The following is a 288,358-nucleotide window of genomic DNA, read 5'->3' on the forward strand; positions in this document are numbered from 1 at the left end:
CAGTTGCTGTACTGACACTGAGCAGCAGTATTGGAATTTGTCACACAACCATTACTTTGCAAGGTTTCAGGTTGAGTCTGTGCACAGTTATGTAAGCAAATCCTACTGATATACCAATTAAAGTGCTAACTGGTGCAATGGTTTTATTGAACTTCCTTCTGAGCCAGCTCCTAACTCATTGGCCTCCCTGGTATTGGTTCTCACATGACAGTAGGCAAAACTCTTGTGTCGTATGTGAAACACCCTGTATTTGACATACGTATGAAAAAGTGCTAGTGATCACACGCTTTTGCATTTTAATACCTTATTAGGACATATTTCACATATGAGGGCAGTGTGAACGTGAGTACTCAGTGGTTGAAGACTATGCACCAGAACACTGTCAACATTATTTTGTTGAGAATAGTTTTAGTAATTACACTCCACTTTACTTGCAAATATAAGAGTTTGTGAAGAATGCTCTGATGGTGTTATAGTGGTTCTCTACTGGTTTCATCTGTTTCTAGATTAGTCTGTCATTTGTATAATAAGCCCTTAATATAACGTGGTACCAATATGGGCATGCAGTCTAATTTGTGTACTTACTTAATGGACCAATAGAGTAAAAAACAAATTTTGTGGAAATTTAAACATGCCAGTTATGATACTGATGGAGTCTGATTTCCATCTAATCCATTTGAGTTTCAACACAATTGATTATGAAATTCCATAGGAGAAAAATAATTAAAAATTAAGTGACAACAGAAAATATTAGAGTGATATTTTTACTATGTTCAAAAATGGTGATTACAAAATTTCTTCCATTTTTAATATTATGATCTTGTGCTGACTGAATTTAATTTGAAGTAATTTCATCACATTAGGATTCTGTTTGCAAAATTTTGATTTATCCTCCCATTTTGTAGTTTCAGTAATGAATTTGAGAGCCATGTCTAACCAGAAAGAAGTGTGTTTACATTGTCTTGTCAGTTGTCTAATGAGAAAGTAAAAGTATATTCTGAAGTTAAGGACAAATTCTTCATGTCATGAAAGACATGCAAATCACAGATTATTTTGATGATTTTTCTACAAATCAAATATACAAACAATAATTAACAACTTGGCTTTTGTCGCAGAGAATGGAAAAGGAAGGAAGCACCAACAATGTTGACATGTCCTGCAGTAAGTACAAGTATGAATCAAAAGGTAATGTGTGTTAAAGTTTACATGAACTGGACTGAAAAAAGTTAAAGGTTTACACTATTACTAGACCTGCTTTTCAGTATATGGACTAAGTCTCTGGACACATCGCTCCTAGCAGTGCATGAGTTTCAAAAATTTTCTGTTCTTAGGGTTCTGTGAGAAGGCATTAACCACTATTGTCCGAACTGTGACATCAGCACTGAACTTTATATTGCTCACCCAAGGCGTGCTTTAACAGATGGAGATTTGCTACCAGAAAACTGCCTGTTCCAGTACATAATGACATGGACCTTTATTGCGGATCATATAACTTTGAATTTTTTGTGATAGAGAAGTGGCCTGCTTTGATTTGGATATGCACTGTTATGCCAGGGATCTACCACCAGTCATTGTCCCCACCGTGAAGTATGGTAGGTCGCTGTGTAATGGTTTCAATGACTGAGGAATACTGTCATCTTTGTGGTCATCTGCCTGGTTCATCAGCAACCAGTGGACATTGGGTTTTGCAGTGTGCAGTTCTCCATGCAAATTATGTATGTCATCTAAAATGTAAAATGTAGAATTTCTCTCCCAAGGTTTTCAGATGTTTAGTTCAGTTATTTGTCAATCTCTGACTATCATATGAAACAGGTCAGTTTTACACACACACGTATTATATGCTTGAAGTTAATTTTACTATCTATTAAATTCTTTACATGGTTGGGTAAATAATCAAAGATTTCTCTAGATGGCCTTACTCCCCTCTGTATTACACGAACTGCTAGTGGAGGATAGTCAAGTAATTTCTCCTTCTACTATTATACTTATGAATATAATTACCATTTTCAAATTGTGATTGTTGGTTGATAAGCTTCATAAGGATATGAATGTACTGTGAGGCTGTTGTCACTATACCCAGTTTTTTAAACAATTTTCTATGAGAGTTTATGAAGCGAATACCACATATTATCCTTGCTACATACTTCTATGCAACAGACACTTTCTTCTTCAATAGCAAGTTTCCACAGAATACGATGCCATAAGACATTGGTGAATGAAGACAAGACAAGTTAGTTAACTTTTTGACATTTTCACCTCTAAAATCTAGTTTCCCTAATGTGAAAGTTGTACGAAGTAGTCCTGCTTTTTGGATATATGATAGCATTTCATTTATACCCAACAAAAATACCCAATATCAATGAATTTTGCAGTCCCTCACAATTGCCTTTACAGTGTTTTGTCCACACCTAGACAGTTGTATCCTATATTATCTTTGCTCAGAAAATACTTCAACAGCTGTTACTGTACCTCAAACTACGATTAGTGACACTGTGGTCTCAGCTACCAGCTTCTTCACAATTACATGGCGGTAAATATTATTAAATTTAAACCTGCTCCCACAATTAAAAAATTGTTCAAACATTTTAGATTATCTGGGGCAGTGGGAACATTACTCGAAATAAATGGTACCGTTTTTTAAATGTTGTGACAAATCTCATCTGCAAAATATAGGAATGGTTATCACTGGACGTTATGTTGCACTTTGAAATATCTTTTGCATCTGGAGTTCCCTGAAATTAATATTACATGCTACCTTTCAGTGACAATATGAAGCTTGAGCTACCTGCTGAACATGGTGAAACTCTTGGTTGACCACATAAGTTCCACAAAGCTCTTATCCACTACAAAAAGCTGTGTGTAAATGAGATTACTGGTTTTCTGCATTCATCGTTTTTCTGACACTATGTAAAAAAGAAGGAGCCTTGTTTATTATCTTGTTTTATTTGATTCTTGTGTGACATAATAGAAGTCATTATAAAATATACACAACTGGGTAAATCTTACAATGTTATTGCCAATTTACTGACACCATGTCTTGGGAAAGATCACACAATTTTACTTGACCGAAGCCCAGAACTTTCCCCATGGTTGTATAATAAGGCAACTAACATTATTGACTCTCTCTCTCTCTCTCTCTCTCTCTCTCTCTCTCTCTCTTGAAGGAAAAGAAGGAAGGGGTTGGGGACAGAATAAATATATCATAAATGTAGACTATAATAAGGAGAAAAAGTTATGTTTCCTAAATTTCACCGTAGTTAATGGTGTGCCAAAAATTGGTGTGGCTGACCTCATGTCATCACCAGATAGTGTCATGGGGGAGAGGAGATTGGTTTGGGGGGGGGGGGGGGATGGGGGGAGGACGGAGGGGGATTGTTACACAATGATAACATTAAAGGTGAAACATGAAGCTGATGAGAAACAATATATTGGTGAAATGTTACCCAGTTCAATAAAATAAGGACCAAAAAGATCAAAAGATACAATAAGTTTTAATTTATTTTCCTTGCATTGCCCATACAGTAAGAAAAGCCTTCCTCCATTTGAAGGCTGGTCTCAACACCACAGTGATTTACTGGGTGTGATCATATTGGAGGTAGTATGCCACTGTCTTCCTCTGGCCTTCAAACTTCTCTACACAATTACTAGTGGACCTACAGCTTAATGTGGACTCTGCATTTTTCACATTAACAAACCATTGCAACGTGAAAAAAGTAGCAAGTAACAGAAAAAACTGTAGGACTGCGTGCAAATTAAATCCTCTGCTGACTGATTCCTAGATTTGCACCAGAGCTGGCTCTAGACAAAGAGAGAGAGAGAGAGAGAGAGAGAGAGAGAGAGAGAGAGAGAGAGGGGGGGGGGAGGGGGGTGAACTGTCCAACTGCTCAGGGTGGCACGTATTTGGAGCAGGCAGAAACTTAAATGTTACAATGGTTCCATAAGAATTAATCAAATAAGACAATGGAAGTTTTGAAAAAATGAAGAAGTGTGAGAATAAGTTGGAAGTACAAATCATACATTAAATGTAGTGTCTTACTGGGAAATATCTGTGGTATTGTGAAACAGATGACAAATGAAGGGCTGGAGTTGCATGTCCATCTTTCAAAATGGCAACAGTTGCTACATGTAATGTTTCCAGCTCAGTTTCTACCATGCACCTACACAACTTGTGTCAAGCCCCCTACAGAAGCAAAAAGCTTCATAATAAAGAAATAAAGATAAATTTCAATGTATGATGGGCTAACACAGCAACCTGAAAGACCTATAGCAGTATTGCCCTGAGAAAAACACTTTGTAATAAATAGATAAATGAGTAAAACATGCAGTGTCTGTCACATGAGAAAGTCTTTTCGAGTGAGGCACTGTGATTAAACAGCATTTACACATTGAAAGATGCATGGTATTCTTCTCCCAGTACTACCTCACCTTTGGATCTGCCATTTATGTTACTGTTCTTCACACCATGCTCCTCTAAATTAATTTTTTCTGCCTTGTCTTTAACTTCTTTTGAGTTTTTCCTCATTCCTAAGTCTTCCTTGGTATTGTAGCCATAATCAGTACATATTAATATATCAAGATCATACAGAAGAAACCTATCAAACCTTATTTTGGAGCTGAAGCAAAAAAGATCAACAGATACAAGTAGTTTACACAGTTTTGGTGTATTTCACACTGATGCATTCGAACAACTTTATTGAGGATTTTACTTTTACTTTTCACTGCAATAAATGACAGAACTTTCCAAACTGCTTGTTTTGAGCTGTAAATCATTGTCATTGCATGTCGGAAAGAACACCTTCTCGATATCTGACCATAGAAATTTTTCCTTTACATGCTACAGACACATTAAACACACTGGTGATCCACACATTTTTTTCAACAAATAAAGCATCAATGTTTATCACTCACTGTCACCTTCCACTCTGAACAGCAGATGCAGTGAAATATAGCCAACAGTACCTTTTACTCAACTACGCTGGCTGCTACAGTCTCGTGCCACAATTCTTGTGTCCGGTACTTTGGAACTCATAAGAGCATGGCTTTGCACCAATATTAAATCTAGCCTTAACAATTTTGTTAACACAACTGGTGACAGTGGCAAGTGCGAAAATAAGTTTTTTGAAGCCTAAACTGTAGCTGATGACAGCATTTGGCCAGGTGCAACTGTGTGGGCTGGCAACCCGTGTCAACCGAACATAGGTAGTTGAATGTTTAGCCACGTCTACACCGGACATGTTGTACTGTACTGAACGTATTTCCTCAGTTTTGCTTGGCTTGATGCAGTGTGGCCGGTGTGGGGACAGCTTTTGAATTTCAACAAAGTCATGCAGGATTTCACTGACACCAAAGCAAAGAAAATCTATTATACTTTTTGCAAGAGAAGTGAAGTTACAACTGTTTTTGTAGCTGTAAATTGCTGCTTTTGACTGCTGTTTTCTTTTAAAAGGAAATGTGAATATCAAGAGTAGTAGGCAAGCATGGCATGAAATCACTTACGCTACTCATACACATCTGGCCAAAGACTTTTTTTTTGTATTTCAAATACTGTTTAATGATTCATTAAAATGTAATAACCATATTATCATCATTTTTATGCAACAGATTTCAGCTAATTACCCAGAGGAACAATATACTGCAATTTGTATTCACAAAGAGAACTTTTACATAATTTGTATACGCTGCAGTACGCAAATGTACTTAACAGATCAAACTGAAATTATAGCTTCATTTCTAAAACTAGATGTTGCTTCACAGCACACAATTATTATGCAATACTGTCAAGATTACTCTTACTAAATCTGTACTCAACCATATGAGACTTTGGACAGAAACTTCAGGTTTTTTTTTTTTCCTCCCCCCCCCCCCCCCCACATGTTCATGTTGACATCTGGTAACAGAACTTCATAATAGATGTATTGGGTTAAAAACAAGAGATAATTCCATAGCCGTTTAAGTTTTTGGAATAACCATTCAAGGAGTCCTTTATTTTTTCCAGTTTCTCTCCGACGTATGAAAAAGTAACAAAACTTCACATGAAAAGTTGTCTATAGAAAGGAAATTTTTTATAATGCCAGAAAACATTAGTGGTAAATATTTGTTTTGCATTCACATCAAATTACTTTGTTGTAAACATTACAATAAGGGTTCTTTCAATAAAATAAATCTCTGAACAACTTTACACAAATTATAAAAAAGTTTTTTATTTGGTGCAGCTGTTCAACATGTCTTTGTTACAGATACTTCCTGTAGGATTCAATTCCAGACTAAAAATACCAGTATATCTCTCGCACTCTCTCTCTCTCTCTCTCACACACACACACACACACACACACACACACACACACACACAATTTTAAAGACATTTCAAACACAGAAATTGAAACTACTTCCATGAGAGTGGTAATTTCCCTTACTGGGATAGTACAGCAATATAAAACAGTTTTGACAGTATAACAAAGTTTTATGTTGTAACAGGTTTTCGTAAAACATTTAAGCTAGACTTTGATAGGAACTGAACATAACTCGACATTTTCAGGTAAAAATTTCAGAAAGGGGGGGAAAAAAGAATTGTTTCACTGTGAGCTGAGTTCTGTACTTTTTCAAAATAATTAAATTGAGTAATTGCAATATTGTCCCCCAGGTGTGCTGCAGTAAACAGCCTAAATGTAAAACAGTAACAAAAATTAGTACAGAGCAGACAATTCAACTGATATATTCTATGTTGTATATACTTGTTTACCACTGTGTTTCCTGTCTAATATCACAATTCTAGAACATAAGAACTATGGTAAACTCCTGCACTTATACTTACTGACTATTCATTTTGCTTTATTATCAAATAAAAGCTAACACAAATTTTATATTTGCAAGACAATCTTATAGTCCTCTAAGACATAACAATCCATACATCCTAACAACAATATTGCTTTTATGTAGCTACACATTTTTGACGATGTGAATACAAAACAATCATGCCAATTTCAAACCTCAGTATTTGTATCACTAAAATATATCTATCAAACATTTGTGCTACAAGTAACAGTTTTAACATCAGGAAATTTTAATACTGACACCCTGCCACAATTCAAATTTCTCAAACATGAATGAAATAGATAAGGATAGCTGTACCCTCACATTGGTAATTGTCTTAACATACAGTAAAAACCTTAAGAGACAAGAAGATCCATTTTATCAATTACATCAAGCACTTTCAACAGTTGTTATGAAGAACAGTAATGAACACAAATTATGAGAGTGAAAGGAAATCACTATAATGCTATAATTCATTCATGATACTTAAGTTATAAAGGAAGATTAGAGTTTAATGACCTGTTGCCTATGAGGTTGGATAATTAAACAAGGTTTTTGACAAGTTATTTTACAGAATTTTTTTGGTATAATTAGTATTCTTTTTTTTATCTCTCTACACATTCAAACAAGTACAGTTTCTTAATGGTACTATGTACCTTTTTCTGACGGCATTTGAGGGCTCATTAAGGAAGTTTGCTGAGAATATGTTTATACAAAAGCTGGGAAATGGTGAAACGTAAGAGCCAAGTGCTGTTTCATACTGATTTATCTAAAGAAATGGCGAAGAGCTGAAACTGGAAAACAAAAACGTTAAGAAAATAAGAGTGTGGGAAGACAACAGAATAAAATTAGGAAGAGAGACAGTAATGAAGTGAAGGATGATGAAAAGGAAGAAAGATTAGTGATACTATGGAAAACCAATGTCTTACCACAGTGCCTATTCTCTCACTAGGAAAAGATAAAGCAACAAAGAAAAATGTGGCACAGAGCAACAGGACTGAGTGCAGGAACATATGGTTCAGTAGTTCAAGATCATGATATTTGCAGCGACCTACTGAATTTGCATCAAATCCTTTGAAAATTTCCAGGTGCTAGGCTATTCTGACACCCCCCCCCCCCTTTCCCCCAACTCTCCTCCCCATTATTCTTTTTTGTGCACTTGACTGCAAAGAAGGACTCTTTGATGCAGAGAGTCAAGTTTCCATTACCTCTTATTGTGGTCCATTTTTGATAAGTACATGCTATTTTATCAATGTCATTCATGTTTATCTTTCGCTTTCTGTTTTCCTCTTTAGAAATTTATAAAGCATACTATATGATTGTTCAACATTTATATCAGCCTTTAAAACATCAGTACAACAACTGGTAGGGCGGTATAGTATACATTTTCATTTTTTACACCACAGTGTTCACATCAATTGTGAAAGATATGCTTAGATGGAAAAGTGTGTACATGTTTCATTAGCTCAGATACATATCTTTAAGTATTTGAATTACTGCAAATAAATCATTTTACATTATTGGAACTGAGAAAATATGAGACAAAAGGATTTAAGATTTAACAAAATCCTCTTTTTACAAGCAACATTTAAGAAAACTTTTCATTGGTGCTAGAGAACTCTCTACGTAAGTTAGAGCAAAAGCCTGATAAGTAACCACATAATATCCGTCACGTGACTTCCCATGCACACTAAAATATTAGCCAATGAAACTACATAGAAAATATCAGACATTAAAAATTTCAGCTTATGAAGAGCATAGTTCTTTTGAAGTCAAGACAACAAAACTGAGTAACACAGTGGTCTTAAATCTTAACACACAGTACTTCATAACAGACTGACACAAACACTGAAAGGAATGTTTCAAAAGGAGTTTTGGTACAGCACCAAAACAACTGGTACTGGACAAAATAAAATGCTACTTACTGTTTGCCACTGACTGAACGAATATTCTGACAAAAGTTTAATTTTTGGTCACCATGTTAACCACAAAAAGCACAGAACTGTTACAATTGTTTCCATCTGTACACTTGGTGCATGCTTCAATGCAACTTAACTAAATCATTGACTGTTTTCTGACAATGTACCTCGTTTGTCAACTGTTTATAGAACATCTCTTTTCACATACTCTCCACAACTAAAACTTGTTTGTCAGAAGCTCTGTTACACCTAAAATTCATCTGTTTTAAGCTTTGCCATATTACAAACTTGTCATACACTAGGTAATACTTAAAACTGAGTTGTTACCAACTTGTATGAGGAAAGACAACATCTACTGACACCCAATTCAATGTCTGTAAACAATCTTGTATTTACAACTCCCATTTCCCAAGAAACAATTTTGATAAGGAAAAAATCTAGTGCCAGCTTGGGTAGCAAGGGAGTCTCAACTGAAATTCAATCTGTCATAAAAAGCAGTCAATTCATATGTGCCTCAGTTGTTTTTACGTGGTTCAACAATACTGTATCAAGTATTTCTGGTACTCTCAGACTGAAAGCTTACAGCACCATTACCCTATGAACTTACCGGGTGCATGCTGCACACGAGCATCTTTTCTTCATTTGGATGGCTTGAATGTAGTATGTTCACCTCATTACATACAATGTACTTAGCCTCAGAAGAAAAGATCAATATTAATCGACTCCAAGTGCAAAACATGAAACCTATACTTGCCTGACACTTATAGCTATACTTTAGGTACTGTATTATAAAGTATGGATCACTGCATTTTGTTGACTTTAAATAACACAGCGATACAGCATTTCATTACATTTACCAGGCATCACAATTATTTTCATGCTTCAAAAATCTGGCAATTATATGTAGTTAAGATTAATGCCACATTTGTTATATTCCTGAATAAACAATTATGCTAGTGTTTCAAGTTCCCTTTTTTGAAGCTGGTCCTTCACGAAGTCGCTTTTGTTGCTCCAGAAGTCTCTCGAGTGGGGATGGGCCTGGTCCTGACCACAATGACTGCAACACAAAATTGGCAATTGAGTGTTAAGAATACCTTTCCCCTCAGAATACTTACATTATACAGGAGTTTAAGTATATCTACATCTACATCGATACTCTGCAAATCACATTTAAGTGCCTGGAAAAGGGTTCATCAAACCACCTTCCTGAGAGACAATCTCCACTCCTTCCAAATTAATAATATAAGCATAGACCAGATGTGGCTTGAATTAAGAGAAACAGTATCGGCAGCAATTGAGAGACTTATAACAAATAAATTAACAAACGATGGAGCTGATCCTCCTTGGTACACAAAACGGGTCAGAACACCCTTGCAAAAACAATGGAACAAACATGCCAAATCTAAACAGATGCAAAATACCAAAGACTGGCAATCTTTTACAGAAGCTCGAAATTTAGTGCGGACTTCAATGTGAGATGCCTGTAACAGTTTCCCCAATGAAATTTTGTCTCGAAACGTGGCAGAAAATCCAAAGAGATTCGGGTTGTATGTGAAGTATGTTAGCAGCAAGAAACAATCAATGCCTTCTACGCCCAATAGCAACGGAAATACTATCGAAGACAGTGCTGTCAAAGCAGAGTTACTAAACACAGCCTTCCGAAATACCTTCACAAAAGAAGATGAAGTAAATATTCCAGAATTCAAATCAAGAACAGCTGCCAACATGGGTAACGCAGAAGTAAATATCCTCAGAGTAGTGAAGCAACTTAAATCACTTAATAAAAACAAGTCTTCTGGACCAGACTGTATACCAATTAGGTTCCTTTCAAAATATGCTGATGCATTAGCTCCATACTCGACAGTCATGTACAACTGTTTGGTCGACGAAAGATCCGACCCAAAGACTGGAAAGTTACACAGGTCACACCAATATTCAAGAAAAGTAATCCACTAAATTACAGGCCCATATTGTTAACATTGATACGCAGCAGGATTCTGGAACATAATTTGTGTTTGAACATTATGAATTACCTTGAAGAAAATCACACACAGCCAACAGGGGTTTAGAAAACATCGTTCTTGGGAAACACAACTAGCTCTTTATTCACATGAAGTGTTGAGTGCTGTTGACAAGAGATTTCAGATTGATTCTGTATTTCTTGATTTCCAGAAGGCTTTTGACACTATATCACACAAGCAGCTTATAGTGAAATTGCGTGCTTATGGAATATCGTCTCCGTTATGTGACTGGATTTGTGACTTCTCTGACAGAAGTCACATTTTGTAGTAATTGACGGAAAGTCATTGAATAAAACAGAAGTGATTTCTGGCATTCCCCAAGGTAGTGTTATAGGCCCTTTGCTGTTCCTTATCTATATAAATAATTTGGGAGAATCTGGGCAGCTGTCTTAGGACTTGGATTTCCTGGGTAAAAATACACTTTTACTTGAGTGAAAATAAATTTTTTCCATCTTAAGTGACTATATACGTTCCCTCCAAGCTGTAAACCTCATTCCAGTAAAAAACAATGCGTTTTGGAGAGAACTTTGACGCTCGGCAACATTTACAGTGTGTACTTTTGTATTACGAAAGTATAAACACGAATTTCTGTACTTAACAGCACAGTAGCCTCCAAAGCACTGAAATCAAAATTGCAACGTGCTTTTATTAGACAATCATAGCTTATGTCACGTGATCTTGCAAGCCAATGACAGCAGATTTTCAGAGCATAGGACATGCGGTGTAGTCAGCCCATAGTAACATTACTGTCAAGTAGTGCGAACACACAACTAGGAAAAGTTCATGGTTTAAATTAATATATAAACAGTATGACCACAAGAAAAGCGAAGCTATCACCTATAATATTGATTGTCAAAACATTTTGCTGTTTTTGGGAGTAGAGAATGTGATTTAAGGATAACTCCCATCTTCACAGTTCCGGAAAGCTGGTGAGGGGAGGGCCCAGATGGGCTGGGTTGTGAAGCAGTCACTAAAATCAACCATGTTACGATTGGCTGCATGTTGTGCCACAGGGTGGTCCACTTTGTTCTTGGCCACAGTTTGACAATGGCCATTCATCCTGGTGGACAGCTGGTTGGTAGTCATACCAACATACAAAGCTGTATGATGACTGCAGCTGAGTTGTTGTATGTCATGGCTGCTTTCATAGTTGGCCTGGCCTCTGATTGGATACGACAAGCCTGTGGCATAGCTGAAATAGGAAGCGCTGGGTAGGTGGATACTGCAGGTCTCGCACCTGGGTCTTCCACTGGAATATTATGTCTATGGCAAGAGGCTGGGATTGGGAGTGGCACAGGGATGGACCAGGATGCTGTGGAGGTTGGGAGGGTGATGGAACACTGGTTTAGGAAGAGTGGGAAGGATCTTTGGTAGGATGTCCTTCATTTCAGGGTATGGTGTGGGGGGGGGGGGGGACACACTTCTTTGTAGCTGGTTCTTGAGAGTGGAGTGAGAGTGTGTAGTGACATGGCATGGGAAATCTGTTTGCAGACTAGGTCTGGGGGATAGTGTCTGTCTGTGAAAGCCTTTGCGATACCTTCAGCATACTGGACGAGGGAGTTCTCGTCACTGCAAATATGCTGTCCCAGGGTAGCCAAGCTGTAGGGGAGGGATTTTATGGCATGGAAGGGATGGAAATTGTCAATATGCAGGTGCTGTTGGTGCGTTTATTTAATGTGGACAAAGGTGTGGCTGGAGCCATCAGAGAGGTCAACATCCTACCTCCCCCACAGCCAGCCTTGTCCTGCCATCATCTATTCCCTGCATGCTCTGCCAGGCAATGCTGACTTCTCTGCCCCCACCCATATCCTACTATCCCTTTCTCTCCCCACCCACCCACCCACCCACCCAACTCTGTATTCCTGCTTCCGTTAACACACTACACCATTTCATTCTAGCTGGAGATAGTGGTCATGGGTGTGTGTGTGTGTGTGTGTGTGTGTGTGTGTGTGTGTGTGTGTGTGTGTGTGACATTAAAAAAGCTCTAGGCAGAAGGCTACCTTCATTTACATATCAAGACAGAAATTCTATGGTACATGCTAAGATCCACAAACTGATGTAGTAAATTTGGACTGGAAACTTATGCAACACATTACATCTCTACCTTCTTATCCTACTATTATCAATCTTCAATTACTGATTCACAACTGCATTCAGTACTGACTCTCTGGGAATCAACTTGCGCAAACCACCAAGAATCTCCATGCCTCCTCTTGCCCACTTCATTCATCCATTTTGTGACTGATAATTCACTTGTGATGCAAATTTCATTTTACTTTTTCAGCCACTGCCATGAGATAACATTTTCCTAATCTTGCTGCCCCTCCTCAAAACAGTAAGTGGAAAAAAAGGGTCACACACCTGAGTTCCAAGTCCACTTGATCCACTAGCACTCATCAGGCCACCAAAGCTCATTCCCTGCTGCGATGACTGAGTTGTTGATGGAGTGGCCCACTGTGTTGAACTAAACAGGCTATATGTGTTGTCCCCACCAGGTCCAGAATGACGGGTAGGCATAGGGAATAATGAACCACCAGGAGCATAGCTACCTATATTACATGCTGTTACCTGCAACAGATGGAACAATTCATTAATACCATAATCATTAAAACTTTTATTTTGTTTAGTATTTTCACTGTCTTTACAACACGAACAGTTAGAATTGACATTTAATCTTCAACTCAGAATGGAATGAGTTAATGATTATAATTTATACCTGTAGACAAAGACAACCTGGAGCTATACATAAAATGCATGAAAGTGCCACTATCCAATAAATAACACCAATTTTGAAACATGTAGCCCAAGAGACAGACTCTTTGCCACATGCTCTATGCCACAAATAGATAAGTTTTCATATAAATGTTTCATGAAAAGCTATAGACACTAGTTCTGTAAACACAAATTTCAACACTAATAAACCCAACTTTAGCAAAATGTCAATGCATTTAATTGCACGATATGTAAACTCATTCTACAATGAAAGGTACTTATAATTTGGTAAGATTGAGTTTGTTGTTTTTTATGTTGAAGTACAGAGAAATATTTTCTATAGCTTTTGATAAAACATTTTCGTGAATACTCTACACCTGTCAATGGTAATAATGTGCCAAAACCGACTGGGTGATTATTTTATACTAATTAGTATCATGACTTGCAAACATATTATTAGTCACATGATTATATATGTCCACTGTCTGTAAATTTGAGAAATATTACATAACTTAAGTTTTTATTCTTATTATAATATCCCAATGGAACGTGAATCTCTCTAGAAGGCATTGATCATACTTTCAAGAACTCTACCTAGACAGAATGAAATGCCCTTCTTCAGTGTGTGTGAAGTTAATTTTGAAGCTATAGACCATATATTTGAAATCTGCAACATAATTTGGACTCTAATTAGCATCCTTACAGTATAATTGTGACTACAGATTCACATGTGATGGAATCAGATGATAAAGTATCTTAAAACACACACAAGAAAAAACATTCACCTATAGTGATAAGTATAGTTCATTAACACAGCAATAATAGAGAATTCAACAGAAGCACTTATCACTAAATCACCAGTTACACAAAATGTTACACACACTACTACTAGGCTTAATGAGTGTGTTCTCTGTAACTAATTAATTATGGTTTTGTACTGACATTTTATACCCTGAATCAATCTATGCAGCAATGTTAACGGTATTAAACATTTTGTTTTTACAAGCACTTTCCTCATTATTCTTAATTCAGTCACTTAAATGGTTTACATCCTTACAGCCAACTGTTGTCCAAAGTCCTTCACCATGAAATAACACGCAATAGAAATAAAATAACTTTTGTTTCTGCTCACTCACTGTTAACCACAACTTTTCACATAACTATATATTGCATAGAGGAGGGAGTATGGGTCACCTAACACTGGCCCTCTGCATTCGCTGAATTGGGTGGGGACAGGAAATCTGATTCATCGCTGTGGAAGGATACGCTGAGGGAAGGTGAGAGTGAGTAGTAGTGGCAAGACTTGACCTGACTACTGGCAGTTCAGAGTTAACATTGTTTCTCTCTGCAACATAGCAGTGGAAACTGGGCCCCAATTACTTCTGGTCTCTATAACTCTTGCTACACCTAAATCAAATCATACTCAAATCGTTTGATACCATACTGAAAAAATACACAGAATAAAACTATATCACAAAATTTCTGGCCCTTAAGAACAAGTCACCCCTAGTTGTGACACAGACTTATCACATTTGGTTTTGTGAAAATTATCAGAGTCTAATCTAACACCCCTGATGAACTACACTGGTGTCCAAAACTAAAGCAACTAAGCACTATTTCTCCATCCTGTCTTTAATTCATAACATAATGATACAAGCTGTCAACAGATGTCAGTATGATCGTGTTCTGCATGGAAGATTCTGGTCAACGGACAACCATGGTAATGAAGTCAGGGCTCCTATCAAACAGGGTAGCGTCTGCCGGGTAGTCCTACATCCACAATCACTGTGTACACAGTACACAGTCACAGACAGTGTAGTATGGCACAGAGAAGATGCCTACGAGACTTTATGTGGTGGAGGGCCATAGGAATAATGGGAGCAGGGCAGTTGCAAACCGATAAGGCCCGATGGCTTAATGTGAATTGTTCTGTTGTTCCTCGGGTGTGGTGACAGTTTAGAGGGACCAAAACTATATCCTGAAAACCAGGGTACGGCTGACGTGTGACATCAGCAAGAGATGACCATTATTTGGCTGTACGAGCATGACGGTAGTGCCTTAGAACTGCACAGCAACTGGCATCTGATCTCGTAGCATCCACTGGATGTTTTGTATCGAGGCAAACAGTTTACAGAAGACTTCGACAGAGTGACCTTTATTGTCAGAGAACTTCTGTACGTGTACATCTGATGCGTCTTCACAGAAGGGAATGTCTAGAGTGGAGTTGTCAACATGCCATCTGAACAGTCGAACAGTGGATCAATGTTCTTTTCAAAGATGAGTCCCAATTTGGTCTGTATAGTGATTCTCAATGGATTCGCATCTGGAGGGAACTAGAATCCGATTTTGACACCCAAACATTGTGGAAAGAGACTGATATCAAGGAGGATCCCTAATGCTGAGGGCAAATATTATATTGACCACTATAACACCTCTTTATGAAATTGTACGGGTGAAATTGTCAAGTTTTAACTGCTGTCAGGTATTGTGACAAGATCTTAGGACCTCAAGTGCAAGATACTGTGAGACCACACTTCGTAATGATGGGAGATAATACTCGACCTCACGGAGCGTGGGTGGTTGAAGTTTTCTTGGAAATGGAAGATACTGCACATGTGGCATGGCCTGCTCGCTCTCCTGATTTGAATCCCATAAAGCATGGCTGGGATGTACTAGGGAGATGGGTTGCATCATGTCAGTATCTGCCATACACTCTCCAAGACTTGTGAGCAGCTCCGCTGAAAGAACGGATGTTACGGCACCAACATGAGATTGATGACATAATTCACAGCACGCCTCATTATTGTCAAGCCTGTATTGCTGCCAAAGGTCGTCACACCCTATATTGAACACATTAACCAGTTGTTGGAATGCGTGTGCAAATCCGTTAAGTTGGAAGACATTTTCGTCTACCATTACGCATGTTGCAATCGTTTACTTTCTGTATTCTTTACAGTGTTTCTACTTGGCAACCTCCCGTTCATAATGTTTTGTAGCAAAATAACGCAACCTTGCAAAATTTCTGTTTGTTGCTTTAATTTTGGATACCAGTGTATTTCAGAACAGCAGATGCACTTCATCCTTGTAAGTCAATTTGTTTACAGCCTGTTTCGGTCACTTATCATCCTCGTGCTACCCAGGACCCTACAAATGGCAAACCAGAAGAAAAAGTAATGAAACACCAACAGAGGATACAAGATCCAACAAAAGTATCCAGTTAAACTTCAGATACTTAAGAAAAAATTTACAATGGCACCATGACATGCATGCCTTCATGTATGAAGGATAAAATGGTCATGGTCAAAATGTGAATACATTTGATTTAGAGTTATAGTACCAAAGCAATAGCTTGACCAACAGCACCCAAAACACTGGCAGTCCAGCATACAAGTATGATCCAACACGTCACAAACATAAGCCAAAGATCATACTGACAAAGACATTACATGTGCATAGTTAAGAGAGAACCATTCCTACCCCTAATACTATGTTGTAAGTTGGTATAAAAGTAAATCAGTAAAAATGGCCATGATGAACGTAGGGATATACCTGCCAAGAAAGCAGCTGGAGGCTCCTGGGACACGTGTGACTGGGGACACACTCTCCACACTACAAGAAAGCTAGCCACAGGCAGAAGATAAAGAGAACATTGACGATGTGTCTATCAACCAACGACAGATGCCAAAGAATAACAAGAATAAAAAAGGTGGGAAGGACAGAAGCCAGACTGCTGGGGGGGGGGGGGGGGGCTTGGAGGGGGGGCTCCAACCCCTTAATTGGCCGACAAAGCTAATGTGTCCTACGTCATACGGATGTGTAAAAATCACTGTCACGGGTAAAATGTAAAACCAAATCAGCTGCTTTGGTGTTGTCTGCTACCACCAGATGTAGCATGTCAGCAAGTTTAAGGTTTTGCTGTAAGGTGGCCAAATTAGGGCAGTCCAATAGGATGTGAGCCACAGTGAGACAGGCACAACACTGGCAGAGGGGAGGATCCTCGCTTTGGAGGATGTGGCCCTGGGTTAGCCAAGTGTGACCAATGCGAAGCTATCAGAAGGCGCAGATTCCCTGCCAGAACCACAAAGGGAAGACTGCCACACAGTTGCGGTCTCCTTTATGGTTCGCAGTTTATTCGAAGAAACCAGGGACACCAACCCATATTACAAGCCTCCAACAATTATCCTGGCACCCCCATTTCCAAAGTTGGTATCTTGGTAGCCAACTTCCCCAACCAGTCAGCATCTTAATTTTCTGGTATCCCAATGTGACCAAGGCTCCCCCTGAGACAAATGACTGTCAAGTGTTAGTGGAGGTCATACAGGAGATCCTGGGTAGTTACAACCAATGGTGTCATGGAAAACACTGATTGAGAGACTGAATACTCAAGGAGTCACTGTTGATTAAGAATGACTTGCCACTGCAAGAACGAAGGCAGTTGAGGGCTCAAGCAATGGTCACTAATTCTGCAGTGATTGCACTGCATCCATCTGGCAGAGAGCATAGTCGCTACATCTTGCATGTGTGTAGGCAAATCTGGTTTGTCTGTGGAGTCATCAGTGTATACCATGTCTGAGCCTGGAAATGTATCAAGGACGTCCCGGGACAGGTGGTGAAAACCCATAGCTCTACTGAGTCTTTCATTCCAAAGAAGAGGTCAAGGCAGATCTAAGACCAGGATACACCCCACGGGGGTGCATGTGATTTCTCCTTGTTCTCCATGACATGAGGTGACAGGAGATAGATGGGCTTCAGAGCAGAGCCTCCGCATGTGAATTCTGATCATGACTCCAGACTCTGGCCTCTGTTGTGGGAGGTAGCTCTCCCTACCAGGAAAAAGGACATGGTAGTTTGGATGCTCAGGGGAGCAGTGTATGTGTATTGCATAGCTGAGCAGCAGCTGTGGGCAACTGATCTGTAGGAGAGGAACACCCACCTCCACGAGTACACTGTTCACAGGGCTGGTCCGAAAGCCACCTGTCACAAGTCGGACACCAAAATGGTGTATTTGGGTCCAGAATCCATAATGCTGAGGGTGATGCTAAGCCATACGTCAGGCTCCCACAATCAAGATGTGATAGGATTAGAGCTTTGTAGAGGTGCAGAAGTGTACAGTGGTCTGCATCCCAGCTGGTGTTATTGAGACAGCAAAAGTATTAAGATGTGACTAGCACATTTGGTTAATGTGGTGAAGATGGGGAAACCACATCAACTGGAGATCGAAGACCAATCCCAAAAAACTATATAACTCCACCACATTGAGCATTTGGTCCTCGAGGCAGAGTTCAGGTTGGGGATGGACAGTACGATGATGACAGAAGTGTATGACTCATGTCTTGGCAGTGGAAAACTGGAAGCTGAACACGAGGGCCAAGGACTGCATCTTTCATATGGCACCACGCAGTCAGTGTTCAACACCCACAGTTGAGGAGCAACAGTAGATGCAAAAGTCAGGGCAAAGGGATAGGGCACTGAGGAATTCCCACTCACTGAACGGATCATTATAAGGTTCCAGGTGATGTGCAGTAAAAGGAATTCTCTCTATCCACTGTTTGAGGACACAAAATGCAGGCTGATAATTCTCAGATGCAGAAGTTCAAACATAATGAAGAGCAAAATGTTTGGCAAGAGCATCTGGATCAATGAATACATCACCATTCATAGAGATACCAGCTACACCTGTGGGTAATGGTGTCCACAGATATGTCAAATCTTCACCCAAACCTGTGAAGGAGTGGTATGTGATCCAATGGTAGCAACGTCCTGCTCCCAGCATTCTCGTTTCTGTCGTTTTACAAGGCACCACACCATTTAAAGGCAATGAGGTGCTCCATCAAAAGATCTCGCTTACGACGTTGGAGAGCCAGCCTGCGATCTCTAATGGCCATGGAGATTTTGGGAGTCCACCAAGGTAAAGGACTGTCAAGTCAGCTGCCAATCGAATGGCTTCAATCGTACTCTGGACAACCTCATCGATACCTCCATGTGGCAATATGTGAAGGGCAATGGCAGTAGTGAAAGTATCGTAATCAGCTTGGGAGGGACCCCATCTGGGTGGACATCCAGGCAACTGATGCCAAGGCAGAGTCAAAACGACTGGAAAATGATCACTGTCGCACTGGTTATCATGGCCTCTCCAATAGATGGACGGAAGACCTGAGTATGAGAATACCAGTATTCAATAGGCAAAGATTGAGCTCTGCGAGCAAGTTTTTGACAGCTTTACTGTGGCCAGTGGTCTTAGCTCCACCTCAGAAAGGGCTGCGGGCACTGAAGTCACCCAATATTAGGAAGGGTGGGGGTGGGGGGGGGGGGGGAGGGGGGAGACCTCAGAAAATGGTACAGTCAATGTGTTTTGGGACCCTTCATCAACAGGAAGGAGATACGCATAATAGATGGTAAATTCCAGAGATGTCTTCACACAAACGACCACGGACTCCATAGTTGTGTTGAGTGGGACATGTTTGCTGTGGATAGAGTCCAGAATGCAAGTGCAAACACCATCAGATACTCTTTCATAGTCAGTGTGGTTCTTAAAATAACCCCCATAGCTGCAGAGGGTAGTGGTCCACATTGCTGGGAAACAAGTTTCCAAGAGGTCGATGAAAATAAACAAGGGAAGTGCACAAAAGATGATGTAACTTAGCCAAGTGACAGGGAAAAAAACTGTTGCAATTTCACTAGAGGATCATGCTATCAATATCTTGGGGGAGGGGGTTGGGGGCATAAAGGGACCAAGGAGGCAGGTTATGCCTCAGTGCCACCTGCTGTCACTGGTTGTAAAGATACACCACCAATACACATTTGTTCTGAATCAGGGTGCATGGAGGGGTGGGAGTCCAGGGCTATAGGAAGCATCAAGAATGCTGCCTTGGATACAGAGATGGAACGGAGGCGGAACAGCAGCATGGAGGCCATAAGAATTTCCCTCTTTTTGGAAGGCTACTACTTCTTGTTCTTAGGCGATTTAGACTTCTGCGAGGGCTTGTCTGACCTAAATTATGGGGCAGACGAGGAACAAAAAGCCCTACGAAATGTAAACTGTGGCTCCTTCAGCAACTGACTGGCACCTAGTTGCAGGACAGGAGACTCCTGTTGAAGGAACATCCCGAGGGAACCCTTCATGTTAAGGGTTGCTGGAGGATAGTGTTGTTCTCCAGCCAGGGGTTGGGGACTGATGTCCCTAGTGGACAGGGAGTTGGTGCTCCCAAAGGGGATATGGGCAAAGTAGCAGGATGTGGACCCCCAACCACCACGGAAGTTGGTGTTGTCAGACAGCCCCGAGGGCTAGATGTAGAAGACACGAAGGGCGATGGCACAGTCACTAAAGTGGATGACATCGTCATAGCAGAAGCACACACCAGTATCATATCTGTAAGATGTAGGTGAACATATTTCTTCTTAGCATAGTGACCTGTGAGGCTGTCAAGGGTCTTGTATTGCTTGATTTTTCTTTTCGCATTTGAAAATGATGCAGCCTGGTGAACAGGAGGAATGGTGCTCCCCAAAGTTGACATAGATTTTTTTTTTTTTTTTTTTTTTTTTTTTTTTTTTTTTTTTTTTTTTTTTTTTTGAGGGGGTGGGGGGCACAAGGAGTATTCGGGTGCAACTGACAGCCAGAATCCCTACAGATGGCACTGGTGTTGCAACGCGAACACAAGTGTCCAAATCGATCGCATGCATTTGTAGTGCTGCATTGGTGGAGGAATATACAGCTTGACATCACAGCAATAAACTATACAGCTTGACCTTCTCAAGCAATGAGTCACCTTCAAAGGCCAAGATGAAGACACCAGTACTCATTCTGTTGTCTTTTAGTCTCCGCTGGACATTATGGACCTAATGCACATCTCAGTTGAAAATGATACCCAGTGCAATATTCAAACTTTTATTGGGGGGGGGGGGGGGGGGAGGTATAGTGACAGAATATCACTCAGCTTGTAACAAGCAGAACTAAGCCACTTTTAATTTTTGAAATTGCTGCCACTTGCCCAAACCTGTCCTCGGTATGTTCAACAAAGAACAATGGCTTTGTAACAAAAGAGGAATCCTCGTCCGTCCTAGAACAAACCAAGTTTTGGGGGAAGGGGGAGTATTTCTCGCTTTGCCTCTGAGCTCTATGTTCCTCTCATGGCTTAGCCAGAAAAGGGAAGCTAATATTTTGGAGTCCTACCCCTCCGCATTGTAATACAGCTTAAATTCAGAAGAGATTGGTGGGGCCATGTGACCACCAGCAGAAGGAAGTTTAATTCGCTTATGACCAAATCTTTTGCCACGGTGCTACCCACTCCGAGTGGAAACTCTCCCCATGGACATCACCCATCCACAGCAATGGTTATCTGGCCATTACACTGTTGCCCGGCATCCCCATGCTCCAGCCACATACATACGTGGGGAGTTTCCAGCTGAGACACCAACAGTCAGGGGTCAACCACCATGCAGATAACCAACCCCCCACCCCCTAACAGAATTGCTACCATGCTGGGTTTTGTGCATAGTACTGTTACAAGAAAGAAGGGTTCGAAGAGAGAAATGCACAAAGTTGGAACATATGCTGGGCTGGGTGACCATCCCTGCATGATCCACACTTCTGTAAAATTTAGAAAGGAAGTATCAAGTTAAACCAAACAAGTGGACCATATAATTGATAATGGAAAGGTGTAGAAAGCCTTAAAAAAAAAAAAAAAAAAAAACCACACACAATCAGCACCAAGAAGGCCATCCAATGGAAAATAGGGAGGAGAAAAGCACAATAGAAAGATAGACTTGCAGTATGGAAAAGGAAGTAGTGCTGCAATGGCTGGGGCCCCATGGTGGCCAGGCGTGTACTCAAATGAGATGTGAGCAACATGGATGATTGTACAAATGTGTGAACAGAAAGTCAAGTACTAATGCTGGAGGTCATATCGGTTGTATGTGTCAACTAGATATCTAGCCACACACAAATTCATACTTGTAGAAAATAACTTACTTCAGTAAGAATAACATGTTAGCATAAAGGGCTAAAGTAAGTAAGTGAGTGTGTGTGTGTGTGTGTGTGTGTGGGGGGGGGGGGGGGGGGGGGGGGGCGGCAGCTGTGTAATAAATAGTGTATAAGATATAAGGTATCTGTTAGGCTTCAGCAACTGTTGTTTGGTACTTTGTAACATTTATTATTTTACAGCTATGTTATAACCCCCTCCATGCCCTTTGTACTTACATGCTATTCTTACTTCAAGGAAGGGGGAACTTCTGTACAGCTCAATCTCTGGATTGCACACACAACTGATATGACCTCCTACATCTGTATTAATGGACATTCTGTTCACACAATTATACAGAAGGCTTAAAAATTACGTTGGTATATTGTGCATATAATCACAATCACTCTCAGTATTATTTTTAGTACTGGTTGCCTGTGCACATCTCTCCTCCCCCCCCCCCCCCCCCCCTTTGTGTTTTATACATTAGTAATTTAATTGTTATATGATTACATTACGAATATCTTTATGTTGTTTTGTTGTCCGGCAATTGACTGTGATTTTGCATACACTTCTAACTCTTATACTGATTTAAGACATCTCTTTCTTCAATACAGGAGTCAAGGAGGGCTTATGTACTGAACTACTTCAGGCTTTTGGTTGGTTTTGACTTCTTGTACTTTAGTACAGGAATGAATGAGGACTTATGCACTTTAATTTCATTACATTCATGTATTATTAGATACTTATTTTTTGTGACTTAACATGGAATTTTCAAGCCGTTCATTGCACCTATCAGGCATTTGGATTGTAGTACATTTCCAAGTAGGTGATACCTTAGTTGTGGTTTGTGCACAGATTTTTTCCTTTTGTGTTTGTATGGCACATATATATGTAAAGAATGTGTGTGCCTTATACATATATTAAAACGAACACTCAAATCTTTCCACACGAGCTCTGAATTCTCTTATTTATTTATTTTAAAAAAAGAGGCTTTGTTTTAATGACTGCCATCTCAATTCATGTATCATATCTGTGGCACACCCTCCCCTGTTTCGTGATAATACAAAATGAGCCCTTCTTTGAACTTTTTCGATTCCTCCATCAAATCCTATCTGACGTGGATCCCACACCACACAACAGTACTCCAGAAGATGGTTGACAAGTGTATTGTAAGCAATCCCTTTAGTAGATCTGTAACATTCTCTAAGTGTCTGCCAATAAATTGCAGTCTTTGGTTTGCATTCCACACAAAATTATCTATGTGATCATTCCAATTTAAGTTACGAATAACTATAATCCCTAAGTACTTAGTTAACTTTACAACTTCTAGATTTCTGTGATTTATTGTGTAACCGAAACTTAGTGGATTCCTTTAAATACTCATGTAGATGACTTTACCATTTTCATTATTTAGAGACAATTGCTACTTTTTTTGCACCACACAGATATCTTCTCTAAACCATTTTGATCATCTGAGGCTGTCTTTTAATGTTTTGTAAACAATCTAAGAGGGCTGATCAGATTGCCTCCTACATCTTTTATGTTGATCAGTAACAGCAGAGCACCTAAACATTTCATTGGGGAAAACCAGATATTACTTCTGTTTCACTCAATGACTTTCTGTAAATTACTATGAACTTTGACCTTTCTGACAGTATATCACGAATCCAGTCTCAAAACTGAGTTGATATTCTGTAGGCATGCAATTTGGTTAGAAGTTACCTCAGGAATTGTGTCAAAAATCTTCTGGAAATGTAAAAATATGGAGTCATTTGGATGTCAACTGTTGACAGCACTCACCACTTAATGACAATAATGAGCTAGTTGTGTTTCACAAGAACAATATTTTCTGAATCCGTGTTTGCTATTTGTCAATAAGTCCATCATTTAAAACTTCTGGGCTATTAGGCTGTGGCCCATGTATAAAACATTCTCGTAACATTTCCTCTCTGACTGCAGGAGACACCTTTGGACGTAAAATGGCGAACTGCAACTAGAACTCAAGGGAGTGTTGATTATATAGGCAGTGTACAGGCCACCAGAGTCTATCATGTGGCATCGGCTATGAGACTGTCGCTGGTATCGCCAACATTCTCGATTGAAGTAATCCATCATCATTCTTATGTTGCAATGTTGACATCCAAATTTTGTCTGCTTTAACACTCTCCTCTTTTCTGTTAAAATTATTATGGTGTGTATAAGTCTCAATAACCTCTATAGAAATACGCACATGATAATGCTATGTTTTCGATATGACATTCGTCTCAGTGAATTTTATTTCATGATCACCCTCTTGGTAAAGATGTTCTGTTATGGCACATTTACAGTATGTACTACGCAGCAATTTCTCATGTGTTCAAGACGGGTGTTAACAATTCTTTTTGTAGTACCAACTACAAGTAATTTTATATTCCTCAACAGTCCTGATTCTCTCCCTAGGGCAAAGTATTCTATCTATCTCCTTGTTAGAATAACCATTCTTCTTGAATGTCAGCTGTAGATGTTCAAGCTCATCTTCTAAGTCAGTCAGTTCACAAATTTTGTGCACCTTATCTACCAAGGTTTTAATCACCCCTCTTTTTTGTCTGGAGTGGTGGTTAGAATCTTTATACAGGTAATGGTCAGTACACATGGCTTTTCTGTATACTCTATGGCTCAACAGACCATCCCCGTGTTGATAACAGACACATCCAAGAAATTCAGATGGCCGTTATTCTCGTCTTCATAGTAAATTGTATTTTTGGACTGACACTGTTGAGATGTACTAGGAAGACAGCAAATTCCTCTGACCCACATGTCCATACTGTGAAAGTATCATCGACATAGCATTACCACCAGGCTGGTCTTTTTCTGGCAGTGTGCAATGCCTGTTGTTCAAAGTTCTCGATAAACAAATTGGCAACAGCTCGACTAAGAGGACTCCCCACAGCCATCCTATCAATCTGTCTGTAAAATATCATTATTGTATTGAAAATAGGTCATGGTGAGGCAGTGTCTGAATAACTCCACAATATCCGCTGGAAAATCATCATCTATACATAAGATAGCTTTGTTTACTGGAACTGTGTTAAATAATGACACACCATCATAACAAACAAGGCTATCACCTTGTCCCACATGCATTTCCTTTAATTTGTCAATGAAATGATATAAATTTTTAATGTGATTATCTGTTTCCCCAACGAAAAGTTGCAGCAATGAGGCAAGGTGTCTAGCTAACTCATGGATGGGAGACTCTATAGCATTCACAATATGCAATCTTTGTAGTCAGATCCTTCCGATTTTTTTTTAAAATTGGTGAGATCCAAAACATTATTGATTTTTTCATGATAGTTCTCACATGTCTGCAGAGCGATAATGTTTTTATCTGCAGTGATATGCCCCAGGGCCCCCTTTTGTGCATGTGACAAATTACTGTGAGGTTGGTTACATGAACATAAAATTCTAGCTGTTTTCATCCTAATTATATCAGCTGACTGCTGTGGAAGCTGACAAGAGTAATGCCATGGTCCATGAGAGGATTATCATGAAAAGGTATTGAATTTAATTGATGAAAGGAGAAAATATAAAAATGCAGAAAATGAAGCAGGAATATGAAGTATAGATGTCTAAAAAATGAGTTAGAAAGTTCAAAATGGCTAAGTAGAAACGATTTGATTGCTAATAGTAAACTGCAGGAGCGTCTATAGAAAGGTCTCAGAACTGCTCTCATTAATAAATGGTCACAATGCCCATATAGTACTAGGGACAGAAAGTTGGCTGAAACCAGATGTAAACAGTAATGAAATCCTAAACTCAGATTGGAATGTATACTGCAGAGACAGGCTGGACAGTGAAGGGGAAGGCGTGCTTATAGCAATAAGAAGTGCAATAGTATCGAAGGAAATTGACGGAGATCCGAAATGTGAAATAATTTGGGTGAAGGTCACGGTTAAAGCAGGTTCAGACATGGTAATTGGATGTCTCTATAGGCCCCCTGGCTCAGCAGCTGCTGTGGCTGAGCACCTGAAGGATAATTTGGAAAATATTTTCGAGTAGATTTCCCCACCATATTATAGTTCTGGGTGGAGATTTTAATTTGCCAGATATAGACTGGGAGACCCAAACGTTCGTAACGGGTGGCAGGGACAAAGAATCCAGTGAAATTTTTTTAAGTGCTTTATCTGAAAACTACCTTGAGCAGTTAAACAGAGAACCGACTCGTGGCGATAACATATTAGACCTTCTGGCGACAAACAGACCCGAACTATTTGAAACAGTTAACGCAGAACAGGGAATCAGCGATCATAAAGCGGTTACTGCATCGATGATTTCAGCCGTAAATAGAGATATTAAAAAAGGTAGGAAGATTTTCTGTTTAGCAAAAGTGACAAAAAGCAGATTACAGAGTACCTGACAGCTCAACACAAAAGTTTTGTCTCAAGTACAGATAGTGTTGAGGACCAGTGGACATAGTTAAAATCCATCGTACAATATGCGTTAGATGAGTATGTGCCAAGCAAGATCGTAAGAGATGGAAAAGAACCACCGTGGTACAACAACCGAGTTAGAAAACGGCTGCGGAAGCAAAGGGAACTTCACAGCAAACATAAACATAGCCAAAGCCTTGCAGACAAACAAAAATTACGCGAAGCGAAATGTAGTGAGAGGAGGGCTATGCGAGAGGCGTTCAATGAATTCGAAAGTAAAGTTCTATGTACTGATTTGGCAGAAAATCCTAAGAAATTTTGGTCTTATGTCAAAGCGGTAGGTGGGTCAAAACAAAATGTCCAGACGCACTGTGACCAAAATGGTACTGAAACAGAGGATGACAGACTAAAGGCCGAAATACTAAATGTCTTTTTCCAAAGCTGTTTCACAGAGGAAGACTGCACTGTAGTTCCTTCTCTAGATTGTCGTACAGATGACAAAATTGTAGATATCGAAATAGACAACAGAGGGATGGAGAAACAATTAAAATCGCTCAAATAAGGAAAGGCTGCTGGACCTGATGGGATACCAGTTCGATTTTACACAGAGTACGCGAAGGAACTTGCCCCCCTTCTTGCAGCGGTGTACCGTAGGTCTCTAAAACAGCGTAGCACTCCAAAGGATTGGAAAAGGGCATAGGTCATCCCAGTTTTCAAGAAGGGACGTCGAACAGAGACCTATATCTCTAACGTTGATCAGTTGTAGAATTTTGGAACACGTATTATGTTCGAGTATAATGACTTTTCTGGAGACTAGAAATCTACTCTGTAGGAATCAGCATGGGTTTCGAAAAAGACGGTCATGTGAAGCCCAGCTCGTGCTATTCGTCCACGAGACTCAGAGGGCCATAGACACAGGTTCACAGGTAGATGCCATGTTTCTTGACTACCACAAGGCGTTCGATACAGTTCCCCACAGTCGTTTAATGAACAAAGTAAGAGCATATGGACTATCAGACCAATTGTGTGATTGGAGTGAAGAGTTCCTAGATAACAGAACGCAGCATGTCATTCTCAATGGAGAGAAGTCTTCTGAAGTAAGAGTGATTTCAGGTGTGCCGCAGGGGAGTGTCATAGGACCATTGCTACTCACAATATACATAAATGACCTTGTGGATGACATCGGAAGTTCACTGAGGCTTTTTGTAGATGATGCTGTGGTGTATCGAGAGGTTGTAACAATCGAAAATTGTACTGAAATGCAGGAGGATCTGCAGCAAATTGACACATGGTGCAGGGAATGGCAATTGAATCTCAATGTAGACAAGTGTAATGTGCTGTGAATACATAGAAAGATAGATCCCTTATGATTTAGCTACAAAATAGCAGGTCGGCAACTGGAAGCAGTTAATTCCATAAATTATCTGGGAGTACGCATTAGGAGTGATTTAAAATGGAATGATCATATAAAGTTGATCGTTGGTAAAGCAGATGCCAGACTGAGATTCATTGGAAGAATCCTAAGGAAATGCAATCCGAAAACAAAGGAAGTAGGTTACAGTACACTTGTTTGCCCACTGCTTGAATACTGCTCAGCAGTGTGGGATCCGTACCAGATAGGGTTGATAGAAGAGAGAGAGAAGATCCAACGGAGAGCAGCGCGCTTCGTTACAGGATCATTTAGTAATCGCGAAAGCGTTACGGAGATGATAGATAAACTCCAGTGGAAGACTCTGTAGGAGAGACGCTCAGTAGCTCGGTACGGGCTTTTGTCAAAGTTTCGAGAACATACCTTCACCGAAGAGTCAAGCAGTATATTGCTCCCTCCTACATATATCTCGCGAAGAGACCATGAGGATAAAATCAGAGAGATTAGAGCCCACACAGAAGCATACCGACAATCCTTCTTTCCACAAACAATACGAGACTGGAATAGAAGGGAGAACCGATAGAGGTACTCAAGGTACCCTCCGCCACACACCGTCAGGTGGCTTGCGGAGTATGGATGTGGATGTGGATGTGGATGTGGATGTAGATGTAGAAATAAAAGGCTTTAAAAGGCATGGATGACAATAGGAAAGATACAAGAAACTATAAGAGACCTTTTGAGGAAAGAGAACAGCTGTATGAATATCAACAGCTCAGATGGCAAACCAATTACTAACCAAAGAAGGGAAAGCTGAAAGGTCTAAGAAATATGTAGAAAGGCTCTATAAGGGAAATGAACTAAAGGCAATATTATAGAAAGAGAAGAGGAAGTAAATGGAGATGAGGTATGAGACATGACACAGTGGGAAGAATGTGACAGAGAACTGAATGATTTAAGTCAAATCAAGGGCCCTGAAGCAGGTGACATTCCTCCATAATTACTGAGATCCTTAGAAGAGCCGGCCATGACAAAACTATTTTATTTGGTGTACAAGATATATGAGACAGCCAAAATACCTCAGCCTAAAAGAATGATTTTATACTTCCAATTCCAAAAAAGGCTGGCGTTGGCCGGTGTGAATAACAGAGAACAATCATTTTGTTAAGTCATGGTTGCAAAATACTGACATGAGTTATTTACAGAAGAATGGAAAAAATGGTATAAGAATACCTTGAGGAAAGCCCAAATTGTATTCTGGATTAATTTCAGACTATGTTAGGCAATACTGGCCCTATGACATATCTTAGAAGATGGGTTTAAGAGAGGCAAACTCTATGTTTATAGCAATTGTAGGATTAGAGAAAGCTACTAACGATGTCGACTGGAATGCACTCTTTGAAATCCTGAAGGTAGCAGGGATAAAATATAGGGAGCAAACAGTCATCCAAAACCTACAAACTGCACAAACAAGATGGAATTATCAGATTTGAAGGACTTTAAAGTGAAGCAGTAGTTGAGAAGGGTAGTAGCCAGTCCCCGACGTTTTTCTAAAGGTTGTTAAGAAATTCCTGTTACAAAATTCTAGGACTTGTAGAGAGGAATGAGTACATAATATTTTGAATAGGAATCCATGTCCAGAAATGCACCTTTCCTGCTCTGCTACAGTTTAATTCATATGTTTAACTCATCCACTTCGGCTTGAGCAACTGAATTAGACGTGATGCAGTATAATTATCATGTAACAATTCAAAAAGAAAGATAATAAAACATCCATTTATCACCTAAGCACATTGGCTTGTATTAACTCTTAAACACTGTGTGTTTACATTATTCCCAAAACAAAAAAGTACCTAGCATACTATATGTACAGAATAGTACTGATCCATTACGATAGTGGCTTGATGTGGCGACCACCAACACTGTTGCAGACACTGTAACTAGGAAGCATGTTCTGCTGCACTCTCTCCATCCCACCTGAAGTCTCTTCAGTTTCAATTGCAGTGTCCAGAACTCGTGACAGCAGATCTTCCTGCGTCTCTACAGGAGTCTCATAAATTAAACATTGCGTATGACCTCACAAGAAGCAGTCCACAGGAATTAAATTTGGTGATAGCAGCGGCCATGCGCTTGCACCACGTTGGCCTATCCATCTTTCATCTTGTAGTCAGTTGAGATGTCTCTGAAGTGCACATGAGAAGTGAGGTGGAGCACCATCATGCTGAAACAACATTTCCTGATGGACATTCAGCTGCCAAGAATGGGTCCAATATGTTTAGTAGGAAGATCAATTATGCAGCACCGGTTACCTTGAGTGGAAGCAGACGTGGACATGTTACACATCCGAATTGAAACCACCGTAGAACGGTAATCGGAGATTTCTGGACATAGGATCCTATTAAAAAATATTGGGCACTCACTCCTCTCTACACATCATAGAAGTTTGTAATTGGAATTTCCAAACACCCCGTATACCCACATTCAGCAAGCAGTAAAGATAACCAAGGAGAAGTTTGGAAGGAGCTTAAAATTCAGGGAGGAGAAATTAAACCAGTGAGGTTTGGTGATGATATAATAATTCTGTCAGAGACACAGCAGCTGAATAGAATGGATAGTGTCTTGGAAAGATACACAAGATGAATACCAGTCAAAGCAAAACAAGGGTAATGGAATGTATACCTGGATCGTTCACTGCTGTCGTATCGCTCTGCTATCTCAAGTGCCAGTTGCCACAATTACTTGCAGACATCACTTTCTGCTGGTAACATAACAACTGATTTGTTTTTATTGTTCACATTCTGTGAATGGCATATTTGTTTTACATGGCATAATGTCCTACATTAGTTGCAAACATGTGCAAAAAAGTAACAAAGGCAATTATCACAGTGCTAAGGAAATCCAATGCCGTATGACGATGGGCAGTATGTGTGTGCAGATGAGTCTGGACCAGCATCATCACTCCTGTCATGCTCTAGTGTCAGTCACTTTTCTTATGTTGATTAGGTACAGTCGAATTAAATCATATAATACTGAATGAATTAAATTAGGAAATAGAGACAATGAAAGTAGTAAATGAGATTAGCTATTTGGGCAGCAAAATAACAGATGAGAAAAGTAAAAAGGCTATATAATATGCAGAGTGCCAATAACAAGAAAAATATTTCTCAAAAAGAGAAATTTGTTGGCATCAAATATAAATTTATGTGTTAGCAACCAGTTTCTGCAAGTGTTAGTCTGGAGGGTGGTAGCTTTGTACAGAAGTGAAATAGAGATAAGTTCAGACAACAAGAGAACAAAAAGCTTACAATATGTGGTACTACAGAAGAATGTTTACAGATTACATGTATAGATCAAATAACACTGAGGTACTGATTCAATATGGAGAAAAAGAACTTAATGACACAAACTTAAGGAAGGAATTGTTTGATAAGGCACATCCTGAGGCAATCAGCTGGTCAAGACCGACTTCATCTAGCATTAGTGACATCCGCCACAACTGTTCTAAAATCAAAGCACTGAAAACAATATTGATGCCAGAGCTGAGAAATAATTTAAGGAGAATTAAAAGTATATGGGTCAGAGCAGATAAATGGTCCCCAAAGGCTCACCTGTAGGGAGAGAAACTCCACCTCCAACTGACCCTCTGCCAACCTGATTAAGGATAAACACAGTTACAAACTAAAAAGTAACTTCTAGCTGGATGATTTCTAATAGTAAAAGTGAGAGGCTAGAAATGTAACGAATATCAGTTGGACTGACAATAATAAAACAAATTGAGAGAAATAATCAGGTCAGTAAGTGGGTGAAGCCAGGGGAGTAGCTCCCTCCCACAACTGCTCCACCCCTGATCTGTTGTAGTCAAAGTTTTACAGAGGGGAACAGCACCCACTATTCATTAGAGTGCTACCCCTAAAACAGAAAATATGGTGCACCAGACAAAGGTGGCAAACTTCATCTAAAAGCAATTAAAACGGAGGAAAAGAGCGATGACAGAGACAGCTGGCAAGAGTGTTAGGGTCAAGGGACCCCAGATCCAGCATGCGCAGGGAGACGCCGCAAGGGTGCACATTCTAAGTAAGTTAGACGGAAGTCCCAGCAGAGGCACATTACAACTGGTAGTCCCACCTGAGGGTGAGAGTGTTGATACTTCTAGTATGCTAAAAGAATATGTTACGGTAGATGATTAGGAAAATGTCAGATGGCATTTTGGCAAGAAAACTGTCTATGGGACTAGTTCAGAAAGTGCCAGTGGCCAGTCTTATTGTACAATGATAGACTGGAGTCATACATTTTCAAAGCTGGAAGTACTGCTAGTCATTAATCTAGTGAACATTGTCCAATCGGGATGAGACCAGGGCCCAGTAAATATGGAGCAGAGTAGTGCAAGCCCACACCTTGAGGTGTGAATAAGGAAGCAATGAGCATTAAGCTTTCACATGCACCTAGTTCTTAGTTAATGAATAGGAGGCAAGCACATCAATTTTTTATCAAGCAGGAATCCCAAAAATCAGGACTGAGCAGCAATGTCCAAGCACTGGGTATTCAAGTAGAGTTCTGGATCAGGATGGACAGTTGTACAACAACGGAAATGCACAACTCACGTTTCCATGGGTGAGAACTGGAGTCCCTGGGGGAGGGTCCAGGTAGAGTCCCTTCCGATGACAGCTTGGATCTGGCATTTGGTCAAGGCTTTGAAGGACTTTAAAGGGAAGCAGTAGTTGAGAAGAGTAGTAGCCAGTCCCCGATGTTTTTCCTACAGGGCGTTAAGAAATTCCTGTTACAAAGTACAGCTATACCAAATGCAAAAGCCATTGACATAAGAGTGCAGGGGAGATGAGTGGTCAGATGGAAGTCACTAGCCCGTTGGTGGTGGTGAAGAGTGTACGACTCAGAACAGAGCTCTGTGGGGTGATGTGTTCTTGGACCTATGAGGAACTGAGTGATGTACCAATTCCAACCTGACAACAACCAATGAGGTACAAACAGACGATTTAAAATTGCTACAGGAATTGTCGAAAGCTCCAGTAATGGAGGGTAATCAAAATGTAAGGGCACCAAGTAATGTTGTATGACCTACATTAGTAAATATAGAAAACTGTAATGAGGCATTAGCTTTCAAAATCAATCTGATTGCCATTTCCAACCCAACAAGATGTTCACTTGTGGATTGTTAACAGACATGGAGTTTTTGCCTACTTTAACTCTCAAGTGGGTGTGGTGTTTTTTATAACACGAGTACTTTGTACAAATGTAAAGAATAACTTTCTTTATGTTATCAAGCTAAGTATATATGGGCAAAATCACAGTTTAATCTTAATTAATTAAACAATGATAAAATAAACTCACATCATATGAGCTAAATCACTGTTTAATTAAACTATAATAAACTAAACTTTCATTATATCACTCTGTTACCATGTAAAAGTGTTACACCACAGTAGTGACCCATTCGAAGCATTAAACAGAGCAACTGCATCAGATCCCAGCCATTTGCTTTTTTGATTGATAATTATCTTGTAGGCAACTTCGTCATTGTGGGATTGTGGAACTAGCTTGGGATATAGGTCGTTTTCTTACACATATTGTAAATTTTTTCTCACCCGGCTTGTCGTTTATTGTATATCACTGCTGCTCCCTTGCATGTATGATAGCTCAACTTAGCACTGTGTTAGCTGAAGCAATAATGGCACACGCGCGCGCACACACACACACACACACACACAGACACACACACACACACACACACACACACACACACACACACACACACACGTATGTGCATTTCAGCCCTGGAGTTTCGCATGCACCTCATCGCATGCATCTCATTTAATGCGAATTAAATAATGTACTCCATACCGTAAGTACATACAAAATTAATCCAGACTCAAAGAATTGTCAATGTATCAGAAAAAGAGTAGTTGGGATTGTAGGGATGTGGCATACACGCAAGGATGTGGTGTCACCGCCAGACACCACACTTGCTAGGTGGTAGCCTTTAAATCGGCTGTGGTCCGGTAGTATACGTCGGACACACGTGTCGCCACTGTCAGTGATTGCAGACCGAGCGCCACCATACGGCAGGTCTAGAGAGACATACTAGCACTCGCCCCAGTTGTACAGCCGACGTTGCTAGGAATGGTTCATTGACAACTACACTCTCATTTGCCGAGACGATAGTTAGCATAGCCTTCAGCTATGTCTTTTGCTACGACCTAGCAAGGCGCCATAGCATTTGATATTATTTTATATGGTGGTTATAACATGTACCGTCAAGAGAGATGTTCTACAATTGTGGATTAAAGTTAAGTATTACATCAACTACGTACTTTATTTGCTACTATTAATTCCTTTAACTGTTCCAGACCTCACGCCAATCTGCGTGAGCTCAACGCGTGCCCTTCGGCTTCCTCTCATTGTGACTTGGCTGTCTTGCCAAGTCACAACAAAGGACCCAACAGCACCAGAAGAATAGGGCTTGTGAAATTGTAGCAAATAGTCTGTTATTCTAATTTCAACACTGTTCTTATCATTGTCTACAGTCCGATTTGATACAACTCTCCATGCTGGTCTGTCCTATGCAAGCCTCTCCATCTCTCCATAACTACTGCAACGTACATCCATTTGAATCTGCTTACTGTAACTGATAATTGGTTTACCTCTACTATTTAACCCCCCCCCCCCCCCCCCCCTGCCTCACAGATGCCTTCCCTTTCTCGCATACCGCCAGAATCGAGTTGAATGCTCAGTTTAATTAACAGCTTTATCTTTTGGAGGGGGGGAAAAAAACTAACTAACTAACTAACGACTGGAAGATAACCTGGTAAAGAAGTCTTAGATAATATACTATTCTGTGCCAGTTTCTCCCCAGTTTATCATGCCATCAGATGCAAAGACTTAGCAAGCAAAACTTTTAATACTGTAGTGATATCTTGCATAAAACAAAATATTGGATAAATGTTAAGTGCTCTAATAATATAAAATTAATTAAGTATGAATAGTGCATTTATTAAATAATTACCTCCGACAATCCTCGTTCTGTTGTATCGCGTGGGCCAAACATTGGCATATTTACGTCAGAGGTGAACATTCCTGTGAGGGAGTTATCAGGCCTTGTGTAAGTGGTCTGCTGCTGGCCTGAAGCTGAGTAGGTTGGTTGCTGATGGCCACTGGTAGTGTAGCTGGCTTGTTGCTGCCCAGTGCCACCAACCAGTTTGTGATGCAGATTTACCTCCACAGATGAACTAGGTGAGCTCATACTCCATAAGTGGCTGCCATATCCAGTGTCTGTTTTCCCAGAACCTTCATTTCCAAGATTTAGTGGTAACTGTTGTGATGGTGGCCTTCCGTATCCGAGAGGACTGTACTGTATGGCTGTACTGTCATCTCCAGGAGGATGTGAGACTGATCTGTTTCCCGAGGCCGTATCCATCTTCCACCAAGTTGTCAATGGAGAAGCAGGTGTAACATCTTCCTTCCACCAGTTTACAGGTGTCTGTGGAACATGAGCCAGAGTGTAACCTGGAGGTGGCCGTACTTTCCCCAATTGATCAGGAAAATTTCTAGAGCCAGAATGTGGATGTGCAAAATTTACACTTGGAGACTGAAATGCACTATGCTCACTTCCTATGGCTGCGGGAATGTGGAGCTGACTAGAATCGACACTGGAAACATTTGTGAAGTCTGGTTTCGTATTCACATCTGGCCCGGTATACACACTTTTATTAATTTCCATAGAGTACTGTGATTGTGGTATTTTCTGCATTTCTGTTCCGAGAGCATTTCCCGACGAATACAGTTGTGGGCTCGACACATTACTGTCTGATGTATTGCGTAATTCTTGTATGTCGGGCAACTTAAATAATGGAGTTTTCAATATATCTTGTGAAAAGCTCCCGACTCCTCCGAAGACCTGTGTTCCCGGCAATTCTGTTCTGGTTTGGGAGGTCGGTGCCACAGGGCCACGCACATCTCGAGGTGGCGGTGGCTGCATAGCATTTTTGTTATAAATCCATGTAGACGTTTCTGCAATAGGTTGTTTAGCTGTTTCTTGCTGGACTACTGCAGAGTATGTAATAGGCTTCTCTTTTATGTTAGCTACAGGATATGTGCTGCTAGTTTTATTGTCGGTTCCCTGGGTGACATATGGTGATGCCTTCTCCTGAACAGCTGGAGAGGACAATGGACTGTTTTTATCCTGTTGTACCTGAGAAGAAAATGCGCCCTTATACGCCAAACCTCTATTCTGGAACACCTGGGCAGCAAATGACAAAATTTTTTCATCAGTGAACGTTACACTCTTCTTCTGTGAATTTTGGGCAGGCACTGTAAAGCTCTTTTCTTGTGGAGTGGGTGAACCAAATGAGGTTGACCCCAAAAATGCACTCCCAGCGACTGTATCCTGCCCCATTTTGATCAGTGGTGCTGCATTCTTATCCTGAAAGTTGATGGCAGGTGAATGAACTTTATCGGGAACATTTAGCTTCTCCTTCTGTATCTGTGTATTTTCTTGACTACCATGAAGGGTGAATGTAACATTTTTTCCTACAGAATCTGAAGCATTTGCAGATTTATTCTTATCATTACTAGTATGTACTGCAATACTTATGGTTTTGTTTGGTGTCTGCTGTGCAATTTGCTTTTCCTGGGATCCTTTTATCTGTTTATTCTGGGTTTTCTTTTCTGAGTCTGACCCAACTGGTGTAGGTGTTTTAAAAGTGACCTGCAAAGAAAGATATTTATTACATACAGAAAAAACAAAAGAAATTGGACATTTTAGTCTGACAATGGAAAATCCTGGAATAAAGACAATATTATGAAAATGACAGATTGCTACTCACCACACAGTGCAGATTTTTGGGCTGCAGGCAGACACAACAAAAAGACTGTCAAAAAAATTACCCTTGTGTTCTGTATGCAAAATTGCAAGACCAGATGTAATACTAGAAACTGAGTGACCCAATTCAGTTAAACGTGAACTTGAGGCAGAACCAGGGCCAGGACCCGAACCAGAAACATGTTCCTTAAACCTAACCTTGAAGGACCTTCCTGTTTAGTCAATATACTCAAACTGGCAGTGATTATAGGCAGTGATGTAAACCCCTGACAACTTATGGGGCTATCGTTTCATCCTCTCCCCTTGTTTAAACTTCTGCCCATTATCTCTAGGAATAACATATTCCAGGACAATATCTTTGACGATATAATTTAAATTTCAAAACTGTTGTGGCTTTAATAAAAGGATTTATAACAGCTGCAGCAGTTTTTATTCAAGTTTAACTGAGTTATGATGAAATAAAGTGTAACTGCAGAAAAGTTATTTACTGAAATGATTATGAGATTCCTTCTCTTTCTGCAGTGTTGCTATGCTACATAATGTTCTGCTGGACATGAAGGCCAAGATATAAATGATGAAAGTGATTCAATAGAAACATGGAAACAACACTGAAACTGTGTGACTTGCAAATTTGTATCATACTCTTCTGTTGACTGCTAGCAAATGATGGACATGACTATAACCAAAAATATATACAGTTTTAACTCTACTATCCTGTTGGAACCTCGAAAGCTTCAATATGCAGATACCCCAGGAAAGAATACATTCACACAGGTTATACACATTTTTTCATTGTAAACCATTTATATTTATATGTTTTACATGGTGTACTATACCTTTACGATGAAAATCATACACACACACAGTGGAGGATTCTAAATCCTGATTGAGAGATGTTCACAGTGTCCCCTCCCCACCCCCATAGTGGTTACATTATTTCTTGTGTGTATAAAATCCTACAAGAAAGAAGGAAGAACTGGTCATGGTTGCCTGTCTCATTGTAAAACAAACAGTAGGGATATTTGAAAAAGTAAGGCAATATTGTACACTAGACGTGTCCAAAAATAACAGTATGTGAAATAATTGTGTGTGTTTTATTCATCCAATTTGTGAGAGTTTGTTGTCATCGTGTTGGTAAACATTTCAAAAGTACCTGTATAGTGTAAACCACATCAGATACTCAGTCTGTTGTTAGCTGTCAAAAAGGTCACATGTGTTTTGATAATATTGGCAACTAATATTTTGTATAAAATGACTCAGAGAATCTGTATTACATTTTGCTATATGAATAGAATGAAGAGCAATAAAATTTTAAAAATGTTAAATATTATTTTTGGTGAGTTTCCTATAAGAAAAACAAGAGTCTATGAGTTTTGAAGTCAGTAAAAGACTGATGATGTTGGCATATGAACTAGATCACCCCTGGAAACTTTTCATATGTTTTGGTATAAGATGTATGACAGCAAAATGTGTTCCAAAATTGTTGAATTCTGAACAAAACAGCAGTGATTTTAAGTTGTTCAGAAGTAGCTAGATGAAGTCAACAGCTATACAGAACCATTGAAATGGAACTTAATTCTCGATGAAACATGGATTTATGGGTATGACACCTAGAGTAAGTCTCAATCATCCCAATGGAAGCATTCTGGATGGCCAACATTGAAACGAGCTCACTAAGTGCTGTCAAATGTGAAGGTTATGCAATCTGTGTCCTTCGATTTTAAAGGCATAGCGCACAGAGTTCTTGCCACAAGGTTGAATGATCAATGAGTACTATTTACAAATTCAATGACATTTGTGTGAAGCAATGCAGAAAAAGGGAGCCTGAATTTGTGACAAAACAATACTGGTCCAGCCTCCATATTCCTCAGACAGCCCATATGACTTTTTTCTGTTCCTAAAAATAAATAAAACCTTCAAAGGCCATTGCTTGACACATATCTGTTAGACTAAAACAGATTATTAAGCGAGATAAAAGCTAACCCAAAGATTAAGGTCCAGAAGTGTTTGAGGGCTTCCAAAAAGCACTGGTCCAAGTGTTTAATATCTATCAGGGACTATTTTGAACGTATAACATTAATGTAGCCAAACAAATAAAATTCTTTCCAACAAACAAAAATCCCCATTTTTTAAACAAATATTGTATATTGTTATAACACATGCAGTAAGACCGGCAGTATTCACTTTTAATAACAGATACAAGTTAACGTTGCCTCCATATGGTGTAAGTAAGTCAATAAAAAAACTAAAAATTCACTTCCGACAACTGATTTCTTTTCTCAATGCACTCTGTTTAGGATCCTCTCTTGTGTATACGATTTGTACTCAACATGTTTTGGGATAGCCTGTATATTCAGGTGCCTACCTGCTTTGCTTCTGCTGTTTTAACAGATTCTTGGTCCATTTTCTTGAGAATAGCCTGCATTGCAACATTCTGACGATACTTTTTCATAATTCCTGGACCATGAGATGGAGTTTGAACTGATGAGTGTGTGGTAATTGAAGAAGTCTCTTTTACTAGTGTAGATCCTTTATTTTTTGGCAATTCTTCATCTCTCATCACTGGTGGTGGCAAACTGACAGGAAAAAAATCTGGTGGAGTTTGTGTTCCTGTACCCTCACCTAAAACAAACAAAAATCAAAGTTTAGAAAGTGATTAAAAATGATTCAAATGTGTTGTCACACTAGAAGTTAAACTAGAACATTCAGAAGATTTTACAATTTTGCAATAACTAAATGAACAAATTTGTAGTACCTTTATATATATATATTTGTACACAGTAGGGAGGGGGAGGGGAGACGGAGGAGGGGAGGAGGGTTGAGGTCAGGGTGGTGGTGGTGGCAGGGAGGAAGGGGACAACAGGGACAAAGTTATGAGAATGGTAAGGGTGGGGAAACGAAAGTAAACCAATACTAAACCTCAGACATTTATTTCAGAAGAATCAGATTAAATGCAAACAGATTCATTAGGGGATTTCATAATTTTCATTTAGTCTCCTTGTAATATACCTGTAAATATGTTCTGTCCACAAACCTATTGGTTGGTTGGTTTGTTTAAAGGGGGGGACCAAACTGCGAGGTCATCGGTCCCTTGTTCCCGGTAAAATAATTACACATGGGAAAGAAGAAAAGAAAGGAGACATACAGCACAATAACAAGAGAATGGAAGAACCAGAAGAACGATGGAAGGACAACCAACACTACTATGGACAAAACAGGAAAAGAAAACCACAGAGAGAAACAAGAAACAGAAAGAAGGGATAAAAACAAGAGAGCAGATGATCGTGGCTGGCCGACAACGAGAATAAAAAGGAAAAGCCAGCCACTCTGTGACACATTAAAACATACAGCCTAAATGAATTAAGGTGGAGAACAAAAAGGGGCAAAGGACATGCGCGAAAAGTTATATAGAATGATAAAACCCACCGTCACGTATAAAACGTAAAACTAAATTAGCCGATGAGGTGTTGTCGGCTGAAATTAATGGCAATGAGTCCGGTAACTCAAGAGTCTGTCGCAGGGCAGCCAGAGGAGGACAGCTCACCAAGATATAGGCCACTGTCAGCCGGGCCCTGCACCAACACTGACATGGGTCATCACAACACAGGAGATAGCTGTGTCACCCAAGAGTGGCCAATGCGGAGCCGACAGAGAACCACAGAGTCCCTGCGAGATGCCCGCATGGAGGTCTTCCACACATTCATAGTCTCCTTAATGGCACACAGTTTGTTGTGCGTACTGAGGTTATGCCATTCCGTCTCCCAAAGCCGCAAAACCTTGTGGCGTAGTACTGAATGCAGGTCAGTTGCAGAGAAGCTGATCTCCATAAGCAGTTTCCGCGTAGCCTGTTTGGCCAGCCTGTCGGCAAGTTCATTGCCTGGGATTCCGATTTGACCTGGAGTCCAGACAAACAACACTGAACGACTGGACCGTTCCAAGGCATAGATGGACTCCTGGATGGTCGCTACCACAGGATGACGAGGGTAGCACTGGTCGATAGCTTGTATGTGCTCAAGGTGTCAGTACACAGAAGATGCGACTCCCCAGGGCATGAACGGATGTGTTCAAGAACACGAGATATAGCCACCAGCTCGGCAGTGAAAACACTGCAGCCATCAGGCAAGGAATGCTGTTCAATATCTCCTCCATGGACATATGCAAAGCTGACGTGATCATCAGTCATCGAGCTGTCAGTGTAAACCACTTTATGGCGTTGGTACAGTTCAAGAATTGAGAGGAAGTGGCAGCAGAGAGCCATGTGAAAGGTCCAGGTGAAGTCGCGGCCTAGGTGTACATCAAGGAGATGTACGTGAATGGACCTCAAGTATAGGTGGTAAAGGCAAGGATTCCAGTTGGGAAAAAAGGGATCGGACACGAACTGCGATTGGAAGCCCTGACACGGGCTGCTGATGCAGGAGATGAACCGCTGCAGGTGGGAAAAGGAGACGGTAATTCAGATGTGCAGGAGAACTACAAATGTGTGCGAGTGCCACGGTGGTGCACTGGGTCGAGAAAACGCAACGCTGAGGGTGCCACCGAATCATAAACCAGACTCCCATAGTCAAGGCGGGATTGAACAAGGGCTCTGTAGAGCTGCAGCAGCATAGAGTGGTCTGTACCCCAGCTGGTGTGGCTCAGGCAGCGGAGGGCACTGAGGTGCTGCCAGCACTTCCACTTAAGCTGACGAAGGTGAGGAAGTCAAGTCAATTGGGCATCAAAAACCAGTCCTAAGAATCGATATGTCTCCACTACAGTGAGTGGATCGATATTAAGGTAAAGTTCTGGTTCCAGATGAACGGTACGATGCTGCCAGAACTGCATAACACATGACTTTGTGGCTGAAAATTGGAAACCGTGGGCTAGAACTCACAACTGCACCTTGTGGATGGATCCCTGTAGGTGCTGCTCAGCAACACCAGTACTGGTGGAGCAGTACGAAATGCAGAAGTCATCTGCATACAGAGGAGGTGAGACGGCCGGCCCTACAGCTGCTGCTAGACCGTCAATGGACACTAAAAATAGAGAGACCTCAATACTGAACCCTGTGTTACCCCATTCTCCTGGATATGGGGGGAACTATGGGAGGCACCAACTTGGACATGGAAAGTACGAAGCGACTGAAAATTATGGATAAAAATCAGGAGCGGGCCTCAGAGAACCAACTCGTATAATGTGGCAAGGATATGATGTCGCCAGGTCGTGTCATACGCTTTTCGTAAATAAAAAAAGATGGCAACCAGGTGATGGCGACTGGAAGAGGCTGTCCAGATGGCAGACTCGAGGGACACAAGATTATCAGTGGTAGAGCGACCCTGGCGAAAGCTGCCCTGACACGGAGCCAGTAGGTCACATGACTCCAGGATCCAACCCAACCGCCGACACACCATACATTCCAGCAGCTTACAAAGAACGTTTGTGAGACTGATGGGCCAATAGCTATCCACATCAAGTGGGTTTTTACCAGGTTTGAGCACCGGAATGATGGTGCTCTCCAGCCACTGCGATGGAAAGATGCCATCGCACCAGATCCGGTTGAAGATGACGGGCAGATGTCACTAGTAGTCAGATGAGAGATGTTTTATCATCTGACTATGGATCTGATTTGGCCCAGGAGCAGTGTCAGGGCAATGTGCAAGGGCACTGAGGTGCTCCCACTCTATAAATGGGGCGTTATAGGATTCACTGAGGTGTGTAGTGAATGAGAGGACTTTCCCTTCCAGCCGCCGTTTGAGAGTGCAAAAGGCTGGGGGGGTGGAGGTGTGGGTGTGGGTGTGGGGGGGTGGGGGGTGGGGGGGAATTCTCCGATGCAGAGGCTGGAGCACAGCACTAAGCCAAGTGCTCGGCAATTGCAATTGCGTCGGTAGATAACACGCCCTTTATGTTAACGCTGGGAACACCTGTTGGGTTCTGGTACCCAAAAACATGTTTGATCCTTGCCCAGACTTGGGAAGGTGACGTATGGCAACCAATGGACTAGACATATCTCTCCCAACACTTCTGCTTCCGTCGTTTGATAAGCTGGCAAACGCGGGCACGGAGCTGTTTAAAGGCAATGAGGTGCACCAGGGAAGGGAGCTGCTTATGCCGCTATGAAGCTCGCCAATGCCCCTGCATTGCTTCAGCGACTTCCGGCGACTACGAAGGGACTGCCTTTCGCCGGGGGCACCCTAAAGAGCGAGGGATCACATTTTCTGCTGCAGAAAGGATTGTTGTAGTCACCTGCTCAACCATCACATTGATGTTCCCATGTGGGGGAGATACATTGGTGACAGCAGAACTGAAAAGTTTCCCAGTCCGACTTGTTTAAAGCCAATCCGGGCATGCGTCCATGGGCCTGATGCCGGGGCAGTGACAGGAAGATGGGGAAGTGTTCACTACCACACAGGTCGTCATATGCTCTCCGGTGGACAAGAAGTGCTGAGCTGCAAATTGATAAATCAATGGCTGAGTAACTACCACGAACCACAATGAAATATGTGGCGGCCCCAGTATTTAAGAGGCCGAGATTGAGTAGAGACAGTAAAGTTTCGACATCTCTGCCTCATCCAGTAAGCACGGTACCACCCCACAAGGGGTTATGGGCATTACAATCTCCCAAAAGTAGGAAAGATTCAGGGAATTGATCACTCAATGCAGTTAATACAATCAGGGATAATGCACCATCTGGAGGTAGATATACATTGCAGACAGTTATTTCCTGCATTGTCCTTATTCTGACAGCCACATCTTCAAGAGGGGTTTGAAGTGGCACAGGTTCATTACAGACTGATTTTAGGACATGAATGCAAACTCCGCCTGTCACTCTATTATAGTTGCTATGGTTCCTGTAATATCCCTTACAGCCCTGGAGAGCAGGGGTCCACATTGCCAGGAACCAGGTTTCCTGGAGGGCAATGAAGAAAGCAGGTGTAAAGCTTAACAGATGCCGTAGCAGAGAGGTGACGGGGGTTGAGAGAGGTGACGGGGGTTGAGAGAGGTGACGGGGGTTGAGAGAGGTGACGGGGGTTGAGAGAGGTGACGGGGGTTGAGAGAGGTGATGCGGTTCAAACTGATGTAGCGGTGGTGTATGACAATGTCATACATACAGGATGTAGGCGTTCAAATTTTCTCTAAGCCTCTGTGTAGGTCAGTCAGTCCAGGGTCTTGAACTCCATGATTTTCCTTTCTTTATGGAGAATCCTGCAGTCAGGCGAGCAAGGCGAATGGTGCTCTCTTCAGTTGACAAAGGTGGGAAACGGGGCACATGGAGTATTGGGATGTGATGGGCGTCTGCAGTCTTTAAGTGTGATGCTGGAAGACATATGGCCAAACTTCCCGCATTTAAAGCACCGCATTTACATCACAGTGGTAGACCATCACCTTGACCTTCTCAGGTAACGTATCACCCTCGAAGACCAAAATGAAGGCACTGGTGGCAACCTGATTGTCCCTCGGATCCCAGTGTACACACCGAACAAAATGTACACCTCGCCACTCTAAATTGGTGCACAGCTCATTGTCAGATTGCAAAAGAAGGTCCCTGTGAAATATGACACACTGGACCATATTTAAGCTCTTATTGGGTGTGATGGTTACAGAAACATCTCCCACCTTGTCACAAGCAAGTAACATCCATGACTGGGCAGAAGATGCTGTTTTGATCAAGACTGACCCAGATCTCATTTTGGACTAGCGCTCCACCTCCCTGAACTTGTCCTCTAAAAGCTCAACAAAAAACTGAGGCTTCATCATCATGAAAGATTCCCCATCAGCTCTCAAAGAGACAAGGTACCAGGGTGAATAAGAGCTGCTGCCATCCCTAGCCTGACGTTCCTCCCATGGTGTGGCCAGGGAGGGGAACGATATGGGGTCATACTTCTGTGCATTAAATTGAGCCTGTGAACGCTTGGACTGCTAGTGTTTGACCACCAGCAAGAGATGATGTACTACGCTTCATCGCATGTCATCTGCCCTGATGCCACCCACTCCAATCAGGGGCCCTTGCCACGGGCACTATCCAGCAGCAGCAAAGGCCACCTGGCAGGATGGCCATTGCCAGGAGTCACGATGCCCCAGAGTGACTGGCATCTACTACTTGGCATACATAGGGAGTTAATGGCGCAGGCATCAGCATAGCGATCCCTCTGTGGTTAAGGGCTACAACCAACAGGGTACATGGTGACCCTACCACAAAGGACTGGTTACCGTGCTCGATATCAGGTGCAACAAAGCAAACAAATCCATTATCATTGTCAGTGTAGAAACCAATACTGCACAGTTGATGGAAAATATGGACCCAGAAGGGTGACCTCACCCAACAGTTGCAGAATGAGCAGAAGTCCAGATCCACATTGACGAAGGATGCGATAGATCTCACCGCATGGACACGATGCACCATGTAAGGCACTCTTCTCCAATTGGCTCACTTTTCAGGAAAATTTTGAAGAATGGAGGTCAAACCCTACGGGGGACCATCACATAAAGGCTGAAAAATGAGAGACTCCTTTTAGTCGCCTCTTACGACAGGCAGGAATACCTCGGGCCTGCAGGGAGGACAACCAATTACTAATCTCCCTTTTAACATGCCAAGCAAATATTTCATGATAGTGCACTGTTCCAGACAACTCCTCACATACATTTTGATACTGCCTCTGATGTTTTCTATTATGTTGAATTTTGTTTATTTGTAAAGCTTTACTTACTTACATTGTGTATCTGGATGGACAAACAAAATTACATTCTGCTTAATGCACAAGCAATGTACTAGCTACTAAAATGATTCTGAAAAATATTATCAATATATGTGGCAATTCAAACATCAGGACGTGTAACTGAACATCAAAGAAAGAATAGGATAGGATGTAAGTGACAGCAAAGTACAAGTTAGCACCGCCAACATATAATATTTGTCCTGTTTTCATTTTGTGCCACATGGCTATTTTGGCAGCATTGTCATTGTCAAGTACACCTGCTAACATTACAGTTCGTAAATTTCATTTATTTTTGCAATATTTGTATGTGGAGTTAACTGTACCTGTACACTAACGTCTAGACTGGTGAGACTTTACACATCATATCATTGATGAATCTTTTTGTCTACTATCACACTTTTGATGATGGTAAAATAAAGCCGTGTAGTAATTTGACTGCTAGTTGACAGTTCTCAATGATGCTGTATGTTTACAGCTTTGTCAGTGGTATTGTTTGAGCTAAAGATAATTTAGTTGTTTATTTTTTTACCCACTCTCATGTTCCAGAATGTCAAAAAATTTTCTACGTAATATTTGTGTTTGAAGTCAGTCTGTTCGTTTAATTGTTGTGTGGATAATTTTTCACGTTTATATAAATTTCCAATTCTTCCATTATGTTCATGGTGTGTCCTTCTGGTATTGTATATAAGATTTGAAGTGCAATTTCAATTTTGTTGACTTTATGGTTTTGATTTTTTAAATGCATAAAGAGAATCGACTGATTGATATCACTACTTAAAAAAAAAAAAAAAAAAAAAGAATCTGTAAACATACAGCACCATTGAAAACTGTCAACTACCAGTCAATTTACTACACAGCTATTTTACCATCATAAAAGTGCAACAACTGCCAGAAGGATTCATCAACGATGCAAAATATATGTCACGCCCAGTTACATGTAAGTATAATCTACAATTGAATCCCCACACAAATATCAAAAAAGTAAATGAAATTTACAAAATGTAAAGTTCGCAGTTGCACTTGACAATGGCAACACTGCCAAAATAGGCCTATTGTATGATATGCATGAAAAATTCTAGAAAATAAAAAGGATGATCCTTTTTATGCCTGAAATTAACCTTGACAAATTCTTATATTCAAATAATTGGACATCGGGGTGCGGGGTGCTGCAGCAAATGCCCAACCATTTTGTGCGGAGAAATCCACAAACAAACCAAGAAATTGTTGGAGAACTAAGGAATGATGAGGGGGGGGGGGGGGGGGGGGGGAAGAAAACAAGTAATAAACAGCATCTGCATATTTGGTATCATATGAAAAAGCTGTATTATACTATGAGTACATAACATATCAGTACGTACCAATTCCTGATGTGCTGTCCGAATCAAGGGAACCAATTTCAGTCAGTGTGGAAGTATCAAGAATATCATCCTTTGTCTCTTGAACAGTTACAATTTCTTTATGTGCCATATCTGCTGGCATCATATACGCCAGTTCAAATACCAATTTATCATTTTCTCCTGAATCCTTCCTGTAAATTAACAATTAAGTGCTATTATATCCCTTGAAATAATACTTAATATATCACTGCACTTATGTTTTTGTAGTCACTGTCAGATTTATAGCTACTGGATATTGGCATGCATGTGCACCCTTAATCGTGTGTGTGTGTGTGTGTGTGTGTGTGTGTGTGTGTGTGTGTGTGTGTGTGTTTTGTGCTCTAGCTCAACAAAGGATTCACTCTGAAATCCAGCAAGTTTTTCTCCTTCATATGTGTCTGTTGACAATTCAATACTTCTGCTATTTGGTGGGTAGTCTCATTCACTTCTAAATTATTTACTTAACAACTAATCCACCTGTGAATTGGTATTATTTCTGTAAATAAATGTAGCAAGAATCCTGACCGATGGGGTGTGAGCGGTGGGGTGCGGTGTGGGTATTTAAAGGTGAAATTTTTTATCTTTTTCTTGAGTAACAAAAATTGTGCCTTCGAATGAAAATTTTTCCTGTATCAAATTAAACTATATTTAATTTTCTACAAAAAATAGGTCATATTAATTTTTTTCTGTAGGAGTACTAATTTCTGTGCTGCAGGGGCTGTAAAAATCGCAGATTATTAAAAATAGTGTTTTAATGGTATAAGGTTAACATTTATTTTAAATGAAGTGTGTCAGAAACAAATATGAAATGTTGGTATTACATCTAAATGCAGTAAAGTCATATTAAGGGATAAGTTGTGCTCTGAGGGCATAACAGGGTGAAAAGGGGGGGAGGGGGGGGGGGGGAGAAGAGCAGGAGGGTGGAGGGTAGAACTGTGAGGGAAGGTAGGTTGCCAGATTGTGGTCATGCACTTTTCTCCTCCATACATCTGCAAACTGAAGAGTGAGGAGGTGATTCCTCACCATTACCATACTACACCAAAAGAAGTAATTACAGGGTGTTTCAAAAATTGATACCACCGCTCCCCATCACGCCTGTGAATCACCAGCAACATACAGCACAGACATTCCAAGGGATCTTTATTTTTTTACACAATATATTAACACTACTTGGAATGCAGATATGAGTTACAAATAATACTAACACAAGAAATGTGTAAGGACAGAATCTATGTAAATCTCTGCACACTGTTCTACACTGATAAAGAGAAAACTGATTTTTAGTCATTCCATATGACAGATGGAGTGTTCTTTGGGAAAGGCAACTTTCCCACCACAAGCGCTGTTCACTTTTCGGTTTACAGACGGTCTATACCTCTTATTTTGTTTATCAGTAACACAATTAACAATCTGAGAAATGAAATAACTTTCTGGTTATTCATTAATTCATAACCAAGTGACTACAACACAATTATATGGTGTTACAATACAATGATGAGACAGCAGCAAGGGGCCACATTTACTATTCCGATCCCTTTCCCACCAAAACTACATAGATCTCTGACAACAACACACTTCCAAGTTAAACACTTCTCCACCACTGTTTAGAAGAACGTTTTACATAAAAGATCACTTAACAACTGCAAATAAGCAATCATTTAATAATCATTTAATAAACTGAAAATAACCTCACTATGTAAACATGTGTTCAGGGAAGTTATTATGTGTATTCACATAAGAGAATTGGACTGGAAATGCTGGGAAGGTATAGGCACTCTGTAAACTGCAAAGTGAACAATGCTCCGAGTGGGGGGAGGTTGCCTTTCCTGGAAGAAAACTAAAGCTGCCATACAGGACAACTGAAAATCAATTTCCCCTCTAATAGCGTAGAACAGTGTGCAGAGATTTACGTAGATTATGTCCTTATGCAGTTCTTGCATTAGAATTATTAGTAACTCATGCCAACAGTCATGTAGTGTTAGCACACTTTGTGAAAAGTAAATACCCCAAGGCACATCTGGGCAATACATTGCCCATGATTCACAAGGCATGATGTGGAGAGTTGGTGTAACTTTGTTAAACACCCTGTAGTTGCCTCTTGTGATGTAGACAGAGGGGGGAATCGCTGCTCACTCTTCAGTTTGCAGACATATGAAGGAGGGAAGTGAATGACCACAATCCGGTTACCCACCTTCCCTCACATTTGTACCCTCCAACCCCTGCCCCTCCACCGCGTTACACCACAACACAATATACGTCTGTACTGCACTTACATGTTTCTAACGCCCTTCACTGGTTTTATACTGTTAAAACAATATTTTTAATAATTTGAGATTTTTTAATCCCCTGCACTGCTGAAACTATTAGTCTTGGGGGAAAAAATCAATATGATATTTTTTGTAGGACATTTAATGTTGCTCAATTTTAAACTGGGAAACCTTTTCCCTAAAGTTTACCCTACTCTAAACCAAATCATCTTGTTCATCAATATCCTACATATGAGGTGTGATCAAAAAACAACGGGAATTTAATTTTGTGGGCTTTATACATATCATTTTCAAATTTTTTTATCACCTAGTTGGTACAATGCTCATGATGCATCTCTGCATTTTGAGCTGTTTTCAACATTTAGTTTATTGTTGACAGTCGAAAAAATTATACGTGTTTTCAAGTGCTCGGTGAATTTTTACTTACATAAAAGGTGGATCAAAGATTTTTGCATTAAATTTTGCTTGAAAAATGGAATAATGTGCAGCACCACATTCGAAATGTCAACTGTGGCTTTTGGCAAATGTACTATGAGTAATACAAGAGTTTGTGAGTGGTATAAACATTTCAAAGAGGGTGGAGAAGATGACGACTGCCCTGGATGCCTTACCACACCAATTGCTGATGACAATGTGGAAGAAGTAAATAAAGAAAATAGCTCTGGAAAATTGCTGAATCATTATCATATAGTTTCCTGTTGATGTTGGCATATCCTTTGGCTCATGATAAGCAATTTTTAAAAATTGTTTTGGACATGATCCATGTAACATCGAAATGTGTTGTGAAATTGTTGAATTTTGACCAAAAACAAAGTCGTACAGACATAACTCAGGAAGTGCTTAATGACAGCAGCAACAATCCAGAACTTCTAAAGAAGGTTATAACAAGTGTCAAAACCTGGGTATATGGGTATGACACAGAAACCAAGGCCCAATGTTCCCAGTGAAAACTGCCTGAAGAGACAAGACTGAAGAGACAAGACTGAAAAAAAAAGCCTATCTGCTCAACTGCAGTGAGATAATGCATGATGAATTCTTACCTTATGGTCGTAGAGTCAATAAGGAATACTACCTGGAAGTTGTGCACTATTTGCATGAAGCAATCCAAAGAAAATGACCAGAATTGTGGCAAACTGCTTCACAATAATGGTCCTGCTCACACCTCAAAGCTTGTTCATAATTTTTTGGCAAAAAACAGAACTGTTATGTTGTTTCAGCCACCATGTTCACTGTACATGGCCCCCCTGTGACTTCCTTTTATTCCCAAGGCTAAAAAGAACCATGAAAGGATGTCGTTTTGCCACCATTGAGGCATTTTGACACCACAGTCTCGCTGAAGGAGCTGAACACTATGATGAAAGTGAGTTCCAGAAGTGCTTCAAAACTGGAAAAAAGCACTGGCACAAGTGTATTATATCTGAGGGGGATTACTTTGAAGGGGATAGAGTTGATGTTGATGAATAAATAAAGATGGTGTAAGAAAAACCAAAAGCCCCGTTACTTTTTGATCAGACCTCGTCCACACCAATTTGACATATTGACACAAAGACTATACAAAAGTAGCTTTAGATATACCACTCAGAACTATATTTAAAATACATATTTGAAATAATAAAAGAATGCCACAAAACAGTTGTTGAAATTTTCATTTACAAGTGTTTCATTTTGAAATAAAGAAATGACAAACTTACTGTTCCTTGACAGTAAATGACAACAGAAAAATAAATAAAGAAATATATTGTGAAATCGCATTCTGTGCTAAGTTCCTCTTGATTGTGAAAGATGACACAAAGAACATTCTGACTAGACAAAGATGGGGATTTAAATCAGCAGACTTCTTTTCGAATGACTCATCTTGGCACGCACCTTAGTCTGGGGAAAGCACAGATAACCTAAATCTATTTAGTATGCACAAAGCACCAAGGAGATGCTCATTCACCTCACGTGGCCACTGCAAGAGAGGCATTATTCATTACAGGATGGTTCACTGTTAAAAGTCTAAGAGCATATGTTCCTAGAAGAGCCAAATCAATATTTTGCCTCCTCCTCACACATATTTGGCCGAAGTACCACAAAAGGGAAAATCAGAGAAATCCTATCTCTCACAGAGATTAACAACAGTCATCTTTCCCATGCAGCATTTACAACTGGAACAGAAAAGGGGATAAAGTGAAATTTGTACATGACATACTGTCCACCACACACCTTTATGTGGTTTGCGGAATATACATGTACAAGCCAAGATAGGGATTTTAAGCCTGTATATGAGTAAAGTGTATTCAGAACTGCACCATCTCACTTAGATTAGATTTACTTTCATTCCAATTCATCCGTAGCAAGGAGGTCCTCCTGGATGTAGAACATGTCAGAAAAACAACAATACATGACAAATATTTACAACTCAAACAAATAAGCTAATGTACCATTCCACGGGTCCCAAGTGGCATGGTTATCATTTTTTAATGAACGCTATATGAAAGAATCATATTACAAATACTAATGCACTGAATTTAAAATAACAAAGTTTTTTATTTATTTATATGGTAATAAACGTGTAATACAATAATACAACTACTAAATACTTATTTACAATGAATACATTACTGCACTGAACTGGTGTGTGCGCACGCGCGCACAGAAGTTATATTGTACTTACACACACACACACACACACACACACGCACAAATCAGTTGGTTCTACTGAGAAATTCATCAATGGAGTAGAAGGTGTTGGCCACCAATAAATCCTTTAGGCTTCTCTTAAACTGAATTTCATTGGTTGTTAAACTTTTTATGGCTGCTGGTGACAAGTTATTGAAAATGTGTGTTCCTGAATAATGCACACCTTTTTGTACAAGACTAAGTGACTTTAAATCTTTTTGAAGATTATTCTTATTTCTAGTATTGATGCCATGAATTGAGCTGTTGGTTTGAAAAAGTGATATTTTTAATGACAAATTTCATTAGGGAATAAACATATTAGGAAACAGTAGTTAGTATCCCTAGTTCCCTAAACGGGCTTCTGCAGGATGTTCTTGAATTCACACCACATATAGCTCTTACTTCATGTTTTGTGCCCAGAAAACTTTAGCTTGGCTTGATGAATTGCCCCAAAAAATAATCCCATATGGCATTATGGAATGAAAGTAAGCATAGTATGCCAGCTTTTTCATTTTTATATCCCCTATGTCTGACACAATTCGCATTGCAAATAGAGATTTGTTAAGATGCTTCAGCAGTTCTGTGGTGTGCTCCTCTCAGTTATTAAAGTACTGCTGAACAGAACATAAAAACTAACAGTGCAAGTAACCTCTTGCTCCATCAGTGCATACAGGTACAGTTAATTGAACAGTGCACACAGCAAGCTTCATGTGAATAGTATGTGCACAAAGAAAAAAGCACTGTGAGTATCACTCACTACTCACTGCTGAAGGAATCATTTGAAATGGGTAGACCAGCATGTGAATGAATGTGCAAACAGTGACAAATTTTTATGTGATGAGAGGCTGGAATATGCCATCATCCACTGGACACTCATGGAAAGGATGCTGTCAGGTAAGCCAGTTTGTGGATGTGCGCGTGGTACACCTTTAAGTCAGAGCACAGGCTTCTGTGACTCCGTACACACAACTGCAGAGATGACATCGATGACATTTGTGTGCATCCTATGATGGTGCAATAACTGAAAATTTTGGCCTTTGAGGAAACAACACTAAATAACATTAGACTCAGCCAGTAGACAAATATATTACCACAAAATTACTGTAAGAAGTAGTCACCTCTACCCTCTGATCAAAATTCTGGAGATTATGCTACTAGGAAAAATGAAGGAAGACTAGAGTAACAGCCAATCGACGACAAGGTCACTAGAGCTGGAGCACAAGCTCGTATTATGAAGAGATGGAGAAGGGAATCAGCTTTGCCCTTTTAAAATGAACCATCCTGACATTTTCCTGGAGCAATTTAAGGAAATCACTAAATACGTGTGACTAGACATTGACTAACTGCCGTCCTCCCTCATGTGGGTCCAGTGTGCTAACTGCTGCACCACCTTATTCGGTTGTTACTAGGAGGTGTGTTGTGTATGATTCGTTGCCGACCACAAAATTCTAATATCAATAAAAATGTGGCAAACACCCCCCCCCCCCCACCCCACCACCACCACCACCACCACCACCACCACCACCACCACATACATCCACATGCGCACATGCTTTACAATGTACACGATGTAATGTCTTGTCTCTAGATGTCACCAAAACAGTAACAGTTCTCCGAAATGAGTGAATGTTCAAACAGGTACTGGGTACTTATAATTAAAGTTTCCCTACGTAACACATTATAACTTGGAAACTAATAACTGTATGAATACCAAACTTGGTAGCATAAGTCCAGAGTATGGGGTGTATGATTTCCATGCGTCACAGCACCACCGTCCAGTTCCAATTATGGTTACCAGGTGCCATGATAAGTCATTGTGATTCATAGTCTCAAACACCTGACCACTTGCAGTGCACTTGTTGACATGTCAACACAATCTTGGACAAAAGGAGCAGGACATTATTGGTGAAGCTTTATTATCAAAACAACAGTACTGCTGCAGCTGCACTTCGAGAATATCACCGGCTGAAAGGATTACGGAAGGGTCCTCTTTCTCCACGTACTGTGCAGGCACGATGAAGAAGTTCAAATCAACTGGAGAGCTGGGCATTGCTCTGGAAGAGGCTGACAACCGGTTGCACCACAGGTGGTTGATGAAATCGGTGTTGCTATGGCATACAATGCTGTGCGCAATTCCCAATTGGGAGGCAGTGCACATGCTGTGTCATGACAGTTGAACATCCCGTGGTCCACCATTCTCAAATGGTATCCGTACAAGATCCATATCATACAGCACCTCGCACCACAGGATGCATGACAACATGTTGACTTTGCTCTCCACCTTCTTGCAAGGATTGAAGTTGACGAGGGTTGGTCCTGGACCATCCTATGGACAAACGAAGTTCATTTATCTCTGATGGGTGAGATGAACACACAGTATTGCCAAGTGTGGGGATCTTCACCTCCAATCACTGTGCATGAAGTTTCTCTGTATGATGAATGTGTCACCTTATGGTGTGGCTTCACGGCTACGTTGATCATTGGCTCATTGTTTTTTCAACAGATTGGCACTCAATGACCAAAGATGTGCAGTGTGACTGGCCAGCATTACTGCAATATGCTTCGCCAGCATGTCATACCTACCCTACAGGAGAGAGACGCATTGAAATCAATGGCTTTCATGCAAAATGGGGCCCCACCACACATCACTCGTGAAGTTGGCCTGATTCATTGAAACACATTTGGAAACAATCAAATTATCAGCTGATTGTTTCCAAATGCTTGGCTGGCATGACCATCTGATCTCACTCCCTAGGATTTCTGGTTGTCGGACTACCTGAAGGACAGGGTTTACCATGGGAACATGTGTGTTCATCTGAAGCGCAGCGTATCAAGAGAGGTAGCCCGCACACCCATGGACATGATTTGTTCTGCTGTGCAGAATGCAACCTGTGCTTTCAGAGTCTTCTGGACACTGATGGGTGTCATACTGAGCTCCTTTTGTAGCAGTAATGGAACCAGTGTGCAATGGTATTTTTGTAAACCCTCATCGCCAGTTTTGTAAACATCTTGTCGCTACTGCTGCTGTGGAGGTTGAGTTGTCACTGTTGTTAAGGTTGGCCCAGTTTGTGAATTCATGAAATGACTTCTGGTGCAGTACATCACTAAGACAATTTCTCTCTGTCACTATTATACAGCTATGCCCCAGGGTCATGCAACAGGATAGGAGAACGAAGGTTCTACAACACTCCAACAAATTAGTAATAAAGTTACACAAATGAGTTAAAGAGGTTTACTTATCTTTGTGACTTGTTGAGCGATTAAGTCTACAACACTGCATGTAATATAACACAAAAATGCCCTCAATGGCTAAGTACAAATAATCATATGTAAATTTCACAGTACATAGCAAATGCAATTTACAACAACTCTCTGTTCACTTCTAACACTTCACTAATTGACGTTCCCTGTCCGAGTCAGCCCTCGACGATGATCTCTAACCAAGTGTGCGAGAGCTGCTCTTTATCTTCCAAGTAGGCTTCTGTCCGCTGTCGTCCAGTCATTGGCACATTGTACTTGGTCAGCAATTGGCCAAGGCAAAGTTGTTATATTCATTCTCAGCACTGCCCGTGGCGCTGGTGGAACTTCCACAAGTGGCGAGTCTCTATGGCACTGGCACCAGCTCGCATATTTGCGCCTGTGGTGCTTTTGCCCTGGTTGTATCTTGTTCAGATGACACAGCAGGTATGATGTACAGTAGCAGCACATTAAAAGTGTTTCAGTTGAATTGATTCTGAATTATTTCTCTTTCCCATGTCCTTGAAATTAATGCTACCACATTTGTTACACGAATGGTAATTAATTTCTGTATTATAATGTGTTGAATTGGAAAGTTTAATTATAACTACCCAGTATTTCATCAAGCACTGCACCCAAGATTCATAAGAATTCTGTGTCAGAAATTACTATGCAGAGATTATGCAAAAGAATTAAACTGAATTCCAAGAACAACTATCATAAAAATTGCAATCCAGGCCCAATATTCTACTTTGTTAGTACCCAATCCTCCCCTTGGAACTACTAAATAAGAACCGATATATAGCATTTCATTAACAAGATCAGTCAAGAGCTCTCTCGAATGGCAATACACAGCTGAATAAATCCTGTTATGAGTAAGTCCCAAGTTGTCATCCTCATGATCCCCCCAATTTTTGCACTTCTCCTTACATACTGGAGTATTATTTTTTATTTCTTTCATTGTTATATTCTGCTCGAATAACTGAGAATTTACCAAAACATGTGGTACTGGAATTTTGCTCCATTTATTTTCCTTTTTTCAGATGTTTGAATATTATGGCCAACAAGACAAAGAACAATTTATGACCAAAATTTTACATTTATTTAGCCAAAATTTATGACCAAAATTTTACATGCTATTAGCATATTAATCTTGTTAGATTAAATTTTATTTATTTATTTTTTTTTTGTTAATATGTTCAATACCTTGTCTTCAAAAGTTTATGATTCTCTTGTTCCGACAGCCAGATACCAAACTCAATCAAACGGGAAGCACGGAGCTTATTTGTTGTTTCAGCCTCCATCTTTGGCTCATCAAATACAAATCTGTAAACAAAAAAAAAGAAGAATTATATTAAAACAAGCTAAATAAAAAATTTCATCAACATACTGTTCAAATTTTCTTACAATGATTGAAAGAGTGGGGTGGTGGTGGGCGGTGGGGGTTGCGAGAGGAGGAAATTCTCTCTGACTGAGGTATACAAGAAATAGAAATAGTCCTTCCTATGTAATTTATTCATAGAAAGGCCTCAAACTATAACATGTTAGATGAAGATGTAATGTTTCTAGATAGGTACCTTATGATTTGTTCAGACTGTAAGGTTGCGGAGTTGCTGTTATCAATGTGAAGTGTTTGTGGCATGCCTGTACAATATCATCATCTCAGATTACAGACCAAGTCAACTAGCACATGTGCCGGAAGATGGAGCAGAGAATGTGCTTCCTGAAATGTCTGAAATCTTGTCAATTGAAGTGCTTAGTAATCTGAGGAGATTTTACTACTGTATTTGTGTACAACAATGAAAAAACCGCAATAGATAATTAGTTTTACTCCTATACATATACAACAATGTTACTTAACTACAACAAACCAAATGTTTCATTTTTGTATTAGAACTCTCTTTCATTTTACTGTATTAGCAGTAGAAAACACAGTGTACAAAGTTTATACAACCAAATCATATAGTCGTCAATTACTCTGCTGAGAGTACACAGTATGCCACTGCCCACCTGTGGATCAGTAAGAGAGTTTATGTTACTTCCTGAACTTTGGCTTGCTGCAAATTTAATGCTCGTGAATGATCCTAGTGTATAACTTTCCAGCCGGCCGCTGGTGGCCGAGCGGTTCTAGGCGCTTCAGTCCGGAACCGCACAACCGCTACGGTCGCAGGTTCGAATCCTGCCTTGGGCATGGATGTGTGTGATGTCCTTAGGTTAGTTAGGTTTAAGTAGTTCTAAGTTCTAGGGGACTGATGACCACAGATGTTAAGTCCCATAGTGCTCAGAGCTATTTGAACTATTTTCTAACTTTCCAAATTGTCTGCCATTATTTTGAGAGTCATAAGCTGAAAATAATAATCTATGCTCACAAAACCCAAACTATGGATTCCTCTGAAATTGAGACAAAATACCACATGTAAACTCAATAGAATCCAAGTTATATGACAAATAAATACGCAGCTTCAATGACCAAAAAATAAATTTTTTACCTGACATTCTATTTTCAGGATTCTTTAAACACTAAAAGAATGTTTTCTGATTATAAATATTTCTACTGATGATTTGACGATGCACATTCCACCTGGGCAGCTGTGGTTAGCACATCACTGCTGCTGCTGCTGAGCACTCGCTACTGTTGAAGGCTGAGCAGACAGGTGGTTTCATAGATTGCATGCGCCTCGCAAAGTTGTTGTGTTACTGTTCTAAGAGCGATGAAGCAAATTTTCATGCTAGCATGTGTGCAACACTATGGACAAAGGCAAACACTGTACAAAAGGGAAGATGTTTTGATAACGAGGTCCCTTGGAAGCTCCGCCTACTGGGACAGCCAAGTGACATAACGATGCGAAGGCCAACAATTGCCCACCAGTCAATGAAACTGAAGAAAATCTGAGCAGTCTAGCTGAGGATGGCTTCTTTGAAAAGAATGACATCTCTTGCTACATCTGCACAGAAGACAGACATAACAGCTGATGAATCATCCTGGGATCATTGCACAGAACAAATGTGATCTTGTAGTCCTGACTTCTCCCTTTTACATCCAATACCAGGGTGAGGATTGGAAGGGTTTCCTCGGCATACTTGAGGTCACCGAGGTGTTAGAGATTGGGATCAAGTGTCTGGACAACAACGCACTGCTCAGGGTGCAAGCAGTGTGCAAGAAGTACATGGCCCTAGCACTGGAGAAGACACAACAGAAAGAGAAGAAATCAACAGTCAACACATTCTTCAGGGTCCTGCCATGGCTGTGAAGTGAAGAAACTGTCTGCAAAAGGCTGCAAAATGCTAGGTTCAGATATGTAGCTGTAAGGCTACGTAAATGGACAGGGGCTGCCAATACTTATCCTAGCTGTGTGGGTGGCTAAGCTTCAGTGGTGGTTGGCTGCAGACCAAGTCTTTGAGCTGAATACACTTTTGGTCTTCTAGGTGACAATGGAGTCTCACCCACTGGAGCTTGATCCCAAGCCTCAGGACTGTAAGTGCCAAGAAGAGAGGCCACGTAGGGAAATATTGCCGCAATCAGGTGATCTGTGTCAAACGTGTCAGTCGAGCCCAGAAGACCTACACTCATGTTCCCGCAGTGGTTGGCCGCAGCAATGCCTGTGATAAGACACAGAATGAGGAGGAGAAGGAGGAGGAGAAACAAGATAGACCAAGCATGCTCAGTAGGTGCTAATGGGAAGAAAACAAACCACACCATACACAAAAAACCCAAACATACTCATAACCAGAAAACCCACTGGCATCAAGCGAAGCCAAAATAAAAAAGCAAAACATAACAAACGGTGTATAAGAAATTGGTAGAAGAAGTGCAATATTCAACTACTGGAACAGCCCATCTTCCTCCATCTGAGGGGAGGACAAGGAGCAGCAGGAGGAATGCTCTCTAATATAGAAATAATTAGAATTTAGTTGAATTGAATGGTAAATAAACCAGGTGGAAAGAAAGGACTGACAATATGCTGCTTTATACATTAAGGACCAAATGTGATTCCATGTTCAGACAACCAGCCTATTCTCTTCCTCCTGTGCTGAGCAGAAAACAGGCTCCTAGCAAGGTGGTGTTTACTGTCATCCAGCTATTAAACAACTTGCAGCCCAATTGCAATGGGTGAGCACCACAACAGCCATAGGTCCCCCCCCCCCCCCCCCCCCTCTCTCTCTCTCTCTCTCTCTCTCTCTCTCTCTCTCTCTCTCTCTCTCTCTCTCTCTCTCTCTCTCTCTGTGTGTGTGTGTGTGTGTGTGTGTGTGTGTAGGGTGGGGGGGTTTGCACATCCATGCGTTCAAGCACCACAGTCAAGGGTAGTGTCCCCAAAGGCTTTAGTAATACCTTACATCTTACTAGGAGATGGATAAAAACTCATTTCTGGTTTACCACTCACAGATGAGAAAAGAAATTTTTGTCTACTTCTTTCAAAATTAAAATTTGCTTAAAAAATTTAATAATACCAGACAACATCTGTAATTAAAAAAAATGCAGCCATGTCTTCTCCCTATGATTTTGGACATACTGACTTCAAGAAGTGAAGTGAACAGTATGGCAATTGACATTGTAGGCCAAGTTGATACGAATTTTGACAGTGTGGTGTCCTATTTTCCTTTATTCATTTATCTCAGACAGTAATGACCAACTACTTCGGAATAAATTTGATCTGACTACATTGAACGTTAAATAAACTAAGTTATTTAAGCAGCATCTTGGACATAACATAGTTACTTAAAAACATGCAAGGACATTCTGCCTGAAACCATACCCAGACCTTTAATACTGGTATATTGTGTACAATGAAAACTGCAAAATCATCCAGAAATGTGCCTTGTGCTGGAACTACACAACCTATTTTATTAATAAAAATGGTAAAATTTATAGCATCACTCTCCTCCTCTATTCAACATAACAATCTTACAAATAACACATATAAATGAATAATGGGATGCAATGATTAGAAATTTAAGAAGATAACACAAGAAGAAGATTGTACCTACTATGTGTATCATGCCCATTAACTGAACTGAAACAGACTTATATGAAATGTTGAAAGTGTAAGGAAGCTTACTGTAGAGGGTCAAAGTATTCAATATGGACTGCCTTCCCTTAACCCACACTGGATGCTATTAATGAGGTTGCTGGTACCTATACTCCAAGAACAACAGTAGTTTATTACATAATGCAAGATTTTTTTCTTACAGAAGTTATTAATGCTATACCATGGTTACTAAAGGAGCAAGTGTCCCTTCTCTAGTTTGAGGAGGACTACCAGAATAGTTGGAAAACATTGGACACCTCATCTCTCTTTGGGTATTTTCTGGCAACAACCTTCCTCAATACAGTGGTTATAATCATATCAAAACAAAATGCTACTGACAAACTGTTGTAATAGCTCAGTGTATGCATGGGCCAGCATCAATGGAACTGTTTATCAAGTTCACTTCTTGTGACTGACACATTATTCACCATTCTGCACAGAACAAGACAGAGTCACTGCATCTGTGAGATCTGACACAATCTGCTTCCCACTAAGATAATACTGTGTGTCACTTTTAATGAAACACTTCTTTTACTATTACTGAATTTCTTTAGCTGCAGTCAGAGAGAGCTTTGAATTATAATTTCACTTTAATGATAATTATTAAATACATTCATAGATAACTGGTGTTCAACAAATTCTGGATTGAGGTCACTACATTGAGAAAGATTTGTCATGAGTTTTATAGACGATCATCCCAACACATTAAAGCTATATCATTCGTCAATGATACACACACTAATTTTATTGTGCTCTTTACCATTTGAATACTGTGACCTTACCTATAATTGTTCAGCAGCCGTTCCAGAGGTATGAAACACTGCAAATTTTTATCTTCTGGAAGAGGCACAAATGTCCCTAAAATTAAAAAAGAAACTGTTAGTGAAAATGTGGCGCGTGCGCGCGCGCGCACACACACACACACACACACACACACACACACACACACACACACACACACACACACTGCTATTTATAAAAAATAGGCTGTCCACACTTCTGTCAACAAATGAAATTAACATATTGTATGGAAAGCAATGAGTTCCAATCACCACACAGAAGTAGGTCAAGTATCTGCAGCAGAAGGCGTCAGAGAACTCTTGTGTGCCATGTACGTAAGCATGCACGAAAAAGGACTGTGTCATATTTGTAGAGAAAAGAAATAATACTGGAAGCATATTGGGAATATACGAAAATCAGAATACAGACCAATTTTTACCATAAGTTTCAATCTTTAAGGGGAGTTGGAACACCCTATCCTGACAATGTTAAATTTAGTGACTTGGTTTCCCTGTATTTCAGGAACCACAGTAGCCATTGACTTGAAACTTTTACAGAACATTAAACTGTAAGTTCCAAGTCTACTGAACTACAATAATTGCATTTCAGCCACAGCTTTCAGAAATACAATATTTTAATTACATGGTTAAATTTTCTGTACTTTTTTGTATGTTATCCTAAATAATTTTAATTATACATAACATTATGTTGTTCTTTTAGTTCAGTAAACTCAGGATATGTATGTTATTACTCCCTGAAAATTTGAATACTCTACTCGAAGTGGTTTCTGAGATTTAGGCACAAATCCAACAGAAAATGTAGATTTACAGGAGCGGCTTCTAAAGTTTCAATCATTTAATATATGCTTAATTTTTTATTTTTAGTCATCCGGAAGCACCCTGCACCATACTATATATCATCCTCTTGATTTTAGTGGGCAACTGTGCTGCATACTCTGCTTTATCAATGCGAACCTTGTCCATCCGTTCAAGTTCTCTGATGCAGTTTGCTCCATGATTAATTCCCATATGCTGTAGCACTTTCACCCTACCAATGTTGCCACCCTTAAAAGCAATAACAGCATCACTGACCCCCCCCCCCCCCCACTTTAGTGTCTTCATTCCAACAAAAACATTTTATGGTAAGCGAGTCCATATAAGATTATTGAACAGCCCATTGGGATTTTGAGTCTGATCATGCAGACACTTCTTCAGTAATTCAGGATTTGCCAGGTATCTGTAAATAGGTTTTATGATATCCATGACTGCTGCTGGGATGGAATTTTTATGGCTGTATGAACTGTTTGAGTACTGGGCATTGTGGCAATTGCACTATGAATCAGGTCCAGGAGGGCAAAGGTGTTGTACTGGTTTTTCATCAGTTGACACAGTCTGTGGAAGAAGGTTGCCTATCTGCCTGCTTTATTTTCAACAAATCCTCAGTATTATTTCTAATAGTCATCCCATAATACTGCTGTAGCTCATCAATCATTTTGTCTGTAAGCCTGCGTCTTATGGTTTCACCATCAGAAATTTTCTTGTCTCTCAAACTTTGTTTCAACTTCCTCAACCTGGTGCCCACCCTCATCTGGACATGACCAGCGCATTTCAGTTGTGTGATAATCTTCTCACCATAAGGCTGAATGGCTACTACACTGTTATATGCTTTTGAGTCTCCACCACCTAAGAACTTAGTGTAACACACTCCTCTTTCATTCACAGATCGACTAAAAATTTCAATAGCTGCAGAGGCCTCCATACCACCACTAGTTCCTTTACAATTTGTCGCAGATATGCCCTTCTTCATTCCCTGATTTACACTTATAATAGTGTTTGGCTAAAATCCTGGAAATCTATTACCTTTCCAGTATCCATACTGGCCACTGTAGCAACAGAATTCTTAGAACTGTAGCTGTGCTTCTGCCAAGTGCCATCAAAAACTACTGGTATGTCAGTCATACCATCATTTATTTCAACAGCTTCATTTGCAGCACCCTTCATCGACTCAAATGCAACAGATTCCACAGCAGCTCCAATAAATCCTGCACACTTGTAGATTTTAAAAGATGCGGCGTGGCATATTCATCACAGCACACATTGTTTCTGCTGCAGTGTGTCCTTTGCCAATAGCTCTCAATCCATAAAACCACCTAACATTTACTTCACAATAATTATCTTCACACTTATCAGAATTTCAAAATGAATGAGTATATTTACAACTGGCACAATTAATGATAAGTTTCCTGGCTAGTCCATTTGATACCTCACTGTCTTCATGTAAACTAACTGGCCCTCCAGACATTTTACAACACACACACATTCACCTAACATCCTCTTTAGGATGTGTAAATCATCATCAGAATATAACCTAAAACATTTAATTTTTATCTTCAAAGCACTAATGGGTGTTTCTCTAAATACTGACAAGTTTGCCTGTAACTTCATACACCACATGTTGAACACAATGTTTCCCTTTATTCGAAAAACACTTCGTTTTGGCGCCATACTTTACTTTTTGAGAGGTTTACCAATCTATTTGTCACTTTTCCTTGGAAAAATGTTAGCACTTCAACATACAATGTGTGTTTATACTATGAAATGATACGATACAGTGCTATCAATACAACCTTTATAACACAGCAATCCACAGCCCTGTATATAAAAAATTACCAATTTTATTACATCTTGAAGTAATGCACATAAAAATTTTAACATTTTCAAGCGGTGTAGATTATATAAAAAAAATAAAGTACTTCTCACATGAGTTTGTTACATATATTTTATTTGGAAAATTGCAAATTTTATAATGAGATAATTATCCGAAAATGTGGAAAATTTTTTTTTCCCCTTCTAACTCCCCTTAATATCCTTAAATCCCTTATATGCACCTTAGTTTCACTTGGGGATCAAACTGCTCACTTGCCTTTTGGCGACTCATGAATAGGTCATTGGCAGCTCAGCTACTGATTCATATAAAGTCAACTGTGAGAGGGATCAAAAACCTATTTGTTTGCACACATCTGACGTCATGACGACACTTGATGGCTAGTGGCCGCTCACCAACCTCAGTACTGAGGCTGGGTAAGGGGAGCTTGTACCATGACCAACAGTCACCGAAGTATTACCCTTTCAGTAGGCTGAGTCTAAAATCTGTGGGTGCAAAGATCCTGTTGTACCATACACATTGCAGCCATAGTCAAAACAAGGATTTATAAAATTAGAGCTATAGGTGGTGTTTACTCTGAACCCCAGCCCACCAATCTGCACCAACTTTTGAAATTTGGATGCTACTTTCAGAGCTCTTCCTTTAGGATTCTCAAATGTAGCAGCCAAATAAAAGTGTAGTCAAATAACCCATACAAAGTTGAATGCTTGATATGCTCCTTAGGTGCAGGTCAATTACAACAGAAAATCTGCATGAGAGATTGAAACTGATACACACATTTTTGTATGCAGGAAAGTTAATGTGAGTATTCTCAGTCCATCTGTACACTCTCTCAAGTATTCCTGCAGATGAGATGTGGTTACTGCACACATTTGTCAGCGTTCAAGAAGGCATTTACTGTATGCAAAATATCATTAAAAGTCACTGAGAGGACACCTTTCTGTAGAATAAAAAGAAGGGTATTGTTCCCAATGTACCTATAAAGCGACGATTGGGATTTAACATCCCAATGGTGATGAGTTAAGTAGAGACGGAGAATGAGCTTACGCTGGGGAAGATGGTGAAAGAAACTGAACTGTTTTCTGAGCGAAGGAATCATTCTGGTATTTACCTTGAGAGATTTAAGGACACCACAAAAAACAAACTTGGATGGCCAAACTCAGATGCAACGACTATCTCCTCATATGTCAATCCAACATCAATGCACTGTTGTTGTGATAACAAAGTTATAATTTGTCAAGGAAGAATGTAATAAAATGGAGTGCCATTTCATGGAATCCTGGACGTGGTGCCAATAAAACTGACAGCCCCTCAGAATTCTAAGCCCGACAATTTATATGATCTGACGACATTGCAAGACATGAAAATCTATGCAGGAAGTGCTGTCTTCCCCTCAAGTTATTGTAGAGCTGTACCTTCTTGTGGTCTAGTGCTAAACTTTCTGCACTGTGAATGTAAGGTCATAAGTTTTGAGTTCATGAGTTTCAGTACCTTTAGGTTAACTTCATAAGAACAAATTAATTGCCAAGCCCTAACAAAGACATCTTCTCAAGCAAAGATGAGTGTGAACAGGTAATACGAGGGTTGGAACTTTAATAGTGGCAACTAATTATTTACAGCTCGTACAAAATAGATGTGTGTTTCAAAGTTTAAGTGACTTTCAAAGTAGTCACCAACATTGTGTATAACATGTTGCCAGCGATGTGGAAGTCATAGGATACTCTTAGCAGCGCCAGTTGTGTTGACATATCGGCGCAGCCTATTGCTCGAATTTACAGCAGATCTGAAGCGAATGCCGTGCAGTGTTTCCTTGAGTTTAGAAATCGAGGTGAACTCGTGAGGGCTTAAGTCAGGGGAGTGCAGTACGTGGTATAGCACTTAGCAGCCCCACCAGTCAAACAAATCAGTAACAGCTTGCACTGTACGTGCTTGAGCATTGTCCTGCAAAATGATGGTCAGGTCCCGCAGAAAGTGTCATCACTTTTGTTTCTATGCTGTTCATTTTTGGAACACAACCTATGACCAGCTCAGAGACAGAAGCGAGGACACTTTCTGCAAGATCTGACCATCATTTTGCAGGACAATGCTCAAGCATGTACAGTGCAAGCTGTTACTGATTTGTTTGACTGATGGGGCTGCTAAATGCTATACCACCTACTGTACTCCCCTGACCTAAGCCCTTGTAAGTTCAACTCTATTTCTAAACTGAAGGAAACACTTCAGGGCATTTGCTTCAGAACTGCTGCAAATTCATTGGGCAATAGACCACGCCGCTCTAACTGTCGATACAACTGGCATTGCTAAGAGTATCCTATGACTTCCACATTGCTGGCAATGGGTTATACACAATGCTGGTGACTATTATGAAGGTCAGTAAAACTTTGAAACGCGTATCTATTTTGTACGATCTGTAAATAAGTAGTTGCCACTACTGAAGTTCCAACCCTCGTACTTTGCACCTGATGGCAGAAAAAGGATGTTGCATAGTACAAACTGTTCATCAGGGATGTGTCCATTGGAGCGGGCATTTGTTGCCAATAACTGAGGTGCCCTTCAATCACAGTATCAGATAATGACCAGAAAAACAGCATTGTGTGTTACTACTGCATGATAAAGCCCTTCTGCACTTGACTGATTTCACAAAAGAACCTATCAATAAAATTCCTTTCCTGACAAAAGAGTACTTTGAACCTGGCTTGACGACATCGTCAACTCTGAACCATTTCATTTCTAGAAGTGTTGAATCTGCCAACTACCTGAGCACTGTCAGATTGTTTGAAATAATATGGAAAGATTTTTCTTAATGATGAACTTCTCTCGTGTGTAGTGTTGTGCTCAATAAACTAATGAAAAATGCTATAAAAATACGCAATGCATAAACACACAGAGGTTAAACTGATGTTCCTCTAGATTAAAACCAACAACTGTATCAACGAGGCGAATCATGCGAAACAGAACTTCAACTACCTTTCAGAAAGTAGAAAAAAAAGCACTAAAATTTCAGGTATGGCGTTTTCTGTTTTGCTGGATTCTGAGGGGGCTTTTGACGACGTAACTTCCAAATCCATGGTGAAAGCTACAGAAGTGCAAGGTTATCAAGGCCACTATACAGGGTGTTAAAAAGAAAAGTGTTGAATACTTTAAGAAGTGGTAGTACTCATCGAAACAAGAAAAATAAGTCCAATAAACATGTGTCCAGAAACGCATACTTTCTGAGATAAACACGTATTTATAGGAAGGACTGGATAAGGTTTGGTTGTGGATATTAGCATAGTCGTTGCACTGGCGCTCCACCAAACGTGTCAGCAGTACTCCACCTACTATTAAGTGATTTGCAATCAGTTGCACGGTTGGAGTAGTGTTGTAGGCTACATTAGTTTACGTTGTGTTTGTGTGCCTTATTGTACAGTACTATCATCCCTGATTAACTATCATGCCATTTTACCTTCTTCCAAATGTGAATTCACTTGTGCTTACTGTTATTGAACTGTTTGTACAAATGGTGTAGTACAGTTACAATTTATCTCTTCTACCACTTGTTAGCAATGGAAGCCTACATCTTGACAAGTGAAATGGCAGATATGACATTCTGCTAAGGTTTAGGAAATGGATGCAGCCTGCGAGCCCGTGCCACCTATGTTGAAAGATATCCACAAAGCAGAGTGCCCTCTGATAAGCTGTTCAGCAGACTTTTCCAACGTCTGAGAGAGAAAGGCACCCTTGCACCTCTGAGGGCTGACAGTGGAAGGCCCTGTACAGTCCACATGCCTGACATTGAAGAGCATGTGCAATGTTCCGTGGAAGAAGGCCCTGGGACCACTGTGAGACGATTAGCAGCAGCAGGAGGCGTGTCTCGCACTCTATCTGGAGGGTACTTCGTGAACAATTGCTGTACCCTTATCGTCTGCAGTGCGTTCAGGCTCTAAGGCCACAGGATCATCATGGCAGATGGCAGTTCTGTCAATGGCCGTTGCAGAAGTGTGCCGCAGACCCACTGTTCACATCCAAGATTTTATTTACCAGTGAGACAGGGTTCACAAGAGATGGTGTTGTGAATTTCCATAACTAGCCTGTATGGGCAGATGCAAATCCTCAAGCAATTCAGGAAAGAGGGCACCAACACCAATTCTCAATCAATGTATGGGCAGACATGCTTGGCAATAGATTAATAGGGGCATACGTGCTACCATGAAGACTAACTGGAATGCAATATCTGGACTTTCTTATTAATGTATTGCCTACCTTGCTTTTGGTTGGGCTACTGCAGCGACAAATATAAATGTGGTTCATGCATGACGGTGCACCAGCACACTTTCATCACAATGTGCGCGAACATCTGATGCAGACATTACAGGACCGCTGTGGGTTTTTTTTTTTTTAAGCACTCTGTATATGTAGGTTCATTGTGATCATGCTGAGTAGAAGAGAGGTCGAAGCCACGGTGACGGATGTGAAAATGGTGATTATAGCAACATCAGAGGACGTCCACATGGTGGGGTTTTGTCCTCACAACTGTGGAGCCAATTGCTGAATGAACTCATTAATCAGTTAAATGCTAGAAGTTACTTTTGCCAAGAGTAAATGCATTCTGAACATTGTGCAAAACTGGTGTAGGAAACAAGATCTAAGGGTTAGAAACAGGAAAATTGTTGTAATGCTGTTCAAATGGAAGCATATCCAGGACATGTACTGGCATCTTAGGCTCTCCGATGAAATTTTACCAGTGGAGGGGGTAGTGAAGTATCCAGGAGTAAGCCTGGATGCAAAACTAATATGGACCTCTCACATAAAGAACAAAATATGACGCAAGGCAAAAAGCACTCATGTGCAATGGAAGGGCCTGTTGATAGAACTAGGGTCTAAGTCCCAGCTTTGTGAAAAATCAATGCACTCCGTGTTTTTTTTCCATCTTGTTATTCCCAAAAATAGTTCCTAATTGTTTCTACAGCATGCGTATTAATTCTGTATGGGCTTTGATATCCTTTATTCAGAGCTGTGTACAGCAATACAATGAATTCATGCTTAAAACATTGTCTGTATATCCTTTGGGTGGCTTAACTTTTAAAGAGTACACTGTCCTGAAGCAGCTCGTTATCATACTGCATTCGTTTATTATTTTTGACTGGCACTTAACAATCTGTCAACTATTATTACCTGTTATTTACCAAGGTAAAAAGATACAGAAGGTCTGACTGAGCCGTTTTACCCATTTAGTCTGCACGCTGCCTTCACATCAGATTAATTTCCACACTGGCTTTTCACGAGTTATTTTGTAATTGTAGAATTTCTTGTTTCTTACACTTCAATTTTATTTCTTAATGGAACTACTGCTGTGTCTAGTATCCATTTATTTTGTAGATTTTTGTGGGCAGAAGACATACAGCCAGGTATCACAGTTTCTTCTGGTGTACTGTCTACTATGCCACTTTCCTTTTACATGTATTCTTTACTGGTGTTTTGTGTTACTTTGGATAGATATTTCAACCAACTAGGAATTAAACAAAGAGTAGCTCCTGCTTTTAGAGATCGTCTCTCTTTTGGAAATTCAACTAGTTTACTGTTGATTATAAACAACTGTGCTCTTATTATCAATCCCTTTGTGAAACGTGAATTACCCACAAAACAATTTAAAGTCAGATCTCTCCTTTCAATTGAATTTCTATTGCCCATTTTAAAATACTTTCTCTGAAGTCACACCTGTATGCTGGAATTTGCAAGACTTTGTCATTCTTCTCCTCTTTTAAGTGTTAATAACTACAATTCTGAACACTTCTACCTCACCATAGCTTTCACCTATTCAAATGTCACACACAATACCGTAAGCAAAAATTACAATAATCAACATAGAATTTCAACAGAAACCACAAAAAAGCAGAATTGTACCTACTTGAGTGAGGGGACACTGCTGTTAGTAGTTTACAGGAATCTTGACTTGTTACACTACACTACTTATGTTTATGTACAGCAAGACACCGTATTTACTTTTTTTCTACTTACTACAGTATCTTTTTAAGATAGAAATATATTTTTCATTGCCCTGCTAGCATTACTAGCATTCCACAAAGTAAATGTTAAGAGTAGAGGATGAGGACACAGATGATCCCAATTTAAGAACTGAAGAAGAAAGACAATAATTACCTGGTTACTTCTGACAATTTCTGTAATCCAACATACTATGCATTCCTTCTTATAAAATAAAGTTTATTACACTATTCTTCACGCCTCTTATTCCCCTTAATACTGCAAATGAAGTACTTTACAATGACTGCATTTCATTGCCTTACAAAAAATCTAAAGGAACATTACATAGAATTTATTTATCACATAACAACTTACACTTGTCTGCAGAAAAGTCAGCAAGATATGGCTGAATCACATTCAACAACTTGCAAAGGCTTGGCCATATCTGTCTTCTGGTCGCAAATGCTTCTTCCCGTAGCACTTCACTTTCTAAATGAATCCAATCCAATGTGAGTTTGACTGGAACAATGAAACCAGGAAATCAGAAACTGCATTTCTGTCTACTACTGTTTAACATAAAAAAGAAGAAGAATCTCTCTCTCTCTGAGAGAGAGAGAGAGAGGGGGGGGGGGGGGGGGGAGAGAGAGAGAGAGAGAGAGAGAGAGAGAGAGAGAGAGAGAGAGAGAGAGAGAGAGAGAGAGTCATGAGGACCATGAACTGAACCAGTACCTTATTATGCATTTTTGTTCACATTACTCTACATACGGGCTTCTCTGTTTCGCCATTCCCTTCCCTATTGCATGTTACAAACACAAAATAATGCCACTGATATTTACATTGAATTGCATTAATGTTAAGATACACACTGTCCCAAACCTTAAGCGTCTGAGCTGTCCACAAGGAACATAAATTGAGTACTTCCTAAAAAAGGACTACTAGTATGAAATGAATATTTATATTTTTTAACGTAGATAACTTACACCTTGTGGTGACAACTTCATATCATAGAAAGTATTGGAAGTGATGACCACCAGTCTCATTGCATGCATTACAACTGTGCATAAAATTTTGGTGCACACACAAATATCCCTGTTATCTGATGACCAATGAGCTAGGCAACTAAGACACTACCAAACAGATCCTCTTGTTTCTCCTGGGATTTTATAAAACAACAATTTATGCAACGCCACAGAAAAAAATACCTATGAGTCACATCTGGTAATTGTGCTGGCTGTGGGACAACTTCCCTTTCCGCTCTATGATAGTAGCTGATATTAACTTCCACTGGAAACTGAACAGCAGACTGGGATGGTGCACCATCATGATGAAACAATACCTTTTTTTAGAAAACAAGATGTATAGTCTCCAACAACTGTGGCAGCCAGTACATCTAGACTGAACACAAGGTAACATCCACCATACACACAGAATACTAGAAAATAAGATCCTATTATTTGATCTTTTACAATTGGGATCCACAACTTAAAAGAGAATCACACAAGGACTTTCATCACTCCAGACATGGCTACTGCAACAGTTGAATTCTCTATTTCAGTTGGAAGACGCCTTGTACAGGAACAAAAGAAACTATGACCTTCGGCATTACAGTACTGAATTCATTAATCCATTGACAGAACTGAACCCTAAGTACAACAGCATTTGGTCTCATTGCTTGTACCTGTTTATCAGAGGGGTTCTTCTCCAGCAGTTCTCTCAGCACTTCATTACTCAAAAGCATGCATTTCACTGGTAAGTTAAGGAATGCTTTATTGATGACTTTTTCCACACAATCCAAGACAGGTGCGCGGCATTGTTCCATTGAAACATTTCCGAGATTTCTAGGTTGAAATTTCAAATTTGCCTGAAACAGATCTGGCTGCATATGAGAGCATTTCCTTTACAAGTTTTTATGGCCACCACTGTACTTTTTTGAGTTTCATGTCACTTCTCAGTGATTATTTCAAGTTCAGCTAGGATATACAGTTTTATCAACAATTCTCTGAGTTATAAGCTCCTTTGTTTTCATGTGAATGATGCATTCGCAGCTATGTAACGAATTCTCCCATGCATGTCATACACGAAGCCTGATAGTGCAATGGGAAATGAACCCTGACTCCAAGAAGCCACAGGCAGTAGCAAAAGTTTATCAGGTGGTAAGAATCCCTCAGATAGCCGAGATCAAGCATGAAACATTACAATTCAAGTCAGTCAGAACCATTTTCCATAGGGCACAGATAATCACTGCACCTTTGAGTATTTCATAGACTTAGTAGTCCCTCAACTTACAAGCACAAGTGTATCAGGACACAGGTGTAATAAAATATACCCTCTGGATGTCAAAAGAAAGTCCTATTATCCATAATGCAGGGCTACATTGTAAAGCCATACTGTATGCCACTATAGCCACATGACTTTATATAATCCTTCAAGTCTGAGGATTACTACTCTCCATGAGTCTTAATACTGGCTGGACTGAGCTGCTGAACATGAATGAGGTTATTAACGAGTCATGTGGTCCAAGTGAATGAAAGAGACTGATTAATAGCAGAAGACATTTAAGCTAGTAGAACTGTTCTTGCTACTAAGGTGGTATGAGTTTCATATCCTTCATCATAGATAAGAGTTCATCTCCACCTGTTGCTCAATGAAGACAGCAAAACAGAGACTACAGAAAGTTGGGTTGGACTGTCCATCAAAAGCCGGAACCAGTCAATAAACTAATTTCACTGCAACAGTAATTTCTATTAAAACATGCACTTGGCCTGTGCCAAAATCAAAATTATAAAAAGCTGAATTTGGAATTACCTGTGTCTGAATGTACTGAAGATAAAGAGATTGAAATTATGAATCATGTACTCTGCTTTTCTACTGCGCACGCTTTCTGTAAAAGTAAAATGTACTCCAATGCAAAATATTACAAGGAAAGGGAGTATGGAGGCCAATACACATTTTATATCAATGGAACATCGTGTTACAAAATATAAATGTCCGGTCAAATGCTGGCGAGTCCCCAGCAGACTGAAATTAGACATTATTTATCAAACTGCCCAATGAAAGTGACATTTTCTGTGTATACTGCTTGAGCATTTAGTGATGGTGTCATTAAGCAGACACCAAAATGCAGAAATACAAAAAATTGTCTCTTGACACTTATCAAAAATCGTGTCAGTTATAAGTAGCCTCTCTTGTTTTTGGAAACTACATGTTTAATGTCATCTCATTTGGGTCAATGTGGGGAATATGCTGACTTGGCATGAAAAGAACCCATGGGCAGTAATGGTAGCTCAGGAAGTGCTCTGGAGGCAACTGTGACTAACCAACAAATACTATATCAACTAAAATCACTCTTTCACCTTACACGAAGACAACACAATTGACTGTTCCCCAAAGGAGCACATTGCAAAATAATTTGTAAGAAAATGGCTCAGTACAATCATCTGTATCCGTCAACAAACAGATGAAATTCCCACCTAATCTTTCAGAACTCAAGTCTCTCAGAATTATGTAAGACTTTCCCAGGACACAGACCTGGCTGTACTAAATGCAAGAAGCCTTATTTCCTCCACAGGAGTTCTAAATCCACTGCAATATTGCATCCATTTACTGATTACGTTTTTATATTCACTTTACTGTGGGACTACAAGGCAGCTGGGAAGGACTGCATTGATCTGATGGGTCCATTGCACTATTTATATTTTTGCCAATATTAAAGCAGCTCGTGTTTTGTTATCATAATATTAAATATCTCAGATAGTAGATATAATACACAAAATTGCCAAAGATACAAAGCAGAGGATGAAGCAGAGCATACATGTGAATCAAGAACCCGTTCTCCAAAACACTGAGTCCTCAAAGAGGTTAGCCTGGCTTGCTGCTACATCTGTGGCAAATGTTCAACTGCTTGGTGATGTTATAAGTAATCTAAATCACATCACAAACACTATTTAAACACCAGTGCAGAACGACGAAAATAGATTGTTTTTTGCTGCATGAATCCATTCAGTTTTGGTGTTTCTTTTTCTAGCATCTAGACTGCAATTCATAGCTGTAAATTAATCTTAGTTGTTACAGATACCTAGCACTATGACATATACAATCACTTCCTGTCAGAGAGATTCTCCAGCTCAATACTATACAGGGTGTTACAAAAAGGTACAGCCAAACTTTCAAGAAACAATCCTCAAACACAAATAAAGATAAGATGTTATGTGGACATGTGTCCGAAAACGCTTAATTTCCATGTTAGAGCTCATTTTAGTTTCGTCAGTATGTACTGTACTTCCTCGATTCACCGCCAGTTGGCCCAATTGAAGGAAGGTAATGTTGACTTCGTTGCTTGTGTTGACATGTGACTCATTGCTCTACAGTACTAACATCAAGCATATCAATACGTAGTATCAACAGGTTAGTGTTCATCACGAACGTGGTTTTGCAGTCAGTGCAATGTTTACAAATGCGGAGTTGGCAGATGCCCATTTGATGTATGGATTAGCACAGGGCAATAGCCGTGGCACCGTATGTTTGTATCGAGACAGATTTCCAGAACGAAGGTGTCCCGACAGGAAGACATTCCAAGCAATTGATCGGCCTCTTCGGGAGCACGGAACATTCCAGCCAATGACTCGCGACTGGGGAAGACCTAGAATGACGAGGACACCTGCAATGGACGAGGCAATTCTTCGTGCAGTTGATGATAACCCTAATGTCAGCGTCAGAGAAGTTGCTGCTGTACAAGGTAACGTTGACCACGTCACTGTATGGAGAGTGCTATGGGAGAACCAGTTGTTTCCGTACCATGTACAACGTGTGCAGGCACTATCAGCAGCTGATTGGCCTCCACGGGTACACTTCTGCGAATGGTTCATCCAACAATGTGTCAATCCTCATTTCAGTGCAAATGTTCTCTTTATGGACGAGGCTTCATTCCAACGCGATCAAATTGTAAATTTTCACAATCAACATGTGTGGGCTGACGAGAATCCGCACGCAATTGTGCAATCACGTCATCAACACATATTTTCTGTGAACATTTGGGCAGGCATTGTTGGTGATGTCTTGATTGGGCCCCATGTTCTTCCACCTACGCTCAATCGAGCACATTATCATGATTTCATACGGGATACTCTACCTGTGCTGCTAGAACATGTGCCTTTACAAGTACGACACAACATGTGGTTCATGCACGATGGAGCTCCTGCACATTTCAGTCGAAGTGTTCGTATGCTTCTCAACAACAGATTCGATGACCGATGGATTGGTAGAGGTGGACCAATTCCATTGCCTCCACGCTCTCCTGACCTGAACCCTCTTGACTTTCAATTATGGGGGCATTTGAAAGCTCTCGTCTACGCAACCTCGGTACCAAATGTAGAGACTCCTCGTGCTCGTACTGTGGACGGCTGTGATACAATACGCCATTCTCCAGGGCTGCATCAGGGATTCCATGCGACGTAGGGTGGATACATGTATCCTCGCTAACGGAGGACATTTTGAACATTTCCTGTAACAAAGTATTTGAATTCACTCTGGTACGTTCTATTGCTGTGTGTTTCCATTCCATGATTAATGTGATTTGAAGAGAAGTAATAAAATGAGCTCTTACATGGAAAGTAAGTGTTTCTGGACACATGTCCACATAACATACTTTCTTTCTTTGTGTGTGAGGAATGTTTCCTGAAAGTTTGGCCATACCTTTTTGTAACACCCTGTATACTATAACTATATTTGCATTTGATGCTGCCACTTCTGTAACACATATCAGAATGACTGTGTTATTTTTTGGCATGTCAGGTGCAGAAACAGCTCCTGTACAAGTTTGTGCTACCACTACGAATACTTTTGTTAAACTGCATTTGCTTTTTGATCTTTCTATACAAGTGGAGAAGTAGTGCATTATTTATCTCTTTCGACATGCCCGGTCTCAAAAGTACTGAATGCAGTAGAGTGGGATGGAAATGTGCCGACAATGACTTGCCATTACACTGTGCTTGCAAACGCAGACTTGGGTGTCTCAGGGGGGGTGTGTGGTGCAGAGGAAATGCTTGGCAACACTATACTCTAATATGGGCCTTCGATGCATAAACATACAACTCAAGCTGCCCTGAGAGCCACAGAAATAGTGCTCAAACTATTCCGGAGAGAACCGGAGTTGTCAGCTCTTCAAACAACGTGGGGTTCTTACACCTTCTTCTTACAAGTTCACATGTAGCTGCAAGTAAAGTACTTATTTTCTCTGCATTGTGTACATAAAAAAAAGAAAAATTGGACAATTTCCTTACTCTCCGAAACCTTAAATTTATGCATGTTTGAAGTAAAATTGCAAATTGAGAGGCTGAATAGGCCAATTTCTACTTTAACAATTTTGCAGACAGTTAAAATGAAAAGTCGCCACTTCAGTTGAAATGTTAACTCAGAACTGTACAGCAAGCACAAATGGCTGCGTTGTCTTGATTTGAAAAGTCTTACATTGTTTTCCTTGTTTATTATTTGGAGGAGAACTACTGTGGACTAAACACGGTGTCTGTGTCATTCACTACACCCACGACAAAATTAGAAAACAAACTTTCTTTGGTCCATGTGAGTAATATTTTGAATCTGTCAAGTGTAGGCAATGTACACAGAGCTACCCAATTTGACAGTGAGTACAGGAGGTCCTTTGCATTACACAACCAATAAGTTACCACTAATAGGTATGTACTAAACCTAATTATTAACTGTATTTTTTTCTGTGTTGCACTGGAACTACTTCTCAGAGGACATGATGCAATTTAATCTTATTCTGATCTGCACTTTTTGTGCCTTGATTAATTTTAGTGCAGAATTAGACTCAGTATTAAAATGGCGTTTAAAAAAAGTAACAGTTTTCAAAGGCACCTTGAAAACCATCCATATTGTACTCCAATGCATGCGTCACATATGCCAAGCGGAAATTAGTGTGTGGAGCTTTTTGCTGTAATAGCTGACAAAACCAGTGATGTAGCATGTGTTTTCCAGACGTGTATAGTTAATAGGTACTTCATTAATGGAAGATCTGTTGAAATATTTTAGGATTTCACAACAACAGAAAAGTATGATGCCCAGTCTTTGGCAATGTACATAATAGAACAGATAAATCACTACAAACCAATCATGCAAACATATGATGGTGCAGCAGACACGAGTGATTTATCACAATGGGTGAAGGCTCTTGTTAAGTAAAAGTTTTCCAATGCTTCAAACATTCATAGTTACACTCACCAGTTGAATCTAATTATGCTTAAAGCTGCTTCGATTAATAAAAAAACGTGAATATTTATCACCAAATTTCAAGGAATTTCCAGCCTCTCTTCCGCATCTCCACAAAGAACAGCAAGTGTCAACAAAATAGTGTGAAAACAGCTGCCACATTCAGCGTCTACTCATTGGAATTTCCAATCAAGGAATGTCAACACTATTTTCTGATATAGGGAAGAAGATACGAAGTGCACAAATAAAATTAGCATTGGAGTAAAACAGTGTAATGAAAATACTATCCTACAAATATGCAGTTTAGAAATGATTTTGAAGGGTGAACAGCTCATTTTCTAGCTCTTTTTTTTTCATAAAATTATGATCCATGAGGATATTTTGTATAATCAGCTACTTACTTACTTACTAGGTTGGCCACACAAACTGTAGTTTGTTTTTGGCCTCGCCAGTCACCTTCCTCCATCTTCCTCTGTCCATGTAGTCGTTTCCAGCTAGTTGCATCTTACACATATCCTCTCTAATCCCATCAATCCATCTCAGGTGTGATCTTCCCCTCAGTCTGTTGCCTCTGATGTCTTCTTCCACCACATGCCTGGTGATTTGGCTTTCTCGCCACATTACATGCCTGTACCACTTCGGCCTCCTCTCTTCAATCACAGCCACTATGTTCAGCACTTGTACAACTCCTGCTATTCGCAGTTTTTCCTTTTTTCCAGTTGTCTCCATCCTTTACTTGCCCAAAAATCTGTCTCATAGCAGCATTCTCAAATGTGAGGCGTTTTTCATCTTCTGTGTCGCAGTCCAGATATATGCTCCGTATAGGATGACAGGTTATATTACTGTCCTGTAGATCCTTATCTTCGTGGATCCTGATAGAAACCAGGATTGCAGCAGTTTTCAGAGTGCAAACCTTGACCTATTTCCAGCCTGGGTTCTTGCTATTATTTCCTGGTCCATCTCATTCCTTTCACTGAGGAGTGCCCACAATATCTGAACTCTTTTACACTTTCAAAGATTTCACTACCTAAATCTAAAGGTCTGTCATCATCCTCTCTGCTCACAACAGCTATCAGATCTTCTACACATTCATCTTCAGGCCTGGTCTCACCATCTCTTCCATTAACACACTTGCCATCTGAACCAGATCTTGCTCATTCTGTGCTATTTATACATCATCCCCATAAGCCAGAGTGATTATTCTTCTATCCAGCTGTATTCCAGTATCCAGACTTATAAACTTGGTCAGTGCTCTTTCCAGAACTAGATTAAACAGAATGGGGGAGAAGCAGATGTCATGTTGCACAACAGCCTTCACCTCTAATTTCTCCAAAATCTTTCCATTCACTTTCACCACCCATGTTCTCTCTTGTATACATGGTTGTGTTATTCATTACTTTTCTAGAACCTGCACTCTTCCCAGTTCCTGCCATATTGCTTGCCTGTTCACATTATCATACACTTTTTGGAAATCCACAAAGGCAGTGGACATCTCTGTGAAATTCCCAGCTCTTTGGTAGCATTTATAGTTAGTCTCCCCCCCCATGAACCACAGACCTTGCCATTGGTGGGGAGGCTTGCATGCCTCAGTGACACAGATAGCCGTACCGTAGGTGCAACCACAACGGAGGGGTATCTCTTGAGAGGCCAGACAAACGTATGGTTCCTGAAGAGGGGCAGCAGCCTTTTCAGTAGTTGCAGGGGCAACAGTCTGGATGATTGACTGATCTGGCCTTGTAACATTAACCAAAACGGCCTTGCTGTACTGGTACTGCGAACAGCTGAAAGCAAGGGGAAACTACGGCTGTAATTTTTCCTCAGGGCATGCAGCTTTACTGCATGGATAAATGATGATGGCGTCCTCTTGGGTAAAATATTCTGGAGGTAAAATAGCCCCCCATTCGGATCTCCGGGCGGGGACTACTCAGGACGACGACATTATCAGGAGAAAGAAAACTGGCGTTCTACGGATCGGAGCATGAAATGTCAGATCCCTTAATCAGGCAGGTAGATTAGAAAATTTAAAAAGGGAAATGGATAGGTTAAAGTTAGATATAGTGGGAATTAGCAAAGTTCGGTGGCAGGAGGAACAAGACTTTTGGTCAGGTGAATACAGGGTTATAAATACAAAATCAAATAGGGGTAATGCAGGAGTAGGATTAATAATGAATAAAAAAATAGGAGTTTGGGTAAGCTACTACAAACAACATAGTGAACGCATTTTGGGGCCAAGATAGACATGAAGCCCACGCCTACAACAGTAGTACAAGTCTATATGCCAACTAGCTCTGCAGATGACGAAGAAATTGAAGAAATGTACGATGAGATAAAAGAAATTATTCAGATAGTGAAGGGAGAGGAAAATTTAATAGTCATGGGTGACTGGAATTCGACAGTAGGAAAAGGAAGAGAAGGAAACGTAGCAGGTGAATATGAATTGGGGGGGAAGAAATGAAAGAGGAAGCCGCCTGGTAGAATTTTGCACAGAGCACAACTTAAAATCATAGCTAACACTTGGTTCAAGAATCATAAAAGGAGGTTGTATACATGGAAGAAGCCTGGAGATACTGACAGGTTTCAGATAGATTATATAATGGTAAGACAAAGATTTAGAAACCAGGTTTTAAATTGTAAGACATTTCCAGGGGCAGATGTGGACTCTGACCACAATCTATTGGTTATAAACTGTAGATTAAAACTGAAGAAATTGCAAAAAGGTGGGAATTTGAGGAGATGGGACCTGGATAAACTGAAAGAACCAGAGGTTGTAAAGTGTTTCAGGAAGAGCATATAGGAACAATTGACAAGAATGGGGGAAAGAAATACAGTAGAAGAAGAATGGATAGCTTTGAGGGATGAAGTGGTGAAGGCAGCAGAGGATCAAGTAGGTAAAAAGATGAGGGCTACTAGAAATCCTTGTGTGACAGAAGAAATACTGAATTTAATTGATGAAAGGAGAAAATATAAAAATGCAGTAAATGAAGCAGGCAAAAAGGAATACAAACTTCTCAAAAATGAGTGACAGAAAGTGCAAAATGGCTAAGCAGGCATGGCTGGAGGACAAATGTAAGGATGTAGAGGCTTACCCCACTAGGGGTAAGATAGATACAGCCTACAGGAAAATTAAAGAGACCTTTGGAGAAAAGGTTCGCCGATGACATTGTAATTCTGTCAGAGACAGCAAAGGACTTGGAAGAGCAGTTGAACGGAATGGATAGTGTCTTGAAATGAGGGTATAAGATGAACATCAACAAAAGCAAAATGAGGATAACGGAATGTAGTCGAATTAAGTCAGGCGATGCTGAGGGAATTAGATTAGGAAATGAGACACTTAAAGTAGTACAGGAGTTTTGCTATTTGGGGAGCAAAGTAACTGATGATGGTCGAAGTAGAGAGGATATAAAATGTAGGATGGCAATAGCAAGGAAAGCGTTTCTAAAGAAGAAAAAATTGTTAACATCGAATATAGATTTAAAAGTCAGGAAGTCGTTTCTGAAAGTATTTGTATGGAGCGTAGCCATGTATGGAAGTGAAACATGGACGATAAATACACTCCTGGAAATTGAAATAAGAACACCGTGAATTCATTGTCCCAGGAAGGGGAAACTTTATTGACACATTCCTGGGGTCAGATATATCACATGACCACACTGACAGAACCACAGGCACATAGACACAGGCAACAGAGCATGCACAATGTCGGCACTAGTACAGTGTATATCCACCTTTCGCAGCAATGCAGGCTGCTATTCTCCCATGGAGACGATCGTAGAGATGCTGGATGTAGTCCTGTGGAACGGCTTGCCATGCCATTTCCACCTGGCGCCTCAGTTGGACCAGCGTTCGTGCTGGACGTGCAGACCGCGTGAGACGACGCTTCATCCAGTCCCAAACATGCTCAATGGGGGACAGATCCGGAGATCTTGCTGGCCAGGGTAGTTGACTTACACCTTCTAGAGCACGTTGGGTGGCACGGGACACATGCGGACGTGCATTGTCCTGTTGGAACAGCAAGTTCCCTTGCCGGTCTAGGAATGGTAGAACGATGGGTTCGATGACGGTTTGGATGTACCGTGCACTATTCAGTGTCCCCTCGACGATCACCAGTGGTGTACGGCCAGTGTAGGAGATCGCTCCCCGCACCATGATGCCGGGTGTTGGCCCTGTGTGCCTCGGTCGTATGCAGTTCTGATTGTGGCGCTCACCTGCACGGCGCCAAACACGCATACGACCATCATTGGCACCAAGGCCGAAGCGACTCTCATCGCTGAAGATGACACGTCTCCATTCGTCCCTCCATTCACGCCTGTCGTGACACCACTGGAGGCGGGCTGCACGATGTTGGGGCGTGAGCGGAAGACGGCCTAACGGTGTGCGGGACCGTAGCCCAGCTTCATGGAGATGGTTGCGAATGGTCCTCGCCGATACCCCAGGAGCAACAGTGTCCCTAATTTGCTGGGAAGTGGCGGTGCGGTCCCCTATGGCACTGCGTAGGATCCTACGGTCTTGGCGTGCATCCGTGCGTCGCTGCGGTCCGGTCTCAGGTCGACGGGCACGTGCACCTTCCGCCGACCACTGGCGACAACATCGATGTACTGTGGAGACCTCACGCCCCACGTGTTGAGCAATTCGGCGGTACGTCCACCCGGCCTCCCGCATGCCCACTATACGCCCTCGCTCAAAGTCCGTCAACTGCACATACGGTTCACATCCACGCTGTCGCGGCATGCTACCAGTGTTAAAGACTGCGATGGAGCTCCGTATGCCACGGCAAACTGGCTGACACTGACGGCGGCGGTGCACAAATGCTGCGCAGCTAGCGCCATTCGACGGCCAACACCGCGGTTCCTGGTGTGTCCGCTGTGCCGTGCGTGTGATCATTGCTTGTACAGCCCTCTCGCAGTGTCCGGAGCAAGTATGGTGGGTCTGACACACCGGTGTCAATGTGTTCTTTTTTCCATTTCCAGGAGTGTAGTTTCGACAAGAAGAGAATAGAAGCCTTTGAAATGTGGTGCTACAGAAGAATGCTGAAGATTAGATGGGTAGATCACGTAACTAATGAGGAAGTATTGAATAGGATTGGGGAGAAGAGGAGTTTGTGGCACAACTTGACAAGAAGAAGAGATCGGTTGGTAGGACATGTTCTCAGGCATCAAGGGATCACAAATTTAATATTGGAGGGCAGCGTGGAGGGTAAAAATCGTAGAGGGAGACCAAGAGATGAATACACTAAACAGATTCAGAAGGATGTAGGCTGCAGTAGGTACTGGGAGATGATGAAGCTTGCACAGGATAGAGTAGCATGGAGAGCTGCATCAAACCAGTATCAGGACTGAAGACCACAACAACAACATAGTTAGTTTATGGTTCATTTTCCCTTTCTAAACCCTGCTTGTTGGAATCCAAGTACCTCTTCAACGTACAGTGTTAGCCGCTTTAGCAACAACATGCTCAGGATCTTGCAAGTTGTTCATAGTAAGGTAAGCCTTCAACAGTTGCTGCATCTCATTGGGTTTCCTTTCTTTAATACTGGGCAGATGATAGACTGCTTCCATTCTGCCGTGATCCTTCCTTTGCTCCAAATTAAACTGATTAGATGGTATACTCTTTCTTGTAGGATCTCTCTATCAGCATTCTGCACGTATGTCATCTATTCCTGGTGCCTTTCCTCTCTTTAGCATTTTTATAGCTTCTCCTCCTCTTCCGTGCTCAGCAGTTCATTCCACAGAATTGTTACTGTTATCTTCTTCTTTTTCTTCTTCATCTGGTGCTGTTGATGGTGTTGTCTACATTCATGAGATTTTTGAAATAGTTCTTACATTCCTCCATAACTTTTGTTTGATCAGTTATTAATTGCCTTTGATAACTCCAATCCTCACGTTGTACCCAATCTTGAAGAACATGACTGTCTTGTAAAGTGTCTTGCATTGCCAACTGTTTGATCCTTTTCAGCCAGTGTTACCTTGCTGTTTATATACATCTCGCTTTTCTGTTCGGAGGACTTCTCTTGCTTCTCTAGCTGCCTCCACGTATGCCAATCTTAATGTTTCATCTTGCTTGTTTGACAGCCATAACCTTTTAGCCTCTTTCCTCTTGTTGACTGCATGTCTACACTTATTGTAAAACCATCCTTTGCTATGTTCCTCCTGCCTCTCTCAATTGGTTTCAGCACTTCATTTGCTATGTGTTTGACTTTGATCTTGAGCATGGACCATAATCTGTCTACATTATCTTCCTCTTCTTCTCGGGCATAGAACTTGTTTCGAATTTCAATCGCATATCTGTCCTTACTGTTGTCCTTTTTCAGTAAATCTGTGTTTATTTTGCAGTCTGCATCTCTTATTCTGCAGTTTCTGCATTCCATCCTTTCACTAATAGTTGTCAGCACAAGACAGTGGTCTGATCCTATTCCTGCACCTCTTCGAGATTTTACATTTTCAATAACATTTCTGCATCTAGTCTCCACTAATATGTGATCCGTTTGATTCTGTGGGTCTTGGTCAAGGGATTTCCATGTTATCTTATAAATGTTTTTGCTAGGAAAGCAGGTACTCATAATCCTTAGGTTTTTTGAAGTTGCCAGATTGAGTAGTCTCATTCAGTTGCTGTTGGAGGAGTTGTGCAGACTATGGGGGCCAATGTAGGGTCTCAGAAAGGCCCCTTTTTCTACTTTGGCACTGGTATCACCTACAAATGTTTCCACATCGTACGATGGTGCATCTTCATACATTCATTTTAGGTCTTCATAGAAACTGTCTTTTTCATTATCGTCTGTATCTTCTATAGGTACATGATATGAGGCCACTGCTAGGTTGTAATCAGCTATAGAAAAGGGATACTGACCCAACATATGTACAAAATTAGCTGACAGCTTTTGAGTGTGAAGTTACAAACAATGGGAAAAGTGTCAACGAAAATTCAACAGATTTACAAAAGTATCATACATGAGAGAGGACTGAAGATGGAGGAGTGGTGTGTAAACTACTGTGGAAGGCAAAATAAGTATGCGACCTTATTAAGTTACAACGCCAAAGAAAGATTCAAATTCATTGGACACCCAGTTCCAGCCCCTCTCCTTCTACCAGAGAAATTCACCACTTATTCTTACAGTTTTTCAGAACCTTCTTTTAGAGCTGCTATTGAATAATATTCTTTTTTGGAAACAAAGAAACTTCAAACTGAACTCACTCTCTTATTAATGGAAGACAGGAGTTCAAAAGTACGTGTGGAGCTTTGAGTTGCTGGATTACATAACAGATAAATGATCTTTGTGCTACATTGATTGAATCTGTGAAACTCTTGAAACTGATAATTATAATTACAATGAACATTTCAGAAGCAGAACATTATTTTTCGTCACTGAAAAGACTCAAAACTTTCTTACAGAATATTATGGACCAAGAAAGACTATCAGAATTTGCAATGCTATCTACTGAACAAGACCTCATTTTAAGAGTTCCTGACTTCAATTAAAGAGAGACTGAAAAATTTGCAAATATAAAGGAAAGAAGAACGGAAATCCTGTGCAACTGATCACCATCAGATCAAAAATCAGAGGTACAATTGAACAATGTTAACACTGATCATGCTGAGAAAGTATAGTAATACAGGCCCACTACTTCTGCAAATTAACACTTTATTCTGTGTGCAGATTTTGATGTTATTACAAGCAAGTGTTGTAGTGACATAAGTGAATGCTCTGTTTATATAATGGATTACAAAAACATACTAAATTGGCCATTTGTTCACTGACAGTAGCTCTTATATGAGTGAAGCAAGCAGTATATGCAGCACACATACAAGGTGAGACAATCTCAACACAATACTAGCCTAAAGGTGGAAGAAATGAGGGATAAGCTAATTTAATATTACAAGAATTTCATGATGAACAACCGAATATTAAGTGAAATGTAATTTTGTATGCTGCTTATAATATACAGCACATACCATATTTATCCTACTAATATGAGGTTTTCGCCTCAAATTCACCATTCACAAAATATGATCTAGCATTCACAGCTGATATTTTTTGTAGTCAATGTCCAAGTTTTTGTGTGTTATACGACCTTACTCCATATGTTGTATAATTACTAGTAATTTCTTGCTTGGTTTTTGTTATATTCTCCATTGTTATTAGATTAAAATGGAATTTTATGACAGTAACATTCTTAGCAGAAACTGCAGTATTCCAGTTTCCTTTCACTGTCAGTAACGAGAGTAAATTGTAGTGATACGTAAGGGATGTGTATCCTGACAGCAGTGAGGCAGGAAGAAAATCTGGATCACAAAAACAAAGGTTTCTTTATTACTCGAGATGTTATCAGAATAAAGGAGGTGGAAAAACAAATTTCCAACAACTGGCAGCACAAAATTTACAGCAAGCAGAAATGGTTCAAATGGCTCTGAGCACTATGGGACTTAACATCTGAGGTCATCAGTCCCCCAGAACTTAGAACTACTTAAACCTAACTAACCTAAGGACATCACACACATCCATGTCCGAAGCAGGATTCGAGCCTGCGACCGCAGCGGTCGCGCGGTCCCAGGCTGAAGTGCCTAGAACCGCTCGGCCACACCAGCTGGCACAGGAAGCAGAGACTGGTGCACGAGGGTGATAAAGATGGTGAATTTTACATTTCAGCCATGAAAGATGCTAGATCAGATATACCCCGGGATATCTGATGAAAAGCTAATTTATATTTCGGTATCCTGTAATCAATCAGTGTAAGGAAACAACATGGGAGACAGGGATGCAAAATCTTGTTAAAATAAATGTACACATTATGGTCAACAAAAACGATGTCAGAAGTGTTCACACCACAAGCTATGGCAATGTAAAGGTAAAAAAAGCAGCCTTACTGAGTGCTCTGGTAGATTATAGGTCATCCTTAATGAAACAAACCATCCTTATCTATCCCGTGATTTTTTTTTAATAAAATAAAAACACTAATCAGCTACTGAAGCGATTCTTTGCAAGAAAACTATGCCAAAATAAAAACTACCTGCAGCAACTGACTTTTCATAGCAAGAAAATGGATAGATTGTGATTACTAATGACTTGATGCTGAGCTATGTTTGCGTAAATGGAGGAGAATGTTTGTGCTACATTCTTTCAGCCAACACATCATCTGCAAATTAAGAATTGGATATAAAAGGGAAATACAGCGATAGTAATAATTCATTATAGAATAACTTCCCAACTTCATGTTATGGGTATTGTGAACTGACTACTCAAGGGTCATAGATGACAGTTTTTACAAAGACCAGATTCTTCAAGAAGACTGAGTATGTCCTCAACTCCAGGATTGAAGTTGAATGGATATATCAGAGGATTACAATAATAACAGTAGTATCAAGAAGAAAGAAATAACAATAGATTAACAAATGAAGATGGAGATTAAAAGGATTAGGTATACCACTGACTATAAGATTAGGTAGTACATATGGATGAAAACAAACAGTGAAAGTTTTTATTCCCATAATTAAGTTTACAAAAGTAATTCTTCACACTTATAGAAGGATCTTTAGATATTTTGCACTAATAAGACAATTTGTAATTTTAATTTATGACAATCTATTGAAAAATGAAAAGAAATAGCTCAGTAAGTCTCTTTAAAATAGTGGGATCAATGTGAGATATTCTATTAAATTAGATTGTCAATGTCATCAACATAGTAAGAGAATTTATACACACAATCCCGACACATGCATTACATGTTAACATTTGCTAGTAGCTGTATGCGGGAAGTAAGGAAGAACGAAAGAAAGAAATACTGTAAGAACTGAAGGCTCCTTGACAATTTAAGCTCTGAAGTTGCCACCAGCACTGGTGGTTTTTTTATACGAGTGAAACATATCAGTGCAAGTTAAGCCATTATAATCGTGTGACGAGATAGCAAAGTCCTAGCAGCAAACATCAATTGCTTCACTGACTTAAGCAAGTGGGCAATGTTGGCAGTCCATGTTTCAGAGTCAGAAACAATTGACTCTGCCTAAAAGCTACTGCTGCTTTTCTTGGTGTGTGGATGTACACAGTTATTGATGATTTTATAAACAGAAGGTGTTATTCCAATACAGACTCACAGGCAAATTAATAGTTGTTTACTGTAATGCATGTAATGATACAATTAGTGTGTACTGTTTCGGATCAACATACGGAAATTGGGACACTCTAATCAAGTGACTGACAAAGAGCGAGATAAACTTTGCAACAACTGTGAAGCATTTTTGTTTTGCATGTTGGTATTTCAGTTGATCTGGGTTTATTTACCGATCGTCTTTTTTATTTGTAGTTCACTGTCGCTATTAGAGGTCACATATTGTCATTTGGGGATAGTGAGAGGGGCTATAGACGCTAGAAAATGGAGTGTCAAGTGGAGAAATCTGAATACTTCTGATATATTCTTCTGTTCTGAGATCCACAGAGGGGTGACAGCAGCGAAGACAGCCAGAAACTTTTGTGCTGTGTATAGGGATAATGCCACCGAACAGAGAAAGGCAAGAAAATGGTTTTCTCATTTTAAGGAGAATTGTTGTGACTTTAGTGACTCTCCACATTTAGGAAGACCTTTGGAGTTTGATGAAGATCGTTTAAATGCATTAATCCACAATGATCCATGTTAGTGTACTTGAGAACTGGAGAATGTGGTGAACTGTGATCATTCCACCATCGTGCGACATCTGTATGCAATGAGGAAAGTTCAAAAATTGGGTGTATGGATATCACATGCTCCAAGAAAAAAAAAAAAAAAAACAACCCCACAGCAGGTGGCCATACGTGCATGCTCGCCATCAACTGGCTCGTGAACAACACCGACTATCCCTATCCAGCACGGTTACTTGTGACGAGAAATGGTGTCTTTATGCCAACATTAGGAAAAGAAAGGAATGGTTGAGCCCAAGCAAAGCAGCAACTCCTGTTACAAAGACATGTGTGCACCTACATAAGATAATGTTATGCATTTGGCGGATCAGCCACTATGTGGTGTACTATGAATTGCTTCCCCTGAGGTTTAACCATCACTGCTGACATTTATTTTCAACAACTGAGATGTCTTGCAGGCGCCATCCAAGAACTATGATGAGGAAGACTGTGTGAAGTGATGGTACTCCACAATATCGCCCACCCACATTGTGCTAGATTGACAAAGAACACTATACTGGAGTTGGGTTGGGAAGTCATTCTGCACCCATCTCATTCACCTTATCTTGCGCCCTTTGATTTTCACCTTTTCTGCTCACTATAGAACAACCTTCAAGGAACTTTTTTCCCAGATGAAAGAGCGCTCCGAACATAGCTTGACGAGTTCTTTGTCCCAAAAGCACAAGATTTCTACAGTTGCGGTATCGAGAAGTTACCCCAGAGCTGACAGATTGTTGTGAATAGTGAAGGAGAATATATTGTTGATGTCTGAAGTCTCTGTTATGTGTATCTATTGTCTTTATTAAACTTACGGAAAAATGCTAACAACTTATGTTAAAGTGTTGTGAATACTGGGCTGGTGCATAAGAGAGATGAGCTCGCCATCAAACTATTCATTTACACATATAAAATAATGAACCGTACTTGCTGGTAAGGCGAAGTAATCAAGTAATGCTTCTCCATCTTTCAGAGTGTAAACAGGAAGAAGAAATGCAGAAAGTGAGCCAGCAACTAGGTGCAAAACTAGTCGTTTTGCTTGCAGCTCACTGGCCTCAAGTCCTGAATCAGACAGGACTGTGGATTTGTTTAAAAATGCGCAGTCTTTCCTCTGGTGAAGTGCATATAAATTAATAGCAAGCATCTGAAACAGATGAAGTTGTACAATTAGACCTCTGGTAAGTTCAGTTAAACAAATTAATATACTATTATGAAAGCAGCCTTCTGCAGATGAATAATAGCAGGAACAATAATGACTAATAAAATAAACAACAGATCACTTTCACAACTTCTTAAATTTTAAATGCTTGCAAAATACAATCCCCCCTTTTAAATGTGAGGGTTTATTTCCTTCTTTTAAAAGGTACAAGGGCAGAAATTATCAAACCTGTTGTGTTATTCTCACATTACACAAGGAAAAAAAAAATTTCTCCAATTTTTGTGAACACCTTCAGGACTTAACTATAATACAAGTAATGTTTTGCCTACAGTTTTCAGCTCTACCTTATTTTTCTGCAGCAGTAAAATAACATTCCAATTAATAGCAATTTTTGTTTCAATTCTACAATCTCTGTGTGTCTTCCTTAAAATAAAGATATGACTGACTCATACAGAATGCATCTATAGTAACACTTAGAAAATAATACAAACAGATTTCATGAAAAATGTTTTGATTATATGCATATGAATGTCTCATTACCTAAATGCTCCTTAGCACAGAGAATGAAACTGTAGGTACTTGCCACATAAAATGTAAGACAGGCAACAGCTTTAAGTATACAGAAATCCATAGATATCAGTATGAGACACATTGCATCCAAGAGAACAGGATGCTCTCCAGAACACAAGATCAGAAGACTCTACTTAAGCATTCTCTTCCACCTCAATAGCCAGTAGTGTATAAATGGTAGACATTGTCTGCAGTAAAAATACTCCATATGATCACATTACACAGTACCCTGCCTGTACAAGAAAAACCTACATTTCAATGACATCCATCATCATTTCATTTCCTTATGTGCCAGTACATCCTGTGGGAGACATATCAGCATGTGCTTCCAATCTTATAATGATAGCATTGAAATAGTGGTATTCTTTATAGCATGACAAGTTAAAGATGCATATATCTAGGGCTACAGTCACAGGGGCACTGATATCTCGTGATTCTGCTGACAACCGAGGTCGTCAGGAATCATCTCGAGTGTGTAAAGCCAAAGAGCAATTCGTGAAACACTTTCGGATCATGAAAACTAATTTCCAGTATTTGTAAAGATGTGAACCGAGTGCTGTTAAAAAATCTGATAAACTGAGGATGCAGTTCTGGCAATTAAATCTTTCCAATATTTAAGCTTATACCACATTCTGAAAAGTATGATTTTGAAGTTCTTGTGTGATACATTGGATGCTATTTGTGAGGCCCTAAAAACTAAATTTAAAGCAAATTTTTTCATTCTTGCATCCCAAATACTACAAAATAGAGCATTAAATTAATTAAGTACCAACTTTTGGAGCTAAGTCACTAAAAGAACTATAGTATAGTTGATTTCCTTCATTAAAAGTTATACTCAACCCAAAATAATATTCCAAGCAGAAATGTTATTTACCTTCTCAAATCCACTGCACAAATGTTTAAAAAGCATTGAAGTTACCAGTACTTTAATCTAATCATCTGAATATACTGCCAGCATTGCGTTAATTGTCACCATTTTTAGAATAAAATGAGCTGTTGTGAAATCACATATTTTAACTTTCTTTAATTAAATAATCCTTACTTGTTCACACACAAATTTTTTCCTTGCACAATAACACAGAAACATCATCTACTTTCCCCACGTAAATTAACCATCATGTGCTCATAACCTCATTGGCAAAACCTTTATACATCAAAGTTGCACATTCTATCACAGTAGCATTACAAACCATACACTGAACAACATGTTCTGGAGAGATCTTTAAAGTCGTGTATCACTGAAACTACACACTTTGCAACACACACATATATAAATGAAAAACATCAGATACTGCATGTTAGTTTCAAAGCTTCTGATGCTAATTAGCACTTGGAAAAGGAGAGCGGCATCACAATGTTAAAACATTTTTAACTTTTGTGGCATGGTGTTTTCCCCTTCATCTCATATATTCATAAAACTTGGCTGGTAATTCCCACAACTGATTGAATAACGGAGGACAGAGTGTACAGTATCTGCCATGTTGTTTTTGAGACAGATACCTCATAGCTCATTCACATGAATTCACCATCTTTTTAATAGCCAAAATCATATTGCAGCACTTGTCTCCAAGCAAAAAGGTGTCATAGTATCCATCCCACCCTTGGAGGTTAAAATCTTCACACATAGAATAAATTCTAACCTAACCTAACCTCCTTGACGCTACCAAAAACTGACGAAGGAGATCGGATGCACCATGACCAAGCTATTGGCCAATGTCATCAGGTGACCTCCGACGATGGCATATGACAACCGCTATCTGTGCCACAATAAACACAGTCTAAGAGAACTTCCATGTCAATAAGTGGTATGATGGCGATCTGAGTTAGCTCAACCAGACAGGAAGTCTTCTCAGTACAGGAGATGAGCTATGAGAGGTGGTCTGCCTGACCACATGAAATGTGCTCCAGGCTGGACCACCTTGTATGTTAACTCCATTTTACGTGAGCGATTTTCTGGTCAAAATCTACTACTTGGAAGGTGTGCGCCTTTCATGCCTGTGCGTAAATCAGCAACTAACCTTGAGGCGAGTGTGTCTATGATTTTAATGATCTACAGACTGTGCCGAGTGTGGAGTTCTAACTTTCCAAGAATGTTCTACAGTGTGCATATGCAGAAAGAAGGGACTATAGTGGCATCTGCTTACATCTGTTCTAGCTGAGTTCACTTCTATTAAGCTTACTGCTATGAGAAACGGATTTTGTGCTTTTGTCTTCTTAATCTTTAGTGTGCCGTTTGTTTTGTTTTCGTGACACACTGAAAAGTTACATAAGGTCCTTATATTTTTTCCTATTTTTGAATGCCAAATCGCAAAACAAACAGCTCTTAAACACAATTTTGGTGCTGACATGCAAATGAAAATAACCACTTAAAACGGGTGAGACTCAGTACAGGAATAAAATGCCATGGGCGCTGCAGTAGTCCCTTGTCTCAACCAGTCATCTTGGACAAGAAAGTCGATCACATAAAAGGGGCTTAAGAGGTGAGCAAGGAACCACTTGTTTTAATAAGCTGATGAAAAAAATCTATCAGCAACTACAATCATACTAATACCTGCCTAAGACCAACATCACAGCATTGTTGACTGATATGCTGTTGAAAATATCAAACATTTACTGATGATGCTCCTTCAAAGAAACTTAACTTTACACTGACAAGCACTTTTTTTTAAATATCAGACAGGCCTGAGGAAGAGAATACACTGATATTCAACTCGCTTACAAAGTGTAATCTGAAATTTCTGACAACCACCAGTTAAATGTCCTACAGACAGTGACTTCACAGAGCATACGAAAGCACCTACAGTCACAAAAAACCGTGCGAGATTAGTAGAGAATACTGCAGTGCTGACACCAAAGTTAGGCTCATTTTCAACTCTTCATCACGTACCATCAATCTACTTAATACCCGGTATCTTGAGACTAGCCCTAGCCTTGTGGTGGTGGTGGTGGTGGTGGTGGTGGTGGTGGTGACTGGTTTGTGGGGCGCTCAACTGCACTGTCGTCAGCACCCGTACAAAGTCCCAATTTTTTTCACACAGTCCAATTTGTTTTCCCACACAGATACAGTCCTCTTTTTTTTTACACAATCCAATATAGCCTCTGTCACAATTGATGATGATGAAATGACGAGGACAACAAAAACACCCAATCCCCGGGCAGAGAAAATCCCCAACCCCAGCGGGAATTGAACCTAGGACCCCGTGATTCACAGGCAGACATACTTGCCACTAGATCATGAGCTGTGGACACACTAGCTTTGTGTGGTGTCCACCCATAATATGGAAAAGCATTATATATACAATGAACCCCAGCGTAACATTTGCCATTCCTTCAGAAGCATGCAAAAGAGGGGACTTGGGCACTTGTGTCAATGATAAAGGATGGCTTGGAGACCCACTGGATCCAAAATTAGCATCTATGAAGCACAAAAGATTAAATGCCCTTGCTGCTACTCTCCATAAAAATAGCTGCTATTCTTAGTGCAGTTTGTGAACCGTAATTTATGCATTCTGTCACACTGAAGGCTGTCAAAAACTGAAGAGTGAGCCAAATTGGCACCAAAGTTCACCAAATAAAATGGTGCTAGCATCCGCTATGCAATGGGAGCCACAAATTACTAATCTGAGTAACATTCTGTAGACAATATAGTATTTATCTCAATAAAAGATTAACATACAACTGTGAAAACCTTTTCTAATGGTATTTGTAAAGTATGATCTCATAATAATTTGTTACACAAGATACCATCTACTTAGTAGATGATTATAGAAAATTTGCATGGGAAAAGGACAAAAGGACTGGTATACATATAAACTTAGTAGGCAACTGAGACATGTTAAGCTCAGTACTTACAATTGTTGATGTAAAGTTAACATGTGCTACTATGAATCTGACAGTATTATTAATTAATATACAGGGGGATTAATAAGCGACTGTTAATGTGTCAAAAATCAATGTCACAGCAAAAGATTTTTTCCCAGATGATGGTGTGGTTCCAATACACAGTACTTTAAAGAGCATTCAGCACACAACACAAAAATACACCCACTACCATCTTTCATAATGAAAGCAGTAGGAGGGATATAAAATGCATCACCGCAGCCTCAGCTTTCCCAACATCTGAGGTGGAGCAGCATCTTAAATTGGTTCCTTCTGCAACATATGTAGATTAGCTAGGTGTTAAGGCATTTTGGATATTTAAGTATAAGTCAAGCAATGAATTACAGCAGATTACTGTTCTAGATTTGAATGTGGTCACTTGTGGCTCCACTCAGTGCAGCCCATTCTGCAGGTGCAATTCCTGAATGGAAGAGATTTGTGCAGTCTACCAGTAATGTAATTCAAGGTGAGGAAGCTATAGTAACATTTTGGCCATTCTTTAATTCACCACAAAGTGAGTAAAACATGTTATATGGCTTTAAAATATGCTGGAAAAAAAAAAAAAAAAGTGAGATGCCACATTTACCAATCCAATCCATTCCCATGAACACTGCATAGGTAACTGACAATATTACAATTACAAATTAGGCACTTTTGTGCCATTTTTATTGGAATGCATTTTACGTAAGTTCACCTAACAACTGCAAATCAGTTTTTACATAATAAACTGACAAGAACTCTACTATTTAAACTGGAAATCAATGACTTTTTTTTCCTACTTTCATCAGAGAAAAGGACAGGAAATGCAGCAGAGGTATAATCTATCTGTAAACTGAAAAGCAATCAGCACTCATGGTGGAAGAAGTCACTATTACTGGAAGGATGGCCAACAATTTATGTCACCTCTAGCAATGTAGAACACTACACACAGATTTATGTAGAATCTGCAATGCAATTATCCACACTCTTGCATATTCAAAAGTGTGTGCAAGATGGATCCCAGTGTCTAACGGTGGACCACAATTGCACAGAAAAAGCATTTGTCTTGATTTGTTGCAACATTTTGCAGCTAAGGGGGAGGCCTTATTGTCCCAGGTAGTGAAATGTGATGAAACCTGGGTTCACCATTTTGAGCCCGAAACAAAATGACAGTCAATGGAATGGTACCATTCCCACACCCCACAAAAGAAAAAATTCGAAGCAACTGCTTCCGCTGATAAGGTCATGATCACCATGTTCTGGGACCGAAGGTGTGATTCTCACTCATGTGATGCCAAGAGGTGGAAGCATATGTTAACACATTAACAAAACTCAAGAAGCATTTCCGGTGACTTTGGCACCACGGCAACCCAGGAGATATTTTGCTGCAACACGATAAATCTCAGCCCCACACAAGTCTGAGGACTGCTGAGCACATGGCAAAATAGGGTTGGACAGTGTTACCCCATCCACCCTACAGCCCTCACCAAGCCCCCTCGGACTTCCACTTGTTTGGGCTATTAAAGGATCCCATTCGTGGAAGACTGTTTGACGGTGATGAGGTGCGTTACTTTCTGGGCAACCCTTGTAGTACCAGGATCCTGAGCGTACATGCTACACCATACATTTAAAAGAAACATATAAACTTACTACTTTAGGAATTGTGTCAACTTGGACACCATTCTTCCTTCTTTATGATTAGATGTCTGTTAATTACTGGTAATGTATACATGAATTCACAGGTAGAATCCTGAGCATATTCTTTTACAATTTATTTTTCTTCTTACATGCATGACATTTTCATAAATCTTAAAAAAGAGTAGGCTACTGAATTGAAATCGCTCATCAGACACTATTCAACACTCCGCTAATGAATTGATTTTACTGTTAAATGTTTATTTTTTGTTTTCATTTCTACAAATACAAAAGTTCATTTTTTGAACCACTCTGGAACAGAAGCCCTTGTTATACCACCTACAATAGTGTCTTGATGCTTTCCCTTGTTTCCAGAAGATTTTGCATCTTCTAGCTAAGCCTGTCTTCTCTGCTGCTATTGGTGGCAGTTTCTCAGGCAAATGACAAGCTGTGAGTCTGGTCATAAATCACACACTGGAGAAGCACATGCAAAGTAAGTGGATTAAGGATGGAAAAGACCTACCGAAATTTAATAAGAAAATGCTGAGAAAGAGACTGTTTCACCTATAGCACAAAAAGTTATGCCAAATGGTCAACAGGCGGAAGTTAGTAGAAATTTGTGCATCTTTAAAAAGACTGATGCATGAATCGTGCAATTTACACCGTCATGCATTAGTAAATGATCCAGTAGAGATCCTAGAAAATTCTGGTTTTACATAAAATCACTTAAGTGGGTTTGAGGCATCTATTCAGTCACTTGTAGATCACTCTGGTGTGGCAGTAGAAGACAGCAAAGGAAAAGCTGAAGTTTTAAATTTTGCATTAAAACAACAGCAACAACAACATCATTCACACACGAGGATTGTACGGACATACCATCATTTGACCGCTGCACAAACTCCTGTACGGAGGACACAGAAATAGGCAACCCTGCCAATGAAAAGCAGCTGAAAGAATTGAAAACAAGTAAGTCTCCAGAGCCAGGTAGAATCCCAATTTAGTTTCACAGAGAGTACCCTTTGACATTGGTCCCACCCATAGCTTACATTTATTGTGAGTCTCTCGTCCAGAGGAAAGTCTGAAGTGACTGGAAGAAAAGGACAAGTAACTCCCACATATCAGAAGAGTAAAAGAATGGATCCATAAAACTGCAGACCAATATCCTTAGCATCAGCCTGCTGCAAAACTCTTGAGCATATTCTAAGATCGAATATACTAAGCTTCCTTGATAATGAACAAATTCTGTCCACAAACCAGCACAGATTTAGAAGGCATCACTTATTTGGCCTTTGCTCATGATATCCTGTGAAGCATGGATGAAGGACAACAGGCAGATTCATTTTCCTAGCATTTGACAGACTTTTGATAAAAGTTCGAGCATGTGGAACAGATTCTTAGATATGTGAGTGACTTGAGTTCATTTTAAGTAATGGTCCCAGACGGTGAGTGTTCATTGAAGACAGAGAAAGATGTCATCAGGGATGCCCCCAGAGAAATGTAATCGGACCAGTCTAATTTTCTGCATACATAAATGATCTGACAGATAGGGTGAGCAGCAATCTGTGACTATTTTCTGATAATGCTGTAGTGTATGGGAAAGTGTCATCTATGAGTGAGTGCAGGAGGGTACCAGATGACTTGGATAGAATTTCTATCTGGTGTGATGAATGGCAGCTTCCTCTAAATGTAAGTTAATGAATATGAATAAGAAAAACAACCTATCATGCTTGAATACAGTATTAATGGTGTGCTATCTGTCATAGTTGTGTCAACTAAATCTCATGGTGTACGTTGCAAAGTGACAGGAAGTGGGACGAGTGCCAGATATTGGTTGCAGGAAAGGTGAATGGCCAACTTAGGTTTATTGGAAGAATTGTAGGAAAGTGTTTTTCCACCTATTAATGAAACCACATACACAACACTTGTATGACCCATTCTTGAGTACTGCTTGAGTGTCGGATTAGAGAAAGACATCACTGCAATTCGAGGTGAACTGCTAGATTTGTTACTGGTAGGGTAGATCAACATGCTAGTTTACAGAAATTTTCCCTGAACTGAAATGAAATGAAAATCCCTTGAGAGAAGACGACTTTTTTTTTGAGAAAGTTTAGAAAACCTGCTTTTGTGACTGACAGCAAAATGATTCTACGGCCACTGACATACATCTCTCCTAATTACCACAAAGACGAAATAAAACAAATCACAGTTTGTACAAAAACATATAGCATATATTTTCATTCACTGATGTCTTATGAGATAATATTCTGAGGTAACTCCTCACTTACGTTAACAGTATTCAACGCACAAAAGAAAATAATTACACATGCATGTCTTGCAGGTCCCTCTTTAAGCAGTTATGAATGCTAATGACAGCCTCACAGTACATTTACTCACATATGAAATTTGTTATCCAGAATCAAGCTAAGTTTGGGAGTAAAATGCCCTGCTTTGCCGTTTAATGAATCTAACTGTGGTTCAGAAGGGGTGAAACATGTAGCTATAAAATCCTTTGACTATCAACACACAGGAATAAAATGTCTGACAGACAGTGGAGGTCTTTTCAAATGTAGATTAAAGGTGTTGCTCTTTAACAACTCCTTCTACACCATGGAGGAATTCTAAAATAAATAATTAATAATAATGATGTAAATGACCAGCATGTAGCCGTGTAAAGCACACCAGTTCAAGAACATTTTTCCACATAAGAAATTTATCATTTAGTGACCCTCTTTGCCTCATACAATTTTACCCATGTCAGTTTTCACTATTAATTATGATAGGTACTGCAAACAAATCTTGCACTTTGGCACCCAACCAGCTTGGCATCCCAGGCAGCTGTTTCTATTTGTGATGTGTCCTCTACAGAAACCTTAACAATTTTGGCGTATCTGGTGCTGCTCTCACCTTCGCGCCCCAAGTGTGCCACTTTGGACCTAAACTGGCCCTGATAATAATAATTTTTTTTTTTTTTTTTTTATAGTTGTAGATAAGTGTTCTATGTTTGTTCTGTTGACATATTCCACATCAACATTTACCATGAACCTGATCTACAGAACAAGTAAGTAAGTAAACAACTGACCAACTAACTAACTAGACAGTCATTTTCCCTCACTCCGTTTAAGAGTGAAAGAGATAAGGGAACAACAAAGAGGTACAGGGTCTCCACCACGTACTGTACAGTACATGGAGTACTTACATGGACGTAGATGTTTACCCTTTAAACTCCAGATGCTGGACATGTGTGTGTTTAATGACATTCCTCCTTTTTCAGACAATTTATTTGCCGATATGACAGTATGATCTTCTAATGGAGTTCTTTATTTTGTTTTCCTTTCACTATTCAGCTCAAGCACTTTTTATTTTATTTTATCAATTAGAAACGGATTTGTTATAAAATAACATTTGCTGTTGCCAGTCCTTTATTTTCTGCACAAGAGCATTTTTGTGCTCAGCTTTTACACATCAATAACATTACACCTAAAAAGGTCATAATATGTGAAAAACACTCTTGTTAATGGGAATTATTTTCCAAAATTCACCGTGCAAAAAATTAAGGAAATATTTGACTGACAACAGCAAGTGTTGGTTGATAAAAAGAGTCACAAAGGCAGTGTTCAAAACTTTACCTTTTGCTATATTTGTCTGTAAATAAATGGCTTTCTAATTTTCTTACTGTGCTGCAGATGTGGAAACAATTATGTTTTACATGTTATACTGAAACTATCACCCAAAAATTAATAACTTATAAAGTGTGGGCTTATGTATATCTCAACAACCATATTTGTTCTATTGTTGCTTTACAGTGTCGTGGGAGAGAAAGGGCACTCAATCTGGCTGAAATGTATCAAAGAAATTCTTTATACGCTCCTTCAGAAAGAGTAGCATTTTAAGTGAAGAGTTTAAGTTACCTTTTTCTGCAGGTTGGTAACAACTATGATCACACAAAATGCAAAAATTAATTTTTGTTTAGATCATGCTTACAGTTAACACCTCTGTTACATTAATGGCAAAATCATAGGGATTAAATCACAAAACCATTCCTCACATCATATATACCACATTAATTCATTAATTTTTTTCAGAAGATGAGAAAAATGATAAAATGCAACAAAACATCATTTTAGAAGAGAGGTACCAGGGCAAGGAAACAACTTTCCAGTCTGGCAGTGAAAGGCTGTCCTTTATAGTGAATGCAATGTGGATGTTACAACAGTACCTACACCAAACAATCACATTTCTCATTTGTGGGCAGGTGCATTCTAGTGTAAAATTGTTTCATTACTTCTTTTGCAACTCAAAGCTCTTCAAGTAGTTTTTATCCAGTTACTCCAGTACATCTGCATAAAATTCTCAAGTTGCATTTTATCGTTAACATCTTCCTCAATATGATGAACCTATCTTGATCCCAATAAAACACTTATCGTGTTTATTCCAACATGTTAAGGGGAGACGGAGGTGGTCAAATCCAAAAAATTACAATTTTTTTTATTTTTGCTACCGAAAATTAATTGGAACATTCCTCTTTAATGTAAACTTTGAATTATTGTTCTACTCGCCCTAGAAGTGGAGTTATTACCATTTTCCCCCATGCCTGCAGAGGAAACGGGCGGCCGCTGAATGCATCTAACACCCTCTCGTGACTTCCTGGCAAACTGCTTGGGATTTTTTTGGCCTGTTACGCATACAGCGCCTTATGTTACGCATACAGCGAGTGTGCAATGGTTGGCTACATTGTTTTCTGTGACAAATGAAGCGCTAAGAGCGCGGAACATAGTCTCTTTGCTGTTTACCGTTTCGAATTAATTCAGTGTTGCGCCTGTTGTTGGTAGTATTATACTTCTTGTGTAAAGCGTTGTTCTGGTTATGATGCCACGTTTTAGTAACCGTGTATATAAGAAGAGGAAGAACGTAGGGAAAAGAAAATTAACACTAATACCAAGTTGCGATACTACAATTACTGAAACAGTGCGTTGTTCTGCTAAGCAACACATGACCGGCCATAACCCTGTGACATCTTCTAGCAAGAAGCTGACTGGTGGAAGTGACAGATTTCGTGAATATGTTAGTGACAGTGATGATATTAATGAAGTACTGAATATTGGATTATTATCTTCTGTGCTGAAAGAAAGTGTTCTGTGCAAAATGTGTTCAAGTGTAGCAGTGGGACTAGAGATAACAAAGCACTTTGGTTTAGCTTGTGAGATGAAGATAATCTGTGCATGTTGCAAGTATCAAGTGACTTTCTACAATTCACATGCCAGTCTCTCTGGTGACAATGGACGATCTAGAGTGTTTGATGTGAATGTTCGACTTGTGTATGGTCTTCGATCCATTGGAAAAGGGTCTGCTGCTGGTAAACTGTTTTGTGGTATTATGAACTTGCCATCGCCTCCAAGCAAATTTGGGTACTACTGTGAACTGGTAGGATCCTCTGTTGAAGATGTGGCTTTGAAAACCATGAAGGAAGCAGTGGAGGAATCTGTAGAAATGAACGGTGGTTCTAGGGATTTGGTAGTGGCATTAGATGGTTCCTGGCAAAAGAGGGGTCATAAATCCCTGAATGAGGTTGTAACTGCTACTTGTGGTGATAGTGCAAAAGTGACAGATGTTGTAATATTATCAAAACGTTGTAGGTGCAAAAATAAAATCAAAGGAGAGCACAGTGGAACCTGTGAGGCAAATTTTAGTGGATCAAGTGGAGCAATGGAAGTGGATGGAGTGAAAGAAATTTTTGAACGTTCAGTTCCCAGATACAACGTTAGGTACAAATACTACCCTGGGGATGGTGACTCCAAAGGTTTCAAGACTATAGAGGAACTGAAACCATATGGAAATGAACTTGTAGTTGAAAAGTTGGAATGCATTGGGCATGTGCAAAAGCGTATGGGTGCACGGCTTCGAAGGCTCAAACAAACTTTGGGTTCAAGTAAGCTCAGTGATGGAAAGACATTAGGAGGGAGAGGCAGGGTTACTGATGAGGTGATTGAACGTCTACAGAGATACTATGGGTATGCTATAAGGCAAAATACTAGTAAAGTTAGTGACACGCGAAAAGCAGTGTAGGCATTGTTCCTTCATACTGCCTCTTCCAATGAATACCCTCAACACGGCCTGTGGCAAAAAGATTCCTGGTGCAAATATAATGCAAAAAAGGACTATGATCACAAACATAGTTTAGCAGCAGCTGTGATAAATGCAATAAAACCAATTTTTCACGACTTAGCACAGCCAGAATTGTTACACAAATGTCTACACGGAAAGACGCAGAATCCTAATGAGAGCGTAAACAATTTGATTTGGAAAGTGATTCCTAAAAGGGTGTTTGTAAGCATAAAAACACTGCACTTTGGCATTTATGATGCAATAGCAACCTACAACCAAGGGAACAGTGTGAAGTGTGAAGTTCTGAAGGCATTAGGATTTACAGCTGGGGTGAACACTGTACGAGCACTAAGAAATATTGACAGAGAAACGATAAGAGGAGCAGAAAGAAGAGAAAGGCATACGAAGTATGATGGAACAATAGGCCAGAAAAGAAGACAGAAGAGGAAGCTTTTGGAGGATGAAGAAGAAGACCCTGATAATCCATCCTATAGTGCAGGAATGTATTGAGAAACTTTGATAGCCATTTCCCGTAAATTAGAATTTTTCGAATATAAGGAACATTTTCACAAAATCCACTCAAGCTAGAGAGATGAAATTTTTATACAGCACTCCTAGTGGTCAAACTTACATTGTAACACAGCCATTTGGCAATAAGTTCAGTAGTTTCATTTCAGTTTAATTATAAAGCAATTATTTGTAAAAAAATTTGGGTCATTAATAAAAAAAATAATTGGAAGGAAACTAGAAAAGATACTCCAAAATCCCTCTGTCATAACTGCAATACTAAACCACTCTATATGTAAAAAAAAATTCAAATTTTTCTATTTGGTAGTTTATTCATAAATGTTCCTCAAACTTAGTGATTTTAACATGGGCAGCATAGGCACCTCCAGCTCCCCTTAAATCACCAGTAATAAGTTTCTTTCACATCTCATCCACAGAAACAAATCATTGCAAAAACCACATGAATGCCTTTTTTAAATTGTCCAAACATTCATGAGAAATCCTTATTCACATCTGCAAATGGTCAACATTCAAAAAATGCAACTCCTAATTTGCACAAAGGTTTCTCATGGTTAAATCTTCATATGAACTGTACAATATTCTTCTTTCTGGTAATCGGCAGCTTTGTGCGCCTACCTCAACCAATCATGTAACATAATCTTGTAAACATATCTATGGCAATGCCTCAGTGTTGCCGCAACTCTATAGGTGACTTTTGTTTTCACCTGCAGCCACTGGTGATTTGTAGTAAACAGCGCTGCTAGCTATCAGGGATTTTCTTGCCCCGACTCTACTATAGCCAGCCAATTTAGGCCCGAGCAGCGATGAGTTCGCTCTCATTCTCTGCGAGTCAGTTGATGCCACACTCTAATCATAGCCTCCCAATAAACCATCAGCAAGTGTGGACAAATTTCCACTGGCAATCAACTGTTCACATTGAAGCATTTTTTTCCGTTTATATATTTAAACAAAACATACTCACAAAACAACTACTTTATAAGCCACACAGACAGAACTATTCTGCTGAAGAAGTTACACTAGCATAACATGTGGTAACTTCATAAAAACTAAATTTCAGCAACATCAATGTCATCTCTAAGGTTTTCAGAGAAATCATTGTCTTGTGCTTTTAAAGGTCAAATTACGATACCATGGCTGAGTCTTTCTTGCACACATTTTGAAATTGAAATTTTTTTTTAAAAAAACCTTGAGATCTGTATCTAGGAAGTTCAGATATGTCACCATAAAGTAACCACATAATTACCAACAAATTACATATTTTTGCAGATAAAAACCAGCAAATCACTAACCTGAACAAGCTGGGTAGCACTAAAGCTCTCTGTTGCAACAAGAGCTGTCAATGTGTTTGTCAGCAACTTGACGTATTTCTCAGCAACTTCTAAATCAGTCAGTTTGCTCAAAAGACCATGAAACCTCAAAAAAACTGTCACGCACTCTGGTACTGTTAGCTTTGCACGGCCCTCAACATCTATCCTGCAAAAATTCACAAGTTTTAAAGAAAAGGTGCTTACATAAAGAAACACACAATAAAATTTCCTATTCACGTTTTTCATGGTGAACAGAGAACTGTGACAGTATGCAGACATTAACAACAATGATAACAACAACAGCTGTGTTTTGACGAAAGATGTCAAAGTCGTATTTTACTTAAAAAGGACCTGCACAATCCCTTAAAATAGGAGGGATATATATGGCAATTCAAAATGAATGTAGTGATTACAAATAGCTACTTATATCTTACAAGTGTTCTATATGACACCCCTTTGGTTACCCAGGCACCGTCTGGGGATCATCTGTTTCACACCATATGCCCTGAAACATATATGGAGTCACCTATGCAAGTTTCGTGTACTGGAATCGGCGAGGTCTTTTATATAACCCCATAACAAGAAATCTGTGGGTGCCAGGTTCCGAGATGTCAGTGGCCAAGAGCAGAACATGGAATCGTCATGTCCAGTATGATGAATTCAATGATTTGGAAGTGTGGATTAAAAACGTGCGAAATTCCAGTCTCAACGTGAGGGTGTTTGATCTTGGTGAAAGATGTAATCCATGAAATCTGTATCAAGCTGTGACATCAACCACTGCTCAAGTATGTACAGGTAAATACTTGTTGAAAAACTTAGTTTAATGAGGAAAAATTGCCCATAAAATTTCTGTGCTGACATTGTAAAGAAGACATTAACTTCTGGTATGTCACACTGATTTTCAAGTACATAAAAAAGCTTTTCTGTGCCCAATAATTTAAAGTTGTGCAGGTTACTCTTCACTGTTCTTTTGGAAGTCAAAATTTTGACTTTCTCTTACATTTTCTGTAATTCTTACTGATGTGCTGCTACGTGTTAAATATTCATAGCCATCTGTAACCACTTAATTCATTTTGTCCTGCACTTTCCCTATGTCAGAAAAATCTATCTGCACTGCGGTTGAGTTTCCACATTACACTGTGGGTCCCTGTACAACTGACTGGGTGAGCCCGTTCTCACACATTCAAACAAGCAGTTTAGTTTATGACATCTTAGTTTTTCTTTGATGTTCATATTAGCTTTGCAAGTGGTAGCATCCAATGAGGAAATGTGAGTCACTTAGCATCTGCCATAAAGTTTTCCAGTGAAAGTACATACTAGTACAAAGGAAAAACTGTACTAATAATAGTTTGATCACATGCTATAACATCTGTGGTCACTTTTGACACAGTATTTCACAAATATATGTTTATCTCAACACATTTGACTCTGGGCAGATTACTTGTGCAAACCGAAGCAGTTACTTACTCTTCATCAACATACTGATTCAAAGTCTTGGCCAGGTTCAGGGCTGCAGCTGGAAAAGGATGTCTAACTGATACACTGCGCACATAATAAAATACCGTGCTCAGTCGGTCACCACGAGCAGCTTCCACTAGAGCTAACTGGTTGTATGGATGACCACTGCATGGTGACAGTTGCACTGCATATCTGGAAAAAAAGTTTTTGGTCACTTGTTGATTTGCAAGTATAGATATCTTTCCCAAATAGATTATTATAGACCCTAATGACCGACTCATCACACATGAAGGAAGAACTGTAAAACAACTGCCACTACAATTAATCAAACATACACCTTCTCTTGCTGACAGTATGGGTAATGTAACTGATGATGATAAGCAGAAGGCCGAAATTCTAAACCTAGTTTTCAAAACCTCGTTTACGATAGAGGTGTGCAGCACCATTCCCCCTTTCAATTATCAAACAAACAAAAGGCTGGCTGACATAGTGTTTGGTATATGTGGGATTGTAAAACAGTTAAGATCCTTAGACGCCAGAAAGGTATCCTGCCCAGACTGTATCCCCGTAAGATTTTATGGTGACTATGCTACAAATATAGCACCATTCTTATCCATCATCTATCAGAGATCATTGGAAAGGTGGAAAGTTCCACGGGACTGGAAGAAGGCCCAGGTCACATTTAATCTATAAAAAGGGGGGAAAATCGGATGCACATAATTACCGGCCAATTTCACTGACATTGATTTGTTGTAGAATCATGGAACATATTTTGTGTTCAGACATAATGACCTGTCTAGACTCTGAGAAGCTCATCTGCAGAAACCAACACGGTTTTAGGAAACAGCGGTCATGCGAGACACAGCTGGCCCTCTTTGTGAATAATATACAACAGGCTCTAGATACCGGCTCCCAGGTTGATGCCATATTTCTCAACTTTCGAAAGGCATTCGACTCAGTTCCACACTGTCGCTTGCTACAAAAAGTGCGCGCTTACGGTCTATCCAATGACATATGCGGTTGGATAGAAACTTTTCTAACAGACAGGGAGCAGTATGTTGTCCTGAACGGGGTAACTTCAACAGAAACAAGAGCAACTTCAGGTGTGCCCCAGGGCAGCATAATAGGTCCTCTGCTTTTTAAAATGTACATAAATGGTCTGGTTGATGGTATCAACAGCGGCCTGAGACTGTTTGCTGATGATGCTGTAGTCTACAGGAAAGTAGTATCACACGAAAGTTGTGAACAAATCAATGAGGATTTGCAGAAAATAAATGCGTGGTGTAATGACTGGCAGTTAGCTCTCAATATTAGTAAGTGTAACCTACTGCGTATAATAAGGCGAAAATCCCCGTTAATGTACGAGTACAAAATAAATGGTCAGTCATTGGAATTGGTAACATCAGTCAAGTATCTGGGTGTGACTACTCGAAATGATCTCAAATGGAATGATCAGATTACACAAGTAGCAGGTAAGGCGAACTCTAGATTGTGGTTTATTGGTAGAATCCTTCAACAAAGGAAATAGCTTACAGTATCTTAGTTCGTCCAGTCTTCGAGTATTGTTCGTCTGTATGGGACCCTTACCAGTTGAGTCTGATTCAAGAGATCGAAAAGGTCCAAAGAAGAGTGGCAAGATTCCTGACTGGTACATTTAGCCATCATGAGAGCATTACAAATCTCATAGAAAGTTTGAAGTGGGACACACTTGCAGATAGGCAACGCGCTAAACAGAAGGGGCTGCTCACTAAATTCCGAAATCCAATCTTCACCGAAGATGTAGAGCATATACTATTACCACCAACTTTCAAATCGCGTAATGATCTTCATTTAAAGATAAGGGAAATAAGAGCTTTTACTGAGGTGTTCAGACAGTCTTTTTCCCTCGTGTAATCCGTGAGTGGAACAGAGGGGGGGAAATATGACTTTGGCGCGAATTGTGCCCTCTGCCACACCCCGCTTGGTGGCTAGTGGAGTATATATGTAGATGTAGATGCCTCTTGTATACAAAATGAGTGACATTTTGGATGATCACGAAATTGTCAAATGGCAATTGCATATGGGATCAAGAGTTGCTACTGTCCAAACTGAAGAGGGAAGAACTCCACTTCAGCAACAAGACTGTCTATGGGACTAGCCTCGAATGTAGCGAAGTCAAACTCTATGATGACTGACTGGGTCTAACAATGTCAAAGCCAAAGTTGCTGCCAAGCCATAAACCTGGTAACCACAGTCCAAGTGAGATTGGAACAGAGCCTGGTAGACATGAAGGAGTGAGCAGCACGTTCCACAACCCACTATGTGCAGGCAAAGTAGTAGGGAAATGTTAAGCTTTTGTTTGCAGTTGTTCTTTGGTTGAACAATATGGAAAAGCCAAGTTAGTGTTTTACAAAGTGGAAGCTAAAAAACCAGTACTCGGCAACAATGTCCAAGTGCTGCATACAAAGGTAGAGTTTTAGGTCAGCATAGACTATGGCACAATGACAGAAATGCATGACCTGTGTTTTTTTCAGAAGATAATTGTAATCCATGGAAAAGTATTCAAGTGGATTCCCTTCTGATGGTGTCCTTGAAGTTGTTGGATTTAGGTGATCAACTCATGTAAGTAAGTGGTTTGCGTCTGCCTGGATGTAAATAAACAAAGATGGTGAGTGCTGAAGTCGCACTGCTGTTGCTTCCAACATGGCACACAGCGGAATCCATTCACTGACCACACCACTGTGGACCTACACAGATCCCTCCAGATGCCCTGGTTCAGACAAAAGGCACAATAATTATGAAGTCTTGGGGAATAGTCCTCAGTGAAATGCATTTTTTTGTAGAGAAACAGAAATTGCATAAGAAGAGGAAATAGAGTGTTTTCGTCACCTGAGTAGCCTTGTCCTGATTCTCCTCCTCTTCCTTAACCTCCGCAGTCTTTGGGGGTTAAGATTCTTGCAAGGGGCTTATCGGTGATGAGCGTGGGGATGGAGGATTAGTGGGCAGCCCTGGCACTTACATGCTGCAGTTCCTTCAGTCATTGGTTGGTGTTGGGCCTCTGATCTGTGAGTTTCCGAAAAGAGGGGTAGTTGGAGAGTGCCCTGTCACCAGTAGACACCAGAGCACCTTCTTCACCCGGGTGCCAGAAGTGGTCCCAGAAATAGCGGCAGGAACAATAAGAGAGGAGGGTGGTGGGAGAACTGGTTTCAAAAAAACTGAGGTAGTGCGGTGATGACTGTGAATTTTGCATAACTGATCATCAAAGGAATGTAGACATTCATATTTTTTTCGTGCCTCAGTATACAACAGGTAGTCAATAATTTTATAGCCCTTCATTCGCTTTTCTTTCTTGAAAACTGGGCAAAGCAGTGAATATGCAGGATGGTGTTCTATGAAATTGATACACAAAAGTTGTTGTTCACAAGAACTACCTTTGGTTGGTTGGTTGGTTTGGGGGACGAAAGGGACCAGACTGCCATGGTCATCGGTCCCTTTTTCCAAAGACAAAGAACACCCACAGAGAATAAAAACGAGGAACAGAAGAGATCACAGACGATACAGAACAAGAGAAACTGAGACAAGGACAAGACAAAACGAACTAAAACCACACAGACTGTGACGGTGGTTGGCCGACCATAGAAATAAATAAGGAAAAGCCAACCACTTAGAAACACATTAAAAAATCAGTGTAAAATCATAGGCCAAAGGCCAGAATCAACACAAAACAATAAAATAAAACAGAAACACTCAGAGTAAATGATAAAATCCCCCTGCCCGAATAAAACGTAAAACTAAGTCAGCCATAGTGGAGTCGTCTGTTAAAAGGGCAGGGAGCGTAGCAGGCAGCGCAAATGTCTGCCTGACCACAGCTAAAAGGGGACAGGCCAGCAAAATGTGGGCCACTGTCAAAGCTGCCCCACAGCGACATAGAGGAGGGTCCTCCCGGCGCAGTAAATAACTGTGTGTCAGCCGGGAGTGGCCAATGCGGAGCCGGCAAAGAACTACTGAGTCCCTGCGAGTGGCTCGCAGGGATGACCGCCACACAGCCGTCGTCTCCTTGACAGCACGGAGTTTATTGCGCATTGTCAGTTCGCGCCATGCATCATCCCATAGCGCCACGATTTTGCGGCGGAAGACTGCCCGCAAATCAGTCTCTGGGAGGCCAACGTCCAGAGTTGGCTTACTGGTGGCCTCTTTCGCCAGGCGGTCAACATGTTCGTTACCCGGGATACCGACATGACCGGGGGTCCACACAAAGACCACAGGGCGGCCGCAACAGGCGAGAGCATGCAGAGACTCGTGGATAGCCATCACCAAACGAGAACGAGGGAAACACTGGTCGAGAGCTCGTAAACCGCTCAGGGAATCGCTACAGATAACGAAGGACTCACCTGAGCAGGAGCGGATATACTCTAGGGCACGAAAGATGGCGACCAGTTCAGCAGTGTAAACGCTGCAGCCATCCGGCAAGGAACGTTGTTCGGAAAGGTCCCCTAGAGTGAGCGCATATCCGACACGACCAGCAACCATCGAACCGTCAGTGTAAACAACACCAGAGCCCTGATACGTGGCCAGGATAGAATAAAAGCGGCGGCGGAAGGCCTCTGGAGGGACTGAGTCCTTAGGGCCCTGTGCCAAGTCGAGCCGAAGGCTAGGGCGACGAACACACCATGGGGGTGTATGCAAAGTAGCCCGGAAAGGAGGTGGAACAGTGAAACCCTGGAGCCCAGAGAGAAGCTCTTTGACGCGGACCGCTATTGTACAACCAGACCGGGGCCGACGTTCTGGCATACGGACGACCGACCGCGGGAACAGGAGGCGATAGTTTGGATGCCCGGGCGAGCTTAGAACATGGGCAGCATAAGCGGCCAGCAAACGGTGGCGTCGGAACCGCAGTGGAGGTACACCTGCCTCCACTAGTACGCTGTCCACAGGGCTGGTGCGGAAAGCACCAGTGGCAAGGCGTATCCCGCTGTGGAGAATCGGGTCCAGCATCCGTAACGCAGATGGGGATGCTGAGCCATAAGCCAGGCTCCCATAATCCAGACGGGACTGGATTAACGCCTGGTAGAGCCGCAACAGTGTAGAGCGGTCGGAGCCCCAGCGGGTGTTGCTCAAGCATCTCAGAGCGTTTAGATGCCGCCAACACGTCTGTTTCAGCTGCCGGATATGAGGCAGCCAAGTCAACCGGGCATCGAAAACCACCCCCAAAAACCTGTGGGTCTCCACCACAGCAAGGAGTTCGTCGGCAAGGTAAAGCCGCGGCTCAGGATGGACTGTTCGGCGCCGGCAGAAATGCATAACGCAGGTCTTGGCTGCCGAAAACTGAAACCTATGCGCTACAGCCCAAGACTGCGCCTTACGGATAGCGCCCTGTAGCTGACGTTCAACAGCTGCAATGCCAGTAGAGCTGTAATAAAGGCAGAAGTCGTCAGCATACAGGGAAGCGGAGACAGAATTTCCCACGGCCGCAGCAAGCCCGTTAATGGCTATTAAAAACAGACAGACACTTAAAACAGAGCCCTGTGGCACACCGTTCTCCTGGACGTGGGAGGAACTATACGAGGCCGCGACTTGCACGCGGAAGGTACGACACGACAGAAAATTGCGGAGAAAAATCGGCAGAGGACCCCGAAGACCCCATCCATGAAGCGTAGAAAGAATGTGATGACGCCATGTCGTATCGTACGCCTTCCGCATGTCGAAAAAGACAGCGACCAGGTGCTGACGGCGGGCAAAAGCAGTACGGATGGCCGACTCCAGGCTCACCAGATTGTCGGTGGCGGAGCGGCCTTTACGGAACCCACCCTGAGACGGAGCCAGAAGGCCCCGAGACTCCAGTACCCAATGCAAGCGCCGGCTCACCATCCGTTCAAGCAACTTACAAAGAACGTTGGTGAGGCTAATGGGACGGTAGCTGTCCACCTCCAGAGGGGTCTTCCCAGGTTTCAAAACGGGGATGACAATGCCTTCCCGCCATTGCGACGGAAACTCCCCCTCGACCCAAAGACGGTTGTAAAGATCGAGAAGGCGCCGCTGGCAGTCCACCGAAAGGTGTTTCAGCATCTGACAGTGGATGCCATCTGGCCCAGGAGCGGTATCAGGGCAAGCAGCTAGGGCACTGCGAAATTCCCACTCACTGAATGGAGCATTGTAAGATTCCGGGTGGGTGCTGCGAAACGAAAGGCTCCGACGTTCCAGCCGCTCTTTAATGGAGCGGAAGGCCTGGGGGTAATTCGCAGAAGCGGAACTCATAGCAAAATGCTCTGCTAAGCGATTTGCAATGACGTCGGAGTCGGTACAAACGGCTCCATTCAGTGAGAGCGCAGGGACGCTGGCAGGGGTCCGATAGCCGTAGACGCGTCGAATCTTGGCCCAGACCTGCGAGGGAGTGACATGGAGGCCAATGGTGGACACATACCGCTCCCAGCACTCCTCCTTGCCTTGGCGGATAAGGAGGCGGGCCCGCGCACGCAGCCGTTTGAAGGCGATAAGGTGGGCTAAGGAAGGATGTCGCTTGTGACGCTGGAGCGCCCGCCGGCGATCTTTAATCGCTTCAGCGATCTCAGGCGACCACCAAGGCACAGCCTTCCGCCGAGCGGACCCAGAAGAACGGGGAATGGCAGATTCGGCGGCAGTAACAATGCCGGTGGTGACAGATTGAACCACCGCATCAATGTCATCAGTAGAGAGAGGCTCAAAAGCGACAGTGGAGGAGAACAAATCCCAGTCAGCCTTATTCATAGCCCATCTGCTAGGGTGCCCAGAAGAGTGACGCTGTGGTAGTGACAAAAAGAGCGGAAAGTGGTCACTACCACACAGGTCGTCATGCACACTCCATTGGACAGACGGTAAGAGGCTATGGCTACAGATGGAAAGGTCAATGGCGGAGTAGGTGCCATGCGCCACACTGAAGTGTGTGAAGGCGTCATCATTTAACAGCGAGAGATCGAGCTGCGACAACAAATGTTCAACGATGGCGCCTCGACCTGTGGCCACTGACCCACCCCACAGAGGGTTATGGGCGTTGAAGTCGCCCAATAGCAAGAAAGGTGGCGGCAATTGGGCGACCAGTGCAGCCAGGACATGCTGCGAGACATCACCATCCGGTGGAATGTAAAGACTGCAGACGGTAACAGCCTGTGGCGTCCATACGCGTACAGCGACAGCCTCTAAAGGCGTCTGGAGAGGGACAGACTCGCTGTGCAGAGTGTGAAGGACATATATGCAGACGCCACCAGACACCCTTTCATAAGCTGCTCGGTTCTTGTAATAACCCCGATAGCCACGGAGGGCGGGGGTTCGCATCGCTGGAAACCAAGTTTCCTGGAGAGCAATGCAGAAGAAAGGGCGAAGGCTGAGAAGTTGGCGGAGCTCAGCTAAATGGTGGAAAAAACCGCCGCAGTTCCACTGGAGGATGGTATTGTCCATGGCTGAGAAAGGCGTGAAAGGACTGGGAAGGCAATTTACGCCGCTTGTTCACTCACTGCCACCGATTCAGTACCCGTACGAGAGGCATCCATCGCGTCTGAGGGACCAGCGAGATCAAGGTCCTCAGCGGACGCCAGAATCTCGACTTCATCCTCAGACGCAGAGCGCGAAAGGTGCGGTGGGGCTGGTGCCACTGCAAGTTCTTTGGCCTTAGAGGTCTTTCTCTTGGACTTCTCTCGCTGAACCTTGGGTTTCACCGGCTGGGAAGGCTTCACCGATTCAGTCTCCGGGACAGAGGAGGATCGTGAAGCCCTACGCCCGGCCGCTGGTGAGGACTTATGCCACTGGTGGCCGTCATCCTTCCCGCTGGTGGAACCCTGGGAAGGGAGGGTCCCAAGGGAACTCTTACGGGCGAGAGGAGCCGAAGAAGTTAGACGCTTCTCCGGCTGAGAAGCGGGGACGGACGTCCCCGACGGGTGGGAGGAGGTTGCTCCTGAGGTAGGTGGTGCAGGAGCAACCTGTTGGGTAGAGCCCCCCCACGGGCAAGGGGGCAGGAGGAGTCTTACTGCTTATCGAGCTGGCTGGAAGTCTCGGAACTGATGGAGCTAGCACAGTTGTTGCAGCAGCTGCATAAGAAGATGTCATTCTCACAGGATGGAGTCTGTCATATTTCCGTTTGGCCTCAGTATAGGTCAGCCGGTCCAGGGTCTTATATTCCATGATTTTGCGCTCTTTCTGAAAGACTTTGCAGTCAGGCGAGCAAGGTGAATGGTGCTCCCCGCAGTTGACGCAGATGGGAGGCGGGGCACATGGAGTACCGGGATGAGATGGGCGTCCGCAATCGCGACATGTGAGGCTGGAAGTGCAGCGGGAAGACATATGGCCGAACCTCCAGCACTTGAAGCACCGCATCGGGGGAGGGATATAGGGCTTGACGTCACATCGGTAGACCATCACCTTGACCTTTTCCGGTAACGTATCACCCTCGAAGGCCAAGATGAAGGCACCGGTAGCAACCTGATTGTCCCTCGGACCCCGATGAACGCGCCGGACGAAATGAACACCTCGACGTTCTAAGTTGGCGCGCAGCTCGTCATCAGACTGCAAAAGGAGATCCCTATGGAAAATAACACCCTGGACCATATTTAAACTCTTATGTGGTGTAATAGAAACGTTAACATCCCCCAACTTGTCACAAGCAAGTAACCTGCGGGACTGGGCGGAGGATGCCGTTTGTATCAGTACTGACCCAGAGCGCATTTTAGACAAGCCCTCCACCTCCCCAAACTTGTCCTCTAAATGCTCGACGAAGAACTGAGGCTTTGTGGAGAGAAAAGACTCCCCATCAGCTCTCGTGCAAACTAAGAATCGGGGCGAATAACTGTTACCTCCATCCTGAGACTTACGCTCTTCCCACGGCGTGGCCAGGGAGGGGAACGTTTTCGGATCGTACTTCTGAGCATTAAATTGAGCCCGAGAACGCTTAGAGACTGCTGGCGGCTGGCCGCCAACGAGAGATGATGTACCACGCTTCATTGCGGGTCATCCGCCCTGATACCACCTACTCCGACCAAGGGCCCTCCCCACGGGCGCCACCCAGCCACAGCAATAGCCACCTGGCAGGATGGCCATTGCCGGGAGTCCTGATGCCCCAGGGAGATGGGCATCTACTCCTTGGCATACGTGGGGAGTGAACGGCGCAGGCATCAGTAGAGCGATCCCTGTGTTGTCAGGGGGCTACAACCAAGAGGGTACATGGCGGCCCCACCACAACGGACTGGCTACTGTGCTGGATGTTAGGTGACATGTGGTCCATGGGCGTCGTCAGTGCAGAAAATGGCCCTGCACAGTGCTTGGCAGAAAGTGCACGCAGGGGCGCATCGATGCCCAAGAGATGGAGAGCGGGCAAGACTGCAATGCAACGACGAATAAGATGGCGAAAGTTCTCAACACAACACGGACACAATGCACCAAGTAAGGCGCCCTACCCCAATCGGCTCGCTCTTCGGAAAAATTTTGAGATATGGAGGTCAAACCCGACAGGGGACCATCACATAAGGCCGAAACGTTTGAGACTCCTTTTAGTCGCCTCTTACGACAGGCAGGCATACCGCGGGCCTATTCTAACCCCCGAACCCGCAGGGGGGAACTACCTTTGTGGATTGATCACCAGCTGGTGCTGCTTTCTGAGTCGGCCATGCAGCAGGATGGCATATGAATAAAGCATAAGCATCAGAAGCACCTCATGGGTGAAACAACTTATGGTTTCGCATCACACCCGTACACCAAACTAATTCTGAGAGGACATTCCCTTCACTGGCTAAGATGTTCAATAATTCTTTGGCACCTTTTTGGAAACATCTGAAAGAATTTATGTTTCGCTGCTCGAGATTGGCCCGTAACTTCTCATATGTTTGAACATAGAGGTCTCTATGGAAGATGATTCCTTGGACAATACTCAAAATTTTATGTGGAGCAGTTATCACTGGTATGTCAGTCAGGTGTCAACATGCCTGAAGAGCTGTAGATTGCATAGCAGAGGAGGCTGTATTCAACAGTGTTCCAGTGTGCATTTTTCCTAGTGACTCGACTTCTCCAACTTTATCTTCAATATTTTACGCGAAAAATAATGGCTTTGTAGTAGTAAAAGTATTCCCATCAGTTTCAGTACATACTAAGTATTAGATACATTGGATGACTGACTTGTCCCTCTTCCCATGGGGTAGCCAGAGTAGATAAAGCAGTAGGGTTTTAAGTATTCATACTGAAATGTCTAGACCCGATTGATAAGCCGGCCAGATCACAACAGCTATTGTGTTTGAGTAATTTGTCATGTTTCATGTGTGAAACACCTGCCCTGATGCAACCTACTCTGATCAAGGGCTCTCCCTTCAGGTCCCACCCAACAAAGGCCATATGGCATGATGGCCAATGCCTGAGTCCTGATATCCCAGGAAGTCTGGTATCACCTCCTTAGCATGTGAGGGAAGCTAGCAGCTCAGGCATCAGCAATGTAATCCCTGTGCCATCAGGGAGCTCAACCGAAAGGGTGTACATAACAACCCCACCATGTCAGAATGGCTATTATGTTGGCTTTCATGTGTATATACACTCCTGGAAATTGAAATAAGAACACCGTGAATTCATTGTCCCAGGAAGGGGAAACTTTATTGACACATTCTTGGGGTCAGATACATCACATGATCACACTGACAGAACCACAGGCACATAGACACAGGCAACAGAGCATGCACAATGTCGGCACTAGTACAGTGTATATCCACCTTTCGCAGCAATGCAGGCTGCTATTCTCCCATGGAGACGATCGTAGAGATGCTGGATGTAGTCCTGTGGAACGGCTTGCCATGCCATTTCCACCTGGTGCCTCAGTTGGACCAGCGTTCGTGCTGGACGTGCAGACCGCGTGAGACACCGCTTCATCCAGTCCCAAACATGCTCAATGGGGGACAGATCCGGAGATCTTGCTGGCCAGGGTAGTTGACTTACACCTTCTAGAGCACGTTGGGTGGCACGGGATACATGCGGATGTGCATTGTCCTGTTGGAACAGCAAGTTCCCTTGCCAGTCTAGGAATGGCAGAACGATGGGTTCGATGACGGTTTGGATGTACCGTGCACTATTCAGTGTCCCCTCGACGATCACCAGTGGTGTACGGCCAGTGTAGGAGATCGCTCCCCACACCATGATGCCGGGTGTTGGCCCTGTGTGCCTCGGTCGTATGCAGTCCTGATTGTGGCGCTCACCTGCACGGCGCCAAACACGCATACGACCATCATTGGCACCAAGGCAGAAGCGACTCTCATCGCTGAAGACGACACGTCTCCATTCGTCCCTCCATTCACGCCTGTCGCGACACCACTGGAGGCGGGCTGCACGATGTTGGGGCGTGAGCGGAAGACGGCCTAACGGTGTGCGGGACCGTAGCCCAGCTTCATGGAGACGGTTGCGAATGGTCCTCGCCGATACCCCAGGAGCAACAGTGCCCCTAATTTGCTGGGAAGTGGCGGTGCGGTCCCCTACGGCACTGCGTAGGATCCTACGGTCTTGGCGTGCATCCGTGTGTCGCTGCGGTCCGGTCCCAGGTCGACGGGCACGTGCACCTTCCGCCGACCACTTGCGACAACATCGATGTACTGTGGAGACCTCACGCCCCACGTGTTGAGCAATTCGGCGGTACATCCACCCGGCCTCCCGCATGCCCACTATACGCCCTCGCTCAAAGTCCGTCAACTGCACATACGGTTCACGTCCACGCTGTCGCGGCATGCTACCAGTGTTAAAGACTGCGATGGAGCTCCGTATGCCACGGCAAACTGGCTGACACTGACGGCGGCGGTGCACAAATGCTGCGCAGCTAGCGCCATTTGACGGCCAACACCGCGTTTCCTGGTGTGTCCGCTGTGCCGTGCGTGTGATCATTGCTTGTACAGCCCTCTCGCAGTGTCCGGAGCAAGTATGGTGGGTCTGACACACCGGTGTCAATGTGTTCTTTTTTCCATTTCCAGGAGTGTATGAGCCTACGCAGGTATTGTGCACAGATCTGTAACACTGCATGCATTTGGCATTATTTAAGGTATTCTTCCCCAGTCAGTCCACAATACACAAAAATTTTGCAAAATGAAGGTCAAATCGAGAAGGGAACCAAAAATAACATCAACCAAAAGGTGGTGCAAAGTAAATGAATGAATATGTCAAGCATGGAAAGCAGAACCTAGGGAATAGCCAGGTCAACATCAAAGGCTGCCACCATGAAAAGGAGAGTACAAGAAGGAAGTACAGTCAGCGACAGAAGACTGTAGCATAGTACAGGAGGTAGGTGCTGCAATAGCCTGGGGCCCACACTCACCATGGATGTACTCACGAAAGTATCATGAGTCCCCTGAGGGGGAGAAGTATTTATATTTTCAGCAGATTAGATAAAGAGGCAGTTGTGTTGTATCACAGTAGGGAACTCTTAAACATGTAGCTCTGAAGGGGATCATGAAGAAGAACTTTTGTTAAGGTTTAGAAGAATAGTTGATGATGCACTTGACAGATGTGTACAAAGTCGAGTAGTTCATGGTGGTAGAGAACCTCCACGGTATTATGTCACAGTGAAGAAACTTCTAAAGAACGAAGAGCCTACTGTTAATAGTTGTAGAACAAAGCAGAGGACTAGAGATATGGAGATGCTGAATACAATGCATTTGGCTGTCACCCTTCAACAATTACCATAGCACAATATCACCAAAGGATCTCTTGTAAAATTCAAAGAAATTCTGGTCATATATAAAGGCTTTTTTTTTTTTTTTTTTTTTTTTTTTTGTGGTTTTAGGGCGCAAAACTTCTATGGTCATTAGAGCCCAGCCCGTGACGTAGAAAACAGGAAAAAAACGAAATTTAAAATCAGCAGCAATGGAAACAAAGTCAGAAAATTTGAGAAACTAAAGGCAGAAGGAATGCTTAAAAGTCCACTATAGAAAGGGGTTGGTTGTCCCCCCAAAAAAAACTTCAGATGACTGACGTCATTTCACTGTCACTAATAAACTGTAGAACGCGGTCAGCTGAGCGCGTGTCATCTGCTAAAATCGACGATAGATCAGGCGATAGCTGTAGACGGGAGCGTAACAGATTAAAATAGGGGCATTCAATTAAAAGGTGTCTGACCGTCCACAGCTGAGAGCAGTGGGGACAGAGTGGGGGAGGATCACCGCTTAAAAGATGTCGATGACTAAAAAGACAGTGCCCTATCCGGAGTCGAGCTAAAATTACCTCCTCCCGACGACGCGTTCGGGAGGAAGAGGTCCAAGCGCAAGGAAGGGCTTTCACTTCCCGCAATTTATTGTGGGGAAGTGTTGACCAATGCGCATGCCATAAATGAGTAACTTGGCGACATAAACCGCTCCGTAGATCGGTAAACGGAAGAGACTGAAGAGCTGGCCGAGGAAGAGAGACTGCAGCCTTGGCCGCTATATCGGCCGCCTCATTTCCATAGATACCAGCGTGTCCCGGGAGCCAGAGGAACGCCACTGAGACGCCCCCCAGGTGGAGCAAGCGCAGACAGTCCTGAATCCGGTGGACCAGAGGGTGCACAGGGTAAAGAGCTTGGAGACTTAGGAGAGAGCTGAGAGAATCTGAGCAGATTACGTACTGTATCCGCTGATGGCGGCGGATGTAGTGGACAGCCTGGAGAACAGCGTAAAGCTCCGCAGTATAAACCGAACACTGGTCCGGAAGCCGAAAGTGATTTGGGGTGTCGCCAACAATATAGGCACTCCCTACACCTAACAATGTTTTCGAGCCATCGGTGTAAATAAATGTGGCTTCCGTCATTTGTGCACATAGAGCAGCAAATGCCCGACGGTAAACAAGTGTAGGGGTACCATCCTTGGGAAATTGACATAGGTCTCTGAGCAAGTCGATCTGGGGACGGAGCCAAGGCGGTGCTGTACCCCAAGTTGTCAAGAAGGTTTTAGGAAAGCGGAAGGAAAGAGAATGGAGCAGTTGACGGAAGCGGACTCCCGGGGGTAGTAGGGAGGAGGAGCGGCCTGTATACCCTACATCAAAGGAGGCGTCGAAAAAAAGGTTATGGGCTGGATTAGCAGGCATGGAAGACAGATGGCTAGCATAACGACTCAGAAGGACTGCCCGCCGATTGGACAGCAGAGGTTCAGCAGTCTCAGCATAAAGGCTTTCCACAGGGCTGGTGTAAAAAGCTCCAGACACTAAACGTAATCCACGGTGGTGGATAGAGTCGAGACGCCGAAGAATAGATGGCCGAGCAGAGGAGTAGACTATGCTTCCATAATCCAATTTCGAGCGCACTAAGGCGCGATAGAGGCGGAGAAGGACCACTCGGTCCGCTCCCCAAGAGGTACCATTCAGGACACGGAGGGTGTTAATGGAACGCAGACAGCGAGCCGAAAGATAGGAAACGTGGGAGGACCAGCACAGTTTTCTGTCAAACATAAGACCCAAGAATTTAGCGACATCGGAAAACGGAAGGTTGACAGGACCTAGATGTAAGGAGGGCGGAAGAAACTCCTTACGTCGCCAAAAATTAACACAAACGGTCTTACAGGGTGAGAAACGGAAGCCGGTTTCGATGCTCCACGAGTGGAGGCGATCGAGACATCCTTGAAGACGTCTTTCAAGAAGGCTGGTCCGTTGAGAGCTGTAGTAGATCGCAAAATTGTCCACAAAGAGGGAGCCCGAGACATCAGGAGGGAGACAATCCATAATTGGATTAATGGCGATGGCAAATAGTACAACACTTAGTACGGAGCCCTGGGGTACCCCGTTTTCTTGAGAGAAAGTACGGGAGAGAGTAGTGTCCACCCGCACCCTAAAGGTGCGCTCTGCCATAAATTCGCGAAGAAAAAGGGGCAGCCGGCCTCTAAAGCCCCAAGAGAACAGTGTGCGGAGGATGCCTGTCCTCCAACAGGTATCGTACGCTCTCTCCAGATCAAAAAATATTGCTACCGTTTGGCGTTTCCGGAGAAAATTGTTCATGATATAAGTGGAGAGAGCAACAAGATGGTCAACAGCAGAACGATGCTTTCGGAATCCGCATTGGGCTGGTGTTAAAAGACTGCGGGACTCCAGCCACCAAGCTAAACGGTAATTCACCATATGCTCCAAAACCTTACAGACACTACTCGTGAGAGAAATGGGGCGATAGCTAGAGGGGAGATGTTTGTCCTTTCCAGGTTTCGGAACGGGAACGACAATAGCTTCCCGCCATCGCCTGGGAAAGGTACTGTCGGTCCAAATTCGATTATAAAGGCGAAGGAGGTAACGCAGGCTATGGGTTGATAAATGCAGCAACATTTGGACATGGATACCATCCGGTCCTGGGGCGGAGGAGCGAGAAGAAGAGAGGGCATGTTGGAGTTCGCGCATGGAGAAAACAGTATTGTAGCTTTCGCGATTTGGAGAGGAGAAAGCAAGAGGTCGCACTTCCGCTGCACGTTTCTTCGGGAGAAACGCTGGCGGGTAATTTGAAGAGCTCGAAATCCCAGCAAAGTGCTGACCCAATGAGTTAGAAATTGCGACGGGGTCCACTAAGGTATCATGCGCGACAGTGAGCCCAGAGACCGGGGAGAAACTAGGCGCGCCTGAGAACCGTCGAAGCCGACTCCAAACTTCCGAGGAGGGAGTGAAGTTGTTAAATGAGCTAGTAAAGAATTTCCAGCTTGCCTTCTTGCTATCACGGATGACGCGACGGCATCGCGCACGGAGCTGCTTATATCGGATACAGTTGGACAAAGTTGGATGGTGACGGAAAATGTGAAGAGCACGTCGCCGCTCACGTATTGCGTCATGGCATGCCTCGTTCCACCAAGGAACTGGAGGGCGCCGGGGCAATTCGGAGGTGCGTGGTATTGAACGTTCCGCAGCTGTGAGAATAACGTCGGTAAAATGTGTGACCTCATCGTCGACGCTGGGAAAGCGACGGTCATCGAATGTCGCTAGAGACGAAAAAAGTGTCCAATCGGCTTGGGCAAACTTCCAGCGTCGCGAGCGCATATATGGCAGTTGAGGCTGCAGTCGAAGAACACATGGAAAGTGGTCACTCGAGTGTGTATCATCAAGGGCGAACCATTCGAAGCGCCGAGCTAGCGGAACAGTACCGACCACAAGGTCCAAATGGGATAAATTTGCCGTGGAGGCAGACAAAAATGTGGGGACCCCAGTGTTGAGGCAGACTAGATCCGCTTGGTGGAAGACGTCTAGCAATAGTGAGCCACGTGGACAAGGATGTGGAGATCCCCAAAGCGGGTGGTGGGCATTGAAGTCCCCAACCAGCAAATAGGGGGGTGGAAGCTGATCAAGAAGATGAAGGAGATCAGCTCGTGCCATTGGTGTAGACGATGGAATGTATACCGTACAAAGAGAGAACGTGTATCCAGAAAGGGAAAGACGGACGGCGACAGCTTGGAAGGAAGTGTTTAAGGGGATTGGGTGATAATGGAGAGTATCATGGAGCAGAATCATGAGTCCTCCATGGGCTGGAGTGCCTTCAACAGAGGGGAGGTCATATCGGACGGACTGAAAATGAGGGAGAACAAAGCTGTCATGGGGACGCAGCTTTGTTTCCTGAAGACAGAAGATGACCGGCGAGTAGGATCGTAAGAGGATCGACAATTCCTCCCGATTGGCGCGAATGCCGCGGATATTCCAGTGGATAATGGACATAGGGTGAATAGAAAATGGAGGAACGTGACCAAGAGTGCTGTCAACTCAACGACTGCTCAGAGCTTGCGACCGACAGCATGGAATGGCATTCAGTCGAAGGCAGAAGATCCTGATCCATAGGTTGGTCAGGAGCAGCTCCTGCCACCAACGATCAGCCAGTTGACCGGCCACCAGCAGTGCGCCTCGGCGACACAGAAGATGGCCGAGGGCGATTTCCGCCAGGTGGTGCTGTAGATGGGACACGCCTTGGCGGAGAAGGAGAGGAACTGTGTTTCTTCGTAGCCTTCTTGGAGGTATGTTTAGATGAAGGAGGAACCGATGGTTGTGAAGTTGCAGTACGTAAAAACTCTTCACGAGAATGCTCTTTTTTTGAAGACTTGGCGTCTGACTTTTGGGCTCGAGATTTAGCAGAACCCGACGAAGGGTGAGCCATAGAGTGGGCAGGCGAAAGAGGTGAGGTTGAACGGGCGATCTTTGCGCTGGCCGATCTGACGACCGTGGTACTAAATGTGAGGTCGCAAGTCTGCGTGGCCGCCTCCTTTGTTGGCCGAGGAGAAGCAAGGACAGTGCTGTATTTTCCTTTCTGAGGCACGGTGGGCTGTCGACTGGCGAGTAACTTTCGAGCAGCAAAGGTCGACACCTTTTCCTTCACTCTTATTTCCTGGATCAGCTTTTCGTCCTTAAAAACGGGGCAATCTCGAGAGGAAGCAGCGTGGTCACCCATACAGTTGATGCAGCGAGGGGATGGAGGTGGACAAGCACCCTCATGGGCATCCCTGCCACACGTAACACATTTGGCCGGATTGGAACAGGACTGGCTGGTGTGATTGAACCGCTGACATCGATAGCAACGCGTAGGGTTTGGGACATAAGGGCGAACGGAAATGATCTCATAGCCTGCTTTGATTTTTGATGGGAGTTGAACTTTGTCAAATGTCAAGAAGACAGTGCGGGTTGGAATGATGTTCGAGTCAACCCTTTTCATAACCCGATGAACAGCCGTGACGCCTTGGTCAGACAGATAGTGCTGAATTTCTTCGTCAGACAATCCATCGAGGGAGCGTGTATAAACGACTCCACGCGAGGAATTTAAGGTACGGTGCGGTTCCACCCGGACAGGGAAGGTGTGGAGCAGAGAAGTACGTAGCAATTTTTGAGCCTGGAGGGCACTGTGTGTTTCTAACAACAGGGTGCCATTCCGTAATCTGGAACAAGACTTTACAGGACCCGCAATTGCGTCGACACCTTTCTGAATAATGAAAGGGTTGACCGTGGAAAAGTCGTGACCTTCGTCAGACCGAGAAACAACAAGGAACTGTGGCAACGATGGAAGAACCGTCTGTGGCTGAGACTCAGTGAACTTACGTTTGTGAGCAGACATAGTGGAAGGTGAGGAAACCATTGCGGAAGAATCCCCCATGATTACCGGCGTCTCCGATGGCGCGCTCCTCCCTTGTGGGGGCCCTCACCGAGGGCACACCCGCCTTAGGTGATTGTTCACACCTCAGGTCACACCTCCCGACAAACGGACGGAGGGACCAATCGGCACTTTCGGAAGGTATCAGCTCGGGTAATCACCCCTCCCTGGGCCTGGCCGTTACCAGGGGGTACGTACGTGTCCTACCTGTCTACCCGGGGCGGGGAATTACGCGTTACCCCGTCACCGGCTACGCATGGAAGTGCGTGGGTCGGCCTTCAGACACGCACAGGGAGGAAGAAAGAGACAGGGAAAGGAAGGAAGAGAGGTCTCAAACGCCGCAGCGGAGAAAAGGGTAAAGAGAAGAGGTAAAGAGAAGAGGTAAGGAAAAGAGAAGGACGAAGAAAGATGAAGACATACAAGCAAGGAAGGCGAAGAGTGCGGTACATTTACAAGCGTCCGTCTCCGGACGTAGGCACAAACCATACTCCCAGAGGGGGAGAAAGGGAAGGAAAGAGCCAGAGGTGAGGGGGGGGGGGGGGCGAAGATGGGGGATGGGGAAGGATACGGAAAGGGAAGGGATGCAGCCCGGAAAGGAAGGAAGGCCACATTAGCTCGGCGTCCCGTGCTCGCTACACACGTATCCACAAAAGAGTTGTGGATCCCCTGGGGGGATATATAAAGGCTGTTGTGGTACCACAGTTAGTGTCCAGACAGGGACAGAAATTGAGAGTGGCAAAGCCACAGCAGAAATGCCAAACTTGGTTTTCAAAGGATTCTTTACAAATGAAAATTCAAAGGCACTGCCCCAATTTAGTCCTTGCACCACAGCAAATAGGAGTGATACAGATCTTCATGTCAGTGGCTCAAATTTAACAAGACTCCCAGAATCCAATGGAATACCTATCAGATTCTATGCCAAATCTGCGGCTGAGTTAGCTCCTCTTAACTATAGTCTACTGTAGATCCTTCAAACAACAAACTATGCCCAGTAGTTGTAAAAAAAGCACAGTCTTACTCCAGTCTTACTCATCAACAAGAAGGCTAGCAGAAGTGATCTACAGAACTACTGTCCTATATCCTTGAGCTCCAGCTCTTGTACAATGACAGAACTCCTTACGAGATCGAAAATAATGAGTTATCTCAAACAGAACTACCTCCTCCAGGTCAACTAGCATGGATTCTGAAAACACTGATCATGTGGAACACCTTGCACTTTTCTAACATGACATCCTGAAAACTGTGGATCAAGACAGTCATGTAGATGCAGCATTTTTCCAGTTGTAAGAAGCATTTGATTCAGTATCACTTTTAGTTTTATTATCAAAAGTGCGATTGTGTGGAGCATCAGGTGAAATTTGTAACCAGGTCAAAGACTTTTTGGTGGGGAGGATGAAGCATATTATCTTCAATGGAGAGTCATCGTCAGATGTGGAAGTAACTTTTGGTGTGCTTCAGTGAAATGTGTTAGGACCCTTCCTGTTCCTGATGTATATAAATGGTAATCTCAAATTTTTTGTAGATGATGCAGATATATATGTTTAAGTACAGTCTGGAAAAAGCTGCACAAATATTCAGCCAGATCCTACGATAAAGTTTCAAAGTGCAAAGATTAGCAACTTGCTTTAAATGTTAAAAAATGTAAAATGGTGCATTTAATAAAAAAAAAAAGGTTTTTTACTGTGACTATAATATCAATGAGTCACAACTTCTATCTGTCAACTAGTACAAATACTCGCGTGTAACAATTTGTAGGGATATGAAATGGAAGAATCCTGTAGGCTCACCATGTGACAGACTTCAGTACGGCACTATGCAAAGGCCGAGGTCTGAGTTGGTTGATGGCAGCATATGAACTGATGGGCCCAGCATACTGCTGGTGGTAAGTAAACACCTCGGTCAGTGGTTCTACCCACACTACACTCACTACCGCAGTTCGTGAAAGCTTGCATTAGTACTCTGTCATGAGCCTGATTCTGTACACAGGTCACGCAAGCTGGCACAAGATGTTCACTGGTCAGTAGACAATGCCATGCCAAAACCTTTATATGGGACATACCCCAGTGCAACACCTGCAGCAGCTGCAGTAAGTGAGGACGCAATGCCAGATTGACGACCACTCGACAGCTTTGCTCCTCCTTGGCAAGCCGGAAGACCTCCTGGACAAGGTTGAGCTGGGCACGTAGTAAGAAAAATGTACACTACACCAAATCATGCATGGTGAAGGGAATGGGGTGTGGATGACAAAAATGAGGTACTGCTGATGGCTTAATGGAGAATGGGCTTCAAAATTTTCAGTTTGACCTGAGGTACTCTCAAACAACCCAGACAGTACGACCGTAGCACAGAGTTCGAATCTTTAAAGGGAACTCTATCATGTATTTATGACTTATTGAGCTATCCACTGTTAAGCTTGAGGATATTGGAAGCCAGCTACAGCTGTCCAAGACCGGAAACCAGAGACATAAGGCAAGTGGCAATTGTAGATGGTAACATTTAGGTTACACAAGGTAAACAGCAATGGGAGGAGCTTGCGAATTTCAGACACTCAGGGCAATTGTCCCACGGTGGAAGTTTCAGTTCAGAGAATCAACTGCTAACTCCATACACTATCTAGATGTTGTTGTAAGGTGCAACAGTACACATTAGACACAAACAGGTATGTCTTGGCACATGTAGCAAGCATGACTCTTGCTCCAGAGAACATAAATGGCAGCGGATTCACACAGGTTAGTGTGAGATGGGAAATGATTAAAATTGATGGAACAGTGGTCCTCACTCCTGAGGGAGAAGTATTCATCCTTAGGGAGGAGCAAAGTGACAAAACTAGCCATACTAGGATGGGAAGTGATGTTTAGCTCTTAGCTGAACACTATTCCTAGAAAAATCTGGAATTTGTTAGTGTCAAGGTCAGGAATAACCCTGCCTACAGAGAAGTAGAAAGGAAAGGACCTAAATGTAGTTGGCTACAGGTGTCATGGAGGTGCAGAACAACACGCCAGATTCACTAGTATCTGTAAAGTGCTAGTGGATTGGCAGGCCAACTACAGACAGGGAGAAACATTGCACTGCCCCAATCCTTTAAAAACCCATGATTTTCGTATTCAGACACGTTCTCAGTTAGAATGTTTGGGCAACAACTCCATGTCACTTGATGCCAGCCTCGGATAATTTCCCTTTTAAGTCTGTTTTCTCACTTTGATTGCCACTTCTAGTAGCTCTCACACCCTTGGACTCAGATACTGACTTCTGTCGGGCCAAAACTGAATCCTTTGTTTCTTCTAATATTTAGTGATTGCCTTCAGTTAGTAGTTTAGTACGAATGCAATTATTCGGACCCTGAGTTCCTCAGGTCTCCTACAAGTATCCTTATCGAGTCCAAAAATCCGCACCTCTCATAGGTGACCTGTGGCAGTGTTTGGTGCCGATCCGTGCAGTCACCTGCCATCTCTTGACATTTCTCTTTCAGCATTTGCTCCTAACCACTTGAGAACTGCAGACTGACCTCAACCCCCCCATTTAAGTTCTTGTGTGCTTCCTCTATGCTATGCCAGGATAGGACAGCTGATTAGAATACTAAACAAATTTTGTCAACTATCTGGAAATAAATAAAAGGCGTAGCCCAAAAATATTTTGTGTCAACAGTGAATTAACCACCAACAGCATAAGTTTCCATTTCACATTCTTTTAACATGCTGAGACAGAGAATGGCCCCTGCAATGGGATGAAGCCCAAGAGCCCGTATGTGCATAAGTTAACTAGGTTGACCATTGCCCATGTATTTACCTGAAACTCAATCAGTCACCCATCCACAACCATGACCAATGATAGCAGAATGTGCAGGGATAATGTTTGTGGTGTGTTGGAGATAGCCACGAAGTCCAGTGAAAACACTGGTGCCTCCGACGATCGTCCTGTGGCTCACGGATTGCCACAGACTGATGCCCAGTGGCCTACTTTATGCAATACCCCACCCGTGGCATCTACACGCAGGCAATCCTCTCTAATACACCCCAAATGACAATTGTACCAGGAACAGCAACTTGCCCATTAAGTAGAAACAGATGCACAAGGAGAACAATGCCAAGAACACAAAAAATTTCTCAAGCGGGCATCACAATACTTTCACTTACTTATACCCACCAAATTTGACGTGAGCGAAGATGGGCAGTGACACATCACTGCTGCACTCGAATCTTCAATGTTGTCTTCAAAAGGCTGCTCAGCATCACACAAGGTCACCTGGCCAACCCCATGGGGCAACTGCAGTTGTTTACCACATGTATCTAGAGTTGCCAACTGTCATAAATTACATCCTTCACTACCACCGGAAGTTCATGCGTTTCTGAAATCTGAGCAACTGTGGCTAAGGGTCAAACATGACCAATGCCCCAGTTTGGCTCCTGGGGGCAGGCGTAAATCAGACGATTTGCCTAGGAGTTTGCCTACAAAGTAGCACACTAGGGGGACACTTGTGTGAGAGGCCTTTCATGTCAGTGATCCAGGCTGCATATGGCTGCCCACGTCACTTGTGGTAGTGGTTAAATTGCAACCATACTGCCACTGCATGGGTTTGATGTCCAAAATACTGTGTGAACAACTGACAAAGTCTGCAAACTTAATGTTCTAAGATTCAATAGAAGGCATCTAATTTTGCACTGCTGGACAATAACAAGTGGCCTTATCAGATGGATTGATGACATGCCTTACCTGGCAGTACAGCAAGAAGTGGCACAGCCTACTCTCCCACCTAGTCACAGACTCATCAAAACCAGAAAAGGGTGTTAGGGTGGTGATGAAGGCTCCTCTGCAGGCATTTGGTATACCACCAGCGTGATGTGAGAGCAGATCAATTCTGCATTCCATCTGAGCAGTTTTGCATCTGCTCCTGCTGCAGCTTTTGTTGCCGCTCCAAGAGGCACAACTGTTCCCGCCAGCATTGCAAAAATTCCAGGTATATGGTGGCCATGAACCCTAACACTATGGGGATTTAAAAACATATAAAAGCATCATAAGTGCAAAAACATCCTCTATCTCCACTTTTATATCTGCTCAGTGTGACAATACCGTGATACTGTCCTGTCAGCACAAATGTAACGACACCAGCCAGCAGTGGCTCAACTATGGAAGGCAGGAAGCTGGACTGCAGAAAAAGGAGAACAAACTCAACCTGTGGGTCAGTCTACAATGGAACAGAGAGTCCAAACACTACATAGAGGTGGGCAGGGAGAAAGACACAAAACATGGGCAGCATGAATGACTGAATAATTAGCAGATGGTACCAAGAGCAAGGCTTGATGCTAAGGCCAGGTCCAAGTTGGTCGATGTCAGAATAAGAACTAACGAGCCTGACCTATCGCTGCCAACAAGTGAACAATTGTGTCACCAGTTCTGGCCATACCACACACTGTGCGCACAGTCCATGGCTGCTTGGCACACTACTCTGCCATGAGATCCGCATTAGCTCATCTGCATCCATATCATTGTAGCCTGGCAAGGATACTAAGCTATCCATATCATTGTCGCCTGGCAAGGATACTAAGCTAAAGAAACTTAACTAGTAGACACTTTGGACAAACAACCTATCCTAAGAAAGCAAAGTTTTGAGAACCAGCTCCGAATGACTCCCTGTGTATCGTTCTCATATGGATCATGCACACAGGCATTTAAACAGTCACTCTTCCCACACTCCATATGGACATGCAAAGGGAAGAAGCCCTAAGTACTCATATAATGGGAAGTATCCTATGCCATGTGCTTCAGAGTGGTTTGCAGAGTAAGGATGTGGATGTGGATGGAAGGCCAGATCCGAGTTGGTCAATGTCAGCATAAGAACTGACAAAGAGCAGGGTTGACCACTCAGTGCTGAAATATGCTGCTGAGCTATAACCAAATGGCTGCTTCATAAACGGTACCATGTGGACCAGTCAACAACTCAACTATATTGCGACTGGTTACATTAAGATCTTAACTAACTACACATATATATGTATGTGTAAATTTTGCATGGACATGGGAATCTCTGACCATTCTTGCTTTGTTTACTGGAATGGCAGACATAGGTAAGAGCATGCATGTAAGAAACCACATGGAAAAGAAATTTTGATTAAGGAAATCTGTTTAGTAATAAGCTAAAGGAAGTTCAACTAACACCAGTTTTGACAAATTCCTTTAATTAAATTATCCATCTAGGACCTGGTGCAGCAAAGTGTCAAATGAGTTAAAGGGGATCATCAAGGGCATAATAATTTCCAGTGCAAAGGAAAGGCAGCTGCATAAAAAAAATAAAATACAAAATAATCACTGATTTCCCTTAATATTTCAGACTTTATAAACTAATATTTAAAATAATTGTTAAGGAAGTAAAACAAATGGGAAATAGCAAAATAGTTTTAAGGCATAAAAATAAGACAAAGGTTGTGTGGTCATTAGTAAGTCTAAATAACAGGGTAATTTGTTCGTATGTTCACAATGTTAATTCACATCCATTTTTCCGTTAACATAATTATAAATTTTCCACTATTTACACTTAAGTAAACAATTTCTGTGGCAGAAAAAACAGTGTAACCGACATAACATACAGCTGGTGCGATGTTGACCTTCAAGTAGAGTTTACAAACATTATGTGGTAAAGAAGTGTTGAGTTCTGATAAGCTTCAGTATTAGTGGCAGACTCTGCAAGAGAGGCGCTCTGCATCGCGGTGTAGCTTGCTCGCCAGGTTTCGAGAGGGTGTGTTTCTGGATGAGGTATCGAATATATTGCTTCCCCCTACTTATACCTCCCGAGGAGATCACGAATGTAAAATTAGAGAGATTAGAGCGCGCACGGAGGCTTTCAGACAGTCGTTCTTCCCGCGAACCATACGCGACTGGAACAGGAAAGGGAGGTAATGACAGTGGCACGTAAAGTGCCCTCCGCCACACACCGTTGGGTGGCTTGCGGAGTATAAATGTAGATGTAGATGTAGATTTAGTCCAAACAGAAGTAAAGTTGGTGACAATGAATGAGCTATGATAGCACCTTTTTCTGGATAACACACAAACTAATTTCAAACTGTCACAGATGTGGAGACTCTTCCGGAAAACGTACTGATGAGACAGGATCTGACAATATATTATTTCACTTAGAAATACCTAAACACTGATTTGCAGGGAAACCCTATCAAGTGCTGATTTTTGTTTTGAAATAAATAAGTAGCATAGTCCAAGAGAAATATTAATAATCATGATAGTCACACATTTCAGCAGCTTCTTTCAGAATATATATCCCGATTTTTTGCAGTTGGTTAGGATGGAACCCGATAGCACAGCTAAAATTGAATGGCACATTTCATTCTATATCATGTTCTACAAATTTATATTTCATTATGCTGCTACCTATTTTCATACACACAGCAACATACTGGAAAGCAATTCTTTCATTGGATCCACCATCTTATGGAGTCAGTCTATGACCACGAGACAGAGCATTACGACCAATGCACATTGTGAGATTGGATACAGCTTGATGGCAATACAACATGTGATACGCTAAAGAAGTATATGTATAAGTTGAGCAGAGAAGAAGAGGAATTCATTGAAGCCAAATTCGAGGCAAAAAGAGGGAAATCCACAGACATAAACGACTTTGATAAAAAGCAACTGTTATGGCTCAGCCCCTGGGAATGACCACTTGTGAAACTGTGAAGCCTGTCAGCTATTCACATGCTATTATCATGAGCATCTGTTGAAAGTGACTGAAGGATATTGAAACCACAAGTAGGTGACAAAGTGTTCGACGTCAGTGCCGAATGCGGAGGTTGAACGTCTCCTCTTCTCTAAAGCAAGATAGGTGGCAAACTGTGGCAACTCTAATGACAAAGTACAATGCTAGTGCACGCCCACGTGTTTCAGAGCACAATGTTTAGCATACACTGTTGAACATGGGCCTCCAAAGCAGATGACTAACATTATTTCCTGTTAATCCAATGACGTTGTCAATCACAACTGCTGTGGGCATGAGATCATTGAGATTGTAGACATGGTTCAACAAACATTTTGCCTGTTTGGATGAACCACATTTCTTGTTCCAGCAGGTCGATGGTCATGTATGGATACACTGCCTTCTACCAGGCGAACAGCTGTTCGAAATGTGCACTGTGACATGGATGGAGGCTGATGGCAGCATATGATGCTATGGAGGGCATTCACCTGGACTCCCATGGAAACTGTGCATGTCACAAGGTCAGAATTATACTACAGTGGTTTGAGGATGTATTATCTACCAAATTCACCTGATGGTAAGCAAATGGAACACAAACTTAAAATCAATTTCTTGCAATTTACACCACTTTGTAATCTCTTGAGATGTGGTAGTGGGTTTCATTGATAAGTGTTAAGTCTGTTGCCAAAAACTTTCAAAAATTACGATCAAATATCAGAGCCTTTACAAATGTAGCAAAAATGGTTCTGAGCACTATGGGACTAAACTTCTGAGGTCATCAGTCCCCTAGAACTTAGAACTACTTAAACCTAACTAACCTAAGGACACCACACACAAATGTAGCAAAATCTGATAATTTAACAGATCATCATAATAAAAAGAAGCCCTTGGGCTTGATGAACATCTTACAAAATTTATGAAGCTTTTATGCAGGACACAGAAAATAAAATATCAGCATTTAAAAAATCTGCTAGTTGGGTTCGAATAACCATTTATGTTTTTGAAACAGTAGAAAACTTCATTAAACACCCACTATCTCAAACAACTGAACAATATTTTAAAGGTCTCCATCCAAGGGGTACTGCAGTGTGCTGAAGTTAAACCACTTTTCAAGAAGGGATTGACAGAGGAGATGGAAAACTATAGCTCTATCCCAATTCTCCAGTCATATCAAAAATATTTGAGACAGCTGCTGTTACCAAAATACAAAATTTTATTGTAAAATATTCCCATTAGCTAAACACTGAATTATGTTTTAAGCAAGCAGAAATTATCATAGATGCAGTAAACTTTTTTTCAGAATTACACAACAGCAATAAGGTTGCAGATATCTTCTCTATAACGAAGGATTTCGATTCTGTAAATCATTGCTTATTTACAAACTTGACAAGTATGATACTTGGGACAGTGCTCTACAGCTGTTTAAATCCTACTTATGGAACAGAAAACAATGAGCAATCATCACATTAAAGGGGGTAAATTATTATTCTGACTGGAGAGCAATATCCACAGCATCTGTGGTCTACTGCCACACACTTTTGAAAGTGAAACACATTTCCAAATGACTGTGTGGAAATAGGAGATCTGGAATTGTGCTAATTCTCTCTCTCTCTCTCTCTCTCTCTCTCTCTCTCACACACACACACACACACACACACACACACACACAATAGAGGCAATATCAAATTTTGTGTGGGAATTTTCAACAACCACTTTACTGCTCTCATCTCGCACTCAGTGACAACAATACCTTGTGACACCTCAAGGTATAGCATGCTTCCCCCAACGATTTTGTGTACATTGAAGTGTTCAAAATTTCAGTGTTGTACTGGCTGAAATACTAGGTGACAGATGATTAGCACCATTTTACCAAAAAAGTTTTGTGAATAAAGGCTACAATGAAAACTCACTGAGTATGGATACAGTGTCTTTAGGTTTGTGCTGATAAATGAAGAACAGTTTTGGAGCTGTCTATCAGGAGAAGACATACACCGAGGATTTAGACTGATTCTTGTATCCTTTTAAGGCGCATGGAAAATGAAGCACTTACCTCTACAAAGAATAAGATGTAAATTTAACACCAAGACCTAAAGCTGACTGGGGAGAGAGAGAGAGAGAGAGAGAGAGAGAGAGAGAGAGAGAGAGAGAGAGAGAGAGGATAAAATAATTTTACTCACTATTTATTGTTCCTTCATTACAATCACATCAGTCTGATCATCTTAACCAACAAGAATGGGACATTGAGTGGGTGGAAATAGGTAAATCGATTTACTATTTGAGAAGATTTGATAATGTTACTCTTGGCATGAGATTATATGTGAAAATGTAAGCAATAACAACTGATGCATAATCTAAATTAATGCCACAGAACGACTGAGAGCTTTATTAATTTACAAAGTATTTAAGATTCTAACACACACCATCAGCTTTCTTTCATAAAGTATATAAATTAGATAAAGTTTAAAAAGACAAGACTGAGCCTAATATTCAGTAATAATTTAAAAGAAACATGCAATGAAGTTTAATGTTACTCACCTGTAGAAAAGCTCAGCTTGGCGACCAAGATGACGGTAACGAGCCAGGTCTCCCAGGTGAACTAAACAGTACTGGCACATGTAATAACATGAATTCTTGTTGGGTTTCGCAACTGATTTAGGAGGAAGAATTTTCTTCGGACAAGCATAGCTCCTGCCATTCCTAAACAACAGGGAAGCCAAAAACAAATATTGTAGTCTTGTAATATCTATTTCTCTCTCTCTCTCTCTCTCTCTCTCTCTCTCTCTCTCTCTCTCTGTGTGTGTGTGTGTGTGTGTGTGTGTGTGTGTGTGTGTGTGTGTGTGTGTGTGTGTGTGTGTGTGTAGGGGGTGGAGGGAGTACATTCAGGTGGGGTGGGGTGGGGCGTGGATGGAGGGGGTGGATGGTGGAGGTGCATGCATACGTGTTTGCATGTAAATTTTTCTTGACTATGCATCTTAGATTTAAAGCCACTTAAACTATGTTTACTATAGATGAGATTTAGAAGTAAAAAGAATACAATACCCCCACACACTTCAAAGAAATCAACCGTCTACTACACCAATTTGGAAATATGCAAACTATCCAAAGGTATGGGAACAATTTCGAATTTTGTGTTCCTCCACTAAAATAAGACCCAGTTAAACAGTAGGAAGGATAACAAGTGGGAAAGTACAGGTCTTAGAATAGAAATGTGACCACCTACTGTAGCCATACAGGCCTATGTCCCCTCTTCTAGCCTACCCACCCAAAACTATGCTCTGCAGTAATATTTCACTTTCTGGGACATGAAAAATTGACAAAGTGTGACTTGATGTAGTAACAGCTCTCTAATTAAAAACATCAGAATATGGATGTGATCCCACTAAACTGAAACTTTTAAGATGTGGAGACTTGTGTGTTTAAAAGACCTTTAGGCAGTGATAGGGAAAGAGGTCAAAACTGTATTAGCAAGCTGTGAAACTGCATAAATCTACTGACAGCAAAGGTCACAAAAGTAAGCATTTGTGCCAGGCAGACAAAATGAAGTGGTGCCTCACTCTTTACTAGAGGACGAGCTGCAGCTGTATACAGCCATGTGGAAGAAAGATGACCACATGTAAGTTGGACCAGCACATGGCCCACAGACATACCATTTTTCCCTAGTCAAGGAAAAAGTCATTTGAGAACATCCCATGGAGCAAATCCATCTCCAGGAACTGAGATGTGTTGACAACTGTGGCTGTGCCACCACCACATTGTTCACCTAGTGCAGCCAAAAGGGAGCTGCCTGTCCCTAACTCTGCCTGTTGACACTTGTATGTGTATTGATAAACGCGTAAGTTGGGTCTCTCTCTGGAGTTCGATTGTCAGGCTGCATTTTATTTCCCTTGGTCCTTTGCTACAGTGAAAACAATTACAGTATCAAACCAGGTAGGCATTGCAGCAAAGCAGGTTAGCATCTAGGATGTGTTCCTGCACTGGCTCAATGAAGTAGCAGGGTTGCTTAATGATAAGTTAATATTACAAAATGAACCAGTAAAGTTGGAACAGTGAGAGAAGGTTGAACTTCACCCGAGAGCTGTTACACAAGCCTTACCCCAACATGTAATAATATACAAGGCAACACAAAATGAATATAGTGATTACGATTGATATTTATACTTTATAGGTGTCCTATGTGTGTCTCCTCAATCACATGGATATCTAAATGATAATTTTGTGCCACAAATTCTGAAGCAAGTGAAGACACATTGACATTATCACTTTATAAATGTGTATTTTGAGTTATGTAATTGTTTTCGGCAAAAGAGGCACATACAGATGATCTCTCACATAATCCCATGAAAGAGAGATCCATGGGAGTCACGTCAACAGAACTAGGTTGCCAAGAGCAGAATACAGCATCATTATGTCCAATACGTCCGCAGCTCGTGCTCTAGTGGGTAGCATTGCTGCCTTTGGATCACGAGGTTCCGGGTTTGATTCTCTGTCGGGTTGGGGATTTTCTCTGCCTGGGGACTGGGTGCCTGTGTTGTTGTTGTCGTCGTCGTCGTCGTCGTCGTCGTCGTCGTCGTCTTCTTCTTCTTTCGTGACAGTGGCTTGATTGGACTGTGTAAAAATTGGGACTTTGTACAGGCACTGATGACCGCACAGTTGACCGCCCCACAAACCGAACATCATTATGTCCATTACAACTTATCCTTTGGAAGACCCGGTAACTTGAAAGATAATGATTAAAAAATATGGGAACCCCCAAATGTGAATGTCAAGATGACCCACCTTGCTGAGAGATGCAAGCTATGGAGTCCATATCAAGTTACAGCATCATCCATTGCTCAAGAAAGTCCAGAAAAATGTTTGCTGAAACTCTTCAATCAATAAAGAAAAATGGACCATACAATGTTTGTGCAGACACCACATGGAACACATTTAACTTTCAGTGAGTCACACTAATGTTCAGTTACACATGAAGGCTTCCATGTACTCCATATTTGAATGTCTACTGGCCAATCTTGCTACTTTGTGGAAGGTTGCCTCATCACTAAAAAATGACACACAACTTTTCACCAATTCCTCACCACACAGTCATTGGCTTCCAATTCACTCTGCTTACTCAACAACCTGATTTTTAACTTTCTTTTCCAGTCTCTGAAATCCTTATCAATGCAGGGCTATGCATCAAATAATTAAAGCTATTTGTAATCCTTAGATTCATTTTGGATTGCTCAGTATTAATTTTTGCTTACTTATAAGGCAGCAGTCGATTAATATACAGTTTGCATCAGAAATATGTACACACACTTTGAACTGTCATAGAAAATTTGCTTTGATACCTACAATGTTAAATTTCCACGAAAACTAATGTAATGTTTCTCCAACAGGTGGTAGCAGAGTCATCGATCTAGCTACGCAACCCAGAGTAACACTGACATGGGGAACATACGTTTGAGCTTTCAAGAGTGGAAGCAGGCTATTAAGTGGTACTGGTAGTTTGAGAATATTGCTGCAGTTCAGACACAGTGGAGACTTGAATATTGGACTGATCCACCATCAAGATTAATTATTACACATTTACGAGACAAATTTGAGGTTCATGGAACAGTGTGGGATGTGCATAAAGGCTGAAAGGGTGACAATGCACGGCTGCAAGTGATGAATCCACAGTTAAGGTGCTGGTACTTTCAGTGTTCACCAAACAAATCTTTAAGGGCAGGGTCATGGGAGGGTGGGGTAACCACAAGTAGTGTGCTACATATTCTGAAGAAATGTACAGGGTGGATAAAAATAAGGAATCACTAAAAATGCAACGCAATATGTGGTAGAAAAACCTTTGGCATTCAAAGCAGCTTACAGCCATCTCAGAATGGATAAATACAGGTGCTGTATGGTTTTCAAGGGAATCTTATACCATCCTTGCTTCAAAATAGTGATAATTCTGAATCAATGATGATGGAGGTGGATAGCAATCTCACACCATTCTCTACAAAGTAGACCACAAATGCTCAATAATACTGAGATCTGGTGACTGTGTTGGCCAGGGGAAATGCGACAATTCATCCTCGTGCTCACAAAGCTAGCCTTGGACGATGTGAGCTGTGTGAAGATGGGGCCAGCCATCTTTGAACACAGCATCACCATTGGGGAACAAACACTGTACTATGGGATGGCCCTAATCAGCAAAAATGGTCATCGGCCAGAAGCTGGAAACGGTGTGAAACAAGACTCATCCAGGTCCTGTGGCTTTGACACCATGTATTTCTGTTACGGGTATTTGCATCACTGATGAGTGGTTTCAGAATTGCAAGCTGGCCCTGCAATTCCCTGCTTATGGAGCTCTCTTTGTGCTGTTTCGGTGCTAACAGGGTTTGTGGGTGTGACATTCAGTTCTGCAGTGACTTTTACAGCTGTCATCCTCTTATTTCTCACCACAATCTTATTCAATGACCATCTGTCACGATCACTTAACACACCCTTTTGCCTGCATTATTACTTTGTGGATGATCTTTTTCAACTTTCCCTGTATGCAGTATAAACCTTGATACAATGTCTCTTGAAACATCAAACACTTGGGCTGTCTTCGTTATGGAAGTATCTGCCACATATTCAAATTCACTTAGCTCCAATATATTGCACTCACAACTACACAGAATACTGTTCTGACCACAACTGTATGTATTGAGGACATTGCACAGATGCTGTTTGTCGTCAAACACAACAGTACAACCTGCAGGCTTATCTAGCATCTACATTTATGTTCAACCCTTGCAAAATTCACATGTACATTCCAAGGGTAAGCAACGACAATGCAGACTGCCAGGTACAATTTTGTGAATGTGTCCAGGAGATGGTTACATGTGAACAGGGATTTGGGGCAGTATTGTTTTCTTGAACGAAGCACAATTTAAACTTAACAGGACTGTCAACAGCCATAAAGGTGGGTACTGGGCTTAAGATGACCCCCATAATACTGTTAAAAAGGCTGCAAATTTAGCTGGTGTACATATGTAGTGCAGTTTGTCTCCTAACGGGCTCACTGGGCCATTTCAGTTTGAAGGGACAACAACTGCAGAAAAGTATGTATCAATGCTTGATGACATTTTCCCTGCCATTCATGCAATGTAAGGTAATGACAGATTTTATTAACAAGATGGCGCCCCTCCACAGTATTGTAGGGATTTGTGAGCATACCTACATCAAAATGTACCAGGGCAAAGGACAGAAACCAAGGGATCAATGTGGCTTCCTGCCTGCTCTCCAGGCCTTAATATGCTCAATTTTTTACTATAGAATACTCTGAAAGGTGTGGTGTACCATCATAAACCACATAACCTGGACACACTTTGGGATGAACTTCAAGTGGTGTATGCATAAATCCTATTGGACACTTTGAGGTGAAGTACAGAATCATCGTGACTTTTATGCAGAAATGTCTTGATGTTGAAGGCCACCATTTTGAACACTTGCTTTAATCATCATTTGGAACATTCACTTTGACCAAAAATTACACTAATTTTTCAAATTTGAATGTAGTCTTACTTTTTACAAGAAATTTAACCTTGTACATTAAGAAATAAATTCTCTATGACAGTTCAAAGTGTGTGTACATTTTTCTAACACACCCTGTATATGCAGTTTCTATTTATGGAAAGAGAAGGGTGGGTGTAATGGGGAAGGAACAGGGAAGACTGTACAAGGTGCATTCAAGTTCTAAGGCCTCCGATTTTTTTTTCTAATTAACTGCTCACCCGAAATCGATGAAACTGGCGTTACTGCTCGACATAATCGCCCTGCAGACGTACACATTTTTCACAACGCTGACGCCATGATTCCATGGCAGCGGCGATGGCTTCTTTAGAAGTGTTTTGACCACTGGAAAATCGCTCAGGCAATAGCAGCACGGCTGGTGAATGTGCGGCCACAGAGAGTGTCTATCATTGTTGGAAAAAGCCAAAAGTCACTAGGAGCCAGGTCAGGTGAGTAGGGAGCATGAGGAATCACTTCAAAGTTGTTATCACGAAGAAACTGTTGCGTAACGTTAGCTCAATGTGCGGGTGCGTTGTCTTGGTGAAACAGCACACGCGCAGCCCTTCCCGGACGTTTTTGTTGCAGTGCAGGAAGGAATTTGTTCTTCAAAACATTTTCGTAGGATGCACCTGTTACCGTAGTGCCCTTTGGAACGCAATGGGTAAGGATTACGCCCTCGCCGTCCCACAACATGGACACCATCATTTTTTCAGCACTGGCGGTTACCCGAAATTTTTTTGGTGGCGCTGAATCTGTGTACTTCCATTGAGCTGACTGGCGCTTTGTTTCTGGATTGAAATATGGCATCCACGCCTCATCCATTGTCACAACCGACGAAAACAAAGTCCCATTCATGCTGTCATTGCGCGTCAACATTGCTTGGCAACATGCCACATGGGCAGCCATGTGGTCATCCGTCAGCATTCGTGGCACCCACCTGGATGACACTTTTCGCATTTTCAGGTTGTCACGCAGGATTGTGTGCACAGAACCCACAGAAATGCCAACTTTGGAGGCGATCTGTTCAACAGTCATTCGGCGATCCCCCAAAACAATTCTCTCCACTTTCTCGATCATGTCGTCAGACCGGCTTGTGCGAGCCCGAGGTTGTTTCGGTTTGTCGTCACACGATGTTCTGCCTTCATTAAACTGTCGCACCCACGAACGCACTTTTGACACATCCATAACTCCATCACCACGTGTCTCCTTCAACTGTTGATGAATTTCAATTGGTTTCACACCACGCAAATTCAGAAAACGAATGATTGCACACTATTCAAGTAAGGAAAACATCACCATTTTAAGTATTTAAAACAGTTCCCATTCTCGCCGCTGGCGGTAAAATTCGATCTGCCGTACGGTGCTGCCATCTCTGGGACATATTGACAATGAACGCGGCCTCATTTTAAAACAATGTGCATGTTTCTATCTCTTTCCAGTCCGGAGAAAAAAAAATCGGAGGCCTTAGAACTTGAATGTACCTCGTATGTTTAAAGGTATATATTTTTGCAGAGACAAAATATAATAGATCAATTGAACAGTAACAATAATTTCTGTCAACCCTCCAAGATAATTTTTTCTCTCTTCCCCCTTTAAGCATGGACTGAGGGCCATGATATTTAATTTCTAAAGATTTTTGTCACATTTTCACATGTTTTGCTCTGTGGTAACATTTTATTCTTGGAAATCATAAACCTTATTACAGTGGTAAATGACCATTACATAAGAGCTTTTGTGTGTTTCAGTCCAACCAAGTGCAGGGACACCACTGGTGGTACAACAGCAGGCAGCAAACTAACCACCAATTACGTGACTCATTACTTCAGAGAGACAGAATTTTTCCTGTTACACTTAGGAAAAGCTGGCTATAAAACACAATGGCTCCACCTGTCTCCTGTTTACAGTTGCTGCAGAAGGCATTGAAAGGACTAGTTAGTTTCATGCTGTCTAATAATAAGGATGAGACAAAAGAACACACAATTATTCTATTGGGTATGGTCAAGCATTGCGCAACAAAGCCCTCAGTTAGCAGCTATGTTGTCTAGTATGAATCTTCTCAAATTTGTGCAGACAGTCAAGTGGTAAGACACAACTTAGTCTTACCAAGTTACATTTGGTAGTTATTATTTTCATTCATAAACAGTATCGTGTATTTTAGGACTGCTGGTTATGTTGTCCTTTGACAACGGTACTGCAAGAATTCTCCAGCAAATAGCTAGATAATATTTCTGAAAGTGTCTCATGTCTACCAGGGCAGCCCAAGCTCACTCCCACTTAAAATAATTCTTCCCCCTTTCAATAATTGTCTATTGTGCGAATTTCATATATTTAAATTGCTCTAGCCCAAATACCACATGTCAAGGAAAACTGATAGAAGTCTCCTATACAACACCACAACTGAGACTGCAATAAATAATCAGGGATAGCATTTCAGTCCACCTGTGTTCTACCATGTTTCTGATCAATGTTAGTTTAGAAAATGTTCTCTGTTATGCCAGTTAACCTCAATCTCTATACTGTTTGTACTCTTTGCTGCCATTTCTGTGAATAACTCACATGCGTCTGCTTCTGTGCTAATAATAATTAGCCCTCATCAAGCCTAAAGAGCGCTCTAAAATGTATCCATTGTTCCTGATACAAACAACCCTCTTCCCAAATGGCCACATCTGTATTATATTGACAATTAATACCCAACTGTTATTGGGGAGAATCAAGCCTGTTATTAGATGAAAATTCTGATTGCAACAATCAAACAGATGGCCTGAGAATGTCTAGTACTTGTTTCCCAGACCTACAGTATAGTACCTACAGTGCCTGACTGGCAGGGAGGCTACATTCCCACAAACTGGCAAATGTGACATGGGGGACTATCTTGATATTTGCTCATGTGATTTAAGGAATCCACGTCAAACTGAAATCTGGATGGCTAGAAGGGGGATTAGATCTGGTTTCCTCCCGACTGTTTGTCTAGTGTCTTGCCACTGCACCAGCTCATTCGGTATTACCTTTTGAGTTACATTATCACTTTTTTTAGTGCACATATGCTCCCCAACCACACAGCAGACTCATGCTCTTCAAAATAATGTAGAACTATTATTCCCATTTAATTCTGATAAATGGTTCTTGTGGTTCTTTCCTGTAATCCACTACACCAAAAATCACGACAACACACTGAGAACAACAGTATGTTCCTTTGTTAGTGGTAACCCATGCAAAAGATAGTGAACCTGTTGTTTGGTCCATGTGTGTCACAGACAGATGGGGGCAGAAAACAATATACTCTTGTACAGAGCCCAAAAGCAAAAGACAAAGATCCCATGGCTCTCCATACCCCATAGTGTTCAGTAAGATGAGCAATCCTTGAAGTGGATTGTCTAGAAAAATGAAAGTTCATGTGTGTGTGTGCGTGTTAGTATAAATCAATTAGTTAAATTATGTAACATTTGTGTGCCTTATATGCTCATCTCTCTATGAGCAATTTTGCAAGCCTAGTGATCTATCATCAGGTGTAGTAAAGTTCTAATCTGTGAATGCTCAGGTTAATTATTCCCATGTTCCACAGATCACAGCTGTTACTTCTCATTATGACATGGGACACCCCAGTTTTACAATTAAAATGCACTTTCTCAGTAAAAATTACAAATAATATTAAATGAACTAAATTTTATCATATTTTTACTAAGTTACAAAAATCTGTGTGAATTAAATTAGTCTACAATATTACCGAGTATTATACGAACAACAGTAACATTCAGCAGGTTAGAGTCTCAAAATTTACAACAAATTTATTAATTTAACAATTAGTGTATGCTCAACAACACAGTTATTTCTGCATGTGAAAGACAATTATTTTACTTTACCTTCTAAACGGTAGCTCTAGATCGAAAGCAGAACAGACATCATGAAGAAGTGCAGAGTAAAATGCAGTGGCCGACTCTAGAAATCGTGTGAGCTTATTTTCAGATTCATCACGCCTGGGATTCTGTAAATTATAGAAATGCTCCACTTGAATGAAAATACTATTAGCTTGTCCTTCGATAAGCAAGCAATTTTATATCACTTTAATATCATCCACCTCACAAATGAGAAGTAGGAATCGGTAAGTCAATCATAATACTTATTTAGTACACGACCACATAAAGATAATGAACACAGAGAGCAATGTGTTTCAAGAGTCATAGACTCATAATCTGGTTATCAATTTTTAAATTATTAAACAGCGTCATCCTAACGTGCGAAATAGCAATCATTAAATACAACCATTTTACAAAAAGTTTTTCATCTCACACGGTAGCTATGAAGTAAAATGATTAGGACAAAAAGTTCTCATCTTACATTTACTTTCAGCCACTTGGGTCCTTTCAGGTACATCGGATTAACATTTGATTCCCACAGTGCCCACCAGTATTCAGTAATGCTTTCAGTTACATATGATTGTCCTTCCTGTTGACTTAGCCCAACAGTTTGTACAGTGACACTAGTGCACACTGCCAGGAGAATGCACCAAATAACTGACATCCCTTCAATTTCAAAACTTATTTAATAGTTATCTCTGAAAAATGTATGACTATCATGTTTACACTGAAACAAAAAAAAAAAAAAAAAAAAAGATCGATTAAACAGTTGAGGAATCCATTTAGGCTGTCTCCCATTTGTACATTAAGCACATTTTAATAATGTCCTGACGGGTTGGTATTTCCAGACCTTCAACTAACAATGTCAGCATGACATGTGCCATAACCCGATTTCCCTGAAACGTCACTCCATGGAAGAGGAGTCAAAATAAGTGAACACATGTCCCAGCTTATCCACAGATACTAGACTGCTTCTGAGAAAACAGCAATCAAAGTTTTGAATTTAATTTAGGTGACATGTAGTGCGCAAGTATCTTAGCCAGAATAGTGACACAGTTGCTACTGTTGTGGCCTCTCCCTTTTGCGCCCCATGTTCAAAATCCAATTATTGTTTTATTTTATTTTATTTTCTTTCATATATCTACCCATGTCTGTAGAAGATTACTACAGGAATGTTTCTTATCAAGTTACGGGGAACAAGGGTGTTATATTCATTGTAAAATTACAACTGGGTTTCACAATTAATGTCATACATTTATTATATAATGTGTGTATGTATGGTATTTTCAGGGGTTACAATCTTTTAAAATTCTCATATTATATTTCATTCTTATATCAACTCTTATAGTAAGTCTTATATTTTATTCTTATGTTTATTCTTCAGGAAGATAAGGTGCATTCCTTTGCATAATACTGATCATAGAAATCTTCAAAACAGAGAAATTCTGAAAAACCACAAGCATCGCACAAAGGCAGATTTTCTACAATATGAATGTCACTTGGGAAAGAAATGTCGTTAACATTGCTGAAGATTTCACATGCTGGCAATACTTTCGTAGAAAATCACACATAACAGATCACTTTACTGAAAACAGGCACTTTTAGTTGGTTGTGAATCAAGATACACTATCGGAATTTCATCAAAAACCATTTGAAATAATTTTCTTATTCATTTTTTAAATTCATTCACCAGGCATAGAATTATGACTAAAGACAACTTTACTTCAATACACAATGGAAAACACTGTGTCGTAATCTTCTACGGATAGGGCAGGTACATGAAAAACAAAAATAAAAAATAATAAATGGGTTTTGAACACAGGGTGCAAAAGTGCGAAACTGCAACAGTAGCCACTGTGCTGCCTCTCCAGTTGAACAATTTACTCGCTAAAAGGCACATAAAGTACCTCAAGAACTTTGACCATTGTTTTCTCAAAAATAGACAAGTATCTACAGATAAGCCAAGACGTGCTTGCTTATTTTGACCCTCTTCCACGAGCCACATTTCTGGAAAATCAGGTTATAGTACTTGATTTTCAACAGAATAATTTTTGAAAGCTTAAATGCAGCCAAACAAAGAAAACAAAGGCCATTTCATAAGAAAAAAGTTCTGAAGTTTTTGCAAAAACAAACATTCCAATCAAAAATCAGCACTTTAACGGTCAATTTCAAAGAACTAAAAATTCCTTTGTCTTTACTCATGTAGCGTGACAACCTTTTAAATTTGTATGTCCAGGGTGTATACGCAGACAAAGAAAAAAAAAAAATCCCAGATTTTTCCCAGATATCCTGGTTAAAAATACACTTTCTCCCAGGCGAAAATACACTTTTGATGTGTTAAGTGACAGTACACTTTCCCTCGGAACTGTAATACTTATCAGTCCTTTGAATGGCTATGGTTTTATACAACGGCATAGAATTTTCCGGCACTTTAGAAAATGAAATTCTGGGAGGGAAAAACACGTTCTGGAATGATCCTTGATGTGCAGCAACACATACGCTGCATATTTTCGTGTTATGAAAGTATAAATGCGAATTCCACCAAACACCGCATGTTACTTTCTGAAGTATTGAAATCGAGAATGTGATGCATTTTTCATAAGCCAGTCACAGCTCATGTCACGTGATCTCGCAAGCCCATGACAGCGGATATTCAGATTATAGGACGGGTGATTTAGTCAGCAACATCATTGTTGAGTAGCGCGAACATACAAATAGGAAAAGTTAATGGTTTAAATTAATACACATAGTGTTGCTACAAGGAAAGCAAAGCTTTCACAAATAATATTTGTCTCTAAGATTAATAAGCTACAAGCTTTCACACAGAAGGTTTATCTTTTTTGCACGTGTTACACTTTAAGATACATCACACAAATTGTGCCAGTAAAATTTTTGACACCGACATAAATCTCTGGCCTTCTGGGCGCAAAATTTTTCTGAAGAGTTGATTTTTAAATGAGAGTCAAACACTCTACAATTTAAGAAATTATTCTTGCACATAGTTAATCTTGCTTAAAAGGAAATTTACTTTGAAAATAACACTTTTCAAAACACAATTCGATGAGGCGTCACAGCGCTTGTGCAGCTACGATGACATAGGAAGTTCGTATGTTCGTATGTGTGAAACATTAAAAGATCTTACATTATGTCATAAAAGAAACAAGATATAAGAGGATACTCCAAGAGCATCAGAATTTCTTGAACCATACTAAAATGTGTAATTCGCCTTTAAGTGTACATTCTTATGTCCAGATTCCCAATTACGTAGACCTCAACCCGATATTAAGCTTTTCAGTGTGATTTTCGGGATGCAAATTTTCTTGGAGTACCAGTACTGTATTATCTCATGTTGGGTTCTTTATTATGGCATAATGCCATACCTGCTAGAAGATGAAAATGTGCACTTGAAACGCAGCCAATAGTGTACAATTAAACACTTCATTTCAAATAAATTGACTGCCTAAGCAGAAAATCTCAATAAAAGCCAAATTTCTTTAGGAAAAAAAAAACAACCTTCATTGTTCTGTAAGGCAATTAATGCTTGACAGTCAGAAAGGTGGAAATAAAATAAAATATGAAACTAATAACATATTTTCGCCTTCCGTAATTATGTGAACGTGTTTTAATTCACTTGATAGCTCCCAGCCACAGAAATCAGTTTTGTTTTCATTTGACATGAGAGTAGTAAACAAAGAGGAAACCGCAAAATCACTACATGTAGGCACGGGTCACATGGAGACTACCCCCCCCCCCCTCCCACTCTAACAGACTGCTCTGCACATCAGCCCCGGATCTACGATATTTCCGAACTGGGGCAATACTAGACAGTGGCGCCCCCACCCCCCTCCCACGAGCGTTTGAGACTACTTTTCGAAAATGTGTTCATTTTGTAGTGCACATCTTTCTGAAGAGTCCGATACATGAAACATATATCTTCGAGGAAATGTAAATCTTGTTACTTGGTCTTAAGTGTGCCAAAGTGCAGTGCCACGCCCCTTCACACAGCATTCGTCTCCCGCACGTCACTGTGGAATTCAAATGCATAATATTTTGTAATGGATGCCATCAAATTATATTCAGGACAGTGGAAACTGCAATGTCCTGTAGTGCTTCTCCTGCTCCCAGGTGGCCAGTTTGACACCCTGCCCCTCTTTTTTTTTTTTTTTTTAAAAAAAAAAAAAATTGCATCTTTTTTGCCTATTAGCTAATAACTTGCTGTTCTGTGTGACATAAAACTAAATATAGGCTACATAAAACCAGTAAAGACAAGAGACAAGCAACACAGTACACATTTCTTCAATCCTTGGGACCTAGGGTTTTTTCCTCTCTTATCTTGCTACAGCTTCACATTTTTTACTTTCCTTTCTTGGCAAAAATCTATTACCTCATCAAAGTTCGTCAAAAATTTTGCTACATGAGGAAGTCGAAATGTCGTAGTGCAATACTGAAAAAAGCTGTTAATACAAATTGTACCCAAGACTGGTGTGGTTTCTCAATCTGATTACATCTATTTTGTCACTGTCTGCTAGATAAAACAAAATAGGCCTTTCTAATATTGCAGCAACTTTAACCCACACCAAATAAGTGAGACTGTTTTGGGAATAATGGTCATTTTTATAATACGACAGAATATAATTCACGAAGTACCAATGCGAAATGCCTATTTGGCCGACTACAAGCAAAAAGCTTTACATTAAAAAATAGTTTCACATTTCATTCATACGTTCGAGTTTCTCAAGCATGAGATTGAAAAGTAGTAGTATGAAATTTTTGTATAAATTTGGAATCGTCATAGTCACCCGTAATTTGTGTGATGTCGCCGTTTCTTCTCCTTCCTTGTTCTAACAAACAATCTTGTCATCACTAATTCTGTAACTCTTCCTACCATTGTCAAAACTCATTCTCTGGTTAACTTTACTAAACCTGAGAGAACCACCGGTTTAGTTATCCACCAATTATTCTCCGGTTAGGCATTATTACGTATTAGTACAATGCGTTTTCCATGCTACTCCCAGAATAGAACTTACACAGGTGCTAGCCGATAACTGTACAACCGGCCCTTTCTAGTGTAGCGATCTGGCCAAAAATTTTCTGTCAAAATGTCACTTTCTTGGATACACCGAGACGTTAATATGTAATCTTTCTTACCTGTTGTTCCTGTCAGTCGTTTGTTTCCACTCTGGTAGCCTGAATCTATGGATTTCGCTTGTAATTATAACAACACTAATCATTCACATAACCAAGCAACCACATAAATAGCAGTTGTTTCTCCCATTTAGCTTTATTCCGCTCAGCTCATATAGTCCCGTCCCTTTTGTCTACAGGAAAGTTTATTTCTAGATATGATGAGGAGTCCCCTGGTGAAACAAGGTTTTTTCCCCTCAAGAATATGAACTTGATTGTGTCAATGCTGTACAAATATTTTTGGATGTAAACATTGATGTATTCAAATATATGTGAGCTGTGAGCTATGGTATCTTTGTTGATTTTTGTGTATCTGGACAATACAGTCTATTATGGAGTATCCAGTGGCAGTAATTGTGTGTTAGCCAGATGTGGAGTATCAGAAGTAGTAGTGGTTAGGTTAGTTATGGAGGAATACTGTGAAGTACGTGTCATGAAATTGCTATGTTAAAGCATGGAAACCAGAGTTGTGAAATTATTCTGAAATCTGACATGAAGAAAATAAAAAAGATCAATAAAAATATACTCTGTAGCAGAGACCTTATTTGTCAAGAACCTGGCGTGCCTACTATTACTGAACGAGCCATAATTTCAACGAAGAACTACAAGAAACAGATGAATACACTTTTTTTACTTTTCATGTTATTCTAACTTCTTTCTCGCTTAAAATGAATGCGCACAATGAGTGATAGAATTCATAAAAGTGTGCATGAGAACAAGTGGTGATTATTATTGGTAACAGAGGGGAGATTCAGGATAAGGTCCACTGAAACATTTGCTGAGGAACTGTACGATAAGTATGAAGCTACACAGATCTTTTACTTTACTGCATAAATACAATACTTTATGTAAGCACAAGAAAATTTATTCCATCCCTGTGGGATCAGACTACAAAAAGAATTTTCACAAACAAATCCGTTACTAAGCTGCTCTGTCAGAATTTACACAAAGGAGAGTAAATTACATTTATTTTGTATGCAACACAATGGAGGGGAAACTATGTAAATGGAATACATCATTTCATAGCTATACAGCTCTCAACTTAAACAAAACAAAAATCATTCTCCTCCCTATGGTAGAGGCCAAAGCATTAGGAAGCTTACAGGTTTGTGAAACCTCTCTTGTACAAGGTGAGGAGGCATGGTACCACGTGTAAAAGGTGAGAAAAGTGGCAAAATACTTGAAAAACGTGAAATTATTTAAATAAACAGATATGGCGCAAATGAATTGTTTTCATTTTTCATATTCTCCTGCCAAACAGGCCAGTTAAGACCATAATCAATTTCTCTACTGTGATTCTCGATAGTGTGTGGTCATTCTTTTCTTGCAATACAACTTTATTAATATATGCAGATACATTGGTAATTCGGTACTGGTAATTCGATATTGGTAATCTTAATTCATACACAAAATTTACATCAAAGTTCTACAGCTAATGATATCCTACACTTTAATACTGGAAAAAGATCAACAAAATATTTTTGGATTACTGTTTCTTAGGAATCTTAGCAAAAAATGAAGTAATCATACTAGACTTTCTTTTCCTAAGATTTTTCTGGACTGTTTCAAGCTCCCTTTCTTTCACTCCCTCTCCTGCTTTCATGTTTTGTGTCCTCTCAAGCATACCTTGGGTCAGTTTAGTTGCCTTTAAATTTTTTTCCCAGTACTTTATTCTGTTTAACCATAACCTGAGAGAAAAGTTTTCTCATGCCTCCTCTAGTTGGTGTCCTATTTTCCCACCTTTTAGAGCAGCTGTCTCATAATCGATTGGTTTTCACATGTTTTTCATCTTTTTAATCTCCTCTTCAAGGTGCCTCTGGTTTTGTTCCTCTTTTTGTTTTTCCCCTGGCTGAAATTTTCTTTTCCTTTCACATTCTTCCTTACAAGCAGTATAATTTGCATGTGCTTGCTGTCAATATCTAGTGAGCTGCGAGTCAATGTGCACAGGAAATAAATGGGATATTGTCACAAAGCAACCCTCATAGTCTAAACAATGTACAAAAATTGCTGTCTAGTTCACTCCTAATGTGTGCTTTGAAATGGAATATCTTCTTTCTATGTCTGCATTTCAATGGGATAGTATAAGAGGAGCCTTAATAAGTTTTGAAACATTTGGATTCTGTAACTTTATGGATGATGTGTCTTTTTTGCATGATGGGTCTCTTTTAGATATGTGCCACTACCAGTAACTGTCAATATCTTCAATATTGAAAGCTGGGCCATCCTAGGCATTCTTTAGAAATCACAACTTGTCACATTATTCCACTTCCCTACACTCTTCAGTTACTTCCCCTTTAACAACTAGCTGTATAAGATGAAACATATTATCCAGTGTAAAGCATTCATAATGAAGAAGTTTCAAAATACTCTCAATTTTTCTCAAAGTAGAAGCCTTCAAAACACAAGCCAAACAGGTTTGAAGTATGTTTTCTATTTCTGTATGCAACTCGTGAATCGAAGGTGTTTGGCTTTGAAAATGTTGTGTGAACTTACTGAATAGTTCTGCAGATGACGTTATGAACTGAAGTTCCAGTTTCATTAAAAGTTTTTTTTTTTCCATTTTTTTTCAAAGCAATGGCATTATATGATTTCGACTCAATAGTATCAGAACTCTCTTTTGGAGGTAAAAGCTTAAAAAAGTAATATTGAATACCGCCCCACTGTTCCAAAATCCTGTTGGCTGAAGGTCCTGAAGTACGTCACCTTGTGCCTGTATGCCTCAAAAACCTGTTACGTGGAATGTTACAGTTAGACAGAATTCCTTCAGATTCTTTCCAGCAAACAGGTCAACCATCAAAATAATGGTAAATACTGACCAGAAATTTGGGTGCTTCTGCATCTAAATGCTCCAAAGCATTACACATTGAACGAATATTGCAAGTTCCGATGTTTATAAACTGTCTGACCCAGGTATATTGGACATCACTAACTGTCTGACCCAGGTCTATTGGACATCACTATCTAAAAGATGAAAACCCCTTTTTACAGACATTATGTCCATTGGATCCCCGCATAAGGCATTTATTTAGGAACAAGTAGGCTTCAGGAAGTGCTTCACATAATTTCTGATGCACTGTTTCACAATCTGCTTTACTAGTAAAGAAAGTTCTTAAGTGACACTTTGTTAAGCAACACTTACTCTCTGATCACAATGTTATGATTGATTGTAATATCTGCCATTCTCTTTTTATCTTTAACATAGGTAGTTTTACCGAAACTCAATGTGTAATATGAAGAATGTGGTTCTTCTAGAATTTGCTCTTGGAAATATGGTGCCAGTCCATCAGTTGTTCGGTACCTCATTTCCTTAGACAAAAGTGAAAAACATTCAGAAACACTGTAAGGAATCATCATCTTCAAAACGTTACAAATATCATTCATGTATCCATATAGTAATTGGATGTCATTCATTCCATTGTCCAAACCAGTTCAGCAGTGGTGGAACTATCCCTGGTACATAACATCTGTATTCTTGGCACATATACTGAAATTGAAGGTTGTGTCTGATCTGAAAGTTCTAAATGTAAGTGATGTGATCCACATTTAATTTCCAAGTTATAGTTACATTTTGTTGGAAGTGAATGTTTAAAAATTGCCTGAAAACCTTTCCCATATGCATTTCATTCCAATTTATGTGCCACTGATACAGCAGGACCCATGAAGTTATTTCTCATTGTTGCCTTGCTGTAGAGTTTGGCAGTCCAGAAAGAGTTGGTGGTTTCAAGGGCTACTGAATCTCACTGATTGCCCAAGGGGTATCATTTGACACACATGACAGAACAAATGTGACACATCTGAGACGCCTTTGTCCCCCTTTTTCTTTCTTTCTTTTTTCACTTTCAATTTTTTCCCCAATGACTGGTGTTTCAGGGACATCTGTGCTAACTGCATAGCTTGGGGCACGAATTTTTCAAATCTGCCTGTAGTTTTTGCGAGGTATCTTCCACTTGTCTTATGTCACTCTTACAACCAGTGAATAAGGTGTGAGCACAGCTGTGAAACAAGACTGCTGGTTGAATCTTATGAAAGATCCTCAGTTTCTGGAAATCCCAGAACATGCTCAAGGAAATATACAGTACTTGCATGGCCTGGGAGAAAATAAAGATGATAACAGTAGCTTTGAAATGGAAAAAAATGATGACACCCACTGCTGAAAGCAGCTTTTAAGGTCAATAATAATATGGAATACGATACTGATACTCGTTTGACTGACTTTTTTTTAGACAAATTTCCGATTGTGAAGATATAGATACCAATAACACAGTGTATTCAGTGGAGGACATGAGCAGAGATGACACAATTAAGGGAACACTGTCACACACACCAAGGCACTGATCAGTTATCAGAGGATGTAGCAAAAAATTTGTTTACCTATAGCAATGTTAGGTGGGTAAGTAATGCAGTGGCTTTCAAATATCACATGTAGAATGTTTTGCAAATACAGCAAGTAGCTTTTCCTGGTAAACACACATTTATTTTGAATTATCCATGTTTTACAATTTTCTCTGCAGCCTCGGGTCTACATTAACTCATTGAAAGCTGATTGGTCGTGTTCAATTATATTATTTCCAGGACAATTTGAGGAAACATGCGGCAATGCAGACTGTCTTCCTGTTTCACGTCCATCATTAATGTACTGTCAGAATAAAATTATGTAGCCTTTTCAGAGTACCAAGAAACCTTTTATTGTGACATATTAGGGTGCAAATTATTATTTTCAACTGGGGTCTTACACTCAGATTGTGATCATCAGACAGTACATCCATTCCATTTGGGGTGTTATCAGCAGATAGCAGAATTCATCTGGACTCAAGTAAAATCCTACACACCCAAGCAAAGTGATCATAGCTGGTGTGCTGTAGATGTCTCAGAAGTCAACTGCCCCTTTGATACAAAGGTTTACCAAAGACTGCAGTTATTGAAAGCATACCACACTCCACATCTGCAAGCAACATAAGCTCCAGAGCTGACAACAGAGGAATGATGGCACTGACTAGCCTGCAGGTCATGCTCTACAAGGTTTTGCCAAATCTAACCCCAAGTGTTATGGGTTCATTTCCTGAGTTGTTCTCCAATTAGGCCCAACCAACATGCATTAGGCTTTCATCTGCAGTATTTTTCCTTTAAAGCCAATGATGTCAAACTTAACAAATATGTACCACATACTTATTTTAACATATAATGATAGTGACAGTCACTCCACATTACCTTTCCACATTTATACACATCACAAAATTGACACATTGTCAATTATGTGCAACAAAATGCATATGTTGGTTCGCTCTTTGCCAAACACAAACAAGAGCTGTCACCTGACACAAATTTTACAGTTTAACAGGCATGCAGGTGCAGAGGGTAAACATTTTTCTTTACTGAGAAAGAGAGAGAGAGAGAGAGAGAGAGAGAGAGAGAGAGAGAGAGAGAGAGAGGAGATTCTAAAGATATTGGTATTGTTTGTCTTTTTTATAATAAACATTATCCTCACCTTTTTATCTCTTGCAAGGCTCTGCAGAGTAACAATACTGTTTCGAAAACCATGATTCCATAGGTCAACTTCAGCCTTATGATCTAATGAATACTCCAAATCGCGGATAAGGGCATCATGATATATTCTCTGAAAACGAAGAATAACCCAAACTTTAAAAATACACTAATGTATCTCTACTTCATTTTTGAAAGAAGTTGTGACACTTTCTGTAATTCAACATGAAGAGGTTTGTTGGTTGGGTTGTTTGGGGGAAGAGACCAAACAGCGAGGTCATCAGTCTCATTGGATTGGGGAAGGATGGGGGAGGAAGTCGGTCGTGCTCTTAGCCCTTTCAGAGAAACCATCCCGGCATTTGCCCGGAGCGATTTAGGGAAATCACGGAAAACCTATATCAGGATGGCCGGATGCGGGATTGAACCGTCGTCCTCGAGAATGCGAGTCTAGTGTGCTAACCACTGCGCCATCTCGCTTGGTGTCAACATGAAGAAATTTGAACATAAAGCTGAAACTTCATTATGACAGTAATAAATCAACATTTTAAACTCTTTTGGCAACTTAAAAATACGGGTTACATTGTAGCAATTTTTGTTGTTAAAATATTACAATAAAAAGCAATACATTTCATAATTTGGATACAATTTTATTCGAAATGGCATTTTCAATTAAAACTATCAGTTACGCAAATGGAGAATAATCACAGGAAATAAACAAACATACCTGGAGCTTTTGCTGACAAACCATACCATCTTTATCACATGCAATATTTTCTATGTTCATTAGCTGGTCCTTTAACGTTTCAGCTTTTCTGTCGACATAAAAAGAAACAATGTAAAATAAACAATCATTTCACAAACAGAAAATTATGAAATTGAAACATAATGGCTTCTTGATATAACTGATATGAGAGAAAAGCAGATACTCACTTTAGAACATTTTCAACAGACTGCAGCACCATGCTGAGTAAAGATTCACACACGGACATCGGGGCACCTGTAATTACCACAGCAATACTATATAAAATTATTACTAACAGATTATTTACGTCTGGAGGGATGTGAGAACAATTAGGGTTCAGCCATCAATTAATAATTAAGTCATTAGACACAGAACCCATACACTGAATAGTGCCACATAGCATAACAAGATCACAAAAAATAGCATAACAAGATCACAAAAACTAGAAAGTGTCTCTGGCAAGAAGTACGATAAATATTTATGTAAGGAATAAAAATAATATAATGATGACACACACTTCCATCTAATAGGGAATCTGAAGATTGGAGGACTTCCAAGAAAATGGGCCTTGATTTGACACTGTTCCAAAAGAATAATACAATTACTTCCACAATCCCATGGTATACCCATAGCAACTACTGACTTCAATACTGCTATTACTGCCAAAATTAGACATTCTAGCAAAATGTCATCATCAAGAATTTTGACAACAAAATTATCATTTACAGACAAAGTAAAATATTTCATTTGTTATGCACTGTTCTATTCAATAACCACAGTTTAAAAAATCCAATTTAATATTACAAGAAAATACTTACATAGTATATTGAATAAGAAGACAAATCAGAGAGAGAGAGAGAGAGAGAGAGAGAGAGAGAGAGAGAGAGAGAGAGAGAGAGAGACTGTAGGTCATTACATAAGATGCAGCACATTTGCCTGGACTCATGTACTGTAGATGAATCACGATGTCAAGTCATTTGATTTTCTAGTGGCATTCCTGCATTGTGCAATTCTCATTAATTAACAGAGGAAATGCAGGTCAGTAGTGCTTATCCAAGTGTAAGAGGTCCTACGATTTTCTTATACACAACAGTTTATGGTCATTGTGAAAGACTGCTCAGAAACTATCTGCACCCTCTTGTGACTTAGACAAACCTTCCAATCAAAGGGTGATATCAATTCTCTAATTATTCATTTGATTCAATCAGCATTCTACATAACTTTGAACTGTGACCTAGCAATCATTGCCATCCAATATGAACGCAATCAAGCAGTCATGCAATAACAGTCAACAAAGCTGAATGTGACACAGAAAGGTAAGTCTTAAACAGCCCATTAATGAGATCACTGGAGGTGGAGCACAACCTCAGCCTGGGTAGAGAATGGGAAAGGAAATCAATTGCGTCCTTCTCAAGGCAACTATCTAAGCATTTGCATTACACAATTTAGGGGAGACTACAGAAAACCTAAACCTGGATGGTCAGACAGGGATTTGAACTGCCCCGTGGTGACTTGTAGATATACATTCTGGGTGTTCACAAATTTTTAAATTCAGATAAATGTGAGTGCGAAATTGATAGCACCTGCTGTATAAAACTTATGCTCATCAACATATTTATAAAACTTCTGCTGCTGTCAATAATAATAATAATAATAATAATAATAACAATAACAATGATGATGATGCTAATGAAATAATAATATGCATAACTTGTTTGAAAAAAGGAAGAATTGTTTTTGTGGAACTTTGTTGTTTTATACATAATCAGGTACAGTTTATGGCAAGAACAAAATAATGTTCAACCTTTCACTATTCTCTTTTTCGCATTGTGCAAGTGGGAGTTTTCGTGCTTTTTAATTCTTTGGAAAATTGCATAAGATTGCTGGTTCATGTATCAGTTAACGAATTAACTTTTGGGCTGAAAATCGGGCATTCTTACATTGCACTCACATAACTTACACTTATTTGTTAAATATTTAGTTGTAGTCACCCTTATTTGATTTTGTCACTTTCTCAAACAATGAATCTGGTCTGGAATGCCCTAGTTTCTTTGTGGCTAACTTTTACTGGTAATTTTCTTTTCAGTTAGCACTTAATACAGATTCAACAGAGTGCATGTTCACACTTCACAGGAAAGCCGATTCCTGCATAGTAGACAACCAACTCCAAACACAAATTGGCATTTGTGAAAATTATTAAATTCAAGGAGTACTATCTACTAGCAAGGTCACTTCACTAGAATACAAATGAGACACTAAGAGCAACAAGAGCTAAAAGCACACCGTCTTTGACCCCCTATTTAAGTGAATATTAGAAAAACCAGTGAGACAGCTTTTTGTGAATGTTCAAATATACATACAATATGGGCCTACAGTACAGATAAAGCTCAACAGATGTAAGAAGCACGAATAAATGCTACAGTCTCACAATCAACGATGATGTGCTTTATGGTTCCCAACACCTCAAATGGATTACTCTATGATAAAATCCAAAACTTTATATACCATATCTCATTCAGAATGCCACAAAATGGGTTTTTCTCTCAGTATAACTATAACACATACCGATGTCCGATCTAATTTTAGTATATAGTGTGTGAATTCGCATATCTGTGGAGTGTGCTACCACCTAGCAGGATTTATGACGAACGTAGATAAGTCTGCTGCAGTGTGCTACCACCTGGTGGTAAAATAGTAGTTGAGTGGTAAGGACTAGCAGTGCATGTTACGAACCGTGCACACTGTTAATCAAATCTGTATGTATTTGACCTATAACACAATTGCGTTACACCAGTTGAACATGCGTAGAAGCTCCTTAAAGCCTACAAAAGTGAAGGTGTGCTCATGACCCTAATGCCAAGTTTCACCGTGTCTGGTGGCGCAATACGTAGCAACCCCCCCCCCCCCCCCTCGTCCGAACAGGCCTTGGAAGGCCCAATGGTACCAACTGGCCACTGTGTCATTCTCAGCCCATGGGCATGACTGGATGCGGATATGGAGGGGCATGTGGTCAGCGCACACCGCTCTACCGGCCGTATATCAGTTTACGAGACCAGAGCCACTGCTTCTCAATCAAGTAGCTCCTTAGCTTGCCTCAGAAGGGCTGAGAGCACCCCACTTGCCAACATCGCTCGGCAGACTGGACGGTCACCCATACAAGTGCTAGCCCAGTCCGACAGCACTTAACTTCGGTGATCTGACAGGAACCGGTGTAACCACTGCGGCAAGGCCATTGACAATATTCACAGAAAATACTGTTCATTTTTGGAATACAACCTACGACCAGCTTAGAGACAGAAGTGATGACACTTTCTGCAGGATCTGACCATCATTTTGCAAGCATGTACAGTGCAAGCTGTTACTGATTTGTTTGACTGATGAGGCTGCTAAGTGCTATACCACCTACTGCACTCCCCTGACTTAAGTCCTCGTGAGTTCAACTGTTTCTAAACTGAAGGAAACACTTCACAGCATTTGCTTCACAACTGCTACAAATTCGTCGGGCAACAGACCGCACTGCTCGAACTGTCAACACAACTGGCACTGCGAAGAGTATCCAACGACTTCCACATCGCTGGCAACGGGTTATACACAATGCTGGTGACTAGTTTGAAGGCCAGTAAAACTTTGAAACACATATCTATTTTGTATGAGCTGTAAATAAATAGTTGCCACTATTAAAGTTCCAACCCTCGTACAACTGCTATTTACTTTATTGGCCCAAGTAATATTTATGCAGTCAAAGTAAAACTGCACACTATCTAATGAATATCTTTACAATTTACAGACTTACGGCTTAAATATTTTTCTCTTTCTAACTGAAAATGTTAGAGAATGAATTATCATCTTTCTCCTCCTGAAACAGACAGGAAAACTGTTAACAGACCACAGAAAATTACCAAAAAGTTAATTATTTTACAACAAGCTAACAACATGGTACAGTTATACAACATGCTAAGACACTCCCACAGTTTCTTTTAGGGGGAAAAAAAATTAATTTTGTATTCAATACCCCTCCAAATGATGGAGAATCTACGGAGTAAACCATATCAATTCAGGTAGGCTTAAAATGAAGGACTAAGTAAGGAACACAAATTTTATTCTTTTCTCAAAAAAATTTCTGCTCCGAGATACAGCCCTCCAAAGATGACACTGCACATACCATTTTGAAGATGCGAGTTTTGTAAAAAGTTTTAAAATGCTGTATTTCTGGTACAAGTCTTGATATTTTGTCGGTTTTTTTTTTTTTTCATTTGAAAGATAACTGGTTTATGATTAGCACATAATAGGCTCATAAAATTCAAAACCTAGCCTTATGTAACATATTTTAGTTTTGAAAGATGAGTAAGACACTCATTTTTCAAGCATTTTAAATGGTTCCAAGAAGTATGTGAAAGGTCCAAAGACTTAAAGGTTTCAATTTATACAACTTCTGTGCACTCTGTTTTGCACTGAAATTAGCCAGTCAATGAACTAAAAATGTGTTCCACTGCTTCAGTATCTTCCTTTGATATAGAGTGATGCCTTCCTGTTGAACCAATAGGAACTGGAGCACTTACAATCTTCAAAACATTGTAAACAGGAAGTGAACACTAATGGCATTGCTGCCGTCCTTCACCTGGAAACCTATATCCAGCAGCTGGTCCACGTGGTAGCATAAAGTTCACTACAGTATCGTTTAACTAATAACTGGTGTCTACAATTTCTGCAATCCACCAGACACACACACACACACACACACACACACACACACACACACACACACACACACACACACACACCACAAACATCCCCCGTCTCAGGTTGTGAATCTGAAAATTATCCTGCTGTTTCTGAGGTGATGGCCGAACAAACAAAATTTCTTCTTTCTTGCTCTTTAATGTGCATGCAATATGAGTTAGCCCATCACTTTGAGTCGAAAGATGTGTTGTCTGTGTTCCTATCACAGCTGAAGTTAGTTTGGAATATTCTTTTTTTTCCACTCACAGAATTCTTTGATTTCCTCTTTGGGCAAAAGAATGAGGGCTGTGGATGTGTAAAATTTCACGACTCTCGTAAATGCATCAGCATTCTGAATCACAGCTGTATTTGGTCTGTAAAGATTATGTTTTGTAGCATAGTGCTTCAGCAGGCTGCCCACACCATCACGAGGCCCCTTCCCATGACCAGTAGCACTGTATACCCAGTCAGTTGGCGAAAGCGACTTAATTCAGACAGCTGGTAACGATTTTTAAAATGACTAGGAACACCATCAGAAATAATGATGATCTCTGCCTCTGTTTGCAGTTGAAGAATTTTGCACATTGCTAGCAAAGCATGTGCTGAGTCATGTCTAGTGTCATCATTTATAATTGCAACATTTGTGGTCTTGTTTTGGAAGTATGTCACTCCTGTAAAAACTGAAACCTGCTCATTACTCCAATGATACTGTTGTACTTCTTGTGGGAGAATTACAGACCAGTTCTTAGGAAAATCACAGTGAAGCACTAAACATAGTTCGTCAGCCTGTACACACCCTGTCACTTGTGCAATGTGGTGTTGTTGCAATGTCTTCAGATGCTAATGTGTTACTGCTTTCACTGACCATTTACCAAATTCATCAATGAAACTGTCAAAGGCAACAGTTTACTTAATTAGTTTATTTTCCTCCCATGTTGGATATGTAATTTATGCAGAGTTATCTGCTACGTCTTCCAGGCCAAGTGTCTGTAAAGACAGTCCTCCCTTTCCATGGCAGTTACCACATTCTTGAAACAAACAAGTCTCTCGCTTTACATCACAGAGTACTAAAGGCATCACACACCCAACCAAGGTGTCATACGACATGTGCTCCAGTAAGTTCCTCAAAGTTACCACACAAAGTCCAAAATTAGCGCAGTACATCTACATCGACATTGATATTCCGCAAGCCACCCAACGGTGTGTGGCGGAGGGCACTTTACGTGCCACTGTCATTACCTCCCTTTCCTGTTCCAGTCGCGTATGGTTCGCGGGAAGAACGACTGTCTGAAAGCCTCCGTGCGCGCTCTAATCTCTCTAATTTTACATTCGTGATCTCCTCGGGAGGTATAAGTAGGGGGAAGCAATATATTCGATACCTCATCCAGAAACGCACCCTCTCGAAACCTGGACAGCAAGCTACACCGCGATGCAGAGCGCCTCTCTTGCAGAGTCTGCCACTTGAGTTTATTAAACATCTCCGTAACGCTATCACGGTTACCAAATAACCCGGTGACGAAACGCGCCGCTCTTCTTTGGATCTTCTCTATCTCCTCCGTCAGACCGATCTGGTACGGATCCCACACTGATGAGCAATACTCAAGTATAGGTCAAACGAGTGTTTTGTAAGCCACCTCCTTTGTTGATGGACTACATTTTCTAAGCACTCTCCCAATGAATCTCAACCTGGTACCCGCCTTACCAACAATTAATTTTATAAGATCATTCCACTTCAATTCGTTCCGTACGCATACTCCCAGATATTTTACAGAAGTAACTGCTACCAGTGTTTGTTCCGCTATCATATAATCATACAATAAAGGATCCTTCTTTCTATGTATTCGCAATACATTACATTTGTCTATGTTAAGGGTCAGTTGCCACTCCCTGCACCAAGTGCCTATCCGCTGCAGATCTTCCTGTATTTCGCTACAATTTTCTAATGCAGCAACTTCTCTGTATACTACAGCATCATCCGCGAAAAGCCGCATGGAACTTCCGACACTATCTACTAAGTCATTTATATATATTGTGAAAAGCAATGGTCCCATAACACTCCCCTGTGGCACGCCAGAGGTTACTTTAACGTCTGTAGACGTCTCTCCATTGATAACAACATGCTGTGTTCTGTTTGCTAAAAACTCTTCAATCCAGCCACACAGCTGGTCTGATATTCCGTAGGCTCTTACTTTGTTTATCAGGCGACAGTGCGGAACTGTATCGAACACCTTCCGGAAGTCAAGAAAAATAGCATATACCTGGGAGCCTGTATCTAATATTTTCTGGGTCTCATGAACAAATAAGGCGAGTTGGGTCTCTCACGATCGCTGTTTCCGGAATCCATGTTGATTCCTACATAGTAGATTCTGGGTTTCCAGAAATGACATGATACGCGAGCAAAAAACATGTTCTAAAATTCTACAAGAGATCGACGTAAGAGATATAGGTCTATAGTTTTGCGCATCTGCTCGACGACCCTTCTTGAAGACTGGGACTATCTGTGCTCTTTTCCAATCATTTGGAACCCTCCGTTCCTCTAGAGACTTGCGGTACACGGCTGTTAGAAGGGGGGCAAGTTCTTTCGCGTACTCTGTGTAGAATCGAATTGGTATCCCGTCAGGTCCAGTGGACTTTCCTCTATTGAGTGATTCCAGTTGCTTTTTTATTCCTTGGACACTTATTTCGATGTCAGCCATTTTTTCGTTTGTGCGAGGATTTAGAGAAGGAACTGCAGTGCGGTCTTCCTCTGTGAAACAGCTTTGGAAAAAGGTGTTTAGTATTTCAGCTTTACGCGTGTCATCCTCTGTTTCAATGCCATCATCATCCCGTAGTGTCTGGATATGCTGTTTCGAGCCACTTACTGATTTAACGTAAGACCAGAACTTCCTAGGATTTTCTGTCAAGTCGGTACATAGAATTTTACTTTCGAATTCAATGAACGCTTCACGCATAGCCCTCCTTACGCTAACTTTGACATCGTTTAGCTTCTGTTTGTCTGAGAGGTTTTGACTGCGTTTAAACTTGGAGTGGAGCTCTCTTTGCTTTCGCAGTAGTTTCCTAACTTTGCTGTTGTACCACGGTGGGTATTTCCCGTCCCTCACAGTTTTACTCGGCACGTACCTGTCTAAAACGCATTTTACGATTGCCTTGAACTTTTTCCATAAACACTCAACATTGTCAGTGTCGGAACAGAAATTTTCGTTTTGATCTGTTAGGTAGTCTGAAATCTGCCTTCTATTACTCTTGCTAAACAGATAATCCTTCCTCCCTTTTTTTATATTCCTATTAACTTCCATATTCAGGGATGCTGCAACGGCCTTATGATCACTGATTCCCTGTTCTGTACATACAGAGTCGAAAAGTTCGGGTCTGTTTGTTATCAGTAGGTCCAAGATGTTATCTCCACGAGTTGGTTCTCTGTTTAATTGCTCGAGGTAATTTTCGGATAGTGCACTCAGTATAATGTCACTCGATGCTCTGTCCCTACCACCCGTCCTAAACATCTGAGTGTCCCAGTCTATATCTGGTAAATTGAAATCTCCACCTAAGACTATAACATGCTGAGAAAATTTATGTGAAATGTATTCCAAATTTTCTCTCAGTTGTTCTGCCACTAATGCTGCTGAGTCGGGAGGTCGGTAAAAGGAGCCAATTATTAACCTAGTTCGGTTGTTTAGTGTAACCTCCACCCATAATAATTCACAGGAACTATCCACTTCTACTTCACTACAGGATAAACTACTACTAACAGCGACGAACACTCCACCACCGGTTGCATGCAATCTATCCTTTCTAAACACCGTCTGTACCTTTGTAAAAATTTCGGCAGAGTTTATCTCTGGCTTAAGCCAGCTTTCTGTACCTATAACGATTTCAGCTTCGGTGCTTTCTATCAGCGCTTGAAGTTCCGGTACTTTACCAACGCAGCTTCGACAGTTGACAATTACAATACCGATTGCTGCTTGGTCCCCGCATGTCCTGACTTTGCCCCACACCCGTTGAGGCTGTTGCCCTTTCTGTACTTGCCCAAGGCCATCTAACCTAAAAAACCGTGCAGCCCACGCCACACAACCCCTGCTACCCGTGTAGCCGCTTGTTGCGTGTAGTGGACTCCTGACCTATCCAGCGGAACCCGAAACCCCACCACCCTATGGCGCAAGTCGAGGAATCTGCAGCCCACACGGTCGCAGAACCGTCTCAGCCTCTGATTCAGACCCTCCACTCGGCTCTGTACCTAAGGTCCGCAGTCAGTCCTGTCGACGATGCTGCAGATGGTGAGCTCTGCTTTCATCCCGCTAGCTAGACTGGCAGTCTTCACCAAATCAGATAGCCGCCGGAAGCCAGAGAGGATTTCCTCCGATCCATAGCGACACACATCATTGGTGCCGACATGAGCGACCACCTGCAGATGGGTGCACCCTGTACCCTTCATGGCATCCAGAAGGACCCTTTCCACATCTGGAATGACTCCCCCCGGTATGCACACGGAGTGCACATCGGTTTTCTTCCCCTCTCTTGCTGCCATTTCCCTAAGGGGCCCCATTACGCGCCTGACGTTGGAGCTCCCAACTACCAGTAAGCCCACCCTCTGCGACTGCCCGGATCTTGCAGACTGAGGGGCAACCTCTGGAACAGGACAAGCAGCCATGTCAGGCCGAAGATCAGTATCAGCCTGAGACAGAGCCTGAAACCGGTTCGTCAGACAAACTGGAGAGGCTTTCCGTTCAGCCCTCCGGAATGTCTTTGGCCCCCTGCCACACCTTGAAACGACCTCCCACTCTACCACAGGTGAGGGTTCAGCCTCAATGCGGGCAGTATCCCGGGCAACCACAGTCGTAGTCCGATCAGGGGATGCGTGGGACGAGCTGGCCGTCCCCGACAAACCCCCATCCGGACCCCCACAGTGATGCAACAGCCTCAAGCTGTGTGACCGAAGCCAACACTGCCTGAAGCTGGGAGCGAAGGGATGCCAACTCAGCCTGCATCCGAACACAGCAGTTGCAGTCCCTATCCATGCTAAAAACTGTTTTGCAAAGAACGTCTGAACTAATCTACAGAGAGAGCAAACAAATCGACAAAATTTAAACGGTTATTAAAATACAAGATTGCCTAGTAAATGCAGTAATGCTGCTACTTGCGCACTGCTGACACTGCTCGGCGGCGGAAGGAGACTAAGCGAAATTACACTATTCAGGTACTAAAACACGATGCTACACTCTCAAATACTATAATACGCCCAAAATTTATGAATTAAACAATGCAAGTACCAAAAACACGCAAAGAAATTAAGAATTAAACTATGTAGCAAATGAGTGAGCTAGGAGTATACGACTTGCTGCTGCAGCTGCTTATCCAACGGCGGCAGGGAGCACACTGACTGCGACCAACCGACACTGGCCGTTCAAAACAAAAACAGTAGACAAACGACTACGCGAATTTACACTATTCAGGTACTAAAACGCGATGCTACAACTCTCAAATACTATAATACGCCCGAAATTTATGAATTAAACAATGCAAGTACCAAAAACACGCAAAGAAATTAAGAATTAAACTATGTAACAAATGAGTGAGCTAGGAGTATACGACTTGCTGCTCAGCTGCTTATCCAACGGCGGCACACATCAACCGTCATCCCTAGGTCTTAGTGCATAAAATTTTGATCTTCCAATGTGTGAAGTTGTATAGTTGCTCTTATAAACTACAGAAGTTTCTTTAATACTGCGAGTCATGTACCTCTTCACTTTCACATCTTTTTGGCCTTCATCTGTTACAGTTATAGTGTCTTTTTTGCTGGCACTCTAGCGAAAACAGCCCCATTTATCTTCCAGATAAAATGACTGCACTGTTTGAACTGGAGCCGCTTCTACAGGACGACCATAATACGGATCAGGTCTCCCAAAGACTACTTTTAGAAACCTCACATTTCTTGATTTGCTATCATCTACTTTGATACTGATGAACGTGGTTCAAAATTGTTTTCTTTGAAAATGTCTGTGGAATAATAGTTAAAACTTGCACCTTTTCACTGTACAATGCATGAGGTGTAAGAAGATGGAATTTCTACTTTGAAGAGTGTGGTCAGTTTTGCTGTAGTGTATTCATCCATAGCTTTAGTAATTTCTCTGTGCTTTCTTGATGCATAGAGCTTATGACTCGACTTCACTGACCATGGTTTCTTCACAGGACTAACATCTACCTCTGTAGTTGACTAATTCGGGGTATTTAATTCTTCCTCTACTGATGAAAAATCTACATCATCTGCACCATGGGAGGCTTCACCTTGTTCAAATACCATCATTGTTGTTATTCTGTCAAAACATTTAGAACACAAAAAGTCACCACTGGAAACCTCTTCACTTTGAAACAGAGTCTTCAAATTAGAACACTTATTCCCAACTAAAACAAAGTCTGTTTTTTTTGTTTGTCTTATATATCACTCTTTTATTGATATGCAAATAGTCAGCACCCTTTACTCTCTTGTGGCCCCAGTCAGAAGACATTTCAAATACACAATACACACTGCAACTGTGCCAAGTGGCAAATTCCTCGCGAAAACAAAGAACTCACTGGATGGTCTCAGATTTCTTAGAAGCCTCTTCAGTAAACAAATTAGCACTGAACAACTACCATATAGAAACCTGCAATGAACAAAAACGACAAAAACTACAACAAAGTGTACAAAATATCTGCAACAATGAATGTGAAAAGAAATAAATGCAACAAAGACAATAGAAATGAACACTGTAACAAATAAATTAGTAAGAAGCAATTTTAGTGAACACACACGTTATCCTTGAAAGTTAAAAAAATGATTGTTTAAAAATAAAACCTGCCCAACTTAAAAGTGGAAGCTCTCCTTTACACAGAATATAGTACTACATGGTACTGATCAACAGGAAAAAATTTAACTTTTCTCGATTGGAATTTTGAGAAAAAAAAATTGTATAAAAAAAATTCAAAAGGTGACAGTAAAAGTACTTTGACAGGTATGTCCAAACAGAGGATACCATTGTAATCATAAAGCAATCATCTGTCAAATAAAAATAACTCTAACAAAATATCTAGAACTGTTACAGAGATACAGCATTTTAAAATTTTTTTATGAAATTCACATCTTCAAAATGGTGTTTTCAGTGTCATCTTTGGCGGCCCATATCTGGGGGCAGGAATTTTTTTTTAGAGAAAACAAAAATTGTGTCTGTCTTACTTACTCCAGATTTTAACATAGTCTAATTTCATTAACATCCGAGACTATTAAGGTAACCCCCTGCCTGAAGTGATACAGATTAGGCCCTACACAAAAGGAAACGACAATTAAAAATGCAAGTAAGATTTTTGAGTTGAACTTAAAGATGCTTATAAATGTACTATAACATGATAGAGACACCATACACCTCCACCCATACTCAAATCTCCATACAAATTCAGGCAAAGAAGTAATGTTTTGTCTTAAGAACATGATAACATGTAAAACAACAAAACCTTGTTCAGGTAGACAAATGAGTTGTTAGTTAATAATACACTATATTCCTTACCGTGTGACAACTGAATTACTTAACAGAATCTAGTAAGTAGTTTATGTATCTTCCTCTATTATTTATTTCATTTTAAGTAAGGTGCCGTTGGCCATGGGCACACTGGGAAACACTAAAACACAATGCTACATTGAGGAACAAGAAAAGTGGTGCCTGAGGGGAACATTAGTTGTTTTCCCACCCCTTGTGGTCCCTCTTCTGTAGATGCCCACACCACCACAAAGCCTTGTCCTTAGCTCAGGCCCAAAAACATGCTGTTATTATGCAGTGTCGTATCAACAGTTGCTGCATCTCAAAATGCTTGTGTTGTTCAAGTTAAACATGTAAAAATAAAGAAAATGTTACATGCGACTTGTGGCTGCTCTACAATTTTCAACGCCTATCACTTTTTACGTGGCAACACTGAACTGTAATCACACATTTCACTTGTGTTTATCAATGGAGTTACAGCCAATACTACACAACAGTACTGTGTTTATCACTTTTCTCCCAGAGTGAACCAAAACCGTGAAGTTGTTCTCTACTATGTCTTTTGCTCTAATAACCTATCAAACATGACAAGTGGCAAAATTCACTCTACTCTCATTATAGTTTTGAGCATAAGGTACAGTATGTAGCAAGCATGGCACTGTATACCATCAGCAAATAATTCACATGAAACACACTATCATATGTATCTATAAAAATACCACATGCACAGGGACATGTTGTTTTTGACAGCATGTGAGGAGGGCACATATGGCCAGATGGATGAACAGTACAGGAAGAGCCTAGAATAATAGGGCAGTGTCAAAATGAAGCTAGGGGAAGTTTACATTGTATGCAATGGTACGGGACAGAGGGAGTATGTTAATTATTAAACAGTGTTGAGGCTGCTCATGGAGAATGGCTGCTCTGGGGGATACTGGATTGTGGAAGTAGGACCATAAACTTAAGTGAGAGGAAGAAGGAATTATGAAGCAGGTGTGGTGGGGGGGGGGGGGGGGGGGAGGGGGGCCAACAAACATATAGAAAAAAAACCACACACACACACACACACACACACACACACACACACAGAGAGAGAGAGAGAGAGAGAGAGACGGGAGACACTAGCAGACACTAATGCCCCAATCTCTTTTACATTCGCCCCACTCTATCTGTACAATTCAAATTTGAAGGCTAAGGTTACTGACCTCACAACACTATAGTTTTGATAGCAAATGACTTTAAATATTGTAAAAATTATTTGGAGTGAACTTAAAATCTGTAAGATCTATAACAGGGAGGGGACGGAGGCTATGAGTCAAGATTAACAAGCAAAATCTCCTCTTCCATATCTTCACACATTGCTACATAAATGAAATGCATTGTTAATGTGGGTGTTGCCAATTCAGCAACAACTTATTGGTTATCAACAACTGTCCCACCTTCAACACTCCCCCCCCCCCCCCCCCCCCCTTTCGCCACCACAGACTCCTAGCAATACCAACATACACACAATTGTTTTAGAGCCTTACAAGTCATTTTTGTATCCATAAACTTCTACATTTTCTTTCTAATAATAATGTTTCGTAAACATATTCCCTACTGTGCGGGTGTGCGTCATAACAACATTGAGGAGATATCGAAATAAGCACAAAGTATTTAATTCAAGCCGGTTTCACTGCCCTGACTACAATGTGCATGGCCACTGCTTGATACAAGAAACTTTCCAGAGCTGACACTTTTAAGACCTCACTGTGCTCAAGAGTCTAGGACTTATCCCTATATGTTTCAGTGATCCGAGAGCAAACATACATGTGTCACTATTTTCCACTCACTGATTACCATATATTATTTGACACACACTCATGTGTTTAGAAAAGGACAGAATATAATGATTTAACCTCCCAGTTGCTGCACAAACATTCCGGCCCCATTCCATATGTGGCTAACTCACTATGGCCCTCTGCTAATGCTGTGGGTTTCTGCCATGTGACCAGGCACCCATCTACTACAGTCACTGACTACTGAGACCATGACAATAGCTCTGGACCCAGCTAAGCTTCCGTCAGCCAAACCTCATTCTCAATTCAGATCTTTCTGTCACAGTGCAACATCAGATTTTCCACTCACTCTCATGCAGCCACAGACACACCATGTGGCAATGCACTTTGTATCCCAGACACTCATCGCAAGGTACTGAGACTCTCCCATGCAACCCCTCTATTGCAAAGCAGTTCGGCATGTAAAACAAAGCCTTTATGTCAGAAGGCATTCCCTCCTACCAGCAAGGGTTTGTACCCACATGTGTACTAACAAAAAAGTTTCAAGCTCCTGCCTTTCATGGCCAGAATGCTCACATAACTGTGTTGTGTTTGCTATCTTTGAGTCATGCCCTGGCCATTTCTACCACGAGACACATTAAATTCCACACCTTTTGTCAACAAAAATTGTGTCTGTGCCAGTGAATAATAGGCAACGAGGTAATGACTTCGTTGTGTCCACACTCATATGTGACATGTGAAGAGCTTTTATTTTTGGGGTGAGTCAGCAAGGGCACTATTCTTACTGTGCCACTCTTATATTTAATTTTATCGAATCAGCAAGAGACTTTTGTTAAGGACAATTAAATTTTAAGATCATTCAGTGTTCCCTGTTGTAATTTAATTACCTGAATAAACCTGTTGTTTCTCTTAACCCCTAGTGAAAATTATTTATTATGCAGTACCCAACATGCCTGTCCTCACACCCTCAACTTAGCTAAATTTCTGTGATTATTTTATGAAGTCAGGTAGAGATACTCTCCTAAGAGGTTATTAGTGGCAGTTGAAGTGATGCCAGGGAAGGATACCAGCAATTTATTTTTCCAAAAGGTAACTTCAACAGGCCATTTATACTACATCCAGTATGCCACTCAACTGTCAACCGGATATCTGCTTCCACCTGTGATGTAATGATAATATGGAATGCGCAAACAAGAAGAAAACAGAACACTGTCAATATTTTTTGTGTCTAGGTTGTGGAGAGAGACTGTTCTGCAGCATAGCCCAAGGTAGTGGGTGGTTATAACTAAACTGATAGTGTTCCAAATGCTGCAGTGTGGGCTCAATACTTCACACGATGTTGAAACATTGTAGGTAATTTATTAATCAGTGTGCTTGCGGAGTACTCTAAAAAAAATAATAGCTCCACTTTCTGCCACCAGGTGAAAATATGTCTCTGTAAAAAGTCAGAATAATGTGGTATCCTGACTCAGCCACATGCTCCAACCGTAACATGACAGTTTGACAGTTGCTCACAGCACATCCGGTGTAATCAAGGTCGTACACTATCCTGCAGATCTGGAAGCACCTGGATACATCTCTGATAGACATAATCTTTGAGATATCCCCACAACCAGAAGTCAATTGGATTTAGGTCAGGGATTTATGAAATTGTCTAGAGAGATATGGTCGTTACTGGAGGTTTCTTGGAGCAAATCTTTCACATGGCAAACAACATGCGATATCGCCACATGTTGCATGAAAATATTGATGTGGACACAGTTACTTTCTCGCAAAGCTAGAATCACGTGCTGCACAAGGAGGTCATCAAGATGTGCAGATGTCACTGTACACCTAACAGGCCCACAAGGTGACATCTTCTCAAAGAAAAATGGACTGAGAACGAAGGAGCTGGTGAAAACACCACACAGTTTCATTAGCTGAGGGCAGTCGATGTTCCTGGGCAACATGTGCTGGAGTAGAACTCCACATGTGATAGTTCTATGCATTCACGGCACTGTGTAGAGTACAATGTGCCTTGTCTGTTTAAAGAATATTTGAACCGGCCATATGTCATCAATTGCTACGCATGCCAAAAAATGAAGGGCAAAGTCGGTGTGTTGTAGCGTAATTTGGAGCTTCATTTCACGTATATTCTAAATCTTATAGGGGTAGCCACATAAAATGCACCACAAAATCTTTTGAACTGTTAACCAGGGGACAGACAATACCCATCACACAGCTCAAGCACTGGTTTCGGAATACGGGGCATGTGCTGGACAGTCGCCTATAGCTATAGCAACTTCAACAACTGCCATGGGAATAGGCCGCCTCCCTCTCCCTGCTGTACCATCTAATTTGCCTGTTTCTTCAAGTATGTTGATCATATTCCTTAGACCGTTTATTGACATGGACCTCTTTGCGGATGTTTCTGTCAGCAATATTCCAGCAACGCAATGCTGCTGTTCTGATAAACTAACTTCACCAGCAGTGCACACACCTCCTTTTCATAGTTATTGCTTTTTGTATGGAAAATTTTAACCTTCTTAACCATTTGTATTAACAGCCACTTCACCAAAGAAATCAAAAAGCACTGCCAAGCAAAGCAGGAAACATCTCACATACTGACTGGTTGCAGCACCATATTTTCACCTGGTGGCAGAGAGTTGAACAATGGTCTTATTCAGCGTACTCTGCATGTGCATGGATTAATGAACATACCTGCAATGCTTCAGCATCCTGTGATGTATACGGCCCACACTGCAGCACTGTGAACGCTGTCAGTTTAATTATAACCACCCAGTATGTTAGGTGGAAAGGTGACAGTTCAGGTGAACTTTGAGAACTGCCACGAACCTGTTGGCCAGTGCTTTTGATCCTGTGGATGCCTGGAAATTGGAGTCGTCAATGTCACACTGGCAAGGCTTCTTGTGAGTCGAGAACCCAACCATCAAAGCTCTGAGCTTCAATTCTGCTTGGGTCATCTGGCACAAACTGAATCAAATCAAGTGTAGGACAGGGAGAACAGCAGCTACTCTCTACAGCTGGGGACAGTCATACTCTCCTAGTTGCAGCGATGTGGTGCAGAAGGTGCCATATACCATCCAGGATTGCCCCTCACATTCTTTTTTCAGATTCCTGTATAAACTAGGTTGATGGAAGTGGGGGGGGGGGGGGGGGGGGGGGAGGGGTCTAGGGGATCAAACCATGAGGTCATTAGTGCCTCGATCCAATCGATTCAAGAGTTGTGCATTCAAAAGTAGAGACATCCACCAAGGATGTTTTCTGATCTAGATGGGAGATTCATAACAGTAAAAGCATGAAGGCTAAAAATGTTATGGATATCTTTTGTACTGTCAATAATAAAAGCAAGATGAGGAGAAAGGGAAGTCAGCAGGTGTGTTTCCCCAGGGCTCTGCATGCGAGAAGAAATGTCTCATCCACAGCTGTTGCACCCTTGATCCATTCCAGTCAAGAAGATCCACTATTCAGCAGAGTGTAACACCTAGAATAGAACAGAGGCAAACTGAATCTAGAAGCAATTGAAACAGGGTAAATGAAGGATGAAATAGAATGGTTGGTGACCCCCCCATAGCTAGCATACAGTGCGAAACATCCCATTCCCAGCAACCCTGCCCCTGCTCCTGCTCCAGAGGTAGATTAAAACCTTATAACTGAGAATGAAAACCACTTTCACAAAGACAACTGAGAACCAAGTCAAACACCCGTGAATCGTCCACCAATAGTAGGGGAAATGAGTAGGCATTAAACCAAGATATGAGCTACTGTCTGAAAGGCTCCACAACCATAATATATTGTAAGAGTGTGTGTGTGTGTGTGTGTGTGTGTGTGTGTGTGTGTGTGTGAGAGAGAGAGAGAGAGAGAGAGAGAGGGTGGGTGGGTGGGTGGGTGGGTGGCTGAGTGGGCTGCCCTCGTTACACAAAATACAACTGTGGGTTAACCTGATATGAACAATTTAGAGGATGACAGAGGACTGCAGATTCCTTCAGGAGAAGTGGAAGGAAGAGCATCATGCTGCAGTAGTCTCCTTGATTGTGCTGAGTTGATTAGACAGTGTAGTAAGCCACCAGATGCTGTTCCATTTTCGAATGAGCAGATCTCATGTGCTCCCATAAATCTGCACCTGGGATCGGCAAACTCAACGGGGAGCACATAAGTGCTCCTCGAGGCAAATAGTACGCCAGTTCATTCCCCATTATACCCACATGATTTGGGACCCACAGAAAGACAACTGTGTGCGCAGCATGATGAATGTCAGTGAGGTCATGAATAGCAAGGATCAAAGGTTGCCTAGAATAGCATGTCAGTAGCCTGAAGATTGCTCATTGGGTTGTACACACTACAATACAGTCAAGGGTGGCCTGTTTAATAAAATGGAGGGTTTTGCTAATGGCTTGTCAGCTCTGCCATAAACACACTACAGATTTTCGGCAGTGAATGGTGTTCCACACTGGCAGGAGATGTAAAAGCATATCCTGTCTGATCCACAGTTTTAGAGCCGTTTGTGTTAAAGATGATAGCACCCTGGATCTCTGAACTGGATGTATCAGATGCTGAAAGGTCATGGGGCAACCTTTTGGACCTTGGAAGAGATTGGTCCTAATCTGTGGCCTGGGCACTATCCAAGTGGGGGGGGGGGGGGGGGTGTTGTGTTGTTTGGGGAAGGAGACCAGACAGCGAGGTCATCGGTCTCATCAGATTAGGGAAGGACGGGGAAGGAAGTCAGCCGTGCCCTTTGAAAGGAGCCATCCCAGCATTTGCCTGGAGCGATTTAGGGAAATCACGGAAAACCTAATCCAAGGGAGGAGTGTGCAAGAAAACACGGGAGCACAGTCCAGTGAGGGGAGATGGAGATCTTCGCACAGGGAAGCAAAATGTAGTCCAACTGGTAATTCCACCTGAAAGCAAGTATCAGGATGACCCCTCGTATGCAAAGGAATGGCATATATAGGATAATCAGAGAACTGACAAATGGTGACTGCAGAGGAGACCTAGAGCTGGTACTGTCAAATCATAAGTGGGGAGACCCCCTTTACAGCAAGGAGACTGTGGGGTTAGCGTGGTGGACTGGGTCTAACAGTTTCAAAGCTGAAGGAGCTGCCAAGCCATAAATCCGGCAACCATAGTCCAGTCAGGACAAAACCAGGGCCAGGTAAAAACAGATAAAAGGAGCATGACCTGCACCAAAAGATGTTTGGGTATGGAAGCAGAGTGTGTTGAGCTTCCTTATGCAGTTAGTCTTCAGGTAATGGATATGGGGGCAGACGAATCAGCTCTTTATCAAAATAGGCCTAAGAAATGGTACTGTGTTACAATGTCCAGGTGCTGGGTACTTGAGTTCTGGGTCAGGATGGGCCATGGTACAACAACAGAAATGCATTACCCACATTTTTGTACGAGAGAATTGGAAAGCATGGGAAAGATCCCATACAGAGGCTAGCCAGATGGCACCTAAGAGCTGGCATTCAGCAGGGGCTACTGAGTGGGAGCTGTACCAAATGCAAAAATTGTTGACATACAATGCAGGGGTGACCAGTGGCCCCACGAAGGTCACTAGCCCATTGATGGGAATGAGGAAGAGGGTGACAATCAACACAGAGCCCTGTGGGACACCGTTCTCTTGGACCTGTGGGGAGCTAAGTTTAGTGCCTACTTTAACCCGGAACAACTGGTGGGACAAAAACTAATGAAAAGCAATTGGTAGGGGGCCTCGAAAGTCTCAGTCATGAATTGCAAGTAAAGTATGAATGAAATAACTACAATGAGTTGGCTCTAAAGCAACTGAGTGATTGGAAAACATGGACATCGATCTTTGATTTTTCCTTTTTTCTTTAACTGGCTGTTTATATTTCACAGAATTAGGTGTACTGCTGGTGGTTCCCATCTTCCTAACACAATATTTTGACATCATAACTTGGTGTCTTTATAAGGTTTTTCCTGAGACTGGTCGCTTTGCTGACCATGTCCCATATTTATGCCTTGTGTTCACTATGCCATCCATACCTGCTGTGGCTGTATCTTTCGATGGGCACAGATGCCGCAGTGAACACCAGGCACCGCCCAGGCATAAATATGGGACCAGGTCAGCAACGCAACCATTCTCAGAAAACATCCGATGAAGAAAGCGAGTTAAAACTTTGAAATATTGTACTGGGAAGACACGGACCACTGGTAGTACACCCGATTCTGTGACATGACAACAAATCGTCAGGAAAGTCCATGTAGTTAGTTGTTTATGATTGTCCAACAGCAGCAAATGCTAAATAAATTTTCCAAATGGACCATACTTGCATTTGTCTTAATATATTTTAATAGCCCACAGAAAACCTAATCTGGAGTGTTTAATTTTAGTGCCAACTCCTCCCAAATCTGGGGGCAAGATCTAAGATTAACTGGTGTAACTAGATTATGGCAAATATGATCTGTTTGTCTTTCATATGAATATAAACATTCCCATATAAGCTGTCCTTTCCTCCTCCTTGGGTAGAATTTTTCTAAAAACAAACTCAACTCTTTTTCATGATCTCAACAATGAAAGTAGGGTTTCAATGCCTGTAACTAATTATGTTCTGCCATCACAACATAAAGAGACATGGAATGAAATGAGGAATGCACTTCAATTACAGCAGTAAGGCCTTGTGGCACTAACCATACTGAAATCCTACCTAAAAAGGTTACATATCTTATATACTGAGTATTTGCTTCCATGCTATAGCACCTGTAGCTTGATGGTTGCTACTGGTACAGGAATTGCTACAGCTCCTCACTCTGTAAATTGTTAATGTTATCTTGTCCAGGATTCTTTAACCCTTTGCACTCAGCGACGTAGACACAGAGCATCTCCGTGCGTTCCTATTTAAATCACTGCCACCTGGGCCGGCAGCAAGTGCACCAGAGAGAACTGCACGAGTCTCTCTGTGTGGAACCAATGAGGCCACTGACCAATAAATAGGGTATATATTAAAGTAGAAAGTGTGTTTTCATCAAATATATTTACATAAGCATTACAACACAAAGCTTTTCATTGTGTGATATTATTTGAAATTCTTTAGGGTGGACTGTTTTCATCATTATTTGACTTTAATTGTTTACAAATTAAACACATCTAAATCACTGTCACTCTTGTTTTTCACTTAGACATTCGTCTAAAGGCTCCACAATCTCTTCCTCATGAAGACCTAGCAATTTTGTACCTACTAACTTGAGTGTAATAACTACAAACTCACTCATAATGTAACTGCTACAGTTCACCCCGCGTCAACCCAAGTTTCTCTAGATAGCCATACTATGAGAAACTGATGCTTAGTACAGTCAGATTCAAGAAGGTTGCATGTAAAAGCTATAAAAAATCATTCTGATTGAGGGGGGTCTTACAATGGAGTGGAAAACAAAATTCGCAATGGCGAGAGGCACTCACCACTGGAGTGGAAAGGGTTGATCACTTCCTCTTAAGAATTATTGTCAATATTATAATTGTGTTTAGATGTTGTAGCATCAGCAGTGTAAGCAACATAAGAAAACTATTTGTGGTGTATTTCCAGCTGCACAGAGAGGACAGTACTTCTCACGTTTTTCACATTCCACCAGCAGAAAATAATAACCAAAAATCTTACTATATTTAAACCTCACACAACACTTTCCACGTGATACATACTTAAGTACTCTGTATGAATGTCTCAGACTAACTCTGCTTTTCATCCATGAGTAATACAAATTCATTTCTCTCAAACAAGGATCTCTTTTGAAACTAGTTCTATGCTACTGTACAGTTTCAATGAATACAGAGACAGATATTTATGTACTTCATAACCAGTGTTCATCAATTACAAGAAACAGAAATAATTCACAAGCTGCTGCTGCTGCTGCTGCTACTACTACTACTGCTACTACTACACCAACAACGGTTTTTAACAATAAATTAACAGTCAATTTTTTTTACAATAGCACAAGATATAACTAGTGTAGTCAGCTCTGCAAATATGTGTGTTTCCATCAGCAAGAGAAGCCACAGACCTTTTCCGTACAGGAACACTCAAAATCTTTCTTGGCAGACAATGTGTCACCTCATATGCAGTACAACCTTCTTCAATGTGAACGTCCAATTCACATACAGGCCACCTACTGACTGGAGCCAAAGTTGCCACTATTTGTGCTCCCACGCATTCTCTTGGATCAGTTGAAGCAGAGTTCAGGAACTGTAGTGACTTCCTGCTAAGTAGATATTGAACTGATAATTCATTATGTATTATTTTCTATGCATTCTTTTCTACAGCTATTAACCTCAGAATCCTACCTTGGCAAACAGGCATCTGGATGTCTGACACAAATTTAATTCTATTAGGGGATAGAGTTATATACAGTCATCACTGTGGCATAATCACGGATCACATCTCTTGCACCTATTAAAACTGAGCGATGTGGCCATGTCACTCAATGTGTGATGATGAGGAACATCAGCTGTATGTCCATCAGCATGAAGACAGATGGTTGTGAAGTACAAAACCTGTTTCCTGGAAGAAAATAAAAATTTCAATAGTGTTAATTGCATAAAACATTTTCATGAACATTCATAATTAAATGTACTAAGTTCTTCTTACCAATTTCATGAAAACTAAACGTCAAGCTCTCCCCCCCCCCCCCCAAACGTCTCTCTCTCTCTCTCTCTCTCTCTCTCTCTCTCTCTCTCTCTCTCTCACACACACACACACACACACACACACACACTCATTCATTCAAGTACAACTCACACACCCTTGACCATTGTCTCTTCTGGCTGCTGTAGCTGGACTGCAACTGTATGCTAATACCATGTTACTTTGGCACTAGCTCTGATAGTGGCCTGAATTCAACAAGTTTCTGAAGGTATAGAAATTCCAGCTGAAGCCACTGACCCAATCAGATCCCATGGAGCTACCAAATTGTGGTGATGTTGATTGTTACCTTTCACCCACTGTTCAATGTAACCCCAGATAATTTCTGTGAGCTTAAGACTCTATGATTTAGGAGGCCAGTTGAGGTGTTACAGTGTGCCCTCCTCAAATGAGAAAAAACGGCTTGCAGCCCTGATACCAGGGACAATGCTGTCTTGGGAAACTGAACATTTCACAGCATACTCATCATGAAAAACACCCTGGTTCATGTTAAAAGTAACCTGAATGAGTCTGCCAGTGTCATGGAAATGCAAACCCGAAACATCACAGAAACATCTGACTTACACTATCTGATAAAAAGTATAAACAGTTGTATGTAATGCTGAATTGACCACTAGATATCATAAGAAACAGATCTGCCACTTGAAATGGACACAGGGATTACTATGTTGTCATTAGAGAACCAGTAACAGCACAATGGAATGGTGAGTACAGCTCAGTGACTTCCAATATGGACTAGTCACTGGACGTCACCTGAATAAGAAATCCATCAGGTACATTTCAGCCCTTCTAAAACTGTCCAAGTTAACTGTTGGTGCTGTGATCGTGAAGTGGGAATGCGAAGAAACAACCACAGCTTACCAAGACCAGGCAGACCTCATGTACTGATGGACAGGGGCCATAGAGCATTGTGGAGTGTGGTTAAAAAAAAATGTTAAAGTGATGCTTGAAGGATGTGCTGGATTGTTCCGGCAATTTTAAGTCACACCTCTGCTTGGTGGCTGGTGCACTTGGGGGCGCTTATCAGAAACTAGCTCCTAGACTGTCGAAGGAGTGCCCTTCGCGAAAAACACGTGGTGCACAGCTGAGGCGAGGAGCTCTGTGTCGACTCGGTGACTTGGCCCAAGTGAGGTCTTCCTGTTCATCACAGAAGTTGTGTGGTGCGGCTTGGACGTAATGGGTCAAAATGTTAATGGCTGGTGTCATGGCCACACCATTGATCTGCAGTTCTTGTACCCCGATTTCACCATTTGTTTGAATTACCAGTTTTTTTAGGAGTGGTATTACGATGGTGTATGGGGTCGCTGACGCAAAAAACAAATAGCCTGTTGCTGAATGAACAGCACTCATTTGCGTTAACTATTTGTTACAAAAAATACCTTACAGTGAAAAGAGGTGCTATTTTGTGTGCAGCAACCAGGACTGGAATTCTGTGGAAGCTCCTGGACAGCAGAGGCTATAGATTAATTATGGACTTTGTGTGGTGGGTTATGTGCACTATCAACAGCTGCGGAATAAGGGCTGTGATGTCTGTGTGATGCCATGTGCTAACATGGGAGTGCGGCTCACATCACTTGTTCCAGCATTGTTTCTATTGATTTCATCTTTGCCTCCAGTGCAGCACTAGCATTAGTTTTCACTTCAGAACTTGTTAATTTTCTTGTATCTGTGTGTGTGTGTGTGTGTGTGTGTGTGTGTGTGTGTGTCTTAACACCCTTTATAGTGTTTCTAAGGTGTTGCATTTTAAAGCTAATTACAACCAAGTTGTGGTCACTACTGATGCCAAGCACTTAAATGTGAATTGCAGAGTAACCATGTAGATGTAGATGAGATCAGCACCAGGATACGTTCACTTATTTCTTTAGCTTTTGTTTCACCAGAATAAAATCAGTTTGATTTCTGATGGTCTTCTCGTCACTATCAGCAGGTGATGTCCATGTGCACAGCCTTCTACTAGTAGACATTAATATGGGGTTTGTCTATCCTGCACCTTTATAATGGCTTGAACTCTAATGGGGACACTTTCAGAGGTGTAAATGTCTGAGGTGGAAAGGCAGTCAATTCTTCCTTGAGAGCCAAAGTCAGAGATGGTATCAGCAGTGTTGTCAGACGCTGGGGTCTGAAGGAAAGCCAATATTCTAACTCGTCCCAAAGGTGTTCCATTGGGTTCAAATCACGACTCTGTCCAGGCCAGCTAATTTCAGGAACGTTACTGTCCACAAACCATTGTCTTGCAGATGCTGCTTTACGACAGGGTGCATTTTCATTGGGGGGGGGGGGGGGGGGGATTAATGTTTCCTTCACTACATGAGTCATATCCTACAAACTTTGTGATGAGACAAATTAATGTGACAGAGAAAAAAATATTGGCTCTAGTTTCTTTGATATACAGTAGGTGGAAGATTGGTTGGTTTGTGGGATTGAAAGGGACCAGACTGCTAGGCCATCGGTCCTTTTTCCAAAAACTTCAAACACCCACAAAAAAACAAAAACAAACAATGGATATTACATGAGAAGACACAGCACAAGAAAGACTCAGACAGAGACCAGACAAAAGGAATTAAAATCACACAAAGAGTGACAATGGTTGGCCGACCAGAGAGACAAAAAAGGAAAAGCCAACCACCAAGAAACACACTAAAAAAAAAAAAAAAAAAAAAAAAAAAAAAAAAATCTGTCTAAAATCCTAGGCTAAAGGCCAGACTTAAAAAAGCTTACATCAAGTGATAAAAGCCCCCTGCCCGAATGAAACGCAAAACTAAGCCTACCATGGCAGTGTCATGTGTTAAAAGGGCAGGGAGCATATCAGGCAGCTCGAACGTCTGCCTGAGCGCAGTTAAAAGGGGACAGGCCAACAGAATGTGGACCACCGTCGAAGCGGATCCGCAGTGACATAGAGGTGGGTCCTCACGGCGCAATAACTGGCTGTGCATCATCCGGGTGTGGCCACTGCACAGCCGGCAGAGAACAACAGGCCCCTTCTGAGAGACCCTCAAGGAGGAGCGCCACACACTGGTAGCCTCCTTGATGACCCGAAGTTTGTTGGGTGAAGGCAGGGAGCGCCATTCTTCACCCCAGGTGCGAAGTACCTTTTGCCGCAAAACGGAACTGAGGTCACTCTCCAGAAGGCCAATCGATAAGGCTGGTGCACTGACCGCCTGTTTGGCCAGCACGTCAACACGTTAATTTCCTAAGATGCCGCTATGACCCGGTGTCCACACATAGACCACAGAGCGGCCGCAATGGGCAAGAGTATGGAGGGGCTCCTGGATAGCCATCACCAGATGAGAGTGAGGGAAACACTGGTCGATAGCTTGAGTCACTACAGATAATGAAGGACTCACCTGAGCAGGAGTAGATGTACTCTAGGGCACAAAAGATGGCGACCAGTTCGGCAGTGAAAACACTGCAGCCAGCTGGCAATGAGTGTTGTTCATAATGATCCCCTAGAGTGAGAGCATAACCGACACGACCAGCAACCATCGAACCGTCAGTATAGACCACGTCAGAGCCCTGAAACGCGGCAAGGATTGAAAAAAAGCGGCAGCGGAAGGCCGCAGGAGGGACCGAGTCCTTCAGGCTCTGTGCCAAATCGAGCCAAAGGCATGGGCGGGGCACACACGACAGGGCTGTACACAGAGGTGCGCAGAAAAGAGGTGGAAGAGGGAAAGGACCAAGCCCAGAGAGAAGAGCTCTGACGCGAACTGCGATCGTACAACCCGACTGAGGCCGGCGTTCTGGGAGATGGACGACAGACTGAGGGAACAGGAGATGATAATTTGGATGCCCAGGCAAGCTACAAATGTGTGTAGCATAAGCGGCCAGTAAACATTCGCACTGGAACTGCAGTGGAGGGACACCTGCCTCCACAAGTATGCTGTTCACAGGGCTCGCCCGGAAAGCTCCAGTGGCAAGTCGGATCCCGCTGTGAAGGACAGGGTCCAGCACCCGCAACGTGGAAGGGGATGCTGAACCATAAGCCAGGCTCCCATAATCCAGACGGGATTGAATTAATGCCTGGTAGAGCCTTAAGAGGGTGGACCGATCAGCTCCCCAGCTGGTGTGGCTCAAGCAACGCAGAGCATTAAGATACCGCCAACACATCTGTTTAAGCTGCCGAATATGAGGGAGCCAAGTCAATCAGGCATCAAAAACCACTCCCAAAAACCAATGTGTCTCCACCACAGCAAGAGGTTCAAAGTCAAGATAAAGCCGTGGCTCAGGATGAACAGTGCGTCGTCGGCAGAAATGCATAACGCAGGTCTTGGCAGCCGAAAACTGGAAGTCATGCGCTACAGCCCAAGACTGTGCCTTGCGGATAGCACCCTGCAGCTGCCATTCAGCAGCCGCAATGCCAGTGGAGCTACAGTATAGGCAAAAGTTGTCAGCACACAAGGAAGCTGAGACAGACGTTCACACCGCCGCAGCGAGCCCATTGATTGCAATTAAAAAGAGGCAGACACTTAAGACAGAGCCTTGTGGGACGCCATTCTCCTGAACTCGGGACGAACTATGGGAGGCCACAAATTGCACGTGGAAGGAATGAAGCCACAAAAAAATAGTGAATGAAAATCGGGAGTGGACCCCGAAGACCCCAACCATGAAGCGTAGAGAGGATGTGATGTCGCCGTGTCGTATCGTATGCCTTCCTCATGTCAAAGAAGATTGTGACCAGGTGCTGACAGCGGGCAAAGGCCGTACGGATGGCAGACTCCAGGCGCACAAGATTATTGGCGGCAGAGTGGCCCTTACGGAACCCACCCCGAGACGAAGCCAGAAGGCCCCGAGACTCAAGTAGCCAACTCAACCGCCAGCTCACCATGCGTTCGAGCAACTTGCAATGAATGTTGGTGAGGCTAATGGGGCGGTAGCTGTCCACCTCCAGGGGGTTCTTGCCAGGTTTCAAAAAGGGGAGTATGGTGCTTTCCCACCATTGCGACGGGAACTCACCCCCAATCCAGATACAGTTGTAAAGGTCTAGGAGGCGTCACTGGTAGTCCACCAAGAGGTGTTTTGAGCATCTGACAGTGGATGCGATCTGGCCCGGGAGCCGCATCAGGGCAAGCGGCTAGGGCACTTTGGAATTCCCACTCACTGAACAGAACAGTGTAGGATTCAGGTCGGCGTGTGTGAAATGAAAGGCTCTGATGTTCCAACCGCTCTTTCATGGTGCAGAAGGCCAGTGGGTAATTCGCAGAAGCGGAACTCTTGATCAAAATGCTCTGTTAAGCTGTTTGCAATTGTGTTGGAGTCAGTACAAACTGCTCCATTCAGTGAAAGTGCAGGGACACTGACAGGGGTCCAATAGCCATAGAGTCACCTAATCTTGGGCCAAACCTACGATGGAGAGATATAGAGGCCAATGGTGGAGACATACCATTCCCAGCACTCCTGCTTGTGTTGGCGAATGATGCGGTGGGCCCGTGGACAGAGCCGTTTAAAGGCGATGAGGTGTTCCTATGAGGGATGCCACTTGTGACACTGGTGCACCCACCTGCGATCTTTAATCTCCTCAGCAATCTCAGGTGACCACCAAGGCACAGTCCTCCGCCAAGTGGACCCAGAAGAACAAGGAATGACAGATTCTGTGGCAGTAACGATGCCGGTGGTGACCGAGTGAACCACCGCATCAATGGCGTCATTGGAAATAGGCTCAATAGTGACAATGGAGGAGAACAAGACCCAGTCTGCCTTATTCATAGTTCATCTGCAGGTGCGCCCAGAAGAGTGACGCTGTGGCAGCGACAGAAAGATCGGAAAGTGGCCACTACCACACAAGTCGTCATGCACACTCCACTGGACAGACGCGAAGAGGCTTGGACTGCAGATCGAAAGGTCGACGGTTAAGTATGTGCCATGCGCCACACTGAAATGTGTGAAGGTACCATCATTTAAAAGGGAAAGGTCGAGCTGTGCCAATACATGCTCAATGGTGGCACCTTGGCCTGTTGCCACTGATCCACCCCACAGAGGGATATGGGCGTTGAAGTCGCCCAGTAACAGAAAAGGGGGGGGCGGCAATTGGGCTATCAGCACAGCCAGGACATGCTGTGGGACATCACCATCAGGTGGAAGATGCAGACAGTAACAGCCTGAGGCATCCACACCCGAACAGCGACAGCCTATAAAGGTGTTTGTAGAGGGACAAACTTGCTGTCAAGGGAGTGAAGGACGTAGATGCAGACGCCACCAGATACCCTTTCATAAGCTGCCCGGTTCCTATAATAACCCCGATAGCCACAGAGTGCGGGGGTTCGAATTGCCGGAAACCAAGTTTCTTGAAGAGCAATGCAGAGGAAAGAGTGAAGGCTGAGAAGTTGTCGGAGCTCAGCAAGATGGTGGAAGAAACCACTGCAGGATGACATTGTCCATGGCTGAGAAAGGCGTGAATGGACTGGGGAGGCAGATTACGCCGCTGGGTCACCTGCTGCCACCGATTGAGTACGTGTGTGAGTGACATCCATTGCGTCCGAGGGTCCGGCGAGATCTAGGTCCTCAGCAGACGCCAGAATCTCTACCTCATCCTCAGACGCTGAGCTTGTAGGAAGCGGTGGCATAGATGCCAACGAAATGCCTGGATTCTTGGGAGCCTTCTTCTTTTTCTGCTTTTCGCTCTGTGCCTTCAGTGGTTCTGGCTGGGAGGGCTTCACTGGGTCAGTCTCAGGGACGGACGAGGACCGTGAAGCTCTACGACCAGCAGTTGGTTCAGCCACTGGCAGGTGTCCGCTTTTCCACTGGTCAGAACCTGGGAAGGGAGGGCCCCAAGGGACCCCTTCCTGGCGAGAGGTGCCAAAGAAGACTTACACTTCTCCGGCTGGGAAGTGGGAACTGATGTCCCTAATAGTTGTGAGGGTGTTGCTCCTGAAGTAGATGGAGCAGGAGTGACAGGGAGTGAAGTGCCCCCCACCATCAAGAGGGCAGGTGGCTTCTGACAGATCAGAGAGCCAACTGTACGCAACGAAGCAGGAGACGGTAGAACCATTGTTGCAGCAGCGGCGTAGGTGGATGTCATTGGCACAGGATGGAGTGTCTCATATTTACGCTTAGCCTCAGTGTAGGTCAGGTGGTCCAGGGTCTTATATTCCATTGTCTTCCATTCTGTCTGGAAAATCCTACAGTACGGAGAGCAAGGGGAATGGTGTTCTCCACAGTAAACACAGATGGGAGGCGGGGCACAGGGAGTATTGGGTTGCGAAGGACATCCATAATCTCGGCACATGACACCGGAAGTACAGCGGGATGACATATGCCCAAACTTTCAGCATTTAAAACACCGCATTGGAAGAGGGATGTATGGCTTCACATCACAGTGGTAAACAATCACCTTGACCTTTTCGGGTAAGGCGTCACCCTCGAAGGCCAAGATGAAGGCACCGGTGGCTACCTTATTATCCCTCGGACCCCAATGGACGTGCCGGACGAAGTGAACACCTCGGCCTGGACCATGTTTAAACTCTTATGGGGCGTGATGGTAACTGAAACATCCCCCAACTTGTCACAAACGAGCAACCTCCGTGACTGGGCAGAGGATGATGTTTTGATTAGAACTGACCCAGAGCGCATTTTGGACAAGCCTTCCACCTCCCCGAACTTGTCCTCTAAATGCTACACAAAAAACTGAGGCTTCATCGACATAAATGATTCACCATCAACTCGCGTACAGATGAGGTACTGAGGTGAATAAACTTCACTGCCTTCTTGAGCCATACGTTCCGCCCATGGAGTGGCCAGGGAGGGAAATGATCTCAGATAGTATTTCTTGCCATTGAGGTTAGACCTCGATCACTTAAGAGACTGCTGGTGGAGGCCCACCAGCGAGAGATGACATACCATGCTTCATCGCAGATCATCCACCCTGATGCCACCCACTCCGACCAGGGGCTCTCCCCATGGACGCCACCCAGCGGGCATCTACTCCTCGGCACACGTGGGGAGGTAGCAGCTTGGGCATCAGCAGTGCGATCCCTGTGTAGTCAGGGGGCTACCACCAAGAGGGTACATGACTCCACCAGAATGGACAGGCTACCGTGCTGGATTTCGGGTGTCGAATATCCATTTGTATCGTCAGCGCGAAGATGTAAGCGCACAGTGGAGGGAATGTATGCTACCCGGAGCACACCGCAGCCGAAGTGGACGGAAGCTCGGTGCAAGTCCAACTCCATGATGATATAGAGTGTGCCAGATCTGAGGGCAAGATGGATTTATGATACACCATGTAAGGCGTCCTTCCCCATATGGTACACACTAAGAGAGAATTTTGGAAAGTATAGGTCAAACCCCTTAGGGGACCACCATATTAAAGCCGAAACATTGGAGACTCCTTTTAGTCGCCACTGACGACAGTCAGGAATACTGCGGGCCTATTCTTACCCTAACACTCGCAGGGGGCAGTAGGTGGAAGACAGTATTCTATTTTAACAGATTAAGAGAAACTGAGACTTTTAATTATATACGCCAAAAACACTGGAAGTCAATTACGTGGTGACTTTGTAAGATTGTTGTCATTTGGTTTGCCTCTTCTGGTTGACTTCCAGAGCCTCCATACGTAGAGACCAGCAGAAATCAAGCAACACACTGTTCCAACAGCCCTGGTATCTCTGTTCAGTTACCACCTCTTCTGTCAAAATCAGACTCATGGGATGCGGAAGGCTTGTTGAGTAGTTGTTCTTCCACATTGACTTCTTCTTCTTCTTCTTCTTCTTCTTCAAGTTCACAATTTTAGGGGTGGAATAGGAACTCGTAAACTACTTGAATGCGGAATATGCTGAATAGCTGTTCGAAGATTAGGTAATTTAACTATTCTTCTTTTTTCCCCACTAACAATCCTGCCTTTATACGTGGAGTCAAACAGAAATAGCAGTTATCTGTACAGTTTGTAGGCTCCCAAAAACCACCGGCACAGCAGAAGTGTCATTCTCTTGGTATAACTGAACAAGAACTGTAACATATATGCGGCACACGTGTTTCATCCTTGTCCTCTACCTTCATACCACCATAATGCTGAGATGCAGTCTTCACAAGAGGTGACAGATTGCATTTATGTGATGGAAATGTTATTTCACCAAATATGTAACAAAAATTATTCACTGAAGTAACACATTTTCATAGCATTTTGACTCAGCAAATTTTACACTTCAAAAGTACTAAAACATGAGAAATTCTGCACAAACTACAACACAAACAATATGAAACTCAGTCACAGCAACAATAATAGTAAGTATAATCTATAAACAGCTGAATAATGTTCTTTTTTGTAACAGAAATGACAACGCCAAAGACAAAACTACCTCAAACTAACAATGTAGACTGAGAAAAAAATGGCATGTCATTGTATCTCCTAAGTCAGAGCTAATCAGTCATTTGTATGATGATATTTGAATTCAGCAAGTGGAAATACATGAGGATAAGCTATTTTTGGGCCCAAAAATGGTTCAAATGGCTCTGAGCACTATGGGACTTAACTTCTGAGGTGATCAGTCCCCTAGAACTTAGAACTACTTAAACCTAACTAACCTAAGGACATCACACACATCCATGCCCGAGGCAGGATTCGAACCTGCGACCGTAGCGGTCACGCGGTTCCAGACTGTAGCACCTAGAACCACTCAGGCACTCCGGCCAGCTTTTGGGCCCAAAACATTTTCAACTGTGGACAGTGCAACTGTCTCCAAACTGTTCCTCAAATGTACACAGTATAAAATGCTGTGCAACATGCTCATATTCTTCTGCATTTAGCACTTTCTCTACTTCAATAAGGGGAACACATCCTACTCACAAAAAACACCTCCATAACATACCACCACCACCACCACCACCACCACCACCACCACCACCACCACCACCACCACCACCTCCTTTCTTCAACTGTTGGCACTACACGTGATAACAGGTCATTCCGAATCACTTGTTTCCAGTCATCCACTGTCCAGTGACTCCACTCTTCACACCACATAAGGTGTAACTTAGCACTGACCACAGAAATTTGTGGCTTATAAGGAGCTGCTCCACCACTGTAACCCCCCCCCCCCCCCCCGCCCCCTTTTAACTCCATGTGCGCAGTTATTGTACTAGCTGAATTGCTCGTAGCACTTTGGAACTCAAGTGAGTTCTGCTCCTGATATCACAAGATTTCATTGATAACCACCTTCTGCAATGCTCTAAGGTCACTGTCCATCAGTACATGAGATCTACCCGATATTGGTAAATTGTGGTTGTTTCTTCGCACTGCCACTTCACAATCACATCACATCACATCACCAACAGTGGACTTGGGCAGCTTCAGAAACACTGAAATGTACATGATGAATTTCTTACTCACGTGACATCCCATGACTATACCTGGATCATGGATCAGAATTGCAAAGTAATAGATGTTTCACTGTTTACAAGGCTGCTATGATAGCAGCAACCAATCAGAGAATGTACTTTCTCATGCCTTCTGTTCCGTTCACTGCTGTCAAATTGCTGTGCTACCACAGGTAGTGATTACTAGCTGCTTGCATACAACACTTACTGACGGTAACATAACAGTTGTGATCTGTTTTCATTGTATTATTTCTTTCTCTATTCAGCAAGTTTCTTTTGTGCTACAGAATGTATGAAGCATGTAGCAGAAGTGTGATTGATGACTGGAAAGTTCAGCAATCTACTCACGTCTTGCATGGTCACACACATGACTGTGTGTGACCAATGTGGGAATATTTCTAGAAGAGAGAATAGTATGACTGTCTCTAGCATAGGTCATCGAAAGAACTGTGGACAATTTGAAGATTCATAAGAACTATGTCACAGAAGTTAATGAGGAAAACCACTGTGCATAACAGGAACGGGTTGCTTCATCCAAGCTACAGACACCTGGTAAAAACAGAGAGACAGAACAATGAGCAACGAAGTTGGCCCTTTTATTTACCAAATAAATAATAATAATAATAATAATAATAATAATAATAAACCCCGTGGAGGCCCGGGAAAAGAATCGGCCTCCGGTATGTTCTGCCAGTCGTAAAAGGCGACGAAAAGAACAAACCACTAATAGGGCTAACCCCCCTTTTTAGTGTGATTAGTTGGTTCAGGACAGAACTAAAGAAGCCTCGGACAAGCGCCGTCGTGGTCGGGGACGACGCTTGAACCCTATGCCCGCCCACAATGGTAACGACACTGCTAGCCAACTGGAAAATGATTTAAATCCAAATAGAGGTGTTTTGCAGGATATGCTTCCTGCAACCACCCTAGAAGGAAAACAAAGACAGAGGATGAGATGGTCAGATGAAGTTAATCGACACCTCATGTTCTGTTATTACCAAGCAACAAACCTAGGAACCAACACAACTGGATACAGATCACAAGTATACACAACATTTATTACCAGATACCCAGAATTAAAATTTTTAACAGAACAACGATTAGCTGATCAGATCCGTGTAATAATAAAAAATAACAAGATACCCCAGTCAGAATTAGAAAACATCAAACAACAAGTACAACAAATAATGGAACAAAATAATGTGCAATCAGAAGAAGAAGAAAATACAGTAATGGACTCAAACATCCCACAGCAAACAAACAAAGAACAACATGCACCAATTAAACAATCAGAGGAAAACGAAATCTTAACACAGCCACCAGAACAAGCACAAATAGAACACGAAGTGACACACATGTTAGATATAGAAGAAAAATTTCAGCTAACATATATAGAATACAAAGACACAAATACAGACATTAGACCATTCTTGCGTAGACCACCAAATAACCCACAAGTCGAAACAACAATAAAAACTATCAACACAATCATACACAACAAAATAAATGAAAACACAACTGTGGAAGAGTTACAACTACTGGTTTATATAGGAGCACTCACTACACTAAATATACACACTAGGCAGAGATCAGAACCAACCAACACACAGAAGAAACCCACAAAACCAGCATGGCAACATAGGCTACAGATCAAAATAGAAAAACTGAGAAAAGACATCGGACAGCTAACACAATTTATAAGAAATGAAATCTCGGAAAAAAAACGAAAAAAGTTAGGTAAAATCTCACAACAAGAAGCGACAGAGCAATTAGACGAAAAGAAGCAGAAATTACAAGCATTAGCCAAACGACTCAGAAGATACAAAAAAAGTGAAAATAGAAGGAAACAAAACCAAACATTCAACACAAACCAAAAGAAATTTTACCAGACAACAGATAACACACACATTAAAATAGACAATCCACCAAACATAACAGACATGGAACACTTCAGGAGCAACATATGGTCAAACCCGGTACAACATAACAGCCATGCACGGTGGATACAAGCAGAAACAGATACATACAAGATGATACCACAAATGCCTGAAGTGATAATTTTGCAACATGAAGTCACCCAAGCAATTAATTCTACTCACAATTGGAAAGCCCCTGGAAAAGATAAAATAGCAAATTTCTGGCTAAAGAAGTTCACCTCAACACATTCACATCTAACTAAATTATTTAACAGTTACATTGCAGACCCATACACATTCCCTGATACACTTACACACGGAATAACATATCTGAAACCTAAAGATCAAGCAGACACAGCAAACCCAGCTAAATATCGCCCCATAACATGCCTACCAACAATATACAAAATATTAACTTCAGTCATTAAACAGAAATTAATGACACATACAACACAGAACAAAATTATAAATGAAGAACAAAAAGGCTGTTGCAAAGGAGCACGAGGATGTAAAGAGCAACTGATAATAGATGCAGAGGTGACATATCAAGCTAAAACTAAACAAAGATCGCTACACTACGCATACATTGATTACCAAAAAGCTTTTGATAGTGTACCCCACTCATGGTTACTACAAATATTGGAAATATACAAAGTAGATCCTAAATTGATACAGTTCCTAAACATAGTAATGAAAAATTGGAAAACCACACTTAATATCCAAACAAATTCAAATAATATCACATCACAGCCAATACAGATTAAGCGTGGAATATACCAAGGAGACTCATTAAGTCCTTTCTGGTTCTGCCTTGCTCTAAACCCACTATCCAACATGCTAAATAATACAAATTATGGATACAATATTACTGGAACATACCCACACAAAATCACACATTTGCTATACATGGATGATCTGAAACTACTGGCAGCAACAAATGAACAACTCAACCAATTACTAAAGATAACAGAAGGATTCAGCAATGATGTAAGTATGGCTTTTGGAACAGACAAATGTAAGAAAAATAGCATAGTCAAGGGAAAACATACTAAACAAGAAGATTACATATTGGATAACCACAGCGACTGCATAGAAGCGATGGAAAAAATGGACGCCTATAAATATCTAGGATACAGACAAAAAATAGGAATAGATAATACAAATATCAAAGAAGAACTAAAAGAAAAATATAGACAAAGACTAACAAAAATACTGAAAACAGAATTGACAGCAAGAAACAAGACAAAAGCTATAAATACCTATGCCATACCAATATTGACCTACTCATTTGGAGTAGTGAAATGGAGTAACACAGACCTAGACGCACTCAATACACTTACACGATCACAATGCCACAAATATAGAATACATCACATACATTCAGCAACAGAAAGATTCACATTAAGCAGAAAGGAAGGAGGAAGGGAATTTATCGACATAAAAAACCTACATTATGGACAGGTAGACAATTTAAGAAAATTCTTTCTAGAACGAGCAGAAACTAGCAAAATACACAAGGCAATCACTCATATAAATACATCGGCTACACCACTGCAATTTCATAACCACTTCTACAACCCTTTAGATCACATAACATCAACAGACATGAAGAAAGTAAATTGGAAAAAGAAAACACTACATGGCAAGCACCCGTATCATCTAACACAGCCACACATCGATCAAGACGCATCCAACACATGGCTAAGAAAAGGCAATATATACAGTGAGACAGAAGGATTCATGATTGCAATACAGGATCAAACAATAAACACCAGGTATTACAGCAAGCATATTATTAAAGATCCCAATACCACAACGGATAAATGCAGACTTTGTAAACAACAAATAGAAACAGTAGATCACATCACAAGTGGATGTACAATACTAGCAAATACAGAATACCCCAGAAGACATGACAATGTCGCAAAAATAATACATCAACAGCTTGCCTTACAACATAAACTTTTAAAACAACACATTCCTACATACAAGTATACACCACAAAATGTACTGGAGAATGATGAATACAAATTATACTGGAACAGAACCATTATAACAGATAAAAAAACGCCACATAACAAACCTGACATCATACTCACCAGTAAAAAGAAGAAATTAACACAACTAATCGAAATATCCATACCCAATACAACAAATATACAAAAGAAAACAGGAGAAAAAATTGAAAAATACATCATACTGGCTGAGGAAGTCAAGGACATGTGGCATCAGGATAAAGTTGACATTATACCAATTATACTATCAACTACAGGAGTCATACCACACAATATCCACCAGTACATCAATGCAATACAGCTACATCCAAACTTATATATACAACTACAGAAATCTGTAATTATTGACACTTGTTCAATTACCCGAAAGTTCCTAAATGCAATGTAACATATACCGTACAGTTAAAAGGAAGTCACGCTTGATCAAGGTCTGCGTCACCTTCCATTTTTAACCAGACATAACGTCTGAGACAAGAAAGAAATAACAATAATACTGTGTGTTACTCTTTGGGAGGCAGAATTACATAGTATTCAGTGACGGCACACTCTTTCTTAACAGTTGTTAGAGCCCTTGATTTCAGATGACAATAATAATAATAATAATAATAATAATAATAATAAACAGATGAAAAATTGTAATCAAGAGAAGTGATACCATTTTGTCTTATTGTTAATTTTTAGGAGAGAGAGTTAAGGTATTGTTTGAAGACACTGTGTGGCACAATGAAGCATGGATGAATGCCAGTCATTCCATCAGAAGAGACTGAGCAAATGCCATATTTTGTCTTTCTTCTGTGTTTGGAGAAATGGTTGGTGTTAGATAATTTCAGTGAGTAGCGCCTACCGCACTTTCACAATAAATCTCATCTTGTTATTAGTGTTGTTGGTTATATACAAAATATTAACTTCAGTCATTACACAGAAATTAATGACACATACAACACAGAACAAAATTATAAATGAAGAACAAAAAGGCTGTTGCAAAGGAGCACGAGGATGTAAAGAGCAACTGATAATAGATGCAGAGGTGACATATCAAGCTAAAACTAAACAAAGGTTGCTACACTATGCGTACATTGATAGTGTACCCCACTCATGGTTACTACAAATATTGGAAATATACAAAGTAGATCCTAAATTGATACAGTTCCTAAACATAGTAATGAAAAATTGGAAAATCACACTTAATATCCAAACAAATTCAAATAACATCACATCACAGCCAATACAGATTAAGCGTGGAATATACCAAGGAGACTCATTAAGTCCTTTCTGGTTCTGCCTTGCTCTGAACCCACTATCCAACATGATAAATAATACAAATTATGGATACAATATTACTGGAACATACCCACACAAAATCACACATCTGCTATACATGGATGATCTAAAACTACTGACAGCAACAAATCAACAACTCAGCCAATTACTAAAGATAACAGAAGTATTCAGCAATGATATAAATATGGCTTTTGGAACAGACAAATGTAAGAAAAATAGCATAGTCAAGGGAAAACACACTAAACAAGAAGATTACATATTGGATAACCACAGCGACTGCATAGAAGCGATGGAAAAAACAGATGCCTATAAATATCTAGGATACAGACAAAAAATAGGAATAGATAATACAAATATTAAAGAAGAACTAAAAGAAAAATATAGACAAAGACTAACAAAAATACTGAAAACAGAATTGACAGCAAGAAACAAGACAAAAGCTATAAATACTTATGCTATACCAATATTGACCTACTCATTTGGAGTAGTGAAATGGAGTAACACAGACCTAGAAGCACTCAATACACTTACACAAATATAGAATGCCACAAATATAGAATACATCACATACATTCAGCAACAGAAAGATTCACATTAAGCAGAAAGGAAGGAGGAAGGGGATTTATTGACATAAAAAACCTACATTATGGACAGGTAGACAATTTAAGAAAATTCTTTCTAGAACGAGCAGAAACTAGCAAAATACACAAAGCAATCACTCATATAAATACATCGGCTACACCACTGCAATTTCATAACCACTTCTACAACCCTTTAGATCACATAACATCAACAGATACAAAGAAAGTAAATTGGAAAAAGAAAACACTACATGGCAAGCACCCGTATCATCTAACACAGCCACACATCGATCAAGACGCATCCAACACATGGCTAAGAAAAGGCAATATATACAGTGAGACGGAAGGATTCATGATTGCAATACAGGATCAAACAATAAACACCAGATATTACAGCAAGCATATTATTAAAGATCCCAATACCACAACAGATAAATGCAGACTTTGCAAACAACAAATAGAAACAGTAGATCACATCACAAGCGGATGTACAATACTAGCAAATACAGAATACCCCAGAAGACATGACAATGTAGCAAAAATAATACATCAACAGCTTGCCTTACAACATAAACTTATAAAACAACATGTTCCCACGTACAAGTATGCACCACAAAATGTACTGGAGAACGATGAATACAAATTATACTGGAACAGAACCATTGTAACAGATAAAACAACACCACACAACAAACCTGACATCATACTCACCAATAAAAAGAAGAAATTAACACAACTAATCGAAATATCCATACCCAATACAACAAATATACAAAAGAAAACAGGAGAAAAAAATTGAAAAATACATCATACTGGCTGAGGAAGTCAAGGACATGTGGCATCAGGATAAAGTTGACATTATACCAATTATACTATCAACTACAGGAGTCATACCACACAATATCCACCAGTACATCAATGCAATACAGCTACATCCAAACTTATATATACAACTACAGAAATCTGTAATTATTGACACTTGTTCAATTACCCGAAAGTTCCTAAATGCAATGTAACATATACCGTACAGTTAAAAGGAAGTCACGCTTGATCAAGGTCTGCATCACCTTCCATTTTTAACCAGACATAACGTCTGAGACAAGAAAGAAATAACAATAATACTGTGTGTTACTCTTTGGGAGGCAGAATTACATAGTATTCAGTGACGGCACACTCTTTCTTAACAGTTGTTAGAGCCCTTGATTTCAGATGACAATAATAATAATAATAATAATAATAATAATAATAATAATAATAATAATAAACAGATGAAAAATTGTAATCAAGAGAAGTGATACCATTTTGTCTTATTGTTAATTTTTAGGAGAGAGAGTTAAGGTATTGTTTGAAGACACTGTGTGGCACAATGAAGCATGGATGAATGCCAGTCATTCCATCAGAAGAGACTGAGCAAATGCCATATTTTGTCTTTCTTCTGTGTTTGGAGAAATGGTTGGTGTTAGATAATTTCAGTGAGTAGCGCCTACCGCACTTTCACAATAAATCTCATCTTGTTATTAGTGTTGTTGGTTATTGTATCACATGAAAGATCAGACCCACTTAAGCACCCCTTTCATATTGTATATGTGAATTATATGTGAATCATAGGGGTTATTGTAAAAGACAGTTCACATCCTATTACTTTTGTTGAGGTATAATAGGAAAAAGATATAATTTTATGCACAGAAGTGTTTATGTTATGTGACAAAAATGTTACGAAGCTGTAAAGCAAACTCAGTACTGGATGTTAACATGAAGTGTGAGAAGATACTACAGTACTGCACAGTTGCTGCTGCTGTACATGCATGCACACATTGGTGAACTGGTATTACCCCCTTCCAGACTCAACTGTGCTTCGCTGTCAATCACTGTTAGTCTGAGTTACGTGTAGTCCATGTTTGAAGTCACAGTGCTCTCAGACTCGACCCATTCTTCTGTTGCTGCTTCTCTATTAACAGCACAATACTCTCCGCCTCCTTTTTACTGGCAGGTCCACCTTTTGTGACATCTAGTGGCCAATTCTGCATTACACAGGGGTGTCGGGATACTTTTGATCAGATAGTGTATGTCTACCTTCATCTAAGTTCTCTGTGATCCTTGTGCTTCTCTCACGCACTGGCAATCACAAGTTATTCTCAGCATCAGTTTCTTCTCAATTGTAACCAATTTGCTTTCATGTAGAAAATCTATTCACATCTTTAATCGTAAATTGTTTACCCAATGTAATAATTTGCTTATCCCTACATAACCAGACATTACTGTTTTATTCAGTAGTGTTTTTTTCATCCATTGTTTCCTGTCTCCCATCCGAATATTGTATGAAATACATGTTCATTACGAAGAGCTCAAAATAATAGAGTTTAACCCAAATTTTCCACTTACGGTTCTCAGGTATAGTAGAATCTATCCTTTTTATCTGCAGCTATGGTACATGCCCATTAAGTGCTATTTCTATTCTTGCATCTGCATGTACTCTTAATATCAGCCACTGCATTGAAGATTCTGGAAGAAAGTACAGTGAATGAAGGTACCAAAAATTTAGCTGTCACTTTCTGTCATGCAAGATAACAAGAAACGGAGTTTGAAGTTATATTTCCAATTTCTACTTTTAACATTAGTTTGATATTTTGCTACATGTTGTTTTGCAGTAATACTGTCATAAGCAAATGTTCTGTAAAAGCAACTGCACATAAAAGTCCATGTCAACGTACCTACTGCCATCAAGTGAAGTGAATAAATGCAAATTGTAAATGTTTCAGTACCAGTTACAATGATTTGGCTGAAATGCTAGCACCTAGATGCTCTCAAGTAAACGGTTTTTGTCTAATGATGCATGTAGATTTGTGTACAGCCAACTAAAAAGAGTCATCAATTTCAGTAATTCATGTAACTGAGAAAACCACAAGCTGTGTTCTATCATTTCAGTTTTGGAAACATTAACTGCTGGGAACAACAAGATTTTGTGGTACAATTCACTTGGTGTAGTACAATATAAAGCTTTAAGAAGGAATGCATCTGTTGTGTACGAGATTAAACAGGATGATCTTGGAACGAGGAAACAGAAATACTAACATAAAAGAGCCTAAGGAGCAGATATAAATGTGTGTTCTGATTCCACAGACATGTTTTCACCATTAAAGATTGCAAACAATATTATAAGAAAATACATTCAATGAAGATATATTGGAGAGTCAAACTGTCAACAAATCAAAAATGAAGGGACAGCCAACATTAATCTTAGTTGTGGTAGACTCAGTTGCACCGTAAAAAGAGGCAGCCTCTAATTATTCTAAAGGCTGATGATACACTGAATTTTATGACATTTAAATGTCCTATTCACCATTAATATTTAATTTCTTTAGCAACAAGCATTAAGGAAGATGCTCGCCTCTTTAGCTGAGGTCACTAACAAATGCCTGTGCTGTGGCGCTTGACTCAGGAGGTAAGCCGATCCAAATCCTGATGGTGGATGAGATTTTCACTGCCAGTATTTGGCCAGCAGGAGGAAGAGATGGGTTGGTGTAAAGTCTCTGATCATCAGTCTTTGCGCCACTGTCCTGAGTTAAATTCCAAATCTCTCCACAGGGTCTTGTGAAGCGAGGGCATGTGACACTCTTGATGGTGATCCATCTGTCAGATGGGGATGTTAAGCTTAGTGGCCTCCTTGGTGCTTTTCGAGAAGAGTAGGCTATGTGCCAACACCAGGTTTCATCCTCTCCCTTCTTTCATCATCTCCAACATGAACATGATGCTACACTCCACACATACCCATTACAGTCACCGTGACCTAACTTGAAAAAAGTTACAGTTACATGGTTAAAAAGAGTGTTTGTAAGAATTGTAACACTGAAATAACAATGCTAAATGAACAAGTTTCAAGTTTACAATTCATAGTCAATGCTTGAAGAAGAGAGATTGACTCACTCAAGAAAGAAAATCAGGATCTGTGATCGAAGCCAACACTAAGTGAAGTCACACAAGTCAAAAGTAGGCTTAATAAATCGTCAGAGTGGATAAAGATATCACAAAGATAATTCTTCAATTGCAAAAAGAACAACAAACTCTGCCAAAACTGTTATATTTTTCGATAAAAACCAATACGGTGTGTTGCAATCAAGTGACTGTGATAACGACTCCAAATAATTGTGAGCTTATAAAAATCAGTGAGCTGAAAATGAATGGTGTTTCTGCAACTAATGTCAATAACAAACACGGATCGTCTAGGAAAAAGAATAGTGCACTTTCACTAACAGACCGTTAAGGCAGAAATCCAGCACTTTCCAAGAGAAAAACCATTACACAGCAGTGATTAGTGCAGTGAAACCTGGAGCGGGATGTAAAAATGTTGTTGACACTAACTCTCAGACAAAACTAATGCATGAAAATGATAATTGTCTGTATAAAGGGATTGAATGATGTCGCAAAAAATGATGCAGAGGTCTGTGTGAAAACTCTGCAGTATTTTCTAGAAGCTAACAAATTCAGAAAAACAGTTGTTGCCATACTGCCTCATATGCGCAATCTAATTTATAGTCCGCGTGTAAACAAAGAAATTTGAAAAATAAACTTTAAAATAAAGAAACTGTGTTCACAATATGCCAAGTGTGATATACTGGATATATGCAAGCAAGCATCGAAATCTGCACATAAAGCATGGAATGGAGGAGGAGCAGGAGAGTAGTGTTTAACATCCCATCAACAGCGAGGTCATTAGAGACGGAGCACAGGCTTGGATTAGGGAAGGATGGCAAAGGAAATCGGTCGTGCCCTTTCACAGGAACCATCCCGCCTAAATTGATTTAGGGAAATCACAGAAAACCTAAGTCAGGAGGGCCGGACGCGGGATTGAACCATCGTCCTCCCGAATGCGAGTCTAGTGCGCTAACCACTGTGCCATCTCGCTCGGTAAAAGCATGGACCACATTTAACAGGGAAAAGGTTTGTTTGTGATTGTGTCAGTGACGTAATTAATGAAAGACTTTTAAGGACTAGAACAATCTATCAGTTTCCTGCATGTTCTACTGACAATAATGAGGAAAGTCAAATGGACAAGAAAGAAGAACAAAAAGACAACACAACTAGTGATCCTAACTTAAACTAAAGATATGTGATACTGTCATTATGACTCCCAACTATGAAGTTGTGAATACACCCAAACTAAAAATTTATCACCGTAATGTGCAATCCCTGCATAATAACATCAACAAAATTAATGTACTGTTAACTGATGAACTAAAAGAAATCTCCGTGTTATGCATTTCTGAACACTGACTTAGTTCTAAATTAATTCCAAATACAAAAATTCATTTTGTCTTCCTACTATTGCAGAGAAAACAGCAAGTAGGGTGGCAATTTACACAAAGGAAAATATAGATTTTACTACTTTACCTGACTGAGCTAGAACAAATGCAGAAAGGAATTACAAAATTTCAGCTATAAAAATTATTCAGTTCAATCTGGTTATCGTTACAGTTTACCAATCACCATCTGGACATTTTGAACTTTTCTTAAAATAAAATGGAGTCATTGCTAAATAAAGTAAATAAAATGGATTGAAAGTTGATAATCTGTGGCAACTTCAATATTGATTTCCTCGCAAACAGTAGAAACAGAGAGGCCACTTTGAAACTTCCAACATCCCGTAATTTAATGGGTGACGTAAAAACTGCTACCTGAGCAACAGAAACTTGGGAAACAGCTTTAGATCAATTTCTAGTCAAGATAAGTTTAAATAACAATTCACTAAAAATTTTCAATGAAGGTTTTAGTGTCAATCTTGCTCAAATACTAAGCTTAAAAACGAAAGGCTGTATTATTAACAATATGTCTTTAAGAACCACATGTAGAAGGTATAATCAGGATAATGTAAATTATTTCAACAGTTTATTACAGAAAGAAAAATTCTCACAGGTTTACAAAATTAATGATATAAATGAAAAATTCGACACCTTCAGATACATTAATGCATTTCTTTCAAATTGCATTCCCAGTGAAAACTGTAACCATGACAGGATCACAAGGGGAGTAACGGTTTCCTGCCAGAAGACACGACAACTTCATGAAACATGTAAATCAAGAAGTCCTCACTTGAGATACACATATTCTATAAAAAATACTCCAAAATACTAAGGAAAATAATAAGAGCAGCAAAAAATAATGCATGATGATGAATACATTTATAATTCAGCTAATAAAGTGAAAGCAATGTGGAGTGTTACATAAAATAGAATCTGGTTAACACAGACAATCCAGCAGAAATATAAAAAAAAAAAAAAAAAAAAAAAAAAAAAAAAAAGTACCAAACCCTTAAAAGTGAACAACACATTTAACATTTTTATTTTTTTATTTTTTTTTATTTTTACAGGTGTGGCTGATAATATGATACATCAGACTTACTTAAGAGCACCCAAACCAGTGAATACAAAATAAGTGCTTGTAGTGGGTCAATATACATCATTTCTGTCTCACAAGAGGAAGTAGCTAACACAATAAAATGACTAAAAAATTCCAACTCTGCAACCACACTGCAGGAATCTTAAAGAAGAAGGCATCAAATCTAATTGAAATACTTACATACTTATGCGACTGTTTACTTTAGGCAGACACTTTCGTTGATGTATTGAAAACATCTAAAGTCACTTAACTACATCAAAAAGGGGTAATTTCATGTGAAATCACCCAGTGGCTGTTGCCCTTATGTCACAGATTTTTCTGAAAATTTTGTGTAAGAATGTACATAATGAGTTAGGGTTAAAATATTTTTTCTGGATTTTTTTTACCAAAATTGTAATTAGGAGACCATTTTGAAATGTGGGGCCCCTTCTACCAAATGGCGTTGAGAAACGAAGTGCCTTGTAAGTTTGTAACCACTGTATGAATCAATTTTATTCAATTTGGTGTCATTGGAAAGTAAAAGAATGGAGCTATAATACAAAAATTATTTAAGTGCTGTGTCTAAGCAACAAATGTTTGTAAATTTGAAATTAATGTAATTTCTCACTTTTTTTTTTTTTTTTTAAATTTGAGGAATTTTTTCAGCAGAATCACAAGTTTCACCATCTGAATTTTTGTTTCAAATAATTCCTACTGCCATACTTTTCAACATAAAAAAAATAAATCAGAAGCATGTTTCTCCTCTATTGTCAGATCTTATACTTCTTCAATAATGCTGTAATAATTAATTGCTTCAAATAGCTAATCAACAATACATGAAACAACAATGAAAAATTCAGTCTAGCAGCAACACTCACATGCAACACAGGCTGTGTGTGTTAGGTTTTTGTGTGTCTGTGCACTTTATATATCGGAAGGACTTTTTTGTCTTGATTTTGTGCTTCTTACATAAGCAGCCATTCTGTTTGATAATTAGAGAACAAGAAAAAGTTTCATACCATCCAGTTCTTTTCTGCAACATACACAGTTGATTAAAAATCACAATGGAAAACAAATGTTCTTTAGGTTTTGTGTCAGCGGTTGTGTGTCAGAAGAAAAGTAGTAGCAGTGGAGAGCTTGATTTAATAGGTATGTCAAGCCTGAATCAAGATGATATTGAATTATTGAAGCTAAGAAGCACCTGTGAAAATATTGAGAGTGTTTGTTCTTCTCACAAAAGGATCTATTTGGGAACATTTGAAGACATACAAAGAATTTGCTGTGACCCTTTTAAGAAGCATGGTAAAAAGACTGCTAAGAAATCTTTGAAACCTATTTATTTAACCATGGCAAGGAAATATAAAACCCTTGGACTTATCACAGGTACCAAGCTGTGCCTAACATGCTGTAAGGACATTTTATCTCCTATGGGAGATAACCTTTCAGGGATGGATGAATGTGAAGTTGAAGATCACGAGTATACACCAGATCCATCTACATCTCTTCAAAAACTTAAAGTTGTGAATTACTTGAAATTTCACCATTTAAGGTTACCAAGAGAGCACAAGACAGGCATCCAGAATACATTCGATCCAAGTCTTGTCACTTAGCTTTAAAATTCCAGCAAACAGCTTCAGAACTGCTACATGTTCCAGTGAAAAATGTGTCTGAAAAAAACTGGCAGTGTTGAATGTACAGATTGTAATATTTTAAAGCAAAAACTTAATGAGAAATTCAGCATAAGTTCTGTTAAAGAAAAACTACAATACTTACCTTAGCTCCAGCTTCATCGAGCAAAGAAAAAATCCAAATGTTTTTTAACACTACTGAATACATGTTATAGAAATCGAGGGTATTGCTAAAAGAAGATGGTATTTTGTCAAAAGGTAGTTACAAAGTGGGAAACAATAGGAAAGGATGTGGAGAAACATGTCCAGAATTTTTACTGTGAAGATGATATAAGTCACATTTCTGCTAATAAAAAAAAGACTGTCTGTCTCTGTCCCTTTAGAAAATGGCAAAAGAGTGTATAACACAAAAAGACTAATTTTACATAATCTGAAAGATGTATACTTAGCTTTTAGAGAAAAATACCCTGAAGATAATTTTGTTTTACTAAATTTTGTGAACTTAGGCCAAAAGAATGTGTTACTGTAAACAGACGTGGAATGCATAACGTATGTGTGTGCACATATCACCAAAACATACAACTGTTAATGCATGCTGCACATGTGAAAGAACCATACACTGAACTTCTACAGAAACTTGTGTGCAATCTGGAAAACGAGGAGTGCATGCTGCATCTCTGTTCTTGGTGTACTGACGAATATGAACTGTGCAATTTTTTAATGGAGCTGGAGTGCTTACAAGATTGTGAAAATGTTGCATTAAAACAATGGATGCAAATTGATCGACCTACACTGGAGACATTAATGAAGACAACCGATGAATTTCTTGAGTATCTCATGTAAAAACTTCAAAACTTAACACAACATCATTAGGTGTCAAAATCTCATAGTCACTACTTCAAATCAAGCAAAGAAACTCTCCCTGATACTACATGCATCATCATAGTGGATTCTGCAGAAAACTATACCTGTTTGCAAGGATTTCACTGGCAGAACATTCAAGTCATCCTTCATCTATTGTGGTGTACTTTAAAACAAGTGGGTGAATTAAGTCAATGACATTGTGTTATATAAGTGACTGTTTGCAGCAGGATACAAACACGTTCTATTTCTTCCAGAAAACTGCTCTCACTTATGTATTGGAACAATTACCATACATCCAGCATGTTATGCACTTCAGTGATGGCAGTTCTGCACAATATAAAAAATTTAAGGACTTTTTAAATTTGTCCTATCACAAACAAGATCATGCAGTAACTGGAGAATGGAATTTTTTTGCCACTAGTCATGGCAAAAATGCATGTGATGGGGTTGGTGGTACTATTAAACGTTTAGCAACAAGAGCAAGTTTACAGTGTCCATATGAGTCACATTTTAAGTCCAAAAGATTTGTTTACATTTGACAAAACTCATGTTCCAGGAATAGAAACCATTTATGTTACAATAGAGGGGAGAAAGTTCACAAACATGTTACAAAAACGATATGAGACTGGTTCTACCATTCCTGGTACGAGAGCGAACATTTTTTCCAATCCACTGAATGAAAACAAGTTGCTGATAAAGTGTGTTTCATCATCTACTAAATTCATTCAAGTTTCTCTTGGAATTCAAAACAATGCCTCTAACACAATTAAAGAAGAAACATTTGTCACAGCTATCTATGATAACCAGTGGTGGCTTGGAAAAATTCTAGAGATAAGTGAAGAACACACAGATGCAAAAGTAAAGTTCACGAGCCCAAGTGGCCCTTCCTCAAGTTATTCATGGCCACTTCACAGTGATGTTTGCTGGATACCTTATGAAAACCTTTTAATGACTTTGCCGGTTCCTAGTGCAAGCACAAGTACTGGTCACTTAAATACTTTTGAATCATACATAATATTGTCCATTGAAAACTTGTTTGAAAGAATGAACGCTTTTTAGAATTTTATGAATGTGTTTTATGAGAACTGATCATTATTTGTGCCAAAAAGGTAAGAGTCACAAAATGAAATGTGTATATTAATATTTATGTCCTTTCTGTTTTAAACAATTAAACAGAACAAACATACTTCTCATTTTTTTATGCTGAAATGTATGACAATAGGAATTCTCTGAGACAAAGTTTAAAATGGTGAAACTTGTGATTTTGATGAAAAAAAAAATTGAAAAAAACTAATTACTGATTTGCATATATTTCTATGCACAGTTGCAGCATTTTTATAGTTTAGTGATATAGTTGGTCCTTTTATATTTCTAGTGACACCAAATTGAATAAAATTGATTTATAAATAAGGGAGTTATAGTAGTTAAAAACTTTCAACCTACCTTTCATACTGATGCCAGATGGAGAAAATGCTAGACATTTCAAAATGACCCCCTGACTACAGTTTTGATCTAAAAAATCTGAAAAAAATATTTTATCACTTTCTATTTATGTACTTTCTTACACCAGATTTTCACAAATATCTGTGACATGATGGCAATGAGATTTCTTTATTTTGGGCGATTTTAAATGAAATGAGCCAAAGGTGAGAAAGATAATGTAAACAACTACAGAACCATCACAATTTCCTACTGCATTTCAGAAGTATTAGAAAAAGTTATTTATGACAAACTTATGAAATGTATAAACAAAAACAGTATCCTATGCAATGAACAACATGAATTCAGAAATAAAAGGTCAACAACAACTGCTATTTATAAATGCATGAATTCCATATTAAAGTCTGATGGACAAGAAACAAGAATCAATAGCAGCATTTATTGAGCTGTCAAAACCTTTTGACATGGTGGATCACACAATTCTGCTGTCAAAGGCTGAAAAATATGGTATTCGAGGTGTGTCCAACAACATGATCAGTTCATTCCTGAGCAATCTTAAACAAGCAGTGTACTTCAAGCACATAAATATGCACCTAAAAACTATATCTAAACACTTATCACACTATAAACAAATTAAATATAGTGTACCCCAAGAATCAGTACTGGGACCCGTTCTGTATATAAATGATCTCAACTTAAATGTGGATGCACATAAAAAAAATCATATTTGCAGATGACACCACAATTCTTCTAAAAGGAGACAACAATAAACAATTACAGCAATCACTACACACTATCACAAAACAACATAGCAGCTGCACACAGAATAATCAGCTTTTGCACTAAAATTCCACAATGCCACAAATAAGGACATGTTTATCCCATTGGTGTCAATGAACAAGTTGGTAACAGTACTGAAACCAAATTCAAGACTTTTGCAGCAGAGCAATGTAAAATGGAACAAGCACATTGAATATCTTAATGCAGAACTGAGCAAGACATGTTACCTCCTTTGCTTACTAAAATTGTGCTGTAGTGAGAAAACAGTAACGAATGCATATCATGACTACTTCCATTCTCAGCTTAAATATGGAGTCACTTTATGGGGAAACTTTAAAACAGCTAACAGCACTTTCAAACTACAAAACATGACCATTAGAATCTTGTTTGGATGCAAACCTTGAGACTCTTGCTAACCTCTTTTATGTTATCTAGTATCCCTTCATTACCATGTGTATACATTATTGAAACCCTTATATTCTTTAAAATAAATGTAATAAGTAAAAAAGCTGTAACATACATGATCACTTTACCAGACAAAATAAAAATTTATATATAACCCGAATCAACACATATCTGTATCTACAACGTGCAGCCACTTCAAATAGAAAAGCCAATGGTCAAACCTCAGTGCAAACAACTGCAGCGGATATGCTAGCCAAGACTGATGTGGACAATTTCTTGTTGGAAAAGGTTTGTTTCTTTAATGTGTCAACTTTCCACATATCTGCAAAACTAAGCCATTTGAATGTCTATATATAGGGATCAGTTGTCGTTACGTTACAAGAGAAATGGAAAGGACAGTCCTAAGGTCAACATGCGTTGTGAACTTATGTGCAGTTGCATCATTGGTTCATTCTCTTTCAGCAAATCTACTGTCAACAGTGATGTGGCCTGCACCTAAATAGGAAGGGGAGATATAAGTTAACTTCTCTATTAGCAGATACTGTAAGGGGGGAGGGGCACAGTCACACAAGGAATGATTCCTGTGGGTAATGGAACCAGGCAGACAGGTTTCTTAGGTTAAAGCCAAAGTGCAGACAGAAAACAATCAAGAAAAATAGAACAAAAGAAGCTTCATGTGCAATAAATAGGGATAAAGCTAAGGGTAGTATCAACTTATTTCATCAAAATAACAGGAGAATAAAATGTGAAGTACGTGAGCTGTTAGTGTGTTTAGATGATCTCCAAAATACGAATGAGACTGATATAATTTGCCTGTGTGAACACCATGTAACTGTAGGCATGGAAACTCATTATAAATGGGTATAACTTAACATCTTACACTTGCAGATCTAACATGGATAAAGGAGAAGTTCCCATTCATACAAAACAAGGGCATAAATACAAAACTGTAGAAGTAAGCAAATTCTGAGTTGATCTACACTTTGAAGTTTGTGCACGTGAACTACAGCTAGATAATGTGGTGTTGATATTAACAACAGTGTACAGATCCCCATTAGGAGATTGGGAGCTATTCATAAAAAAAGTTTGACTCCCTATTCTGCTGTCTGACACAAAAAGATAAAGTTATTAATCTGTGGTAACTTCAAGGTAAACTTTCTAAGGAATTCTGATAGGAAAAGGAAACTAGAAGTGTTATTAATGACATTTAACTTAGAATCAGTGATCAATTACCCTACACATATAGTTCAAGACAGTAGGATTCTAATAGATAATGAATTTGTACAGCAAGCAGATATAAAACTAACACATGCTTTCCCTGTGATAAATAGATTACCAAACCATGATGCACAATTGATTAACTAACAAAACCTAGCAGGGTGTTCAGTCCAGAAACCATAAACTAAAAGTGTAAGGTTGTTCAGCCAAGTTTCTACACAGCACTTCAGAGAAAGTTTAAGAAATGTTAGTTGGGGAGATGCATTTATCATTAGCATTTGGCTCGTTATATACAACATATTTCTTGATAAATTTATATCCCTTTTTGAACATTGTTGCCCAAAAACATTACTAAATGTAACACCAAACAGTTTTCAAAGAAATCTTATAATTGCTACAGGTATTGTGTGTCTTCACAAAGAAAAAGAAAACTGTATGAGACAGCAATTATTAGTAAAGACTCTGAAGTAATTTTACACTATAAAAATTATTGTAGCCAACTGAGAACAGTTGTGAGAAAATCAAGAAATATGTATGTTAGAGATGAAATTAACAACTCGGGTAATAAAATCAATATGGAATGTTGTTAGAAAACAGACAGGAAAAGTAACCACTAGGGTAGGTAGTATTACTATTAGAGAGAATGAGACCATCTTAACCAACAGTACACAAGTAGCTAATGTATTTAACAATCAGTGTAGGTGAAAGAATTGGTGAGAATAGTTAAAAAGAAAAAGCAAAGCAGTACATGGACGAGCCATTTTTAAGAAATCTTAGATTCATTTCAACCTAACAATCACTTGTTAAATAAGGAAAATCATTAAATCTTTGAAAAATAAATGTTCTGTTGGAGTAGATGATATCTCTAACAAGATATTAAAACAATCTCGAGCAGTTACAGCTGATGTTCTGAGATACATATGTAATGCATTACTAACTCAAGTTATTTTCCAAGACAGGTTAAAACATGACAGTGTCAAGCCTCTCTTTAAAAAAAAAAAAAGCAGGGGGGGGGGGGGGGCCACAGATGTAAATGATTATCGGCCAGTATACTTGCTTACAGCATTTTCAAAAATCATTGAGAAATTAATGTACTCAAGAATGGTCAGCCATCTCAACAGAAATAGGATACTTAGTAAATCACAGTTTGGATTTAAAAAAGCATATGAGTAGTTTAAGTCATATCTACAGAACAGGAAGCAAAAAGTTTCTTTACATGGTTTAAGTGATTTAAGGAAGTTTGCCACTTCATCGAAATGGGGTGAAGTTACATTAGGTGTTCCACAAGGTTGGATCATGGGTCCCCCTTCTGTTCTTGATATATGTGAATGACCTCCATTCTTATCTGAAACAAGAAGCTAAACTGACACTATTTGATAATGATACAAGCATCATTCTTAATCCAGTAAAAGAAACTCCAATAGAAAACAATACAAATAATGTCTTTGGAAAAGTCATTATTTGGTTTTCTGTGAATGGGCTTCCTTTGAACTTTGAAAAAACTCAGAACATCCAATTTTCTGCTGCAAGGAGTACAGTTCCTTCAATAAATAACACACATCAACAGAAGTCAGTAGCCAGGGTAGAGCATACTAAGTTTTTGGGTGTACATACAGATGAGAATCTTGATTGGGAAATTCATATTTTGTATCTCCTAAAGTGACTAGGTTCAGCAACTTATGCAATCAGGATAATTGAAAATTTTGATATAGAAATTAGTGAGCTAACATACTTTGCATACTTTCACTCTCTGATGTCACACATAATTATATTTTTAGTGACATTCCTGATTATAATACCAGAAGAAAGAAAGACTTACACTACCACTACTTAACCTATCTTTGGCACAGAATGGGGTAAAACATGCTGGTGTAAAACTTTTCAATAAATTGCCAGACGAAATAAAATGTCTGACAGACAGCAGTAATAGTTTCAAAAACAAATTCAAATCGTATCTCCTAGACAACTCCTTCTATACCATAGATGAATTCTTGAATAGAAATAAATAAATCTATTGGTATAATACACACATCAAAAAAGTTTTGCATCACCTCAGTTCTGAGAGTTCCAGAACCTGTACAGAAAATTGGAACAAAGATCAACATAAACATCATTTCCGCCCTTTTTATTGCTCATGAAAACTACACATTGCATGTTGTACCACCATACAGCGAGACTTTCAGAGGTAGTGGTTCAGATTGCTGTACACACCGGTACCTCTTAACTTCACACGTCCTCTTGCTTTGATGCATGCCTGTATCAGTCATGGCATACTATCCCCAAGTTCATCCACTGTTGGTCCAGATTGTTCCACTCCTCAACGGTGATTCAGTGTAGCTCTCTCAGAGGGGTTGGTGGGTCACGTTGTCCATAAACAGCCCTTTTTAATCTATCCCAGGCATGTTCAGTGGGGTTCATGTCTGGAGAATATGCTGGCCACTCTAGTCAAGCGATTGCGTTATCCTGAAAGAAGCCATTTACAAGATGTGCATGATGGGGACGTGAATTGTCATCATGAAAACAAATGCCCCGCCAATATGCTGCCGATATGGTTGCACTATTGGTCGGAGGATGGCATTCACGTGTCGTACAGTCATTATTACACCTTCCATGACCACCAGCGGCATATGTCAGCTCCACAGAATGCCACCCCAAAACATCAGCGAACATCCACCTTGCTGCACTAGCTGGACAGTGTGTCTAACGCGCTCAGCCTGACTGGGTTGCCTCCAAACATGTCTCCAATGATTGTCTGGTTGAAAGCATATGCGACACTCATTGCTGAAGAGAATGTGATGCCAATCACAGCCAACATGCCATTCAGCATGTTGTTGGACCCATCTGTACAGCACTGCATGGTGTCGTGGTTGCAAAGATGGACCTCGCCCTGAATGTCAGGAGTGAAGTCGCACATCATGCAGCCTATTGTGCACAGTTTGAGTCGTCACATGACATCCTGTGGCTGCACGAAAAGCATTATTCAACATGGTGGCATTGCTGTCACGGTTCCTCCGAGCCATAATCCATAGCTAGCGGTCATCCACTGCAGTAGTAGCCCTTGGGCAGCCTGAGCGAGGCATGTCATTGACACTTCCTGTCTCTCCTCCACGTACGAAAAATACCCTTTGGTTCACTCCGAGATGCCTGGACACTTCACTTGTTGAGAGCCCTTCCTGGCATGAAGTAACAATGCAGACATGATGAAACCGCAGTATTGACCGTTTAGGCATAGTTGAATTACAGACAACACAAATCGTGTACCTCCTTCTTGGTGGAATGACTGGAACTGATTGGCAGTCGCACCCCCTCCATCTAATAGGTGCTGCTCATGCATGGTGGTTTACATATTTGGGCAGGTTTAGTGACATATCTGCACAGTCAAAGGGACTGTGTCTGTGATAGAATATCCACAGTCAACATCTATCTTCAGGAGTTCTGGGAACAGGGGTGATGCAAAACTTTTTTTGATTTGTGTATTTGCATTTTGTGCCACTTAAGGGAATGGGGTAGGTAATAGAATTTTTCAGCTTTTATTTTCATTTTTTTTAAAAAAAAGAACCTTGATTTGTGTGTGCATTTCTTATGCATTTGACGTGTTCCACATCATAACAGTTACCCGCGAGATTGATCAACGGAACACAAGACAAATAATAATGACCAACTGAATGAGGCAATGAATTTGTTAAAACAATGACATATTTGGGATGATGGCGTTTGCTCTGTCTGACGATACTGATTAGCTTTTCCTAAATTATTTCAGGCAAAAGTGGGAGGGTTCCTTCACAAAGCTGATGGCCAATGACCTATCCTATCCTCATAAAAATCTCTCTCTCTCTCTTTTTTTTAGCTTATTATTTTCACTGTATCATCATAACAAATGGGTGAATAAATAAATAAAATTAGCAATGTATGCCACCACGATGTGGCAACACCTCACTGAATGTCTGTCAATTTACAGAAGGTAAGCTTCTGGATAGGAGGACTGGATTGGATAGTCTGATTAGGCGGCCACCACAATCACTTAACCTTGCACCACTAAACTTCTTCCTATGTGGTGCTGTGAAGGATAAGAGTCCTGAACCAAGATTACAGACCTACAGGACTTAACAATGCAGTTTGACATGCTGTTCCTGGAGATCACATGGAAATAATACCAACAGGACGTTGTCCATGCCACTGTGTGGTGCAATTTTTCTCATGCCCAGGCATTCCTTCAGGATGCGAAGCACAGTCATATGTACTAATCTTACAAATTGGAAAACAAAACTGCTAGTTATTGTGTGCCATGTAGAAAACCAGTTATCGTAATCTAGTAGTTTAAAAGTTTTTAAAATCATAAAGGTAATTTACACAGACCCTGTATAACAGACACCCCCCCCCCTTTCCATCTCAACAACATCTCATGGATTTATTTTCAGAAACTACTGTGACAGAGAAATTTATTTTGTGTGGTTTTCGGGGAAACTTGTGGCACTCTAAACTAATTTTAGAATTCTCTATCATCTGTATAATTTTGACACTGAAGATTTGGAACACCCGTACAATATAATCTGAGCACATATGCTGTATGAATCAATCTTTTAATGTTAACTGATGGTCATTTCCACAAGAAAACACCAAAAGTAGTCTCCAAAACTGTCAATGCAGGTGGTACGAAAGTGTCTCTTGAACAGCTGGTGGATTGGGATCTTTCATCATTTGGTAATTATAAGGTCTCTTTGTAATTACTTAACCCTCACAAAACCAAGGGGGGCAGTGGGAGAGGGGTACTGCGTGTCCACTTTTGGAAAACATATCTAGTCAGTTACTTTATATGAGGGTTGGAATTTAAATAGTGGCAGCTATTTATTCACAACCGATGCAAAAGAGTTACATGTTTGCACCTGTTACTGTCCTTCAAAGTAGTCACCAGCGTTGTGTAGAACCCATTGCCAGCGATGTGGAAGGCGTAGTATACAATTAGCAGAGCCTGTTCTGTTGATGGTGCGAATGAAATGGTCTACTGCCTGTCTAATCTCTGGAACAGTTCTGAAGCGAATGCCACAATGTGGTTCCTTCATCTTCAGGATCAAATCAAAGACACAAGGACTTAAGTCCAGGGAGTATGGTGGATGGTATAGTACTTCCCAGTCCCATCGACCGAACAGAACAGTCACAGATTGTGCTGTATGCAACCGTGCATTGTCGTGTAAAATGATTGGTGCGTTGCGCAGAAAGTGTCGCTGCTTCTTTCACAAAGCTGTTCGCAGGTGATGCTCCAAAAACTAACAGTAATACTGTGCATTGATGGTCTGCCGTATAGGAACGTAATGTGTTAGGATAACCCCATCACAGTCGTACATGAGAATCACCATAACTATCACCATACTGGGGCTCTGACGCACTTTCGACTTTGGCGGAGACCCATAACGATGCCATTAGTTGGATTGGTGTTTCAGTTTTGGCTGGTACGATATGGCCCATGTCTCATCCAGTGTTACGATATGGCGTAAGAAAGCCTCTCCTACGCGCTCATAGCACTCCAAGTGTGTTTGATCAGCATCATAATGCATCCATTTCTGCATTTCCATCAAGTCATGCAGAACCCATTGTGATGCAATTTTTCGCGTGCCCAGGTGTTCCTTCAGGATGCGAAGCACAGTCATATGCGGGAATCCGGTTTCATGAGCAAGCTCACGAATCGTATGGCATCGATCACTGTCCACTAATGCGGCAACAGCATGCACTACTACTTCAGAGACACTAGGACCACCTGCCCGATGCATGCCCGTCACAGTTTGCCGACCTTTGTTGAAGGCTTTTACCTAACGTGCCACTGTTCTGTACAGCAATGTTGATTCCCCACATGCCTCTTGAAAACCCTGATGACACTGTCGTTCTGTATGACCTCTGGCACATTCAATCTTGATCCAACTCCGTTGTCTCTGTTTCGAAAACAGTGACACCATCACGTTAGACCGCTCGCTCACAAGTGACTGTTTCCCTCGATTGTGCGCACGCCGGTAACGCAAGACAGGAGAGCTCATTTGCTCGGAGGTAAAGTAGGTACGTCAACAACGTGTGCTATCAGCAACAATAGTAGATTCCATTGCATAAATTTCTCAGTTACACCTAACCCAGAAATTTATGTTTTAGCAGTAGAATTCACTTTCCCCAATGAATGTCACTCAAAATTTCCATGTTCATGAAATTTCTTACACATCGATACCTCTTTATAAATCAAGTTAAGAGTAAAACTTAACCACAATAACGATTTTTTTAAAAGTACTCCCCATGTTACTGAAAGTGCGTTGTTAAAGGTAGAGTGTGTTAAAGGATATTTTCTGGTTTTGGACCCTACTTACACATCAGTATCTCTTTAAAAGTATGTTTTTAATAGAAGTAAACAACAATTAATGATTTTTTTAGTTGTTTGTATTGGGGGCATAAACTACCCTCCTTGCTAAAGTATGGAAAACGCATTGGTATTGCTAGGGTTAACACTCTATAACTGAAATACATACATACCAAGTTTCACAAATATTTTGGGTGTGTTGCTGCTATATCATGCTTCATTTTGTGGCCAGCACAAAAGGGGAATTACACAAAATTCTCATATGGCAAAAACCGCAAAAACCAAAAGACTCAATACTACTCATAAAAAAAATTAAAATAAAACATATGCTTTGTGATGGTGGAAGAAAAAAAACTGATGACTATGGTAACCGACAACAATCATGTATACTACTGCTACCACTACTACGGCATAGTAGTGGTAGTAGTAGTAGTAGTAGTAGTAGCATATCTGTGTATTAACACAGTATTATCAGTACATCCTTTGTTGATGGAAATATTCAATGATATGAATGTATTTAATTACTGTACTCTTGTGTAACTAGAATTCTCTGTGTGCACATGTTACACATGCTACACATGTTTAAATGCAGATTAATTTTATATTATGCCACCAGAGGCTGTATAAGACTTCTGTTACACTTTCCTGTCAACTCAGATGACTAAAAATAACATTGAAAACAGCCAACAAAGGTAATTATGATCTGGTTACCCAAGCAAGTAATCTCACAGTACATATTTTCCTTCATACTCAACTTCTTGGTAAATAAATTCACTATCTTTAATTCAAAATCTTATGGCATAAAGTATTGAAAAAACAAGGTACTCACAAAACTTGATCATTTCTGCATAAAATAACATTAGAGTCAGTCATATCATAGCTTCTAGAAGGGTGTTTCTATTTATTACATTTTTCCTTTAAAAAAAAAAAAGTCCCGAGGTACAGGCATCAAAAGCTGCAAACACCACTTTGAAGATGCAAATTTCGTAAAAAGTTTTAAAATGCTGTATCTCTGTGACAGTTCTAGATATTTTGTTAGTGTTCTTTTTATTTGAAAGATGGTTGGTTTATGATTACAATGGTATCCTCTGTTTGTACAATTCTGTCAAAGTTCTCTTACTGTCGCATTTTTAATTTTTTTTTTAACTCAGTTTTTTTCTTCCAAAAATGCCAGTCCAGAAAAGTAACATTTGTTTTCTGTTCATTAGTACCATGTAGTACTATATTCCATGTAAAGGAGGGCTTCCACTTTTAAGTTGGAAGGGTTTTATTTTTAAAAAATCATTTTTTTTAAACTTTCAAGGCTAATGAACATCTTCACTGAAGTGGTTTCATACTAATTTCTTTGCTACAATGTTTATTTCTACTGTCTGTTTTGCAGTTATTTCTTTCCACTTTCATTGTTGCAGTTACTTTGTACACTTTGTTGCAGTTTCCTGTCAGTTTCTTTGTCGTTTTTGTTCATTACAGGTTTCTGTATGGTAGTTGTTCGATGCTAATTTGTTTACTGAAGAGGCTTCTGAGACCATCCAGTGAGTTCTTCGTTTTCGCGAGGAATTTGTAACTTGGCACAGTTGCAGTGTGTATTGTGTATTTGAAATGTCTTCTGACTGGGGCCACAAGAGAGTAAAGGGTGCTGACTATTTGCATATCAATAAAAGAGTGATATATAAGACAAACAAAAAAAACAGACTTTGTTTTAGTTGGGAATAAGTGTTCTAATTTGAAGACTCTGTTTCAAAGTGAAGAGGTTTCCAGTGGTGACTTTTTGTGTTCTAAATGTTTTGACAGAATAACAACAATGATGGTATTTGAACAAGGTGAAGCCTCCCATGGTGCAGATGATGTAGATTTTTCATCAGTAGAGGAAGAATTAAATACCCCGAATTAGTCAACTACAGAGGTAGATGTTAGTCCTGTGAAGAAACCATGGTCAGTGAAGTCGAGTCATAAGCTCTATGCATCAAGAAAGCACAGAGAGATTACTAAAGCTATGGATGAATACACTACAGCAAAACTGACCACACTCTTCAAAGTAGAAATTCCATCTTCTTACACCTCATGCCAGGAATTTTTCACAAACATCAACTCACCTGTTGAATATTATGCATTGTACAGTGAAAAGGTGCAAGTTTTAACTATTATTCCACAGACATTTTCAAAGAAAACAATTTTGAACCACGTTCATCAGTATCAAAGTAGATGATAGCAAATCAAGAAATGTGAGGTTTCTAAAAGTAGTCTTTGGGAGACCTGATCCGTATTATGGTCATCCTGTAGAAGCGGCTCCAGTTCAAACAGTGCAGTCATTTTATCTGGAAGATAAATGGGACTGTTCTCGCTAGAGTGCCAGCAAAAAAGACACTATAACTGTAACAGATGAAGGTCAAAAAGATGTGAAAGTGAAGAGGTACATGACTCGCAGTATTAAAGAAACTTCTGTAGTTTATAAGAGCAACTATACAACTTCACACATTGGAAGATCAAAATTTTATGCACTAAGACCTAGGGATGACGGTTGATGTGTGTACTGCGCAAATTTTGGACTTTGTGTGGTAACTTTGAGGAACTTACTGGAGCACATGTCGTATGACACCTTGGTTGGGTGTGTGATGCCTTTAGTACTCTGTGATGTAAAGCGAGAGACTTGTTTGTTTCAAGAATGTGGTAACTGCCATGGAAAGGGAGGACTGTCTTTACAGACACTTGGCCTGGAAGACGTAGCAGATAACTCTGCATAAATTACATATCCAACATGGGAGGAAAATAAACTAATTAAGTAAACTGTTGCCTTTGACAGTTTCATTGATAAACTTGGTAAATGGTCAGTGAAAGCAGTAACACATTAGCATCTGAAGACATTGCAACAACACCACATTGCACAAGTGACAGGGTGTGTACAGGCTGACGAACTATGTTTAGTGCTTCACTGTGATTTTCCTGAGAACTGGTCTGCAATTCTCCCACAAGAAGTACAACGGAATCATTGGAATAATGAGCAGGTTTCAGTTTTTACAAGGAGTGACATACTTCCAAAACAAGACCACAAATGTTGCAATTATAAATGATGACACTAGACATGACTCAGCACATGCTTTGCTAGCAATGTGCAAAATTCTTCAACTGCAAACAGAGGCAGAGATCATCATTATTTCTGATGGTGTTCCTAGTCATTTTAAAAATCGTTACCAGCTGTCTGAATTAAGTTGCTTGTGCCAACTGACAGGGTATACAGTGCTACTGGTCATGGGAAGGGGCCTCGTGATAGTGTGGGCAGCCTGCTGAAGCAATATGCTACAAAACATAATCTTTACTGACCAAATACAGCTGTGATTCAGAATGCTGATGCATTTACGAGAGTCGTGAAATTTTACACATCCACAGCCCTCATTCTTTTGCCCAAAGAGGAAATCAAAGAATTCTGTGAGCGGAAAAAAAAGAAGAATATTCCAAACTAACTACAGCTGTGATAGGAACACAGACAACACATCTTTCGACTCAAAGTGATGGGCTTACTCATATTGCATGCACATTAAAGAGCAAGAAAGAAGAAATTTTGTTTGTTCGGCCATCACCTCAGAAACAGCAGGATAATTTTCAGATTCACAACCTGAGACGGGGGATGTTTGTGGTGTGTGTGTGTGTGTGTGTGTGTGTGTGTGTGTGTGTGTGTGTGTGTGTGTGTGTGTGTGTGTGTGTGTGTGTGTGTGTGTGTCTGGTGGATTGCAGAAATTGTAGACACCAGTTATTAGTTAAACGATACTGTAGTGAACTTTATGCTACCACGTGGACCAGCTGCTGGATATAGGTTTCCAGGAGAAGGACGGCAGCAATGCCATTAGTGTTCACTTCCTGTTTACAATGTTTTGTAGATTGTAAGTGCTCCAGTCCCTGTTGGTTCAACAGGAAGGCATCTCTCTATATCAAAGGAAGATACTGCAGCAGTGGAACACATTTTTAGTTCATTGACTGGCTAATTTCAGTGCAAAACAGAGTGCACAGAAGTTGTATAAACTGAAACCTTTAAGTCTTTCGACCTTTCACATACTTTTTGGAACCACTTAAAATGCTTTCAAAACTAAAATTATGTTAAATAAGGTTAGGTTTTGATTTTTATGTGCCTGTTAAGTGATAATGTGGTAATAAAACAGGTTTATGTATGGCAAAAATTTCAATTGCTTATAAAACCTGTTCAACATAAAAGTGGAAGCTCTCCTTTTCAGGGAATGTAGAACTATACAGTACGAATCAACAGAATTTTTTTTTCCATAAATTATAAAATAAGTTCAGAATGCTATAGTAAAAGAACTTTGACAGGTAAATCCAAATGGAGGATCTCTTTGTAATCATAAACCAATCATCTTTCAAATAAAATAAAATAAAAGTATCTAGAACTGTTCCAGAGATACCGCATTATTATTATTTTTTTTTTTTTTTTTTTTTTTTTTTTTTTTTTTTTTTTTTTTTTTTTTTTTTTTTACAAAATTCGCATCTTAAAAAGGTATGGTATGTGCAGTGTCATCTTTGAGGGCTGTATCTCAGAGCAGAAATTTTTTTGAGAAAATAATAAAATTAGTGTTCCTTACTTAGTCCTTCATTTTAACATATGGTAAATTAAATAAAATTTTTTCATAGCCTGCCTGAATTGATATGGACTATGCCAGATAAAGTTATAAAAATGGCGCTCCACAGTACAGATAAAAAAGTTCATGTCGAAATTCCAAGGAGAAACACATAGTATAAATTTTGTACTACAGGAGTTTTATTATTTCTAAATGTTTGTTTTTTCTTCAACACTCTGGATACACTATATATTTACTCTTTCAATTATCTTGAGTGTCTCCTAGAATATTGTGTGTATGAAGTTAATCATAGTAGTACTTTACTTCAATTTTGATATCCACTTATACTGGATATTCTTTAAATTAATTTCAAGTCTGATGCATACACCATATAAATCAGTACTTTGGATGTTCATTCACACTGAGCATAATTCAGAGTTTCAGCCTCAGCTACAGTTGTACACCAAGGACCAGAATAGGTTGGTACTGTCCAACCTTCACAAAAAGTTTACTTTCTGACAGTTCAGCACAGTCACCAAAACACTTTGTACGAAGTGAATAAAATACTTAAATGTGACTTATAGCAAGATTTTAGCCTGCCAAAACAATTTCATAATCACAAATAAAACCAAAACAAAATACAATTATATTAAGAAAACTGATATTTAAATTCAATTATAGGGAAGAAAAAACACTATACTGCATAACATTTGTGCTATTGCTCATCAAAGAAATGAAGATTATGACAACCGTTTCATAGATCATTTCTTGATTGTACTTAAAAGTGAGAGATTTGTAGCTGAAATTCAGTGTTTGCACACATTAGTTGCTTAGCCTTGATAAGAGTTCATTTGCAAATACCGAGAGACCTGAACCCATTTATAATGCTGGCAATACTCATCATACAGCAAAGCAGGCCTAGTCGTTTCCATGGATCCTTGACGCGAGAGTATCGCTAGGATGTAGAACGTGTCAGATTATTACAACAGTAACCATATGTAAATGGTCAGGAGACTTACAAGCTAAATCTCATGTAAATAGATACACGAGGTTCAAGTGTTCAAATAATGATATAGATTACAGTAGCGATGGTTACTCAAACAATTACAAGGCTTATGTTTTAGTTCATGTGAAACACATTGTGAACAATTGGTATACAGTGCTACATAGTCATTTCTTACAGGAATGCTTAAAATTAAACACATTTTACTAATTATTACACACTGTCAAACATGCCTATTTTAGCGGTTCCCTCCCCCCCCCCCCCCCCCCCCAATGACTGATTTAATATGAAATGTAAGTTTATTGTTTACTTTTATGCTTGATTGAATAACATACTCCTTTCTGTACCATACTGTGATTTGTATATCTTTGTGAAGATCATGTTTTCTTCTTGTATCATGATCATGATATTCAGTGATTGTCTTCTACACTGATTAGTGTTCAAAAAGCACATTAGTGAAAAAATGTATTGGCATGGCATGATGAGGATCCCTAGTTGTTTCAATAAGCTTCTGGAACAGTACCTAGTGTGCACTCTACCCATCATTATAACGACTCTAGTCTGCGCAATAAAGACTTTATTTGCTGATGACCTGTTTCCCTGAATATGATGCCACATATCATAAGTGAATGGAAATATCCAAAGTACACAGCTTTCATTGTTTCCAAGTCACAGAGGTGAAATTGAGCTAATGACAAATGCTGCTGAATTCAGTCTTTTATATAGGTCAATGATGTTAACTGACCAGTTTAGTGTTGTTAATGTGTAATCCCATGAATTTGGAAGCCTAACTCTCAATATTTCTTTGTCGCCATTTTTTATTTCAATATTATTTTGTTTGCCATTTGAGACCGAATGAATTGAGTCTTGTTAACACTGAGAGACAGACCATCAGAAGTGAACCAATCTAGAGCTGCTCCAAATATAGTGGTTGCAGAGTGCTCTACACTGCAGTGTGATACTTTAGCATAATGGTTGTGTCATCTGCAAATACAGTGAAGTGTTCTTTTAGTGTCATACACAGTGGCAGATCACTGTAATGGAAAACTTTTCAGCCTCCTGAAAGAGCACCTCTATGATGCTCTTAGTAGTACAAACTGCTCTACTAACTCTCAAGGTAAAAATATACAACCAATTCGATTAAGTTACCTCAGAATGTAAGAGGATATCCACCAATGAAGATAAGCACAGCAACCGATTTTTATTTTTCCACAGCGAAGACTTCAGCCCTTCACAACCACCTGCTGCATAGGGACACAAACCTGGTGTGTATTAATACAACATATTCTGTTCTAGGAAGTTATTCTGACACCACAATCCTGTTTGTTACAACATTTTACTGCATATGTGGTGTCGACTATATTTTTCATCTTGTCAGCATATGAATGAATATTCATGACGTACGTAAAGCAGTTACAAACGCGTAAGAATATAATATAAAACATACCCCAAAATTGTTCGAAAGGTGCACTGCTATTTGTCAATAGCCATTATCTTATATACGGCAACAAAATCTAAAAAATTACACCATTTTCGAATTAGCTAAAGCGTGGAACAATGACCATATCTGCTATTTATTCAGAAAAGTACTCAGACGAGATAAACGACTATGTTTTCTTTGAAAACTGACCGATATGTCAATGTCAGTAAGTTTGCTCACTTTATACATTTGCAATTTGATGGTTACACGCAAGTCGTTGTTTGCTAGCAGCCTAGAGCTGCCACAACAGGTCATTATTGTTCTGTTATTGTAGTACTGTCTTTCTATAATCAAGCATACCTAGAAGTCTAGGCAATGACAATTACTACCGTTACAGCGGTGTTTCCCCCTTTTTTCCACTTTGTGCGTACCGAGTTTCACTCACGCTTAGTTACATGCGTACACACACTGTGTAGTATAGGCATACACTCGATTGTAAAACTGTCACAATATGTAATAGCCACACACTTCACTCTAACATTGCGTTTATTATTCGGGAGGAAGCACCCTTATCTTCACGGCTGTCAATCTATTTACGTTACGCTAATGCAGTTCCACAATATCACTAATACTTGAACATTGAGGTCTGCTTGTTTCTCTCAGTAATCAACACATACTGAAAAAACTTACCTGAACACTGTATATTTTTCGTTAATCCAAACGTACAAGCACACTCCTGTTCAAAACACAGAATTTCACAAGCACTTCACAGAGCGACAGACAAGCGTTGGCAATTGTTTTTTAAATAGTCGCACTCTACGAAATACTTTGACAGCCTACTGTGGAAGCGATACGTACCGCTTGCAGGTTCGTTTTGTATTTTAAAAAAGCCATAATGCTCTCACACAGTCACTATAATTATAACAAACGCATAAATGATACGATGCTGAAAGCTTATTATTATTATTATTATTAACACGGCATCATCTCAATCTATACGTTCATACTAAAACAGTTTGAAAAGAGAAAAAGAGAAAACTTTGTACTAAATTAAATTCAAAATTTTCCTTCAAAATGAATTTTCACTCTGCAGTAGTGTGTGCGCTGATTTGAAACTTCCTGGTAGATTAAAACTTTGTGCCGGGACACGACTCGAACCTGGGAAGAATCTGCTTGGAAGTCTTAAAATTTTACTGTGGAAAAACTACTATACCACAACTGATACGTTTGACTGGCTGATCAGTTCGTCACGTCTCTGCAGCCAGAAAAATGGACGTCAACAGCTGACAATGGATTTCACCGACTGCAAATAATTGCCCTTACTTTCAGCCACTCTTCCATCCACTGGTGCATGAGATGTCGCACGGGAAGGTAAACTACGGAAATAAAGACAGTAACAAATGGAGAAGCAGAAGGACGGAGATCACTAAGACGGCCGAGAATGAGATGGAAGAGTAATACTATAGGACACATGCATATACTGGGTCTGGGAGATGAAGATACGGCTAACAGGAAGGTGCGGAAGGCTGGACTGAGTGACGCCAAGGACCGGCTGTGGTTGTGTGAACAAATAAGTAAGTAAGTAAATCTCATTAGCACCATACTTTAAGATACTGACTGATTTGGGAGACTGTATTTTCAGATATACTATATGTGAAAATTAAAAGAAAGGAGCTCCAAAAACCTCACTAATTCCTTAAAATTAACGGATATACTTCATTCTAGGACCTATAAAATTTAAACACGATTCGAATCCTTAAAAGAAACACACAGATTTTCCAGATGAAAATTTAAAGCCAATGTTTCCTGTTCACTCTTCCAGCCTCTTAATTAACAATGGCCACTGCAGGTTGGCAGGTGGTAAGTGTAGCACCTTTAAAACACTACCTTGAAGGACCCTGTTCTCTTGCTCAAAAGGATCTGATAGAATGTTACCTACATGATATCCCAATTAACATGAGGAGAGCGAAGACCATAAAATAAACGAAGGCAAGATGTACATGGAAGCCCAATATGTAAAGTTGTTCAAAGACAACGTGCTTCCAAGTATTTCCATAGAATTTCTTGAACTAAGACACTTCATAGGCTGGTGACACTGTAAAGGTCGTTGTTTCATTTTTAAATAAACACTTTATTACATGATTTAACAGTTAGCTAATTTCGTCCCCTTGCTGCATCACAAAAAAAAATTATGTACAGTCCATATATGTACATGGGGGAGCAACATGTGACAGAAATCTATGTGTTCATCTACACGTTCGTTTTAGTGCACAGCAAGAGTCCACAGAATTACAAAGATGGCATAAACTCGCTACCCACACACTGCTGTTGCATGTTGAATGTAATGGAAGGCAAGTACATAGGGTATATCACAATTAATGGTGTAAATGCATGCTGTTGAAAGTACAACATACTAGAATCGAAAAAAATCTCAGTAAACATAGGTCCACAAATGAATCATCTGGGAGATAAGTGAGACTTCATGGTTACCAGCCACCACTGACGTGATTCTGTGTAAACGCCTCATGCTGATCCATTGTGTGGTCTTTGTTTATGTTTTCGAGACATGGAGTTGCAAACAGAATGGATACAACAGTACAGTACACAGTCAGAGTGTCAGTCCTGACAGTTGTTTGCGAAGCGCCAGTTGTGTTGTATGAGTGTTGGTGGTAACATGGGACATTACAGTAAGGAGTAGCAAGCGAATATGCATTTCATGTATGGTAGGACTAATGCCATTGCATGGGAGGCTGAACACTTGTGCCAAGAAGGATACCTTGCCCTAAGAGACCCTGAGAGTCAACCATTCACAAGGGTGCATCAATGTCTCCAAAAAACTGGGAGCTTTACATGTGATGTCGGAGTGCATAGGCCTGTGCTTGAAGATGTGGAACTGGAAACAGTCAAACACACTTCTGAAATCTTGACACAGAGACTTGCCACCCAGATTCCTGGAATGAGCTAGAATAATCTTTGGAGAATAATGAATCGCAATGCAATTTACCCATACCACCTCCAATGTGACAAGTGTCTTAGTGAGGTGGATTTTGGTCCTAGACTAGCGTTCTGTCAGTGGATGCAACAAAGATCTGTAGTAAACCTTATGTTTGACAGTAAAATTTTATTTACAGATAAAGCAGGGTTCACCCATGTGGCGCCATCTGGCAGGATTGCTTGAGGATGTTCGCTTAGACCAAAGCCAGGTGATGTGGTACATGCATGATAGAGCACTGGCACATTTTGGTGAGACGACATCTAACGTTCTAATGTGGCCAAAGGTGGATTGGGAGAGGAGGACCTGTACTGTGGTCTCCAGTACCACCTGATCAGAACCCCATGGATTTCTGTGTACGCCACTCTGGTTAACATTGTTGAAGAAATGGAATAGAGACAATAATTACGAAATGATTCAAGCATGTTCGAAGTTTCGAAAGTTACTGCAGTGACAGGTGCAGGTGTGCTTCCTGGTACAAGGACGACACTTTGAACACCTCATTTAACTATGAGTACAGTCATGTAACTGTTGTTGTGTTCATCCAAAACACCTGCATTTCTACCAAAGTAAGTCTAATAACTTTTCTTAATGCTATACAGTATTATTACATGTTCACAACTGGGATGCCATTAAATTTACACAGAATCAAGTCAGTAGTAGCTAATAAGGACAAAGCCACAATTAAACTGCATGAATTTACGCCATTAATTATGATACATCATGTATATCCATGCCATGTCTGTGAAAGAGCATACAGTGTTAAATGAGTACTACTGACCCAAGCCGAAGTGTTCTCTCAAGCAGGTAAGAAGACGCATCTGTGCCATTCATGGCTCCTGCTGTCCACTGACAAAGCTATTTGCAACAGCAGGAAGGTAGAATAGGGGACTTGGCGAAAGAAACATGTGCTTTAATTTAACAACATTACTTTTTTCTTATTATCTCATATTCTTTGTCATAATAATTTAGTATTGATTATATTTTTTATAATTTGTCTGTGAAACCAATGATTAGTTATTGATAATTCTACAATATGTGCTTGATAATTTGTGTTAATGAAACAATTTTGTACATTAAATTCTTTTACTTATTAATGTTTTAAATGACTGCTCTCTTGCTGAGGGAATGATTTTCTAATAAATATTTGGACACAGTCTTAAACCACAAAAGTAAAGGATGTACTACATCTTTTATTTTAGCGCCTTTTTCTTGCCTTGCTGTTTCAACTGTTAAGAGATTGGCAGTCAGTGGCAATCAGTCATAGCTACACAGTAGTGTGGTGTAGTCAGCAGCTGGTGTACAAAACAAGCAATTAATTTTTATGCAGTAAAGCACTGCACAATGTTGAATGAAAGTGTCAGTGTAATGTATTTACAGTAGCAATTAGTCTCAGTCATGTAAGTGCGTGAGATGCAAAATTTTTTGAAATTAAGTCTATGTTGAATTAGCTCACATTACAAGCCCAGAAAGCACAGAAGTCAAGAAATGCAATATGGTGGGACATGGTTACATTTTTACATAAGATATGCGAGGATGCTACGCAAATGTCACTTAATAGAAATGTGAATCAATTGGCTTCACGATTTCCAAATAGTGTTTAATTAAGTTATAAAAGCAAATTGCTATTATACGAGTTCTGAACAGTAACTGCTACAGTTCATGGTTAATTTGCCAATTAGGATCTTGCAAGATTAATGTAAAATGATAAGGTTAATGAGTGACATCATTTCCCTTTGAGTAAGTTCAATAATGTTAGTGGCAAACGTAGAGAAACAAATATGTGCTTCTTTGCTTCATTTTTTTCACTAATGTGAAGTTGTAATAATTTACAAGAAAATTATTTAGTAATTCTGAGTGCAAATACAAAAAAATGACATTTTTGTTCCATTAGGACCAGTGACTCATTTCTTTATCTAAGAGTATTTTTTCAAGTGATAAAGGCACAAAGTAAGATTGTACTGATTCTTGATCCAGGATTGAAAACAAACACTGTGGTTCAGTGGACACTTCAAAGTAATTTGAATAATGACTAACACAGGGAGTGTAGTGAGTGCATAAAGTGATACAGAACGATTCAGCCTAAAACTACTAAATCCTTTGTAACAATGTAATTGCCTTAACAGTAATCCCACCATTTTCAGGCCATGTTTAAATATTTTTTTAATCTAAAGTCATTCCCAACTTTGGTACAGATCAGGCACTACAGTGTCTAGTTACCATGATATTAACTTGTTCTTATACGAAGCTAATGGAGTATAGTATTACATTAGAGCAATTAAATCAATCTAGTGTAAAGGTGTGACACGAAACAAGGATATTAAATTCTTGTTAAAAAAAACAGCAAAAGTATTTGTGTTATATTTAACTTCCTTAAGAAACATAAAGTCAAAATTAAAACTTAAAACCAAGTGTTCAAATTTGCTTAAGGGTGGTGATACATTTGGCTGCCTGGTGACAGGACTGTACCAAAATTTCATGAACTCTACGGACGTGGATTTGTAAGCAGTGCACAAACAGATTTCGAAACAGAACTAATATTGGATTTTATTTAAGCAAAAAAAGGAAAAAACTGAGTAATAATAATTAAGATTAAACTGAAATTTACATGGCTTTGGGTAGTGAAAAGTTGGATGAAGAGGTAGTGGCCAAAGCTGACACAGAGACTGCATTCACTTATTTGCCCATAGTAGCTACAGGGGTTGTGCTACAATTAGTCCAAGTTAGAAGTGTGGGAACAAGTGATTCAGGCACATATGGTGTTGCTGGGTCTATGGGTGTATGCAATCTGTATCAGTCTGATGTTAAAAGTTAACCAGAAGCTTAAGAGGATGAAACAAATGGTGGTTTAGGTAATGGTTCTGAATAATACTGTACAAGGACAATTAAGAAACATGCATATGAAGAGAATGATTTCACAAAAGTTGCAAACTGAATTAATGATTTTTCATTAGCACAAAAGACTGAATTGTATCAAGTACTAAAGGATAATTTGAGAAAGTGTTCTCAGATAAGCCAGGGCTGGTAAAGGAAAGACACACTGGCTACATATAGTTGAACATAAATTTTTTCATTCCACCGTATCTGATTACTGTTTCAAAGACAGTTGAGGTTAAAAAAGAGATTGAGAAGATGGTCAAATGGGGCAGAATAGAGTGATGTAATAGTCTGCATAATAACCCACTAATAAAAGTAGGTAAAGAAGATGGTTGATTCCAGGTTGTTATTGACAATCGCACTGTGGAGAAGATAGTGCAATGGGAAAGAGACTAGCCTAAAAATTCAGATGAAATGTTGCAAAAACATTACGAAATTCGAATTATGACAGACTTTGATTTAATGCTGGGTATTGGTGGCTACCATTAGCACTTGACTCAGGAAAGTGTACTGCTATTTTACATCCAGGAAAAAACTGCTACTAACAAAATGGTGTCTTTCAGATTAAATACTTCTATGTCGGTATTTAAAAGGACATTTGAATCTTCGAAATGAGATATGTTCACAGATTACTATGAATGTGGACGATTTGTTGACAGCAACACGAGCTTGAAAGGCACACTTAGTGATGATTAGTAAAGTATTCAATTCCCTTATAAAAGGAGGTATGATTTTAACACTAACAAGGAGAGGTCACCAGTGTTCAGAACGACTTTTTGAAACAATCTATACGGTGATGCAGATTAAGGTTCCAGATATAACACCCTGCAGCCATTCGTCCTTGAGAGCCCTCGTTTGTGAATAATCGAGGAATAAAATTTAGGAATTTTGCATGATGCTCTAGAGTTTTAAAAAAGAAATGTTAAATCGACTGACTGGGCAGCATAATAGTTAAGCTGCAGTCCTTGTATGTGAAAGGTTGTGGGATTGAATCTTGTCAGATGGCTTGAAATTTTTTAATTTTTAAATCTTTATCAAAACGACTTTGGTCATTATTTCATTCACTTAATTCGTTTAAGTGTAATTTTTTGCTTATAGTCCGTTGTGATATCATTATAATCACCATAATATTAACTTTTTCAGCTCACCTTATTTTCTCTTCCTACCAATCTTTTTCCACTTGGAATTTTTGTGTATATGAATTGAATTATTTTTGTGCATAAGAATTGAATTACCTATCATAATATCAAAACATTTGAAAATGGTGATTTATTGGTTAAAAAACAAAAGACGAAATATTTTAATAGTGACTGTGTGATGATGTCAAAAACGATTTTTTCATTATAAAATGTACTTTTTAATGGTAATAGTCATCCAAACATTTAAAACATAAATTCTCAGTGCACTATGGACAAAATAATGCAGATGAAGATTTAAACGAAAGAAGGGATTAAGAGTAAGATGAAATTCGAGCAAAATGATAGAAATAATGAATGCAGTGACATGGACGAAAATATAGAATGATAAAACAGGATATATTAATTCGAAGTTGACATATAACAATAATTACAATTAAATGAAAAAAATTTCCTAGTGTGAAAAGACTCAGGAAAAAAATTATTAGCATGTGAAAAAGTAAATATGACTACTAAAATAATGCAACAAAGGAATAGAAATAAAAAATTACATTGAAACAAATTAAGTTAATAAAATAACGACCAAAGGCATTTCGATGGAGATTTAAAAATAAAAAAATTCAAAGCACCTGGTAAGAGCTGAACCCACAGAGTTCTGACCGTCAGAGCCATACCTTAAATATTATGTTACACAACCAGTCCATACAACATTGCTTTATTAAAGCCCTAAAGCATAATGTGGAATTCATAATTTTTTTCTGTGCTTACTCAATGCGGGCGCACCAGTTTGAATGGCTGCAGGGTCGATACCAGGAATGTTAACCTACATCACCATACAGATGGTTTCAAAAATTGGATCTCACTGCTGGGAGGCTCTCGTTGTACGAATGAGTGAGTTCATAGATAGGAAAATCATGTTTCTGGAGCATGTTATGATGATCAAGAAACAGGTGAAAGTCTCCTTACGAATATATGGGTTTTATCAAAGATGTTTAGAAGGGCAAGCATTCAACAATCCTCATTTAAATTATTTACTGGAGAAGGACAGTGCTTTTGTATGGACCCAAAAATGGCAATTGGTGTTCGAAAAATTAAAAGTCTTTTGAAGATAAAATTTTATCTAACCAAAGCTGAAATTAACTGTCTCACAGGGGAACTGATTGTTTGTACTTTCTTCTCAGGGTTCAAATGTTCCAGGAAAAGACAGAAAGGAGGCAGGTTATACATAAATCAACTGCTTTTGCTGGTAGAGCACTGAGCAAATATGAAAGAAACTATACCATTTCTGTAAAAGAAGCATTAGCCATAGTCTGTGGATTAAAAAAATGGAAATCATTTATCAAAAAGGAATTTTGGCACATCGCTGGTAGGGTATTATATATATTATATATATATGAGCGAGGTTTTTATGGCTGTCGCTGACTCTCGCATCCCAATCTCCACAGTCATTTCAGTCTCCTTCATTAAGACCTCTCGTCGCCATTACTTCGTTGACGTCGTCTTTACAGCATCTTGCAGGTCTACTGCGCTTTCTTCTTTGATGTGGAGTCCATTGCCATACTCGTTTTGGCCATCTTGTGTCTGGCACACGCTGTAAGTGACCATACCACAGTAGGCACTTCCTTTCTATGTAGTCTAGGATTGTGCTTTCGACATTCATAACCTCTCTGATCTTATCATTTCTAATATGTTTGAGCCTGGAATATACACAACCCCGTCTCCAGAAATCCATCTCGACAGCCAGCAAGCGATCTTTCTGCCTCTGAGTTAGTTCCCACAATTCTGCACCATATGTTGTGATACTTTCAATAATTATGTGGTAGATGGTATGTTTTGTTCTGTGCGTTATGTTTTTGTTCCAGAGAATAACATTTAGTTGTTTTATGGCTCGCTTGCCCTGGCCAATTTTATTGTTTATATAATCCATACTTCTATCATTGGACAACAGTGTCACTACCAGGTACTTAAAATTATGACACCCTTTAACAGTATCAGCACCGAGTTGTAAGTCGTTAAGAGCATTTTCTCCCACATTCAGATATTCTGTTTTAGATACGTTTATGACAAGACCCCACTTTTCATATTCTTCTTTTAATTTGCGGAACATGTAATTTGCATCTTCCTCATTTCCACCTACTAACACTTGGTCTTCAGCAAAACATAAAGTGAACAAGATCTTATCGTCTTTGGGGATACCCATTCCACTGCATTTCCTTTTCCAGGATTTCAGTGCATCCTATAGGTAGATCTTAAAGAGTGTAGGCTCAGGTAGTCATCCCTGAGATTGTCCCTTTGTCACCTCAAACTCTTGAGATAGTTGATTTCTCACTTTTACCATTGCCGTGCAACCTTGGTAGAGGAGTCTGACAGCTTTCACATAGCTCGGTGACACGCCATTACCAATTAGACTTGTCCATAGCTAGTTCTGTCGAACTGTGTCATAAGCTTTCTGGAGGTCTACAAGGGCAAGATGGGTCGTAAGGCCCCTTGCTGTCCTTTTCTTCATTAGGTTTTTGAGGGTAAATACTCCATCAGTACAGGAGCGACCAGATTTGAATCCATTTTGTTCTTCAGATTCAGTTATTTCTTCTTCAAGCCTCTTTTTTAGGATATGGCCATAGACTCTCGCCATGGATGGCATCACACTAATACCACAATAGTTTGCACAATTTCTCCTGTCGCCCTTCTTGAATATTGATGTAATTGTGACCTTTTACTACTTCTTTGGGGCTTCGTCACCTCTAAGGCATTTGTCAAAAATCACTGCCAATATCACAAAGAGTATTGACAGTGCTGCTTTAACCAGTTCTATATAAGTTCATCCTGGATCTGGCGACTTTCTGTTTTTCATGGCATTAATTGCATTTTGGACTTCCTTCAGAGTTATCAATGGTAAATTATCATTACTGATTTAAATGTCTTGTGGGTCCTCAGTGAATGCTGCTCTGTTCTCAGTTAGTAATCCTTGGTAGTGTTGTATCCATTCCTACATGCTAATGAGGTTTATATCAGCTTTATCTTTATTCTGTGTGCTCATTGTTTTTAATACCTTTCAGGCTTTATTTGCCCGCGCATTCACCATGCTCTTTTCTATCTCTTCTCCGGTTTTCTGGCAGGCTTCGTTTTTTGCTTTAATTATTGTTTTCTGTGCATCTTTTCTCCACTCTCTGTATTCCTGCCAATCATTGTCTGATCTTGAGTTCAACCATTTATTATAAGCTTTCTTCTTACTTTCTACCTTCTCTTGTACCGATTGGTTCCACCACTCATAACATATTGTATTACTCTTTTGGATTTCTTTTTTTTCCAGAGCTTCATAAGCTGTGTTATGGATGGCTTCTTTAACCATCCCATACATCTTATCTGTAGAGGTTCCTTCAATGGCAGCAAGTTTTGCTGCTATCCTTTGCTGGTACAAGAAACGAGTAGAACTATGGTCAAGGCTTAATAAATTATATTGAATATTATTGGCTTTCTCTGGCTCGGTTTCCACTTGAATTTCTGTGTCTTTGATAAACTTAAATAATATCTTAGACATTAGCAGAAAATGGTCTGATCTGCTGATCCACATTCTGCACCTCTCATAGCTCTCACGTCTTGTACTACTAGCTTTGTTGTTTGCTTTATTATGACATAGTCTATAATGGCATTGAGGTTAACACTTGGTTTCATCTATGAGTATTTGTGGATGTCCTTATGCTTGAACCATCCATTCAGAATTCTTAAATCATTTTTCATGCAAAATTCTCTCAATCTTCCACCATTCTTATTTATGGTTTCTTCACCATATTGTCCCATTATGTTATCATTAGCTTTCCATCCTGTTCTGATGTTTAGGTCTCCAAGTAAAATGAATTCTTTGCAGTTCCCTATATTTTCAAGAGATCTTGTCAATTGAGTGCAGAATAAGTCTTTCTTCGCTACATCAGTGTCGTCGTTTGGTGAATAGACCAGAACAATAATCACCACAGAATGGCCCTTTATTTTCATCTGTACTTGGAGAATCCTCTCACTGACATATTCCCAGCTGGTCAGGTTTTTCATGAGTTGTTTCTTTATCGCAATTGTCTGTTCTGTACCATGTCCTTTCACTTTGGTTTCTGTTAGGCCCACTATGTCCACGTCAAGGCGCTTTATTTCTTTAAAGATTTCACGTTTCTTTGTAGAAATTCCTTGTATATTCCATGTTGCAGTTCTCACTGTGCTTTTTCGTTCCTTTGTTGTCTTCGTTTTGATCCATTCCGTTCCAAGGCTAAATTGGAAGGTTCTGCATGTGATTTCTTTTTCTAGGGTGGAGTGTAGGTCCAACGCCTGACCCCCCGACCTGGAGGACTAGGTGATTTTTAACTGTGGTTTTATTCCACTAGACGATTGCCTTTCTGGGTTCAGGGACTCTGACTATCCCTCCCTTGGGTTCCTCTGGAAATGAGGTGGCACTTACACAAAGTCCACCGTACCGAAGTCTATCTTCTTTGCCTTCCTTGCCGATGTGGTCTTCATCCGTTACCCTGGGCATGGGTAACGCATTATACCCAGCGATAGTGAGTCCTCAGTAGAACTTTGCCACCAGCTCGACAGCTGGGCCCACCCCTGCAACGTGGACGCGCCTGCTGAGAACTACCCAAGTGCGCTTAGAGAAGGGGGCTCTAAGCACCCTGGGCTTAGTTAATGTGCGTGTAAGGTTCCACACACAAAGGCGGGTATTTCTGTGTTGTTGAAATTTATTTTACAATGCTAACGTTATTTCAAACAACAGTGAATATATAAATGAACTATAAAAGGAAACAATAATTTACATTTAAGTTATTCATTACAGTAATAAGTGACGTATTCATCATTAAAAAAGAACGAGTAACTTGATTACCAACATGACATACAAAGAAACATACTGTAAATTACAGGCGTTATTCAACATTATTCACTAACATCATAATTACTGGAATACTCGCAAGAGTCCACATCAGAAACAGATTCATTTCCTCCTTCCCTGTCATCCTTAGAGTCGTTCCAGAGCACATCGTCTTCACTGCCATCCAGGGTATCTTAAATACAGCATTTCTTGAATGACTTTGCGATCATTGATGCTTGGATGCATTTCCACTCAGCCGAAACCCAGTGTGCAATAATTTAGGGTGCAGGACGTTTAATTTTTCCTGTCAGAGTCAGTTCACGATTTGGTTTGCAAAACCATTTTTCGTACTGTTCCTGAACGTAACCTTTGAAAGGGTTATTACATTCCTCCAGGAATAATAACAAGGTCACTGGGTAGGCTGTGGATCTTCTTGTTTACGCCGTCAGTGAGATGACCACGAAATGCATCAAGACAATCATTGATGGTTGCTTGGAAAGCCCACCAGGACGCAGTTCCCACAAGTTTCGGAGCCAGTCAAGTTGTTGAAGTTACAGTCATCCATCTCTTCTCTTGATTCCAAACAATGACGTCATCATGGAAGAGCTTTTCATTTTTTGGGGTCTTGCGGCTTGTTTTCGCTTGAAGGTTAAAAAAGGAGGAAGTTAGTTCCCATCTGCCGTGATTGCCAGCAGTATTGTTACGCACTGTTTTCCACACCCAGATGTTTTGATGGTAACTTCTTTTGTACCCTTCTCGTCAATCGTGTAATTACGTGGCATATCAAACCAAACTGGTGTCTCATCAGCGTTGCCTATTTGGCCCATCGAAAAATTCTTCTCTTTCCGAAGTGTGATAACATACCGCTGAAATTCTTGAAGTTTCATCTCAAAATCCTGTGGAAACTTTTGGCATATTGTTGTACGGCGTCGCAGAGATAAGCCCGCTCGTTTCAAAAATGCGATAAACTCATCCCCGGCTAGCCTTAAACTTTTGCTTCGGTGTATTAAGAGCTGCAGCCACCTGTTTTGCTTTTTTTACTGTGGTGTCACTGGTCACAGGTTGCCCAATCTTCCTCCTTTCTCGGAAGAATTCCAAAACATTTACTTAAACGTCAGAATGTCTTCCTTTGCGAGGTCCAGTGAATTTCTTTCTAGTAGCAGTAGTTGCAAATAATGCCAATTTTTTGTTTCAGTCATAAGCGAACGCTGCTCTCAGCTACACTGAACTTTCTTCCTGCCCTTCTGTTACCATATTTTTCAGCATAAAGAATTAGTTTAAGCTCGAAAGTAGTTTCATACGATATTCTTTCTGGTTGCCTTCCATTTCGTGACTACCTAATGCAAACACAATGCGAAGTACTGTAGTAGGCCAACAATAATGAAACGAGGTTGAGAAGTACAACAATGCTTTGTAATGTACGGGACAGTATCTAAATTTCAACGAGCACCGAGAGAGGTGGCGCAGTGGCTAACACCCTGGACTCGCATTCGAGAGGACGACGGTTCAATCCCGCGTCCGGCCATCCCGATTAAGGTTTTCCGTAACTGCCCTAAATCGCTCCAGGCAAATGCCGGGATGAGTCCTTTGAAAAAACACTGCCGACTTCCTTCCGCGTCCTTCCTTAATCCGATTAGACCGATGACCTAGCTGTCTGGTCTCCTTCCCCAAACAACCTAACCCAACTCCCTCAACGATAAAATAAAAAAGAAAAAAGAAAAGAAAAGAAAACAACACGTTCTATTCGAACCGACGACTAAAGAAAATTTCCTCTCGTGGCAGTAACGGATTTTGTTCTGACGCCTACAGAACTGGAAATATACATACATATCAGCTCTTTTAACTCGATAACCTCTTACCCAATTTACGTCTTCATTTCTTGAATTTACAGATACTGTACCTATATTTTCTTGCTATAGTTTAAGAAATGTTATGCTACGTCAGATCACATAGGGTAAGAAACACCGGTGAACAATTCAAGTTTGTACTCGAATCTAATGCGCTATCGAGTCTTATGTGCAACCCAATTTTTAGTACTTCGCATGGTAAAGAAAAGTGCACACTAGATTCGATTAAATGCGGTATGTACCCACAAAACAATTATTTATACAGAACACAGAGCTTTGACTTCCTTAAAGATTACCATCTGTTGCCTAATAGGCTAACCATATGGAAACTGTTTCTTCAGCAATTCGATCTAGAAATAACATATGAGGGTGTGCTGAAAATTATGCCTCCAATTTTTTTTTATTTTCTCAATATTGGTTGAAGTATTACATGTCTTGCATTTTACTTGGTCAGCTTTCCCACTTTGTTGATGCAACTTAGAACTATGTGCCATGGCAGTGTGTACTGTAAGTATGATGCTGGGTGAGAGACCCTCAGAAAACTGAAGTCATGAATTCAAAGAATTCGTCCACACATGAGGCACCCTCTCCTTCACCATGACAATGCCAGACCACGTGTGACATCTGCTACAATCTGATAACTTGGGTTCACTGTCATCGACCATCCTCCATACAGTCCCGACTTTCATCTGTTTCCAAAATTTAAAGAACACCTTCGAGGGTTTGACTTTGATAGTGGTGAAGTGGTGCAAGCAGAGTTGATGTTATGGATCCATCAACAAAGTCAAACATTCTACAGTGACAGTATCAACGAACTGGTCTGTTATTGGGAGGAATGTTTTCATCGCCATGGTCACTATGTTGACAAATAAATATGTAGACGTGAACAGTAAAGATGTAGAATGTTAATTAAGTTTGCTTTATTTAAAAAGCTTTAAGAGTTTTCACATAAAGAATTCAGAGATATTACTTTTCATTATGACCACGTATGTAAAAGGAACAGATCGCTGAGTGCCTGATGTTTATCTAAGCAACCTGAAGATGTGGAGATACAGCAAAGAAAAGAGGAAAACAAAAGTACTTTCCAAATTAATTATCTCACATAAGTTGAAGGGATGGAAGAGTTTATAGGTGCACATAAAACTATGATGCATTACCCAACTGAAGGCGATTATTTCAAACTAGTAAAAACTAAATTCGACAGTAAAAAGTCCGAAAAATAAAAAAATTACAAAATTTATGAAGGAGTACTTTACTTGAGGAGGGATGCAACATTCTGAAACTGGGGAGTATTTTGGTCTTCAAAATATATTAACGAGCTACTGATAATTTTCACTTACATGTTAGTGTATAGAAACTGGGGAGTTAGGTTGTGGCAAAAGGCAAAAGTAACGAATGCTACTAGCAAGGGACCTACATGAATTATTAAATGCACTAGTATAATGGAATTAGATGTTTTAGATCTGTTTGCACCATTATTAAAAAATCAGGGAATTTATGTACATTCTTCATATATTAGAAACATTTTCAAAATTTATCAAATTATACCCTTTGAGAAACAGTATTATTATATCAGTCTAAGGTAAAATCTCAAAAGGTTTCTTTTTAACTGCAGCAAAGGTTATGATAAGTTCTCAGAAGATTATTTTATAACTGTAGGAATACCAAGCTATATACTGTCACATAATCATCCACAGTTTTGTTCTAGAATATGGAAAGAAGATATGTCAGAGAAAGAAACTCAAACTATCCATATATCTGCATACCATACAACCAGTAATGCACTTGAGAGATGTATGCACAAAATAGGCACACTGTGTAGAGCTTACTGTCATAACAACCATCAAGCAACAGGAAAATATATAGCTGTTTTTGATGACATAATAAATTCCCTGAAACATGAAACTTGTGTTTTGCTGAACAGAAAAACGACCACTTTAGCTGAAGTGATAGAATTCCCATCATATATGGAACTTACCCTAGACGGAAAGAAAGAAATGCTTGAAGATAAAATGAACAACAAAGCAGAATCTCTTATACATAGACATGAAAAAAATCTGAATAGCACTAACTTCAATGTCAGTGGACAGGTACTGATTAGGACACACAAAAATGCTGTGTAATTAATTCTGAGATCAGTAATTTTAAATTTGTTTATAATGCTCTTTCATAATTATTGACATCACATATACTAACGACATTTACTTTGAGTTTCCCAAGTCAAGTAAAAGCTTATGTGTCAGAACCATCTGGGACTTGAAAAAATATGAACTGATCATACTGATAACCTGACCTAAAGACAGATATGTTGTAATGTTAAAGAATATCATGTTAACATTAGAAACTACCATGTTTTACACTTGAGAAATTTCTTGTTAGACATTGATCAACATACATTTCAAAATGTGTCTTTCATAGACTAATGCTGTTTATATAAGATTCAGAGAAAGATAACTTAATTAAAAGAAAAGGGACAAAGAAACTGTAAAAAATAGTGCAAGACTGATGATCCTCATAATGCGAAAATGGAGGCAAAAATACAAAAAGAAAAACAGATTAAAATATGATCTTGCTTCAATAAAGGGCATGGCTTTAAAACAATGAGGTACAAAAACAGGATCTATGAAATAAAATGTGTTTTTTGTAAATTTTTTAACAAGTTACTAAATTGGTATTAAGAGTATTGTTCTTGTGAAAAGTATCTAGTTAAAGTGATAAAACATTCCCATTTATTATATAAGAGTGTAATAAAAGATAGAAACCATCAACATTCAGAAATATGTCAGAATGAAAAGCATACATCTTATATCCAAATGAAAGTAAAAACCGTTACTAATGTTATAGTTAATAAGAAATTTAAAAAATTAGTGTAATTCTAGGTACCACAACTGTAAAACAGAAACTAGATAAGGTCTGGGACGCTGAAACTTTTTCAGAGAACTGGAAGGTTATGCTAATTCATCCACATCATAAAAAATGAGACAAAACTGATATCAGAGGAATTTCATAACTGCTTTAGAATACAAGATCTTATCAAAAGCTCTTCTGAACATATTAAAGCCTGAATTAGAACAAATTCGAGAACATCAAGCCAGGTTGAGGAGTAACAGTTCCTGTCCGGAGCAAATTCTAAACTTTAAACAGAACATATTAGAACTTCTGAAGGAAGCAACTGAAAAGGCAGGTCAACGAATATCTTTTAAAAAGACAGAAGACATGACCAAAGAAAGTAACCATCAATAATTTTAGAAACCAAATAAGGTAACATCATGAAACAGAGAACTTCAAGTATCTCAGTAAAAATATAGAAAGTGAGAAAGAGCAGTTGAAATCAGAAATGAAAAAAATAAAAGAGTGTATATGAAAGTGAGAAATCTGTACAATAAGAAATATTTTTCTAAAAATATTAAATTATGGCAGATGCGAAACAAAAGTCCAGAATTAGTCAGAAACACTACTATCATCTGTATGCAATAAGGCTTTAGTTTTGAAAAATATAGAAATAAGAACCTAGCTAAAAAAATTATTACCAGTCAAGAACAAATATGGCAATTGGGTTTCGAGACCAAATAAGGAAATATATTAATTCTCCCCTAAAAAACAGGTGAGATCAGGAAAATATGTGTTGGACTCTATGGGCATCACGACAGAATGAAGGATGGCAGAGTGAAAAAGACGCTCCAAACATTTTTCCAAAACAGGGAACCAGACACAGAAAATGGTGGGGGAGACAAGACAAAAATGAACTAATAAGAAACGGTTTGAATAGGTGAACTCTCTGAAAAGAGACAAATTCAGTACAGAGGCCAAGAAATTCAAAGGTTTTCAGGAAGATAAAAAAAAGAAGAGCAACTGGAGTCGAATAGTCAGATAAGAAGAAAAGAAATAGTCTTGGAGGAGGATGAAGAAAAGATTAATAAACAGTTAACTTGACATGGTCGTTAGTTGGCCTGAAATGAAATTAAAAATGAATTAAGGCATACTGTTTTTGTATAGATTAAGGATTTTTAAGAAAGAAAAAGGTTGTTTAGTGACTTATAAGTCGTTACTATGCAAAGTACACAAATTTACAAAATTTAAGTCTGACTGTAGTAAAAACAGATGCAGGAATTTGAGGAAAAAAAATAATCGTATACTGTAGTTAATTTTTAATGAATTTGTAGAGAATACACTTATTTAAATTAGTGTGAAGGAAAGAAACTGAAAGAGAATTTTTTTTGAATACATATATAAATTAACACTAAGCTACATGACGTTGAAATGAATTTTTGTGTATTTTCATATCATAGCTAGTGTTAAACTTCTTTCACACCACAGGCACGGCACATTGCATAAGAGGGAACATTTCCTTAAGGCTATCCTTATAGGACATCTCAAGAAAACGTTGGACATAAGTTACACAACAGCATTACTGCTTGTTCACAAAAAGAAGAGCCAGGCCTCCCTAGTTCTGAGTCGTTAAAATTCGGTCCACTTCGGTTCACTTCGATTCAATCGTGTTTAGCGTCCGGCCGCTGCCAACCTCAGTGATGTAATACTGAACTGTGCGTAGCCATTGTAAAGTGACTGGTGAGCTTCGCTACGTGCCTTAGTGAAGTTTTACACTGCATTATGAGTGACGAAGAGGTTCCTGGCCCATCGCAGGCAATGCCAAATACTCCATCCACTCCTCAGAGAAGAGCAAACGGTAGCACACTACGGAGTCCAGAAAGAAAAATAATTAGTAATGTCGCTAAATGCTGCGAAGAAGAGAGCAAAAATAAAAATTGCTCCACCCTCTTTCGCAGCCAATAACACGAACAGTTACTTATACAGGGGTGAGCGTCAGTTCCGTGAAAAGAATACGTAGATTTTCTAAAGACAACCCTGAAAAATCACCAGAAACTCCCGGCAAAAAAACGTAAATTTCAGTTCAAATTTTTCGGTTCGACATTGCTTTGAATCTACCTTACCGTTTGTCTCAATTACTGTAGTCGTTTTGTTTGCATGGTGTGAAAGAATTTCTTGTCCTCCAATAGGCATATAAAATTGAGTCTAAAGCTGTAAATTAGTCATATCTACGCAATTCGCTTTGTATCATAGCGGTTATGGTGCCTGTAACTGTATATATGAAGACAGTAACTGTTCTCGAAAGAACGGATTACTGTTGTTGACCGTGCAGCTTTTCCCTGGAAGCGTGCAAGGGATAAGTCCCTGCAGTCGCGCTATTCATCTGTGTCCTCGGTGGCTCAGATGGATAGAGTGTCTGCCATGTAAGCAGGAGATCCCGGGTTCGAGTCCCGGTCGGAGTACACATTTTCAGCTGTCCACATCGAGGTATATCAACAACACCTGTCGGTAGCTGAGGGTTTCAGTTAGTCATCATTTATTCCAGGGAAAAGCTGCACGGTCAACAACAGTAATCCGTTCTTTCAAGAGCAGTTACTGTCTTCATATGTATAGTTACAGGCTACCCAGCCATTGACCTTCGTCTGTGCGAAAGCGCACAGGTTGCCCAAACTCTTACGGGAATCGCCAAAGCGTGCGCGAGTAATGAGTGAATGGGCAAATGTCTAGAAGGTAAATTACATATGTAGAATTGTGGACAGCAGGGAATGTGAGTCTCATGGGAAGCGTGCAAGGGATAAGTCCCTGCAGTCGCGCTATTCATCTGTGCCCTCGGTGGCTCATATGGATAGAGCGTCTGCCATGTAAGCAGGAGATCCCGGGTTCGAGTCCCGGTCGGGGCACACATTTTCAGCTGTCCACATCGAGGTATATCAACAACACCTGTCGGTAGCTGAGGGTTTCAGTCAGTCATCATTTATTCCAGGGAAAAGCTGCACAGTCAACAACAGTAATCCGTTCTTTCGAGAACAGTTACTGTCTTCATATATATAGTTACAGGTTACCCAGCCACCGACCTTCGTCTGTGCGAATGCGCACAGGTTGCCCAAACTCTTACGGGAATCGCCAAAGCGTGCGCGAGTAATGAGTGAATGGGCAAATGTCTATAAGGTAAATTACATATGTAGAATTGTGGACAGCTGGGAATGTGAGTCTCATGGGAAGCGTGCAAGGGATAAGTCCCTGCAGTCGCGCTATTCATCTGTGTCCTCGGTGGCTCAGATGGATAGAGCGTCTGCCATGTAAGTAGGAGATCCCGGGTTCGAGTCCCGGTCGGGGCACACATTTTCAGCTGTCCACATCAAGTATATCAACAACACCTGTCGGTAGCTGAGGGTTTCAGTTAGTCTTCATTTATCTCTAAATTGTTCAGATTATAAGTCCAGCAAGCGTTAGAGCCACGAAAATATGCGATATGGTATGTTGTGGTTACGTATTTAATTTGAGACATGATAGTACTGTAAAACATTAACTGTTCTCTGTTTATATGTGGGCGACTAATTGAAAAGACAAAAACGTTTAACTTTTTTCATTAAAATTGTAATATAAGGGTCGATTATTTTTAGGGAATGTTGTTGTTATTTAGTTCTGAACAACCCAAACAAAAGGATCGCTCGGTTTTGGCTACTGAATTCATATTATACACTGTGATAGGCAAGTAACCAGGTACACAGATTATCCAGGTGGGATGTCTCATCAAACATAACAGCTATCAATGCATACTAAAAATTTTGGATATTTTGGTCAGCCTGACCATTCAAACTGGAACGGTAAAGTGCAATTGTTAAATACCTTATTCCATTTCTCAAAAAAATGATGCAAAGACTTTATTAAGTAATTGGGATCTCCTGTCTGATACAGCTGCTTTACACAGACCAAAATGAGCAAACAAAGGGATTATTGCATCCCTTAGAACAGTACTCTTGGTAGGAAACATCTTGATTATATCTGATCACTTGATGCGGGCTGGCTGGGGTGGCCGAGCGGTTCTAGGCACTACGCTCTGGAAACGCGTGACCGCTAAAGTCGCAGGTTCGAATCCTTCCTCGGGCATGGATGTGTGTGATGTCCTTAGGTTAGTTAGGTTTAAGTAGTTCTAAGTTCTAGGGGACTGATGACCTTTGAAGTTAAGCCCATAGTGCTCAAGCCATTTGAACCATTTTTTTGAACTTCATGTGGGCATCCATTACCAACAGATACATGATATTGGAAAACTTCACAAAATCGATATGAAGTCTCTTCTAAGGCTCACTAGGCCATTCCAATGCGTTATAAGGGACATTCGATGGAGCCCTACTAACTCTAGAACATCCATTGCAAACAGCTGTAATTTTCTCTATTTTTTATTCAGCTGGGGCCACCATATGAAGCTTCGAGCTACAGACGTCATTCTACTGATACCACAATGATACGAGTGCATTTCTTTTAAAATCTGAGGTCTTAGACTACTTGGGATTACAACTCTCCCTGCTTCCCACTCTAACAATGCAGTTATGATTAACAGACAGTATTTTGTATTTGACTGTTTCTTTTGAAATTTATTGCTGTTATAAGGGCACTATCAAGCACGAGTAAATTTACATATACAGCACCATCATCAGGTTCAGTCTGTCCAGGAAATGTCGTTCTTGATAAATAGTCAGAATTACAGTTTTCATCAGTTTTATGACATTTAATGTTATAAACGCAACTCACCTTTGCCATCTCTTACCACAAATGGAAGACAATGAAACTCTGAGACTGAAATTATAGATGAGTGATCTATGATCTGTTATCACAGTAAAGTGATAGAAGACACTATATCCATGATATAATACTTTTGTTATGCTTTGTTGCAGATGGAAGTAGCAAACATTAGAGGTTTCTCAGTTCCACAAGGAAACACTTGAGAAAGGCATGCATGCGTGCATGAGTCAGCTGTATCACCAGCTCAAACTAGTTACAATGACAGGTAATCATGACAGAAAACTTTGTGTGACAGCCATTTACATTTAGCATCTCTGAAAGATTTGTCACATTTTGCATTTCATTTGAATCTCAGTTGGTTGTCACACGAATATGGAAGATTTAGGATTCTCGACAAGTTTGATAAAAATTTTCGATGATAGTTCATCATGCCACAAAATCACAAAGCTCTCAGTTTGGGTTGTTGACTTTGGGGCTGTCTGAATATCTCCTACTTTCTACTGCTAGTGTTCAATCCATTTTAATTAGTAATGTGATCACAATATTCCACCTTATTTCTTGATATTCACAGTTAGTCCTGCATTCTTATACCTTTGGGTTAACACAACTAAGTGGAACCAATGTTCCGCTGTGAAGAAGCCTGTGATGATATTATCATCAAGACAGCAACATGTTTTCATTAGACCAATATGAATATTATCCATTTTTGCTCTCCATATAGCTGGAGCAGGGGCAACCTCAAAAACAAATCTAATGTGTTTCAGTCACAGTAACGTGACTGCCACCAATTTTGGGTGTTAACATGTAGTAATTACTCACAGACGACAGTTGCAAGCAATAGCAGTGGAGGGTATATAAGGCATGTTGGAGGATGTGGAAAACAGAGCAGTCGATGTACTGTAGGAACAGAGTGATTTATCTGATGTCCAAAAGAGATGATCATTGACTTTAGGACCAATGATGGAGCACTTCCAAGATGGTTAAGTTTTTAAACTGTTCATGTGCTGTCACGGTTAAAATATACTGTGCATGGCAAACTGGCACTATCCAAAACTGGTGCCGATGTAACTGTAGTGCACAAAAGGCCATAGATGCAGAGATGTGTATGGACAAAGAAACATGCAATCGTTGAGCAAATGACCACTCAAATGAACCAGGGGGCTACCAACAATGTCTCCTCAATGACCATTCAGCGAACGTTGCTGCATATGGACCTCCATAGGAGGCGCCTGGTTCATGCATCCATGCTGACTGTTGTTTGTCAGTGGCAAAAGTTGAAATTGACACACCTTTTCAGATGAATCACTTTTTATGCTCCATTGGACAAATGGCAATTGGCATACACAGCATGAAACGTCTGAAACCATACATGTTGCAAAAATTGTTGGTCAGTGGAGGAAGTGTTACGATCTGGCGAATGTTTTCGTGGCATTCCCTGGAAGGCACCCTGACTTAAGGGGGGGAGGGGGCGTTCATGAAAAACACGCTCTATTTAAAAGCTGCACCAAATCCACAATCTTGAAGTTACGGCAATGAAATTTTGCACCATGCTTTACATGAAATTAACACATTTGCTGTTAAGTTCCTTAGATTATATATATTTAACTTCTTTATGGCATTTTAAAATTTTACTTTCTAAAAATAATATAGGTACCTTTTTCTTTGAAAGTATTTATGAGATTTCTACAAAATTTTCTCTGTTTAATCCCTTTGCATTTAGTAAGCTTCCCTCATGTGGTTTATATAATATATCGAATAGGAGAATTTTAATAATTTTTTAATTATAATTCTGTAAGAATAATATAAAATACATGCTAAATTCCAAGCACTTTGCCCCATATCTCAGCTTATACACATAATTTCAAAATTTACTCTTGAGACAACATTTATTTGGTTTATAGAAATAAGTATACAAAATTTCATAATTTTTGCCTTCATACAGTAGATCCTGAGAAAAGGTCACATGAACTTTAGAAACATAATTTTCAGAAAATGCAATTTAAAGTTGAACATAATGTTTTTCTTTATGTCAACTCTTCAGAAGGCATCAGATTTGTACTCAGTGTCCACTTTCCCTTCAAGGCTTCTCTTCTGGTTTCTTGTTTTCTGCCTTCTTTCCTTTACCAGGTCTTCAACTGCCTTTTCAACTGCAGAAAGGTGCTGAAAATCTATTTTTGTCGTGGTTTCAAGACATTGGTTCCACATGAGTGAATTTAGAATCATTTGGAATCTGACTTTTGCCATGAACACAATTTTTTAGAAGTTCAGTATCAGCCAGAAACCTGTAATTGGTCTTGACAACATCAAGGATGCAATTTGGAAGCCTCTTCTTGTGAATGTAGGTTTTGTTACCTCTTGAGCCAGTAGATATTGAAAAGTTACTCCAAAAAGTGGGCGTGGCAGGAAGAACGCAGCACACATTTTATCATTTATCAGGCGCTTCAGATGTGATTTCATCATTGAAATTTTGGAAACTGTCTACGAATTCTACTAATAAATAAAAAATAAACTGAAAAGTGACGTTTTCAGTTTTATGAACGTCACGCCTTAACACTAGTATGCATCTGTCTTTGGGGACCATGTCTATCCTACATGCAGTCTGTTTTTCCTCAGCACGATGACATCTGCCAGCAGGACAGAGTTTCATAGCCTGCATGGTTCGACAACAGTCACATTTAGTTTGTCCTCGTGGCAAGCTTGGACCAATAGCAAACAAGTAGCTTTAATTCTATTGGTCGATGGCCACAAACTAATGGTGGACACCGCGATTTATGCGCGCGACCATGTGAAACATTAAAATATGCAAACTCGCTCTGAAAATAATTTTGTGATACGTCGCCCCAAAAGACATGAAAAATATATATAACTGCAGCAGCATTAATTTAGAAGAAAGATAATTTAAGGAAAAGAAAAATGTTGTTGTTGTTGTTGTTGTCTTCAGTCCTGAGACTGGTTTGATGCAGCTCTCTATGCTACTCTATCCTGTGCAATCTTCTTCATCTCCCAGTACTTAGTGCAACCTACATCCTTCTGAATCTGCTTAGTGTATTCATCTCTTGGTCTCCCTCTACGATTTTTACTCTCCACGCTGCCCTCCAATGCTAAATTTGTGATCCCTTGATGCCTCAGAACATGTTCTACCAACCGATCCCTTCTTCTCGTCAAGTTGTGCCACAAACTCCTCTTCTCCCCAATTCTATTCAATACCTCCTCATTAGTTATGTGATCTACCCATCTAATCTTCAGCATTCTTCTGTAGCACCACATTTAAAAAGCTTCTATTCTCTTCTTGTCCAAACTATTTAGCGTCCATGTTTCACTTCCATACATGGCTACGCTCCATACAAATACTTTCAGGAACGACTTCCTGACACTTTAATCTATACTCGATGTTAACAAATTTCTCTTCTTCAGAAACGCTTTCCTTGCCATTGCCAGTCTACATTTTATATCCTCTCTACTTCGCCCATCATTAGTTCCTTTGCTCCCCAAATAGCAAAACTCCTTTACTACTTTAAGTGTCTCATTTCCTAATCTAATTCCCTCAGCATCGGCCGACTCGTTTTGCTTTTGTTGATGTTAATCTTATTTCCTCCCTTCAAGACACTGTCCATTCCGTTCAACTGCTCTTCCAAGTCCTTTGCTGTCTCTGACAGAATTACAATGTCATCGGCGAACCTTAAAGTTTTTATTTCTTCTTCATGGATTTTAATACCTACTCCGAATTTTTCTTTTGTTTCCTTTACTGCTTGCTCAATATACAGATTGAATAACATTGGGGACAGGCTACAACCCTGTCTCACTCCCTTCCCAACCACTGCTTCCCTTTCATGTCCCTCGACTCTTATAACTGCCATCTGGTTTCTGTACAAATTGTAAATAGCCTGTCGCTCCCTGTGTTTTACCCCTGCCATCTTTATAATTTGAAAGAGTGTATTCCAGTTAACATTGTCGAAAGCTTTCTCTAAGTCTACAAATGCTAGAAACGTAGGTTTGCCTTTCCTTAATCTATTTTCTAAGATAAGTTGTAGGGTCAGTATTGCCTCACGTGTTCCAACACTTCTGCGGAATCCAAACTGATCTTCCCCGAGGTCGGCTTCTACCAGTTTTTCCATGCATCTGTAAAGAATTCGCGTTAGTATTTTGCAGCTGTGACTTATTAAACTGATAGTTCGGTAATTTTCACATCTGTCAACACTTGCTTTCTTTGGGATTGGAATTATTGTATTCTTCTTAAAGTCTGAGGGTATTTCACCTGTCTCATACATCTTGCTCACCAGATGGTAGAGTTTTGACAGGACTGGCTCTCCCAAGGCCGTCAGTAGTTCCAATGGAATGTTGTCTACTTCCGGGGCCTTGTTTCGACTCGGGTCTTTCAGTGCTCTGTCAAACTCTTCACGCAGTATCGTGTCTCCCATTTCATCTTCAACTACATCCTCTTCAATTTCCATAATATTGTCCTCAAGTACATCACCCTTCTATAGACCCTCTATATACTCCTTCCACCTTTCTGCTTTCCCTTCGTTGCTTAGAACTGGGTTTCCATCTTAGCTCTTGATATTCATACAAGTGGTTCTCTTCTCTCCAAAGGTCTCTTTAATTTTCCTGTAGGCAGTATCTATCTTACCCCTAGTGAGATAAGCCTCTGTATCCTTACATTTGTCCTCTATCCATCCCTGCTTAGCCATTTTGCACTTCCTGTCAATCTCATTTTTGAGACGTTTGTATTCCATTTTGCCTGCTTCATTTACTGCATTTTTATATTTTCTCCTTTCATCAATAGTTGTGACTAATAGTGGGTCAACTTAGCTACATTGAAAGTTAATAGTTCACTCCCATCAATCGTATTAATGTAGCAATATTAAGGAAGGGAAAAGAAAGGTAACAGTTTTATAATGAAACAATTTACAGCCTGAACAGCTAAATTCTGTTAATTTTTACCTGTCGAGAGTGCACAGCAATGCAACTTACCTGTTCGTTGTTGGAGAGGCATGGCGGCGTGTTGGGATGACGGCGGCGGCTTTTTATGTTGCAGATGAAACTATTACAGCAACTCCGTTTGTCGTATTTCCACGGCGAAGTATGGTAGTGATTGATTATGTTGTAAAGTCATCTGCACTGGCGTTTAACATGCCACGGACGAAATGGATGTAATCCAGAGCTTTAGCCTGTGCACGTTAATTACTCGTTATTCACACCTAATTCTCATTTCACTATTTTATACGAGGGGCGTTCAGAAAGTAAGCTCCGATCGGTCGCGAAATGGAAACGACTATGAAAATCCGATAAAGCTTTGCACAGATGTGTTGGGTAGTGTCTCTAGTATAACCCCAGTTAGCATCACGTCGCTCTTCTCATTTCTGAGCTCGCAGTGAGTGCGTAAAGATGTCTAGAAAATAGTGTCTGCCGCCAAGTACGAGGGCCTGGTGAGAAATTTCGCCTGAAGCTATGCAGCTAACATTACATAACTGTCGTGCTGTTTCGTCTTCACGACAATTCTCAGCCGCATTCTGCAGGGGCAATGAAGATGCTCCTGCATCGTTTTCAAATGGAAATGTTAGATTACCCACAATACAGTCCACAATTGTCTCCCCCTGAGTTTCATCTCTGGTCACATGAACCGCTGTCTTTGAAGACAACATTTTGACACAGACAACGAGGTGTAGGCCAGCGTGGAGAATTGGCGGAAAGCACTGGCGGCTGCCTTCTATGATGAGGCTATTGAAAAGTTGGTACAACGCTATGACAAAAGTCTAAGTCAGAACGGCGACTACGTAGAGAAGTAGCTGAAAGGTGTAGCTAATTGTTACAAGTAAAACATTTCTGATGTTCACTGTGGTTTCAATTTGGCAATCAATCGGAGCTTACTTTCTGAACAGGCCTCGTACATTGTTGGTGGTAATTTTCAACTGCGACATAACTGTTTGTCACGTTTGCATACGACTACTGCGATCGCAAATTCACAGCCAATGAAGCCGTTCTTGCACGTGATCCACAATTGTAATGATATTCAGCGCGATAGTTACGGCTTCAACAAACTCGGTTTTTCATTAAGAAGACAAATACATTACACAGTTTATGGAGCCTGTCTCTCGCGATGCGGTTATATGTAAAAGCAGTTTTACCCTCACCGTAGCAATAGGTATAATTGCTACTCGCGAAAGCATTGTCAGTACCAGGCTGAGACACAGTCCATTTAGTACCGTAATACTCGAACTGTACAATCTTTCTGTTCATAATGATCACTGCTACTTTCATTACGCACTGCGACGGTAATCCGAGTCGTTAGTAGTTATGTTCCGCGATTCACTGTCTCGGCAAGTTTTTGCATCTCAAATCAACAAAACACGACTCGCCATATTGTCGCGCGCGCACGCACACACACACACACACACATACACACTGTATATCGCTGTTACTTTCGATATTGCTCTGTGTGCTTTCATGTCTACTATTTACGTAATAGTTCTTCACATCACAGTTAATATTGCAAAAGCAGATAAAATAAATGAAAGAATTGAAAGTCTTTCCATATTCAAGTAATAATAAGAAAACTGATTTATCCATTAGAGAAAAAGTAATAAAATGCATCATTAACAAACATAGCTATGCTTCACCATCAAATATATGAATACTTAGTCTAAGAAAGCGAAAGAAATGCCCCACCCCCCATTTTATAATGAAATGTTCCCAAGAACCACTCAGGATAAAATGTTCTTGACACATGCGAGATATTCACTATCCTTGAATTTGTCATTTTCGCAAGTATTAATTGTAATATTAAAAATTACCCTAACTCTTTTTGATATTGAAGATTAACTAAATAAAAAATAGTGAGTAACTTTTGCAGCATTAACGAACACAATATCTTAGAAAATCTGACATTGTGTAAACAAATTCTTCAAATGATTATTAAGCCCTACATTACAAAATTAACACTAAGTTATTTACAAGTTGCAGTTCAAAATTTCAAATTGCATAATAACAAGGAGGGTGTTGAAATAGGTTTTACATCAATGATATGATTCATCACATATGCACACAAATGCATTGGATGTCCTTTGCTGACTGTGGTATGGAGAGGTCTGTTGTTAGCGATTGCAGGAAGATAGCGGTCTAGAGCACACACAGAACACGTATAGGAGCCCAACGCAAGTTATAACACACAACTGATAAGCCCCAAGAGAACAACAGGAAAGATGGTTAAATGCGTGATAAATGACCTGCTGCAACATCTCCATCATCAGTCCACCATTAAGTCATACATCGTTACAACCCCTCTTAACTGATCTCTCCATCTACTTTCTATCAATCTTTAACGCAGATCCATGTCAATTTAGAGGCAGATGATTCTCTTTTCCAGGAAAGCATCAAAAACAGCAGTCACCAGGTATGTATCCCTATTAGCTCAATAGACATACAACTGAATGTTGTTCAAAACCATGCAGCAACTGTTGTGTAAGGTACTTGTTAGTTGACACTGCATGGTTGTGATTGGTAGAGAGTACAGAGAAGCACACTGTAAATACTGTTTGTTAGAATTTAAAACACGTAAACAGTCTTGCACAGGGTCAAACATGCAATGCATTCTGTAGTTGTAGATTGCAGCCCCCAAGCTCATACTACAACGCTCTTTATCTAAGGACACTTTATAAAAATCTATAAGGTGGTTGCCAATAATTTTGTTGTCACACCTGGGCTTGTGATCCTATATAAATAAATTTACTACTCGACATTTGGTGGTCATCCACATTAAACAATCTATTCCAGCAGTCTTATCGCTGTCCACAAAAAATTTATGTTTCCCTGGTTGCCAGTGCTTCCATAACAACTCTTTCTCGTATTATTCTTGCTGTCACATAATCGTTTCCATGTACAGGAATTTTTGTGCACCAAGCAGACATGTAAGTAATTCCTCACTAGTTTCCCTCAGTTTATAAGTATTTACCGTCAATTTTTGTAATTTTGCCTATGTTATGTCACTTCTGCTCATGTGATCATGATATCACTTCATGCCACGTATTCTAAAATTGCTTGGAAATGTTGTGAACACCTAGTGCAGCTGTGCTATTTTTCTGTATTGGTGTGTGTCGGTATCGGTTTCATGTGGGGGCCCCCATGGCATAGGATCAGGATAGAGTTTGTAGGTGGATCCACCATCATTAAGTCAAGGATAGAGTTCCAGAGTGCCGCAGACTCTTCCAGTTTCCATATATTGAGATGTCTTTCACATTTTTGTCAGTTAGAAACACATCCTCTTTCTTTTATTTCAACCATCCTGTGTGTTGTGGGAGCAACTTAACATACACAACACGATGTCCAGCTTTCAGTGAGAGGTGATGTATGAAAATGCGTTTATACCGGTTGAGCACTTGACAAAGACCACAAAGTCATGGTAGAAAAACAAAATGTATGGTACTTCTGGGCAGATTAAAATTGCGTGCCGGACCGAGACTCGAACTCGGGACCTTTGCCTTTGGAAGTTTCATATCAGCGCACACTCCGCTGCAGAGAGAAAATCTCATTTTGGAAACATCCCCCAGGCTGTGGCTAAGCCATGTCTTCGCAATATCCTTTCTTTCAGGAGTGCTTGTTCTGCAAGGGTCGCAGGAGAGCTTCTGTAAAGTTTGGAAAGTAGGAGTCGAGGTACTGGCAGAAGTAAAGCTGTGAGGACGGGGCGTGAGTTGTGCTTGGGTAGCTCAGTTGGTAGAGCACTTGCCCGCGAAAGGCAAAGGCTCCGAGTTCGAGACTCGGTCTGGCCCACAGTTTTAATTTGCCAGGAAGTTTCATATCAGCGCACACTCCGCTGCAGAGTCAAAATCTCATTCTGAAAATGTATGGTGTTGTACAAATCTGTAGTCATACACTGCTTGGATATGTAACAGCAGAAAAGCAATGTATCAGACTGCTTAGGGAAGAAAAACATAGGAACCTTCTCTTGTGATTGACAGTCTGTAGTGTATGGTACTCCTACAGCAGGGGCAACAAAACTTTACACAGTCTTCATTCCATGTAGGCTTTTACTGATAAATTACACAGTCTTATTCAAGAGTTCATAGTTTACACTGCTGGATGTTATAAACATAACGAGGAGTGTTTGTGCGTGTGTGTGTGTGTACATAAGAGAAAGGGGGGGGGGAGGGAGAGAGACAGAGAAAGCGAGAGAGAGAGAGAGAGAGAGAGAGAGACTGTGCTGTCAGCGAAGCCTGTGACACCGATACACTGTCGTATTACTGGTGTAGTAATCATAGGAATATGGTAAACGAGATCAGGACATGCGGACGGTGATATTTATAGACCGTCATTCAATATTGATGAATAGTAGGTGTTATGTTTCTGGATTTCTTTGTGCAGTCTGAGCATACTTTGCACGGTTGTGAATTTCCTCCTGTATGTTAGTGTGCTATTGTTCTCATTGTGATAGCCCTCTACGTAGTCAGTGTCATTTCGAGGACTAGACATCTTTCCAACTAATGGAATAGTGCTGTTGGAACGTGATGGGATGTCAAGAGAATTAGCAGGGGCTTGTGACTTGGCGGGGGACATCTCTTACTCCTGGAAATCAAGTGGATTTAAATGCTGTACATCGAAGATTGGAAGATTCGTGAGAATACGGCAGGTAAGCGATGCTGTGACGAAAGGGGAGTTGAGAGGTGAGATCTATTCTACTTCTTCCAAATGTTGTAGGCAAACATATTACAACCACTCACGTTCGTCTCGAGAAATGGCTGCAGTGAGAAAATTAGGAGCTGATCTACGTCTACATCATACACCGCAAGCAACCTAATGGTGCGTGGCGGAGGGTGCTTTTTGTAATACTAACTGAGCTCTGCAACCCTGTTCCACTTGCGAATAGTGCACGGGAAGAACGATTGTCGGTAAGCCTCTGTATTGGCTCTAATTTCACGAATTTTCTCCTCATGGTCATTAGGTGAAACGTATGTGAGGAGAATTAGTATGTTGTCGAACTCATCCTGGAAAGTGTTCTTCTAAGTTTCAGTAGTAAATCTCTCCATGATGCACAACGCCTGTCTTGTGACGTTTGCCAATGGAATTTATTTAGCATCTCCCTAACGCTCTCGTGCCGACTAAACGATCCCTTAACGAAACGTGCCACTCTTCGTTGGATCTTCTCTATGTCTTGTATCGGTTCTATCTGGTAGCAATCCCACATGGATTAAAAATATTGCAGAATCAGCGGAATAAGCGCCTTAGTCTGGGATCTGCTTTCACATTCTTTGTTTTATGTGGTCATTCCACTTAAGGTCGTTCTGGACAGTTACTCGTAACTATTTTACGGCAGATATTGTCTCCAGCCGTTTGTCAACAATAGTGTAGCTATGAAATAGTGGATTTTTTCCCTATGTATGTGCAATATATAATATTTATTAATGTTTAGGATAAAATGCCAGAGCCTGCACCATTCATTTGGAGATCATTCTGCAAATCGTTACTATCTTCTAGCATTGCTACTTTGTTATAGATAACCACATCATCTGCGAACAGCCTTAGAGAGCATCCGACGCTTTCTACTAGATCATTTATATATATTGTAAACAGTAACTATTCTATCACACTTCCTTGGTGTACTCCGGAAATTACCTTTACATCTGTCGACTTTGTTCTGTCAAAAGCGACCTGCTGACTTCTGCCTGGAAGGAAGTCTTGAATCCAATCACAAATCTACTCCGATACTCGATAAGCTCGTATTTTTTCCACTAAACGGCAGTGCGGGACGGTGTCAAATGCCTTCTTGAAGTCAAGAAACACGGCATCAACCTGAGCGCCATTGTCTATGGCGCTGTAGATCTCATGGAGGAAGAGAGCGAGCAGAGTTTTGCAGAATCTCTGTTTATGTAATCCATGTTGCTTCTTCTAGAGGAGATTTTCATTCTCCAAGAACGTCATAATTCTTGAGCATAAAATATTTTACATAATTGTACAACAGATTGACGTCAATGATAGAAGGTCTATAGTTGTGTGCATCTGTCCTAGGGCCCCCCTTAAAAACGGGAGAGACTAGCGCTTTCTTCTACTCATTAGGCACCCTTTGTTGCTCAAACGATCTACGATAAATTACAGCTGGAAAGGGGGCAACTTCTCTCGCATAATCTTTGTAGGGTCTTATAGATATCTCATCAGGTCCTGACGCCCCTCCATTACTAAGCGATTGTAGTTGATTTTCTTTACCGTGATCAGTTAACTCAATAGCTGTCATTTCGACGTTTGTACGACGATTGAAAGGAGGGACTGTGCTACAATCTTCCATGATGAAACAATTTCAGAAGACCGAATTCAGTATTTCAGCCTTCTTTCTGTTATCTACCGTTTTGGTGCCGGTATGGTCACTGACTGAAAGAATAGATGATTTTGTCCCAATTACTGATTTTACATACTATCAAAACCTCTTAGGGTTTTTACTCAGGTAGGTTTTTGTTTTACTTTCAAAGACATTGAATGCTACTCTCATTGCCCTCCTAACGCCCATTTTCGCTTCGTTCAGCTTTTGTTTGTCAGATAGGTTTTTACTTCTCTTGAATCTGAGATAAAGTTTTCTTTGTTTACGTAGCACGTTTCTAACATGGCTATGGCTATTAAACCATGGTGGGTCTTTCCCATCCCTTAAGACCTTACTTAGAACATACTTGTCTAGGGCATATAGCATGATTCCTTTGAACTTTTTCCATTCGTTTTCTACATCTTCGTCCTCGTCACCGAATATTTGATGCTGACTGCTCAGATACTCTGAAATTACCATCCTGTGTCTCTTGCTAAGCAAAAATACAGGGTGACAGTTATTGAGTTATATGAAAAAAATGTAAATTAGTAACGAACTACGGCATGCACACACTTTATTCAGCATGTAAATGTCACTACAGATATTCGGATTTAGGTTATGACATGGTCAATAGTATTGGAACAAGGCGGTATGGCGCCAAAGTACCGTTAATCAAGATGGCGGAAATGACGTCATCCAAGATGGCGGCCGTGATGCCAATCAAGATGGCGGATTTTGGCGGGAAGTTTGAATTTTGGCAGGAAAGTGCCATGCCACCCTCCCCCAGAAAAATGGTGTGAATTTCAAATTTCAACGTGATAATGCGTCACACCCTAGTAATCTCTACTAAGCAAAGAAAATGGCGGGAAAAAAGGACTTGCCTTTATTGTTTAGCCAATTTCAAGCAGGTGTGTTCTCCAGTGTGTCTGGACTACAACTGGCTTAGTTCATATCCATGCCAGCAGAGGGCGCTCTCCTGACGTCAGATCATGATGCAAGTACTGGTATTCAAGATGACTGCACCCACTGTGTTCACCGCGATCTCCAGAGCCCAACTAGCGTAGTTCATATCGTGGCCAACAGAGGGCGCTACCATGAAGTCCAGTAATGACACTAAATCATGTGCTCTCTCTCACGTGTTATAACCAGACATGCACTGTGTCAGTGGCCTTCGAGCGACCACTTGCATCACAGTCTCAAGCCCGCACCTTCATACTCGTGCCAGACATAGTCTTCTGTAAATATGCTAACTGAAGTAAAACCCACATTGCACATCTAACCTATCAATTAACTAAGTACTTTATCCCATTTCAATTTTAATCATATTCAATAAGTCGTTTTACGAGTTCAATATTCAATGATCAAATGAGAAGTTCCACATTTTCCAACTATCAGCGTGGTGTTCATTCATGACCTAGCACCCCTATTGCACTCCTATTGGCTACTGAATTAGTCACGTGATACCACTTCATAGAACCTAGGACTTGAAATCAATTTTCACCAATGCCACACCCACCTGGACTTGGAATCAAATAGTTAAAGTCTCCACCATGATCCTCAACCCAGCACCACACCCCCTTACTGACCCATGTTGGCGGGCAAACCTGTACCAACGTGCACTAACCTGTACTAACGTGCACAGCTCATGACATCATCCAAGATAGTGGGGGGGGGGGGGGGGGGAATGGCGGGAAAACAGATCTGAACACAAGTCTTTATTTTACAGGTGGTGTCTCCACCACGAGATTTACTGTCCAACTGACATAGTACACATTACTGCCACGAGATCATACTGTCATCCTTCCTATGACCTAATCCCAGATTGTGGTCTGAAGGGCGAGAATTATGCTAAAATTACTCAGGCTGTACTACATTGCTGGGGAGAGTAAGGAAGGAGTCCACTCTATTTACTTTCAAACATTTTATTTAGAGATAGAATATATTTATCACACTGATGCAAAACACTCTCCATCTTATCCTTGCACTCACAATACACACTCTGCAGACACGCAAACAACTCCTAATTTACGCAAATAATTTAATTACAGACATTCACACTCATTCTAAATAATTTAGCACGCATACGTCTAGACACGCTCAGTACTCGTAATCTGTCCAAATAACTCACAGCACAGCCTACACACCTGCTCGCAAAATAATTCATCAACACCTGCAACCACCCTCCACCAACCCCTATCCAGTAGAGTGCACTGACAGCCCCAACGACATGGCACAGCCGTCAACTGTCAAACCACGCACAGGCCCCGCCTGCATTCCGCAAGCGGCTACATCTCATTCATACTGCATTTCTGAGTAATTCCTATGCAAATACGTTTTCACTTAGACACATGTACTGACGTGATCGGGCGGGAACGCAGCCACAAGCTGACCCCAAACGCAGGTGAAAGTTTTGTCTATACAGTTTCCCTTATGCCCACGTCACAGAACTCCAAGGCGCAGCCCCACACTCGAGACACCTCAGGCCAGCATTGTCTTTACCGCGGATGGCAGAATAGCACAGCATGCTTCCATCTAACGGAAGAAACGTGACGTGTTCAGCTGTGAGTGCCCACCACAGCATGGCTCACATTGCGTCTCCCAGCGAAACCTCCGTGGCACAACTCGCCATGTAAGAACGCTCCCAATCTTATTCTTACACCACATTGATTTGTAAACAAAAATAATAGCCTACTCGACCTCTCCGGGATTGTATATTCTCCCAGAAATTGTCAAAGCTAGCTTTCTATATGTCCCAGCTTGTATACACGTAAATTCGTACTCTAACAGAACCTCCTTACGAAAATAACATCGAATGCACTCATCCCAGCGCTCCCAACACCTTTCCCCTCCAGATTTCAACATACGCAAATATTCCCTCCGCTATGTACAGACCCCTATATCCCAGCACAAATGATAGAGCATTCTGATTTGCTGTTATTGAATTTTCATGCCGAATTACTTATGCAGGCAGTATCGAAGCAGTATCCATCTATTCTTTCTGGTGCTTTCAGCCATTATATGACACAGATCGCTAAATTGCATTCACAGTTAAACCTGAAAAATTGTTTCCTCATTATCAAATACATACCAGAGTCACAAGAATATTGCAAGCCAGGAACATATTTGCAACTGTAACTACAATTAAATATTACTATTCCTGCTACAATCTGATACCAATCAAAGTACACGTAATCTCTCCACTTGACGACTGTACTTCAGTATTTATTGCTAATATAATTTTCCACTTAAAAATTCTCACTCATACCCTCGTCGTTATCAACCTGCTCAATCTATACGTCCTTCACGATAGGGCACACAGTCATCCTCTCTAGTCATGCCATAACATGAACCATACTATCTTTACAATGCAATATATACACAGTTTACACAGTGTAAGCCAAATTAACTTTACAATACAATATATACATATTTTAGACAAACAGTGCAGTTATCTTTTATATCTCTTCAGCATCCGAAAAAAATTTGTCTACAGATCATCGAATACATACCACACTCCCAAGAATATTGGAGCGTGAAACCGATCATCACCCTGGCAATATATCACCGAGTACCTTGTCGATCTAGTAAACATACAGTTCACATCTCACATGATACAAAATCACCCCTTTTACATCAGAGAACCGAAGTCAATCTCAGAACTGTTCTACAAATTTGCGATCGTTTCCCCTCGACACAAACGCGTTACTGCCTCTGCTTCCTTGCCTGCTCGATTTTCTATGCACATCTCCAGACTCGGGGATTACAAGAACACACGTATTTTAGCCATAATATTATGCCATTTTTGCTATACTTCTCGATATCAAGTACACTGCTGTAGCCTCCCGATAGCTAACGCAACATAATTCCCGACATATATACTCAAAATCATTTCCCTACAAACACGAAACTTTAGCTACATGGAGCGTCCTCTAGACCACTGAGTAACTAGAAACAAGCATATGAAAAATCATTTTTCCAACTGTGAATACCGATATCGCTGATCTAACATACTCCAAATCATTCATATAATTTACAAGCCAACGAAGGTCCTTCCCATGTCTAGAGAACAGGCAAACGTATCTTCCACACACCACATTCGATCTTCACTCAACCAAATAAAGACGCGAAATGTCCACAAACAGTCAACCGAACAATTTACATTGGCTGGAATAACACTCCATCACAACCATACCATCTTCTCAAAGTTCCACTTGATCACGAAAGCCACCCAGCACATATTAAGTATTAGTTCGCTATCTGGCCGTCTAGACAAGGGCAAAGTTAACTCATATACATTCCTACAATCCAACAGGCCTCTACATTCGCACAGATGCTGCTGTTAACAGGAAATGTGAATCATTAGCACCACGGACTTTCCATACACGGATTCATTCCTGAAAACTGGTCGCATATATGTGTATCATTATACTTACAATGAAATATTATGATCGCGCTTTCAATTGAACAGCATTCAAGAATGAGCGAAGAATCGGAAATACACCCTCTTGTCGGCAGTGGCTCTGGAAATAGCTGTACCTTCCTTACGACTAGATATACTCTTTCCTTCGCTATCACAGTACTCCAAGTCAAATCCATACCCTCCCTACAACAGGACATAGACATTTCCTTTGCACAAACACATAAACTATATAAACCGGATGCTCATATGCGAACATATCACACACCCAGCACTAATACTAAGTATAATATTACCTCATCAATAACTGGATGCATACGATACCAAATAATAGTGACCGAAAATCAACAATGGGTGTGCATGTCTCTTCTTCTTTCGAGTCCTACCACCGTGTCCTAGACGTAATCGAGCAGATGTTAAAGAAAAAATCCCGATCCCTACAACTACAGCATGTTACTCTCACAATCAGTCCTGGTTCTACAAATGCACACAAGTATCCATGTTAAAACTATACCTGCTTTACGAATCGAGGTGCGTAATTACCTCTGAATGAGGTGGTGTTTTCCGGACAAATACCGTGACGGTGATAGTAGAAATGTGTGTATTAACAGCCAATGATGCATCCTAGGGATATAATCACTGAACTTTGAAAGTGATTCGGCTAAGGAACGTGGTATGTACGTGGTATTTGCGACTCCATCACACCGCACCCAACTAGATAATTCTTTAGTGTTTGTAATCCACTCTGTCTCGACATCATATCATAGGTTCCGCGATACATCCACAAAGTTATAGGCGATGACTGACTGAGAAGAAACACAAACAGTAGTAGTTCAAATGGTTTAAATGGCTCTGAGCACTATGGGACTTAACATCTGTGGTCATCAGTCCCCTAGAACTTGGAACTACTTAAACCTAACTAACCTAAGGACATCACACACATCCATGCCCGAGGCAGGATTCGAACCTGCGACCGTAGCAGTCGCGCGGTTCCGGACTGAGCGCCTAGAACCGCGAGACCACCGCGGCCGGCAAACAGTAGTAGTAGATGATGTGCTGACTGAGGTCGTAAGAAGATAAATGTACAGTAGCCTCTCAGATATCCAGCGTTACTCTATATGTTCGAAATGATGTCAATCATTTGGAATCACCTCCCTCCATTCAAACACATACCTGCATCGGATTACGATCACTACTCAATCATATTTGCCGCATTCTCATGTCTCTAAACGAGTCTCCTTTCCCGAACCTAGCTTCTACGGTAAAATTACAACCTGCTTTAAATCACCCTCTACACGTCCTGCAACTGATCCCATTTCTGCAGCTTTCCATAAGTGCTAGTTCCAATTTATGTCGGAGAAAGACATATCCAACACCTTTCTGCAACCCATGTAGAAACAGATCGAGCTGAGTTACTGCAACACGACCATGTTTTGAGCATTCGGTAGAAATGCGCGCAATGTGGTATGTCCCCAAACTAGATACAAGTACTACAGATCCCCAACATGCTATCTTCGTTATTCTATAGCCACCCCAACATAGAAAAATTACGAACTATAAAAGCTCATCCTATTTACAAGTCACCTAGGCGTCGATGCAGGCGCAATGACGTGTAGCTACGGTGGGCCTCCAGCGCGAAGAAGGAGATTTCACAATACTTCCCCAGAATAGCGTAGCGTGCAGCCATCCAGGTATTCCTAACTTTTCACCTAGTCCGACACCTCAAACTGCAGCTGACTATGTGGACACGATCGTATTAAATATACAGACACCACAGCGACCACTTTAAAGTTTCATCACCTATACTCAAAGCAAATTATCGTAAGAGACGTTCCCTCTAGTCCGATTCAAACACTGTTTTCTAACACGCTTTTGTACATTGCCAAACATTTCGTTTTCTGCCACGACTTCAAGGTTTGTGTCAGATTCTAAACTGAAATTAAGACGCTCTGATCCAAGACCTCTCACAGAAAACTAGACATCGCAAGGTGTAAATAACATTCTTACGGAGGATAGCGTAACAATGGATCATTTTTAAATAAAACATACTTACAACATAAGGAAACTAGAAGAGTTTGGCAGCGTTGTGGAGAGTTTCCAAACTACCGTCCGAAAGTGATTCACGACCTCTACATTTAAACTCATATGTCACATTGACGGAATAGATGATGGCTCCACGTTCCATTTCGAGTTATTCCTAATTTTGCACTCATGTACGCGATCGCTGTTTAGTTGCTAGCAACCCCCAGATGTTGACACCCATCCACAAAACTTCTTCCCCAACTCAAACAAGCGATGCCACTCAATCATTATGTGGTAACCAATGCACGGATATGATGGAAAAGACACCGCCGATGTACTGTAGTATTGAGCAATACACTTGATAGCACGATGAATTTTACCTTAACTCCAACACCAGCCAATAATGTGACAGCATGTTTCCCCAATGTCAGTATCATAATTCAACAATCCCTTCTCTACTTTGCGAGTATCATTACGAACACGGATAGATGACCGCTCAGCACGCCCATTCACAGTTAATTCTCGAACACATAAATCATCAAAGCATACCAGACCGCGCTCTACATATTTTTAAGACCTCAAGCATAGTACTTAATTTACGATCCATCTCTCTGTGTATGGGAGTCACAGAACATTCTCGCCATCTTAGGGTAAAAGACCCTCCTCACACTGCCATTGACCAACCCGCCCTGCAGCACCGTCACCGAATTAACACGCAGCCGATCAGAAGAAGACTGCTACACTCCACGTCTCGTGAATGAATAGAGCTTTCCGAGTCCTAACCCGTCCAAGTGCATGAGATTTCTCTCGATGTGACCAAGTCGAGGTGCTTAGCACTGCTTATCGATGTATAGTAACAGATTTGAAAGTGCCATGATGTAACAGCACACAGTTAAGAAGAAGAAGAAACGACTCATTTTTATACACGATCGAGTTTCAGACGAATGGAGTTCCACACATTTTTACGTAAATCACCCAAGTTATCAACTCTAGAGTCTAGGATCGGTGGTACCTGGGAGGTATTGGTAAGAGAGAGAGAGAGAACATAAACACATGCACTCCTAAGACTACAACGTTCTGCACTTAAAAATTGGCTATAATGTTAGATCGCATACGTTTCCGACCTATCAGACATACATCCTCCTTCCTGGTTTCTCTAAACTGAACTATCGTATCGAATCGTAAAGAGATCGGACGATCTTGTGTCATCAACCGACATCACGGTAGCATTCTCTGGTGGCCACGATATGAACTAAGCCAGATGGACTCTGGAGCTCGTGGTTAACACACTATACAGGGCGAGTCACCTAACATTACCGCTGGATATATTTCGTAAACCACATCAAATACTGACGAATCGATTCCACAGATCGAACGTGAGGAGAGGGGCTAGTGTAATTGGTTAATACAAACCATACAAAAATGCACGGAAGTATGTTTTTTAACACAAACCTACGTTTTTTTAAATGGAGCCCCGTTAGTTTTGTTAGCACATCTGAACATATAAAAAAATACGTAATCAGTGCCGTTTGTTGCATTGTAAAATGTTAATTACATCCGGAGATATTGTAACCTAAAGTTGACGCTTGAGTACCACTTCTCCGCTGTTCGATCGTGTGTATCGGAGAGCACCGAATTACGTAGGGATCCAAAGGGAACGGTGATGGACCTTAGGTACAGAAGAGACTGGAACAGCACATTACGTCCACATGCTAACACCTTTTTATTGGTCTTTTTCACTGACGCACATGTACATTACCATGAGGGGTGAGGTACACGTACACACGTGGTTTCCGTTTTCAATTACGGAGTGGAATAGAGTGTGTCCCGACATGTCAGGCCAATAGATGTTCAATGTGGTGGCCATCATTTGCTGCACACAATTGCAATCTCTGGCGTAATGAATGTCGTACACGCCGCAAGTACATCTGGTGTAATGTCGCCGCAGGCTGCCACAATACGTTGTTTCATATCCTCTGGGGTTGTAGGCACATCACGGTACACATCCTCCTTTAACGTACCCCACAGAAAGAAGTCCAGAGGTGTAAGATCAGGAGAACGGGCTGGCCAATTTATGCGTCCTCCACGTCCTATGTAACGCCCGTCGAACATCCTGTCAAGGGTCAGCCTAGTGTTAATTGCGGAATGTGCAGGTGCACCATCATGCTGATACCACATACGTCTACGCGTTTCCAGTGGGACATTTTCGAGCAACGTTGGCAGAGCATTCTGTAGAAACGCGATGTATGTTGCAGCTGTTTGGGCCCCTGCAATGAAGTGAGGACCAATGAGGTGGTCGCCAATGATTCCGCACCATACATTTACAGTCCACGGTCGCTGTCGCTCTACCTGTCTGAGCCAGCGAGGATTGTCCACGGACCAGTAATGCATGTTCCGTAGATTCACTGCCCCGTGGTTTGTGAAACCCGCTTCATCGGTAAACAGGTAGAACTGCAACGCATTCTCTGTTAATGCCCATTGACAGAATTGCACTCGATGATTAAAGTCATCACCATGTAATTGCTGATGTAGCGACACATGAAACGGGTGAAAGCGGTGACGATGCAGTATGCGCATGACACTACTTTGACTCAGTCCACCGGCTCTCGCAATGTCCCGTGCACTCATGTGTGGGTTCATGGCAACAGCAGCTAACACACCAAATGCACCCGCTTCTCCTGTGACGCGCCTGTTACGGACCCGTTTGCGTGCTACGACCATACCTGTTGCATACAGTTTGCGGTAGATGTTTTGCAATGTGCGGCACGTTGGATGCTCTCTGTCAGGGTACCGTTCTGCATACACCTGCAGGCTTCAGCTGTATTTCGTCGACACTCGCCATAGATGAGTATCATCTCCGCCTTTTCAGAGTTCGAATACACCATGGTCACAGTTTCTACAACACTACACTGTCACAGACATCTGGTAACACGGTGTACTACAGTTGGTCTGCGTGCGGAGACGAATGCAGAATAACAATAGCAGCAAGCGCTACATGCGGACACTGCGGCGGCTAGACCAAACCACAACAGTGCACTACAGCCACACTCGTAAACACGGTCGTCATCGTAAACATGTCCCTGCAGATGCTGCTCGCCGACCGTGGCCCGTGTTTGTTACAACACGCAACTGAACCTCGGGGATTTCAAGCGTCAACTTTAGGTTACAATATCTCCGGATGTAATTAACATTTTACAATGCAACAAACGGCACTGATTACGTAATTGTTTATATGTTCAGATGTGCTAACAAAACTAACGGGGTTCCATTTAAAAAAACGTAGGTTTGTGTTAAAAAATATACTTCCGTGCATTTTTGTATGGTTTGTATTAAACAATTACACTAGCCCCTCTCCTCACGTTCGGTCTGTGGAATCAGTTCGTCAGTATTTGATGTGGTGTACGAAATATATCCAGCGGTAACGTTAGGTGACTCACCCTGTATATGGCCATCTAGAATACAGGTACTTGCGTCATGATCTGACATCAGGAGAGCACCCTCTGGTGGCACCGATAGGAACTAAGCCTGTTGGAGTCCAGACCCAGTGGAGAACACACCTGTTTGAAATTGATTAAATAATAAAGACAAGTCCTTGTTTCCTGCCATTTTCTTTGCTTAGTAGAGATAAGCGTGGTGTGATGCATTATCCTGCTGGAATTTGAACTTCGCTCCATTTTTCTGGGCGAGGGTGGCGTGGCACTTTGGCGCCAAAATCTGCCAACTTCATTGATGTCACGGCTGCCATCTTGGATGGCGTCATAGCCGTCATCTTTGATAACGGTACTTTGGTACCGTATCCGCCTTATTCCAATACTGTCGATATGCCTGACATCATTGGCGATGATGTGGCACAGACGAATGGCGAAATTGTGCGTGACCCGCTGAAGTGTCAGTGCATCGATGCTATCGGTGTTCTCTTGAATGGCTGTTTTCAGTTCAGCAATGGTTTTGGGGCTATTGGTGTACACCTTGTCTTTGATAGAACCCTACAAGAAGGTGTCACATGTGTTCAGAACCGGAGAATCGAGACCCATGCCAGTGGACTCTGGGTACCCTAGAGCCAGAATGCGGTCCCCAAAGTGCCCCTCCAGGACATCATTCTTCTGCTTCGATGAGGTCAAGCTCTGTCTTGCATGAACTACATCTTGTCAAAGTAAGTGTCACTTTGGATGCTGGGAATGAAATCATCTTCCAAAACCTTCACATACTGTACGGCAGTCACTGTGCCATCAAGGAATATCTCACCGATTATTCCGTGACTGGACATTTCACACCACTCAGTCACCCGTTGAGGGTGAAGAAACTTCCCGATCGCGAAATGCGGTTTCGCAGTTCCCAAAATGCGCCAATTTTGCTTGTTGAAGAACCCATCCAAATGAAAGTGAGCATCGTCGCTAAACCAAACAACAATGCGCATACTAATTCCCATCACGCCCATCCTGCCAACTGTGCAGTCTGAACGTCCTAATGCAAACTGTTGAGAAGTTGAGGAAAATTTTATTTTATACAGTTCAGTAACTGCCACCCTGAATCTTCCTACCTTACTTAATATTCTTCGTCAGTCCCGTTGTCATAGATGCTATCACACCCCTATGATCACTGATGCATTCCTTTTCGTTAACTGTTTCGGGAAGTTCAGGTCTGTTTGTTGCCAGGAGGTATAAAACGTTAGCCTCACGAGCTAGTTCTCTATCTGCTCAAAGTAACTTTCAGGCAAGACATCAAGAACAATGTCACCAGCTTTGACAGCATGATGCTCCCAGTCTATACCTGGGAAGTTGAAGTCACCACCTATCACAACAGCATGATCAAGAAAGTTATTAATGATATTCTGCCAAGTCTGTCAGAAGTGTTCTACGACTAGGGCTCCTGACACAGGCGCAAACTGGTGAGACACGTATAGCGCGTGTGGCGCGATGCAGCGCCGCCCGCAGTTTTGTGACTCAACAGGTTCGAGTGCGACCGTGCAAATTGGGAAGCGACGCGATGGTGAGCCGATACGGGCCTGAGCCAGGTTGCGCGGCGCTGTGGACAGCGGCACAGTTTCTCACCGCGCGCGCCACGCGAGTACTGCGGGAGGGGTGTGGCAGGCGGGAAGCGGAAAGGCAGTCCTGCCATATGCTCACTTCAGCGTGGCGCATATGGCCAGTTATAGTACTGGACATCCGAAAAATATAGCCTTACTGTATACTGAATTTTATTGTCTCTGAGTAGTGTTTCGTTTTTCGCCTTTTAAGCGCTCCAGCTTTTTTCATTAATTCATTATATTTTCCAGATATATTAATACGTTTTGTTGTTTTATTTCGTTATTGTTTTTCTTTGTCGAGAACAATGCATAATTCAGTGACTGGTGAGCCATTAGCCACTGGGATTATAACTTCTGCCTCCACAAAGTCTTCAAATTGCAAGAAGGGACAGACAATTAATCGTGATGGTAATGAAATAGGAAGTAATGCCGGCCGCGGTGGTCTAGCGGTTCTGGCGCTGCAGTCCGGAACCGCGGGACTGCTACGGTCGCAGGTTCGAATCCTGCCTCGGGCATGGGTGTGTGTGATGTCCTTAGGTTAGTTAGGTTTAAGTAGTTCTAAGTTCTAGGGGACTGATGACCTAAGATGTTAAGTCCCATAGTGCTCAGAGCCATTTGAACCATTTAGGAAGTAATATTATAAAATCATGTGATCAAGAAGCACGGCTGGAAATTTTAAATATTATACAGTGAAACAAGGATATCCTGTGCTGCCTATCCTGACATTTCTGTACGATCCGTTACAAAAATTCGAATAGTGGGAATTTCCATTGATGTATCCCCTTTGTGCTCCTGCTATAAAGCACTCAAGATCTGAAGTATATGAGTTTCATTATGATTTATTGGATATGAATGTAATAAGAGACTTTATACTACATGCACGCAGACATTAAATTTCACTGTAAGCTAGAAACAGTTGTGAAACCCCTCTGAATGATAATATTTTAATTGGTGCCTAGTGTAGAAGAAAAGCATTTCAATGGTAGCATGCACGGTATCATCAATGATAGACTAATTACACAACAGGCTACACAAATGAAGGATGCATTCGGTATTATTCCGAAAATATGAGTGTCCTGGAACAGTCTGTTGATATATTTAATTTGCTGGAATGAATTCCTGAAAGAGGCAGGCCTACATTCATGACAATGATTTTGAAAGATGAGAACTCATCCCCACACAAAGCACACCTGGCTAGCTTATGCATACCTGTCGCGTGCATTTTTCTCAGCTGCTGCCAGTATTCAAGCGATAGGCGAATAACAAGCGTCTAGCATGTGTACAACACTCCACCTTAATGGTTATGCTCGTCATTATTTCAATACTGCACAGATGAAGAACAGGAATAAAATCCTTTGGTAAGTTTCCATTCCAGTCATTCCATTTAAAAATACGATGGGTTACGGGGGTTCAACCAAAATTGCAACAGAATGGGCGATTTATTTTTGTGTGAATTATCAATCTTTTCTCATTCGAAAAAGCATCACCAATTACGAGTAATGGCTACATTTCTCTTGTTGGTAGGTGTAATTGTGCTTCTTTTGCTAAAACACAGTATAATTTGTACAAACTCAGCCTGCAGCAGTTATTGCGACGTCTCATTAAACAATTAATTTGTGATCAATAGCTCACAGAAAACTTCATTGGGTCGGTTTGGAGTAACATAAGAGAAGAAATTTCATTTTATTTACATGCTAGAAAATTCTCGTCTCACTAGCTATCGATGACTCTTTCAAAATTATAGGCACTACAGCTTTTGATATATTGCCATACATAAGAAAGTACTGTGTGTTAGCAATTTGGCAAAATGATCTCCCCCACGCGTGTTATCATTCACCAAAATGTCGTTTCAGTGTTTAAGAGATATGAGGGATGTTACGAATATTTCATTCTCGCGGAAGTGCGATCGGGAGTGAAAGCGCTACGTGCTATCCTTTTCCTTGAGATCAGAGACAGTCTCAAGTCTAAAGAAAACTTCGGTATGTTAGCTAAATTCCATACTCAGCACCATGTGGTGTAGTGGTGTAGTTTGCACCTAACGTAAAATCATAGCGACCCCTATTTTTCGTTACAATATTTTGGAATTTTACGCAGTGTCTTACTTAAATGGGTATATTACAATAAGTATGACCATTAGTGAGATGATGGGCGCTTCGCCATGAAGCTAACATGTAAGGCTACAAGTAAAGCAAAAATCAAATATTCTTACTGAATAGTTTCTGTAAAATCGTCTGAGAAAGATTACAGGGTGGGCGCAGTCATCACCAACTGGCGCGTGCAAAGAATGTGTACGTGGCACAATATGTGCAGGACCAGCGTGGCACATGCGGAACGTGCGCGTCACACTGTAATGTTGTGTCACGTCACACGTGCTGTACATTTCTCGATTCGCGCTCAGGCCTACGAGCCGGCCGCGGTGGTCTAGCGGTTCTAGGCGCTCAGTCCGGAGCCGCGCGGCCGCTACGGTCGCAGGTTCGAATCCTGCCTCGTGCATGGATGTGTGTGATGTCGTTAGGTTAGTTAGGTTTAAGTAGTTCTAAGTTCTAGGGGACTGATGACCACAGATGTTAAGTCCCATAGTGCTCAGAGCCATTTTTTTTCAGCCCTACGATAAATATTCCAATCTGAACTTAGGATTTCGTTGTCATTAACGTCTGGTTTTAAACAACTTTCTGTCCCGAATACTATTTGTGCATTATAACCTTCAGTGAGCAATACAAATTCTGGGACCTTTCTTTGGATGATCACGCAGTTTACTAAAATCATATTAACCTTTTCTGTCTCTGATCTGCGACGACGAACGTTCTCCAAGGACATTGTGGCTAATTTAGCAGACTGTAACCAAAAAATCCCTGTGTCCACACCACACGTACTCCAGTACCCTAGTAGCCGCTTCCTGCGGGCAGTGCATGCTTGACCTATTAAGGGGAACCCTACAACTCTGAACCCAATAGCGGAGGACGAGAAATTCGCATCCTATACAGTCGCAGAGTAGTCTGAAACTCTGGTTTAGACCTTCCACCCTGCTCCAAACCAGAAGACCCGGATCAACTTTGGATACAATGCTACAAATAAACAGCTTAGCCTGCACCTCGCGTGTGATGGTAGTTGCCTTCACCAAATCAGCCATCCACAGAAAGGAGACGAGGATGCCCTCAGAACCCAAGCAGCAGGAGTCATTCGGTCGACATGCTCCATTATATGCAGCCGATTGCACCCTCTGCGCCCGATAGCCTCCGGCAGAGAATCTTACTCATCAGGAAAGAGACCCCAGAAAACATACTTAGTGTACAGTGGCATTCTTTCTTGCCTTTCGGCTATTTCCCTGAGGGGCTCCATCACGTGCCTAATGTTGGAGCTCCCAATGACAAGCATACCTACCATCTGCACTTGTCCAGACTGGGCAGGAAAACCGGCCGCTGGTCCAACAGGAGAGGCATCCTGTGCTACCTCAATGTTATCATCAACACTGGGTAGAACCTTGAACCTTTTGCTAAGTCGTAGGGAGCCAGCAGCACAGCCTGCACCCTCTTTTGCCTGCCACCCAGTGACACACGAACCCACCACTGTCTGCCACCCACTCTCGACTGGGACGGACCGCCCAGATGTTGCGTATCGGAAGATGCAGTGACACGTGCGTCACCAGGGGATTCCAACGCGACCAAAGGTGTCGCAGGTCTCGTCCCCAGCATCCCGATGTCGCCGCAACTTCGAGCGTTAGCCAGAAGCATGTCGACGGTGGCCAACGCTTCTTCCAACTGTTTACAGACAGCAGCCAATTCTCTTTGTGTCCGCTCACAAGTACAGTCCTTAGCCAGATCGTAGTGTGTAAAAATAGCTGTAAGATCTCAAATGGCCCTACTGTGTTTGGAATGTACGCAAAATACAACGACGAGAATAAAGAAACAGTAAAAACTGCTCTACAGATTTCTGACTATGCTCTGAGATGGCAGACTCTTAAACAGACATAAATTTCTGTGCTGAATTGGATGTCTGTACAGTTATTTGTTACTAGAAACTCTGCTTATCTGAAAGCTACTCCACGAAAAAGAAAATACTAAATAACAGTGCTCGGCTTGTCGTCTGTTGGTACACTGATATGAAGATTTTTACCGAGAGACAATCAGCAGCAGACGTTCTGTCTTTTGTTTTTTCTAAAAATAAGAGACAACATTCTACTGGGAGTTCTGTGTGCCTATAAATGGATGCAGTGACATCTTAATAGGTAGACTAAATTTACATTTACATCTATATGCCTACTTCGCAAGCCATTGTACAGTGTGTGACGGAGGGTATTCTGAACTACTACGTCATTCCATTTCCTATTCCACTCGCAAATAGAGCGAGGGAAAAAGACTGCTATATGCCTCCTTATGAGCGCCAATTTTTCGTATCTCAACTTTGTGGTCCTTATGCGAAATGTGTGTTGGTGGCGGTAGAATATTTCTGCAGTCAGCTTCAAATGCCAGTTCCTCAAAAAGAATATGGTATTCCTTTCAGGGTTCCCATTTGAGCTACCTGGCGAGTGTAATCCGACTGCTGGAAAAAGTTACTCGCCATGCAAAGTGACTCTCATGATCAATCTAATTAAGTACCCTATCAGATTGATATCAATTAAGTGCCGCTGGACGGATGGCAGCAAGGCTAGAGTACCACGGATATGATTTGGGAGTCGTAGCGGTAATCAGGGGTTTTTCGTTGCAGTGATATCTTTTTAAAAAATTTCAATCTCCTACCTATACAGGGAGAAAGAATCATCCTAATAAAATCATCAATATTACCGAATTTATAAAGTGATACGTAGTATGAACCTGATATTTACAACTTGTCTGTGCTGTTACCTTAAGAGAGTTTGTATGTGACGAAACATTTGGATACTTTAGGAGTGTTCGAAAGTGAGGAAGCATCTTGTGACAGAGGCAGATCTGAGGGCTCTGTCATGAGCCAAAAATGAATCTAATATTCTAGTCCTGTGATGCAGAACGTAACAGATATTAAGCTGACTAGAACAGACTTGTTTACCTAATGACAAAATACTTAGAGGAAGTATAGCCTATGCCGTATTGTTACAGGAGTTTGGCAACAAGTAACGATACTTTAGTGGTGTGAAAACGCATGTATGCCCAGACTTCTTCTGTCTTCAAAAAAACTCATATAAAAGGGAGGAAGCTATATTTTGCGTGAGAAATTCGAGGTTTATGGCCCATAACATCCCTGTCTCGGACTGAGTAAAGTGGACTTTTTTAAATTGGGGAGAGTCTGTGTCGGGATGGAATTGCAGTTAGAACTATACGTCCAAGCCGCACCTGCTTGTCTCATAGTGTGTTGCGGGTTGTAGCAAGAGCGTACATGAAGGTTCAGTTGACCGGAAGTTGTGGATTAGCTTAGCCTCTGGGGACTGGCGAGTACAACGAAAACATTTCAGCTACTGGCTAGTCGGCTCTTGCCCGCAGCTGTGGGGACAAGTCCCAGTGTTGGCATCGCAGCACCCTCTGAGTAGCTGCATAGTGAACTAGCCTATATGCTGGTAGAGCGGCAACAGCAGTGGACATATCTGTTGTGTGAGAAGTTTCAAAATGGCGCATGTTTGCACTGGGCAATTATTCTCCATCATGTAGATATATTTGTTGATGGCTGGACGGCTCGATGGCCCTCTCTCTGGCCCCTGAGCGTCTAGTATGGCAGGTGTGTGAATACTAGGAGATTGGTGCTTAACTATCAATGCAATCGACATGTGCAGCACAGCTGTTTCTCCGTGGTTTGGTGTGGTCACGAGCTCAGCGGCGGACGGCGTGCACTTCGCGATCTCAAGTGTGTATGACTGGTAGGATTTTTTCACTAGATATGTCTGGTGGAAACACTGTGGAGGAGGGTACTTGTGTTGTCGAACGTTGGTTCATACAAGATCTCAGATGTAAGTATCTAGCACTATGAACTGTTTGTGGCGGAAATTTAATTATTTGATTTGCAAAATGTTTGTGTTTGATTCTCAAACGTTGAAAGTATATTTCTATTACAAAAATGCGTCATTGTAAGGTGGTAGTGAGTGTTTTGAGCGATCTATTTGACTCTTGAATGAGATTTTCACTCTGCAGCGGAGTGTGTGCTGATATGAAACTTCCTGGCAGATTAAAACTGTTCTAGTCTCGGTCGGGCACACAGTTTTAATCTGCCAGGAAGTTTCATATCAGCGCACTCTCCGCTGCAGAGTGAAAATCTCATTCTGGAAACATCCCCCAGGCTGTGGCTAAGCCATGTCTCCGTAATATCCTTTCTTTCAGGAGTGCTGGTTGTGCAAGGTTCGCAGGAGAGCTTCTGTAAAGTTTGGAAGGTAAGAGACGAGTTACTGGCAGAAGTAAAGCTGTGAGACCAGGCGTGAGTCGTGCTTCGGTAGCTCAGATGGTATGAGCGCTTGACCACGAAAGGCAAAGGTCCCGCGTTCGCGTCTCGGTCGGGCACAGATTTTTTAATGTGCCAGGAAGTTTCATATCAGTGCACTCTCCGCTGCAGAGTGAAAATCTCATTCTGGAAACTTCCCCCAGGATGTGAGTAAGCCATGTCTCCGTAATATGATTTCTTTCAGAAGTGCTAGTTCTGCAAGGTTCGCAGGAGAGCTTCTCTAAAGTTTGGAAGGTAGGAGACGAGATACTGGCAGAAGTAAATTTGTGAGACCGGGTGTGAGTCGCGCTTTGTTGGATCAGATGGTATGAGCACTTGCGCACGAAAGGCAAAGGTCCCGAGTTCGAGTCTCGGTCGGGCACACAGTTTAAATCTGCCAGGAAGTTTCATATCAGCGCACACTCCGCTGCAGAGTGAAAATCTCATTCTGGAAACATCCCCCAGGCTGTGGCTAAGCCATGTCTCCGCAATATGCTTTCTTTCAGGAGTGCTGGTTCTGCAAGGTTCGCAGGAGAGCTTCTGTAATGTTTGGAAGGTAGGAGACGAGATACTGGCAGAAGTAAAGCTGTGAGACCGGGCGTGAGTCGTGCTTCGATAGCTCAGATGGTATGAGCACTTGCTTGCGAAAGGCAAAGGGCACAAGTTCGAGTCTCGGTCGGGCACACAGTTTTAATCTGCAAGGATGTTTCATATCAGCGCAATCTCCGCTGCAGAGTGAAAATCTCATTCTGGAAACATCACCCAGGCTGTGGGTAAGCTATGTCCCCGCAATATTCTTTCTTGCAGGAGTGCTGGTTCTGCAAGGTTCGCAGGAGAGCTTCTGTAATGTTTGGAATGTAGGAGACGAGATAATGGCAGAAGTAAAGCTGTGAGACCGGGCGTGAGTCGTGCTTCGGTGGATCAGATGGTATGAGCACTTGCGCACGAAAGGCAAAGGTCCCGTGTTCGAGTCTCGGTGGGGCACACAGTTTTAATCTGCCAGGAAGTTTCTTATTTGACTCTTGTAAATTGTTATACGATTAATTTGATAGGGTAGTGCAAATGGACTATTTTTTTTATTTTTTATACCGAAATTACGTCAGCTCTCTCTTTGTCCGAAGCATTAGCCAACAGGAACACAGTATTATGAGAAGAGATGGAAATCTCCATCTGCAAGTTTGGAGACATTGAATCACAACCGGCCGCGGTGGCCGTGCGGTTCTAGGCGCTGTAGTCCGGAACCGCGTGGCTGCTACGGTCGCAGGTTAGAATCCTGCCTCGGGCATGGATGTGTGTGATGTCCTTAGGTTAGTTAGGTTTTAGTAGTTCTAAGTTCTAGGGGACTGATGACCTAAGATGTTAAGTCCCATAGTGCTCAGAGCCATTTGAACCTTTTGGATCACACACACAAACAGGAAGTAGCCTCTTGACGGAGACAAAGACAGGAAGCGAGTACGGAATTTCCCAATCAACAGAATGCCGCTACTTGATGCTTTATTTGGGGCTGCGAGATCAAAGGAGGCCAACATTCGGTCTGTGGTATTTAGTATTGTGATCCGTAATTAGGACATTGGGCAACTTTCGTCCTCCGAGCCGGCCCCAGGACGGCAGGTACATGAGTAGGGGACCCCAGACGGTGGCCACTAACCTGAACTTCATTTCATTCCTTGGAGATTACAAATTAAGTTGTGGGAAGGGGGGCTTGGGTGCAGATGTGAGCTCTACCAAAGTGTGGGAGCCCTATCTCCCACAAACTTATTAAATAAAGAAAATGCATCAATATATAATTGACACAGATTTGAGTTTCGTGTTGTGAGATCTTTCCTGTCCAGCACAAACCAAGTCTTTTCCCTGAAAATTTTTTTTGTGCACAGTGGAGATTGAGGGGGCGTGAGACAGGGGGGTGGGACGACCGCTGATGTTAGCATTGTGCGCTAGCACAGTTAGTCCCTGCATTTCAAGGTGAGCACAACACGCGAAAATTTTCTTGCAGACAACACCTTCAGTCTGCACCAGTGTAATTACGTAATTGGAGCGTGTTGGTGCTGGAGAGGGTAATACTTGCACCTTCCGCACCAACAACTCTGCGAAGACTGAGCGATTTTCCCGCCATTTATTTCTGTGTGGGGAGGTGGGAGGGGCGGAGGGGAGGGCAGGGGAGGTCTGAGCTTTTCCTGTCAATTTCCAACAGGGTAGTACACAAAATAAAGACAATAAACTACCCTATATCCTTCCTCTCCAGCAGTTCAGCATAGATTGTGTCTTTTTGTCGCCAGTTTCCAGACAGCAGAGAGGGCAGGGCAGAAGGGGAGGGGAGGGCTGGGGGATATTGTAGGGCGGTATTTAATTCATCAATTTAATTAATAAATCAATTAATTTGATATTAAAAGTGTGCTTGTATTGGCAAGGGGGAGTGTTGGGGATTTCCTAGATAGGTTGGGAATGGGTGGGGGAGGAGAAGGGGTGGGGGGGTTTCTCAGACAGATTGATTATCTCCAGAGGGTTATAAATCAACTCCCAGGGGATCATAAATCAATTAGCACGACAAGACAAGAATGTATGATTGCCCCTGAATGTATACTTGCGCCTGAATGTATACAACCCACACAAAAAACTGTGCTAGTACTCTCTTTGTCCTATTAGTGACTGTGTGGTGACATGACAGCATGCGTATGCAGCCTATTTTCCCTCACCACAAGCGTAGACCAACAGCAAACAAGCTGTTTTAATTTTGTTGGTCAGTGGCTGGAAACTAATGGCAGATGCGAGACTATATGCATGCAACCATATCAGACATTAAGATAATCAAACTTGCTTTTCAAATAACAGTGCACACATGTTTGTTACACATCCTCTGAAAATCCATATAAAATATATGTAACTGCAGGAGCATTAATTTTAAAGAAAGATAGTGTAAGTAAAAGTAAAATATTTATGACTAATAGTGGTTCAACATAGAAACATTGAAAGCGATTGTACTTATGTATCAATATTAAGAAAAGGAAAAGAAAGGAAACACTTTTATAACGAAACAATTAATTTACAATTTGAACAGCTAAATTATGTTAGTCTTTACCTGTCGAGAATGCACAGCAATTCAGCTTATCTGTTCGTTGCTGCAGGGGCGTGGCGTCGTGTTAGGATGACGGCGGTGACATTTGATGTTGCAGATGAAATTATTGCAGCAACTCCGTTTGTCGTATTTCCACAGCGAAGTATGGTGGTGAAGTCTCTTCTTGATTATGTTGCAAAGTCATCTGCAGTGGTGTTCAACAGGCCACTGATGGAATAGATGTAATCCACAGCTTTAGCCTGTGCACGTTTATTACTCGTTGTACACACCTAATTCTCATTTCAGTATTTTACACACTCCTCGTGATGATTTGCAATCGCGATATAACTGTTCGTCACCTGCGATCGCAAATTCACAGTCAGTGAAACCGTTTTTGCAAATGATCCACAATTGTAATGATGTTCAGCGCGACAGTTACGGCTTCAAACACTCGGCTTTTCATTAAGAAGACAAATACATTACACAGTTTTACGGAGCCTTGACTCTCGCGATGCGGTTAAATGTAAAAGCAGTTTCACTCACACTGTAGCAGTAGGTATAACGGCTACTCGCGTAAGCATTGTCAGTATCATGTTGAGACACTGTCCATTTAGTAGTAGTCAAACCGTACAATCTTTCTGTTCATAATGATCACTTCAGCTTTCATTACGCACTGCGACGGTACTCCGAGTCGTCAGCAGTTAAGTTCCACGATTCACTGTCCTAGCAAGTTTTTGCATCTCAAATTTACAACGTGCATCCCACAAATTGTCGCACACACAGTCGGCACCTAACACGTGCTGTATATCACTGCTTAACTTTTACTTTCGCTATTATTCTCTATGATTGCATGTCTACGATTTGCACAGCAGTTCTTCACATCATAGTTAATATTACAAGTGCAGATAAAATAAACGAAAGAATTTTAAGTCTTTCCATATTCCAGTAATAATAAGAAAACAAAACTTCTCCATTAGAGAAACGGAAATAAATTGCAGTTATGTTTAACATTATTACCAAACACAGTTATGCTTCACCATCAAAGATATGAATACTTAGTCTAAGAAAAGGTATGGTCTGTAGTGATAGGTTATCACTAAACGCTATATCTTTACAGCTGGAACTTGCTTTGCCACAGTGGAACACACATCAAGACTGTAGCCTTCCTTACAAGTACTGACATTTTCTTCATTTAGATAATTTTTTTGGTAAACACTTCCTTCAGTGCACAGTTTTCTAAGCATGATATTTTTTAATATTACACGCTTCTCTGCTTCCCCATTGTTGGAATTTGTTTCCTCTGAATCAGTATCAGAATCTTCCAACACCAACTTGTACACTTTCCTAGGTTTCTTCTTGTACCCTGGCTTGTCGTCTTTCTTCTACTCCTGCTTGTTTCCTTTGGTCTCTGAGTTGCCGAATGTTAACTGATTCTCTTTTCTGAGACATATTTTTAGATCATGCCCTTGGTCTCCACGGATTTTACAAATGGAATCTTTTAGTGGGCATTGTGGCTTCATGTGTCCTTGTTTGTCACAACAATAACAATGTGGAGTTACAGACTGCAAGTTCACTTCATGCATTCTGCTTGAAGAAGCTTCACTATATCCATGGTCAGCTATTACTGTGTCTGTTGCAGCGATCTCAGTTGTCATTGCAATTTCTTGGCATATATTGAATGTCAGCTTGCGTTCTACAAACAGATTTTTCCGAATAGTTTTACTTGTTATATCACACACTAATCTGTTCCAAAGGACTTCTTGCAGATTATCTTTAAACTTGCAATGCTGTGCCAAAGATTTCAACTCAGATATGTACTGTAGAACAGGTCCTTCTCACAGTTAGTTTCTCTTGTGAAACTTATAGTTCTTCTGAATCACTGAAGCCGCGGTCTCTATATGGTCTTTCATTAGTTTCATTGTTTCATTGAAAGTCATGTCCTCTGCCTTGTGCTCTGTCGTAAGGGCCACAAATTCAAATGCAACGAGACTCAATAGGATTGTCCAAAACCTTATGCACGATGAACTTGTGTTTCATCATGTAGATATACACAGCCCACTGTAGGCTAATTGTTTTGTGAACTCTGGCTCTGCTGTGGCACCAGGGTTATCTGCAGACAAATGAATCTTCTTTGCTGCTTACTCCTCCTCATGTTCTCTTTCGATGTCTGACATGCTACAGGCAATGGTTAATTCTGATACTTGTTAAATTTCTTCATACATTATCTCAGCAAAAAGAGATAAACATGGGCTCATAATTTGAGTTCTTGTATAATTTTTCATCGTCAGTATCGTTAGATTTTAACTGTGTTGCTCAGTAATACATGGATATGAAAACCACAGACTTTTTTTGCTATGTACGAGGTGTGTTCAAAAAGTGAGGTGAATCTTGCAATTTTGAGGATTGTATTAGTCCGTATTGCACAATTTTTGTTGTTGGTTTGCTAAATATATCTGAAATCTATCTGTACTTAGGTAGCGGTATTTGATGTTTAGTCTGTCGTTGGTTGTCAAGGAGGTTACATGTGTTTGCTTACAAGGGGCGATTATTGATTTGTTTTAAAAATGGATTTACATTAAATTTTACTGTAGGAATGGAATAAAATGTAACAAAGTTTTAGAAATGGTGCTTGTGGTGAGTCTGCTATAACTAAAACAATGATTTACGAGTGATGTAAGCGTTTCCAGTAAGGTCGTGAAGGAGTTGAAGATGACGACCTTTCTGGACTCTCTAGCAAATCAACAACCTATGTAAATGTGGAAGAAGTGAAAGAAATGATTTTGAACGATCGCCGAATCACAATCAGAGAAGCTGCTGATGATGTTGGCATATTAACTGGCTCATGTCATGAAATCTTTTGGATGTTTTGGATATGAAACGTTTGGTAATAAAATTTGTACCAAATGTGTTGAATTTCGAGCAAAGACAGCGGCGTATGGGAATTGCTCAGGACTCACTAAATGAAGTCAGCAGCAATGCACAACTACTGAAACGTGTAGCAACATGTGATGAAACGTGTGAGTACGGGTACGACGTGGAAACTAAGGGTCAATCGTCCCAGTGAAGGCATTCCGGATCGCCAAGACCGTAAAAACCTGGGCGAGAGCGGTCGGATCTGAAAGTTCTGCTTACTGTTTTCTTCTATTTTAAAGGCATAGTGCATCATGAGTTCTTGCCAAAAGGTTTCTCGAACAATACGAAGTACTACATACAAGTTCAGTGCCGTTTACAGGAAACCGCTCGAAAGAAACTCCCGAATTTTTGGCAGAACAGTTCATAGCCTTTGCACCACAATAATGCACCTGCTCACATTTCGTTGCTTATTCGGGACGTTTTGACGAAAAATAGCACTGTAATAATGCCCCAGCCTTCATATATGCCAGGCATGGCATGGCATGGTTTGTGTGACTTTTTTCTGTTTCCAAATATAAAGGGTCGTCGTTTTACAAGATTAGATTAGATTAATAACGCGTCGCTGAAAGAGCTAAGTGCTATCACAACGATCAATTTTCACAAATGTTTTGGGGAATGAAAGAAGTGCTGGTAAAAGTTTATAATATCTAATGGGGATTACTTTGAAGAAGATAACATTAGTGTAAAGAAATAAATAACATATCAACTTAAACTAAGATTCCACAGCCAACTTAACTAACAGCTAGCTATAATAACGTGCATTCAGACCAATTCACGCCACATCATGATGTATTCACAGTGTCTATCATGTCATGTCATGTCACTTCAATTTTCTTAGTCCAGTACTGAATGGTGAAAGTGGGTTTATGAGTTACCATCTGTGATACAAAAATTTGAAGTATAGTATCGATATTGAGTAACTAACAACGATAAAGTTATTAATGACCAGAGCAAACTTCATAAGGTAAGTTCTTAAACGGTTTTGTGCTGTAAAGTGCTGTGAAGTGAAACAACATTTCGAAAGATCGACATTTACTTGCTAGCGAAAATTTGTACATACAAACACATCAAACAATATTTGTAAGAGAATAAATAGAGCCCATTTACTTTATTCATTATGTTTTCTTCTTACATAACTAATAACATCATAAACAACTAAATTTTTCTCCAGCTTCAGACCTGACTTTTTCAATTAAGGTTTTATTTAATGAAAATTGTTTCATCAACTTATGTTCTTATTTATATACAGTGTGGGCAAAAACTCTATTATGTTACTGTAACATCAATATGATTTTTCACTTTGAGGTATTGTACCTCGCTTGTGAAAGAACACTCAATGGAAAAAAAGCCAAGTTGTCATGGAAAATTTAAATAAGCCACAAAAACAGAGCACAATAAAAAAAATAAAGAAGAAACAGAAGCACAAAATCAACTACTATGACACGAGTGGGGGTGGCAAAAATGGATTAACTTCTGATATTAACTGACGATGACACCATTAAAACTTTCTTTCCGAGAAATCTTGATGTAACTGACAGTCCGCTGATGGCCTGTGAGAATGCCACAATTTGTACTGCATTTTGGAATCTTTTGATGTGATGTGATGTGATGGCTTGTGTCAATTGGCTTTTAGTATTATTGGAAAGCCTATCATTTATTTGCTCCCATGTTATCCTCCAAAGTCATTTTGTTAACAGAAAAATAATAATTGCAGTACAAATGTTTATGCAATAACGTCAATATTACTAAATAGAAATATAAAACGAAACGCCCTCAACACTCAGGAAAAGTGGTTAGTTAATTTATGAAAGCAAAATGCTATTGTTCACGATCTAAACAGTAACTGCTATAGTTCATTGTAATTTGGCCATTCAGATCTTGCAAGATTAACGTAAAATAGTAAGACTGATGAGTGACATCATTTCTCTTTCATTAAGTGCAGTAATGTTATTGACAAAAATAGAGAAACAAATTTGTGCTTACATGTTTCATTTTTTCTCTCAAGTCAAATTTTAAAATTTCTAGGAAAATTCTGCTAGTGATTATTAGTGCAAATACAATAACAATTTTCATTTTTGGTCCTGTAAGGTCTAGCGACCATTTTCTCTTCGTAAGAGTATAGTTTTTTCCGATGGTAAAGGCACAAGGTAAGGCTGTACTAATTCTTGTCCCAGTATTTAATACGGGTGTATCTATGAGAGTTACCAGAAAAATTATCCATGTGCAGAAATAGACAGCATTTCTGAAGCCTCATAAATCCATGTATGCATACTATATGACGAGAATATATGCATGTGCTGAACTCTGACTATGTTTTCTGATTGTTGTTGTCCATGGTTTACTGTTATTGTTGACATCTGTAACCAGCAGCAGTAGGGGAATAAAGCTGATACTCAGACAGTCTGTGTTATTGCCAAATTTATTTAATATTGGAGCCCCTCCACCACTTCTTCTCCATAAGAGGTAGATATGGCAACATCATACTGATGACATTATCTGGTGATGTCACATGCTGATGTCACCCCATCCCTCACTTTCTTTCCCCCTACCCTGCTCTCCCCTGCCCTTGGAAAATTGTGGGGAAAATGGTTGTGTCCTCTTCAGCAGCTTCACACTGTGTGGCTAACTCAAGAAACCACCACCAGGGGGCTCTGGAAATAGTGATGTCATGGACGAAAAAAATGTGTTGGGAGCTGATAGGGACATTGCATTCGCCCAGAAATTGGTGGGGGTGCTGCATCTGGCCACATCATTACAGGTTGAGGGGATATAAGGCAGACACAGCAGCTCCTTGCTCTTCCTTGTAGTCTGACAGTGGAAGAAGAAGAAGAAGAAGAAGGAGAAGAAGAACTATGAAGCCTCAGCAGCAGTAGTCGAGGTCCACTAGCGCCCTCCTTCATAACAGTAAGAAGCTAAAAAGTAAGTATCGAATATTACAACTGCCATCGTACTGGGAGCAGCATCAAGCTCCAACGTGTCAGCACCTGCAGCACGGTCCAACGTGTCTGGACCTGCAGTGACCATGTGGGCTTCTGTAGTGAACCTGGTGAGTATGCTGGAGCAGGACAACGAGCTGCTAATGTCTTTTCTGTTCATCGACTTGTGTAATGAAGACAACGAGCCCACATACAGCTCATGCAAGTCTGCTGCTGGTGATTCTAAACAGCAAGACGCAGTCCAGTGCTGGTCGCTGACGCTTGTTCCACCCATCTGTTGGTGTGATGAAGACACTCAGCCTACCCTCAACTCGCAGAAGTGAGCTTGTGTTCCTAGACAGCAAGGTGTAGGTCAGTACTGGGTTCTGATATACACGCCGTCCCAGAACATTCCAGAGGTAGTGCAGAGATGGAGTGCAGATGGTGTGGATAAGGAGGTGCCAATTGCTTCCAGTGAGCAACTGCTTTTCACTTCAACACGTAATATAACTGATAGTGTCTCAAAGCGTCTAAATGTTGGTATAGAAACATCAGTGGAGAGTGACAGGTGTGTTGTGCTGGAGATTGGAAATGTGACAAAGAGCGTTAAAATGCAGTTTAATGAGTTAGAATAGGATGAACTATGTTTGCTATACCCCACATCAATGCGCAGATGAGTACTGAGTATTATCCATCTCATTCTCCTCTGGAAATTTATTATACTGGTCTGATTCTATCCATTACAACAATGTATGATGACACTGCACTTCAGGTGAAATGAGAGGACCTGTCCATTTATCTACAACACGCCACCATTATTAACTTATATGGACTAAGTAATATGTCATCTCTTGTGGTGGAGAGACTGAACCCCTGGCTGTTGAGTATTCAAACTGTGTGCAACGACATTGTGAACTATCATCATGTGCGGTGTGTACGTCTGGATGATTTACAACAGTGTTTCAGTTCATGTACAAATCCAGTGCCATAGTCGACCTTGATAGACATAGAAGCCATCTGTACTGAATTTATGCATGGAATACCTGATTTTTATGATGCACCCATCAGTATGAAGAAAGTATATGCTGAATTTTGTGCCTACAAGGAAGCTTTATTTGGTAATTATTGTACAGGTGATAAGAAGATAAAGAAAGAACCAGAGGATTTTTTGATATAGTGCATGCAAATGTACAACTGATAAAAACGATGTTTATTATTGCAAGTTGTGTGTCTTTTTATTTTTTCACACCTCTCATAACAAACTATTTTCAGTGCACTGTCTATAATACCACAAGTAATAATGCTTTTGATGCCAGTATTTTCACTGCCATGTCTAGAATGCCACAACAGCACCAGACTGCTTGAAAAACGCCCACCTCATGACAGTGTCTTCACTCACTGTCAAACTGAATGATAAATGAAATTTCCAGGGGTATATATACCCATGTAGCCATTATAGCTCAGTTGGTAAAGTGACTGCACTACAGTGGCTAGTCCGCAGCTCGTGGTCGTGCGGTAACGTTCTCGCTTTCCACGCCCGGGTTCCCGGGTTCGATTCCCGGCGGGGTCAGGGATTTTCTCTGCCTCGTGATGACTGGGTGTTGTGTGCTGTCCTTAGGTTAGGTGGGTTTAAGTAGTTCTAAGTTCTAGCGGGCTGATGAACATAGATGTTAAGTCCCATAGTGCTCAGAGACATTTAACCATTTGAACAGTGGCTACATATATTGTCATGTAGCAGAAGGTGTAATTAGATGACTGACGATCGCTAACTTCACTTAACGAAGGTTTATTCAGCACTTAAACATACAACAGCGAGGAGTGAACTGCCTCTGGCCAGAACACATACAGTATATATACGGCTCCAGAACATTCCAGTTCAACGATTCTTGACATTTCTGGATACTTCCAGAATGTACTCGAACCGAATATAGAAATTAAAATTGTACAGTCTAGGTAAGTTTTGAACTCACGACCCTCCGTGCTATAGTTTAGTGTCATAACCACTACAGCAGGGTGCTACTCAGCTTCTTCTGCGACATCGCTCCATCCTTACGAAAATAGCGTCTCGGTGTTACGTCGTCCTAGTCCGGGAACGAGTCATCGGTCCTGCATACTTCCACTCCCGATTACTGATTCTCGCCCTGGCGGTGATATTCTTAGGACTTCTTTTGCCGCTACGCTCTTCGTCACCTTTCTGTTTGTTTGTCGCTGGAGTTTCGAATTTACCCTGGGTTGCAGGATCCTTATTCGAAGGACGTGGACCGTATCTCTGATCTTTCGTCGTCTTGTGTCGGGTTCGAAATCTTCAACTTCATATGTAACATCAGACAATTGTATTACAACCTTATAAGGCCCAAAGTAGCGCCTGAGGAGCTTCTCAGAGAGACCAACCTTCAGAACAGGACTGAAGATCCAAATGATGTCACCAGGCTGAAGACAACAGGGCGGTGGCTCGCGTCATACCTTCGGCGATCGTTTTCGTGAGCCTGCAGCGTGCGGAGTCGAGCTAACTGTCGAGCTTCCTCAGGTCTGGTTAACACCTGGCCGATGTAGTCGTCGTCCACGTCATCAGGATGTAACGGAAACACAGTGTCCATCGTCGCAGTCGCCTCACTCCCATGCACCAGGAAAAATGGTGTAAATCCTGTGGTGTCTTGTTTGGCGGTGTTGTAGGCAAACATCACAAAAGGTAGCAACTTATCCCCGTTGCTGTGCTCAATATTGACGAACATTGACAGCATGTCGGCCAAGGTCTTATTAAGGCGTTCAATAAGCCTGGTGGTTTGCGGTTGGTAGTCAGTCCTCATGTGATGAGTAATGTTGCACCGACGGTTTATCTCTGTCACAAGATTCAATTGACAAACGTTCCGTAATTAACAACCTTGGGGCACCATGTTTTAATACAATGTCTTCCACGATTAATTTGGTTACCTCGGATGCTTCGGCTGTTTTCACGGCTTTTGTAATGGCATAGCGTGTCAGATAATCAGTGCAAACAATAATCCATCTATTCCCACGAGCAGACGTTGGAAATCGTCCGAGGGGGTCAATCCCAACACGCTGGAAAGGCGTTTCGGATGGTGGAATTGGTATGAGTCGGCCAGGTGGTTTCTGAGGGACTGCCTTTCTCCTCTGGCACTCTCGACAGTGTGACACATAGTGACGGACACTCCTAAATAAACCAGGCCAGAAAAATCTCTTGCGGATTTTATCGTATGTCTTAATAAATCCTAAATGTCCGGACTTAGGTGTGTCGTGGAATTTCTGTAGAACATCTTAGCGCATGTGTTTAGGAATCACTGGTAGCCACCGCTTTCCAAACAGATCAAAGATTTTCTTCCAAAGTAATCCATTAACTACCTTAAATTATCCTTTCACATCCTCTGACCGATTTAAGGCAAGCATAATTTGAGATATCTTGGCGTCCTTCTTCTGTTCAGCAGAGAGAGCCTGGAGTGCAGCGAGACAGTCACTATCTTCATAAAAGTCTTGATGGCCTTGCACAAGGTTTCTTGAGAAACAGTCGGCATCTTGGCGTTTTCTTCCACTTTTGTGCACAGTGATACTGTCATACTCTTGAAGATGTAGTGCCCACCTGGAGAGTCGTCCTGTTGGATCCTTAAGACCTGTCAACCAACAAAGTGAATGATGGTCTGTAACAACTGTGAATGGCCTTCCATAGAGATACTGTCGAAATTTGCACATGGCCCTGATCACAACAAGACATTCTCTTTCTGTAGTTGAGTAGTTTCTCTCGGCTTTTGTAAGTGTCCTAGAAGCATAGGCTATAACCTACTCTTTTCATCCGAAATTTGCACCAGAACAGCACCGATCCCATACCCGCTGGCATCTGTGTGTAGTTCTGTAGACCCGCTGGCATCTGTGTGTAGTTCTGTAGGTGCTCTCTCACCATACAGGCCAAGTACAGTGTCAGTCGTCAGAGCTTTTCGCAGTACATCTAAAGTGTCTTCTTGAACACCACCCCAGATAAATTTAGCATCTGCTTTTAACAACTCTTGGAGTGGCCTGGCTTTGATACAAAGGTATTTGATAAAACAACAGTAATAAGAACATAATCCGAGGAAGCTTCTCACATCTCCAATACTTATAGGAATAGGAAATTCCATTATAGATCTTACCTTTGCTGCATGTGGTCGCACACCTTCGTTTGACACAAGGTGTCCAAGTATTTTGACTTCTTTTGCTCCAAAGAGACACTTTCTTGGATTAAGTTTCAGTCCGCCTTGTTGGAGACACTTAAGAACGGCCCTCAGTCTTTTTATATGTTAATCAAATGTCTCTGAGAACATTATAATGTCATCTAAATAACAAAGACACATCGTCCACTTCAGGTGCCTTAGGAGATTATCCATCATCCACTCAAAAGTTTCTGGTGCATTACACAAACCGAACGGCATTACCTTAAACTCATACAGGCCCTCAGGGGTGATGAATGCAGTTTTCTCACGATCAGCCTCATCTACTTCGATTTGCCAGTGTCCCGAGTACATGTCCATGGTTGAGAAAAACTTAGCCTCCTTTAGACATTCTAGTGTATCGTCAGTTCGTGGAAGAGGGTAAACGTCATTTTTAGTTATCTTATTAAGCTTCCTGTAACCAACACAAAAGCGCCAACTGTCATCCTTCTTCCTGACGAGGACCACTGGTGACGACCATCTGCGAAGGCTGAATGATGTCATTCTTCATCATTTTCTCTACCTCGTCGCGAATTATTCGACGTTCCGTTGCTGACACACGGTATGCTCTCTGGCTGATTGGTTGATGGTTTCCAGTGCTAATCCGGTGCTTCACCGTAGATTTGTCTAATTTTCTCTTCACCTGTGGATTGAAGCATTCAGACAACTCTTGAAGAATGGCAAGTAACTTTTTCTGTTGTTCCCTAGTGAAATCTGCTGATAGTCGAGTTAGAAGATCTTGTCTCGTAGTGGTAGCGCTAATTTCGCCCACAGACTCGGCATGGGAGGTCTCTATGACGCTCAGCTGTTCTTAAATTAAATTAACGGCTCAACGTTCGCTACGCACATGCGCCTTGGAAGGATCTGCGGTTCTCGGTGACAGTTAACTATCCACAATTCACCGAATCCGTTCTTAAATGAGGCGACAGAGGGTGGGATGACCAAGTTATTCTTCAGTGGTATGCTTCTCTTACATTCTACTCCAAGATCCACAGGCCGATGCATGGCATGACACGGACAGTTACCTTTCTAACGCTGAGTGCAGAAACGATCACTTCATCGAGCACACATAGTCTCAGATGCGCATCTTCCTGTCCACAGTATCTCATCTCGCCTAGCATAATCTTCGCGCTATCACAATCTATAATTGCCTGAGAAGTTTTCAAAAAGTACCATCTGAGAATGACGTCATGACTACACTGTTGTAAGACAATGAATTCTTAGGGTCGTGTATGGCCACTTATACTCACACGAATGACACATCTTCCTGTGGGTTTTACATATTTGCCATTAGCCACCTTCAGCAGCTATGTTTTGTTGTTCAGCAGCCAGTTGCAATAATGACCGTGTGGATGATGTGGCCTATTCTACACCTTATTTTAGATCTATGTGACGATGCTGTGCTGATTTTATTTATATGTTTTGACGATGCCATTATGACCTTATCACTTTAGGACCTGGTGTAAAAAAGGTACGTTTTACCGTATTTTATCTGTACATCTCCCTGGTTGTATGATAGTATATTGTGATAGGTATTGCTGTGTTATGTTGAAAGAAACACTGCTCAATTGGTGTCTATATTTGTATATTGTAGATCTGAGGAGGGTCATTACGGACTGAAACCGGTCATCGTCTAAAGAACTGATATTGTGATCTAAGACTGGAATAAAAAACGTTTTACAGTATTGGATCACTGTTCGTATTCGCGACTATGTCGCAGTTGGTGATGTACATTCTTAAGATATCAGTGAACGGGAAGGAGTGGCTGGTGAAGTTGTTTAATATAATAGGAAATATCAGTTAAGAAATCGCAGATTATTAAGGTTGCCAGCAAGATATGATAATCAAGTATCTCTTTTATATGAAATTGAACCAGAAGCATATGATGAAACAATTACATGCAATGAGGCAGAAAAATGGAAAGACGCAACGACTGATTAAATTAATTCCTTGGAAGTTGACCAAACCTGGACATTAATGGATCTGCCTGCACTTCACCAAGTTACTGATAATCGTTGGGCGTACAAAATCAAGCATTCTAACACTGGCGATGCTCGATATTTCGAGGATAGACTTGTGACTAGAGGTTTCTAGCAAGTTGCAGGTACAGATTATCTGTAAAATTATTGTCCAGTGACTAGATTTGACTCAATTCGTGCAGTATAATCCATTGCAATTTCCAGAAACATGTTTTCTGAACAATTTCATGTCCAAACTGTTTTTCTTTATGGATATTTAGTAAAAACATTTATATGAATCAAACAAAAGGTTTTGAAGTTGAAACTCAGCGTGTGCGTAAGTGGATCGAAGAGTTTATGGACTGAAAAAAGGCTCTGGGTGCTGGAACCAACCTTTCTCAGCAGTTTTATGGAAGTTCAGACTCTATCCAACAAACGCCTGATCCATGTGTATTCACCAAACAAGCCACAAATAATTCATTAATCTTGACCCTAGATGTGGATGATGGTCTGACAGTTTCTAAAGGTCCTGCTACCATTGACTTTTTGCTGAGTGAACTACGAAGAGAATTTGACAATACGTCCAGAAAATTGAGTACCTACTTGGGCCTGCAGGTAGAATGGTTAGCAGATGGTCTTATTTTTCTGCATCAAGAGGCCTATGCCATAGAGATTCTATGCTGCTGCAGGATGGAGGATTGTAATCCTATAACACTACCTGTGGACGATCATCGTCAGGTGTGTGCTGACATGCATAAAAATAGACTGAAGGACATGTCCAATGTTCCTTATAGGCAAGCGGTGCGTAGTCTGATGTATTTGTCAATTGCAGTCAACAGTGCCAGTCAGTATCAATAAAAATTTATTGAAGTGCTATGAATAGGACCCTGAAATATGTTTAAGGATCTATGGACTATTGACTTTATTTTCATTTAAAACAGCCGGCCTTTGTGGCCGAGCGGTTCTAGGCGCTTCAGTCCGGAACCGCGTTGCTGCTACGGTCGCAGGTACGAATCCTGCCTCGGGCGTGGATGTGTGTGTTGTCCTTAGGTTAGTTAGGTTTAAGTAGTTCTAAGTTCTAGGGGACTGATGACCTCAGATGTTAAGTCCCATAGTGCTCAGAGCCATTTGAACCATTTAAAACAGGAAAGTCACCTTCATGCCTACAATGATGCAGACCATGGTGGTGATGTGGAAACCAGGAAATCACAACTGGTATGTTGTTAAAGGCTAGCGAACCCACAATTACGTGGGACTCAACAAAACAGAGACTGGTAGCGCTTCCTACAACTGATGCTGACTACACTCCAGCCAGTCAGACAGTGAGAGAAATGGTTTGGGTGAAAAGTTTGCTGAGAGGGTTGGCTTCGTTCAGCAACATAAAAACAACGTTGAACATTTGCAATTTAAGTATAGTGAAACCTATTAGAAAGCCAGGGTTTTATCAGAGAAGTAAGCATACTGACGTACGTTATCATTTGATGTGCAATAAGTACAAGCAGAAAGAGTCTGTACTGGAACATCTTCCATCCATGGACTGATTTAACAACCAAGCCATTACCAAATGTGACAGTTCAGATGTAGATGAAGATGCTGACCATCTGAAGTATTCAGGATATTCATGAGAGACTTCTAAACACTTAATAATAAATTTGAATCCTCTGTAACTTGGAGTGTTCGAAAATGCATATAAGAAGGACATATCTGTTTGTTATGTATGTTAGAAATTCAGTGATTTATCTTCTTTAGTGCTCATGATTCTTTGCTGTGTGCATTCGCTTTTGCGCCCATTGCCCTTGTTTTTCTGTTGTATGTATCTGATCATTCCAAATATCGTGGGTGTAACTGTGTATCAAATGAAATCCAAGTTCACCACTTTCGATGTATTATTTGCTAACTAAGAAATAATCAGTTCCAACAAAATGTTATTGCCAGCCTTATCATTGCAGTTTTCCAAGCAGAAAATCTGAAATCTCCCTGTGACCTCCTTCTGAAATTTGAAAAGAAAAACTCGCCGTCACTTTACATTTCTCATACCGGTACTTCCGTTATTTAGCTACTTCTTTACCTACAGCTGCTTTTACGTTTCCTTTTTCTGTCACCTTTTGATAACTATAAATGCAGCACAAGCTTCCAAGCGAAGATGGGAATAAAGAAGCATCGACGATAGTCAAACACAAGGCGGGCAGAGATTAGCGTACCATTTGTTGAACGATTCTTGTTCGAGTACATCAGCTGCCGAGTGTATAAACATGAGCAGCAATTCATATGAGGATGAACACTTATTTCTACTTGAACTTGCATCGAGGAAGTGAAGAAAATGAACACATTGTATTAGCATGAAACAAGAAACATTTGGTGATTTACATCGTCTTTGCAAAGAACTTTGGTCGTATATTATTATCGAATGTCTTGCTAGCAGTTCGAAACGATACAGACCCTTATTGAACCAAATATTACAAAATTTAAAACAAACTGGAGAAAGACGATTAGATCTAGGAAAATATTGTGAATCTGCTAGAGGTTAACATATTATTTATTTGATGTTTCATTCATTTTATTGTTTCATTTAGTGTTTCTTGTAACTACCTATTTTAAATCTTTGAGACATATTACTTATAACTGTGTATCACAACTGTAGTTAATACTGTGAACCAGAAATAAATTACAACTATAACAATACAAATCTGCAATTAATACCATCACATTTCAAAGCAAATACTGCATCATCTGTACCCAAACCAAATGAAACGTCCTCTCTTTTGGCTGATTAAATGTGAATTGCCACCGTTATAAGAGCCAACACTGAAACACAAGAAATTTGACTGTGAATGAAAAATGATGAGCAAAACCTTTTGCTCATGATGCTACAAAACGAGTTCATGAGTTAAGAACGAAATACATTACTAATGAAAGATTTAATATGGCTATTATGCAAAATCTATAACAGCTATCGACAGTGGTTGGTTGTTACATATAAGGTACTTGTTCAAACACAGTTATTTCTTTTCCTGCTTCCAGTTCAGAAATTTAAAATGGGTATGTGCTCATACACTTGTCTCACTGATGAAATTCTAGAGGCATACGTACAAAGTTCACATCACTAGATAATTCAGAATCAGTGTTGCTGTGTACTGACCTCTCTGATGCATTGGTCATAGGAGAATCTGATTTGACATCTCGTATAATGAATCGAGTTTGGCCTCTCCAAATAACTGAGCTGATTTAATTTTGAAAACGTTTGTGTTCAAGGTGGAAACTATTTAACAGTCAACGGAAACAAATCGTCTATATGGTCGAGCTTGGTGTCTTCTTACATTCCTTGTCCTGTAGATAAATTAAAACTTCAACTAAGTCTTGATTTATGTCCTTTCGCTTCGGCTTTCTTGCCAGATGAGGTGACGCCTCGGAAGGACTGGATGTATCATCCTGGCCCTCTGCATCGTCAGGCAATGCCCACGCCATCTCTTCGACATTATGCATGATGTTGATCGATGGGAAAGTGTGTCGCAAGGAAATTCCAAGTGGTCAGCCCATGGTCATTTCTGGCAATTTTATTTCTGAACCTGTGCTTCCTCTCACAAGCTTTAGGTACTTGCTATAGGAGTCTCTTAAGGATTTACACTTTCCCTTTGCAGCCTCACCTGTCAATCAAAATACAAATCACTATTTTTTTTTAATGTTATGCATTTAATAGTAGTTTTAGAGACTACATTTCATTCCAGACATTTGACTATTGGCTATTTGCTTTCTCCTTTTGTGCAGGAAGGAGAGCTTTCTCGAGCGTAGTGAAAAAACGTGTGTCAACAACTATACAACGTTTTACAGCCACTTTATTTACCCCGCCGAACTTAAGAGATGTGGAAGAAAATTGAGATTGGTTTCAATGAATGGTAGCAGTTTCCAAACTGCATTGGCAGCGTAGATGGGAAATATGTAGTGATGAAATGTCCCAAAAAGAGTTGCTGAAGTTATTATTGTTATAATAAGTGTTTTCAGTTGTCCTGCTTGCAATTATTAATCACGATTACAGCTTTGTGGTTGTTGAAGTGGGCAATTATGGCAGACACAACGACAGCGCTATTTATGAAAACTCTGCACTTTTTTGTGAATTTATACAGGGGAAAAATATGCCTTCGAGCCATTACCGGCGGCAAGAACCCTTGTTCCGAACATCTTAATAGGTGATGAAGGGTTTAAATTGTAGACTTATTTAATGCGCCCTTTTCTCGAATTCGCAGCCTTGGAAGATCCCTCAAAGACACTTTACAATAAATGCCTACGCAGGGCACGTTGTGTGGTCGAAAATGCTTCCGAATCCTTGTTCAACTGTAACGAGTCTTTTTAAGACTAATAGACTTACGAACTGATGCAGCAGAAGATATCATCAAAACGGCATGCTGTCTACATAACTTCCTTAAAAGCAATGCAGGCTATATGCCTACTGTACAAGAGGAACAGATTGCAGACCAACCAGCCGATGCATTTTCAAATATGCAAAGACTAAAAGAAAGGTCGTGTAGTTCTGCTTGTGCAGTAGGAGAACAATTTCTTGCATATTTTATTAATAACTGATGACAAGATATTAGTATAAAGCTAGATATAGAGTTTGTAACCAACAATATCCATAATTTTACCTTCTGGAGCAGTTTTGGGTCAACGTTTGTACAAGCATACTATTCTTCTAACATTTCAAACTTCAATTGAATTTTACACAACATACTTTTCCATATTTTGCTTAACATTCATATTTTATGTTTTAGTACAGAATATGCTAATATACATTTGTCTGAAATCATGGGAAATGAATAAATACTTGTTTGATTCAGACTTGCGCCCATCTCCTTCCAAGTTTGCACTTTCTTCGACACATTTTTGTTTTCTGGATGGTACACATCGTACAGAAATAACTTTGGACGCACCAAATAGATTAATATCTCAGTTTCTTCGGCATATTATACGCGCTTGTCCACAGCGGAATCTTTAGAAAAATACCAGCTATACACTGCATGCCGCGGACTAGAGCGTGCTCCCGCCTTCCGTTCGGCCGAGTCGTAGTCAGATGCAATACAATATCCGCGAGCTTGTCCGCGTTGACTGCCCGATCTCTCACTGAACCTAGGGCATCTCGATAGATTCTAACCTCCTTGTGCACACTTTAAGTTACGTTTGCACCTGTGCGCCTTGCACTTGTATGCAAGTAGGGTGGTGATTCTGTTATATGAAGTGGTTTGCAAATATATATGGTTTTCACTGCTTTATGTGTTCAGAACGTCTCATTCTAAAATTTATGTTTGTGTTTCACATGGTACACTAAAAGCGGTCATTGCAGGTTAACTTGCATATGTCCTTTTGTTGAATTCATCTGAAGTTGCGCGGCTGTTTGTAAGCTTGCTTTCATTTGTTGGCATGAACCATTCTGTGCATTGACCGGTTAATCCAATGGCTGAAGGAAGAAGTCCAGTAGTCGA

General features: G+C 40.7%; 1 protein-coding gene and 1 non-coding gene across 2 annotated transcripts; one reads left to right on the forward strand and one right to left on the reverse strand.

Moving 5' to 3' along the window:
- Window positions 1-5,948: 5,948 nt before the first annotated feature.
- Window positions 5,949-218,245, reverse strand: LOC126470278 (nonsense-mediated mRNA decay factor SMG7-like). The gene is made up of 21 exons (XM_050098027.1): window positions 218,150-218,245; window positions 193,816-193,935; window positions 174,981-175,197; window positions 174,701-174,898; window positions 156,476-156,538; window positions 152,871-152,937; window positions 152,665-152,752; window positions 151,945-152,073; window positions 141,282-141,403; window positions 132,436-132,597; window positions 104,183-104,365; window positions 102,698-102,881; window positions 88,484-88,700; window positions 70,069-70,212; window positions 61,071-61,146; window positions 56,468-56,587; window positions 47,079-47,248; window positions 39,396-39,652; window positions 35,216-36,916; window positions 13,112-13,318; window positions 5,949-9,786 (listed from the first exon to the last, which is right to left on the reverse strand). Exons 6-21 carry the CDS (start codon window positions 152,927-152,929, stop codon window positions 9,691-9,693), a joined length of 3,915 nt encoding a protein of 1,304 aa, XP_049953984.1. The 5' UTR covers window positions 152,930-152,937; window positions 156,476-156,538; window positions 174,701-174,898; window positions 174,981-175,197; window positions 193,816-193,935; window positions 218,150-218,245; the 3' UTR covers window positions 5,949-9,690.
- Window positions 218,246-236,814: 18,569 nt separating this feature from the next.
- Trnat-ugu (transfer RNA threonine (anticodon UGU)) lies at window positions 236,815-236,889 on the forward strand. The gene has a single exon. It is a non-coding gene; the product is annotated as a tRNA-Thr (tRNA).
- The last annotated feature ends 51,469 nt before the right edge of the window (window positions 236,890-288,358 follow it).

This window comes from Schistocerca serialis, chromosome 3 (genome assembly GCF_023864345.2).
Source record: "Schistocerca serialis cubense isolate TAMUIC-IGC-003099 chromosome 3, iqSchSeri2.2, whole genome shotgun sequence".
Lineage (NCBI taxonomy): Eukaryota > Metazoa > Arthropoda > Insecta > Orthoptera > Acrididae > Schistocerca > Schistocerca serialis.

Excerpts from the sequence above, each read along its gene's own strand:
- LOC126470278 (XM_050098027.1), bottom strand. The coding sequence starts at position 152,929 with ATGTCCGTGTGTGAATCTTTACTCAGCATGGTGCTGCAGTCTGTTGAA. Across the intron at positions 104,366-132,435 it reads CAAGCTGAGCTTTTCTACAG|ATATGCAGTGCAACTGTCAC; the intron begins GTGAGTAACATT and ends CTTTTTTTCCAG. Across the intron at positions 13,319-35,215 it reads CAGAACGAGGATTGTCGGAG|GTAACAGCATGTAATATAGG; the intron begins GTAATTATTTAA and ends CATCTGTTGCAG.